This window comes from Spermophilus citellus (assembly GCF_964194105.1).
Source record: "Spermophilus citellus genome assembly, chromosome: X".
In the NCBI taxonomy this organism is placed as follows: domain Eukaryota; kingdom Metazoa; phylum Chordata; class Mammalia; order Rodentia; family Sciuridae; genus Spermophilus; species Spermophilus citellus.
Window position 1 is genome coordinate 1,926,478 of NC_138190.1, and position 288,358 is coordinate 2,214,835.

The window sequence follows — 288,358 nt, forward strand, 5'->3', positions numbered from 1 at the left end:
GAATAGAGAGCAGCAAGCAAAGTGTGACCTTCTCTAGCCCTTCAGACTGACCGTCTCTGGTACAGGACAGAGGCCTGACATCCCAATGTGAGAGCATGGTCACTGTCTCCAGAGTGCACACAGCAGATCTGATTTAAGTTTGGCCAATTGAAACTAAAATCATTATGGAACTATATTAATGTCTAAAACAAACTCTCCCTCTTCTATTTCAGAAGTGGTCACTTTGAAAAATGAGCAGAAATTCCTTAAAAGAAATTAAGTAAACAAACAGCCTGCATTAGAAAAGTATAGCAAATCATTGTTTACTCTCTCAACCATCAACTAAAATCTGATTAAAAAGAAGCTACCTAAGTTGTTGAGGATGGCTTTGAGCTTGGGATCCTCTTGTCTAACACTCCTCAGTGGCTGGGATTACATGTATGTATTACTGTGTCAGCCATAGGCTAAACTTTACAAATAACTGTCTGGAAATATTAATGTGCATGGACCTGAAACAAAGAAGAAATACATCAGGCAGAAACATACAAAACTGTCCAGAACAAGGAACACTCTGCAGTTACACTTTGAGACATCACCACAAGTCTGTAGGGTCTGACACCACACAGCAAAGTCTCAGAGAGCAGGGCTTCACTAGCCATTCACCAACAGCAAAACACACAGCCTTCTCAGGATCACAGCAACACTCCCCAGAATAGGCCACATTTTGAGACATAAGCCTCACAAGTATGCAACACCAGTGAAATCCTAAGTATGCTCAAAGAACATGGGAGCTAAGCAGAAATGAGATCAGAAGCAGCTGGAAAGCCTCCAGGAAATGGGAGGTGCAACACAGGACTCTAAACAGACTCAGGAGAAAGAGGTGATGCAAGGGAAAACTTGACCTTGTTTAGAAAAATAATGAAATGTAAAAGTCCAACATGGGAAACAGCACAGATGTTGTGTCAGTGGTATCTACAGCATCCAAAACATTATCTAAGGGATCCAAAACACATTTTAGAAAACGAGAGAAAAAAAAAAAGCAATCATTAAACCTTCCACTTAAGAAAACCAGAGAATGAAAAGCAACATAAGTATAAATTAAGCACAGGCAAATAACAGAAAGGGCATTGATGAAACCACAATCAGGAAGTCAGCAGTCTGCAAAACCAAGTTCTTCATAAGATCAGCATCACTGATAAACTGATAGGAGGATAAGGAAACATAGCACAGGGGTGAGGTTATGGCTCAGTAAAGAGCTTGCCTAGCACCAGTGAAGCACTGGGTTCAATCCTTACCACCACATCAAAGGAAGTAAATAAGACTAAGGTATAAGAAATACTATGACATTAAAGTAAAAAGACAACAGAGGACAGAGAAACTACACACTAGAATTAAAAGAGCCATTGTTACCATTCATGGGCCCTTCAAAAATATTATGAACATGTGCTCGATAAAAATTAGATAACTTAGAGGAACTGGCCCAATACTTTGAGAGAAACAATCTCTTATAACTTACACAGAAGTACAAATACACAAAACAGATGAGCCCATGCCTACTGAAGAAACTGACTCAATAACTGATTACTATCCAAAAGAAAACATAGGGACTCCCAGCGTCACCAGTTGCTGTGTGCGCATGGAGGACCGAGCTAGCTCGCAATAAACACCTCTTTGCTGCTTAAAAACAAAAACAAAAACATAGGGCTCTGATACATCATACAGGCTTCCAAAAGGCAAATAGGAATAACCACCAATTTTCTACATTTCTTTTCTACCATGAAGAACCAGAGAAAACAACTTCCAGTTTCTTCTGAGGCACATGTTACAATATTAACAAAATGAAAATGATTAAATAAGGGAGCTATGAATTACTATCATGGTCATAAAAGCTAAATACCTCCACAAACATTACTTAAATAAATACAAAAATGAATAAAAAGAATCATACAACAATTCCAAGAGAGAATTATTACACCTATGCAAGGTTGATTAAAAATTTAAAACCTAATTAACATCATCCATCACAATAGAAAGCTAAATAATAAATATCATGGTTATATCAATAGTAAAGAAAAAAGTCGAGAATAATGAAGAAATATACTGAAGGTCAGAAAATCGCAAATTTCTCGAGAGAGAGACATGAACCTTTACTCTATGTGAAATAAATCAAAGAATTATGAACACCAACAAGATGATATCAGGGTTGTAAAGCACAAGGTTAACAAATAGGAAAATTGTTATACTGACGGCAGCAGCAAGCTGGGCACAGAGGAAATGCCAGGGATCCCTGAACTAGTTGAACTATCTGCAGTGACAAGAGCCAGGAGGATCCCAGCTTTGTGGCCAGCATGGACTGTTTTACAAGACAGTCTCTAAATAAATAAATAAACAAATAAATAAATAGTACTAAAAATGTAGGTTAATGATAGAGCACCCTTGAGTCCAACACCCAGCACCAGAAAACAAAACAAAATATTAGCACAAACATATACCAGTTATATAGCACACATACACACAAAGAAAGAAAGCAACACTCATATATAAAACTGAAAAAAATATCTGTGTGACAAAAAGTGCAAGTTTATGAGGAGAGAAGAAAAGACCAGGCAAATATGTGGAGATATTTCATGTTCATATTGGAGAAGCTTCAGTGTAATCATCAATTATTATCAATTTTGTTATGGATTCAATAAAATCAAAATAAAATACCTTTTATGTTTCATTTACAGTCATAAAAGACCCATAACAAAAAACACAATAATGAAAAATAATTTCAGAGAATGGACATTATCTGAGGTTGAAACTACTAAAAGGCGACAATCATCAAGACAGTGTGGTATTTGGCACAGTAGAAATATACTCCACTGGTATTTGACAAATAAGCAAAGGAGAAATCACTGCAAAATATACTCTCTAGAAAAGTTTGGCAAAGCACCCATACATTAGCATGAAAAGAAATGGAGAATAGTTCCTTCACAAGTGTCACAAATTCAGCTCCCAGTGGAGACTCAGTTTACAAATATGACACAGGGCTGGAGCTGCAGCTTTAGCAAAGCACCTGGCTGGCACTTAGGAGGCTGTGGATTCTCTACCTAGCACCAAAATATTGCCTGTACATCCTCCAACTAAATTCAAAATTTAGAACTTCATAAAAATAACACAGAAGTACTTACAAACAAATACAGATTTGGCATGAAAGCTTCATATGCAATATGAAAAACATGATCTGTGAGTGAAACACTAGTAAACAGAACTTTATCAAATTGAAGTTTCCATTTTTCAAAAGATAAACTTAAGAGAATAAGAAGACAAGCAGAAAAACTGGAAAAATGTTTTCAGAACACATAATAACAATGGACTGGTGTTCAACATACATGAACAACAACTTAGTAAGAAAGCAAGCAACCAACTTAAAACTGGGCAGAAGACCTGAAGAGAAACTCACACAGGCAGCACAGAAAGACAGTGAAAACGTAAATCATCAAGAACTCTTTCCCTGCTCATGTGAGGGAAAGCGAACAGATACTGTGGAAGACACTCATGTGCTTACAAAATCAATAGTGTGCACTCTACAATTAACTCAGGGGCACCTTTCAAGAAGTGAATGGAAAAACTACAACGTTACTACACAAAGAATATCACACATAAAATGAGCTCTCCAGCCTGGAAAGATACAGCACCCTTCAATGCACACTGGTAAGTGAAAGAAGCCAGTCTCAAATGGCCAAATGCAGTAAGACTCCAAGTCAACACAGTTCTGAAAAAGGCAACCTTATGGAGGAACTAGCATGACAATGGGTGCCAGAGACTTAGGGCATGTGTAGAGAGGAAAGTTTGAAAAGTAAGAAGTGATAAAAAGAAGAATCACAAATTCTCAGGGCAGTGAATCTCTTCTCTATGACCTTATCATGTAGAATACATAACACACACAAAGATATCACAAAGAGGAGGAAACCTAAGGTAATGTATGATTTGGACTGATGATCATGTGTTGCTTCATTCACACTCTTCATCAAATACACTCAACTGGATCATTAACTAACAAACATCCTACACCAATGCCAGATGTTGAAAACAGTGGAGACTATAAGCTGGATAAAAGGGGTGTATGATACCATGTGTAATGGCTCACTTGAATTGTCGCCTTGATTGGATTCAGAGATGCTGATGATAATGAAACTTTTGAGTGGTTCTATGAGGGTGTAACTAGGAGTGATTGCCATGTGGGATACCACAGTGGATAATGTCCCTAGATGTGGGCAACATCAACTAAATAGGATGATGGCTGGATGGAATGAAAGTTGGAAGAACAAGGCAGCAGCAACAGAGCAAGCTGGATTCTTTTCAGATGGCTTTTCTTCTGCTGCTGTGATCACCTGAAGATATCAGACTTTCCTTCTTCACTCTTCCAAAGCAGATTCTGCCAGGATATTTCCAGGGAGTGTCCAAAAGCACTGGATCACAGACTAGGGTACCACCATCAAACCCTCTTGTTCTGAAGCTTAAGTATCTTGGACTGCACATCTTCTACTTCTATAGCTCTCAAGCCTGAAGATGGCCATTGTGGACTATCCAGCTTCTGGTCATGTAATACAATCTAATAAATATCCTTTTAAAATTATTCTTCCTCTCCATTCTGTTCATCTAAAGAACCCACTACACAATAAAAGCCTACAACTACTCTAAGAAATGAACTTAATTTAATAAAGAAGTGGATAAACCACCATACCATGGAATATTCACAAATTATACATAAAAAATAATATTATGTAATGGATACATTTTCCATAATAATGCAAGAACAAAGGAAAGTGGATCACACACACACACACACACACACACACACACACACACTATTGAGAAAAGAAAGAAAATGGATTTTCAATATTGTTTTCATCTGGAGAAATGGATAATTTATTTTTAAAAGTCATTATAATGGGATTCATCCCAGGGATGTAAGGTTGCTTCAACACACAGAAATCAAGAAACATAATTCATCCTATTAATAGAATTAAACACAAGAATCATATGATCTCAATATATGCAGGAAAAGCATTTGACACAATACAGCACAACTTCATGTTCAAAACACTACAGAGAATAGGGACAGTAGGAACACACCTCAACATTGTAAAACTATATCTGCTAAATCCAAGGCCAGAATCATTCTAAATGGGAAAAAATGAAAGCATTCTTGATGAAAACTGGAGCAAGATAAGGATGTACTTTTTTACCACTTCTATTCAACATCATCATTGAAACTCTAGTCAGAGCACTTAGAAGAAAAGAAATTAAAGGGATACAAATAGGTATACAAGAACTCAAACTATCAATATTTGCTAATGACATGATTATATATCTAGAAGATCCAAAAAATTCCACCAGAAAATATCTAGGTTTCATAAATGAATTCAGCAAAGTAGCAGGATATAAAATCAACAACCATAAATCAAATGCATTCCTATACATCAGCAATGAATCTTCTTCAACATAAATTAGAAAAACTATTCCACTCACAATAGCCTCAAAACTAAAACAAAATACCTGGGAATCAATATAACAAAACAGGTGAAAAACCTATGATTTAAAATATAGAATACTAAAGAAAAAATTTGAAGAAAACCTCAGAAGATGGAGAGATCTCCCAAGATCCTGGATAGGCAGAATGAATATTGTCAAAATGGCCATAATACCAAAAGTGTTATGTAGATTAATACAATTCCTATTGAAATTCCAATGAAATTCTTCATAGAAATAGAAAAATCAAACATGAAATTTATTTGGAAAAATAAGAGACTCAGAATAGCTAAAGCAATCCTTAACAAGAAAAGTGAAGCAATAGGCATCACAATACCATACCTTAAACTACACTACAGAGCTATAGAACAAAAAACAATGCTGCAAAATATTGGCATCGAAATAGATTTTTAGACCAAGGGTACAGAATTGAAGACACAAGAAAAATGCACTTAAATATAGTTATACTAATCTAAGGTGTCAAAAACATTCAGTGGAAAAAAGAGAGCCTATTCAACAAATGGTGCTGGCAAAACTGGAAATACATATGTAGCAAAATGAAATTAAACCTCTATCTCTCAATCTGCACAAAAATCAACTCAAAGTGGATCAAAGACATACACACTAAATCAGAGATTTTGCGCCTAACAGAAGGAAAAATAGGCCCAAATCTTCACACATCGGCCTTGGATCTGAGTTCCTTAAAAAGACTCCTAAAGCACAAGAAGTGAAATCAAGAATCAATAAATGGAATGGATTCAAATTAAAAAGCTTCTTCTCAGCAAAGGAAACAATAATGTAAGAAGAGAACCTACATGATTAGAGAAAATCTTTACCACATGCACCTCTGATAAAGAATTAATCTCTAGGATATATAAAGAACTCAAAAAACTTAACACCAAAAAACCAATAACCCAATCAATAAAGGGCAAAGAAAATGAACAGATATTTCACAGAAGAAGAAATACAACTGATCAACAAATATATGAAAAAAAGTTCAACATCCCAGGCAATTAGAGAAATGCAAATCAAAACTACTCTAAGATTTCATTTCAGTACTTTCAGAATGATAATCATCAAGAACGCAGACAACAATAAATATTGGCAAGGATGTGGGTAAAAAGGTACACTCATACATTGCTGGTGGGACTGCAAATTGGTGCAACCACTATGGAAAGCAGTATGGAGATTCCTCAGACAACTGGGAATGGAACCACCATTTGACCCAGCTATCCCTCTCCTCAGTCTATACCCAAAATCACCATATAGGTCCTTGTTATTAACTCTTGTGCTATGGGTGTCCTATTAAGGAATTTGGAGCCCGACCCCACAATATGTAGATCGGAGCCAACTTTTTCTTCTATCAGGTGCCGTGTCTCTGATTTAATATTGAGCTCCTTGATCCATTTTGAGTTAACTTTTGTGCATGGTGAGAGGAGGGGATTCAGTTTCATTTTGTTGCATATGGATTTCCAGTTTTCCCAGCACCATTTGTTGAAGATGCTATCCTTCCTCCATTGCATGCTTTTAGCCCCTTTATCAAATATAAGATAGTTGTAGCTTTGTGGATTAGTCTCTGTGTCCTCTATTCTGTACCATTGGTGCACCCGCCTGTTTTGGTACCAGTACCATGCTGCTTTTACCGATGTGATTCTGCAATCTGTATTTGTGGTAAAAATGGGAGTTCATAACCCACTTGATTCTAATGTATGAAATATGATATGTCAAGAGCTTTGTAATGTTGTGAACAACCAATTAAAAAAAATCACCATATAGATAGTGATGCAGCCATGTCAATGTTTCTAGCAGCTCCATTTACAATAGCTAGACTATGGAACAACCTAGGTTTCCCTGAATAGATGAATGGATAAAGAAAAAGATATATATATATTTTTTTTTTTTAATGGAATATTACTGAACTTTAAAAAAGTCTGAAATTATGCCTTTTGCCAGTAAATGGTTGAAGTTGGACAATATCATGTTAAGTGAAATTAGTCAATTCTATAAAACCAATGGCCAAATGTTTTCTCTAATATGTGGATGCTAATTTACAATAAAGTCAAGGGGGGGGCACTAGGGAAAAATAGTGTTACCTTAGATTAGGTAGAGGGAAGTTATTGGAGGGAAGAAGAGGGGATGTGGGGATGGGAAAGATAGTAGAATGAAATAAACATTATTATTGTATGTATATGTGTGACTACATGAACAACATGATTCTGCAAGATGTACACTCAGAAAAATGAGAAGTTATTTCCCATCCATTTATAATACACCAAATTATATAAATACATCCTACTATCATGTATAATTAAAACAAATTTTTAAAAAATTAAAAAAATATAAACTATTTTCTTCAGATATGGTGGTCAGTGCTTTTAATGCTAACAGCTAGAGAAGCTGAGGCTGGAGGATCACAACTTTCAGGATAGGCTGGGTAACACAGCCAGATGCTGTCTTATAATAAAATTTAAAAGGGCAGGAGATGAAGAACAGTAGAATAAATCAGACATTATTACCCTATGTGCATATATGACTACATGACCGGTGTGAATGTACATTATGTACAACCAGAAAATGAGAAGTTACACTCTATTTATGTATGATGTGTCAAAATGCATTTTACTGTCATGTATAAGTAATGAAAACCAAGTAAAATAAATAAATAATTGTCTGCAAAAACCAACAAAACCAACAAAAAGGGCTGGGGATGTAGGCAAAATTCAGTATCCCTAGTACAAACAACCAACTGCTTTATTTTCTTTAAAACAGTTATTTTACCCAGACACGGGATGTGCCAAGTGATTATTCTTTACCTTCAAGTATGATATTCAGAAACAGAAAACAAATGCTTTCAAAAGTGTTATTCTTGCCAGGGATACTGGAACAGGCCTATAATCTCAGGGTCTCAGGAGGCTGAGGAAGGAGGATCACAAGTTGGAGGGCAGTGTACAAAACACTTGGAATAAGATTTCAAAATTTAAACAGAGGGAAACAAAATGGGTGGCTGGGATGTCACGGAGAAAGCTTCCCTAGTTTTGATCCCCAATTCAAAAACAAAATATTCTTTCCAATATTTCTCTAAAGAAAAAATGAAAATTAATAGACTGTATCCATTTGAAACACAGGAGGAAGACCAGATATCTATGACGGGAAAAGATGGGGCATTTTAGAACGCAGGAGGCAACTGCAATTTGAAAGACCTATAGCAGCTTTTGGAGGAATTAAACTGGGGGAAGGAAAGTGGATTTGGGATCCTGCTTCCTACACGTTTGGAAGAGTGGGGGCGGGCCACCAGCAGCAGGGAGGGGAGGGGAAGCTGGGCACCTGAGCCGCCCATTCAACCATGGAAGCCAAGGGACAGGACCCAGGGCCACCTGCCAGTGGGAACTGGGCCTCATGCTCCGCAGCTGACCTCAGGGACTGGATACCCAGCCCAATCCTAGAGGCCAGAGAGCAGAAGCGCAGGGCCATGCGCCATGGAGGACTAGGCTGCACCCTCTGCACCAACCTCGCACACCCAACACCCAGTTCACCCCGCGGGACCAGTGGACAGAGGCTTAGGGTCAGCCGCCAGCGAGGTGACTTCGAGGTTCTACCATCCAGCCCAACCCCCAGGACCAGGGACAGAGACCCAGGGCAACCTCCAGAGGAGACTCCGCCAGGCTCTGCAGCTCACCCGTTTGTGGGGCCCCAAGGCAGGTGCTGACCCCGTAGCTCCAGCCCTGGACACAAACTCACCATTTTTGTCTTCCTTGGGGACCCCTGGTTCTCTCGAGGAACCTCCGGGAACCAGAGATGGAGGGGGCACAGGCTGCTCAGAATCACCTCGGCCTTTTGGTCAGAGCACGTGGGGCCCGGAAAGGGAGGAGCGCAGTTGGTCCGGAAGAAAAGCCCGCGAGATTTCCAAAGCACGCCCTTTCTGATTTTTCTCGGATCTGATTGGACACTTCCACCCAGCGTCTCTGATGGGCCACCTCTAGGCACGCCTCTGCATTGTGACTGACGGCTGAGTTTATCCAATCACTACCTAAAACTGGCCAGAGTGGCAGATCCTTGGCCCCAGCCCTTTTCAGGTGAGCCTTTTTAGCTGGGCTGAGAACTGATCCAGGTGGGAAACCTTTGCTTGGAACCTGGTACAAAGGGTAACATCTGGGATTGAGCTCTGGCTGAGGGAGACTGCTTTCCCAGCCTGGGTGATGCCCTGGGTTTTAACCTCACCACAGAAACAAACAACAATTAAAACAAACCAACAAAAAAACCAAAAACAAAAAAGTTACTTGGGGGAGGCGGAGGCAGGAGGAGCCCAAGGTTCAGGTCAAATCTACAAACAGGGAGATCCTAGCTTAAATTAAAATAAAGAGGGTTGGGGATCTAGCTCAGAGGTCGAGCCCCACAGGGATTATCCCACAGAACCTCAAAGAAAAAGATACCTTTATACATATATAGTATCAGCTGGTGCGACCCCAGGCAACTTAGCAAGACAGTCTCAAAATTCTTGAAACAATATTTAAAGATATCACATATATCACACATATATGATATCTAACAATGAAACGAGTTTGACAATTATTTCAGTAAATCTCCTCACCTTCTGGCCACTGATCCTATGAGGAGATAGCCTGAGCAATTGGTGTTGGTGATTTGGCTCAGTGTTCTCTCCCCAGCAGAATGGGGGTGGAAGGAAGGCAATGTGCCATGGAAATAAAATGGGTGCCTTGTTCTTAATGTAGGTGTTCTACATTAAGACTTTGTGAAGTCTTCCACATGTGGCACACTGTCCCAAATTCATTCTACCTAACAATGTCACTCATGGATAATAGAGGCAGGGGGCTAATTATGAAGCCATATTCCCACAAGTTTAGAAGAGTGGCCACACGCCAGTTGAGGGCTGAGAACTCCAGGTGCTTTTTTTTCCCCTCTGTGCTGGGCATTGAATCCGTAGCAGGGGCACTGTAACACTGAGCCACATCCCCAGCCCCCTTTTTTAATTGTGGTACAAAGAAGGTGGGTGGGAGCATAAATGTAATGGGTTTGAGAATAAAACTCAGGATGGTGACTTTAATTTACTATTGACAAATGAAGAAGAAGACAAATAAGAAGTTTAGACTGGGCATGGTTGCACATATCTGCAATCCCAGTGGCTCCAGAAGCTAAGGAAGGAGGATTGCCAGGTCAAAGCCAACATCAGCAATAGCGAGGCAGTCAGCAACTTAGTGAAACTATGTCTCTTTAACAAATACAAAAAAAAAAAAAAAAAAAAAAAAAAAAAAACCTGAGTATTTAACAATACTCGTGATGTGACTCAGTAGCCAAGTTGCTGTGAATTTAATTCCCAGTACCATAAATAAATAAATAAATCCTAATTAAATCGTTCGTGTCCTTTTAACTTCCTCAAAAGACATTGAATTACAGAATGCAATAAGTATTCTAGCCAGTTACTGTTTAATCTGGAATTTGACAGCTATATGACATGTAAAAAATAATATGCAAAAATTAAATGAAAAAAAGGATTTACAGCAGTCTGTGTAGGAGGGTGGATATATATATATAATTTGTTTTTGAAACCAGGGATTACCCTCAGGTCTGCCTAAACACTGAGCCAAATTTTTAGCTCTTTTTACTTTATTTCTTTTTTCTTTTTTTCTTTTTTTTTTTGAGACAGGGTCTTGCTAAATTTTTTTTTTTTTAAGAGAGAGCGAGAGAGGGGGGAGAGAGAGAGAGAGAATTTTTAATATTTATTTTTTAGTATTTGGCGGACACAACATCTTTGTTGGTATGCGGTGCTGAGGATCAAACCCGGGCCGCACGCATGCCAGGCGAGTGTGCTACCGCTTGAGCCACATCCCCAGCCCCCTCTTGCTAAATTCTTTAAGGTCTCACTAAGTTGTGAGGCTGGTTTTGAACTTGCAATCCTTCTAACTCAGCCTCCCAGGTCACTGGAATTACAGGATGCACCACAGTGCCCGGCAGTGTATTTCTTTTTTTCTTTTTTTTCTTTTTTTTTAAGAGAGAGTGTGTGTGGGGGGGAGAGAGAGAGAGAATTTTTTAATATTTATTTTTTTTTAGTTTTCGGTGGACACAACATCTTTGTTTTTGTATGTGGTGCTGAGGATCGAACCCGGGCCACACGCGTGCCAGGCGAGCGCTCTACCGCTTGAGCCACATCCCCAGCCCCAAGTGTATTTCTTTAAATGACCCAATGGGAGACAGTAAAACCCAGGTGATGATCCAGAAGAAGGTATACCCCATAGTATTCAATGAGAAATGAAGGTGGGTAAAAGGACCTTGTGCACCAGAAAATAAAATGCTGACTGTACTGTTTTCTGTGTGCCTTCTCCCACAAACATTTCATCTTGAAAGACCATCAGTAAAACATGTGTCCTTCTCTGTACATTTTTCTCTCAGTCTTTTGTTATAGTTAAAGCTCATTCCGGAGTTTCATAAACTGACTTCCAGACCACTCATGTATAATCAAATCAAGCCTTTATTGAAGCACACCAGTGGCGGCTGACCACAACATAAAGCTGTTTCCCTGATCAGCCTGGAACAATTGCAAGGGTGCTTCTTATAAACCTGAAAACTACAGAAGGGATGTTCAGGGGGCTAGCAATGCAAGCAAGCCAGGTTACAGAAGCGGGAGAGTACAGTCAAGGGGCAGGAAACCTAACCAATCAAGGTTAGCCCAATCCCTCCAGTTACTGAAACAGAGCCTGTTACCCTAGTTACAGAAACAATACCCCATTAGGTAGTTCCGTGTTCTTAAAGGTTTCCAAAGGAAAAGAACATCTTGCCCCAGTCATGACCCTTCTACTTGGCACAGTTGTTTTACAGGATGAAGTCATAAAACAAAATGGAGTCACATTTGCTCCTACTATCACACTTTTAGGAAACAGAAAGATGACAATGGTGGGAACAGAAGTTTAAAAGAATAATCCTATAAAATGAGACAACTGTGCTGACCCCCATATGCATTTTTTTGCTAAAAAGTGATTTACCTTCAACCCTGCCTGGTCTAAGTAGGCAGGTTACATCACATTCCTCGGCAAACTACTTGTGATCTGCATAGGAAATGCAGGCAGGACTCACCCTAAGAGGAATCAGAGTTACTTTGCAGGGAGAGATTTTTTGAGACTTTTCACAGGCCAGATTTTGAAAGATAAGGTTAATTCGTTGGATAAGAATCCAATGAGAGGTGGCTGGGGTTGTGACTCAGCAGTAGAGTACTCGCCTTGCATGTGCAAGGCCCTGGGTTTGACCCTCAGCACCACATATAAATAATAAATCAAATAAAGTTATTGTATACAGCTACAAAAAAATAAAGAATCCAATTAGAACTGCTCATCATGAGCCAAGGTGACATAGATTTAGTTACTATTACAGTGGGTGCTTGAAGGTTGGATGTCACCCTGTGGTCAGTCAAAAGTTAAGTGGTGGACCTGGGCAGGAGTCTCTGAAATCTTCTCTGGAACTCCAATATAACTGGAGTGCAGAAGGGATACACTCTCCCTCTCCTCTCTGAGAGGACCCAGTCTACACCTTTAGAGTGTCCCCTTCCCCTGTTTCTAGCCCTTCAGTAAGCTCCTGTCTATTATTTGGCAATACGTCTCAGGTTTTTCTGACTAGATTCCAAGAATTGAGGTTTGAAGGGGGTTTTCCCACTGCTTCAGTATCACAAAAGTTGCCAGGTCTGCAACAAGGTCATCTTTGGGTTAGAACAAGTGAGCATATTTGTCACACATGATGACACATCTCTCGGCCAATACATAAAAAAACAAAAGAAAATAATTGAAGAAATTCTGTAACCTCACTTGCAGTGGAAGCATAAATGAGAGTCAGACTCCATCCTTCCTCCTGCATTAAGAAATCCTGCAGGAGGAGTGGGAAGTGTGTGGGAAGGGCGCCCCCTGCCAGGCTCCTGCGGGATCACACGGCTGTCCTGCTCTCTGCATTCATGTTAGCTCAGACTGTGTCACCTGAGCAGGGAGCAGAGATGGGACCTCAGATTCCCCAGGCTTCAGATAACCTCGGGAAAACAGGGGAAATGAAATAACACTGCCGGACTCAGTGAGACCCAGTCTGTAAATAAAATACAAACCTTTTCACTAGTGATCAGGCATTTTGATGATAAAAATCTGTGAGATTCCACAGCATCTGAGAACAAAGGGCAAAAGGACTTCACAGCTCCATCTGCATGAATGTTACCCTCTGTCAGAGTTCCAGGAATCTTGGTGTGGTTAGATATATCGGTGAAAATAATGTGGGATGTGTGATTGTGTAAAAGAGTTTAAAGGAGAGAGGGAAAGAGAGAGAGAGAGAGAGAGAGAGAGAGAGGGGGGGGGAATAAATTAGAATCCAAAGACGGCATAACACAGCCATGGAAATATGAGGCACAAGCTTAGATGTATATTTAGAATTTGTAATAACATTTAAAATAGTAGAAAACAATTTCAGCATTAGGATAATCGTAGCTAACTCAGCTTGCTATGGAAAAATCTGAGGTAGAGTATAAGAGTCAGTTTATTTATCATTAATAAAAACAGATATTATTCCTCTTTGTTTACCTCCATCTGTATACACCACAATTTCATCTATAAGAAAAACAGTAGAAATTAAGGGAAAAGGCTATTTATTTATCTTTAAAAACAAGTTAGGCTCAGGGCTGTAATGTAGGTGCCTGCCAAGTCAAATTTTATCTCAAAAGAAATTATTTTGATAATCGGAACACATTAAAAAATATGAAGAGAAAATTTTTGACAGTTGGGCACAAGTTTTGCACCTCCGTTCAGCAGCCTGTGTGACACACAGGATATGGTTCTCTATAGTGAAAGCAACTTGGCTACTGAGTCACATCACAAGCCCTATTTTGTATTTGTTTAAGAGACATGTTTTCACTAAGTTGCTGACTGCCTCGCTATTGCTGATGTTGGCTTTGACCTGGCAATCCTCCTTCCTTAGCTTCTGGAGCCACTGGGATTGCAGATATGTGCAACCATGCCCAGTCTAAACTTCTTATTTGTCTTCTTCATTTGTCAATAGTAAATTGAAGTCACCATCCTGAGTTTTATTCTCAAACCCATTACATTTATGCTCCCACCCACCTTCTTTGTACCACAATAAAAAAAGGGGGCTGGGGATGTGGCTCAGTGTTACAGTGCCCCTGCTACGGATTCAATGCCCAGCACAGAGGGGAAAAAAAAGCACCTGGAGTTCTCAGCCCTCAACTGGCATGTGGCCACTCTTCTAAACTTGTGGGAATATGGCTTCATAATTAGCCCCCTGCCTCTATTATCCATGAGTGACATTGTTAGGTAGAATGAATTTGGGACAGTGTGCCACATGTGGAAGACTTCACAAAGTCTTAATGTAGAACACCTACATTAAGAACAAGGCACCCATTTTATTTCCATGGCACATTGCCTTCCTTCCACCCCCATTCTGCTGGGGAGAGAACACTGAGCCAAATCACCAACACCAATTGCTCAGGCTATCTCCTCATAAGATCAGTGGCCAGAAGGTGAGGAGATTTACTGAAATAATTGTCAAACTCGTTTCATTGTTAGATATCATATATGTGTGATATATGTGATATCTTTAAATATTGTTTCAAGAATTTTGAGACTGTCTTGCTAAGTTGCCTGGGGTCGCACCAGCTGATACTATATATGTATAAAGGTATCTTTTTCTTTGAGGTTCTGTGGGATAATCCCTGTGGGGCTCGACCTCTGAGCTAGATCCCCAACCCTCTTTATTTTAATTTAAGCTAGGATCTCCCTGTTTGTAGATTTGACCTGAACCTTGGGCTCCTCCTGCCTCCGCCTCCCCCAAGTAACTTTTTTGTTTTTGGTTTTTTTGTTGGTTTGTTGTAATTGTTGTTTGCTTCTGTGGTGAGGTTAAAACCCAGGGCATCACCCAGGCTGGGAAAGCAGTCTCCCTCAGCCAGAGCTCAATCCCAGATGTTACCCTTTGTACCAGGTTCCAAGCAAAGGTTTCCCACCTGGATCAGTTCTCAGCCCAGCTAAAAAGGCTCACCTGAAAAGGGCTGAGGCCAAGGATCTGCCACTCTGGCCAGTTTTAGGTAGTGATTGGATAAACTCAGCCGTCAGTCACAATGCAGAGGCGTGCCTAGAGGTGGCCCATCAGAGACGCTGGGTGGAAGTGTCCAATCAGATCCGAGAAAAATCAGAAAGGGCGGGCTTTGGAAATCTCGCGGGCTTTTCTTCCAGACCAACTGCGCTCCTCCCTTTCCGGGCCCCACGTGCTCTGACCAAAAGGCCGAGGTGATTCTGAGCAGCCTGTGCCCCCTCCATCTCTGGTTCCCGGAGGTTCCTCGAGAGAACCAGGGGTCCCCAAGGAAGACAAAAATGGTGAGTTTGTGTCCAGGGCTGGAGCTACGGGGTCAGCACCTGCCTTGGGGCCCCACAAACGGGTGAGCTGCAGAGCCTGGCGGAGTCTCCTCTGGAGGTTGCCCTGGGTCTCTGTCCCTGGTCCTGGGGGTTGGGCTGGATGGTAGAACCTCGAAGTCACCTCGCTGGCGGCTGACCCTAAGCCTCTGTCCACTGGTCCCGCGGGGTGAGCTGGATGTTGGGTGATGGAAACTGGTGCAGAGGGTGCAGCCTAGTCCTCCATGGCGGATGGCCCTGGGCTTCTGCTCTCTGGCCCCTAGAATTGGGCTGGGTATCCAGTCCCTGAGGTCAGCTGCGGAGCATGAGGCCCAGTTCCCGCTGGCAGGTGGCCCTGGGCCCAGACCCGTGGCTTCCATGGTTGAATGGGCGTCTCAGGTGCCCAGCTTCCCCTCCCCTCCCTGCTGCTGGTGGCCCGCCCCCACTCTTCCAAATGTGTAGCAAGGAGGATTGCAAATCCACTTTCCTTCCCCCAGTTTAGTTCCTCCAAAAGCTGCTATAGGTCTTTCAAATTGTAGTTGCCTCCTGCGTTCTAAAATGTCCCATCTTTTCCAGATCCCGTCATAAATATCTGATCTTCCTCCTGTGTTTCAAATGAACACAGCCTACTAATTTTCACTTTTCCTCTAGAGAAATATTGGAAAGAATATTTTGTTTTTGAATTGGGGATCAAAACTAGGGAAGCTTTGGTAAGGGTCCGGCAGAGCATCTGAGAAAGAGACCACACAAGAGACTGGCTCCATGCAATTGGCAAAAGGGGATTTATTGGGGATCCATTCCAGCGCGCTGGGGCTCCGTGCTCACTCAAGAAGGGAGAGCAGCCCAGAGCCCAGAGCAGAGGTCAAGCAGAGCTTAAGTACACTTTTTGGAGAGGGCGGGGGGCTTTGCATACATCAGAACAAATCATCTTGAGGCACGGGAAAATTGAACAACAACTCTGAGACGTGATTAGCACATTCATTGCGGGAACAGAGCAGGTGGAGGTGATTGGTCACTCCTAAGTGGGGTACACATTCAAACTGATTGGTTCAGGCCCTGTGACAAACTGCACTGGGCCCTTGGCTAAATGGCTAGTAGGGCATTGTTTTAACTATCTCAGGAATTTCAGGTTCTAGGTGTAGCAGAGGAACTTAACAATACCTAGTCTTTTACATTTTAATTCAAGCTTTGCAATTTAGAAGCTTTACAATGCCCAGTCTTTTACATTTTAATTCAGGCTTTTGCAGCTTAGAATCAGCTTAGAAATTTTACCTTTACAGTTTCTCCATGACATCCCAGCCACCCATTTTGTTTCCCTCTGTTTAAATTTTTGAGATTTTATTCCAGGTGTTTTGTACACGGTCCTTCAACTTGTGATCCTCCTTCCTCAGCCTCCTGAATCCCTGAAATTATAGGCGTGTTCCAGTATCCCTGGCAAGAATAACACTTTTGAAAGCATTTGTTTTCTGTTTCTGAATATCATACTTGAGGGTAAAGAATAATCACTTGGCACATCCCATGTCTGGGTAAAATAACTGTTTTAAAGAAAATAAAGCAGTTGGTTATTTGTACTAGGGATACTGAATCTTGCCTACATCCCTAGCCCTTTTTGTTGGTTTTGTTGGTTTTTGCAGACAATTATTTATTTATTTTACTTGGTTTTCATTACTTATACATGACAGTAAAATGCATTTTGACACATCATACATAAATAGAGTGTAACTTCTCATTTTCTGGTTGTACATAATGTACATTCATACCGGTCATGTAGTCGTATATGCACATAGGGTGATAATGTCTTATTTATTCTACTGTTCTTCATCTCCTGCCCTTTTAAATTTTATTATAAGACAGCATCTGGCTGTGTTACCCAGCCTATCCTGAAATTTGTGATCCTCCAGCCTCAGCTTCTCAAGCTGTTAGCATTAAAAGCACTGACCACCATATCTGAAGAAAATAGTTTATACTTTTTATTTTTTTTTAATTTGTTTTAATTATACATGATAGTAGGATGCACTTATATACTTTGGTGTATTATACATAGATGGGAAATAACTTCTCATTTTTCTGAGTGTACATCTTGCAGAATCATGTTGTTCATGTAGTCACACATATACATACAATAATAATGTTTATTTCATTCTACTATCTTTCCCATCCCCACATCCCCTCTTCTCCCCTCCCATCACTTCCCTCTACCTAATCTAAGGTAACACTATTTTTCCCTAGTGCCCCCCCTTGACTTTATTGTAAATTAGCATCCACATATTAGAGAAAACATTTGGCCATTGGTTTTATAGAATTGACTAATTTCACTTAACATGATATTGTCCAACTTCAACCATTTACTGGCAAAAGGCATAATTTCAGACTTTTTAAAAGTTCAGTAATATTCCATTAAATATGTATACCTCATTTTCTTTATCTTTTCATCTATTGAGGGAAACCTAGGTTGTTCCATAGTCTAGCTATTGTGAATTGAGCTGCTAGAAACATTGACATGACTGCATCACTATCTATATGGTGATTTTAAGTCCTTTGGGTATAGACTGAGGAGAGGGATAGCTGGGTCAAATGGTGATTCCATTCCCAGTTGTCTGAAGAATCTCCATACTGCTTTCCATAGTGGTTGCACCAATTTGCAGTCCCACCAGCAGTGTATGAGTGTACCTTTTTCCCCACATGCTCACCAATATTTATTGTTGCCTGCGTTCTTGATAATTGTCATTCTGACAGTACTGAGATGAAATCTTAGAGTAGTTTTGATTTGCATTTCTCTAATTGCCTGGGATGTTGAACTTTTTTTCATATATTTGTTGATCAGTTGTATTTCTTCTTCTGTGAAATATCTGTTCATTTTCTTTGCCCTTTATTGATTGGGTTATTGGTTTTTTGGTGTTAAGTTTTTTGAGTTCTTTATATATCCTAGAGATTAATTCTTTATCAGAGGTGCATGTGGTAAAGATTTTCTCTAATCATGTAGGTTCTCTTCTTACATTATTGTTTCCTTTGCTGAGAAGAAGCTTTTTAATTTAAATCCATTTCATTTATTGATTCTTGATTTCACTTCTTGTGCTTTAGGATTCTTGTTAAGGAACTCAGATCCTAGGCTAATGTGTGAAGATTTGGGCCTATTTTTCCTTCTGTTAGGCACAAAATCTCTGATTTAGTGTGTATGTCTTTGATCCACTTTGAGTTGATTTTTGTGCAGATTGAGAGATAGAGGTTTAATTTCATTTTGCTACATATGTATTTTCAGTTTTGCCAGCACCATTTGTTGAATAGGCTGTCTTTTTTTCCACTGAATGTTTTTGACACCTTAGATTAGTATGACATAACTATATTTAAGTGGGTTTGTGTCTGTGTCCTCAATTCTGTACCATTGGTCTACAAATCTATTTTGATGCCAATATTTTGCAGCGTTTTTGTTGTTGTTGTTGTTGTTGTTTTTATAGCTCTGTAGTGTATTTTATTTATTTTTTTATATTTTTTTATTGGTTGTTCAAAACATTACGAAGCTCATGATGTATCATCTTTCATACATTTGACTCAATTGGGTTATGAACTCCCATTTTTACCCCAAATACAAATTGCAGAATCACATGGGTTACACACTCACATTTTTACATAATGGCATATTAGTGACTGTTGTATTCTGCTACCTTTCCTATCCCCTACTATCCCCCCTCCCCTCCCCACCCATCATCCCTTTCTACCTTATCTGCTGTTGTTCAATTCTCTCCCTTGTTTCCCCCCCCCGCCTTTCCCCTCACATCCTCTTCCATGTAATTTTGTGTAACATTGAGGGTCTCCTACCATTTCCATATGGCTTCCCTTCTCTCTCCCTTTCTCTCCCCCCACTCGTCTTTGTTTAATGTTAATCTTTTCCTCATGCTCTTCCTCCCTGTTCTGTTCTTAGTTGCTCTCTTTATATCAAAGAAGACATTTGGTATTTGTTTTTTAAGGATTGGCTAGCTTCGCTTAGCATAATCTGCTCTAATGCCATCCATTTCCCTGCAAATTCTATGATTTTGTCAATTTTTATTGCTGTGTAGTACTCCATTGTGTATAGATGCCACATTTTTTAAATCCATTCATCTATTGAAGGGCATCTAGGTTGGTTCCACAGTCTAGCTATTGTGAATTGTGCTGCTATGATCATTCATGTGGCAGTATCCCTATAGTAGGTTCTTTTAAGATCCTCAGGGAATAGTCTGAGGAGGGCGATAGCTGGGTCAAATGGTGGATCCATTCCCAGCTTTCCCAGGTATCTCCATACTGCTTTCCAAATTTGCCTTACCAATTTGCAGTCCCACCAGCAGTGTACAAGTATACCCTTTTCCCCACATCCTCGCCAACACTTATTGTTGTTTGACTTCATAATGGCTGCCAATCTTACTGGAGTGAGATGGTATCTTAGGGTGGTTTTGATTTGCATTTCTCTGACTGCTAGAGATGGTGAGCATTTTTTCATGTACTTGTTGATTGATTGTATGTCCTCCTCTGTGAAGTGTCTGTTCAGGTCCTTGGCCCATTTGTTGATTGGGTTATTTGTTATCTTATTGTTTAATTTTTTGAGTTCTTTGTATACTCTGGATATTAGGGCTCTCTCTGAAGTGTAAGGTGTAAAAATGTGTTCCCAGGATGTAGGCTCTCTATTCACCTCTCTTATTGTTTCTCTTGCTGAGAAAAAACTTTAGTTTAGGGGCTGGTGATGTGACTCAACTGGTAGTGCGCTCGCCCTGAGTGCGTGCGGCCCGGGTTCGATCCTCAGCACCACATACCAACAAAGATGTTGTGTCCGCCGAGAACTAAAAAATATTAAAAATAAAAATTCTCTTCTCTCTCTCTCTCTCTCTCTCTCTCTCTCTCTCTCTCTCTCTCTGTCTCTCTTTAAAAAAAAAACTTTTTAGTTTAAGTAAGTCCCATTTATTTATTCTTGTTATTAACTCTTGGGCTATGGGCATCCTATTAAGGAATTTGGAGCCCGACCCCACAGTATGTAGATCCTAGCCAACTTTTTCTTCTATCAGACGCAGTGTCTCTGGTTTGATATCAAGGTCCTTGATCCATTTTGAGTTAACTTTTGTGCATGGCGAGAGAAAGGGATTCAGTTTCATTTTGTTTCATATGGATTTCCAATTTTCCCAGCACCATTTGTTGAAAATGCTATCCTTCCTCCATTGCATGCTTTTAGCCCCTTTATCAAATATAAGAAAGTTGTAACTTTGTGGATTAGTCTCTGTGTCCTCTATTCTATACCATTGGTCCACCCGCCTGTTTTGGTACCAGTACCATGCTGTTTTTGTCACTATTGCTCTGTAATATAGTTTGAAATCTGGTATCGCTATACCGCCTGATTCACACTTCCTGCTTAGCATTGCTTTTGCTATTCTGGGTCTTTTGTTTTTCCATATGAATTTCATGATTGCTTTATCTATTTCTACAAGAAATTCATTTGGGATTTTAATTGGCATCGCATTAAATCTGTAGAGAACTTTGGGTAGTATCGCCATTTTGATGATGTTAGTTTTGCCTATCCATGAACAGGGTACATTATTCCATCTTCTAAGATCTTCTATCTCTCTCTTTAGGGTTCTGTAGTTTTCATTGTGTAAATCTTTCACCTCTTTTGTTAGGTTGATTCCCAAGTATTTTATTTTCTTTGAAGATATTGTGAATGGAGTGGTTTTCCTCATTTCCATTTCAGAAGTTTTGTTGCTGATATACAGGAATGCCTTTGATTTATGCGTGTTGATTTTATATCCTGCCACTTTGCTGAATTCATTTATTAACTCTAGCAGTTTCTTTATAGACCCTTTTGGGTCTGTTAAATATATTATCATGTCATCCGCAAATAGCGATAATTTAAGTTCTTCTTTTCCTATTTTTATGTCTTTAATTTCTTTTGTCTGTCTAATTGCTCTGGCTAGTGTTTCAAGAACTAAATTGAATAGAAGTGGTGATAGAGGGCATCCCTGTCTTGTTCCAGATTTTAGAGGGAATGCCTTCAGTTTTTCTCCATTTAGGATGATGCTAGCCTGTGGTTTAGCATATATAGCTTTTACAATGTTGAGGTAAGTTCCTGTTATCCCTAGTTTTTCTAGTGTTTTGAGCATAAAGGGATGCTGTACTTTGTCAAATGCTTTTTCTGCATCTATCGAGATGATCATATTGTTCTTGTCTTTAAGTCTATTGATGTGGTGAATAATATTTATTGATTTCCGTATATTGAACCAGCCTTGCATCCCAGGGATGAATCCTACTTGATCATGGTGTACAATTTTTTTGATATGCTTTTGTATTTGATTCGCCAGGATTTTATTGAGAATTTTTGCATCCAAGTTCATTAGAGATATTGGTCTAGTTTTCTTTCTTTGTCTGGTTTCGGGATAAGGGTGATGTTGGCCTCATAGAATGAATTTGGAAGAGCTCCTTCTTTTTCTATTTCTTGAAATAGCTTGAAAAGTATTGGTATTAATTCTTCTTTGAAGGTTTTATAAAACTCTGCTGTATACCCATCCGGTCCAGGGCTTTTTTTGGTTGGTAGTCTTTTGATGGCTTCTTCAATTTCTTCCTTTGTTATTGGTCTGTTTAAATTGTGTGTGTCTTCCTGACTCAATCTGGGCAGATCGTATGACTTAAGAAATTTATCGATATCTTCACTATCTTCTATTTTATTAGAATATAGGGTTTCAAAATACTTTCTAATTATCTTCTGTATTTCTGTAGTGTCTGTTGTGATATTGCCTTTTTCATCCCGTATGTTAGTAATTTGAGTTCTCTCTCTTCTTCTCTTCGTTAGCATGGATAAGGGCCTGTTGATCTTATTTATTTTTTCAAAGAACCAACTTTTAGTTTTTTCAATTTTTTCAATTGTTTTTTTTGTTTCAATTTTGTTGATTTCTGCTCTAATTTTAATTATTTCTTGTCTTCTACTACATTTGCTGTTGTTTTGCTCTTCCTTTTCTAGGTTTTTGAGGTGTAGTGTGAGTTCATTTATTTGTTGTTTTTTTCTTTTTTCTTTTTTTTTTTTTTGAGGAAAGAACTCCAAGAAATGAATTTCCCTCTTAAAACTGCTTTCATTGTGTCCCATAGATTCCGGTACGTTGTGTCTGTATTGTCATTTGTCTCTATGAATTTTTTTATCTCCTTCTTTATGTCTTCTGTAACCCATTGATCATTCGGTAACATATTGTTCATTTTCCATGTGATGTAGGATTTTTCCTTCCTTCTTTTTTTTTTAATTTTTTTTAGAAAGTGAGAGAGGAGAGAGAGAGAGAGAGAGAGAATTTTTAATATTTATTTTTTAGTTCTCGGCAGACAGAACATCTTTGCTGGTATGTGGTGCTGAGGATCGAACCCAGGTCGCACGCATGCCAGGTGAGCGCGCTACCGCTTGAGCCACATCCCCTGCCCCTTTCCTTCCTTCTTGTATCATTAATTTCCAGTTTCATTCCATTATGATCAGATATGGTGCATGGTATTATCTCCATGCCTTTATATTTACTAAGAGTTGTCCTATGGCATAATATATGGTCTATCTTTGAGTAGGATCCATGTGTTGCTGAGAAGAACGTGTAGCCACTTGATGATGGTTGATATATTCTATATATGTCAGTTAAGTCTAGGTTATTGATTGTGCTATTGAGTTCAATAGTTTCTTTATTCAGCTTTTGTCTAGAGGATCTGTCTAATGGTGAGAGCGGTGTGTTGAAGTCACCCATAATTATTGTGTTGTAGTCTATTTGACTCTTGAACTTGAGGAGAGTTTGTTTTATGAACGTTGCAGCTCCATTGTTTGATGCATACAAATTGATAATTGTTATGTCTTATTGGTGGATGGTTCCTTTTAACAGTATATAGTGTCCTTCTTCATCCCTTTTGATTAACTGAGGTTTGAAGTTGATTTTATTCGATATGAGTATGGCCACTCCTGCTTGCTTCCGAGGGCCATGTGAGTGATATGATTTTTCCCAACCTTTTACCTTCAGTCTGTGTATGTCTTTTCCTATCACATGAGTCTCCTGAAGGCAGCATATTGTTGGATTTGTTTTTTTGATCCAGGTTACTAGCCTATGTCTCTTGATTGGTGAGTTTAGGCCATTAACATTTAAGGTTACAATTGAAATATGATTTGTACTTCCAGTCATGTTTCTTTATTTATTTATTTTAGTTTGGCTAGTTTTTACTTTTTGGTTATTTTCCTCCCCCTTTACTGAGATACCTCCTACTGTTAGTTTGGGGCACTATTTTTCAATTCCTCTTGTAGTATTTTACTCAAAATGCTTTGCAGTGCTGGTTTTCTGGCTGCAAATTCTTTTAGCTTTTGTTTATCGTAAAAGATTTTAATTTCATTGTCAAATCTGAAGCTTAATTTTGCTGGATACAGTATTCTTGGTTGGAAACCATTATTTTTCAGCGTTTGAAATACATTGTTCCAGGATCTTCTTGCTTTTAAAGTCTATGATGAAAAATCAGTCGTTAACCTAATTAGTTTACCCCTGAATGTAATCTGCCTCCTTTCTCTTCTAGCTTTTAATATTCTCTCCTTGTTCTGTATGTTGGCTGTCTTCATAATTATATGTCTTGGAGTTGGTCTATTACGGTTTTGAATGTTTGGGGTCCTGTAGGCTTCCAGGATTTGGCAATCCATTCCATCTTTCATCTCTGGGAACTTTTCTAGAATTATTTCATTTAATAGTTTGTCCATTCCTTTGGTTTGATTCTCTATGCCTTCTTCTATCCCGATGACTCTCAAATTTGGTTTTTTTATGACATTGCATATTTCTTGAATAGATTGCTCGTGGGATTTAAGCATCTTTTCTGTGTTGACTATATTCTTTTCAAGTTGATAAACTTTGTCTTCATTATCTGATGTTCTGACTTGTACTTGATGTAGTCTATTTGTAATATTCTCGTTTGAGTTCTTAATTTGGTTTATAGTTTCCTGCATTTCTAGGATTACTGTTTGATTTTTTTTAAGATCTCTATCTCCTGGTAAAGCTCGTTCTTTGCCATTTGAATTTGTTTGTTTAATTCATTTTCAAAATATACTTTTATTGCTTGGACTTGCTGTCTCATGTCTTCTCTAATATTCCTTTCCATCTGAGTTAGGTATGCCTTGAGTTCTTTCCCTATCCCTGTTTCTGATGCTTCTAGGTCCTCCTGTAGAATTAAGTTGTCCTGCATTGTTTGTACTCCTTTTTTCCCTTGTTTTTTTCATGATGTTCACGCTACTTTCCAGCTCTATTTGATTGCTGTGTTTCTGCTCTCTCCTATAAATTTGTTTTGGTTTTTTATATCTCTGTTGTCTCTCATTTGTGTTGGTAGACTATGCTTGCTAAAGTGGATTCCGCTGGGAAGGAATTCCGACGGCCGATCTCCAGTGACGTCACCTCTCTACTATGGCGGGCCCTGGTCTCCTTACTGGGGTGTCCGAATGGAGGGGTGGGACTGGACTGTCTCTGGTTGGTTTCAGCTCCCGGATGCCGGCGGCCCGGCAGTCTCCAGCCGACCAGTTGCGCTGGCAGCTGGCAGGCGATTGGTCTCCAGCTGCCCAGTTGCAGCGGCAACAGGCCAGCTGTCGCTGGTGGGCAGGTGATCTCTAGCTGCCTAGTCATGTGGTTGGTCGCCGGCGGGGGGCAGACTCCAGCCGCCCAGTTGCACGGGCGGCGGGTGGAGTTTCACTGGTGGGCGTCGTTCTCCGTCTGACCAGTCGCGAGGGCCTGGCCTCTAGTCCCCTGGTTTCTCCTGCTAGTCCTGGTTTCTCCTGCTAGACCAGATTTCCCCTGAATGATGCCTCTCGGCAGTTCAAACTGTACTCTGGGCATGCCCTTTGTTGGGCATGGAGGGTGGCTATTGAGAACCCCCCTGCCCCCCCCCACTCTATTGTTTTGATTTTTTCCACTTGACCCTCCCCCCTCGCTAGCAATACAGGTTTTGTTTTCCCTGCTGATGGGAGGGGGAGTTGAAGGTTGGGTGTCTCTAGTTTTCCCTGCATCTTTATGCAGGCTTGCTCTGATAATCCCTCCCCTGGAGAGCCTAGGAGAGATTTTATGCGAATTCCCCGCTGTGTGGGAGATGCGCTGAGTAACATGCACCTGTTTTGTTGCAATCTGGGCCGCACGCATGCCAGGTGAGCGCGCTACCACTTGAGCCACATCCCCAGCCCCTTCCATTCACTTCTTGAAAGGTGCCCCTGAGTTAATTTTAGAGTGCACACTATTGATTTTGTAAGCACATGAGTGTCTTCCACAGTATCTGTTCGCTTTCCCTCACATGAGCAGGGAAAGAGTTCTTGATGATTTACGTTTTCACTGTCTTTCTGTGCTGCCTGTGTGAGTTTCTCTTCAGGTCTTCTGCCCAGTTTTAAGTTGGTTGCTTGCTTTCTTACTAAGTTGTTGTTCATGTATGTTGAACACCAGTCCATTGTTATAATGTGTTCTGAAAACATTTTTCCAGTTTTTCTGCTTGTCTTCTTATTCTCTTAAGTTTATCTTTTGAAAAATGGAAACTTCAATTTGATAAAGTTCTGTTTACTAGTGTTTCACTCACAGATCATGTTTTTCATATTGCATATGAAGCTTTCATGCCAAATCTGTATTTGTTTGTAAGTACTTCTGTGTTATTTTTATGAAATTCTAGATTTTGAATTTAGTTGGAGGATGTACAGGCAATATTTTGGTGCTAGGTAGAGAATCCACAGCCTCCTAAGTGCCAGCCAGGTGCTTTGCTAAAGCTGCAGCTCCAGCCCTGTGTCATATTTGTAAACTGAGTCTCCACTGGGAGCTGAATTTGTGACACTTGTGAAGGAACCATTCTCCATTTCTCTCCATGCTAATGTACAGGTGCTTTGCCAACACTTTTCTAGAGAGTATATTTTTCAAACATTATGACATAATCTTATATATACTGTGCATACACTTGTGTGTAAAATCTTGTATGCGGTATAATTTTATACATAGAAATATATGGAAAAAATTTAGAGTTTTCATTTTTCTATTTTCTTTAAGTATATGTTCTGTCATTTAGTCCCCCTTTTTTCAATAAAGGACTCAGCATTGTGAGAGGATTTGGATATAATTCTTAGGGTCAGAGAATGGAGGGGTGAGAAAAATTACATCCTCAACATCATGAAGTCTGAAGTGCTTAAGCTCTGAAACCAATCCCTAGCACTTTTTATTTTTTATTTTGATAGAGGGCCGCACTGTGTTTCTGAGGCTTAGTTTAGAATTTCAATTCTTATGCTATAGGCATAGAGATTACAGACACATGCTACCATGCCCAGATCCTGTGTGTTTCCTGAAAACCTGATCCCAGGTCTTTGCCATGGTGAGGGCATCTTACCTTACTGTGGAACCATGGTACACTGCCCTGAGGTTTCCCAGGTGTGTGCCACAGGGTGGACAACTCTGCCTGACGTGTGGAGCCCTTACACACTCTTCCCCTATCCCGGGTACCCTGCAAAGAAAAAAGCGTGGCTTCCAGCAGAGAACCTGGCTTCTCATCTGCTGTAAGAGTGAGATTTCAGTGATCCACATTGACCTGCCTTATACCCCACTTCAGGGAAGACTCTTCATGTTACACTGGTTGTGTTATGCTTCCTGAAACATGCCACCATGACATGAACTGCATTCATGTCATCTATGGATGGCTGTGATTTATAAATTAAGGTTTCAGTTGTAGTCTGAGGTTACCACAAATTATATTTAACCCAAAATGAGTCCATCAAGTGGGAAAAAGGGTTGAGGATGGAATGACTTTTTATCTCTTAGTAATTTTTATTTGGATAGTGCTTTTTTGGTGGTCTACATTAAGGCCATTTTTGCTTTGACTTGGAACAGTTTGATAGCATATTGCTGGAACATGCATGAGAATTAAAAAAAAAAATGGCTCCTGAATTCACCAGTCTCTAGAGTAGAACCAAATGGCCTTTGACAAGTGTCAGAGGATGCCTGTGGCTCTACTTCAGGTGCTACCTAAAGCCTTCAACCAGATCTCCATTGTACAGTACATGCTGTGGAGAAAGCGATTTCTGCTCAGGGTAAGGTTTTCACTGGTCTGTCCTGGGTTAAACATCACCCACACTCTAGTATTCTAGTGTCATGGATCTTGTGTGGTCATTGATAAGAATTTCTTACATACTTGGGTCCACATATTAAATGTATCAAACATACTAAAGATGGGTGATTGTCACATGTATCTCTGTTACCAGCCTTTAGGGGTGCATCTCATAGTGTTCATTTAGAAACAAATGGTCAAAAGACAGTGCTGTAGCACTTCTGTTTTCAATAAATGCAGCTTAAGCTACCAAATATGCACTTAGTCTTTAAAAGATAGTTTTGAAAGCTCCCCAGCAGTACTGAAAACTTTCATTCCACCTAATAAGACGTTTTGGAAATTGCCTAATTTGATATTTCTGATTAAATAGAAATATTGTATAGTAATATGTAACCAGTTGATGCAGTCAGAATTTTTATGTGATAAATCCATTTGCCGAAGGCAAGAGTTGCATGCTTGCTACTGCCCAGTGTGAAGCATATGAGTGAATGGAACTATTCTGGGGTGGGGACATTCTCTGTAGAGTTCAGTCCTGGTGAGTACATCAGTGCAGAAATCAGACTTCTGGGAGAGCCATAGTATGTTCTGTCAGGATGTGTCTACACCTTATTGGCAATAGTGTTGGCATATAGCTGGCAGGTGGATGGCCACTTTATGATGGATTTAGGTGAGTAGCTGAGCCAGAAGAAAGAGAATTAAAAGATCTTTTGATTAAATAAGAATTAAAAGATCCTTGGCTATACTGATGACATGATTTGGATGCCAAACCCTATTACAAGTAACCTCTTGGGCCTTGAGACCCATTTCACACATGAATTTTCCCACAAAATTTCATAGTGAGATGCTTTTATGGAATGAACTGGGATGAATACAAAGAGATTTATTTAATGACATAGTGTACTTGACATTTGGAAGACCTGCAGCAGACTTAAATTTAAACACTTGTTATAATTTTATGAAAAATTGTAAAATTCTCAAAATGCTTTTCAATCACCAGGTGCAGTGGTACACAGCTGAAATCTTATTTTGTCAGGATGCTGAGAAGGAGGATTGTGATTTCAAAGCCAGCTTTCACAAATAGAGTTTCTAAACAACTCAATGATTTGCATATGGATCAGGTTTTACTAAACTGTTTGATGGGTGGTTGGAACTGTCCATTATACCATTTTCTTCTTTGGATTCTCAGGCATCGTTTAGCAGTTCAAGAATGCTGTGAAATGTACAAGTTCAGTCAAAAGCCAGTATTGGATTTAAAAAATAATAATATTGCAAAGGCCATGAGGGACAGTTCCTTCTTTGGGAACTCTCAGTAATTAATGTGAATTAATGACAATATAGTATGTTTTTACTTGCTAATAACCTAGTTATTGCAACATCCTGATACCTGAGGTTATCAATCTAATCTGTTCTTTTCATGTTGGTTTGAAATGATACTTAAAGAATAATTTACTGCTCTCAATTTATTTTTACAAATTTTAAAAGTTCATACCATAATTAAATATCTATTGCTCAATAAATACTCAAGATTCTACCTAATTAAACAAAAAAATACATTTGTCCATCCAAGTTTAAAATAACTGAAGTTCATTTAAAAGTTTTTGCTTTTATATTAGGTAAAGATATATATATATATATACACATTGCAAACATTTTTGAGTGCATAAATTTGTGCTATTAAGAGCACTCACATTGATGTACAACAATCACCACCATCGATTATCTGAATAAACTAAAACTCATGAAAATCTTTCTTCCCTTCCCATAGTCCCAGGAAACCACCTCTCCAATTCTTTTCTCTGTTGACACCTGTGGCTAATTAATGACTGGTTTCTTTCACAAACTATCTCTTCAGTGTTCATCATTATTGTAGTCTATGTCTATCTATATTTACATTTTTGTAACCCCAGATAATTTATCATTGGGTATATGTATCACATTTTGTTTGTCATTCACCTGACAAACAGAGTGATGTAGCACTCAGATAGCTGTTTTAGCATTTTGTTGTTGTTTCTTTGTGTGCACACCAGTGGTGTAAATGCTGAATCATTTATTAATTCAGTGATAATTTTTTTGAGGAATCAGTGTATTTTTCCACAGTGACATCACTGTTTGAAATTTCCGCAGAGCCTTGCAAAGCTTTAAGTTACAACTCCTTGTCCAAATGCATTTTGTGATTAATTTTTGAATCACAGTTTTTCTAGTGGATGTGAAATGACTTCTCATTGTGGTTTTGACCTTTATTTCCCTGATGATGCACAGCATGTTGTAATGTTTCTATTATCCACTTAGATATTCTACGTGGAGAAATTCAGACTTCAAGTTCTTTGCTCATTTTCTGCTTGTCTTTTTGCTTCAGCTGTAGGTCTCCTTCATATTTGCATATTATTTCTAATCACATGTATGATTGTGAAAATATTTCTCCTCCTGTACAGGTACTGCCTCTTCTCTTTCTTTGTAGTGTCCATTGATGCAAAAAAGGTTTGAATTTTTATAAAATCCAACTGATATTTTGCATGTTATTTGTATTTTGGTGTCATATTCAAGAAGTCACTGCCTAGTACGCTGCCAAATAAAGTATTAGAAATATTTCTCTTTTACTCTTTCATAGATAATGCTTTTCTTCTACCTCAGTTCTCACACCCTGACTACCATTCCTTGACTCAGAACTTGGAACCTGGCTCCTGGCCACATCATATTGCTTGGTGCTCACCCTCATCCTAGTCTCTCAAGTGCTCTATCCCTCCTGATCGCAAATGACATGTGGACTCCATCCTGCTAATTACTAATATTAGTTTTCTTTCAGATGTTTTAGGATCTTGGACCCAAGAAGTATTTCTAATGAAAATACTTTCAATAGAACATTTCTCATTTATTGGTGATGTTTTTATGCTATCCTCATATAATAGCACAGATGTTTGATTTCTGAGAAATTTTTTTATTTTACAGAATACAATCTATTATTATTTTTATACATATTTCTATGAATGTCTATAAGCATCCATTTGTTCTCTTTTATTTTTTCTCTCTTTTCTGTTTTATTTTATTTGTTTTTATGTGGTGCTGAGGTTCGAACCCAGGGCCTCACACATGCTAGGTGAGTGCTCTACCATTGAGCCCCAGCCTCAGCCCCTCTTTTATATTTTCCTTAATGTCAGTTATCTCATGCTGTTGCTTCTGGCTCATCTTCCTTTTGTTAGAGTTTATCCAGTTTGTCCTATAAAATTTTATTTCATATTTTTGCCAATCATTATGATTTATTTTCCAATAGACTTTTCTCTTCATCTCTTAAAATTAAAAACACATGGGGCTGGGATTGTGGCTCAGCAGAAGAGCATTCACGTAGCATGTGTGAGGACCTGTGTTGAATCCTCATTAGCATATAAATATGAATAAATAAAATAAAGGGAAAAATTAAACAGACATGGTTTTTTGATTTAATGACATCTGCTTCTTCCCCAAAGTTGTGAAATTTGCTGTAAAGTGACCATTCTTTCAGTCAATTCCAACCTAGCAAATACACTTGTTTTTGGCTGTGTGATAGTGAGACTATTGTGTGTGTGTGTGTGTGTGAGTGTGTGTGAGTGAGTGTCCGTTTGTGCATGCATGTGCACACAAGATTAATTGTTTGCATCTCTAGGTTTCATTATGTGAGCTTTACTCAAGTCTGTTAAACTTCAGCTCTAACATAATACATAAGCTGAAAAATCACAGAAATTTGGAGAGTACCTCTCAAAATTGCCCAGCGATCCACTTCATGAAGAACAAAATCCCCCATACTCCTCTGATCTGAATATTGTCAGGATGACAGCTCCTTCTTCCCCTTAGGCAAATGAAAGGTCTTCTGTCACATGTGTTTTTGAAGGGCCCATAAATCTGTGCGTTTGGTGCATAAGCATCCCAGAGGCACAGAGACATACCACAAATGGTGTTTGTGAAGAGCTTGGGCACAGCTGGGAAGCTGCAGTGAACATGGGGGTAAATATCATATATGGGAATGACATTCTACAACACTCTGGAGATTGGATGAAGACCAAAAGAAGAGTAGATGGAGGTGAACAGTGAAAAGCCAGAGTATGAATTTCCTGAATAAATATGTGAGGTCTTGGCAGTAAAAATTCAACATAAATTTTATTTATTTTTATTTTTTTTAAAGAGAGAGTGAGAGAGGGGGAGAGAGAGAATTTTTAATATTTATTTTTAGTTCTCAGCAGACACAACATCTTTGTTGGTATGTGGTGCTGAGGATCGAAACCGGGCCGCACGCATGCCAGGTGAGCGCACTACCGCTTGAGCCACATCCTCAGCCCTCAAAATAAATTTTAGAACAACAAAAAAATGTTTCCTAACTTAAGATGTGCTGCACCTAGAAGTGCTGAGAAAGCACCACTTGAGATGGAAAAACCATATTTCCTCACAGTGAATAATAAAAGTGAAATTCTGGTAATAAATCTTAATGAATAAATATGGAAGAAATAGACCCCACTGTGAACATTTTCAAAGCATTTTGTAATATGGACTTTTATTGGATGCCTTTACATAAATTTTTATGCCTATGTTCTGGGAAAACAATTGCATATAATAATTTGTAATTTCATTTATGGATATAAGACATTCTACTGAAGTGAGAAGAAATTTACTCTGTACATTTTGAAGTTTCTTACAAAACAATTTTGTCATAATTTATCTCAGAAAATATTAATCTCTACGGAAGAACTTGGGATTTCCTTTTCACAAATGCATGAAACTGGTTCTTCATTTCAGATGTATACATTGAATGGATAACACACAGCCTGATTCCACGAAGAAATTTTCAAAATTGACTTAATCATCATTATTTAACATACTGATTCTTGTGGGTCACTTTATGGTGAACCATATTAAAGCTCTGTAGCATCTTATGATCAGTGTCAACTGATCTCTTCTTGTTGCAATTGTTTCCATCATTAAGAGTTAGTCTTGTTGGGCACACTGTCACTCACATATACTTCCAGAGGTCCAAGAGGCTGAGGGAGGGGGATTGCACCCTTACACAGCCTTGTCACCTTAGTGGGGCCCTGAGGAACTTAACGAGACCCATTGTCAAAATAAAAACTAAATGGTCTGGAAATGATCCTCAGTTGTTGTACAATCCTGCTCAATCTCCAGTACACAATAATAAAAAATATAAAAACAGATTTAGTGTTTTCTCTTTGTTTGCATTATTCTCATCTTCCTAATGACAATAACTGACAACGTATCCATGATCATTCTCATCCTCCTGGATATCCATCTCCTCCACATACTCCTCTATTCCCTGCTTAGTTGTCTGTCCCCCATTGATCTAAGTAACATCTCCACAAGTGTCCCCAAGATGGCTTTGGCTTTCCTATTTCACTGAATGTGGAGTTCAGTGTTTCTTCTTTCTTCGTTAATAAGTTGAGAGACACTATTCCTGATATCTGTGGCTTTTTTTACTGTGTATTGAACTCAGGGGCACTCAGCCACTGAGCCACATGGCCAGCCCAATTTTATTTTATTTAGAGACAAGGTCTCACTGACTAGCTTAGCACTTTAATCTTGGCTTTGAACTGGTGATACTCCCATCTCAGCCTCTGGAGCTTTCAAGATTACAAGCCTGCATGACTGCATCCTGTGAAAATGGGTCTTTTTATAAAGGGATTTATCAACTGCTGTGCTTGTTAAATTAAAGCATCATCCCAGGGTTTCAGAAACTGACTTCCACACCATTCACAATCAAATCAAGCCTTTATTGAAACACACCAGTGGATACTGACCAGATAATAAAGCTGTTCCCTTGGTCAGCCCTGAACAAGTGCAATGACACTCCTTATAAGCCTAAAAACCACAAAAGGGACCTTTGGGGATCTAGCCAATGCAAGCAAGCCAGGTTACAGAAGCAGAGGAGTGCAGTCAGGTGGAAGGATGCTTAGCCAATCACAATTAGTCCAGTCACCTTTCCTATAGGATAGGAAAGGTAGCAGAATACAACAATTACTAATAGGGCATTATGTAAAATTGTGGATGTGTAACCGACGTGGTTCTACAATCTGCATTTGCGGTAAAATTGGGGGTTCATAACCCACTTCAATCTAATGTATGAAATATGATATGTCAAGAGCTTTGTAATGTTGTGAACAACCAATAAAAAAATCAAATAAAATCACACTAAAGAAAGAAAAAGAAAAAAAAAAAAAACAATTAGTCCAGTCACCCAGTTACAGAAACAGAGCCCTGTTACCCTGGTTACAGAAACAATGCCCCATTAGATTGTTCTGTGTTTTAAAGAGAGAATTTTTAATATTTATTTTTTAGTTTTTGGTGGACACAACATCTTTATTTTATTTTTATGTGGTGCTGAGGATTGAAACCAAAGCTGTTGCATGCCAGGTGAGCGCATTACCTTTTGAGCCATATCTCCAGCCCAAGTTCTCTGTTCTTAAAGATTTCTATAGCAAAAGGAAAAGAACATCTTGCCGTGTCATGACCCTTACAGTTGGCATGGTGTTTTACAAAATGGAGTTAAAAAACAAAATGGAGTCACTCTTGCTTTACTCTCACATGCTCACACCACATATGCACTCCATATATCTTTCTGCTGATTCAGGGCCATCAATCATTTTCTCTGCAATATTTGCACCATGCTGGCTTTGGCTTGAATAAACATCTAGGTCCAAAAGCACATGTTGTTTGTGAGCACCACCCTTTACCTTAGGTTTGAATTAACTGGAATCACTTCTTCCTGCAGTCAGTTCTTTCTTGATCCCTGCCTTATATATTCATGGCAGGAAAGAAGGCATACTCTCTATGGAGCACCCACTTCAATGTGGTGACTTTCTGCTAAGCACATTTTGCTAACTCTTACCCACAGCCAAGATCCCTCTGGTATTCAGCAGAGGGCAAAATTTGACTGTATTTCATATCATCCTCACCCCAAGACTCAACTGCATCTTCTACAGCCTGAGAAACAAGGAGGGGTTGGAACCTGAACAGACAGACTCAGTGGATCTGTTTTATGTAGTGTATATAAACTTTCTGCCTCTTTTCCCAGGACTTAGCTGCAAGTCCATTCAGCAATATGTAGTAACTGAAAATTTTATTTCGTACCAAGAGTTTAGAGACTAAAATCTATCTAGAATATAAATACACTGCTGAGGTCTTTATAAAATTGTCTTATAAACAGGTGTAATTTGAAGTAAGACTTTAATTGTGCATTGTCCACTAAATATAAATATGTTTATTTTCTGCTAATTTACTATCAATAAGGAGACTTTTTTCTTGGTCTTACTGAAACAAGATTAGAAATTGTCTACCTGGATGGGCACTTAGAATGACATTTTATTAAATTTTTCTTATATTTTTCTATTTATTATTTGTGCACATTCAAAACAAAAGAATCATTTTTTTCTGAATAATAACTCTAATCAAAAGCAGTAAATTTTGTATATTCTTCCTCTCATCTTATAAATCTAATCATTAGCAGTTATTTTTCTTTTAATTTCCGAAAATTATTATAGGATTCAGCAGAGAACTCATTTGGAATATTGAAGTCTTTGTTCTAAATATCACATGTCAAATTAATGCTACTTTATAGGGGCTGATTCCTAAGGAAATAAACATCAGTGAGGACTGGGAAGTTCAAGCAGAGATCAAGGGTGAGGACCCGTGAGCCATAAGGTGTACAAGCCAGGGTTCAGTCTAATGAGTGGAGTTAGGAATATGAAGCCCTTTCTGTCATCCTCCTCACCCACCACACAGAATCCATTGACTTCCCACATGGCCCCTATCCCTAGTGAATCCCACAATGTCTGCGAAATGAGGGTTTCCTTTTTACTTGCCACATCTCAGAGTGACTGAAATGGGTTATAGAAAGCAGTGATGCACCAAGAGTTTCAGTCATACTTAGCACATATTACAAGATGATGTTAATAATATTTAAACTTGAGAAAAAATTTCAGCCTATTTTATGAAGTTTTTTTCAGAATATTTCTAACTAAAAATAATTTGGTATAATTTTCTCATAAAAATTATATAAATCTGCAAAATTTACAATTCTCAAGAAGTAATTTCTGTTCCAATACTATTAACTCTTGCTGGAAATGAATTTTGTATCATTCAGAGTTTAAACATAAAAAAAAGAAAAAAAATAAAGAAATACACACACACACACACATTTTTTGGCAGTATTGAGTATCCAAACCACAGACTTGAACCTATAAGGCAAATTTCGCATCCTAAGTTATACTCTTATTTAAATTTAAACACAAAATATATCTACAGTATTCAAAAGATTCTCACAGTATTTCTAACTTGTAAAATTTATACAAAATAGAGAATGTGTGCATGCTTCAGCCTAGCTATGTTTTACATCTTATCTTGAATTACAAAGTACACTTAATTTTTTCTTTAGTCTTAATGATTTCTACTCTTAATGGTTCATCTGTCTCTTTACAATAGCATTTTGAAGCCAAATCTTACTTAATTTTTATCTCCAAAATCTTTCAATAAACTTTATATTTTATTTCTGTATCTCAATCTGTGAATATTCACCTCATAAGAAGAGTGCTCCCGTCCTTAGAATTCAAAATGTCTGATCTCAATACATCCCTGTTAGGCGTTCTTGCAATGATCATGTGAGCACTTCTATTTAGTTTTAAGTACCTAGGGAAGCATAATACCTACGTTCCCAAGAACATTCTGTCTTTCATATGAGATGGTAAGCCTGTTGCAGATTCCACAGGGAAGTGTTCTGAAACAAGAGAGAAAACTAGCTTCTCACGTTGGATACTTCCATGGCCACTGCCACCAGAGCTTCATATCTCTCCTGAGCAAATGTTTGACTTCTCTGTTACATCTGCTGCTGCTGCTGCCATAACTATTGTATCTGAACTCAGTCCATCCTGCAGCTCTCTTGGCAACAAGGAACCATGAATTTGTCCAAGAAGTGTATTTGCACCATGTGAGAACGACAAAATAATATCTCTCTGAACAAAGCTGTACATACAGCAAATGTGTGAGCCCTGTTGCTAAACTGAACTCTGTAATAATGCTGTCACCTGCTAAAATCCTCAGCACTCATGCATGCTCAGATATAAAATGATGACTAGCCCAACACAGCACAGCATAACCTTGAAGCTCTCACTGAGCCCTCCTGGGACTGGAACTCTATGAATGTGCAGAGGTCTGTGCACCAAGACAGCCCTGGGAAGGAGAGTACAAGGGGGTCAGAGGTAAAATACAGAATTCAGATATGAAAATGGATGGGAATGTGCTATGGGGGGAATGTCTGTTCTCTCCAAAACTCATGTATCATAATCATCACCTTGTGTTGATGGTTTTAAGAGGTAAAACTTATGGAAAGTGACTATCATGTCATGAATGTAGGGACTCTTCAATTGAATCAGGACCTTTGAAAAATGGTTCCTAGTGAGTTTGTTCACCCTCCACCAAGTGAAGACACAGAAGAAGGCACCATGTTAAACAAGAATGCAGCCCTCACCTGACACTGAATCTGAAGGAATGGGTTTACATTTTATATACGCTTTCTACCTTAAGGTATCTTGGTATCGCAGATTGAATGCACTAAGGTACAATCTCTGCTGTTCTTGTCAGTTTCTTTCCCTGAAAAGGCCCTGTAGGGTACTAAATTAATCAGAGGTGCTGAGTGCAGGCCCTGACCTCATTCCAGGCTACAAAAGGTGGAGGCAATCAGAACCCTGGTGCACTGTTTTTTCACACCCATTTCCTTGGAGAACTTTTGCATTTCTCTGAACTTAGTTTGCTTGAAAACAAATGTCAGCACTGTGCCCATAATATCAGTAATGGCACCACTGAAACAACATGCAGACTGAACTCTTCTAATAGCCACTTAAGTTAGACCTCAGATGCCAGAAGAAAAACAAACAACTCTATCAGCAATTTTCCCAGGAGGTCATAGGATCAGCCTGCTGTCTTTAAGACTCTGTGTTTTGTTCTTAACATCTTTTTTGGAACTGCCAACAATTTTCAATGATTTGGGCAGATTTATCTCCAAAATTTATGAGGCTTTGGTATGCGGTGTCTCCCACCAAGCTCTTTCATGAGAAAAGATTCTTATAAACCAATGAAAACATTTGAAGATAGAATGAAGCGCACAATTGTGAACAGTTCATTATAGCAAATGGATTAAAAACATCAATGAAGAGAGAATTATTTTCTAAAATGCTTCTATAAAATGCAAAAGTTGTCCTGCAAAATGATGAAGCTGGAGTTCCAGCACCAGTCACATTAAATATACAGTAACTCATGGTCAAGAAATATAGAAAAAAAGTTCAATATATCTAACAATTAGAGATATGCAAATTAAAACTGACCCAATTATTCCACCCCTCAATTTATAACTAAAAGGAATTAAAATCAGCAAACTACAGTAGCTTAGTCATATCAATGTTTATAGAAGCTCAATTCATGGTAGGTCTTGTTTCCTTCAGCAGATGAATGGATAAAGAAAATGTCACACACAAACACACAGACATGTTAGGTGGGGAGGAAAAAATAAAAGTCCATTGGATTAGAGAAAGGGAAATTATGGGAAGAGAGGGAGAGGGCATAGAAAAGAGAGTAGACTGAATGGGACAAAATATTTCTATGTTAATATATGACTACAGACCAGGGTAACTTCACATCATGTACAACTAAAAGCCTGGTTCCTAATAAGTTATACTCCATGCATGTATAATATGTCAAAATGTACTCTAGTGTCACATATATCACAAAAGAACACATTTAGAAAAAAGAATACACTCATGAAGCACACATAGATGCAAATACTGAAATTACTAAATTTCTCAGGGCAACATGAAAAAAAGGAAATTTTGATGATCTTGGGAGAGAAAAAGATGTCTTAGAAATTATACTGAAGGAACAATCAGAAACATTCATTTTAATTTTTTTTAATTTTAATTTTCTGGCATGAAGTATAAACCTTGTAGGCACTTAACCACTGATCCACGTGCCCAGCTCTTCTATTTGATTTAGAATAAGGTCAAATGTATGCTATGAGGTTATGTAGGCAATAGTAGCAGAAAGGGAAATAGAACAGAGAGCAAGGACAGAGGGACAGCTGGGCAGCAGCACTGAGGGGGTCACTCCAAGGAGGTGCTACCGCAGCCCTCAGGCTCTGGAACACTCTGCACAGACTGAGGAGCAGGTTCCGCCCTTGAGGGAGCCTTCTGGGGTCATCAGGGCAGCAGCAGAGACAAGAGGGCTCTGGAAGCTCAGGCCCCCTGGCAAGTGTGTAGGGAGGAATGAGGACTCAACTCTGTCTGGACCAGGGGAGAGGCCAGTGGGTGTGGCATGAGACCATGTCTTTTCTGGAGCTCCCACAGTGGGCTCAGGTTGAGCAGAGAGCTGAGAGGAGGAGCCCAGGGTGGAGAGTGGACAATGGTGAATGAGAACAGCTGGGGCTTCCATGGCTTTAGCACAATACCCCCAAACAACTAGGAACCCTTGAGGCCTGGGCCCATCAGCACAATTGAGTGCTGTTTTGGGACAAGCTGGGACCTACTGAATCATCTATCTAACCCCTGGCTCAGGGGCTGTGGCATATTTGGCTCTCAGCAGATCTGCTGAGTAACTGGACCAAGCACTATCCTCTGAAGGAAATTAGTACCATGGGTGTCAGGGGCAGCAGGCACCATGGCCCTAGTGCTGGATCTGCCCTCTGTACCAGCACCCTCCCTGCAACCAGCTCCCTAAACTCCTAAATCACTAGGAGAGGAATTTCTAGAAAAAAAAAAAAAAAACAGAATTCACAGCTCAGGTTGGACTCGGGGGCCAGCTGCCCATCGTGTGGTGGTCAGGGCACCCCAGGAGGCTGTCTCCTGAGCAGTCAGCACAATGCAATGGCTTCTCTTGGTAAAGCTGTGGGACGAACGGGAGCAGTCAGTGCCCGGGTCCAGCAGTGCTCACGGGTCCCACTGTCCCATGGTCTACAGAAGCAAGAATTGCTGCTTCCCCCCTGTCCAAGCTCTGGGGTGGGCACGTCACAGGCTTTAAATGGGTGTTATTTGAAGTTGTCCCACTCAGGCTCAGAGTCTGAGCCATGACCTAATGGAGTACAACTACATGACTACTGTTTACTTCCCAGGTTGGAAATTGCATAAGATAATGGTGAATGTGTTACCATAGAAAATGTCTCATTTTTATATCATTTTAACTTGATTTTATGGTAGATTTTTAAATATTTTATCTGATATCAGAATAATATCGATGCTGGGTGAGGAGGGTGAGGGGCTCCCTAGGGTTGAGGAACAAGGGTGTTCCTCTGAGCACTTCTCTGCCTCCTCCAGGTGAAGTACAATGTGCAGGGTGCATTTTTTGTGGGGTATTTGCTAGGTCAGTTCCTCTCCACTACGAGGGGAGAGTCACAGGTGTCAGGACTTGCCACAGTCCGGCTGCAGCAAAATAACCGGGGGGTGACGAGCAACATGTGTAGACTGATACAGCAGGAGTGGGAGCCGTTTATTGTAGGACAGGAGGGGTATATATACATTCCACACAGCCTATCTTAATTAACATAAACTAGATACAGCAGTCACCCAGTAAGGAATCTCCACACTTAATGCCTCGCTGGCGTTACTTCACAAACCACTCCCTCTGGCAAAATGCCAGGCGCCATCCAGACTTGTTTACAGACTCGAACAAGGATTATTGGTGCTCCCAGGATCCTGTGTTTCCTTTTGGGAGTCCGAAGCCTGAGCAGGTAACCTCTACACACGTACCAGAGGCTTAGAATCCTGTCCCCATTGCTTAATTAAGGAGGACACATGTCTCCCACCACAGGGGTGGCTGAGGTCATGGCACAGTGCCAGGCTTTCTGATTTCCTCTCCTGCAGGGGGAGCAGGCACCATGGCCCTAAGTGGTGGATCTGCCCTCTGTACCAGCACCTTCCCTGCAACCAGCTCCCTCAACCCCTAAATCACTAGGAGAGGGATTTCTAGCAAAAACAAAATTCACAGCTCAGGGTGGACTCGGGGGCCAGCTGCCCAGCGTGTGGTGGTCAGGGCACCCCAGGAGGCTGTCTCCTGCGCAGTCAGCATAATGCAATGGCTTCTCTTGGTAAAGCTGTGGGACAAACGGGAGGCAGTCAGTGTCCGGGTCCAGCAGTGCTCACGGGTCCCACTGTCCCATGGTCTACAGAAGCAAGAATTGGTGCTTCCCCCCTGTCCAAGCTCTGGGGTGGGCACATCACAGGTTTAAGTGGGTGTTATTTGAAGTTGTCCCCCTCAGACTCAGAGTCTGAGCCACGACCTAATGGAGCACAGCTCCACGACCATGGTTTACATCATGAGTTGGAAATTGTGACGTTTTGGCAAAAATAATGGTGAATGTGTTGTCACAGAAATTGTCTCATTTCTGTGTTCTCTTTAGCTTGATTTCATGGGAGGTTTTTTGCATATTTCATCTGACAAGGGAGCAATGTGGATGCTGGGTGAAGAGGGTGAGGGGCTCCCTAGGGTTGAGGACCCAGGATGCTCCTCTGAGCACATCCCTGCATCCTCCAGGGGAAGTTTGATCGCAGGCTGCCTTTTGTCTGGGGTGTCTCTGGGTCACTTCCTCTCCACTGTGAGGAGAGGGTCCCGGGGTCAGGACTGTTGGGGCTCGCAGGAGCCTGGGTTTCCTATAGGGAGTCAGAAGCCTGAGCAGTGACCTCCACACAGGGGCCAGGGGCTTAGGATCCTGTCCCCATTGCTCAAGTGAGGAGAAGGACACGTTTCCCGCCACAGGGGTGGCTGAGGTCATGGCACAGCGCCAGGCTCCCCGAGTTCCTCTCCTGCAGGGATGCTGCTGCTGCAGTTTTGCTTTGGTTTTTATTTCTCTCCTTTGCAAGTGGCACCTTGCATGGTCTCTGTTTCTGGAAATGTTGATCTATTTTCCCTTTTTACATGAGACTTGTGTGTATTTTATAGTAGTAAATGATAAAGTATCAAAATGACAGCGTAGATTTATGCATTCATGACATTCTAAATTCTTGATAAAGGTTGAATATGTAGGGTGAGGCTGTGGCTCCATGGTGGAGTGCTCGCCTAGCATGCAGGAGCCACTGGGTTCGATTCTCAGCACCACACAACTATGAAATAAAGACCTTGTGTCCACCTAAAAAACTAAAAAAATAAACATTTATTTTAAAGACTGAATATTTATTTACATATTTTGTCTTTTAGTTTATCAAATGCTTGCAAATCTCTAAGCTTGTTTTATATACTGAACCAGATTTCTGTATGAGTTGCCCTTTTACTTCATCCCCATGAAGTATCCCTCACACTAAGCTCCCTGTCGTACAGGAACATCATCTTCAAGTACCAGGGCAAGGTCTTCATGCTGTTCTACAACCCTGTCACCCCCTCCTAAACCCCTCATCTCCACCTTCAGAAACAGGGAGGTGAGAAGGCTGATGCTTGGAACAGAAAAGGGGACAAGGAGGGAGGGCCCAGGGAGTGACCAGCACCCAGCCTCAGGGTCAGCTCCATAAGGGCCACTGCTGTCCTCTGAGCCATGGGGCAGATGAGGTGTCCGCCTGCAGCTCTCAGCACCCTTGCAGGGCTGGCCTCTGGGCGCCTGATTAAGCCAGCGCTGTGGGGTTTATAACAGCACACGGCCTGTCCCCCACACCCGGATGTGCAGCCCTGACCCTGCAGGCTGGTACCAGGGCCACAGCAGCCCCCCCCCCGGGGCCTGCTTCTGTAGTTTGCTGAGTTCACAGTGGTGCTCTCAGCGTTTTAGCTGGAACCTCCCCGCTCTCTCAGGGCTCTTGGTGTGAACCACTGTGTCTTCCTGGATGGCGTCAAAGCTGAGTTCAGCATGGCCGGGTATTTCCCTCCTATAGGCTCGCAAAGAAGCATGTTGTCTTTTTCTGCCCTCTGTTAGGAGGCACATAAATGAATGGTGGGAGCACAAGGTTAAGAGAGTAACTATAAATATGGCCCAGTGGGCAGACCCCACATGCTTCATTTGCCAAAAAGCAATGTCTCTGCAGCCCTGCCAGGAGGAAGTGGACAGGGTCTGTCCCATTCCCCAGCAAACCACCTGTTGTCTGCATAGAAATGCAGGCCGGAATTAGTATGCGTGAGAGGATCCCAAGAGAGTATGAAGGACCTGACTTTTGTGACCCTTTTGCCAGAGCAGATTCTGAAACCTAAGGATAATTCCTCATAACCATAAAACTTGTAGCAATGGATAGTTAAGAATGCAATTAGCACTGCTCAGCATGGGGCCCTGATGGCTTGGAAATGACCAGGCCACCAGACAGGCCCAGAACATGGTCTCCAGAAACCCATTCCAAGTGGCCAGAGAGCCTTTGGAAGGTGCGTGGAAGATAAGAGATGAAAGTTGATGGAGAGGACCTCAGCCTACCACCAACAGAGCCCCGCCCCAGCGCCCTGCTGCTTGGTACCCAAAGGCATTGTGTGCCCTGAGGAGGGAAAGAAGGCAGTACAGGGGATGGGCCCCAGGGGCCATCTGCAGAGCAAGTGCACAAATCAATCAGTCACAGTTTATGGACAGAGTGAATAATCCAAGAAAGGAAAAGTGTCTCATCAAGGAGAAGGGAAGCCGCAGCCAAGGAGGTGATCAGGGAGGGACTAAATAAGGGACAGAGAGCAGCAGGCACCAGCAGAATGCAGCACAGTGGATGACTGGATTTGGCCACCCAGGATACAGGGACACAAGGGGCTCAAGCCTCTCTGCTGGCCTCAGCCTTGGCCACTGCATGAAAGCAGGAATAAGGTAGGTATAAAGGAAGAGGCAGCTCCACTTGCTGGGGGTGTGGAGGGACAGGACAGTTCTGGCGAGAATGCCCAGAGCCTCTGCATATTATTTCCTGAACTGACCAAGGAGGCTTGCAAGCAGCTAGTCAAGACCACAGAAATATGCCCCTTTCCTTCCTATTGTCGCTTAACAACCTGCTGGAGTAAATCCCCAAGGTTAAAATTTAATGCCTTATGGCAAGTAGATGTCACTCACTGTATACCTTCAGGAAATTAAAATATATGTATGTGGTCACTGATACCTGTTCAGGCTGTGGAATGGCCATCCCCAGCTATTTAAGTGCTTTGGGATCATGGCAGCTCCTTTCTCCATCAAAACTGGCACTGCTCCAGCCTAGGCAAGCAGAGCCTTCAAGGAATTTTGCTCTACGTGCCATATAAACCATGTCACTAGGATCCCTTATAATCCTCAGGTTTAATGCATCGTAGTCAGAACACCCAAGGAATCAAAGGCCATACTACAAAAACGGGGCAGGGGGAAGGAGGAGACTCTACCCATTCTCCTCTCGATGCATTGAACAAAATCTTATTTACTTCAAATTTTCTTTCAATTTCAAAGTTTTCCATGGAAACAGCCACCCACAAACATAGGTCCTCTTCACTGTGCCCTGCCATTTACCTATAATCGCCCAGCTGGATCCCATCACAAGTGCATGATGGTCCAGCGTCCCTCCTAAAACTGGGTCCAGGGTTGGTACATGTTGACAGAAGCCTCACCCCATCTGGGTGCCTGCAGTGAAACTGCCTGCCAGGTAAATTGGGCTTTGGTCCCTTGGCCACCAAATTAGCGGTGGTCAATTGGGAAGGAGCCCTATCTAAGCTCTTTTCTGATAACTCCTTCCTGATTGATCCTGAGGTGGCCGTACAAGGACCACCCGTGCAGGGGAACACCTGCACTCCCACGCCTGCTCGGCCGAGTGGTTTCTCTGTCGTTGATAATGAGACCTACAACCAGGACCGTCCTCTCTGTTTTGCTCTTGCTAATGAAAGTTTTGTAGATCAATATAACAAGTCCTATGCTGGCTGTCTCTCACAGACACTTGGTAATTAACACTACCAATATCCATAGACATCCCCCCATGGCAAGTGCCAGAAACCCTGGCTGCCAACATGCCCAACAACACTCTTTAGAAAGTTCCCGTCTGATAATGACAGCACCCAATGAAATCCATGTGTGGCAGCCACACCTTATCTCCTTGGAAAGAGAAATTTCTCTTGGGAAGATCAATACCTAAGCACCTGGGTGGGCACAGCTCCCTGGAATGTAACCTATGTGCCCAAATACCATGTGGGCTACGAAGTAACTGCTACCTGGGACAATCTGTCATCAACCACTATGCAGGAAATCAATCTCGCATCACACCAATATTGCTGGCCACTAGACCCTTCAAATAGGCATCAGCAGGCTGCATGAATGGGTCGATAAAGGGCCCTAAATCCAACATATGCCTTCATCCCTAAGTATACCCATACCCACTGTGCACAAGCTTGTGTCATGCCACCCTTGCCATGTTCGTAATCACTGCCTCTGATGGTGTAAATATCACTCATGCAGAGATCCCTTGTGCCGTCAATGCATCCTGCTGGCTCCCAACCTCTCTCCACCAGCTGTGAAAGCTAAATGTCTATTGATCCTCAGATGCTCCCCGCAGCCTGGCTTCCAGTGATCCAGTGTAAGGAGTGGAGGAGTCCATGGGACATGCAGAGGAAGCATCCTCTGAGTGAGATCCTGCACCGGACAAGGCGTGATACTGGCCTCATCATTGCTGGGATTGTTGCCCTAGTGGCCGCCATCGCCGCCACAGCCACTGCCACTGCTGCGCTCACTCAGGGGATCCACACTGTGCACACTGGAAACAATGTGTCCCCTGTGTGGCAGCAGCCTTCGCCTCTCAAAATGACTTAAATAAACTAAACCGAACCACTATTTTCCTCATTCAGCAAGAACCAGACCTCCACCAGGAGCCACGAGGTGTTCTGTTTATGTTGCTAAGGCTCACGGTCACCCTGAATTTCATAGTATTTGCGTCACCCAATACGCTGTATCTGACAATGGGACCTTGCAGTTCTCCACTGTTTCTCAGTTCATGAAGGGCGCTTGGGATGCTCACTGTGTTACGACTGCATGACGTCACTAAGGCCAGGGTCCAAATCAAGGGGACTAAGGAGTCTGTCTCAACAGCCTCCTCTTTCTTCCAGGGATTGGCTGAACATTGGAAAAACCCGAGAGCCATGTTACTAACTCTTATAACGCTATTAGCCTGGCCCTACTGATTGTGACAGTAATAATTTTTTTCTTGTGTTGTGAGATGCTTATACAAGCATCTGAAGGCCACCAAACAAAAATAAGGGATGCTAGCAAAAGTCCTTGTGGCAAGTCTGAGGGGGAGATGTGAGGACAAGTGCATGGAGAACTGCATATGTGGCATACCTGAAGGGCACCTGAGTGGCAGGCCACTCCCCTCCAGCTCGGTGTGTGAGCGGCAGGTTGGTCACCCTGTAGGACCCTCCCTGGGCATGAGGCCACCTGTTGCAGACCCTGCACTTGCTCCACGGCCTGCTACTTGATTGGTTGTGGCTCTTCAGAGTCACTCCTGAGCCAGCAGTTGCTCAACAGAACAACCTTTGAATCATCAGTAATCCAAAGGAAATATTGGCGGGCCTATTTGGTCTCCTAGAGTTCTTCAGAAATTGTATTGGTGGCTGCGTGTAATGTGCTTAGCTGCTGCCCGAGTGTATACACATGGTAACTGGGCAATAAAATCAAACCTGCTTCCTGCTTGGTGTCTGGAGGTCTTGATTCGTGACTCTCTAGCCACACTGTCCTCGACCCTGTTCCGTGGGCCTCGTTGCTGGATGAGACAGAGGCCACACAAACACAAAGGCCCGGTTTCCTTGGAAGCAATGTACAGAAGCAAACGCATGGACCCAGACATGGAGCAGTGCACCAGACACACAAGCACGTGGGGATTGAAGATTGAACACCAAGGAGGAGGCTTGTAAAACCAGCGGTCATAACACAGGAAGGCCAGCAGGGGGCACTCTGCTCACTGCGAAGTGTTGAAAACTGGCCCCCTGCATCAAGGAGAGGATTGTAAACTCAGGAACCTGGATGAAGCCTCTGCACAGGAGCACAGCCCAGAGAGCAGAGAGTGACTGCAGAGACGTGAAAGAGAGGTCTCAGGACGCGTTGGCAAGGAAACTGCCCCCATTAAGGGCCTGTAGGCTGCTAGGGATTAAATTGGCAGTAAGAGAGATTCAGGGAGAAAAGCTACTCAGTCCCTTGCATATTCAGGGGTGTCTCCCTCAAGTAGAGACCCAGAAAAGGGCCAGGTTGCTGAAGACTGCGGAGCCTCTGGAGTACAGAATGGAACCAGGGGGTGTCAGGGATGGTGGAGAGGATGACAGGAGGGAAGGGAGATGGGTGGGGGAGGAGGGAGCCTTGCTGTGCAGACAGGTCTCAGGGTCAGTGTTGGGTGGGAGAGGCATCCGGGCTGGTCAAAATAATAACCTTGCTTTAATTTGATTTTAATTGGAGCCAGTGGTCTTTCCTTGCGTCCTGGTCTAACACTCTCCCCCGTGCCACACTCACTGTTGTTTGTGTTTTTAGAAGCTGCCATTGTCCCTGGAGTGAGATGAAAGAGGAATTTTGATCTCTAAGAATCATATTAAAGTAAGCTGTGTTTCTCCAAAAAGAGAATAGTGAAGGAGGAAGGTGAGAGCTGAAGGGACACAGGTCGACCAGAAGCCTGGCAGGGCTGGGAGCTGGTGGGCTGCGCCTGTGGCTGGAGGGTGCCAGGGCAAAGCAGGCTGAGCAGACAGACATCAGTCATGGCTGGGGTCCATCCTGATGGGTGGCTTTTCCTGTCTGAGGTGTAGATCCTCAGGCAGTAGCTGCTCTCTGGATGTCACACTCTCAGGTCTCATTGTAGTGAATGGGTCTGGGGGGATCTAATAGGAGGCCGCCTTCTCTCTGCTCTGGAGAGGACAGAACAGCTTATGCCCACCCACACACGGGCCACCGTCCCTGGTGCTATTCACCCCCTGAGGACACCTGGCTGAGTTCTGCTGTTGTCCTCAGTCATCTCTCTGTGATCTTTGTCCCTCCACAGGAGCAACTCTGTGGAACAGGCACTTCCTGACCCTGCTCTTCCAGCCAGAGGGCCCCTGAGCCTGCCAAGGGGGAGGGGTCTGCAATGCTTTGGGGACAAGTGGTCCATCTTGACCTGAATTTGATGCTTGACCTCTGCAGAGACCCTTGGGAGACCTGTGTCCTCATGCCTGACTTGGAGCCCTTGTTCCACGAGGTGGTGGGCAGAGTCCAGCAGGCTCATAGTTCACACCCAGCCCATGGCTGGCTTGCCACATCTCTACATGCTCACCACTCAGAGCTAAGGGACCCTCAGTTCCAATGTGGCAGCTCCAGACACACTCAGGTCATTTCACTGGTCAGAGGGCTGGTGGTCACTGTATTAGTCTTCCTGGGCTCCTGTTACAAAACACCCAGCCCGGGGCCTTCAGACCACAGAACCTGACTTTTCATTGATGACCTCAGGCCACCACCCAAAGCCAAATCCACCTCTGCCTGATGGCCAAAGCAATCTCCAGCCCAGTGGATCTTGGGATAAGGAAAGAGATGGCAGCTGGCCATCACTAGGACCCCTGCTTCCTTCCCATCACCCATGCTATGTGGAACAGAAAGCCAACACATTGGGCCAGCTGTGTCCCCAGTCACCAGCCCACCTTGACACCTCTGAGTTCTTCAGCATCCTCTTGGCTGGGTCACCTTCTTCAGACCCAAGAACACCCTTGACTCTGTTGACTTTGTAGCCCAAGTCCCTACAGAGGCTCCAAGTTCTTAACTTACTAAGTGTCAAGCTTTCAATTCTGCAGATGTATCAACAAAATTATTACTTTAATTATTATTATGACTATTGGTACTGGAGATTCAACCTGAGGTGCTTAACCACTGAGCTACATTACTAATCCTTTTTTTATATATATTTTATTTTTTTATTTTTTTTAAAGAGAGAGTGAGAGAGGAGAAAGAGAGAGAGAGAGAATTTTTAATATTTATTTTTTTTAGTTCTCGGCGTACACAACATCTTTTGCATATCACCTACTGCAATAATAATACAATATTATTCTTTTACAATAAATACTAACTTCTACATACAATTTCCCCTATACATTCATGACAATGATTTCCCTTTCTAGAAAATCTCACAGCCCTTGTCAGCACCTAAACACAGGGTAAGGACAGGGTTTCCTTGTCTCCCTGGTGTAGCTGCACTGGTCAAAGTTCCTTTCCTGCTTTCAATCAACACGTTTTCTTTTTGATTTTAGGGCAAACAGCTGAGCAGACTTGTGGGATCAGCAGAGTCAGGTCTGTACATAAGAATTGATAATAGTAGAATGTAGACTATCTACATTGAGCATAAGGCACCCGTTTTATTTCCGCTGCACATTGCTGTTTTAGAGCGTTGCCTGCCTCCCCCCACTCCACCCCTTTCTCTGCTGAGGATGGAACCCTGAGCCACAGTCCCAACCCCAAATGTTTCCTTTTATAGCTTAGGCTGCCTCTGCCGGGGTCCTGCGCTAGCGGGGTCCAGAGAGTCCTGAAGGATGAGTGGCGTCGGCGAAAAGATTAGACAGGAGTCGTTCCGTTCCAGCAATCTCCACAGAGAGAGCTAATGCAGCTTTCTCTGGGTCCTCTTTTATTACAATTTTTCTCATCATTATAGATTCAGAATACGTCATTGATTATATAATTTAAAACTTTGCCAAGACATGACATTTCCTTAACCATGATTGGGGGTACAAAAAATGTAACATTAATTTACATTTTTCCAGGATATGTCCTTCAGTTACATAATTATTAAAAGTACAGAATCATTAATAAAATACATCACTAATTTACATTTTTCAGATTTTCCCAAGATTTACTATTTTTCCCAAGATATGTTATTTTCTTATTAACTACTGCCAAACTACGTAACCAGACTCTAAGTCTCCTAACCAATCATTAAGCTAAAGTACACTCGTACTTTATTTCTAATCTAAAATTCCCATCTAAAAAAGTCCCTTTAAATCTTACATTTAAAATATTCTAAAGTTTATGAATCATTCTTAAAATATATCAGAAACCTATACAACTAAAAACTTAAGAATTTCTAAACTTAAGAATCTAAATAAAATAATATTTTTAACATTATTCTAAAACTGTGTCTTATAAAGCTATTTTAATTAATTCCTAAATTTATTCTCATTAAACTGGTTGAGCTGCTTTCTCAAAGAGTTTCTTTTTTTCTCAGTCAAGGTACACTAGTTCTCAAAGAGTTTGTTTCTCAGTCAAGGTGCACTAGTTCTCCTATCTTTATAATCTTTTTCAATAGAAAGTAAGTTCTAAAAATCAATCCACTTTCCACCAATATTAACTATGCTCATCATATATCCCTATGTAAAGTAAGAAAGAGTTTATAAAAAGAGAAGAATATATTTTTATATGGTTTAACTTTCTTAACTGTAAAAATGAGACTACATGTGGTGAACTTTGTAAATAAGCATGATGATTAGGTTTTCTAAGAGGCCGGAAATATGGGCTTGGGTTCGAGTTGATATAATCAATGTGGTGCCTAAAATTCTCATGACCTTTCAAAGGATGATTGTTGTCCGTTATCAGATTTGTCCTCAGTGTACTGAGATAGAAGAACAGCCTTCTACTTTGTCCTTGATATGCTGAGGGGAAGAAGAACAGCCTTCAATGCATGAACTACCTGTTATGGTCTAGCCATCTGAAATTTAATTTGTTTCGCATTTAACATACTCATGCCTCCTGTCAGAAACATCAGCATGAAAATGCAAAGTCCCAATTATATAAAAAAGGGTCTCATGGTTTCGGTTTCCCACCAACCAGAACAGCTTTGCCAGAATTCATCCTCACTGTGACCCTGTCAAGACAGTGGGAGAGCTGCTTTGCCAACACTTTTTTCTCACTGTGACCTTGTCAAGACAGTGAGTGGGGGATCGCCTTCACCATGCCTCCTCAAAACATCAGAGGACAGGAGGTAATGAGAATTACTAAAATAATTTTCAAATTGTTTTCATTAGTAGATATCATATGTATGTGTGATATACGTGATAGATTTAAAGAGTGTTTCAAAAATATGGAGACCGTGTCTTTCTTTCTAATTTGCCTGAGGGATATATATATATAAAATAAACCCAGTGGGGCTTGACCTGGACCACTGAGCTACATCCCCACCCTTTCCATTTTATTTTAAGAGAGGGTCTCTCGGGGCTGGGGTTGTACCTCAGTGGTAGAATGCCTGCCTCACACACATGAGGCACTGGGTTCGATCCTAAGCACCACATAAAAAGAAAGAAATAAAGATTGTATTATCTACAACTTAAAAAACATAAAATAAAAAGAGAGGGTCCCACTGTTTGCAGACTCTGACCTGACCTTGGGCGCCTCCAGCCTCAGCCTCCCTGAGAAGCTGTGCTTTGTTTTTGTGTTGAGGTTAAACCCAGGGGCTCGCCATGCTCGGAAAGCACTCTGTGGCTGAAGCCTAGCTCAGAGCCAGGTGTCACCTCTGTACCAGAGGCTAAGCCAAGGCTTCCCACCTGGATTAGTTCCCAGCGCAGCCGGGTAGCTCCTCCTGAAAAGGGCTGGGGCCAAGTATCTGTCACTCTACCCAATTTCAGCCAGTGATTGGATGATGTCAGCTGTCAGTCACGATGCAGAGGCGGTCCTGGAGTCTATTCATCCGGAAGGGGGGGGGGACACTGTCCAATCAGTGCGCAGAGAGACAGGAAGGGCGGGCTTCCGCAATCTCGCGGGCTTTTTTTCTTCCGGGACTCTGCTCCCGATCCTTCAAGCCGCGAGTTCTCTGCTCCAGGGAGTCAGGTGACTTTGCGCAGCCTGTGTCCCCACCCTCATCTTGGGTGCTTGGAGGTTCCTCAGGAGTACACGGGGTCACCACAGAAGACAAAAATGGTGAGTTACCGACCAAGGCTGAAGGAACATGTCACCACCTGCGATGGGGATAGGCGCGCGGGTGAGCTGGGGAGCGCCGAGGTGTCCCCGCTGGCGCGTGGCCCTGTCCCTTGGTCTCGTGGGGTGAGCTGGGTTTTGGGTTTTTGAGGTGAGCTGCTGAGCGTGGCAGAGTCCCCGCTGGAGGGTGGCCCTGGACCCTGACCCCCGGTTCCCTGGGTTTGGAAGGGCGGCTCAGGTCCCTGGTGTCCCCTTTGCCCCCTACTGGTGGCCCGACCCACTCTTCCCAACGTGGAGGAAGCAGGGCCACAAATGCACCCGCTTTCTCCCAGGGGAGCTCCTCCGGAGGCTGCTGTAGGTCCCCCAAATTACAGGCGCCTCCTGCCTTCTAAAAGCCACCTTCCCTCCACCTCACAGCTCGGCCAGACGTTCGTTCTTCCCACTCGGTCCAAATGGACACCGTCCGCTAATTGTCACTTTTCATCTAGTGAAATATTGGAGAGATTAGTTCTTTTCTTTTAATTGGGGACCCAAACTTGGGGAGGTTTATCAGCCACATCCCCAGCCTCCACTTTTACTGAATTTTGAGATCTGCACCCACTGGGTGTGGAAGCTGGTCTCCAACCTGTGATCCTTCTGTTATGGCTGTTTACCGGTGACGAGTCCTTGCTTCCCCGAATGCTGAAGTATACCCCCAGAGAAGCTCGCTGAGGCAAGTGTGGAGTGGACAGTAGAAGGTTTATTAAAGGACAGCAGAAAAGACTTCTCCCCGCAGGAAGAAGGGGACCCAAGTGGTGGAATCCCTGTAAGGGGGAGGTCTGCCCTCTTTTACAGCTAAAGTCTTCTTTCCACTTTCCACACTTTGTTTCCCATTATGTTGCAGTGATAGAATGCAGGTGGGAAGGTCCAAAAGGTGGCAGATTGGTGGGCTGGAGGAGTAATCTGGGCAGGAAAGGCCTGGGGTGGCTTTTGGATTTATGATTAACAGTTCCTTGGAATAGATTCCTGCCTTGGGGACATTAACATTTCAATTGCTGCTCTGGTTTCCAGGACTCCATTCTCTATAAGGGCCTCTGTTTTATTTATCTTACACAATATTAGGTAGTTAGGCAAATTGGGTCTATCTGTAAATCTGGCTTCACTTCTGCTTCAGCCTCAAAAGTTCCTGGGATTACAGGGCTGTCTGGAGGGGGCAAAAGTGACTTATGCAGTCAAGGGGAGAAATAAAGAATGTCCACACACTTCTGCCCCTTTCAATGCTCTATTCACTCAAATTACTCAAAACATTTTAACTGTATAGGTTCTTAATCAAGAAAACAACAATCCTTAATGCTAGGCATTGCCATAGACATAATCAATTCACAGCAAACTGTGCCACAGCCTGGAAGCAGCAAACTAACCCGGGGGGTGAAGATCAACTTGTGAAGGTGGATGCAGCAGGAGTGGGAGCCATTTATTGTAGGACATGTAGGAGTATATATACATAATTAAGAACAAGCTGTGTATTCAGTTAACATAAACTAGGTATAACAGTCAACCAATAAGGAATCATCATCTTAATGATTACACACAGCTTAACTTAATTGACATAATCTAGACACAGCAGTCACTCATTAAAGAATCTCCATCATTTTAATGGCTTGCTGGCCTTACTTCTGAACCACTACTTCCTCTGGCTAAAAGCCAGGTGCCATCTTGACTTGTTTATCACCCTAACTGCAAACAATTCTAGGTTAATTAATTCACAGCAAACAATTCTAGATTCATTCTAAGCACTGGAAAACACAATTATGAGAAGTTAATGACATTCCCTCTGCATGCTAAGTTCAAAGGTCTTAGGTCTTAGGCTGTGAGTCCAGCAGATGCACAGTCACTCAGACCTCAGTGACCAGGTCTGGAACCAAGGCAAGCATTTCCTGGTGTGGAGCAGAGGACCAGTTGAGGAGGGGGTCCTAGAGAGGAGGTGCAGCTCTCACCAAGGTCCAGATGAGGCAGTAGAGTTTGAGAATAGTGAGGATCTTGCAGAGGCTCAGGAAAGATGCCAAGTGATGGGATGTCAGGTCCTCAGCAGGCTCTCCAGCTCGAGTGCATCCTTGTTTCTGTTGGCTGAATTCCTGCTCATCAGCTCTATCATTTATACTAAATTTGGGGGCTTTTGATCACACTTTCAATCCTTATCAGCTACCACCCTATTTCTCAGTGACATCATTTACCCTTGGGTCATCTCCACCCTGATCTTCTTGTCTTTCCCTCTTATCAGGCAAGGACAGCCTGCCAGAGGCTTTACTCTCTTTATCAGGGTGAGGGGAAGGAACTTGTTTGAGGCCTTACTGGAGGGATCTGTGGCTGTGCCTGGTGAAACTGCAGGTCTTTTAAAATGGAGTTGCTTAGGCTCAGGCCTAAGGTCATTCTAACAAGGCCTGTGCCACTGTCCCTGGCAAGAAGAACACTTTTGAAAGCATTTGTTTTCTATTTGTGAATATTATACTTGAGGGGAAAGAATAATCAATTAACAGTTCCCTGTGTTTGGTCAAAATAATTACTTTAAAAGGAAAAAGGCATTTGTACATAGAACCTAGGGATAATGAATCTTGGGTTATGTTCCAAGCCCCCCTGCCCCAATTTGACATAAATCATTTATTTACTTAAATTTGTTTTTATTAGTTATACATGGCATTATAATGCATTTTGACACAGTACACATAAATAGAGTGTAACTGCTCCTTTTTCTGGTTGTACTTGATGTGGATTTACAGCAGTCCTGTAGTCATATATGCATATAGGGTAATGTGTTTTATTCATTCTTCTGTTCTTCATCCCCAACTCTTTAAATTTGATTTTCAGATGAGATCTGGCTATGTTTCCCAGCCTGGCCTGTAAGTCCTGACCCTCCTGCTTCAGTTTCTCAAGCTGTTGACATTAAAGGCATTGGCAATCCCAGCTATGGAAAATAGTTCATTTTGATTTAAGTATTAATGACCATACTCAGACATGGATTCAAGTGACCCTAAATGATGTATGTGTTCCACCCTGAAAGACAAGGATTAAACCCAGTGGCACTTAATCACCGAGCCACAATCAGTCCTTTCTAGATTGTATTTTGAGACATGACCTCATCAATCTCCTTCTGGCCTCACCAAATTGCTGAGACTGACATTGAATTTAGCAATCCTCCTACCTTATCCTCTAAAGCTACTGGGATTTCAGTTGTGTGGCACTGTGCTTGGCCTACATGAAGTTTTATGAAAGAAACTATGTATCACTACATTAACCAATTGCATTGGTAAGATCACCAGATTCATGGGCTACAGAAAGAAAGGAAGGAAGGAAGAAAAAAGAAATTTCTTCTGACTGTTGTTATTACATTCTTACTTTGATAGATGGTGGGGACTAGATGTCCGGTAAGGGTAGGGATATATTCTGAGAAATTTAATAGTTTTGAGAATTGTGGTCTGATACAGAAATAAAGATAATTGGCTATTAAAGGGCTTAAGATAGCCCAAGATAATTTTTGCTCTCCATACAGAACCCTGCCTTTCCACCCTCATGGTGGTCTGGTTAGCCAAGTCAAGTACTCTGAAGGTTCTTTGATGTAGATGCAACTGTATAGAGAACGTGAGTTCACAGCTGTAAAAATCTTGTGCTTCTCCTTTTATCTTCCTTAGGTGTAGACACCGTGTCAGATTTTTTGGGCAGAGGTTCCCTTTGGACGCCTCACAGGGTCCTATGTCCTCAGCCACTGTCCTCTCCTGGAGCTGCCACAAGGTGCCCACAGCTGCCCTGGTCCCTGCAGGGTGAACAGAACTTCAGGCCCTGGGTCAGCTCCTCCTAGAGGACAGGCTGAGGTGTGGGATGTAGCCTCTCTGGGAAGCTGCTGGGGACTCTGGCCTGAGGAATCTCCTGGAACAGGCCTCATCTAGACAGCTACTTCCTTGGGACCTTGTTTTTCCCAAGCTGTTCCCATTCCTTGGAGAGAGGTGGCCAGTCAGCCTGTGGATGCTGGTACTGAGGGTCCAGGTCACCAGTGATTCCTGCCCTTATAGTCTCACAGTGTGAAGGAGCGAAACCTCTCCCAGAGCATAAGCACCACCCACCCCAGTGCAGAGCTGTGCAAACCTGAAACGCCTCCTAGACTGGAGTCATGGTCTAGGTCCCTGGGAGGGTGATCCTAGAGGCTTTCAGGAAGCAAGACCAGGAGAGGTCATGTCCTAGATGTCAGGGACCTTCCCTGCCCCTTGAGCCTGACACATGTGTGCTCCCTCAGCACCAAAGCTCTCTGTATCACTTTGAAATGATCTGCTCACATTTTGAGGCCCAGGTCTATTTTTTCAGAGCCAAATGGGATGGACTATTTATTAAATAGGCAAGAAAGAAGTGGATTTTAAAAAGTCTAGTAACATTTCCATTGTTAAAACAATTACATCCAGGTACAGTGGTGCACACCTGTGATCCTTGCTGTTCCAGAGATTGAGGCAGGAGGATTGCAAACTTGAGGACAGCCTTAGCGACTTAGCCAGGCCTTATGTCTGGGGATGTGACTTATCAGTAAAGTTCCTCTGGTTTTAATCTCTGATCCCAAACCAAAGAAAAAGAACAGAACAGAAATCAACAACAACAACAACAAAATAAACACATCTAATTTATCTTTTGCCACCCCTGAGTATGCATACAAAATTGGTGAGATTTGATCTTGTCTTTTCAATGATTTCCAATTGAAATCCATGTCCTAGATTCCAGAATGCCACTTAAGATACAGAGAAACTCTGTCTTCCATTATTGCGGCAGGCAATGAATCCATTCCTATAAAAATTGTAGTGGATAAATTTATGAATTTGATTTTATGTAAATTAGTTACAGTCGTTGACAAGCTGATGAATTTGACAGGAATGACAGTTTGTTGTTACTGTTGTTGTCTGGACTTGGCAGATTCATGTTAGCTGTGTGGTTTTTGGTATCAGGAATGGAACCCCGAGGTGCTTAGCCACTGAGCCACATCCCTGGCCCCTTTTAGATTCTTCCTTTTGAGTCAGGGTCTTCCACATCACCTTGGGCCTCTGACCCCTGAACCACTGGGGTTACAGTTGTGCACCATCACACCCATCTTCATTGGAAGTTTTAAGGACAATATAGCAATACCTAAAATACCCAACTTCGATAATTTAAAAATCACTGAATACTTTATCAGTGAAATAATAAATGATACCTGTTTTCCGAAAAGGAGATAGATATATATATATATATCAGTGAGGGTGCTTATCTCGCAAGCACTCCCACCATGTCACTTGATTGCTGTTCCCTCCTAATTACCTCCTCCTAGGGCTACCCATTTGGTAGCTGGCCTTTTAGCTTATGAAACTTGGGAGTAACATAAATGCTCTCTCTACTCTCTCTGTCCTGTACAATATTTTCACTGGTCTTAGATGCAGTGTACTATTTTCTTTTTAGATATATTTTTTAGAAGTTCACCCCCCAAAAAACAATAATCCATGCCCTGAATTTCACATAATTTACTGAAATGGTCTTTGTTTTTTCAAAGAGTGTGGATCATGGGCAAGTTCAGTCTCCTTTGTAAGAAAGTGTGTTGTCTTTTCATTGATTTTTTTTTTTCTTTTTGCGTCTCATTGTGTATCTTTTGTATTATAATCTTTTTTATCACTCATTACATATATTTTTAGGTTTTTTTTTTTTTTGTGTGTGTATGTGTGTGTGTGTACATGGACTGTTGAGGATTGAACCGAGGGCTATCAAGTTCTTACTACTGAGCTACTCTCCACCCCAAGAAAATTAGTATTGTAGACTGGGGTTTACTTATTTGCTGATGTATTGAGTGGTGGGATTGAAGCCAGGGACTTGCTCATGCTATGTTGTTTTCAAAAAAATGAATTTCAATGTGTGAGCAGCATTTTGGAGGTGGGCTAGTGTTTTACCGGGTAACAAACCTAGAGGCACTTGACCACTGAGCACGTCCTCAGCCCTTCCTATTTATTATGTACCTATTTATTTTTATTTTGTATAGTTGTTCAGGGGCAGAATACCTAATTTTTGTTAATTTATCTGTTGTGCTAAGGATCATACCCAGTGCCTCATACATGCTAGCAAGTGCTGTGCCACTCAGCTACAATCCCAGTCCCCCCATTTATTGTTGATGAAGACCAAGTTTCACAAAATTTCTGGATGTATTGCTAAATTGCTGAGAGAGCCTCCAACTTGCCAGTTCCATGCCTTGACCTCCCTAGTGGCTGAAATTACAGGTGCACACCACCCCACCAGCAGTTGGAATGCCTTTTAAAGATTTATCATCCAGGGGTTGGGATTGTGGCTCAGAGAAAAAGCGCTCACCTAGCATGTGTGAGGCCTTGAGTTCGATCCTCAGTACCACATAAATATTAAATAAAGGAATTGTGCCCACCTAGAACTAAAGAATAAATATATATTTAAAAAAAGATTTATCATCCAGTTTCTTTCCAGATGGAAATAGTATTGAAAATCATTTTCCTTGCTTTTGTCCATAGTTTTGAAATTTGTAACTACGACTTTTCTTCTTTGCTTTATTTTTTGCATTATTATTTGGGAAAGGTATTCATTATGTAATATTGTTTCTTATGTTTATATTTGTTAAAGTTTATGGCATGGTAGTTCATTCACTTCCTTATTAAATCAATTCTGTTTTTCAGAGCCATTTTAGACTTATAGTTTGTTAGTCAGTGTTTTCTAGAGGAACAGCACCAACACGAAGTGTGATTATAAAAGGGGGCTTATTAGATTGGCCTACTTGACCTGAAGCTGGATGTCCACAGTGGCCATCTGCAGGGTGGAGAGCTTGAGAAGTAGTAGCTGCAGAGTCCAAGAGGCTGAAGCCTCCGAACAAGAGGGATCAGTGGTGCTGCCCTAGTCCAGACCAAAGATTCTGGAAACTCCCTGGAGAATCACAGGCAGAGTCCACTTTGGGAGAGTGAACAAGGCAGAGTCTGATATCCTCAGGCCATTGCAGCAGCCATTGGAGAAGAAAGGCCTTTCTCTGCTGCTGCTTCCTTCTTCTTCCAACTTTTGTTCCACCCAAGACACCATCCTATTGGATGGTGCTGCCTATACCTAAGGAGGTTCTCTAGTTTGGTTCTCTGTTCCACATGCTGATCATTTGTAGACACACCCTCATGGACACACCCAGAGCCTCTTAATCACAGGTATCTCTTAATCCAATGCGGTTGACAATTCAAATGAGCCATTACATATAGTATCAAACACCCTTCTCTACACTGCTCTCAATAGTTTGCATTGATGTTGGATGCTTGTTAGTTACTGAATCAGTGTCCTACATTTGATTAAGAGAGTGGATGAAGCAACACTTTATCATCAGCTGAAATCCATCCTTTACCTTAGGGTTCCTCCTCTGTGTGGTGTGATTTTTGTGTATCACATACTCTACATAATAATATCATACAGAAGAGTACCAGTGCATCTATAATGTTGTCTCTTCTGGAATGTTCTTGACTTGGAATCTTACTGCACTTGGCCTTTCAGACTGGCTTCTCTCACTTACCAGTCTGCCTTTAAGGGTACTATATTTTCCAGGCTGTGGGGCTCACTTTCTGGGTGATGTTCTTTGGTGTGGTTAAAATGTACCTTCTCCATTCAGCATTAAAAGGTGCATCTTCCTTGCTTTTAGCTTTGGGCAGTTCAGGACATGGCTGATGTAGTCACTGCTGTGAAGTTTTTTGTGCATAATTTTCACCTCATGCATAGACACCTGGGAGTGTGGTGAATTAATTGTAGAGTGCACCATCTTTATTTTGTAAGAGCGTGACTGTCTTCCAAAGAGAGTGTTCTTCTCTCCATTCACATGAGCAAAGGAAGGGTGTTGCTGATTCATGTTTTCACTGTCTTTTGGAGCTTTTAGTGTTTGGCATTTCACCCCTCCAGTTGAGTATCTGGTGGCACCTCATTGTTCATGTTGAAGTTTCCTAATTATATGCACGTGAACATCTTCTCACACATGTGTTAACTGTGCCTATTTATTGAATGAGTGTATTTCCAAATCTTTTTCCCACTTCCAAGTTGGTTGCTAATTTTTTTTACTGAGTATTCTTCATGTATGTTCTATACCAACCCAGTGTCACTATGTGTTGTGACAACATTCTGACCAGTTCTCCAGCATGTCTTCTCATTCTCTCAAGGGCATCTTTTGAAAAACGGAAACTTCGTTTTGATCAAGTTCTATTTACAAGTTTTTCACTCACAGATCATGTGTTTGATGTTGCCTATGAAGCTGTCATGCCAGCCCAGATTTCTCTGTAAGTACTTCTTTGTTATTTTAGTGAAGTTTGGAGTTTTGCATTAGGTACTACAATGTATAGGCAATTTTTTGGTGCTGACAACTGAACCCTGGTCCTCCTATGTGCCAGGCAGGTGTTTTGCTAGAGCTGCAGCCCCTGCTGTGTGTGCTACTTTGAGCCTGAGGCTCCACTGAGAGCTCTGTGACATTTGTGAAATGAGAATGTTTTCTTTCTCTACATGTTAATTCATGTCCAGTGCTTTGGCAACATTGTCCAAGAGAGTATATATTGATTGATTTTCTTTTGCTCCTTTGTCAAAGATCAGTGGAATATTTTTATAATGTGCCAAATATCACTGTGTCTTGACGATTGTAGATTTCTAGTAGCTGTTAACCTCAGGTAGTGTTCATCCTGTGAACTGAGTGTTCATTACTGTGTTGGTTGTTCTGGATCTTTTGTTAGTGAAAACATAACTTAAAATATTTTTTATTGGGATTATACTGAATCCATAAATAAAATTGGTAAGAATTGATGGTAACTGAGGCTTCCCATCTGTGAACATAAAAGTATCTCCAAATATTTTCCATGTCTCTGCTATTTTTATTAGAAGTTAGCAGTTTTTGTCATACAGATTTTTGTTAGATTTATATATGAGTATTTCTCTTTTATTGGTTCTGTATAAGTGGAGTGTGTTTGTTTTTCTTTTCATTTTGGTGCTGGGTGTTGGACTCAGGGCTGCTCTACCATTGAGTTACATTCCCAAAACTTTTAATTTTTTGTTTAGAAACAGAGTCTTGCTAAATTGCCCAGGCTGGACTCAAACCTGGGATCATCCTGCCCCGGCCCCCTGATTTTCAAGGACCGTAGGCATGGATGGCCTCCATGCCCAGCTTCCTGCTGTCAATAGTACAATAATTGTCCTGTTTATTAACATGACAACACTGATGTCACATCATTGTTTTTCATGATTCTTCAGTGGATTCCAGTAGCATAGAGGATCATGCTGTCTCTCTATGAAGACATTGTGTTTTTTTGAGCTTGAGTGTTTTTCATTATTCTTGATTTTTTTAACTGTTGATATAATCAATATTTATTATTTAGCTTTTTGTTGTGATGGATAATGTTAATTGGTTTTTTAATTCTGAATCAGCCTTGCATATGTGTTGCGTTCCTGGGCCCTGCAGAGGCTGATGTGAGTGGATCTGTGCCACTGGGCTTGACTTCCCACAGTAGTATGCTGCTCCCTGGAAAATTTTAACTGAGTTTTAAATTTGGCATCAGTCTTACAGAGCTGTAATAATTTCCTCTTGGCTGTGTTTATAATTCTTTTTATTTATTTTTGGATTCAGTAAAGTATTGTTTGATGAGGAATTTTGCATTCATGATCATGAGAGTCTTTCATACTTTTCTATTTAATACTTTTCTTTATCTATTTAATTTTAATACTATGGAAAAATATGCCATATAAAGAATTAGAAGGTGGGTTGGGGTTGTGGCTCAGTGGTCGAGAACTTGCCTCGCATGTGAAAGGTCCTGGGTTCAATGCTCAGCACCACATAAATAAATAGGATAAAGCTATTGTGTTCAACTGGAAGTAAAAAAAAATAAATATAAAAGGAAAGAATTAGGAAGTTTTAACTCAACTTCTGTTGTCTGGAAATAATAGTAGAAAATTGGTGGCAGGTCTTAAGTGTCTCATGGCAGCCTGTTTGAAATGTGCTGCCTTTCTTTTTTCTTTTTTTTGTTTTTGATGGGGATGGGTAGTAATTATAAATTTTTGAATGGTGTTTTAGTCTTTCTCAGTTAAATGTATAATAAATTATATTTGTCTGCAGAATAGATGGATGAAATACCCTTTGTCACGAAGATTTCATTTTGCCTGGACCATCATTGTGATCTGTCTCCAAGACACCTGCTGTCACTCATACTTTGTCCATGTAACAATGGACAGCCCACTAAAAGCTTTCTCTTGGGCTTCTACTAGCCTCTATTGATACTGTCCTGCTTCAAATGTCATGTGTTTTAAGGCCTTGAGCATGGGTCTTTATGAGTGGCAGGGTTGTGTTCTGGTATGTGGTCCTTTTGGCTGTTCCACACTGTGCAGAAATCATAGCCTGCTTTGAGACCCACATGGAGTGGCCTGTTTCACAAGCAGTCAGCGTGGGATAGTTCAGGATTCTGGGCTGCAAACCTGCTACTTTAACACACCCTGGAAGTGCTTGTGCCTGAGGTTTCCTTGCACCAGCTGTGCTACAGGAATGAGGAATGTCTTTCATGACAGACCACCATTGTACATGTGGCCTATCTTTTTTTTTTTTTTTTCTCAGAGTAGAAATTAGAAGTTTATTAAAGGACAGCAGAAAAGACTTTTCCCAGAGGAAGAAGGTGACCCAAGAGGTGGAATCCCTATGTGGCCTATCTTGATAAAAGGGTGCTTGAGCAGAATGGTGGTGTGTGTCTCATGACTGTACATAATCTGAGTGAGACATCTGTTGTTCAGAAGAGTTTGAGAATAATTGGACATTCATGGTTGCCATGAGGTTTGGGAAAGGATTTTCTGCTGTTAAGAAACCTATTTTTCAACCCTATATAATTTTGTAATGCTGTTGTTTGGACAAGATAACATCTTGGGGTCATGGAGTTCTTTCTGAGACACATGCCATCTTTCCACACACCCCAATCTGCTTTGACATTAATCACCAGAAATTATTAAATTGTTATGTTTATTAATCATTGTGCTTGATTACTAATTGAGTAAATTTGTTCTGGAGTAAAGCACCTGAAAACTTCTAGTTGTCCTCAGTGTAATCACACAAGTTGAGCTCAGTCCCCAGTGAACACATTGTGACAACCTGTGTGGAAGATTGTCTAACTGTTGTCTATGAGGGAAACTCTTTAGTGACTCCATACTCTGAGGGTGTGGGTTGGGGCTGATTCTAGGCCCTTCTTTAAGAATGGAACAATTCACTTTCAGAAGGAAACAGGAGATCAGTAAATACCATGTTGTGTATATTAACTGTGTAGGCCCAGTGAGCCACTGTGGTTGGCAGGATCTCTCAAATACTGAGTTTTGTGATCCCAGCAATTTCCTACTCAGTCAGCTTTCTTTTCTAAGGGTAAGTAATAAGAAGGGTGCTAATATTAGCTCTCTACTGCACAGGATGTTGGTAAGAAGGTGATAGAGATGCAATCAACAAATAAGATAAGGGTGACCCGGGAGCCCCTCTTACTTCCTGTGAACTCACCAAAAATGGGTGTACAACACTCTACTATTTACCTTGTGTGGGGCCCAAATCTGGTGTTGGAGTGGCTGTGAAGAATTAAATGCACTGGAGATTTCAATGACCAAATCGTGGAATTAATCGAGAGGCCAGGGAATCATGTGATCATCATGCATGTTGAGTATAGATTTCTCATGCTGTCAAATCTCTCCTGGCCTCCACTACACACTTGTGGGATATTTTAGATCTCAGTGACCTTTGAGGATGTGGCTGTGAAATTCATGCAGGAGGAGTGGGATTTGCTGGATGCTTCACAGAAGAACCTTTACAGAGATGTGATGCTGGAAGTCCTCAGAAACCTGGAATCTATAGGTAATAATTTGTGTATTTATTTAATTGGATAATTTGTGTTTTTTTTTTATTCATGTAGAACATGAGAAGACAATCAGTTGGTGATTTATTATAGCATAAAATGCACCATGAATTTGGAAATGCATTTATAGCTCCTAGAAATTTACAACGTTTTGGTTTGACATTTTAGGAAACCAATGTGATGAGAAGAACATTGAAAATCAGATCAAAAATTCTGGGAGCAGTCTAAGGTAATTGTACTCACAAGAGGAATCCTTGAAAGAATCTGGGGATGTCATATAATTTTTAAAACCAATGCAAGAAATTTGGACAATTTTAAATATATTTATTCTTATAAGATTTTTTACCAGAATTATATACTTTACTGGGACTGGTGTTTTGGCTCCGTGGTAGAGAGCTTGCCTTGGATGCTTGAGGCACTGGGTTTTCTTCGCAACACCACATTTAAATCAATAAAGTCCATTGTTCACTGAAATAAATTTATATATATTTTTTATATAAATTTATATATATATATATATATATATATATATATATATATATATATATATATAAAGATATTAAGTCTATTCAAAGTTCTTGACATGCAAAAAGTATTATGAAATTGCATATGTGAGTATAACTATTTGGGAGAGAATTTTAATATTTATTTTTTAGTTTTCGGCGGACCCAACATCTTTGTTTTGTATGTGGTGCTGAGGATCAATTGGGCCGCATGCATGCCAGGCGAGTGCGCTACCGCTTGAGCCACATCCCCAGCCCAACTATTTGGAGAATGATCATAGGCAAGCTGTGTTGCAAAGCATTATTTCCTCTCAATCTCTTTATATTCTGGCAATTTGTACAAGTTTGAAAAACCTAGGCTTTACCTCATGTTGGAAGTAACGTTAACCTAGGACCTTAAATAAATACTACGTCATGAATTAATCAAGTATTAATAATCTGCTGGTCATTAGATACCAACTCTTAAGGAAAGAAAAATTTTAATAGAGTAAATTCATGTGACTGCATTACGTGTGCCAAAGACTTCATATGCCTTTCATTCCTTCATAGGCAGATCACATCTCAGTATGGAACCGAACACTACAAGCATGAAGAATGTGAGGAGAACCCATGTGAATTGAAACAATACAGGAAATCTCTGGTTTCTCTCAAAAGTGTTCACACACAAATGTTAGCACAAACTGGAGATAGAACCTATGAAAGTACAGTATGTGGGAAAATCATCAGTTGTTCCAATGACATTCAAAGGCATGAAGATTCTCATACTGGGTGGCAACCTGATGAATGTCAACAATGTGATGAAGCCTCATCTTCTCCCACAGATGTTCAAAGACACACAAGAACACATAGGGGAGGTAAAGCTTTTCAATGTGAGGTATGTGGGAAAGCCTTTCATTCCCCCACTTTATTTAGAAGACATGAAAGAACTCATTCTGGAGAGAAATCCCACGAAGGTAAAGAAGGTGGTAAAACCATGGTTTCACCCAGAAGTCTTCACAGTCACGTCATCACGCACACCGGGAAAGTACTTTTTAAATGTAACGTATGTGGGAAAGACTTTGCTTACCGAAGTTTATTTAGAATACATCAGAGAAAACATACTGGAGAGAAGCCCTATCAATGTCAACAATGTGGAAAAGCCTACACTACTTCATCTTACCTTCGGATACATGAACAAATCCATGCTGGAGAGAAGCCCAATGAATGCCAACAATGTGGAAAAGTCTTCACTTCTTCTTCTTCCCTTCACACACATGAACGGACACATACTGGAGAGAAGCCTTTTGAATGTAATCAGTGTGGCAAAGCTTTTGCTCAATCGTCTACCCTTCAGAAACATAAAAAAACTCATACGCAAAAGAAACCCTATGAATGTCAAGAATGTGGGAAAGCCTGCAGGACTTTGTCTTACCTTCAGATACATGAACAAATCCATGCTGGAGAGAAGCCCTATGAATGCCAACAATGTGGAAAAGTCTTCACTACTTCTTCTTACCTTCAGATACATGAACGAACACATACTGGAGAGAAGCCCTATGAATGTAAGCAGTGTGGCAAAGCCTTCACTCGGTCCACTCACCTTCACTTACATGAAAAAACTCATACTGGGGAGAAGCCCTATGCCTGTCAACAATGTGGGAAAGCCTTCAGTACTTCTTCCTACCTTCAGATACATGTGCGGACTCATAGTGGGGAGAAGCCCTATGAATGTAAGCAGTGTGGCAAAGCTTTTGCTCAATCATCTAACCTTCACTCACATAAAAAAACTCATATGAAAAAGAAACACTATGAATGTCAACAATGTGGGAAAGCCTGCACTAGTTTGTCTTACCTTCAGAGACATGAACAAATCCATACTGGAGAGAAGAGCAATGAATGCCAACAATGTGGAAAAGTCTTCACTACTAATTCTTCCCTTCATAGACATGTACGAACGCATACTGGAGAGAGGCCCTATCAATGTCAACAATGTGGAAAAGCCTACAGTACTTTATCTTACCTTCAGATACATGAAAAATCTCATACTGGGGAGAAGCCCTATGCCTGTCAACAATGTGGGAAAGCCTTCAGTACTTCTTCCTACCTTCAGATACATGTGCGGACTCATAGTGGGGAGAAGCCCTATGAATGTAAGCAATGTGGCAAAGCTTTTGCTCAATCATCTAACCTTCAGTCACATAAAAAAACTCATACGAAAAAGAAACCCTATGAATGTCAACAATGTGGGAAAGCCTTCAGTACTTCTTCCTACCTTAAGATACATGTGCGGAATCATAGTGGGGAGAAGCCCTATGAATGTAAGCAGTGTGGCAAAGCTTTTCCTGTATCGTCTAGCCTTCACTCACATGAGAAAACTCATACAAAAAAGAAACCCTATGAATGTCAACAGTGTGGAAAAGTCTTCACTACTTCTTCTAACCTTCACAAACATGAACGAACGCATACTGGAGAGAAGCCTTATGAATATCAAGAATGTGCGGAACCCCTTGACACATCCAGTGAACCTCACATATATGGAAGAATTCATGAAGAAGAGAAGCCTAATGAATACCAACTCTGTGAAAACGTCTTTTTCTTGCTTTTTCTTTCACAGACATTAAGGGACTCACATTCAAGAGAAACCCTATCAATGTAAGCAGTGTGCCAAAGCCTTCACTCAGTCCTCTCATCTTTGCTCACATGAACGAACTCATACTGGAGAGAAGCCCTATGAATGTCAACAATGGGGAAAAGCCTTTGTTGTATCCCATCAGCTTCACTTACATGAACAAACTCATATTGCAAAGAAATTGTACTGATGAAAACAATTGGCAAAGTCTTCTGTTATTACTGTTCTTCTCATCAACATGTTGGAAGTTTACTGGAGAAAAATTCTTTAAATGTGAATTGTGGTGGATCAATATTTCTTGTCCCCTTCAAACAAAAAGAAGGGGCTCACTGTGCTGAATATTGTACTGGAGATTGTAGTGGAGATTTGGTGTGGTGGCACTAAACCAATGAGATACATTCTCATTCTTTTTTATATTTTTAATTTTGAGACAGAGACTTGCTGAGTTCCTTAGGGTTCTTCAAAAATGCTGATGCTGGCCTCAAACTTGTGATCCTTCAGCCTAAGCCTCCCAAGTCTCTGGGGTAAAAGGCATACATCACCACATCTGGCTGAATAACTGTTTAAATGTGAAAAAAATATGGCAAATCATTCCATTTTTCCTGTTGTCTTCAAAGCCATTTCCCTCACTGGAAAACAAACACTCTGAATGGGGACGATTTGCTATACTCTATCAGCTTCATGTTCTAGACCTAATTTTCTTCTCTTTTATGAAAATTCTCATGGAGAGAAGCCATATGAATGGAAAAAATGTGGGAAATCTTTTAATTTTTGCAGTTTCTTCTGAGTACTAGAAATATTCTTTTGGAAAGATTTATGGCAAAATGAATAAATCCTATGCAAGTAAGAAATACAAAGGGTTCAGATGTTTTAGTTTTGTTCAGTTGTATTAAAAAAAAAATACTGTAGAAAATCCCGTGGATAAGCCATGTTGGGCAGTACTTAATTTTGACAGTTTTAATCAAAGACATAAAAGGATTAACATCTGGGCTGGGGATGTGGCTCAAGCAGTAGCGTGTTCGCCTGGCATGCATTCGGCCCGGGTTTGATCCTCAGAACCACATACAAAGATGTTGTGTCCGCTGAAAACTTAAAAATAAATAAATAAATAAATATTTTTTTAAAAAAAATTAAAAAAAGGTTTTACATCTGGGAAAACCCGTCTGCTACTTATCTATTTATTTATTTTTGATAAAGAAATTGCAGCAGAATGCATTACAATTCTTATTACACATATATACCACAATTATTCATCTCTGTATAAAGAAATTTGACACCCAATTCATGTCTTTATACATGTACATTCTATAATGATGTCCTTCACATTCCACCGTCCTTGCTAAACCTCTGTCCCCTCCTTTTCCCTCCCAGTCCTCTGCTTTATCTAGAATTCATCTAATCCTTCCATGCTCTCCCCTATGTACCCCTATGAGTCCGCCTCCTTATATCAGAGAAAACATTCAGCATTTGTTTTTTGGGGATTGGCTAACTTCACTTAGCATTATCTTCTCCAATGCCATCTATTTACCTGCAGATGCCATGAATTTATTTTCTTTTTTATTGCTGATTAAAGTTCCATTTTGAATATATGCCACTTTTTCTTTTAATCCATTCATGCACTGAAGGGCATCTAGGTTGACTCCACAGTTTAGCTCTTGTGAATTGTGCTGCTATAAGCATTGATGTGACTTTGTCCCTGTAGTATGGTGTTTTTAAGTTCTTTGGGTATAGTCTGAGGAGATGGATTGCTGGGTCAAATGGTGGTTTCATTCCCAGATTTTCAAGGAATCTCTACACTGCTTTCCAAATTGGCTGGACCAATTTGCAGTCCCACCAGCAAGGTAAGAGGGTACCTTTTCCCCCGCATCCTCATAAACAGTTATTGTTGTTTGTCTTCTTAATAGCTGTCTTTCTGACTGGAGTGAGGTGATAGGTTAGAGAAGCTTTGATTTTCATTTCTCTAATGGCTGGAGAGGATAAGCATTTTTTTCTTATACATATTGATCGATTGTATATTCTCTTCTGAGAAGTGTCTGTTCACGTCCTTGGCCCAATTGTTGATTGGGTTATTTATTTTTTTTTTTTTTTTTTGGTGCTTAGCTTTTTTAGTTCCTTATATACAATAGAGATTAGTGCTCTGTCTGATGTTTGAGGGGTAAAAACTCTTTCCCAGGGTGTAGGCTTTCTGTTCACCTCACAAATTGTTTCTTTTGCTGAGAAGTATCTTTTAGGTTGATTACAACCCATTTATTGATTGTTGGTTTTAATTCTTGGGGTATAGGAAGTTGGGACCTAATCCCACATGATGAATATTACTGACTAGTTTTATTCTATTAGATGCAGAGTCTCTGGTTTAATTCCTAGGTCCTTGGTACATTTTGATTTGCACTTTGTACAGATGAGACATAGGGATTTCATTTTATGTTGTTGCTTATAGATTTCCAGTTTTCCTAGCACAATTTGTTGAAGATGCTTTTTTCTCCAGTGCATGTTTTTGGCACCTTTGTCTAATATAAGATAATTGTAATTTTCTGGGTTAGTGTCTGTGTCCTCTATTCTGTTCCATTGGTCTCCCAGTCTGTTTTGGTGCCAACACCATGCTGTTTTTGTTACTATTTCTCTGTAGTATAGTTTAAGATCTGGTATAGAGATGCCACCTACTTCAGTCTAAGGATTGTTTTAGCTATTCTGCATGTCTTATTTTTCCAGATGAATTTCATGATTGCTTTTTCTATTTGTATGAGGAATGCCTTGGGGATTTTGATGGGAATTGCATGATATCTGTATAATGCTTTTGGTAGTATGGTCATTTTGATCATATTAAATCTGCCTATCCAAAAGCAACTTAGATGTTTTCATCTTCTGAGCTCTTCTTTGATTTTTTCTTTATGGTTTTGTAGTTTTCATGTATAGATCTTTTGCTTCTTTCATTAAGTTGATTCTCAAGTATTTTTTTTTTTTTTGAGGATATTATGAATTGGGTAGTCTTTCTCATTTCCTTCTCAGAGTCTTTGTCACTGTATACAGAAATGCATTTGATTTATGGGTGTTGATTTTATGTCCTGCTACTTTGCTTAATTCATTTACCAGTTCTAGAAGTTTTCTGGTGGTTTTTTGGTTCTTCTAGATATAGAATCATATCATCAGCAAATAGTGCCAATTTAATTTCTTCATTTCCTATACATATCCCTTTGATTCCTTTCATTTGTCTAATTGCTCTGGCCAGCATTTCAAGAACTATGTTGAATAGAAGTGGTGAAAGAGGGCAGCTCTGTCTTGTTCCAGTTTTTAGAGAAAATTCTGTCAATTTTTCTCCGTTTAGAATGCTGTTATCCTGAGGCTTAGCATAGATACCCTTTATGATGTTGAGATATGTTACTGTGATCCCTAGTCGTTCTAATGTCTTGAACATAAAGGGGTGCTGTATTTTGTCAAATGCTTTTTCTGCATCCATTGAGATGATCATATGATTCTTATCTTTGGGTCTATTGATGTGATAAATTACATTTATTGATTTGCATAAGTTGAACCAACCTTGCATCTCTAGGATGAATCCCACTTAATCATATTGCACAACCTTGGTAAGCTCTCTTTTCTATTTTATCACTTGATATTGGTCTGTTTCAATTGTGTATGTCTTTCTGATTGAATCTGGGCAGATTGTATGACTTAAAAAATTTGTTGATAACTTCAATGTCTTGTATTATCCTCTGTATTTCTGTCATATCTGTTGTAGTATTATTGTTTACATCACATATACGGGTAATTTGTGTTCCCTCTCTCTCTCTCATTCTCTTTTAGCATGGCTAAGGGTCTGTCAATTTTATTTATTTTTTAAAAGAACCAACATTTTTGTCCATATTGTCAACTGTTTCTTTTGTTTCCATTTTATTGATTTCAGCTCTAATTTTAATTATTTTTTTCCCTTCTACTGCTTTTGCTGCTGGTTTGTTCCTCCTTTTTTAGGGCTTTGAGAAGTAGTGTGAGGTCATTTATTTGTTAACTTTTTTTTTCTTTGAAAGTATGAACTCCATGCAATGAATTTTCCTCTTAGTACTGCTTTCATAGTGTCTCAGATTTCCATTGGTTGTTTCTATGTTCTTATTTACCCCTAAGAAATTTTCAGTCCTCTCCTTGATTCCTTCTGCAAAGCATTGTTTATTCAGTAGCCTATTGTTTAGTCTCCAGGTGTTGGAGAAATTTTTACTTTTTCTTTTTTTTTTTTGATTTCCAATTCCATTTAATTATGATCTGATGAAATGTATGGTAGTGTCTCTACTTTTTTATATTGCTCAGAGTTGCTTTGTGCCATAGTATATGGTCTATTTTAGAGAAGGATCCATGTGCCACTGAGAAGAAGGTGTTTCTGTTTGATGCAGGTTGAAATATTCTATATGTGTCAGTTAAGTCTAAATTATTGATTATGTTATTGACTTTCATAGTTTTTTCATTCAACTTTTGTTTGGAAGATCTGTGCAGTGGTGAGAGAGGTGTAGTTAAATTCACCCAAGATTACTGTGTTGTGGTCAATTTGACTCTTGAGCTTGAGAAGAGTTTGTTTGAACATAGCTGCACCATTGTTTAGGGCATATATATTTATGATTGTTACATCTTCTTTTTGTATGTTTTCCTTGAGCAGTATGTAATGTCCATCTTTACCCCTTTTCATTCCCATTGGCTTGAAGTCTCCTTTATTTGATATGAGTATGAGAAACCCTGCTTACTTGTGCAGTCCATTTGAGAGGTATGGTTTTTCCCTACGTTACACCTTCAGTCAGTGTATGTCTTTTTCTATCAGATGAGCCTCCTGGAGGCAGCATGTTGTTGAGTCATTTTTTTTTAATCCAGTCTGCTAGCTTATGTCTTGTGATTGGTGAGTTTAATCCATTAGCTTTCAGGGTAATTATTGAGACATGGTTTGTATTTCCAGCCATATTTGTTTATTTTTGTTATTTAACTTGAGTTGATTTTCTTCTTTGAGTAGTTTTTCCTTTGGGGTACGACCTTCCTCTTTTGATTTTCATTGTTATTTTTCTTTTCCTCCTCATGGAATATTTTTCCAAGGATGTTTTGTAGTGCTGGTTTTCTAGCTATAATTTTTTTTTTTTTTACTTTTGTTTATCATGGAAGGATTTTATTTCATCTTGAAATCTAAAGCTTACTTTTGCTGGATTCAAGATTCTTGATTGGCACCCATTTTTTTTCAGCTTGATAGATGTTGTTCCAGGATCTTCTAGCTTTTAGGGTCTGTGACGAAAAAATCTGCCATTATCCCAACTGATTTTCCCCTATATATAATCTGATTCCTTTCTCTCATGGCTTGTAAAATTCTCTCCATATCCTGTATGGTGAGCATTTTTATTATTATGTGCCTTGGTATGGATCTGTTTTGATTTTGTACATTTGGCATCCTGTAGCCTCTTCAATTTGGATTTCCAATAGATTCTTCACATTTTGAAAGTTTTCTGATATTATTTCATTGAATAGATCCTTGATTCCTTTGGTTTGGTCCTCTATGCTTCTCTCTATCCCAATAACTCCCAAATTTGGTCTTTTTATGGTATCCCATATTTCTTGAATGTTCTGCTCCTGGTTCCTTACCATTTTCACTCTATGGTCTATGTTCCTTTCAAGATTATACATTTTATCTTCATTGTCTGATGTCCTATCTTCCCAGTAGTCTTCTCTGTTCATGATGCTCTCATTTGAGCTTTGAGTTTAGTTTATTATTTCTTTCATTTCAAGGATATCTGTTTGTTTGTTTGTTTGTTTTTAGAACCTCTACATCCCTGTTGAGGTGATCTTTTACTGCTTGTCTTTGCTCTCTTATATCTTCTTGGAGTTCACAGGACCTTTTAACCATATATATCCTGAAATCTTTCTGTGTCCATTTTTCTGCTGTAGCTGCCAATGATTCTAATGATGTGTTGTCTTGATTTGTTTGGGCACTTTCTTCCCTTGTCTTTTCATGTTACTTGTGTGTCTTCCTTTCCAGCTCTGTGGTTCTGAGGTGCTATTGTTTTTACCCTATAGATTTGCAGTGCTGTTGTAGGTTTGCAAGATCCCTCCTTTGTGGGGAAGGATGATGTTAACAGATTCCAATATCAACAATACATCATGTATGAACAATTTGTTGTTATGAAGACATTTGCAATTTAGTTTCAATGTCCAGAAATGTTGGATTCAATTATTATTTAAAATATAGTCAATAGTTTTGTAAAACGGTTTACAGTCTCTGGTGGTGGACATGAACTGGGGATCTGGCAGGATGATATGTGGCTCAGAGGGAGTTCCCATCTGCCAGCCATGCTCACCAAATATAGGGAGAAAGGTGATCCAAGATGGAGCCAGTCTGCTTCCAGCGCTGGGGTGTCCAGTGATGTGGGGGGAGGTGGGTGATGGCCTTGTGCCATGGGTAGGTAGCAGCTGAGTGGCCTGTGTGGGAATGGGGTGCAGCCTGGAGTTCTGCAGAAGGGTTGAGAGGTGTTTCTGCTGAGCCGCTCAAGAGCTGCTTGTGGCTAGAGCTGTGGGCTTTGGGCCTGGAGTCCATAGTCTTACTCGAACGCTGAGGCTCTGAATTCTGCACTGTGCTTACAGCATGGTGATTTCTATGAAAATCCACTTATGAAAATCCACTCTAGGGTGGATTTTCACACTCTCTGAAATCCTGTATTTTGATGAGGTGAGACCTAGGCCACGATGCTGCCTGTGCTGCCCACCATCTTGAATTTGCCCCCTTGTGGTCTTGACATGATATGGTATCCTTTTAACTGTCAAGGCCTCTTTAAACAGCAGGGAAGACCTCCAACTGGAGAAAAGCCTTGTATGTAGAAATGTGGTAAGACATTCAGTTGTTTCAGATCTAGTTAGACTTGTTAAGATTTGAGGGAATAATTTGTATTATATTATTATTATTATTATTATTATTATTATTATTATTATTATTATTATTATTTCAACCCAGAGGTGCTGAACCACTGAGACACATCCCAGTCTTTTTTTAATTTTTTTTTTCCAATTATGAGACATGGTCTCACTTGGTTGCATAGGTCCTAAGTGGCTGAGGCTGGCTTTGATCTTAAGATCCTGCTACCTCAGCCTGATGTAGTCTTCACTGCCTTCAGCAACCGTGCTCTTTTGAGAAAACAACTGTGGGAGTGTGAAAAGTGTATGTGCCTTCATTCTGGCTATTCACAGGTGACAAAAATGCACCCTCGAGTGGATGTAAGGATGGCATCAAGGTGAAGATGTGAAAGCAAGGTTAAATCTCTGTTATTGTTAGATTCAACTTTTCTGTATTTTAAGTTCTTTGCATCTGTAGTCAAATCTCACATATTATGACTTAATCTTATATACTATGCATTTCTGTGTGTGCAAAAATGTTAGTTGCATTGACTTTTAGTCGCAGCATTTAAATACTTTTTTAGAGTTTTTATTTCTCTCCTTCCATTAACTACATTTTCTCTTATACTGTCCATTTTTTTTTTATTTTAGTAAAGGGTTTATCAAATTTAAAACTTGGGTCTCATAATATGAAAACTTTCTATATGGAATTTTGATATTTTCAGTGTCCTCAAATATTGTATGACTTTTACATATGTTGTGATAAAATAAAAATTGAGAGAGGTTTTAGAGAAATAATTACCAGGGTCAGAGAATGGAGAAGAGAAAAGGAACATTACCATCATTATATCTGGAGTCTTTAAGCACTGAGCACTATCCCTAGTCCTTTTTAATTTTTTTTTTGTTTGTTTGTTTCATAGAGGATCTTGCTAAGTTCTTCTTAAGGGCCTCCATTTCTTGCTGAGGCTGGGTTGAAACTTGTGATCCTCCTGCTATGGCCACTGGGATATCAGACATATGCTACCGTGCTCAGCTCCTGGGTGTTTCCTGAATCCCTGATGCAAATTGAAATATGCCTTGTTTGTGTCGAGTTTCCAGGTGTCACCAATTCAGATGCAGGAATTACTTCTTCATGTGTTTCTGTATGTTAACGTCCTTCAAGCTCTAAGGTTCTAAAATGATGCTGATCATCATAAGCACATTAACTCACACCTTCCAAATTATTATTAGTTCAGTTGAACTAAACTGGAGTTGACTTGGAAAAATGTATACTAGATAATTTATGTTGAAAACGGGTGGAAGAACTATTTCAATATTTAAGGAAACCAATTATTGATTTCTATGAAGAGCTCATGATATAATGAACTTCAGTTACTATTCCCTTTCATTCACCAGGCACCAGAAAAGTACTCTAGCAGGGTCACAGAGGCTATCAGAAACGCCCTGGTGCTCAGGTGAGGGTTTTCCAGAGCAGCAAGTCACATTAAAAAACAGCTGGGAGGGGTGTGTTGTGCCACCCACACATGCACACTCACACCCACATGCACACACATGTACAGGATCAAGTCACCCTTTTCTCTACATACCCTCCCTAGTGCAGTGCTTTCATCCTCACTGTGTCATGCAACTATTGATTTCTTTGATTTTTCTCACAAGGTTGCTGCCCACTATTCCTTCTCAAAAATCAATTGTTATTTTCTGACTTCTCAATTTAGTCTTGTGTCATTCAGAAGTTTCAGACACATTGTGTGTGTTAGTTGAGGCCTCTCCACTCCAGGCTTGTGTACAGATTAGTGAAATATCTCTTCCTTCCTCCTTTTCTCCCTTTGTTATTTCAGACATTACCCAGGACGGCTCCACCACTGAGCTTCACCCTAACCCTCTTAATTGTTAGTTTTTAAGAGAGGCTGGCCTTGAACTTGTGGTCAGTCTGCCTCAACCTCCCAGGAGCTGGGACCATAGGCATGTGCCCTTATTTGCCCTGCAGCTGATCTCTTCCTTTTCCTTGGTGCCTTCATGGCCTGGTGATGACTCTGGGACCACCACTGTGTCACACATTCTTTTCTAAGTCTCATGTGTTGTGCTGTACATAGGCAAGTTAAAGAGCATTATAAAATATCGTAGTTTGTATGTATTGTTTGGAGAGGCACCTTCTCAAAATATACTTTGCCCTGTTATTAATGGAGTTTATTTCTTTTCTTTTCCTGGTGCCAGGGACCCAATCCTGCCTTGTGCATGCTAGGCAGGCACTCTAGTACTGAGCACTCCCCTAGCTCAGGTGGTGAGTTTGCCACTCCTGTGTGTGTGGACCCACTACTGTCCACATCAGCAGATGCAGCTCTGCAGGTGTATCCTCGTGTTTACAGCTTGTCCCGTTTTTTCCTTAAACTTCTTTTACAGCACTGAATTTTAAATCCAACTCAGCTTTTCTCTGCATGATTAATCCTTGGGTGGAGTGAGCCAGAAAACTCAGGCTGGATTTCTCTCTGTGTTTACGGTACTGTCATACATAGGTGATTGCATGACCAATATGATTCTACAACATGCACACTCAGAAAAATGAGATGATATCCCATCTATGTATGATATATCAATGTGCATAAATGCATTCTATAGTCATGTATAAGTAACTGAAAGAAATAAAATAATTTTAAAACAAAACAAATCCAGGTGCAATGGCTTATGCCTTCATTCCAATGGCTCAGGAGGCTGAGGCAGGAGGACTGTGAGCTCAAAGCCAGCCTCAGACATAGTGAGACAGTAAACAACTCAGTGAGACCCAGTCTCTGATAAAGTACAAACTATAGCTGTGGAGGTGGCTCAGTGGTTGAGAGCCCCTGAGTTCAATTCACAGGACACCCCCATTCAAAGAAAAAAAAAAAAGGAAAGGAAGAAAACCTATGGAAGAGGGGTATGATACCAGTGTTGTTGGGCACAGTGTCACACAGCTATAATTCCAGTGGCCAAGCAGGCTGAGGGAGAGGGATCACAAACCTAGACAGCCTCAAATTAGTGAGGCCCTGAGGAACTTAGCCTGATGTGTGTCAAAATAAAAAATCTACAGGTCTGGGGATGTTGCTCAGTGGTTGTGCACCCGGGCTCAATCCCCAGCCCCAAATAATAAAAATGGATTTAGTCTTCCCTCTTCATTTGCATTGCTCTCACCTTCCTAATGGCTCTAATTGACAACTGTCCATGATCCTTCTCGCCCTCCTGGATGTCCTCCTCCACACAGCTCTCTATTTCCTGGTGTGTTGGCTGTCCCTCACTGATCACGTGACATCTCCTTATGTTTGCATTCATTGGAATCCCTTTTTTCTTTGGCCAAGTACTTCTTGCTCTCTGCTTTATGGCCTTGGGACAGTGAAGAAGAATGTCTTCTCCCTCTGCAGCACCACCTCACTGTGGTGACCTTCCATTCAGCACCCTTTGCTCTCGCCCACAGCCATGATCCTCTGGTGTTCAGCAGGGAACAAGGTTCTGCCTGTCTTCCACACCACCCTCAGCCAATGCTCAACTCCATCTTCTACAATCTGAGGAACAAGGAGATGTTGAGGCCCTGAGCAGATGGACCCAGAGGTCTGTTCTGTGTGATGTAGATAAAAGGTCTGCCCCTTTCCCCAGGACATAGCTGCAAGTCCATTAAGCATTGTGTAGGATCTGAAAATATTATTCTATACCAAGAGTGTGGAGACTAAAAACCATCTACAATATAAATAAACTGCTCAGGTCTGTACAAAATTGTCTTATGAATGTGTGGAATTTAAATAAGATTTTAGCATCCTGCTTCCCTGTGAACCAGAGACAGCCCCACACCAGGACCCCAACATGAGGCACCCCTTATCCGAGCAGAGATGTGCCCTGACTGGGGTTCCCTATTCACCCCATGGTGGCTCCACAGTTCAACATCAGACACATATAGGTTTGAGGCTGCCACTCCCACAAAACTGGATGTCACAGCTTCAATCAAGGGACGACAATAAGGACCTGGTAAGAAGGTCTCCAAGTCCCTGTGTCCTTGCTACACCTGTGTCTCCTCTTTAGTATTATTCTTTACATAGAATATCTTTATATTTTAGAATATTATTCTTTAAATAGGTGTCTCTTAATTGTCCTTTTAAAATTATGATTAAAATTACTTCCCAGTGTAGGCAATAGTATACAAGTCTTACAGTGTCTCACGGACTATAGGTCCAGTTACAGCATGTATATAATACAAATGAATTTCTAACAATGTTTGTAAGTCTTATTGCTCAAAACTCACATATGGCTTTAATGTGGAGAACATTTTGAATATAATGTTTTCTCAAATTCCACAAACATCCAATAAACAGAAATGATATGCAAGAATCAGCACCAATCATTGCAATTACTGATCTCTTTGAATCAGTCAAATATACTTTCCAATTAGAAGTGTCAAAATTGGAATATAAGTCGGCATTTTAAAACATGGTTTGATGAAGGTTGTATAAATTTGATTCATTATAAATTGGTTTTGGTCAAACAGCACAAACTTTAGGTATATGTTTGATATTTTAATGAACTCTGTCATGTCAGAATGTGGAGAAAAACTTTAGCTTACATCAGCATAATAAAATCAGGGAAGTAGCCTAAAAAATCCTACAATTGATTAGTCCAAATATATATAATCAGTCCAGTTATACAGAAGTCTGTTTTTCAAATGTTTTAACTTTCCATGTCATCTGTCTAGATAATTATATAAACATATCCTTCTTTAGAAAAACCCTTTCATCATGAAAATTTAGAATATAAAGACCTTTTCATTTACCCAAAGAGGATTTCTTTCTTCTTAGGACCTCCTAGTAGACATCCTTTTCTTTCTTTTAGTTAGAACTGGATAATCATACTAGCAAACATGTGTGTTTCCTCTGTGTAGAAATGTCTTCTTTTCCTTCTCTAGAAATCCTTCTTTATGTATACTTTGGAACAATTTTTATAAATCTTAGAATTTAAACAAATTATTGTACCTTAATAAGAAGTTTCTCAATGAAAATATAGTTAAAGCTGTTGGACATTTCTGTTTACAGAATCATATCTATTTATCATCTTATAAAAATTTGTAAAAAATTTGAGAATTAGACATTACTTGATGGTTATATCTCTTGAAATAGATATTTTATAATCAAACACATTTATCTTAAATATCTGTACCATAAAATGCAGGGCATAAGAGCATATATAAGAAATATAACTTATGTGTTTTCTGTTGAAGAAAAATGATTAGAAGCAAATAAAAATATATTAATTAAAAAATAAGACATATATAATTATTTCATGAATTAAGGACTATGGATGATCCAAATAACTGGAAAGATATACATTCATAATAAAAGTTGAACTTAGTATTATACAACCATGGAATTTTAAAATAAGCCTCATTGAATCATGTATTTGGATCCATTTATTTTACTTTGGACTAGTACTGCACTCATTCTATTTGGGACGTCACGTGATGTGGTTAAAAGAAATCCCTGTGTATACATTTGTTTGTTTATTTTAATTACATAGTCAGGAAGGAGAAGAAGGATTTCTTGGTCATCACAGAAGCATTGTGAGAAAAGATCTCAGATGCTGGCTTTGGTGTGTGTGGGGTGCAAAACGCATTCCCACAGTCTCCAAAATTATAAGAAGCCTATGTTTGTGACCTCTCATCAACGGAACATTACTTAGTTATATTACCCTGAAGAGCAAAAGGAAGGATTGTAAAGGAAGCTGTTGAGACACACACACACACACACACACACACACACACACACACACAAAAGTTATTTAGCTTCAGAGCGAGTCAGGCTTAGGGCAGCAACAGAGAAGCCTGTGGAGTCAGATTTTGCCTGTAAGTATTTCAGGTGCTCATTCTTAAAAATGCAGGCTCCTTGCAGCTCCAGTGGCAGACAACAATGAAGCAGGAAGGACCGGTTTGTGGCTGGGAGGTGGGACCAGAAACCCTCCCTGGGTGACAGAGGAAGGACCAGTGGGAAGCCAGGCTCCGCCCCTCAGGCTCCCCTGGTTACCATGGTGTTGGAACAGCCCAGAACTGGCTGTGGCTGCTACAGTGGCTTGGGTCCCAAGGTCAGGCGTCAGCTCTCTCCTCCTTAATGGGCTGTTTCACTGTGTCTTCCCCTCCCCTTTTGAGTTCTCCCATCTTTTGCATTTTCCGTTTCCAGAGTGTGGGCACTTTAAAACAGTGATTTAAAGGCAGAGGCCAGCATTATTGTCCGACCCTAAGGCAGTCGCCTTTGGCCCCCTGGCCAGGTAGCTTAATGGTGAAAGGCACAGCTGGGTGGGGCTAGTTAAGACCTTTTAGGGAGCAGGGGCTGGTCCTGTGTCCTGCAACTGAGTTAATTAAAGCTGTTCTGACCCCAATGGGACAGGACTGCAGGGAAGAGGCTCAGTACAAATTGTTTGAGCACATTTGAAAAAATAGCAGAAAAACACAATTTGCCTCTCTACCAGCAGAAAATCCCCTGTATCAATTCGAACCATGAAAAATGTTTCCTTTTTCCTCTTACCCTCCAAACATTGACTCCTAGAATATAGATTCCAAGAAATCTTTATATTACGAGGGGGCAAAATTGTGATGTATGCCGTCGAGGAGAGAAATAAAGAATGTCCATGGGCTTCTGCCCCTTCCAGTGCTTTATTCACTCAAGTTCCTCCATACAGTTTCACTCTATAGGTTCTTAATCAAGAAAACGACAATCCTTAATGCTGGGCACTGCAATAGACATAATCAATCCACAGCAAACAATTCTAGATTCATTCTAAGCACTGCAAAACACACTTAATCAGGACAGGCTAGTGACAGACATTCCCTCTGCATGCTATGTTCAAAGGTCTTAAGACTTAGGCTTTGAGTTCTGCAGATGCACACTCACTCAGAACTTGGTGAGCAGGTCTGTAACCAAGGCAGGCTTTTCCTAACATGGAGCAGATGATGGTTGAGGAGGGGGTCGTAGGGAGGAGTTGGGGCTCTCAGAAAGGTCCAGTGGAGGCAGTAGAGTTTGAGAGCCATTAGGATCATGCAGAGAATCAGGAATGAGGACAAGTGATGGGATGTCAGGTCCTCATCAGTCTCTCCAGCTTGAGTGCATCCTTGTTTCAGCTGGCTGAATCCCTCTTCGTCAGCTCTATCATTTATACTAAATTTGGGGGCTTTTGACCCCCCCCCTTTTCAATCCCTACCAGCCAACACTGGATTTCTCAGTGATGTCATTCACCCTGAGGTCAGAAACTTGTGGTCTGGTGGCCTCCACCCTGATGTTCTCTCTTTCCCTCTTATCAGGCAAGGACAGCCTGCCAGAGGCTTCACTCTCTTTATCAGGGTGAGGGGAAGGAACTTGTTTGAGGCCTTACTGGAGGGATCTGTGGATGTGTCTGGTGAAACTGCAGGTTAAACTGAAGTTTTTAAAGTGGAGTTGCTTAGGCTCAGGCCTAAGGCCATCCTAACACTTTACCTAATACTTTAAAATAAAAAAATACACAAAACCAAAAACTTTTCAGAAAAGCAATTTTCCCATAGGAGAGCACCGAACTTAGCAACATATCCCATGAATCACCTTCATAATTCTTTATATTTACTTATGGTTTCTAGAATTGCAAAAATATTTTTGTTTATCTTTCTACAGATGAAAACTTCCCAGATCTTATGAGTTTAACATCACAACTTCTTCTTCTGTCTAATTCACTTACTTTCTACAATTCAACCCACAACACTCTGAAATCCTAAGTGCATTTAACTTCTGGAGAGAAATTCCAAACTCACTAAATTTCTAAAATTTACACTGAAGTTCAAGTACAGGACACCACTTGTCCCGACATAGGACTACACCAGTCAGGGTCACTCCTGGTGAACTGGGATGCATGACATTGTCACACAGAGACAGAGGAATGTCTTTTTCTTTGGCTTCTGTGATGACTCCCTCATCCAGCTCCCCCAAAGGAGGCAAGGCAGGCAAGACAGAGAGAGAGCAGGCCTGGAGCCCCATTTTACTGGGGAGAAGCCACTCAAATGAGATAGGGTCAAGGTTCAGGGGGTGGAGTCTTCCTGATGACTGCTGCCAGTAGGTTGACATCCTGGAAGGCCACGCCCATCTCATGTGCTGTGTGGGGATCAAGGGCAGAGCAAGGGAAGGGGACAACAAGGGGAGATTCCATGGAACATTCTATCCCCACAGGGCAAAGAGTAGGATTCCAAAGGAACAGGTGGGTGTAACTCGACCCCACTTGGTGACGCCTACTCCTGGAGCCACACCTCATTATCTGAATGGGGGTGAGGCCCAATGTGTTGTGGGGCGCAGCAGCTGTTCCATACTCCCCTACACAGGACTTAACGTGACTCCCGACAGCAGAATTCACAGCTCAGGGTGTACTCAGGGGCCAGCTGCCCAGCGTGTGGTGGTCAGGGCACCCCAGGAGTCTACCACGCGGCCTGCGCAGTGGTTTCATTAATGAGGTTCTGGCATTCAGTTAGTTAGAAGAGATCAAAATAAAACACACAGACAGTACCTTATTTTAATGCTAGGTCCGAGACGGCTCGGTCTCCCTGTTTCCCTGCCTCCAGCCGCTCAGCAGGGCAGCGAGGATTACTCTGGGCTAGCAGGAGAGAGAGAGAGCGAACACGCCGGGGATCAGCCTTTTATTTGGGGGAAACAAGAGATTCAGGGGAGAATTCCATCCAATGAAGGTTGAGGGGGGGCTGTACTCCAAGGTCAGGGTCAGTGATTGGGTCTCCAGGGTCAGTGGTTACGCACACCCCCACACGGATGGGCTCTCTCATCAGGAAAGGGTCGGGATAACTCCGACACAGCCAGAGTGCCTCAGGCCCTTAACGGGAGTCACCCAATCACGTGTCAGAATGGCTCCCCACACAGGAGGCTGTCTCCTGCGCAGTCAGCATAATGCAATGGCTTCTCTTGGTAAAGCTGTGGGACGAACGGGAGGCAGTCAGTGTCCGGGTCCAGCAGTGCTCACGGGTCCCACTGTCCCATGGTCTACAGAAGCAAGAATTGCTGCTTCCCCCCTGTCCAAGCTCTGGGGTGGGCACGTCACAGGGTTAAGTGGGTGTTATTTGAAGTTGTCCCCCTCAGACTCAGAGTCTGAGCCATGACCTAATGGAGCACAGCTCCACGACCATGGTTCACATCATGAGTTTGAAATTGGGACGTTTTGGCAAAAATAATGGTGAATGTGTTGTCACAGAAATTGTCTCATTTCTGTGTTCTCTTTAGCTTGATTTCATGGGAGGTTTTTGCATGTTTCCTCTGACAAGGGAGCAATGTGGATGCTGGGTGAAGAGGGTGAGGGCTCCCTAGGGTTGAGGACCCAGGATGCTCCTCTGAGCACATCCCTGCATCCTCCAGGGGAAGTTTGATCGCAGGGTGCCTTTTGTCTGGGGAGTCTCTGGGTCACTTCCTCTCCACTGTGAGGAGAGGGTCCCGGGGTCAGGACTGTTGGGGCTCGCAGGAGCCTGGGTTTCCTATAGGGAGTCAGAAGCCTGAGCAGTGACCTCCACACAGGGGCCAGGGGCTTAGGATCCTGTCCCCATGGCTCAAGTGAGGAGAAGGACAATTTCCCACCACAGGGGTGGCTGAGGTCATGGCACAGCGCCAGGCTCCCCGAGTTCCTCTCCTGCAGGGATGCTGCTGCTGCAGTTTTGCTTTGGTTTTTATTTCTCTCCTTTGCAAGTGGCACCTTGCATGGTCTCTCTTTCTGGAAATGTTGATCTATTTTCCCTTTTTACATGAGACTTGTGTGTATTTTATAGTAGTAAATGATAAAGTATCATAATGACAGCGTAGATTTATGCATTCATGACATTCTAAATTCTTGATAAAGGTTGAATATGTAGGGTGGGGCTGTGGCTCCATGGTGGAGTGCTCGCCTAGCATGCAGGAGCCACTGGGTTCGATTCTCAGCACCACACAATTATGAAATAAAGACCTTGTGTCCACCTAAAAAACTAAAAAATTAAATATTTTTTTAAAGACTGAATGTTTAGTTACATGTTTTGTCTTTTAGTTTATCAAATGCTTGCAAATCTCTAAGCTTGTTTTATATACTGAACCAGATTTCTGTATGAGTTGCCCTTGTACTTCAACCCCATGATGTTCAAGGATCAGCTGCACATGGTGTTTCCTAAATCCTATCAGGTGGTTGCTTGGGGTGTTCTTTGTGCCTCTGAGGTTTTGACAGGAGCTCAGGAACTTGTGTAGCTGGAAGAAGCAATGGATGGAGCTCGGCAGGTGTGTGTCCTCCTGTTCTGCAGTAACAATGAATCGGGGGTGGATAAGGGTGAAGATGGCAGCCACATTTCCTGGGTGCAGACCAGCTCTGCCCCTCCACGTGGGACATTCACTTCACACAAGTGTCTCTGTTTCCTTTCCATAACTTGGGAATAATAATAATAATCCCAGCAGAGCCTGCACAGCACAGATAGAGGTTATGTGAGTCAGTAAACAAGTCCGCATGGTGCTGCTTTAAGCCTGGCTAGGAGCCCACACTGCAGCAGCCCTTGCCTCTTCTGCTGTTGACACTTCTCCTCAGGTGCCATAGAGATCGATGGGACCCATGGCAGCTCCCAGGGCCTCTTTATCCTCCTGGGATTCTCCAATTTCCCCAATGTGAAGAGGGTCCTCTTTGTGGTTTTCCTGGTAGCCACCTGCTGACCCTGCTGGGCCACACTTCATCATCCTGGTGTCGCAGCTGGACCCCACCTCCACACGCCTGTGTCCTTCTTACCCCCTCTGTCCCTCCTGGACCTCAGCTTCACCCCCAGCACCATCCCCAGCTGCTGCACAACCTACGTGTCCATGACAAGACCATCAGCTCTGCAGGGGCACAGTCCAGCTCTTCCTGTTCCTGGGCCTGGGTGGAGTGGAGGGACTGCTGCTGAGTGTCCCAGCCTATGACACGTTAGTGGCTATCTGCAAGCCCCTGCCCTACACCGTGATCATGATTTCCAGGCTGTGGTGCAGTCAATTCCTTGGTCATGTGTCAGTGACCCTATGGTCACACTGCTGTGCACACAAGAAGAAGCATCACTTCCTGTGTGAGATACCTATCCGGATCCGTGTGGCCTGTGTCAGCATGGGGGCTATTGAGGGCACTGTCCTTGTCCTGGATGTGGGCATCATGCTGTTTCCCGTGGTCTTCCTCCTGGTCTCCTGTGGTCACATCATCAGTGCTGTGCTCAGAATGCAGTCGTCCTCAGGAAGACTCAGTCTTCAACACCTGTGGCCCCCTCACCCGGGGCTCCCTGTCCTATGGGAACATCATCTTCAAGTACATGCAGCCAGCAGCCACTCCTCCCGGGACCAGGGCAAGGTCCTCATCCTCTTGTACAAACCCGTCACCCCCTCCTCAACCCCTCATCTCCACCCTCAGAAACAGGGAGGTGAGAAGGCTGATGCTGGGGAACAGAAAAGGGGACAAGGAGGGAGGGCCCAGGAAGTGACCAGCACCCAGCCTCAGGGTCAGCTCCATAAGGGCCACTGCTGTCCTCTGAGCCGTGGGGCAGATGAGGTGTCCGCCTGCAGCTCTCAGCACCCTTGCAGGGCTGGCCTCTGGGCGCCTGATTAAGCCAGCGCTGTGGGGTTTATAACAGCACACGGCCTGTCCCCCACACCCGGATGTGCAGCCCTGACCCTGCAGGCTGGTACCAGGGCCACAGCAGCCCCCCCCCCCCCGTCCTGCTTCTGTAGTTTGCTGAGTTCACAGTGGTGCTCTCGGCCTTTTAGCTGGAACCTCCCCGCTCTCTCAGGGCTCTTGGTGTGAACCACTGTGTCTTCCTGGATGGCGTCAAAGCTGAGTTCAGCATGGCCGGGTATTTCCCTCCTATAGGCTCGCAAAGAAGCATGTTGTCTTTTTCTGCCCTCTGTTAGGAGGCACATAAATGAATGGTGGGAGCACAAGGTTAAGAGAGTAACTATAAATATGGCCCAGTGGGCAGACCCCACATGCTTCATTTGCCAAAAAGCATTGTCTCTGCAGCCCTGCCAGGAGGAAGTGGACAGGGTCTGTCCCATTCCCCAGCAAACCACCTGTTGTCTGCATGGAAATGCAGGTCGGAATTAGTATGGGTGAGAGGAACCCAAGAGAGTATGAAGGGCCTGACTTTTGTGACTCTTTTGCCAGAGCAGATTCTGAAATATAAGGATGATTCATCCTAACCATAAAACTTGTAGCAATGGATAGTTAAGAATGCAATTAGCACTGCTCAGCATGGGGCCCTGATGGCTTGGAAATGACCAGGCCACCAGACAGGCCCGAGCCATGGTCTCCAGAAACCCACTCCAAGAGGCCAGAGAGCCTTTGGAAGGTCTGTGGAAGATAAGAGACAAAAGTTGATTGAGAGGACCTCAGCCTGCCACCAACAGAGCCCCACCACAGCGCCCTGCTGCTTGGTACCCACAGGCATTGGGTGCCCTGAAGGAGGGAAAGAAGGCAGTACAGGGGATGGGCCCCAGGGTCTATCTTCAGAGCAAGTGCTCAAATCACTCAGTCACAGTTTATGGACAGAGTGAATAATCCAAGAAAGGAAAAGTGTCTCATCAAGGAGAAGGGAAGCCGCAGCCAAGGAGGTGATCAGGGAGGGACTAAACAAGGGACAGAGAGCAGCAGGTGCCAGCATAATGCAGTCCAGTGGATGACTGGATTTGGCCACCCAGGATACAGGGACACAAGGGGCTCAAGCCTCTCTGCTGGCCTCAGCCTTGGCCACTGCATGAAAGCAGGAATAAGGTAGGTATAAAGGAAGAGGCAGCTCCACTTGCTGGGGGTGTGGAGGGACAGGACAGTTCTGGCGAGAATGCCCAGAGCCTCTGCATATTATTTCCTGAACTGACCAAGGAGGCTTGCAAGCAGCTAGTCAAGACCACAGAAATATGCCCCTTTCCTTCCTGTTGTCGCTTAACAACCTGCTGGAGTAAATCCCCAAGGTTAAAATTTAATGCCTTATGGCAAATAGATGTCACTCACTGTGTACCTTCAGGAAATTAAAATATATGTATGTGGTCACTGATACCTGTTCAGGCTGTGGAATGGCCATCCCCAGCTACTTAAGTGCTTTGGGATCATGGCAGCTCCTTTCTCCATCAAAACTGGCACTGCTCCAGCCTAGGCAAGCAGAGCCTTCAAGGAATTTTGCTCTATGTGCCATATAAACCATGTCACTAGGATCCCTTATAATCCTCAGGTTTAATGCATCGTAGTCAGAACACCCAAGGAATCAAAGGCCATACTAAAAAAATGGGTCAGGGGAGGGAGGAGACTCTACCCATTCTCCTCTCGATGCATTGAACAAAATCTTATTTACTTCAAATTTTCTTTCAATTTCAAAGTTTTCCATGGAAACAGCCACCCACAAACATAGGCCCCCTTCACTGTGCCCTGCCATTTACCTATAATCGCCCAGCTGGATCCCATCACAAGTGCATGATGGTCCAGCGTCCCTCCTAAAACTGGGTCCAGGGTTGATACATGTTGACAGAAGCCTCACCCCATCTGGGTGCCTGCAGTGAAACTGCCTGCCAGGTAAATTGGGCTTTGGTCCCTTGGCCACCAAATTAGCGGTGGTCAATTGGGAAGGAGCCCTATCTAAGCTCTTTTCTGATAACTCCTTCCTGATTGATCCTGAGGTGGCCGTACAAGGACCACCCGTGCAGGGGAACACCTGCACTCCCACGCCTGCTCTGCCGAGTGGTTTCTCCGTCGTTGATAATGAGACCTACAACCAGGACCGTCCTCTCTGTTTTGCTCTTGCTAATGAAACTTTTGTAGATCAATATAAGAAGTCCTATGCTGGCTGTCTCTCACAGACACTTGGTAGTTAACACTACCAATATCCATAGACATCCCCCCATGGCAAGTGCCAGAAACCCTGGCTGCCAACATGCCCAACAACACTCTTTAGAAAGCTCCCCTCTGATAATGACAGCACCCAATGAAATCCATGTGTGGTAGCCACACCTTATCTCCTTGGAAAGAGAAATTTCTCTTGGGAAGATCAATACCTAAGCACCTGGGTGGGCACAGCTCCCTGGAATGTAACCTATGTGCCCAAATACCATGTGGGCTACGAAGTAACTGCTACCTGGGACAATCTGTCATCAACCACTATGCAGGAAATCAATCTCGCATCACACCAATATTGCTGGCCACTAGACCCTTCAAATAGGCATCAGCAGGCTGCATGAATGGGTCGATAAAGGGCCCTAAATCCAACATATGCCTTCATCCCTAAGTATACCCATACCCACTGTGCACAAGCTTGTGTCACGCCACCCTTGCCATGTTCGTAATCACTGCCTCTGATGGTGTAAATATCACTCATGCAGAGATCCCTTGTGCCGTCAATGCATCCTGCTGGCTCCCAACCTGTCTCCACCGGCTATGAAAGCTAAATGTCTATTGATCCTCAGATGCTCCCCGCAGCCTGGCTTCCAGTGAGCCAGTCCAAGGAGTGGAGGAGTCCATGGGACATGCAGAGGAAGCATCCTCTGAGTGAGATCCTGCACCGGACAAGGCGTGATACTGGCCTCATCATTGCTGGGATTGTTGCCCTAGTGGCCGCCATCGCCGCCACAGCCACTGCCACTGCTGCGCTCACTCAGAGGATCCACACTGTGCACACTGGAAACAATGTGTCCCCTGTGTGGCAGCAGCCTTCGCCTCTCAAAATGACTTAAATAAACTGAACTGAACCACTATTTGCCTCATTCAGCAAGAACCAGACCTCCACCAGGAGCCACGAGGTGTTCTCTTTATGTTGCTAAGGCTCACGGTCACCCTGAATTTCATAGTATTTGCGTCACCCAATACGCTGTATCTGACAATGGGACCTTGCAGTTCTCCACTGTTTCTCAGTTCATGAAGGGCGCTTGGGATGCTCACTGTGTTACGACTGCATGACGTCACTAAGGCCAGGGTCCAAATCAAGGGGACTATGGTGTCTGTCTCAACACCCTCTTTCTTCCAGGGATTGGCTGAACATTGGAAAAAACTGAGAGCCAAGTTACTAACCCTTATAACGCTGTTACCCTGGCCCTACTGAGTGTGACAGTAATTATTTTTTTTTCTTGTGTTGTGAGATGCTTATGCAAGCATGTGAAGGCCACCAAACAAAAATAAGGGATGCTAGCAAAAGTCTTTGTGGCAAGTCTGAGGGGTAGATGCGGGGATAAGTGCATGGAGAACTGCTTATGTGGCATATATGAAGGGCATCTGAGAGGCAGGCCACTCCCCTCCAGCTAGAAGTGTGAGCGACAGGCTGCTCACCCTGTAGGCCCCTCCCTGGGCGTGAGGCCACCTGTTGCAGACTCTGCACTTGCTCCACGGCCTGCTACTTGATTGGTTGTGGCTCTTCAGAGTCACTCCTGTGCCAGCAGTTGCTCAACAGAACAATTTTGGAATCATCAGTTGGCCAGAGGGAATATTGGGGGGCCTATTTGGTCTCCTAGAGTTGTTCAGAAATTGTATTGGTGGCTGCGTGTAATGTGCTTAGCTGCTGCCCGAGTGTATACACATGGTAACTGCACAATAAAATCAGACCTGCTTCCTGCTTGGTGTCTGGAGGTCTTGATTCGTGACTCTCTAGCCACACTGTCCTCGACCCTGTTCCGTGGGCCTCGTTGCTGGATGAGACAGAGGCCACACAAACACAAAGGCCCGGTTTCCTTGGAAGCAATGTACAGAAGCAAACGCATGGACCCAGACATGGAGCAGTGCACCAGACACACAAGCACGTGGGGATTGAAGATTGAACACCAAGGAGGAGGCTTGTAAAACCAGCGGTCATAACGCATGAAGGCCAGCAGGGGGCACTCTGCTCACTGCGAAGTGTTGAAAACTGGCCCCCTGCATCAAGGAGAGGATTGTAAACTCAGGAACCTGGATGAAGCCTCTGCACAGGAGCACAGCCCAGAGAGCAGAGAGTGACTGCAGAGACGTGAAAGAGAGGTCTCAGGACGTGTTGGCAAGGAAACTGTCCCCATTAAGGGCCTGTAGGCTGCTGGGGATTAAATTGGCAGTAAGAGAGATTCAGGGAGAGAAGCTACTCAGTCCCTTGCATGTGCAGGGGCGTCTCCCTCAAGTAGAGACCCAGAAAAGGGCCAGGTTGCTGAAGACTGCAGAGCCTCTGGAGTACAGAATGGAACCATGGGTGTCAGGGATGGTGGAGAGGATGACAGGAGGGAAGGGAGATGGGTGGGGGAGGAGGGGGCCTTGCTGTGCAGACAGGTCTCGGGGTCAGTATTGGGAGGGGGAGGCAGCCCGGCTGGTCAAAATAATAACCTTGCTTTAATTTGATTTTAATTGGAGCCAGTGGTCTTTCCTTGCGTCCTGGTCTAACACTCTCCCCCGTGCCACACTCACTGTTGTTTGTGTTCCTAGAAGCTGCCATTGTCCCTGGAGTGAGATGAAAGAGGAATTTTAATCTCTAAGATTCTTTTTAAAATAAGCTGTGTGTCTCCAAAAAGAGAATAGTGACGGAAGAAGGTGAGAGCTGAAGGGACTAGGTCGACCAGCAGCCGGGCAGGGCTGGGAGCTGGTGGGCTGTGCCTGTGGCTGGAGGGTGCCAGGGCAGAGCAGGATGAGCAGACAGACATCAGTCATGGCTGGGGTCCATCCTGATGGATGGCTTTTCCTGTCTGAGGTGTAGATCCTCAGGCAGTAGCTGCTCTCTGGATGTCACACTCTCAGGTCTCATTGTAGTGAATCTGTCTGTGCGGGATCTAATTGGAGGCCGCCTTCTCTCTGCTCTGGAGAGGACAGAACAGCTTATTCCCACCCACACACTGGCCACCATCCCTGTTACTGTTCACCTCCTGAGGACACCTGGCTGAGTCCTGCTGTTGGCCTCAGTCATCTCTCTGTGATCCTTGTCCCTCCACAGGAGCAACTCTGTGGAACAGGCACTTCCTGACCCTGCTCTTCCAGTCAGAGGGCCCCTGAGCCTGCCAAGGGGGAGGGGTCTGCCATGTTTTGGGGACAAGTGGTCCAGCTTGACCCGCACTTGATCCTTGACCTCTGCAGAGACCCTTGGGAGACCCGTGTCCTCATGCCTGACTCAGAGCCCTGGTTCCACGAGGTGGTGGGCAGAGTCCAGCAGGCTTGCCACATCTTCACATGCTCATCACTCAGAGCTAAGGGACCCTCAGTTCCAATGTGGCAGCTCCAGACACACTCAGGTCATTGCACTTGTCAGAGGGCTGCTGGTCACTGTATTAGTCTTCCTGGGCTGCTGTAACAAAACACCCAGCCTGGGGCCTTCAGACCACACACACTGACTGTTCACTGATGACCTCAGGCCACCACCCAAGCCAACTCCACCTCTGCCTGATGGCCAAACTCTTTTCCAGCCCTGTGGATCTTGGGATAGGGAAAGAGATGGCAGCTTGCCATCGCTAGGAACCCTGGTTCTTTCTCATCACCCATGCTGTGTGGAACAGAAAGCCAGCACATTGGGCCAGCTGTGTCCCCAGTCACCAGCCCACGTTGACACATCTGAGTTCTTCAGCATCCTCTGGGCTGGGTCACCTTCTTCAGACCCAGCCACACCCTTGACTCTGTTGACTTTGTAGCCCAAGTCCCTACAGAGGCTCCAAGTTCTGAACTTACTAAGTGTCAAGCTTTTGATTCTGCAGATGTATCAACAAACTTATTACTTTAATTAATATTATTACTATTGGTACTGGAGATTCAACCTGAGGTGCTTAACCATTGAGCTACATTACTAACCCTTTATATATATATATATATATATATATATATATTTTATTTTGACACAGACTATAAGTTGCTTAGGGACTTTCTGAGTTGCTGAGGCTGGTCTCCAACTTACAATCCTCCTGCTTCAGACTCCCAAGTCACAGAATTATAGTGTGTGCCACTTCAAAATGAATATTGACACAGGCGCATTAACATAAGTTGTAAATTATAAGGTAGAGCTTATCTGTTATTACATTATAATTATACTGTTATTATTAAATAATGAGATTCTATGTTATATGGTCTATTTAACATTCTATGGGTATTCCCTATCTGGAGCAATGAGACACAGCAGAATCAGGACCTACCCAGCTGCCCCTACCCACACAACCTCCCTCAAACTCTGCTTCCCAGGGAGCCAGCTCCCACAGCCCTAGACCATTTCTAACCCATGATCGTGCTCAGTCTCTTTGATGATCTGCCTAGGAGCACCCAAATTGCTTTCTTCCTGTGTTCTTAGAGATCTCTGCTCCCAGGACGGAAGGTCTCCTCAAAAAACATAGTGTTATCTGCTGTGGTGTGGCATGCCTGTAATCGCAGTGGCTTGGGAGGCTGAGGCAGGAGGGTTGAATTTGGGGGCCAGTCTCAGCAATGTAGTGAGCGCCTGAGCAAATGGGCAAGTCTGTGTATATAAGATATAAAAAAGGGGATGTGGCTTAGTGCTTAGGCTCACTGCGTTCAATGTGCAGTACCAAAAAAACAAAAATAAAATGAAGATAAAACAATCCAAACATCCTATTGGGCTGCTAATCTAGGATAATCTTGGCTGAGGAACTGAACATCAGGGATGTTGGTTGCTATGGGAAGAATATGCTGAAATACAGTGCAGTTTTGTTGATGGGGTGGTGTTGTGTGTTTATTTATTGGAAAAATTTATTGAAAATTGACCAGTGCAATGAAATTTCATAGTGCTGCAGAACTCAGCACCAGAAATTATCATTTTCCAACTGTAAATTTAAGGTCTTAGCCCTCTCAAAAACCTTGAGATGATACTGAGTCTGTGAGGATTTTCCTGGGGCTGTTATAATTAATAACCCAAAACAAAGAGACTGAAATAAAAAACTATCACCCCCTCCCCCAGCCTTGGAGGGCAAAGGGCTGAGACCAGTGGTCACAAGGATGAGCTTCCTCCACAGGATCCAGGGAGGCTCCTGCCTGCCTCTCCCAGCTCCTGGGGCTCCAGGTGGCCCCATGATTCCAGTCTCTGCCTCTGTCTCCATGTGGCTCCATTTCTGTGTCTGTGTCCTCTCTTCTGTCTCTTGTGTGGACACTGCCATTGCATAAGGGCCCCCTGACCCAGAAAGAACCCATCTCAGGACCTTTCACTAACTACCTCTGCAGAGACCCTGTTTCCACAAAAGATCCCACTCAGGGGTTCTAAGGGCCAGATGTGGACAGGACCCACCTCTTACAATGGTGTCCAGCTCCCTCCACAGGCTCCACGGAAGCTCCTTTCTGCCTCTCCCAGCTCGTGGGGCTCCAGGTGGCCCTTGGCAGAACAATGTGGTGGCCTCTCAAAAGCTTAGGATTGAATCACATTATGACCCAGCAATGCCACTGCTGGGTTCGGACCCAAAGGATTTGAAAGCTATGGGTCCAAAAGACACTTGCATATCCTGAGTTCACAGAAACCCTGATCCCCAGTATGACTGGGGACTAGGGAAAAAAATATGTCTTAGTGGGGTGTGAGAAGACAGGGCCAAAATGGGGGCAAAAGAATTGGTCTGAGTGGGGGATTTTGAAGGCCAAAGGATCTTAGAGAGTGCGGCAAATTTTTTTATTTTGGCTAAACTGTGTACATGATGTCATACAGGCTTGTAGAACTGTACTCAGTTCTGAGCCCTTTATTCTCAGGATTAGCAAATCACTATCATTACTCAAATCCATCAGCATGCATCTGTCTATACATCTATCCATCTGTCTATCTACCAGCCATCCCTGCTTCCACCCATCTGCCCATTTGCTCTCCCATGCATCATGGATTTGTGTACTTGCCCACCCATCTACCCATTCATCCAGCCATCCTTTCAGACATACATACATCTTCCCATCAGTACATGCATCCTCCCACCAATTCACCCATCCTTCCATTCATCCAGGGGCAATTGGCCACTTCACCACATCCCTAGCCCTATTTTGTATTTTATTTAGAGTCAAGATCTCACTGAGTTGCTTAGCACCCTATTTTTCTGATGCTGGCTTGAGCAAGCAATCCTCCTGTCTCAGCCTCCTGAGAGGCTGGGATTACAGACCTGCACCACCATGCTTGTACTTCTTATTTCCTCATTGGTCTGATAACAGGTGGAGTCACCATCTGGGGTTATTTTCTCAGATCCATCATAGTTATGCTCCCACCCACCTTCATTGAACCACAATGAAAAGGGGGGGTGGGGATGTAGCTAAGGGCTAAAGTGCTCCTGTCCTCAATTCAATCTCTACATGGGGGACAATAAAACCACCTGGGATTTAATTCTCAGCTCTGGGCATCTCTGTGCCCAGGTTTCCACACTTTTTACACAAGAGCCCCCCTTGTCCATGGGCAATATTATTAGGTAGAATGAATGTGAGACACTGTGCAGGATGTGAAAGACTTCACAAAGTCCAACTTAAGAGAAGAGAATAAAATCGTATATACTTTCCATTATTGGGATTAATATGACAGGCTGTATTGGCCCCAAGTGGCAAATTTTTATGTTTTATATGCGGGCTTTCTGGCAGAGCTGAGCAGGGTTATTATTTCTTTCTGATAGTTAAACCCAGGAAGCTGAGAGCCCTGGGTCAGCTTCTGGGGGTACATTGCTGCCTAGGCAGGATGCAGATGGGCTTGTGGCTTTTCTTGAAAATGTTGGTGCATCTGAAACCTTGACATGGAAAGACTTCACAAAGGGGGACTTTATACTGAGAGAAAATAATAAGGTCAGTCTGGGCAATAGAATGACATGTTTCAAGGAGGCAAATGAGCTTGAGCTCACAGACATGTTATGAGACTACGGATGCCTAAAGTGTAACCTAATACAATTCTACATATTATGATATTATTTGCATATCAACTATTGCAGTAATAATACAATATTATTCTTTTACAGTAAATACTGACTCCTACATACAATTTCCCCTATACATTCATGACAATGATTTCCCTTTCTAGAAAATCTCAAAGCCCTTGTCAGCACCCAAACACAGGGTAAGGATAGGGTTTCCTTGTCTCCCTGGTGTAGCTGCACTGGTCAAAGCTCCTTTCCTGCTTTCAATCAACACGTTTTCTTTTTGATTTTAGGGCAAACAGCTGAGCAGACTTGTGGGATCAGCAGAGTCAGGTCTGTACATAAGAATTGATAATAGTAGCATGTAGCCTATCTACATTAAGCACAAGGCGCCATTTTATTTCTCCTGCACATTGCTGTTTGAGAGGGTTGCCTGCCTCCCCCCACCCCACCCCTTTCTCTGCTGGGGATGGAACCCTGAGCCACAGCCCCAACCCCAAATGTTTCCTTTTATACCTCAGGCTGCCTCCTCAAAGATCAGAGGCCAGGAGGTAATGAGAATTACTAAAATAATTTTCAAATTGTTTTCATTAGTAGATATCATATATATGTGGGATATACATGATAGCTTTAAAGAGTGTTTCAAAAATATGGAGACCCTGTCGTTAAAATAAACCCAGTGGGGCTTGACCTGGACCACTGAGCTACATCCCCACCCTTTTCATTGTATTTTAAGAGAGGGTCTCTCGGGGCTGTGGTTGTACCTCAGTGGTACAATGCCTGCCTCACACACATGAGGCACTGGGTTCGATCCTAAGCACCACATAAAAAGAAAGAAATAAAGATTGTATTATCTACAACTTAAAAAACATAAAATAAAAAGAGAGGTTCTCACTATTTGCAGACGCTGACCTGATCTTGGGCTCCTCCAGCCTCAGCCTCCCTGAGAAGCTGTGCTTTGTTTTTGTGTTGAGGTTAAACCCAGGGCCTCCCCATGCTCGGAAAGCACTCTGTGGCTGAAGCCTAGCTCAGCGCCAGGTGTCACCTCTGTACCAGAGGCTAAGCCAAGGCTTCCCACCTGGATTAGTTCCCAGCACAGCCGGGAAGCTCCGCCTGAAAAGGGCTGGGGCCAAGCATCTGTCACTCTACCCAATTTCAGCCCGTGATTGGATGATGCTGTCTGTCAGTACGATGCAGAGGCGGGCCTGGAGGCCATCCCTCCCGGACACTGGGGGAACTGCCCAATCAGTGCGCAGAGGGAGAGGAAGGGCGGGCCTTCCCCAATCTCGAGGGCTTTTCTTCCTCAGCGACTCTGCTTCTCATCCTTCAAGCCCAGAGTTCTCTGCTCCAGGGACTCAGGTGACACTGCGCCCATCTCGCACCCCCACCCCCATCTCGGATGCCTGGAGGTTCCTCGAGAGGACGCTGGGTCACCACAGAAGACAAAAATGGTGAGTTTGCTACCAGGGCTGAAGGCACGCGTCACCACCTGCCTTGGGACCAGGTGCCCGGGTGAACTGGGGAGTCGTGGCCCTGTCCCTTGGTCTCGTGGGGTGAGCTGGGTTTTGGGTTTTTGAGGAGAGCTGCTGAGCGTGGCAGAGTCCCCGCTGGAGCGTGGACCTGTCCCCTGGTTCCCTGGGTTTGGAAGGGCGGCTCAGGGCCCTGGTGTCCCCTTTGCTCCCTACTGGTGGCCCGACCCACTCTTCCCAACGTGGAGGAAGCAGGGCCACAAATGCACCCTCCTTCTCTCAGGGAAGCTCCTCCGGAGGCTGCTGTAGGTCCCCCAAATTGCAGGCGCCTCCTGCCTCTAAAAGCCACCTTCCCTCCACCTCACAGCTCGGCCAGACGTTCGTTCTTCCCACTGGGTCCAAATGGACACCGTCCGCTAATTGTCACTTTTCATCTAGTGAAATATTGGAGAGATTAGTTCTTTTCTTTTAATTGGGGATTCAAACTCGGGGAGCTTTATCAGCCACACCCCCAGCCTCCACTTTTACTGAATTTTGAGATCTGCACCCACTGGGTGTGGAAGCTGGTCTCCAACCTGTGATCCTTCTGTTACCGCTGTTTGCCGGTGACGAGTCCTTGCTTCCCTGAATGCTGAAGTAGAACACCAGAGAAGCTCGCTGAGGCAAGTGTGGAGTGGAAAGTAGAAGGTTTATTAAAGGACAGCAGAAAAGACTTCTCCCCGCAGGAAGAAGGGGACCCAAGAGGTGGAATCCCTCTAAGGGGGTGGTCTTCCATCTTCTATAGCTAGAGTCTTCTTTCCGCTTTCCCACACTTTGTTTCTCATTATGTTGCAGTGAGAGAATGCAGGTGGGAAGGTCCAAAAGGTGGCAGATTGGTGGGCTGGAGGAGTAATCTGGGCAGGAAGGGCCTGGGGTGGCTTTTGGATTAGCATTAACAGTTCCTTAGAATGGATTCCTGCCTTGGGGACATTTACATTTCAATTGCTGCTCTGGTTGCCAGGACTTCATTCTCTATAAGGGCCTCTGTTTTATTTATCTTCCACAATATTAGACCCAATTTACCTAACTACCTCTCTGAAAATCTGGCTTCACTTCTGCTTCAGCCTCCAAAGTTCCTGGGATTACAGGGCTGTCTGGAGGGGGCAAAACTGTGACTTATGCAGTCAAGGGGAAAAATAAAGAATGTCCACACACTTCTGCCCATTTCAATGCTTTATTCACCCAAATTACTCAATACAGTTTAATTGTATAGGTTCTTAATCAAGAAAACAACAGTCCTTAATGCTAGGCATTGCCATACATATAAGCAATTCACAGCAAACAATTCTAGGTTAATTAATTCACAGCAAACAATTCTAGATTCATTCTAAGCACTGGGAAATACACTTAATCATGAGAAACTAATGGAGACATTCCCTCTGCATGCTAAGTTCAAAGGTTTTATGTCTTAGGCTTTGAGACCAGCAGGTGCACACTCACTCAGACCTTGGTGAGCAGGTCTGTAACCAAGGCAGGCTTTTCCTGGTGTGGAACAGAGACCAGTTGAGGAGGGGGTCTAGGGAGGAGTTGCAGCTCTCACCAAGGTGCAGAGGAGGCAGTACAGTTTGAGAGTAGTGAGACTCAGGAAAGATTCCAAGTGATGGGATGTCAGATCCTCATCAGGTTCTCCAGCTTAAGTGCATCCTTGTTTCTGCTGGCTGAATTCCTGTTCATCAGCTCTATCATTTATACTAAATTTGGGGGCTTTTGACCCCCCTTGAATCCTTATCAGCTACCACCCTATTTCTCAGTGACATCATTTACCCTGGGTCAGAAACTCTAGTCTGGTGGTCTCCACCCTGAGGCTTCACTCTCTTTATCAGGGTGAGAGGGGAAGGAACTTGTTTGAGGCCTTACTGGAGGGGTCTGTGGATGTGCCTGGTGAAACTGCAGGTCTTTTAAAATGGAGTTGCTGAGGCTCAGACCTAAGGCCATTCTAACAAGGCCCGTGCCACTGTCCCTGGTAAGAAGAACATCTTTGAAAGCATTTGTTTTCTATTTATGAATATTATACTTGAGGGGAAAGAATAATCACTTAACAGTTCCCTGTTTTTGGTCAAAATAATTACTTTAAAAGGAAAACAGGCATTTGTACATAGAACCTAGGAATATTGAATCTTGGACTATGTACCCAGCCCCCCTCCCTACTTTGACATATATTATTTTTTTACTTAAATTTGTTTTTATTAGTTATATATGGCATTATAATGCATTTTGACACAGTACACATGAATAGAGTGTAACTGCTCCTTTTTCTGGTTGTACTTGATGTGCATTCATAGCATTCCTGTAGTCATATATGCACACAGCATAATAGTGTTTGATTCATTCTTCTGTTCTTCATCCCCAACTCTTTAAATTTAATTTTCAGATGGGGTCTGGCTATGTTTCCCATCCTGGCTTGTAAGTCCTGACCCTCCTGCTTCAGTTTCTCAAGCTGTTGACATTAAAGGCACTGGCAATCCCAACAATGAAAAATAGTTCATTTTGATACAAATCTTAATGACCATACTCAGGAACATGGATTCAAGTGACCCTAAATGATGTATGTGTCCCACCCTGAACGACAAGGATTGAACCCGGGGACACTTTATCACCAAGCCATGATCAGTCCTTTTTAGATTATATTTTGAGACATGATCTCATCAATTTCCTTCTGGCCTCACTAAATTGCTGAGGCTGACTTTGAATTTAGCAATCCTCCTACCTTATCCTTTCAAGCTACTGGGATTATACTTGTGTGGCACTGCGCCTGTCCTACATGAACTTTTATAAAAGAAACTGTGTATCACTACATTAACCAATTGCATTGGTAGGATCATCAGATTCATGGGCTACAGAAAAAGAAAGAAACGAAGGAGGAAAAAAGAAATTTCTTCTGTCTGTAGTTATTATATTCTTACTTTGGTAGATGTTGGGACTAGATGTCTGGTAAGGGTAGGGATATATTCTGAGAAATTTAATAGTTTTGAGAATTGTGGTCTGATACAGAAATTAAGATAATTGGCTATGAAAGGACTTAAGATAGCCCAAGATAATTTTTGCTCTCCATACAGAGCCCTGCCTTTCCACCCTCATGGTGGTCTGGTTAGCCAGGTCAAGTACTCTGAAGGTTCTTTCATGTAGATGCAACTGTATAGAGAACTTGAGTTCACAGCTGTAAAAACCTTGTGCTTCTCCTTTTATCTTCCTTAGGTGTAGACACCATGTCAGATTTCTTGGGCAGAGGTTCCCTTTGGATGCCTCACAGGGTCCCATATCCTCAGCCACTGTCTTCTCCTGGAGCTGCCACAAGGAGCCCACAGCTGCCCTGTGCCTTGCAGGATGAACAGAATTTCAGGCCCTGGGTCAGCTCCTCCTAGAGGACAGCCTGAGGTGTGGGGTGCAGCCTCTCACGGAAGCCGCTGGGGGCTCTGGGCTGAGGAATCTCCTGGAACAGGCCTCATCTAGACAGCTACTTCCTTGGGACCTTGTTTTTCCCAAGCTGTTCCCATTCCTTGGAGAGAGGTGGCCAGTCAGCCTGTGGATGCTGGTGCTGAGGGTCCAGGTCACCAGTGATTCCTGCCCTTGTAGTTTCACAGTGTGATGGAGCGAAACCTCTCCCAGAGCATAAGCAACACCCACCCCAGTGCAGAGCTGTGCAAACCTGAAAAGCCTCCTAGACTGGAGTCATGGTCCAGGTCCCTGGGAGGGTGATCCTAGAGGCTTTCAGGGAGCAAGACCAGGAGGGGTCATGTCCCAGTTGTCAGGGACCTTCCCTGCCCCTTTGAGCCTGATACATGTGTGCTCCCTCAGCACCAAAGCTCTCTGTATATCACTTTGAAATGATCTGCTCACTTTTTTGAGGCCCAGGTTTATTTTTTCAGAGCCAAATCGAAGGACTATTATTAAATAGGCAAGACAGAAGTGGATTTTAAAAAGTCTAATAACATTTCCATTGTTAAAACAACTAAAGCCAGGTGCAGTGGTGCACACCTGTGATCCTTGCTTTTCCAGAGGCTGAGGCAGGAAGATTGGAAACTTGAGGACAGCCTTAGCGACTTAGCCAGGCCTTATGTCTGGGGATGTGACTCATCAGTAAAGTTCCTCTGGGTCAAATCTCTGACCATATACCGAAAAAAAAAAAAAAAGAAAGAAAGAAAAAACAGAAAAACAACCAAAAAATAACATATAATTTACCTTTTGTTTCCCCTGAGTATGCATACAAAATTGGTGAGATTTGATCTTGTCCTTTCAATGATTTCCAATTGAAATCCATTTCCTAGATTCCAGAATGCCACTTAAGATACACAGAAACTTTGTCTACCATTATTGCTGCAGGAAATGAACCCATTTCTACAAAAATTGTGGTGGATAAACTTATGAATTTGATTTTATGTAAATTAGTTACAGTTGTTGACAAGCTGATGAATTTGACAGGAATGACAGTTTGTTGTTGCTGTTGTTGTCTGGACTTGGCAGGTTCATGTTACCTGTGTGGTTTTTGGTATCAGGAATGGAACCCAGAGGTGCTTAGCCACATCCCTGACCATTTTAGATTCTTCCTTTTGAGTCAGGGTCTTACTACATAGCCTTGGGCCTCTGACCCCTGAACCACTGGGGTTACAGATGTGCACCATCACACCCATCTTCATTGGAAGTTTTAAGGATAATTTTGGCAATACCTAAAATACCCAACTGTAGTCATTTAATCACTGAATAACTTATCAGTGAAATAATAAATGACACCTGTTTTCTGAAAAGGAGAGGTGTATATGTCTAAGTAAGGGTGCTAATCCTCTCACAAGCATTCCCACCATGTCATCTGATTCCTGTTCCCTCCTAATTACCTCCTTCTAGCGCCACCCATATGGGAGCTGCCTTTTAGTTTATGAAAATTGGGAGTAACATAAATGGTCTCTCTACTCTCTCTGTCCTGTACAGTATTTTCACTGGTCTTAGATACAGTGTACTATTTTCATTTTTGATATAGTTCTTCCTAAGTCCACCCCAAAAAACACAATAATCCATGCCCTGAATTTCACATAATTTACTGAAATGCTCTTTGTTTGTTCAGAGTGTAGATCATGGGAAAGTTCAGTCTCCTTTATAAGAAAGTGTGTTGTTTTTTCATTGATTTTGTTGCCTCTCATTGTGTATCTTTTGTATTATAATTTTTTTTATCACTCATTACATATATTTTTAGGTTTTTTTTTTTCTTTTTTAGTATCTGTGTGTACATGGACTGTTGGGGATTGAACCGAGGGCTATTAAGTTCTTACTACTGAGCTACTCTCCAGCCCAAGAAAATTTGTATTGTAGACTAAGGTTTACTTATTTGCTGATGTATTGAGTGCTGGGATTGAAGCCAGGGACTTGCTCATGCTTATGTTGTCCTCAAAAAATGAATTTCAATGTGTGAACAGCATTTTGGAGGTGGGCAGTTGTTTTACTGGGGAATAAACCTAGAGGCACTTGACCACTGAGCACATCTTCAGTCCTTTCTATTTATTTTCTACCTATTTATTTTTATTTTAATTTTGTATAGTTACAGATGGGCAGAATACCTTATTTTGTTAATTTTTCTGTGGTGCTAAGCATCATATCCAGTGCCTCATACATGGTAGAAGTGCTCTGCCACTCAGCTACAATCTCAGTCCCCCCATTTATAGTTGATGAAGGCCAAAAATCACAAAATTTCTGGATGTGTTATTGAATTGGTGAGAGAGCCTCCAACTTGCCGTTTCCGTGCCTTGACCTCCCTAGTGGCTAAAATTACAGGTGCACACCACCACACCAGCAGATGGAATGACTTTTGAAGACTTATCATCCAATTTCTTTCCAAATGGAAATAGTATTGAAAATCAGTTTCCTTGCTTTTCTCCAGAGTGTTGAAATTTGTTACTATGACTCTTCTTCTTTGTTTTATTTTTTACTTTATTATTTGTGAAAGGTATTCATTATGTAATATTGTTTCTTATGTTTATATTTGTTAAGGTTTATGGATTTCTCACTTCCTTATTCATTTGACATCCTTATTAAGTCAATTTGGTTTTTCAGAGCAATTTTAGGCTTACATAGTTTGTTAGTCAGTGTTCTCTAGAGGAACAGCATCAACACGAAGTGCGATTATAAAAGGGGACTCATTAGATTGGCCTACTTGACCCGAAGCTGGATGTCCACAGTGGCCTTCTGCAGGGTGAAGAGCTTGAGAAGTAGTAGCTGCAGAGTCCAAGAGGCTGAAGCCTCCGAACAAGAGGGATCAGTGGTGCTGCCCTAGTCCAGACCAAAGGTTCTGGAAACTCCCTGGAGAATCACAGGCAGAATCCAATTTGGGAGAGTGAAGAAGGCAGAGTCTGATATCCTCAGGCCATTGCAGCAGCCATTGGAGAAGAAAGGGGCTTTCTCTGCTGCTGCTTCCTTCTTCTTCCAACTTTTATTCCACCCAAGACACTGTCCTATTGGATGGTGCTGCCTATACCTAAGGAGGTTCTCTAGTTTGGTACACTGTTCCACATGCCAATCATTTGTAGACACACCCTCATGGACACACCCAGAGGCCTCTTAATCACAGGTATCTCTTAATCCAATGCTGTTGACAATTCAAATGAGCCATTACACATATTATCAAACACCCTTTCTCCACACTGTTCTCAACATTTTACATTGATGTAAGATGCTTGTTAGTTACTGAATCAGTGTTCTACATTTTATTAAGAGAGTGGATGAAGCAACACCTTATCATCAGGTGAAATCCATCCTTTATCTTAGGGTTCCTTCTCTGTGTGGTGTGATTATGTGTGTCCCATACTCTACATAATAATGTCATACAGAAGAGTTTCAGTGCATCAATAATGTTGTCTTTTCCAGAATGTTCTTGACTTGGAATCTTACTGCACTTGGCAATTTAGAACTGGATTCTCTCACTTACCAGTCTGTCTTTTAGGGTGCTGTATCTTTCCAGGCATCAGACCTCATTTTCTGGGTGATGTTCTTTGGTTGGTTAAACTGCAGCTTGTCCATTCAGCATTGAAAGTTGCATCTTCCTTGCATCTAGATTTGATCAGTTCTGGATATGGCTGCTCTAGTCAATGCTGAGAAGTTTTCTGTGCACATGATTTTCACCTCATTTGCAGAGACACCTGGGAGTGTGGTGAATTAATTGTAGAGTGCACCATGTTTATTTTGTAAGAGTGTGATTGTCTTCCAGAGAGAGTGTTGTTCTCTCCATTCACATGAGCAAGGGAAGGGTTCTTGCTGATTCATGTTTTCACTGTCTTTTGGAGCTTTTAGTGTGTGGCATTTCACCCCTCCAGTTGAGTATCTGGTGGCACCTCATTGTTCATTTTGAAGTTTCCTAATCATATGCACGTGAACATCTTCTCACACATGTGTTAACTGTGCCTATTTATTGAATGAGTGTCTTTCCAAATCTTTTTCCCACTTCCAAGTTGGTTGCTTATTTTTTTACTGAGTATTCTTCATGTATGTTGAATACCAATGCAGTGTCACTATGTGTTGTGACAACATTTTGACCAGTTCTCCAGCATGTCTTCTCATTCTCTCAAGGGCATCTTTTGAAAAACGGAAACTTCGTTTTGATCAAGTTCTATTTACAAGTTTTTCACTCACAGATCATGTGTTTGATGTTGCGTATGAAGCTGTCATGCCAGCCCAGATTTCTCTGTAAGTACTTCTTTGTTATTTTAGTGAAGTTTGGAGTTTTGCATTAGGTACTACAATGTATAGGCAATTTTTTGGTGCCGACAAGTGAACCCTGGGACTCCTAAGTGCCAGGCAGGTGCTTTGCTAGAGCTGCAGCCCCAGCTGTGTGCCCCACTTGGAGACTGAGGCTCCACTGAGAGCTCTGTGACATTTGTGAAATGGGAATGTTTTCTTTCTCTACATGTTAATTCATGTCCAGTGCTTTGGCAACATTGTCCAGGAAAGTATATTTTCCATTGATTTTTCTTTGCTCCTTTGTCAAATATAGTGGAATATTTTTATCCTGTGCCAAATACCACTGTGTCTTGATGATTGTAGATTTCTAGTAGCTGTTAACCTGAGGTAGTGTTCATCCTGTGAACTGAGTGTTCATTACTGTGTTGGTTGTTCTGGATCTTTTGTTAGTGAAAACATAACTTAAAATATTATTATTGGGATTATATTGAATCCATAAATAAAATTGGTAAGAATTGATGGTAACTGAGGCTTCCCATCTATGAACATCAAAGTATCTCCAAATATTTTCCATGTCTCTGATATTTTTATTAGAAGTTAGCAGTTATTGTCATACAGATTTTTGTTGGATTTATATATGAGTATTTCTCTTTTATTGGTTCTGTATAAGTGGTGTGTGTTTCTTTTTCTTTTCATTTTGGTGCTGTGTGTTGGACTCCGGGCTGCTCTACCATTGAGCTACATTCCCAAAACTTTTAATTTTTTGTTTAGAAACAGAGTCTTGCTAAATTGCCCAGGCTGGACTCAAACCTGGGATCATCCTGCCTTGGCCCCCTGATTGTCAAGGACCACAGGCATGGCCTCCATGCCCAGCTTCCTTCTGTCAATAGTACAATAATTGTCCTGTTTATTAACATGACAACACTGATGTCACATTGTTTTTCATGATTCTTCAGTGGATTCCAGTAGCATAGAGGATCATGCTGTCTCTCTGTGAAGACATTGTGTTTTTTTGAGCTTGAGTGTTTTTTCATTATTCTTGATTTTTTTAACTATTGGTATAATCAATATTTATTATTTAGCTTTTTGTTGTGATGGATAATGTTAATTGTTTTTTGAATTCTGAATCAGCCTTGCATGTGTGCTGTGTTCCTGGGCCCTGCAGAGGCTGTTTTGAGTGGATCTGGGCCACTGGGCTTGACTTCCCACAGCAGTATGCTGGTCCCTGGAAAATTTTAACTGAGTTTAAAATGTGGCATCAGTCTTACAGAGCTGTAATAATTTCCTCTTGGCTGTGGTTATATTTTTTTTATTTATATTTGGATTCAATAAAATATTGTTTGATGAGGAATTTTACATTCATGATCATGAGAGTATTTCATAGATTTCTTTCCTATTTAATAATTTTATATAATCTATTTAATTTTGATAATATGGTAAAAATATGCCATATAAAGAATTGGAAAAGGGGCTGGGGTTCTGACTCTGTTGTTAGAACTTGCCTAGCATGTGCAAGATCCTGGGTTCAGTCTTCAGCACCACATAAATAAATAGGATACAGGTATTATGTTCAACTGCAACTAAAAAAATAAATATAAAGAGAAAGAATTAGGAAGTTTTAACTCAACTTCTATTTTCTGGAAATAACAGTAGAAAATTGGTGGCAGGTTTTAAGTGTCTCATGGCAGCCTGTTTGACATGTCTTGCCTTTCTTTTTTTTTTTTTTTTTTTTTTTTTTTGAGGGGAGTGGGTTAATTATATTTTTTTAAATTTTTGAAATGTGTTTTAGACATTCACAGTTAAATGTATAATAAATGATATTTTTCTGCAGAATACTGGGATGAAGTACCCTTTGCAACTTACATTTCAGTTTCCCTAGACCATCATTGTGATCTGTCTCCAAGACACCTGCTGTCACTCATAATTTTTCCATGCCTTGAAGAAGAGCCCACTAAAGGCTTTCTCTTGGGCTTCTACTAGCCTCTGTTGATACTGTCCTGCTTCAAATGTCATGTGTCTTAAGTCCTTGAGCATGGTTCTTTGTGAGTGGCAGGGTCGTGTTCTGTTAGGTGGTCCTTTTGCTGTTCCACACTGTGCAGAAATCATAGCCTGCTTAGAGACCCACATCGAGTGGCGTGTTTCACAAGCAGTCAGCATGGGATAGTTCAGGATTCTGGGCTGCAAACCTGCTGCTTTAACACATCCTGGAAGTGCTTGTGCCTGAGGTTTCCTTGCACAAGCTGTGCTACAAGAATGAGGAATCTCTTTCAGGCCAGACCAACATTGTACATGTGGCCTATCTTGATCAAAGTGTCCTTGAGCAGAATGGTGGTGTGTGTCTCATGACTGTACATGATCTGAGTGAGACATCTGCTGTTCAGAAGAGTTTGAGAATCACTGGACATTCATGGTTGCCATGAGGTTTGGGAAAGGATTTTCTGCTGTCTGTTAAGAAACCTATTTTTCAAACCTATATAATTTTGTATGGCTGTTGTTTGGACAAGGTGACATCTTGGGGTCATCGAGTTCTTTCTCAGGCACATGCCATCTTTTCACACACCCCATTCTGCTTTGACATTAACCACCAGAAATTATTATATTCTTGCATTTATTAATTATTGTGCTTGATTACTAATTGAGTAAATTTGTTCTGGAGTAAAGCACCTGAAAACTTCTAGTTGTCCTCAGTGTAATCACCCAAGTTGAGCTCAGTCCCCAGTGAACACATTGTGAAAACCCGTGTGGAAGATCGTCTAACTATTGTCTATGAGGGAAACTCTTTAGTGACTCCATACTCTGAGGGTGTGGGTTGGGGCTGATTCTAGGCCCTTCTTTAAGAATGGAACAATTCAATATCAGAAGGAAACAGGAGATCAGTAAATACCATGTTGTCTATATTAACTGTGTAGGCCCAGTGAGTCATGGTGGTTGGCAGGATCTCTCAAATGCTGAGTTTTGTGATCCCAGCAATTTCCTTCTCAGCTTTCTTTTCTAAGGGTAAGTAATAAGGAGGGTGCTAATATTAGCTCTCTACTGCACACGATGTTGATAAGAAGGTGATAGAGATGCAAGCAACAAATAAGATAAGAGTGACCCGGGAGCCCCTCTTACTTCCTGTGAACTCAACAAAAATGGGTGTACAACACTCTACTATTTACCTTCTGTGGGGCCCAAACCTAGTGTTGGAGTGGCTGTGAAGAATTAAATGCACTGAAGATTTCAATGACCAAATCGTGGAATTAATCGAGAGGCCAGGGAATCATGTGATCATCATGCATGTTGAGTATAGATTTCTCATGCTGTCAAATCTCTCCTGTCCTCCACTACACACTTGTGGGATATTTTAGATCTCAGTGACCTTTGAGGATGTGGCTGTGAACTTCATGCAGGAGGAGTGGGATTTGCTGGATGCTTCCCAGAAGAACCTTTACAGAGATGTGATGCTGGAAGTCCTCAGAAACCTGGAATCTATAGGTAATAATTTTTGTATTTACTTACTTAGAGAATTTGTGTTTATTTATTTATTTTTTTTATTTATGTAGAACATGAAAAGACAATCAGTTGGTGAATTAATGTAGCATAAAATGCAGCATGAATTTGGAAAAGCATTTCTAGCTCCTAGAAATTTATAATGTTTTGGTTTCACATTTTAGGAAACAAATGTGATGAGAAGAACATTGAAAATCAGATCAAAAATTCTGGAAGCCATATAAGGTAATTGTACTCACAAGAGGAATCCATGAGGGAATCTGGGGATATCATATAATTTTTAAAACCAATGCAAGAAATTTGCACAACTTTAAATGTATTTATTCTTATAAGATTTTTTACCAGAAATATGTACTTCAGAAGGACTGGGGTTGTGGCTCAGTGGTAGAGAGCTTGCCTTGCAGGCTTAGGGACTGGGATATCTTCTCAGCACCACATTTAAATCAATGAAGTCTATTGTCCACTGAAATAAATTATAGATATAGATATAGATATATATATATATATATAGATATAGATATAGATATAGATATAGATATAGATAGATATATATAGATATATATAGATATATATAGATATGTAGATATTCAGTCTATTCAAAGTGCTTGACATGCAAAAAGTATTATGAAATTGCATATGTGAGTGTAACTATTTGGATAATGACCATAGGCAAGCTGTGTTGCAAAGCATTGTTTCCTCTCAATCACTTTATTTTCTGGCAATTTGAACAAGTTTGAAAATCCTAGGCTTTACCTCATGTTGGAAGTAACGTTAAACTAGGACCTTAAATAAATACAACATCATGAATTAATTAAGTATTAATAATGTGCTGGTCATGAGATACCAATTCTTAAGCAAAGAAAATTTTTAATAGAGTAAATTCATGTGAGTGCATTATGTGTGCCAAAGTCTTCATATGCCCTTCATTCCTTCATAGGCAGATCACATCTCACTGTGGACCTGAACGCTACAAGCATGAAGAATGTGAAGAGAAGCCATGTGAATTGAAACAATACAGGAAATCTCTGGTTTCTCTCAAAAGTGTTCACACACAAATGTTAACACAAACTGGAGATGGACACTATGAAAGTACAATATGTGGAAGAGTCATCAGTTGTTCCAATGACATTCAAAGGCATGAAGATTCTCATACTGGGTGGCAACCTGATGAATGTCAACAATGTGATGAAACCTCATCTTCTCCCACAGATGTTCAAAGACACACAAGAACACATAGGGGAGGTAAAGATTTTCAATGTGAAGTATGTGGGAAAGCCTTTCATTCCCCCACTTTATTTAGAAAACATGAAAGAACTCATTCTGGAGAGAAATCCCACGAAGGTAAAGAAGGTGGTAAAACCTTAGTTTCACCCACAAGTCTTCACAGTCACGTGATCACGCACACTGGGAAAGTACTTTTTAAATGTAACGTATGTGGGAAAGACTTTGCTTACCGAAGTTTATTTAGAATACATCAGAGAAAACATACTGGAGAGAAGCCCTATCAATGTCAACAATGTGGAAAAGCCTACACTACTTCATCTTACCTTCGGATACATGAACAAATCCATGCTGGAGAGAAGCCCAATGAATGCCAACAATGTGGAAAAATCTTCCCTTCTTCTTCTTCCCTTCACACACATGAACGGACGCATACTGGAGAGAAGCCTTTTGAATGTAATCAGTGTGGCAGAGCTTTTGCTCAATCGTCTACCCTTCAGAAACATAAAAAAACTCATACGCAAAAGAAACCCTATGAATGTCAACAATGTGGGAAAGCCTGCACTACTTTGTCTTACCTTCAGAGACATGAGCGTAGGCATACTGGAGAGAAGCCCTATGAATGTAAGCAGTGTGGCAAAGCCTTCACTCGGTCCAATCACCTTCACTCACATGAAAAATCTCATACTGGGGAGAAGCCCTATGAATGTCAACAATGTGGGAAAGCCTTCAGTACTTCTTCCTACCTTCAGATACATGAGCGGAATCATACTGGGGAGAAGCCCTATGAATGTAAGCAGTGTGGCAAAGCCTTCACTGACTCCTCTATACTTCACAGACATGAACGAACGCATACTAGAGAGAAACCTTATGAATGTCAACAATGTGGGACAGCCTTCACTACTTTGTCTTACCTTCAGATACATGAACAAATCCATACTGGAAAGAAGACCAATGAATGCCAACAATGTGGAAAAGTCTTCACTACTTCTTCTTCCCTTCACAGACATGAACGAACGCATACTGGAGAGAGGCCCTATAAATGTCAGCAATGTGGAAAAGCCTACACTACTTCATCTTACCTTCAGATACATGAACAAATCCATGCTGGAGAGAAGCCCAATGAATGCCAACAATGTGGAAAAGTCTTCACTACTTCTTTTTCCCTTCATCGACACGAATGGACGCATACTAGAGAGAAGCCCTATGAATCTAAGCAGTGTGGCAAAGCCTTCACTATGTCCTCTAAACTTCACAGACATGAAAGAACACATACTAGAGAGAAACCCTATGAATGTCAACAATGTGGGAAAGCCTGCACTACTTTGTCTTACCTTCAGAGACATGAACAAATTCATACTGGAGAAAAGCCCAATGAATGCCAACAATGTGGAAAAGTGTTCACTTCTTATTACAACCTTCGCAGACATGAACGAACACATATTGGAGAGAAGCCATATGAATGTAAGCAGTGTGGCAAAGCCTTCACTCGGTCCAATCACCTTCACTCACATGAAAAAACTCATACTGGGGAGAAGCCCTATGAATGTCTACAATGTGGGAAAGCCTTCACTACTTCTTCCTACCTTCAGATACATGAGCGGACTCATAGTGGGGAGAAGCCCTATGAATGTAAGCAGTGTGGCAAAAACTTCACTATGTCCTCTAAACTTCACAGACATGAAAAAACTCATACTGGGGAGAAACCCTATGAATGTCAACAATGTGGGAAAGCCTTCAGTACTTCTTCCTACCTTCAGATACATGAGCGGACTCATACTGGGGAGAAGCCCTATGAATGTAAGCAGTGTGGCAAAGCCTTCACTGACTCCTCTATACTTCACAGACATGAAAGAACACATACTAGTGACAAATCCTATGAATGTCAACAATGTGGCAAAGTTTTCTCTGACTCCTCTAAATTTCACAGACATGAAAGAACACATACTAGAGAGAAATCCTATGAATGTCAACAATGTGGGAAAGCCTGCCCTACTTTGTCTTACCTTCAGAGACATGAACAAATCCATACTGGACAGAATCCTAAAAAATGCAAACAATGTGGAAAAGTCTTCACTTATTCTTCTAACCTTCACAGACATGAACGGACGCATACTGGAGAGAAGCCCTATGAATGCAAGCAGTGTGGCAAAGCCTTCACTCGGTCCACTCACCTTCACTCACATGAAAAAACTCATACTGGGGAGAAGCCCTATAAATGTAAGCAGTGTGACAAAGCCTTCGTTCAGTCCCATCATCTTCACAGACATGAAAAAAAGCATACTTTAGAGAAGCCTTATGAATATCAACAATGTGGAAAACCCCTTGACACATCCAGTGAACCTCACATACATGGAAGTATTCATGCAGAAGAGAAGCCTAATGGATACCAACAATGTGGAAAAGTCTTTTTCTTGCTTTTTCTTTCACAGACATGAAGGGACTCACACTCAAGAGAAACCCTATCAATGTAAGGAGTGTGGCAAAGATTTCACTCAGTCCTCTCATCTTTGCTCACGTGATCAAACTTATATTGGAGAGAAGCCCTATGAACATCAAGAATGGGAAAAAAACCTTTGTTATATCCCATCAGCTTCACTTACATGAACAAACTCATATTGCAAAGAAATTGTACTGATGAAAGAATTGCCAATGTCTTCTGTTATTACTGTTCTTCTCATCAACATGTTGAAAGTTTACTGGAGAAAAATTCTTTAAATGTCAATTGTGGTGGATCAATATTTCTTGTCCCCTTCAAACACACTGCTCACTCTGTTGAATATTGTACTGGGGATTGTACTGCAGATTTGGTCTGGTGGCCCTCTACCACTGAGAAACATCCTCATTCTTTTTTATATTTTTAATTTTGAGACAGAGACTTGCTGAGTTCCTTAGGGTTGTTCTAAAATGCTGAAGCTGGCCTCAAACTTGTGATCCTTCAGGCTAAGCCTCCCAAGTCTCTGGGATTAAAGGCATACATCACCACATCTGGCTGAATAACTGTTTAAATGTGAAAAAAATATGGCAAATCATTCCATTTTCCCTGTTGTCTTCAAAGCCATTTCCCTCACTGGAAAACAAACACTCTGAATGGGGAGATTTGCTATACTCTATCAGCTTCATGTTCTAGACCTACTTTCCTTCTCTTTTATGAAAATTCTCATGGAGAGAAGGCCTATGAATGTAAACAATGTGGGAAATCTTTTAATTTTTGCAGTTCATTCTGAGTACTAGAAAGATTCTTTTGGAAAGATTCATGCCAAAATAAATAAATCCTATGCAAGTACAAAATACAAAGGGATCAGATGTTTTAGTTTTTTTCAATTGTATTAAAAAAAAATACTGTAGAAAATCCTGTGGACAAGCCATGTTGGGCAGTACTTAATTTTGACAGTTTTATTCAAAGACATAAAAGGATTTACATCTGGGTGGGGATGTGGCTCAAGCGGTAGCGTGCTCGCCTGGCATGCGTGCGGCCCGGGTTCGATCCTCAGAACCACATACAAACATGTTGTGTCCGCCGAAAACTTAAAAATAAATAAGTAAAGATTTAAAAATATTTTTTTAAAAAGGATTTACATCTGGGAAAATCCATCTGCTATTTATTTATTTATTTATTTTGGATAAAGAAATTGCAGCAGAATGCATTAAAGTTCTTATTACACATATAAACCACAATTATTCATCTCTGTTTGTATATAAAGAATTTTGACACCCAATTCATGTCTTTATACATGTACTTTGTATAATGATGTCCCTCACATTCCATCATCCTTGGTAATCATCTATCCCATCCTTTTCACTCCCGGTCCTCTGCTTTGTCTACAATTCATCGAATCCTTCCAGGCTCCCCCCTATGTACCACATATGAGTCAGCCTCCCTTATATCAGAGAAAACATTCAGCATTTGTTTTTTGGGTATTGGCTAACTTCACTTAGCATTATCTTCTCCAATGCCATCTATTTACCTGCAGATGCCATGAATTTATTTTCTTTTTTATTGCTGATTAAAGTTCCATTTTGAATATATGCCACTTTTTCTTTTAATCCATTCATGCACTGAAGGGCATCTAGGTTGACTCCACAGTTTAGCTCTTGTGAATTGTGCTGCTATAAGCATTGATGTGGCTGTATCCCTGTACTATGGTGTTTTTTAAGTTCTTTGGGGAAGTCTCAGGAGAGGGATTGCAGGGTCAAACGTGGTTTCATTCCCAGATTTCCAAGGAATCTCCACACTGCTTTCCAAATTGGCTGCACCAATTTGGAAGTCCCACCAGCAAGGTAAGAGGGTACCTTTTCCCGGTATCCTCACCAACACTTCTTGTTGTTTGTCTTCATAATAGCTGTCATTCTGACTGGAGTGAGGTGATAGGTTAGAGAAGTTTTGATTTGCATTTCTCTAATTGCTAGAGAGGATAAGCATTTTTTCATATACATGTTGACTGATTGTATATTCTCTTCTGAGAAGGGTCTGTTCACGTCCTTGGCCCATTTGTTGATTGGGTTATTTGTTTTTTTGGTGCTTAGCTTTTTGAGTTCTTTATATACAATAGAGATTAGTGCTCTGTCTGATGTGTGAGGGGTAAAAACTTGTTCCCAGGGTGTAGGCTTTCTGTTCACCTCACAAATTGTTTCTTTTTTTGAGAAGAAATTTTTAAGGTTGATTCCATCCCATTTATTGATTGTTGGTTTTAATTCTTGGGCTATACGAAGTTGGGGCCTAATCCCACATGATGAATATTACAGTCTACTTTTTCTTCTATTAGTTAGAGTCTCTGGTTTAATACCTAGATCCTTGGTCCATTTTGATTTGCAGTTTGTGCATGGTGAGACCTAGGGATTTCATTTTATGTTGTTGCTTATGGATTTCCAGTTTTCATAGCACAATTTGTTGAAGATGCTTTTTTCTCCAGTGCATGTTTTTGGCACCTTTGTCTAATATAAGATAATTGTAATTTTCTGGGTTAGTGTCTGTGTCCTCTATTCTGTTCCATTGGTCTCCCAGTCTGTTTTGGTGCCAAAACCATGCTGTTTTGTTACTATTTCTCTGTAGTATAGTTTAAGATCTGGTATAGAGATGCCATCTACTTCAGTCTAAGGATTGTATTAGCTATTCTGCATGTCTTATTTTTCCAGATGAATTTCATGATTGCTGTTTCTGTTTGTATGAGGAATGCCTTGGGGATTTTGATGGGAATTGCATGATATCTGTATAATGGTTTTGGTAGTATGGTCATTTTGATCATATTAAATCTGCCTATCCAAAAGCAAGTTAGATGGTTTCATCTTGTGAGGTCTTCTTTGATTTCTCTCTTTATGGTTCTATAGTTTTCATTGTATAGATCTTTTACTTCTTTCATTAAGTTGATTCTCATTTTTTTTTTTTTTAGGATATTGTGAATTGGGTAGTCTTTCTCATTTCCTTCTCAGAGGCTTTGTCACTGTTATTCAGAAATACGTTTGATTTCTGGGTGTTGATTTTATATCCTGCTATTTTGCTTAATTCATTTACTAGTTCAAGAAGTTTTCTGGTGGAGTTTTTTGGTTCTTCTAGATATAGAATCATATCATCAACAAATAGTGCCAATTTAAGTTCTTCTTTTCCTATAAATATCCCTTTGATTCCTTTCATTTGTCTAATTGCTCTGGCCAGCATTTCAATAACGATGTTGAATAGAAGTGGTGAAAGAGGGCAGCCCTGTCTTGTTCCAGTTTTTAGAGAAAATGCCATCCAATTTTTTTTCTGTTTAGAATGATGTTGTCCTGAGGCTTAGCATACAAAGCCTTTATGATGTTGAGATATGTTTCTGTTATCCCTAGTTATTCTAGTGTCTTGAACATAAAGGGGTGCTGTATTTTGTCAAATGCTTTTTCTGCATCTATTGAGATGATCATATGATTCTTCTCTTTGGGTCTATTGATATGATAAATCACATTTAGTGATTTGCATGAGTTGAACCAACCTTGCATCTCTAGGATGAATCCCACTTAATCATGGTGTACAATGTTGGTAAGCTGTGTTTTCTATTTCATCACTTGATATTGGTCTGTTTGAATTGTGTATGTCTTCCCGATTCAATCTGGGCAGATCGTATGACTTAAGAAATTTGTGGATAACTTCAATGTCTTCTATTATCCTCTGTATTTCTGTCATATCTGTTGTAATATTATCATTTTCATCAAGTATATGGGTAATTTGAGATCTCTCTCATTCTCTTTGTTAGCATGGGTAAGGGTCTGTCAATTTTATTTTTTTTTAAAGAACCAACTTTTTTGTCCATATTATCTACTGTTTCATTTGTTTCAATTTTTTTGATTTCAGCTCTAATTTTAATTATTTTTTGCATTCTGCTTTTGATGCTGCTTTGTTCCTCTTTTTCAGGGCGTTCAGAGGTAGTGTGAGTTCATTTATTTGTTAATTTTTTTTTCTTTGAAGGAATGAACTCCATGCAATGAATTTTCCTCTTAGTACTGCTTTCATAGTGTCTCAGATTTCCATCAGTTGTTTCTATGTTCTTATTTATGCCTAAGAAATTTTTAATCCCCTCTTTGATTCCTTCTGCAATACATTATTCATTCAGTAACCTATTGTTTAGTCTCCAGGTGATGGAGAAATTTTTACTTTTTCTTTTGTTTTTGATTCCCAATTCCATTTAATTATGATCTGATGAAATATATGGTAGTGTCTCTACTTTTTTATATTTGCTAAGAGTTGCTTTGTGCCATAGTATATAGTCTATTTTAGAGAAGGATCCATGTGCTACTGAGAAGAAAGTGTTTCTGTTTGATGCAGGTTGAAATATTCTATATGTGTCAGTTAAGTCTAAATTATTGATTATGTTATTGAGTTTTATAGTTGTTTTATTCAACTTTTGTTTGGAAGATCTGTGCAGTGGCGAGAGAGGTATGTTAAAGTCACCCAAGATTATTGTGTTGTGGTCAGTTTGACTCTTGAACTTGAGAAGAGTTTGTTTGAACATAGCTGCACCATTGTTTGGGGCATATATATTTATGATTGTTACATCTTCTTGGTGTATGGTTTCCTTGAGCAGTATGTAATGTCCATCTTTTTCCCTTTTCAGTCCCTTTGGCTTGAAGTCTCCTTTATTTGATATGAATATGGAAAACCCTGCTTACTTGTGCAGTCCATGTGAGTGGTATGGTTTTTCCAAAAGGAGAATTGTGAAAGAGGAAGGTGAGAGCTGAAGGGACTCAGGTCGACCAAAAGCTGGGCAGGGCTGGGAGCTGGTGGGCTGTTCCTGTGGCTGGAGGGCATCAGGGCAGAGGAGGCTGAGCAGACAGCCATCAGTCATGGCTGGAGTCCATCCTGATGAGTGGCTTTTCCTGTCTGAGGTGTAGATCCTCAGGCAGTAGCTGCTCCCTGGATGTCACGCCGTCAGGTCTCATTGTAGTGAATGTGTCTGTGCGGGAACTAATTGGAGGCCACCTTCTCTCTGCTATGGAGACGACAGAACAGCTTATTCCAACCCATGCACGGGCCACCACCCCTGGTCCTGTTCACCTCCTGAGGACAACTGGCTGAGTCCTGCTGTTGTCCTCAGTCATCTCTCTGTGATCCTTGTCCCTCCACAGGAGCAACTCTGTGGAACAGGCAATTCCTGACCCTGCTCTTCCAGCCAGAGGACCCCTGAGCCTGCCAAGGGGGAGGGGTCTTCCGTGCTTTGGGGACCAGGGGTCCAGCTTGACCCGCCCTTGATCCTTGACCTCTGCAGAGACCATTGGGAGACCCGTGTCCTCATTTCTGACTCCAAGCCCTGGTTCCACGAGGTGGTGGGCAGAGTCCAGCAGGCTCATAGTTCACACCCAGCCCATGGCTGGCTTGCCACATCTCCACGTGCTCACCACTCAGAGCTAAGGGACCCTCAGTTCCAATGTGGCAGCTCCAGACACACTCAGATCACTGCACTGGTCAGACGCCTGGTGCATCACTGTATTAGTCTTCCTGGGCTGCTGTAACAAAACACCCAGCCTGGGGCCTTCAGACCACAGACCCTGACTGCATATTGATGACCTCAGGCCACCACCCAAAGCCAAATCCACCTCTGCCTGATGGCCAAAGCCATCTCCAACCCAGTGGATCTTGGGATAAGGAAAGAGATGGCAGCTGGCCATCAGTAGGAGCCCTGCTTCCTTCCCATCACCCATGCTGTGTGGAACACAAAGCCAGCACATTGGGCTAGCGGTGTCCCTTGTCACCAGCCCCCCTTGTCACCTCTGAGTTCTTCAGCATCCTCTGGGCTGGGTCACCTTCTTCAGACCCAGCCACACCCTTGACTCTATTGACTTTGTTGCCCATGTCCTCACAGAGGCTCCATGTTCTTAGGTGTCAAGCTTTCAATTCTGCAGTTGTATCAACAAAATAATTCCTTTAATTACTATCATTACTATTGGTACTAGGGATCCAACCTGGGGTGCTTAACCACTGAGCTACATCCCTAAACCTTTTTTTTTTCCATGATTGAGGTTAATATGACAGGCTGTATTGGCCCCAAGTGGCAAATTTTTATATTCTATAAGCGAGTTTTCTGGCAGAGCTGAGCAGCGTTATTATTTCTTTCTGGTTTAACTATCAGTTGAAACCCAGGAAGCTGAGAGCCCTGGATCAGCTTCTGGGGGTACATTGCTTCATAGGCACCATGCAGGTGGGCTTGTGGCTTTTTCTGGAAAATGTTGGTGCATCTGAACCTTGACATGGAAAGAGTAAACAAGAGGGGGACTTTATACTGAGAGAAAATAATGAGGTCAGTCTGTGCAATAGAGTGACAAGTTCAAGGAGGCAAATGAGCTTGAGCTCACAGACATGTTATGAGACTACAGATGCCTGTAGCCTAACCTAATACAATTCTACATATTATGATATTATTTGCATATCACCTGTTGCAATAATAATACAATATTATTCTTTTACAATAAATACTAACTCCTACATACAATTTCCCCTATACATTCATTGGAATGATTTCCCTTTCTAGAAAGTCTCAAAGCCCTTGTCAACACCTAAACCCAGGGTACGATGGGTTTTTTTGTCTCCCTGGTGTAGCTGCACTGGTCAAAGTTCCTTTCCTGCTTTTCATCAACACCTTTTCTTTTTGATTTTTGGGCAATCAGCTGAGCAGACATGTGGGATCAGCAGAGTCAGGTTTCTACATAAGAATTGATAATAGTAGAATGTAGACTATCTATATTGAGCACAAGACACCCGTTTTATTTCCGCTGCACATTGCTGTTTTAGAGGGTTGCCTGCCTCCCCCTACCCCACCCCTTCTCTGCTTAGGATGGAACACTGAGCCACAGCCCCAACCCCAAATCTTTACTTTTATAGCTCAGACTCCCTCCTCAAACATCATAGGCTAGGAGGTAATGAGAACTACTAAAATAATTTTCAAATTGTTTTCATTAGTAGATATCATATATATGTGTGATATATATGATATCTTTAAAGAGTGTTTCAAAAATTGAGACAGAGACTTTCGAATTTGCCTGAGGTCCCATTATTTATATATACATATATATAGTTTTTTCATATATATATATATATATATATATATATATATATATATATATATATAAAATAAACCCAGTGGGGCTTGACCTGGATCACTGAGCTACATCCCCACCCTTTTTTTTTATTTTAAGAAAGGGTCTCTCGGGGCTGTGGTTGTACCTCAGTGGTACAATGCCTGCCTCATACACATGAGGCACTGGGTTCGTTCCTTAGCACCACATAAAAAGAAAGAAATAAAGATTGTATTATCTACAACTTAAAAAAATAGAGATGGTCTCACTATTTGCAGACGCTCACCTGACCTTGGGCTCCTCCAGCCTCAGCCTCCCTGAGAAGCTGGGCTTTGTTTTTGTGTTGAGGTTTAACCCAGAGCCTCCCCATGCTTGGAAAGCACTCTGTGGCTGAAGCCTAGCTCAGCGCCAGGTGTCACCTCTGTATCAGAGGCTAAGCCAAGGCTTCCCACCTGGATTAGTTCCCAGCACAGCGGGGAAGCTCCATCCGAAAAGGGCTGGGGAAAGAATGTGACAATATCCCAATTTCAGCCAGTGATTGGATGGTGCTGGCTGTCAGTCACGATGCAGAGGCGGGCCTGGAGCCCATCCATCCCGGATGCTGGGGGAACTGCCCAATCAGTGCGCAGAGGGAGAGGAAGTGCGGGCTTTCCCCAATCTCCCGGGCTTTTCTTCCTCAGCGACTCTGCTTCTCATCCTTCAAGCCCAGAGTTCTCTGCTCCAGCGACTCAGGTGACTCTGCGCCCATCTCGCACCCCCACCCCCATCTCGGGTGCCTGGAGGTTCCTCGAGAGGAAGCCGGGTCACCACAGAAGACAAAAATGGTGAGCTTGCGACCAGGGCTGAAGGCATGCATCACCACCTGCATTGGGACCAGGTGCCCTGCTGAACTGGGGAGTCGTGGCCCTGTCCTTTGGTCACGTGGGGTGAGCTGGGTTTTGGGTTTTTGAGGTGAGCTGCTGAGCGTGGCAGAGTCCCCGCTGGAGCGTGGACCTGTCCTCTGGTTCCCTGGGTTTGGAAGGGCGGCTCAGGTCCCCGGTGTCCCCTTTGCTCCCTACTGGTGGCCCGACCCACTCTTCCCAACGTGGAGGAAGCAGGGCCACAAATGCACCCTCCTTCTCCCAGGGGAGCTCCTCCGGAGGCTGCTGTAGGTCCCCCAAATTGCAGGCGCCTCCTGCCTCTAAAAGCCACCTTCCCTCCACCTCACAGCTCGGCCAGACGTTCGTTCTTCCCACTGGGTCCAAAAGGACACCGTCCGCTAATTGTCACTTTTCATCTAGTGAAATATTGGAGAGCTTAGTTCTTTTCTTTTAATTGGGGACCCAAACTTGGGGAGGTTTATCAGCCACATCCCCAGCCTCCACTTTTACTGAATTTTGATATCTGCACCCACTGGGTGTGGAAGCTGGTCTCCAACCTGTGATCCTTCTGTTACCGCTGTTTGCCAGTGACGAGTCCTTGCTTCCCCGAATGCTGAAGTATATCCCCAGAGAAGCTCGCTGAGGCAAGTGTGGAGTGGAAAGTGGAAGGTTTATTAACGGACAGCAGAAAAGACTTCTCCCCACAGGAAGAAGGGGACCCAAGAGGTGGAATCCCTCTAAGGGGGTGGTCTTCCATCTTCTATAGCTAGAGTCTCCTTTCTGCTTTCCCACACTTTGTTTCCCATTATGTTGCAGTGATAGAATGCAGGTGGGAAGGTCCAAAAGGTGGCAGATGGTGGGCTGGAGGAGTAATCTGGGCAGGAAGGGCCTGGGGTGGCTTTTGGATTAGCATTAACAGTTCCTTAGAATGGATTCCTGCCTTGGGGACATTAACATTTCAATTGCTCCTCTGGTTGCCAGGACTTCATTCTCTATAAGGGCCTCTGTTTTATTTATCTTCCACAATATTAGACCCAATTTACCTAACTACCTCTCTGAAAATCTGGCTTCACTTCTGCTTCAGCCTCCAAAGTTCCTGGGATTACAGGGCTGTCTGGAGGGGGCAAAACTGTGACTTATGCAGTCAAGGGGAAAAATAAAGAATATCCACACACTTCTGCCCCTTTCACTGCTGTATTCACTCAAAATACTCAATACAGTTTAATTGTATAGGTTCTTAATCAAGAAAACAACAATGCTTAATGCTAGGCATTGCCATACACATAAGCAATTCACAGCAAACAATTCTAGGTTAATTAATTCTCGGCAAACAATTCTAGATTCATTCTAAGCGCTGTGAAATACACTTAATCATGAGAAACTAATGGAGACATTCCCTCTGCATGCTAAGTTCAAAGGTTTTATGTCTTAGGCTTTGAGTCCAGCAGGTGCACACTCACTCAGACCTTGGTGAGCAGGTCTGTAACCAAGGCAGGCTTTTCCTGGTGTGGAACAGAGACCAGTTGAGGAGGGGGTCTAGGGAGGAGTTGCAGCTCTCACCAAGGTGCAGAGGAGGCAGTAGAGTTTGAGAGTAGTGAGACTCAGGAAAGATTCCAAGTGATGGGATGTCAGATCCTCATCAGGTTCTCCAGCTTAAGTGCATCCTTGTTTCTGCTGGCTGAATTCCTGTTCATCAGCTCTATCATTCATACTAAATTTGGGGTCTTTTGACCCCCCTTGAATCCTTATCAGCTACCACCCTATTTCTCAGTGACATCATTTACCCTGGGTCAGAAACTCTACTCTGGTGGTCTCCACCCTGATCTTCTTCCTTTCCCTTTTATCAGGGAAGGACAGATTGCCAGAGGCTTCACTCTCTTTATCAGGATGAGGGGAAGGAACTTGTTTGAGGCCTTACTGGAGGGGTCTGTGGATGTGCCTGGTGAAACTGCAGGTCTTTTAAAATGGAGTTGCTGAGGCTCAGAACTAAGGCCATTCTAACAAGGCCCGTGCCACTGTCCCTGGTAAGAAGAACATTTTTGAAAGCATTTGTTTTCTATTTATGAATATTATACTTGAGGGGAGAGAATAATCACTTAACTGTTCCCTGTGTTTGGTCAAAATAAGTACTTTAAAAGGAAAACAGGCATTTGTACATAGAACCTAGGAATATTGAATCTTGGGCTATGTACCCAGCCCCCCTCCCTACTATGACATATATTATTTTTTTTACTTAAATTTGTTTTTATTAGTTATATATGGCATTATAATGCATTTTGACACACTACACATAAATAGAGTGTAACTACTCCTTTTTCTGGTTGTACTTGATGTGCATTCACCCCAGTCCTGTAGTCATATATGCACACAGGATAATAGTGTTTGATTCATTCTTCTGTTCTTCATCCCCAACTCTTTAAATTTAATTTTCGATGGGGTCTGGCTATGTTTCCCATCCTGGCTTGTAAGTCCTGACCCTCCTGCTTCAGTTTCTCAAGCTGTTGACATTAAAGGCACTGGCAATCCCAACAATGAAAAATAGTTCATTTTGATACAAATCTTAATGACCATACTCAGGAACATGGATTCAAGAGACCCTAAATGATGTATGTGTCCCACCCTGAACGACAAGGATTGAACCCGGGACACTTTATCACTGAGCCAGGATCAGTCCTTTTTAGATGATATTTTGAGACATGATCTCATCAATTTCCTTCTGGCCTCACTAAATTGCTGAGGCTGACATTGAATTTAGCAATCCTCCTACCTTATCCTTTGTTAAGTCAATTTGGTTTTTCAGAGCAATTTTAGGCTTACATAGTTTGTTAGTCAGTGTTCTCTAGAGGAACAGCATCAACAGAAAGTGTGATTATAAAAGGGGACTCATTAGATTGGCCTACCTGACCCAAAGCTGGATGTCCACAGTGGCCATCTGCAGGGTGGAGAGCTTGAGAAGTAGTAGCTGCAGAGTCCAAGAGGCTGAAGCCTCCGAACAAGAGGGATCAGTGGTGCTGCCCTAGTCCAGACCAAAGATTCTGGAAACTCCCTGGAGAATCACAGGCAGAGTCCACTTTGGGAGAGTGAAGAAGGCAGACTCTGATATCTTCAGGCCATTGCAGCAGCCATTGGAGAGGAAAGGCCTTTCTCTGCTGCTGCTTCCTTCTTCTTCCAAGTTTTGTTCCACCTAAGACACCGTCCTATTGGATGGTGCTGCCTATACCTAAGGAGGTTCTCTAGTTTGGTTCTCTGTTCCACATGCCGATCATTTGTAGACACACCCTCATGGACACATCCAGAGGCCTCTTAATCACAGGTATCTCTTAATCCAATGCTGTTGACAATTCAAATGAGCCATTACACATATTATCAAACAACCTTTCTTCACACTGTTCTCAACATTTTGCATTGCTGTTGGATACTTGTTAGTTACTGAATCAGTGTCCTACATTTTATTAAGAGAGTGGAGGAAGCAACACCTTATTATCAGGTGAAATCCATCCTTTATCTTGGGGTTCCTTCTCTGTGTGGTGTGATTATATGCATCCCATACTCTATATAATAATGTCATACAGAAGAGTTTCAGTGCATCAATAATGTTGTCTTTTCCAGAATGTTCTTGACTTGGAATCTTACTTCACTTGGTCATTTAAAACTGGATTCTCTCACTTACCAGTCTGTCTTTTAGGGTGCTGTATCTTTCCAGGCTGCAGAGCTCATTTTCTGGGTGATGTTCTTTGGTTGGTTAAACTGCAACTTGTCCATTCAGCATTGAAAGTTGCATCTTCCTTGCATCTAGATTTGATCAGTTCTGGATATGGCTGCTCTAGTCAATGCTGAGAAGTTTTCTGTGCACATGATTTTCACCTCATTTGCAGAGACACCTGGGAGTGTGGTGAATTAATTGTAGAGTGCACCATGTTTGTTTTGTAAGAGTGTGACTATCTTCCAGAGAGAGTGTTCTTCTCTCCATTCACATGAGCAAGGGAAGGGTTCTTGCTGATTCATGTTTTCACTGTCTTTTGGAGCTTTTAGTGTTTGGCATTTCACCCCTCCAGTTGAGTATCTGGTGGCACTTCATTGTTCATTTTGAAGTTTCCTAATTATATGCATGTGAACATCTTCTCACACATGTGTTAACTGTGCCTATTTATTGAATGAGTGTCTTTCCAAATCTTTTTCCCACTTCCAAGTTGGTTGCTTATTTTTTTACTGAGTATTCTTCATGTATGTTGTATACCAACCCAGTGTCACTATGTGTTGTGACATTTTGTCCAGTTCTCCAGCATGTCTTCTCATTCTCTCAAGGGCATCTTTTGAAAAACGCAAACTTCGTTTTGATCAAGTTCTATTTACAAGTTTTTCACTCACAGATCATGTGTTTGATGTTGCATATGAAGCTGTCATGCCAGCCCAGATTTCTCTGTAAGTACTTCTTTGTTATTTTAGTGAAGTTTGGAGTTTTGCATTACGTACTACAATGTATAGGCAATTTTTCGGTGCCAACAAGTGGACCCTGGGCCTCCTATGTGCCAGGCAGGTGCTTTGCTAGAGCTGCAGCCCCAGCTGTGTGTACTACTTTGAGACTGAGGCTCCACTGAGAGCTCTGTGACATTTGTGAAATGAGAATGTTTTCTTTCTCTACATGTTAATTCATGTGCAGTGCTTTGGCAACATTGTCCAGGATAGTATATTTTCCATTGATTTTTCTTTGCTCCTTTGTCAAATATGGTGGAATATTTTTATCCTGTGCCAAATACCACTGTGTCTTGATGATTGTAGATTTCTAGTAGCTGTTAACCTCGGGTAGTGTTCATCCTGTGAACTGAGTGTTCATTACTGTGTTGGTTGTTCTGGATCTTTTGTTAGTGAAAACATAACTTAAAATATTATTATTGGGATTATATTGAATCCATAAATAAAATTGGTAAGAATTGATGGTAACTGAGGCTTCCCATCTGTGAACATAAAAGTATCTCCAAATATTTTCCATGTCTCTGCTATTTTTATTAGAAGTTAGCAGTTTTTGTCATACAGATTTTTGTTAGATTTATATATGAGTATTTCTCTTTTATTGGTTCTGTATAAGTGGAGTGTGTTTGTTTTTCTTTTCATTTTGGTGCTGGGTGTTGGACTCCAGGCTGCTCTACCATTGAGTTACATTCCCAAAACTTTTAATTTTTTGTTTAGAAACAGAGTCTTGCTAAATTGCCCAGGCTGGACTCAAACCTGGGATCATCCTGCCTTGGCCCCCTGATTGTCAAGGACCACAGGCATGGCCTCCATGCCCAGCTTCCTTCTGTCAATAGTACAATAATTGTCCTGTTTATTAACATGACAACACTGATGTCACATTGTTTTTCATGATTCTTCAGTGGATTCCAGTAGCATAGAGGATCATGCTGTCTCTCTGTGAAGACATTGTGTTTTTTTGAGCTTGAGTGTTTTTTCATTATTCTTGATTTTTTTAACTATTGATATAATCAATATTTATTATTTAGCTTTTTGTTGTGATGGATAATGTTAATTGGTTTTTGAATTCTGAATGAGCCTTGCATGTGTGCTGTGTTCCTGGGCCCTGCAGAGGCTGATGTGAGTGGATCTGGGCCACTGGGCTTGACTTCCCACAGCAGTATTGTGACAACCTGTGTGGAAGATCGTCTAACTGCTGTCTATGAGGGAAACTCTTTAGTGACTCCATACTCTGAGGGTGTGGGTTGGGGCTGATTCTAGCCACTTCTTCTTTTTTTTTTTTTAAGAGAGAGGAGAGAGAGAGAGAGAGAGAGACAGAGAGAGAGAGAGAGAGAATTTATTTATTTATTTATTTATTTATTTATTTATTTATTTATTTATTTTAGTTCTCGGCGGACACTATATCTTTGTTTGTATGTGGTGCTGAGGATTGAACCCGGGCCGCACACATACCAGGGGATCACGCTACTGCTTGAGCCACATCCCCAGCCCCTAGGCACTTCTTTTAGAATGGAACAATTCACTTTCAGAAGGAAACAGGAGATCAGTAAATACCATGTTGTCTATATTAACTGTGTAGTCCCAGTGAGTCATGGTGGTTGGCAGGATCTCTTAAATGCTGAGTTTTGTGATCCCAGCAATTTCCTTCTCAGCTTTCTTTTCTAAGGGTAAGTAATAAGGAGGGTGGTAATATTAGCTCTCTACTGCACAGGATGTTGGTAAGAAGGTGATAGAGATGCAATCAACAAATAAGATAAGGGTGACCCGGGAGCCCCTCTTACTTCCTGTGAACTCATTAAACGAAGGGTGTACAACACTATACTATTTACCTTGTGTGGGGCCCAAATCTAGTGTTGGAGTGGCTGTGAAGAATTAAATGCACTGAAGATTTCAATGACCAAATCGTGGAATTTATCGAGAGGCCAGGGAATCATGGGATCATCATGCATGTTGAGTATAGATTTCTCATGCTGTCAAATCTCTCCTGGCCTCCACTACACACTTGTGGGATATTTTAGATCTCAGTGACCTTCGAGGATGTGGCTGTGAACTTCATGCAGGAGGAGTGGGATTTGCTGGATGCTTCACAGAAGAACCTTTACAGAGATGTGATGCTGGAAGTCCTCAGAAACCTGGAATCTATAGGTAATAATTTTTGTATTTACTTACTTAGAGAATTTGTGTTTATTTTTTTTATTTATGTAGAACATGAAAAGACACTCAGTTGGTGAATTAATGTAGCATAAAATGTACCATGAATTTGGAAAAGCATTTCTAGCTCCTAGAAATTTATAATGTTTTGGTTTCACATTTTAGGAAACAAATGTGATGAGAAGAACATTGAAAATCAGATCAAAAATTCTGGAAGCCATCTAAGGTAATTGTACTCACAAGAGGAATCCTTGAAGGAATCTGGGGATATCATATAATTTTTAAAACCAATGCAAGAAATTTGCACAACTTTAAATGTATTTATTCTTATAAGATTTTTTACCAGAAATATATACTTCATTGGGACTGGGGTTGTGGCTCCGTGGTAGAGAGCTTGCCTTGCAGGCTTGAGGCACTAGGATATCTTCTCAGCACCACATTTAAATCAATAAAGTCTATTGTCCACTGAAATAAATTATATATATAGATATAGATATGTAGATATTCAGTCTATTCAAAGTGCTTGACATGCAAAAAGTATTATGAAATTGCCTATGTGAGTATAACTATTTGGATAATGACCATAGGCAAGCTGTGTTGCAAAGCATTGTTTCCTCTCAATCACTTTATTTTCTGGCAATTTGAACAAGTTTGAAAATCCTAGGCTTTACCTCATGTTGGAAGTAACGTTAAACTAGGACCTTAAATAAATACAACATCATGAATTAATTAAGTATTAATAATGTGCTGGTCATGAGATACCAATTCTTAAGCAAAGAAAATTTTTAATAGAGTAAATTCATGTGAGTGCATTATGTGTGCCAAAGTTTTCATATGCCCTTCATTCCTTCATAGGCAGATCACATCTCACTGTGGACCCGAACGCTACAAGCATGAAGAATGTGAAGAGAAGCCATGTGAATTGAAACAATACAGGAAATCTCTGTTTTCTCTCAAAAGTGTTCACACACAAATGTTAACACAAACTGGAGATGTACCCTATGAAAGTACAATATGTGGAAGAGTCATCAGTTGTTCCAATGACATTCAAAGGCATGAAGATTCTCATACTGGGTGGCAACCTGATGAATGTCAACAATGTGATGAAACCTCATCTTCTCACACAGATGTTCAAAGACACACAAGAACACATAGAGGAGGTAAAGCTTTTCAATGTGAGGTATGTGGGAAAGCCTTTCATTCCCCCATTTTATTTAGAAAACATGAAAGAACTCATTCTGGAGAGAAATCCCACGAAGGTAAAGAAGGTGGTAAAACCTTGGTTTCACCCACAAGTCTTCACAGTCACGTGATCACGCACACTGGGAAAGTACTTTTTAAATGTAACGTATGTGGGAAAGACTTTGCTTACCGAAGTTTATTGAGAATACATCAGAGGAAACATACTGGAGAGAAGCCCTATCAATGTCAACAATGTGGAAAAGCCTACAGTACTTCATCTTACCTTCAGATAAGTGAACAAATCCATGCTGGAGAGAAGCCCAATGAATGCCAACAATGTGGAAAAGTCTTCCCTTCTTCTTCTTCCCTTCACACACATGAACCGACGCATACTGGAGAGAAGCCTTTTGAATGTAATCAGTGTGGCAAAGCTTTTGCTCAATCGTCTACGCTTCACAAACATAAAAAAACTCATACGCAAAAGAAACCCTATGAATGTCAACAATGTGGGAAAGCCTGCACTACTTTGTATTACCTTCAGAGACATGAGCGTAGGCATACTGGAGAGAAGCCCTATGAATGTAAGCAGTGTGGCAAAGCCTTCACTCGGTCCAATCACCTTCACTCACATGAAAAATCTCATACTGGGGAGAAGCCGTATGAATGTCAACAATGTGGAAAAGCCTTCAGTACTTCTTCCTACCTTCAGATACATGAGCGGAATCATAGTGGGGAGAAGCCCTATGAATGTAAGCAGTGTGGCAAAGCCTTCACTGACTCCTCTATATTTCACAGACATGAAAAAACTCATACTGGGGAGAAACCCTATGAATGTCAACAATGTGGGAAAGCCTTCAGTACTTCTTCCTACCTTCAGATACATGAGCGGACTCATACTGGGGAGAAGCCCTATGAATGTAAGCAGTGTGGCAAAGCCTTCACTGAATCCTCTATACTTCACAGACATGAAAGAACACATACTAGAGAGAAATCCTATGAATGTCAACAATGTGGGAAAGCCTGCCCTACTTTGTCTTACCTTCAGAGACATGAACAAATCCATACTGGACAGAATCCTAAGGAATGCAAACAATGTGGAAAAGTCTTCACTTCTTCTTCTAACCTTCACAGACATGAACGGACGCATACTGGAGAGAAGCCCTATCAATGTCAACAATGTGGAAAAGCCTACACTACTTCATCTTACCTTCAGATACATGAACAAATCCATACTGGAAAGAAGACCAATGAATGCCAACAATGTGGAAAAGTCTTCACTACTTCTTCTTCCCTTCACAGACATGAACGAACGCATACTGGAGAGAAGCCCTATCAATGTCAACAATGTGGAAAAGCCTACACTACTTCATCTTACCTTCAGATACATGAACAAATCCATGCTGGAGAGAAGCGCAATGAATGCCAAAAATGTGGAAAAGTCTTCACTACGTCTTCTTACCTTCAGATACATGAACGAACACATACTGGAGAGAAGCCCTATGAATGTAAGCAGTGTGGCAAATCCTTCACTCAGTCCGCTCACCTTCACTCACATGAAAAAACTCATACTGGGGAGAAGCCCTATGAATGTAAGCAGTGTGGCAAAGCCTTCACTAACTCCTCTATACTTCACAGACATGAAAAAACTCATACTGGGGAGAAGCCGTATGAATGTCAACAATGTGGGAAAGCCTTCAGTAGTTCTTCCTACCTTCAGATACATGAGCGGACTCATAGTGGGGAGAAGCCCTATGAATGTAAGCAGTGTGGCAAAGCCTTCACTAAGTCCTCTAAACTTCACAGACATGAAAAAACTCATACTGGGGAGAAACCCTATGAATGTCAACATTGTGGGAAAGCCTTCAGTACTTCTTCCTACCTTCAGATACATGAGCGGACTCATAGTGGGGAGAAGCCCTATGAATGTAAGCAGTGTGGCAAAGCCTTCACTTACTCCTCTATACTTCACAGACATGAAAGAACACATACTAGAGAGAAACCCTATGAATGTCAACAATGTGGGAAAGCCTGCCCTACTTTGTCTTACCTTCAGAGACATGAACAAATCCATACTGGACAGAATCCTAAGGAATGCAAACAATGTGGAAAAGTCTTCACTACTTTTTCTAACCTTCACAGACATGAACGGACGCATACTGGAGAGAAGCCCTATCAATGTCAACAATGTGGCAAAGCCTTCACTCGGTCCAGTCACCTTCACTCACATGAAAAAACTCATACTGGGGAGAAGCCCTATGAAAGTAAGTAGTGTGCCAAAGCCTTCGTTCAGTCCCATCATCTTCACAGACATGAAAAAAAGCATACTTTAGAGAAGCCTTATGAATATCAACAATTTGGAAAACCCCTTGACACATCCAGTGAACCTCACATACATGGAAGTATTCATGCAGAAGAGAAGCCTAATGGATACCAACAATGTGGAAAAGTCTTTTTCTTGCTTTTTTCTTTCACAGACATGAAGGGACTCACACTCAAGAGAAACCCTATCAATGTAAGCAGTGTGGCAAAGACTTCACTCAGTCCTCTCATCTTTGCTCACATGATCGAACTCATACTGAAAAGAAGCCCTATGAACGTCAACAATGGGAAAAAACCTTTGTTATATTCCATCAGCTTCACTTACATGAATAAACTCATATTGCAAAGAAATTGTACTGATGAAAACAATTGGCAATGTCTTCTGTTATTACTGTTCTTCTCATCAACATGTTGAAAGTTTACTGGAGAAAAATTCTTTAAATGTCAATTGTGGTGGATCAATATTTCTTGTCCCCTTCAAACACACTGCTCACTCTGCTTAATATTGTACTGGGGATTGTACTGCAGATTTGGTCTGGTGGCCCTCTACCACTGAGACACATCCTCATTCTTTTTTATATTTTTAATTTTGAGACAGAGACTTGGGGATTTCCTTGCTGATTCTGGCCTCAAACTTGTGATCCTTCAGCCTAAGCCTCCCAAGTCTCTGGGATTAAAGGCATACATCACCACATCTGGCTGAATAACTGTTTAAATGTGAAAAAATATGGCAAATCATTCCATTTTCTCTGTCTTCAAAGCCATTTCCCTCACTGGAAAACATACACTCTGAATGGGGATTATTTGCTATACTCTATCACCTTCATATTCTAGACCTACTTTTCTTTTATGAAAACTCTGATGGAGAGAAGCCCTATGAATGTAAAAAATGTGGGAAATCTTTTAATTTTTGCAGTTTCTTCTGAGTACTAGAAAGATTATTTTGGAAAGATTCATGCCAAAATGAATAAACCCTATGCAAGTAAGAAATACAAAGGGTTAAGATATTTTAGTTTTGTTCAGTTGTATGAAAAAAAAAATACTGTAGAAAATCCTGTGGCCAAGCCATGTTGGGCAGTACTTAATTTTGGCAGTTTTATTCAAAGACATAAAAGGATTTACATCAGGGCTGGGGATGTGGCTCAAGCGGTAGCGTGCTCGCCTGGCATGCGTGCGGCCCGGGTTCGATCCTCAGCACCACATACAAAGATGTTGTGTCCACCGAAAACTTAAAAATAAATAAATAAATATTTTAAAACATTTTTTAAAAAAGGATTTGCATCTGGGAAAACCCGTCTGCTATTTTTCTATTTATTTATTTATTTTGGATAAAAAAATTGCAGCCCAATGCATTACAATTCTTATTACACATATACACCACAATTACTCATATCTGAATATAAAGAATTTTGACACCCAATTCATGTCTTTATACATGTGCTTTGTATAATGATGTCCTTCAAATTCCATCATCCTTGCTAATCCTCTGTCCCCTCCTTTTCCCTCCCAGTCCTCTGCTTTATCTAGAATTCATCTAATCCTTCCATGCTCTCCCCTATGTACCCCCTATGAGTCCGCCTCCTTATATCAGAGAAAACATTTGGCATTTGTTTTTTGGGGATTGGCTAACTTCTTAGCATTATCTTCTCCAATGCCATCTATTTACCTGCAGATGCCATGATTTTATTTTCTTTTTTATTGCTGATTAAAGTTCCATTTTGAATATATGCCATTTTGAATATATGCCATTCATGCACTGAAGGGCATCTAGGTTGACTCCACAGTTTAGCTCTTGTGAATTGTGCTGCTATAAACATTGATGTGGCTGTGTCCCTGTAGTATGGTGTTTTTAAGTTCTTTGGGTATAGTCTGAGGAGAGGGATTGCTGGGTCAAATGGTGGTTTCATTCCCAGATTTCCAAAGAATCTCCACACTGCTTTCCAAATTGGCTGCAGCAATTTGGAAGTCCCACCAGCAAGGAAAGAGGGTACCTTTTCCTGGTATCCTCACCAACACTTATTGTTGTCTGTCTTCATAATAGCTGTCATTCTGACTAGAATGAGGTGATAGGTTAGAGAAGTTTTGATTTGCATTTCTATAATTGCTAGAGAGGATAAGCCTTTTTTCATATACTTGTTGACTGATTGTATATTCTCTTCTGAGAAGTGTCTGTTCACGTCCTTGGCCCATTTGTTGATTGGGTTATTTGTTTTTTTGGTGCGTAGCTTTTTGAATTCTTTATATACAATAGAGATTAGTGCTCTGTCTGATGTGTGAGGGGTAAAAACTTGTTCCCAGGGTGTAGGCTTTCTGTTCACCTCACAAATTGTTTCTTTTTTTGAGAAGAAATTCTAAAGGTTGATTCCATCCCATTTATTGATTGTTGGTTTTAATACTTGGGCTATAGGAAGTTGGGGCCTAATCCCACATGATGAATATTACAGACTATTTTTCTTCTATTAGATAGAGTCTCTGGTTTAATACCTAGATCCTTGGTCCATTTTGATTTGCAGTTTGTGCATGGTGAGACCTAGGGATTTCATTTTATGTTGTTGCTTATGGATTTCCAGTTTTCGTAGCACAATTTGTTGAAGATGCTTTTTTCTCCAGTGCATGTTTTTGGCACCTTTGTCTAATATAAGATAATTGTAATTTTCTGGGTTAGTGTCTGTGTCCTCTATTCTGTGCCATTGGTCTCCCAGTCTGTTTTGGTGCCAACACCATGCTGTTTTTGTTACTATTTCTCTGTAGTATAGTGTAAGATCTGGTATAGAGATGCCACCTACTTCAGTCTAAGGATTGTTTTAGCTATTCTGCATGTCTTATTTTTCCAGATGAATTTCATGATTGCTTTTTCTATTTGTATGAGGAATGCCTTGGGGATTTTGATGGGAATTGCATGATATCTGTATAATGCTTTTGGTAGTATGATCATTTTCATCATGTTATTTCTGCCTATCCAAAAGCAAGTCAGATGTTTTCATTTTCTGAGGTCTTCTTTGATTTCTCTCTTTATGGTTCTGTAGTTTTTATTGTATAGATATTTTACTTCTTTCATTAAGTAGATTCGCAAGTTTTTTTTTTTTTTAAGGATATTGTGAATTGGGTAGTCTTCCTCATTTCCTTCTCAGAGTCTTTGTCACTGATATTCGGAAATACGTTTGATTTATGGGTGTTGATTTTATATCCTGCTACTTTCCTTAATTCATTTATTAGTTCTAGAAGTTTTCTGGTGGAGTTTTTTGGTTCTTGTACATATAGAATCATATCATCAGCAAATAGTGCCAATTTAAGTTCTTCTTTTCCTATAAATATCCCTTTGACTCCTTTCTTTTGTCTAATTGCTCTGGCCAGCATTTCAATAACGATGTTGAATAGAAGTGGTGAAAGAGGGCAGCCCTGTCTTGTTCCAGTTTTTAGAGAAAATACCATCAATTTTTCTCTGTTTAGAATGATGTTGTCCTGAGGCTTAGCATAGAAAGCCGTTACGATGTTGAGATATGTTACTGATATCCCTAGTTGTTCTAGTGTCTTGAACATAAAGGGGTGCTGTATTTTGTCAAATGCTTTTTCTGCATCTATTGAGATGATCATATGATTCTTATCTTTGGGTCTATTGATATGATAAATCACATTTAGTGATTTGAGTAAGTTGAACCAACCTTGCATCTCTAGGATGAATCCCACTTAATCATGGTGTACAATGTTGGTAAGCTGTGTTTTCTATTTCATCACTTGATATTGGTCTGTTTGAATTGTGTATGTCTTCCCGATTCAATCTGGGCAGATCGTATGACTTAAGAAATTTGTGGATAACTTCAATGTCTTCTATTATCCTCTGTATTTCTGTCATATCTGTTGTAATATTATCATTTTCATCAAGTATATGGGTAATTTGAGATCTCTCTCATTCTCTTTGTTAGCATGGGTAAGGGTCTGTCAATTTTATTTTTTTTTAAAGAACCAACTTTTTTGTCCATATTATCTACTGTTTCATTTGTTTCAATTTTTTTGATTTCAGCTCTAATTTTAATTATTTTTTGCATTCTGCTTTTGATGCTGCTTTGTTCCTCTTTTTCAGGGCTTTCAGAGGTAGTGTGAGTTCATTTATTTGTTAATTTTTTTTTTCTTTGAAGGAATGAACTCCATGCAATGAATTTTCCTCTTAGTACTGCTTTCATAGTGTCTCAGATTTCCATCAGTTGTTTGTATGTTCTTATTTATGCCTAAGAAATTTTTAATCCCCTCTTTGATTCCTTCTGCAATACATTATTCATTCAGTAACCTATTGTTTAGTCTCCAGGTGATGGAGAAATTTTTACTTTTTCTTTTGTTTTTGATTCCTAATTCCATTTAATTATGATCTGATGAAATATATGGTAGTGTCTCTACTTTTTTATATTTGCTAAGAGTTGCTTTGTGCCATAGTATATAGTCTATTTTAGAGAAGGATCCATGTGCTACTGAGAAGAAAGTGTTTCTGTTTGATGCAGGTTGAAATATTCTATATGTGTCAGTTAAGTCTAAATTATTGATTATGTTATGGAGTTTTATAGTTTTTTTATTCAACTTTTGTTTGGAAGATCTGTGCAGTGGTGAGAGAGGTATGTTAAAGTCACCCAAGATTATTGTGTTGTGGTCAGTTTGACTCTTGAACTTGAGAAGAGTTTGTTTGAACATAGCTGCACCATTGTTTGGGGCATATATATTTATGATTGTTACATCATCTTGGTGTATGGTTTCCTTGAGCAGTATGTAATGTCCATCTTTTTCCCTTTTCAGTCCCTTTGGCTTGAAGTCTCCTTTATTTGATATGAATATGGAAAACCCTGCTTACTTGTGCAGTCCATGTGAGTGGTATGGTTTTTCCAAAAGGAGAATTGTGAAAGAGGAAGGTGAGAGCTGAAGGGACTCAGGTCGACCAAAAGCCGGGCAGGGCTGGGAGCTGGTGGGCTGTTCCTGTGGCTGGAGGGCATCAGGGCAGAGGAGGCTGAGCAGACAGCCATCAGTCATGGCTGGAGTCCATCCTGATGAGTGGCTTTTCCTGTCTGAGGTGTAGATCCTCAGGCAGTAGCTGCTCCCTGGATGTCACGCCGTCAGGTCTCATTGTAGTGAATGTGTCTGTGCGGGAACTAATTGGAGGCCACCTTCTCTCTGCTATGGAGACGACAGAACAGCTTATTCCAACCCATGCAGGGGCCACCGCCCCTGGTCCTGTTCACCTCCTGAGGACAACTGGCTGAGTCCTGCTGTTGTCCTCAGTCATCTCTCTGTGATCCTTGTCCCTCCACAGGAGCAACTCTGTGGAACAGGCAATTCCTGACCCTGCTCTTCCAGCCAGAGGACCCCTGAGCCTGCCAAGGGGGAGGGGTCTTCCGTGCTTTGGGGACCAGGGGTCCAGCTTGACCCGCCCTTGATCCTTGACCTCTGCAGAGACCATTGGGAGACCCGTGTCCTCATTTCTGACTCCAAGCCCTGGTTCCACGAGGTGGTGGGCAGAGTCCAGCAGGCTCATAGTTCACACCCAGCCCATGGCTGGCTTGCCACATCTCCACGTGCTCACCACTCAGAGCTAAGGGACCCTCAGTTCCAATGTGGCAGCTCCAGACACACTCAGATCACTGCACTGGTCAGACGCCTGGTGCATCACTGTATTAGTCTTCTTGGGCTGCTGTAACAAAACACCCACCCTGGGGCCTTCAGACCACAGACCCTGACTACACATTGATGACCTCAGGCCACCACCCGAAGCCAAATCCACCTCTGCCTGATGGCCAAAGCCATCTCCAACCCAGTGGATCTTGGGATAAGGAAAGAGATGGCAGCTGGCCATCAGTAGGAGCCCTGCTTCCTTCCCATCACCCATGCTGTGTGGAACACAAAGCCAGCACATTGGGCTAGCGGTGTCCCTTGTCACCAGCCCCCCTTGTCACCTCTGAGTTCTTCAGCATCCTCTGGGCTGGGTCACCTTCTTCAGACCCAGCCACACCCTTGACTCTATTGACTTTGTTGCCCATGTCCTCACAGAGGCTCCATGTTCTTAGGTGTCAAGCTTTCAATTCTGCAGTTGTATCAACAAAATAATTCCTTTAATTACTATCATTACTATTGGTACTAGGGATCCAACCTGGGGTGCTTAACCACTGAGCTACATCCCTAAACCTTTTTTTTTTTTCCATGATTGAGGTTAATATGACAGGCTGTATTGGCCCCAAGTAGCAAATTTTTATATTTTATACGCGAGTTTTCTGGCAGAGCTGAGCAGGGTTATTATTTCTTTCTGGTTTAACTATCAGTTGAAACCCAGGAAGCTGAGAGCCCTGGGTCAGCTTCTGGGGGTACATTGCTTCATAGGCACCATGCAGGTGGGCTTGTGGCTTTTTCTGGAAAATGTTGGTGCATCTGAACCTTGACATAGAAAGAGTTCACAAAGGGGGACTTTATACTGAGAGAAAATAATGAGGTCAGTCTGTGCAATAGAGTGACATGTTTCAAGGAGGCAAATGAGCTTGAGCTCACAGATATGTTATGAGACTACAGATGCCTGCAGCCTAACCTAATACAATTCTACATATTATGATATTATTTGCATATCACCTATTGCAATAATAATACAATATTATTCTTTTACAATAAATACTAACTCCTACATACAATTTCCACTATACATTGATTAGAATGATTTTCCTTTCTAGAAAGTCTCAAAGCCCTTGTCACCATGTAAACCCAGGGTACGACAGGGTTTCCTTGTCTTCCTGGTGTAGCTGCACTGGTCAAAGTTCCTTTCCTGCTTTCAATCGACACCTTTTCTTTTTGATTTTAGGGCAAACAGCTGAGCAGACATGTTGGATCAGCAGAGTCAGGTTTGTACATAAGAATTGATAATACTAGAATGTTGACTATATTGAGCACAAGGCACCCGTTTTATTTCCGCTGCACATTGCTGTTTTAGAGGGTTGCCTGCCTCCCCCCACCACACCCCTTTCTCTGCTGAGGATGGAACACTGAGCCACAGCCCCAACCCCAAATCTTTTCTTTTATAGCTCAGACTCGCTCCTCAAACATCATAGGCTAGGAGGTAATGAGAACTACTAAAATAATTTTCAAATTGTTTTCATTAGTAGATATCATATATATGTGTGATATATATGATATCTTTAAAGAGTGTTTCAAAAATTGGGAGACAGTGTTTTTCGAATTTGCCTGAGGTTCCATTATTTATATATACATATATATAGCTTTTTCATATATATATATATATATATATATATATATATATATATATAATAAACCCAGTGGGGCTTGACCTGGATCACTGAGCTACATCCCCACCCTTTTCATTGTATTTTAAGAGAGGGTCTCTCGGGGCTGTGGTTGTACCTCAGTGGTACAATGTCTGCCTCACACACATGAGGCACTGGGTTCGTTCCTTAGCACCACATAAAAAGAAAGAAATAAAGATTGTATTATCTACAACTTAAAAAAATAAATAGAGAGGTTCTCACTATTTGCAGACGCTCACCTGACCTTGGGCTCCTCCAGCCTCAGCCTCCCTGAGAAGCTGTGCTTTGTTTTTGTGTTGAGGTTAAACCCAGGGCCTCGCCATGCTCGGAAAGCACTCTGTGGCTGAAGCCTAGCTCAGCGCCAGGTGTCACCTCTGTACCACAGGCTAAGCCAAGGCTTCCCACCTGGATTAGTTCCCAGCACAGCGGGGAAGCTCCGCCTGAAAAGGGCTGGGGAAAGAATGTGTCAATATCCCAATTTCATTCAGCCAGGGATTGGATGACGCTGGCTGTCAGTCACGATGCAGAGGCGGGCCTGGAGGCCATCCCTCCCGGACACTGGGGGAACTGCCCAATCAGTGCGCAGAGGGAGAGGAAGGGCGGGCTTCCCCAATCTCGCGGGCTTTTCTTCCTCAGCGACTCTGCTTCTCATCCTTTAAACCCAGAGTTCTCTGCTCCAGGGACTCAGGTGACACTGCGCCCATCTCGCACCCCCACCCCCATCTCGGGTGCCTGGAGGTTCCTCGAGAGGACGCCAGGTCACCACAGAAGACAAAAATGGTGAGTTTGCGACCAGGGCTGAAGGCACGCGTCACCACCTGCCTTGGGACCAGGTGAACTGGGGAGTCCTGGCCCTGTCTTTTGGTCACGTGGGGTGAGCTGGGTTTTGGGTTTTTGAGGTGAGCTGCTGAGCGTGGCAGAGTCCCCGCTGCAGCGTGGACCTGTCCTCTGGTTCCCTGGGTTTGGAAGGGCGGCTCAGGTCCCTTTGCTCCCTACTGGTGGCCCGAACACTCTTCCCAACGTGCAGGAGGCAGGGCCACAAATGCACCCTCCTTCTCTCAGGGAAGCTCCTCCAGAGGCTTTTGTAGGTCCCCCAAATTGCAGGCGCCTCCTGCCTTCTGAAAGGCACTTTCCCTCCAGCTCGGGCAGACGTTCGTTCTTCCCACTCGGTCCAAATGGACACCGTCCGCTAATTGTCACTTTTCATCTAGTGAAATATTGGAGAGATTAGTTCTTTTCTTTTAATTGGGGACCCAAACCTGGGGAGCTTTATCAGCCACACCCCCAGCCTCCACTTTTACTGAATTTTGAGATCTGCACCCACTGGGTGTGGAAGCTGGTCTCCAACCTGTGATCCTTCTGTTACCGCTGTTTGCCGGTGACGAGTCCTTGCTTCCCCGAATGCTGAAGTAGAACACCAGAGAAGCTCGCTGAGGCAAGTGTGGAGTGGAAAGTGGAAGGTTTATTAATGGGCAGCAGAAAAGACTTCTCCCCGCAGGAAGAAGGGGACCCAAGAGGTGGAATCCCTGTAAGGCGGAGGTCTTCCATCTTCTATAGCTAGAGTCTTCTTTCTGCTTTCCACACTTTGTTTCCCATTATGTTGCAGTGATAGAATGCAGGTGGGAAGGTCCAAAAGGTGGCAGATTGGTGGGCTGGAGGAGTAATCTGGGCAGGAAGGGCCTGGGGTGGCTTTTGGATGATGATTAAGAGTTCCTTACAATGGATTCCTGCCTTGGGGACATTAACATTTCAATTGCTGCTTTGGTTGCCAGGACTCCATTCTCTAAAATGGCCTCTGTTTTATTTATGTTACACAATTTTAGACTCAATTTACCTAACTACCTCTCTGTAAATCTGGCTTCACTTCTGCTTCAGCCTCCAAAGTTCCTGGGATTACAGGGCTGTCTGGAGGGGGCAAAACTGTGACTTATGCAGTCAAGGGGAGAAATAAAGAATGTCCACACACTTCTGCTTCTTTCAATGCTGTATTCGCACAAATTACTCAATACAGTTTAATTGTATAGGTTTTTAATCAAGAAAACAACAATGCTTAATGCTAGGCATTGCCATACACATAAGCAATTCACAGCAAACAATTCTAGGTTAATTAATTCACAGCAAACAATTCTAGATTCATTCTAAGCACTGGGAAATACACTTAATCATGAGAAACTAATGGAGACATTCCCTCTGCATGCTAAGTTCAAAGGTTTTATGTCTTAGGCTTTGAGTCCAGCAGGTGCACACTCACTCAGACCTTGGTGAGCAGGTCTGTAACCAAGACAGGCTTTTCCTGGTGTGGAACAGAGACCAGTTGAGGAGGGGGTCTAGGGAGGAGTTGCAGCTCTCACCAAGGTGCAGAGGAGGCAGTAGAGTTTGAGAGTAGTGAGACTCAGGAAAGATTCCAAGTGATGGGATGTCAGATCCTCATCAGGTTCTCCAGCTTAAGTGCATCCTTGTTTCTGCTGGCAGAATTCCTGTTCATCAGCTCTATCATTCATACTAAATTTGGGGTCTTTTGATCCCCCTTGAATCCTTATCAGCTACCACCCTATTTCTCAGTGACATCATTTACCCTGGGTCAGAAACTCTAGTCTGGTGGTCTCCATCCTGATCTTCTTCCTTTCCCTCTTATCAGGCAAGGACAGCCTGCCAGAGGCTTCACTCACTTTATCAGGGTGAGGGGAAAGAACTTGTTTGAGGCCTTACTGGAGGGGTCTGTGGAAGTGCCTGGTGAAACTGCAGGTCTTTTAAAATGGAGTTGCTGAGGCTCAGAACTAAGGCCATTCTAACAAGGCCCGCGCCACTGTCCCTGGTAAGAAGAACATTTTTGAAAGCATTTGTTTTCTATTTATGAATATTATACTTGAGGGGAAAGAATAATCACTTAACAGTTCCCTGTGTTTGGTCAAAATAAGTACTTTAAAAGGAAAAATGCATTTATACATAGAACCTAGGAATATTGAATCTTGGGCTATGTACCCGGCCCCCCTCCCTACTTTGACGTATGTTATTTATTTACTTAAATTTGTTTTTATTAGTTATATATGGCATTATAATGCATTTTGACACAGTACACATAAATAGAGTGTAACTGCTCCTTTTTCTGGTTGTACTTGATGTGCATTCACAGCATTCCTGTAGTCATATATGCACACAGGATAATAGTGTTTGATTAATTCTTCTGTTCTTCATCCCCAACTCTTTAAATTTAATTTTCAGATGGGGTCTGGCTATGTTTCCCATCCTGGCTTGTAAGTCCTGACCCTCCTGCTTCAGTTTCTCAAGCTGTTGACATTAAAGGCATTGGCAATCCCAGCAATGAAAAGTAGTTCATTTTGATCCAAATACTAATGACCATACTCAGGAACATGGATTCAAGAGACCCTAAATGATGTATGTGTCCCACCCTGAATGACAAGGATTGAACCTGGGGGCACTTTATCACTGAGCCATGATCAGTCCTTTTTAGATTGTATTTTGAGACATGATCTCATCAATTTTCTTCTGGCCTCACTAAATTGCTGAGGCTGACTTTGAATTTAGCAATCCTCCTACCTTATCCTTTCAAGCTACTGGGATTATACTTGTGTGGCACTGCGCCTGTCCTACATGAACTTTTATAAAAGAAACTGTGTATCAGTACATTAACCAATTGCATTGGTAGGATCATCAGATTCATGGGCTACAGAAAAAGAAAGAAACGAAGGAGGAAAAAAGAAATTTCTTCTGTCTGTAGTTATTACATTCTTACTTTGATAGATGGTGGGGACTAGATGTCTGGTAAGGGTAGGGATATATTCTGAGAAATTTAATAGTTTTGAGAATTGTGGTCTGATACAGAAATTAAGATAATTGGCTATGAAAGGACTTAAGATAGCCCAAGATAACTTTTGCTCTCCATACAGAGCCCTTCCTTTCCAACCTCATAGTGGTCTGGTTAGCCAGGTCAAGTACTCTGAAGGTTCTTTCATGTAGATGCAACTGTATAGAGAACTTGAGTTCACAGCTGTAAAAACCTTGTGCTTCTCCTTTTATCTTCCTTAGGTGTAGACACCATGTCAGATTTCTTGGGCAGAGGTTCCCTTTGGATGCCTCACAGGGTCCCATATCCTCAGCCACTGTCTTCTCCTGGAGCTGCCACAAGGAGCCCACAGCTGCCCTGTGCCTTGCAGGATGAACAGAATTTCAGGCCCTGGGTCAGCTCCTCCTAGAGGACAGCCTGAGGTGTGGGGTGCAGCCTCTCACGGAAGCCGCTGGGGGCTCTGGGCTGAGGAATCTCCTGGAACAGGCCTCATCTAGACAGCTACTTCCTTGGGACCTTGTTTTTCCCAAGCTGTTCCCATTCCTTGGAGAGAGGTGGCCAGTCAGCCTGTGGATGCTGGTGCTGAGGGTCCAGGTCACCAGTGATTCCTGCCCTTGTAGTTTCACAGTGTGATGGAGCGAAACCTCTCCCAGAGCATAAGCAACACCCACCCCAGTGCAGAGCTGTGCAAACCTGAAAAGCCTCCTAGACTGGAGTCATGGTCCAGGTCCCTGGGAGGGTGATCCTAGAGGCTTTCAGGGAGCAAGACCAGGAGGGGTCATGTCCCAGTTGTCAGGGACCTTCCCTGCCCCTTTGAGCCTGATACATGTGTGCTCCCTCAGCACCAAAGCTCTCTGTATATCACTTTGAAATGATCTGCTCACTTTTTTGAGGCCCAGGTTTATTTTTTCAGAGCCAAATCGAAGGACTATTATTAAATAGGCAAGACAGAAGTGGATTTTAAAAAGTCTAATAACATTTCCATTGTTAAAACAACTAAAGCCAGGTGCAGTGGTGCACACCTGTGATCCTTGCTTTTCCAGAGGCTGAGGCAGGAAGATTGGAAACTTGAGGACAGCCTTAGCGACTTAGCCAGGCCTTATGTCTGGGGATGTGACTCATCAGTAAAGTTCCTCTGGGTCAAATCTCTGACCATATACCGAAAAAAAAAAAAAAAAAGAAAGAAAGAAAAAACAGAAAAACAACCAAAAAATAACATATAATTTACCTTTTGTTTCCCCTGAGTATGCATACAAAATTGGTGAGATTTGATCTTGTCCTTTCAATGATTTCCAATTGAAATCCATTTCCTAGATTCCAGAATGCCACTTAAGATACACAGAAACTTTGTCTACCATTATTGCTGCAGGAAATGAACCCATTTCTACAAAAATTGTGGTGGATAAACTTATGAATTTGATTTTATGTAAATTAGTTACAGTTGTTGACAAGCTGATGAATTTGACAGGAATGACAGTTCCTTGTTGCTGTTGTTGTCTGGACTTGGCAGGTTCATGTTACATGTGTGGTTTTTGGTATCAGGAATGGAACCCAGAGGTGCTTAGCCACATCCCTGACCCATTTTAGATTCTTCCTTTTGAGTCAGGGTCTTACTACATAGCCTTGGGCCTCTGACCCCTGAACCACTGGGGTTACAGATGTGCACCATCACACCCATCTTCATTGGAAGTTTTAAGGGCAATTTTGGCAATACCTAAAATACCCAACTGTAGTCATTTAATCACTGAATAACTTATCAGTGAAATAATAAATGACACCTGTTTTCTGAAAAGGAGAGGTGTATATGTCTAAGTAAGGGTGCTAATCCTCTCACAAGCATTCCCACCATGTCACCTGATTCCTATTCCCTCCTAATTACCTCCTTCTAGGGCCACCCATATGGGAGCTGCCTTTTAGTTTATGAAAATTGGGAGTAACATAAATGGTCTCTCTACTCTCTCTGTCCTGTACAGTATTTTCACTGGTCTTAGATACAGTGTACTATTTTCATTTTTGATATAGTTCTTCCTAAGTCCACCCCAAAAAAACACAATAATCCATGCCCTGAATTTCACATAATTTACTGAAATGCTCTTTGTTTGTTCAGAGTGTAGATCATGGGAATGTTCAGTCTCCTTTGTAAGAAAGTGTGTTGTTTTTTCATTGATTTTGTTTCCTCTCATTGTGTATCTTTTGTATTATATTTTTTTATCACTCATTACACATATTTTTAGGTGTTATTTTTTTTCTTTTTTAGTATCTGTGTGTACATGGACTGTTGGGGATTGAACCGAGGGCTATTAAGTTCTTACTACTGAGCTACTCTCCACCCCAAGAAAATTAGTATTGTAGACTGGGGTTTACTTATTTGCTGATGTATTGAGTGCTGGGATTGAAGCCAGGGACTTGCTCATGCTTATGTTGTCCTGAAAAAATGAATTTCAATGTGTGAACAGCATTTTGGAGGTGGGCAGGTGTTTTACTGGGGAATAAACCTACAGGCACTTGACCACTGAGCACATCTTCAGTCCTTTCTATTTATTGTGTACCTTTTTATTTTTATTTTCTACAGTTGCAGATGGGCAGAATACCTTATTTAGTTAATTTTTCTGTGGTGCTAAGCATCATATCCAGTACCTCATACATGGTAGAAGTGCTCTGCCACTCAGCTACAATCCCAGTCCCCCCATTTATAGTTGATGAAGGCCAAAAATCACAAAATTTCTGGATGTCTTCTGGAATCGCTGAGAGCGCCTCCGACTTGCCGTTTCCCTGCCTTGACCTCCCTAGTGGCTAAAATTACAGGTGCACTCGGCCACACCAGCAGTTGGAATGACTTTGAAGACTTATCATCCAATTTCTTTCCAAATGGAAATAGTATTGAAAATCAGTTTCCTTGCTTTTCTCCAGAGTGTTGAAATTTGTTACTATGACTCTTCTTCTTTGTTTTATTTTTTTGCATTATTTGTGAAAGGTATTCATTATGTAATATTGTTTCTTATGTTTATATTTGTTAAGGTTTATGGATTTCATTCACTTCCTTATTCATTCCACATCCTTGTTAAGTCAATTTGGTTTTTCAGAGCAATTTTAGGCTTACATAGTTTGTTAGTCAGTGTTCTCTAGAGGAACAGCATCAACACAAAGTGTGATTATAAAAGGGGACTCATTAGATTGGCCTACCTGACCCAAAGCTGGATGTCCACAGTGGCCATCTGCAGGGTGGAGAGCTTGAGAAGTAGTAGCTGCAGAGTCCAAGAGGCTGAAGGGTCAGAACAAGAGGGATCAATGGTGCTGCCCTAGTCCAGACCAAAGGTTCTGGAAACTCCCTGGAGAATCACAGGCAGAGTCCACTTTGGGAGAGTGAAGAAGGCAGAGCCTGATATCCTCAGGCCATTGCAGCAGCCATTGGAGAGGAAAGGCCTTTCTCTGCTGCTGCTTCCTTCTTCTTCCAACTTTTGTTCCACCTAAGACACCGTCCTATTGGATGGTGCTGCCTATACCTAAGGAGGTTCTCTAGTTTTGTACACTGTTCCACATGCCAATCATTTGTAGACACACCCTCATGGACACATCCAGAGGCCTCTTAATCACAGGTATCTCTTAATCCAATGCTGTTGACAATTCAAATGAGCCATTACACATATTATCAAACACCCTTTCTTCACACTGTTCTCAACATTTTACATTGATGTTGGATGCTTGTTAGTTACTGAATCAGTGTCCTACATTTTATTAAGAGAGTGGATGAAGCAACACCTTATCATCAGGTGAAATCCATCCTTTATCTTGGGGTTCCTTCTCTGTGTTGTGTGATTATATGCGTCCCATACTCTATATAATAATGTCATACAGAAGAGTTTCAGTGCATCAATAATGTTGTCTTTTCCAGAATGTTCTTTACTTGGGATCTTACTTCACTTGGTCATTTAAAACTGGATTCTCTCACTTACCAGTCTGTCTTTTAGGGTGCTGTATCTTTCCAGGCTGCAGAGCTCATTTTCTGGGTGATGTTCTTTGGTTGGTTAAACTGCAACTTGTCCATTCAGCATTGAAAGTTGCATCTTCCTTGCTTCTAGATTTGATCAGTTCTGGATATGGCTGCTGTAGTCACTGCTCAGAAGTTTTCTGTGCACATGATTTTCACCTCATTTGCAGAGACACCTGGGAGTGTGGTGAATTAATTGTAGAGTGCACCATGTTTGTTTTGTAAGAGCGTGACTATCTTCCAGAGAGAGTGTTCTTCTCTCCATTCACATGAGCAAGGGAAGGGTTCTTGCTGATTCATGTTTTCACTGTCTTTTGGAGCTTTTAGTGTGTGGCATTTCACCCCTCCAGTTGAGTATCTGGTGGCACCTCATTGTTCATTTTGAAGTTTCCTAATCATATGCACGTGAACATCTTCTCACACATGTGTTAACTGTGCCTATTTATTGAATGAGTGTCTTTCCAAATCTTTTTCCCACTTCCAAGTTGGTTGCTTATTTTTTTACTGAGTATTCTTCATGTATGTTGTATACCAACCCAGTGTCACTATGTGTTGTGACATTTTGTCCAGTTCTCCAGCATGTCTTCTCATTCTCTCAAGGGCATCTTTTGAAAAACGCAAACTTCGTTTTGATCAAGTTCTATTTACAAGTTTTTCACTCACAGATCATGTGTTTGATGTTGCATATGAAGCTGTTATGCCAGCCCAGATTTCTCTGTAAGTACTTCTTTGTTATTTTAGTGAAGTTTGGAGTTTTGCATTATGTATTACAATGTATAGGCAATTTTTTGGTGCCAACAAGTGGACCCTGGGCCTCCTATGTGCCAGGCAGGTGCTTTGCTAGAGCTGCAGCCCCAGCTGTGTGTACTACTTTGAGACTGAGGCTCCACTGAGAGCTCTGTGACATTTGTGAAATGAGAATGTTTTCTTTCTCTACATGTTAATTCATGTCCAGTGCTTTGGCAACATTGTCCAGGAGAGTATATTTTCCATTGATTTTCCTTTGCTCCTTTGTCAAATATGGTGGAATATTTTTATCCTGTGCCAAATACCACTGTGTCTTGATGATTGTAGATTTCTAGTAGCTGTTAACCTCAGGTAGTGTTCATCCTGTGAACTGAGTGTACATTACTGTGTTGGTTGTTCTGGATCTTTTGTTACTGAAAACATAACTTAAAATATTATTATTGGGATTATATTGAATCCATAAATAAAATTGGTAAGAATTGATGGTAACTGAGGCTTCCCATCTGTGAACATAAAAGTATCTCCAAATATTTTCCATGTCTCTGCTATTTTTATTAGAAGTTAGCAGTTTTTGTCATACAGATTTTTGTTAGATTTATATATGAGTATTTCTCTTTTATTGGTTCTGTATAAGTGGTGTGTGTTTGTTTTTCTTTTCATTTTGGTGCTGGGTGTTGGACTCCAGGCTGCTCTACCATTGAGTTACATTCCCAAAACTTTTAATTTTTTGTTTAGAAACAGAGTCTTGCTAAATTGCCGAGGCTGGACTCAAACCTGGGATCATCCTGACTTGGCCCCCTGATTGTCAAGGACCACAGGCATGGCCTCCATGCCCAGCTTCCTTCTGTCAATAGTACAATAATTGTCCTGTTTATTAACATGACAACACTGATGTCACATTGCTTTTCATGATTCTTCAGTGGATTCCAGTAGCATAGAGGATCATGCTGTCTCTCTATGAAGACATTGTGTTTTTTTGAGCTTGAGTGTTTTTTCATTATTCTTGATTTTTTTAACTATTGATATAATCAATATTTATTATTTAGCTTTTTGTTGTGATGGATAATGTTAATTGGTTTTTGAATTCTGAATGAGCCTTGCATGTGTGCTGTGTTCCTGGGCCCTGCAGAGGCTGATGTGAGTGGATCTGGGCCACTGGGCTTGACTTCCCACAGCAGTATGCTGGTCCCTGGAAAATTTTAACTGAGTTTCAAATGTGGCATCAGTCTCACAGAGCTGTAATACTTTCCTCTTGGCTGTGGTTATATATTTTTTTATTTATATTTGGATTCAATAAAGTATTGTTTGATGAGGAATTTTACATTCATGATCATGAGAGTCTTTCATAGTTTTCTTTCCTAATTAATACTTTTATTTAATGTATTTAATTTTGATAATATGGTAAAAATATGCCATATACAAAATTAGAAGGGGGGCTGGGGTTCTGACTCAGTTGTTGAGAACTTGCCTAGCATGTGCAAGATCCTGGGTTCAGTCCTCAGCACCACATAAATAAATAGAATACAGGTATTGTGTTCAACTGCAACTAAAAAAATAAATATAAAGAGAAAGAATTAGGAAGTTTTAACTCAACTTCTATTGTCTGGAAATAACAGTAGAAAATTGGTGGCAGGTCTTAAGTGTCTGGTGGAAGCCTGTTTGACATGTCTTGCCTTTCTTTCTTTTTTTTTTTTTGAGGGGAGTGGGTTAATTATATTTTTTTACATTTTTGAAATGTGTTTTAGACATTCACAGTTAAATGTATAATAAGTGATCTTTTTCTGCAGAATACTGGAATGAAGTACCCTTTGCAACTTACATTTCAGTTTCCCTAGACCATCATTGTGATCTGTCTCCAAGACACCTGCTGTCACTCATAATTTTTCCATGCCTTGAAGAAGAGCCCACTAAAGGCTTTCTCTTGGGCTTCTACTAGCCTCTGTTGATACTGTCCTGCTTCAAATGTCATGTGTCTTAAGTCCTTGAGCATGGTTCTTTGTGAGTGGCAGGGTTGTGTTCTGGTAGGTGGTCCTTTTGGCTCTTCCACACTGTTCAGAAATCATAGCCTGCTTAGAGACCCACATGGAGTGGCCTGTTTCACAAGCAGTCAGCATGGGATAGTTCAGGATTCTGGCTGCAAACCTGCTGCTTTAACACATCCTGGAAGTGCTTGTGCCTGAGGTTTCCTTGCACCAGCTGTGCTACAAGAATGAGGAATCTCTTTCATGCCAGACCAACATTGTACATGTGGCCTATCTTGATCAAAGTGTCCTTGAGCAGAATGGTGGTGTGTGTCTCATGACTGTACATGATCTGAGTGAGACATCTGCTGTTCAGAAGAGTTTGAGAATCATTGGACATTCATGGTTGCCATGAGGTTTGGGAAAGGATTTTCTGCTGTCTGTTAAGAAACCTATTTTTCAAATCTATATAATTTGGTACGGCTGTTGTTTGGACAAGGTGACATCTTGGGGTCATCGAGTTCTTTCTGAGGCACATGCCATCTTTCAACACACCCCATTCTGCTTTGACATTAACCACCAGAAATTATTATATAGTTGCATTTATTAATCATTGTGCTTGATCACTAATTGAGTAAATTTGTTCTGGAGTAAAGCACCTGCAAACTTCTAGTTGTCCTCAGCGTAATCACCCAAGTTGAGCTCAGTCCCCAGTGAACACATTGTGACAACCTGTGTGGAAGATCGTCTAACTGCTGTCTATGAGGGAAACTCTTAATTGACTCCATACTCTGAGGGTGTGGGTTAGGGCTGATTCTAGCCACTTCCTCTTCTTCTTTTTTTTATTTTTTAAAGAGAGAGGAGAGAGAGAGAGAGAATTTATTTATTTATTTATTTATTTATTTATTTTAGTTCTCGGCGGACACTACATCTTTGTTGGTATGTGGTGCTGAGGATTGAACCCGGGCCGCACACATGCCAGGGGATCGTGCTACAGCTTGAGCCACATCCCCAGCCCCTAGGCACTTCTTTTAGAATGGAACAATTCACTTTCAGAAGGAAACAGGAGATCAGTAAATACCATGTTGTCTATATTAACTGTGTAGTCCCAGTGAGTCATGGTGGTTGGCAGGATCTCTCAAATGCTGAGTTTTGTGATCCCAGCAATTTCCTACTCAGTCACAGTTCTTTTCTAAGGGTAAGTAAGAAGGAGGGTGCTAATATTAGCTCTCTACTGCACACGATGTTGGTAAGAAGGTGATAGAGATGCAATCAACAAATAAAGATGACCCGGGAGCCCCTCTTACTTCCTGCGAACTCACTAAAGGAAGGGTGTACAACACTCTACTATTTACCTTCTGTGGGGCCCAAACCTAGTGTTGGAGTGGCTGTGAAGAATTAAATGCACTGAAGATTTCAATGACCAAATCGTGGAATTAATCGAGAGGCCAGGGAATCATGTGATCATCATGCATGTTGAGGATAGATTTCTCATGCTGTCAAATCTCTCCTGTCCTCCACTACACATTTGTGGGATATTTTAGATCTCAGTGACCTTCGAGGATGTGGCTGTGAACTTCATGCAGGAGGAGTGGGATTTGCTGGATGCTTCACAGAAGAACCTTTACAGAGATGTGATGCTGGAAGTCCTCAGAAACCTGGAATCTATAGGTAATAATTTTTGTATTTACTTACTTAGAGAATTTGTGTTTATTTTTTTTATTTATGTAGAACATGAAAAGACACTCAGTTGGTGAATTAATGTAGCATAAAATGTACCATGAATTTGGAAAAGCATTTCTAGCTCCTAGAAATTTATAATGTTTTGGTTTCACATTTTAGGAAACAAATGTGATGAGAAGAACATTGAAAATCAGATCAAAAATTCTGGAAGCCATCTAAGGTAATTGTACTCACAAGAGGAATCCTTGAAGGAATCTGGGGATATCATATAATTTTTAAAATCAATGCAAGAAATTTGCACAACTTTAAATGTATTTATTCTTATAAGATTTTTTACCAGAAATATATACTTCATTGGGACTGGGGTTGTGGCTCCGTGGTAGAGAGCTTGCCTTGCAGGCTTGAGGCACTAGGATATCTTCTCAGCAGCACCACATTTAAATCAATAAAGTCTATTGTCCACTGAAATAAATTATATATATAGATATAGATATGTAGATATTCAGTCTATTGCTTGACATGCAAAAAGTATTATGAAATTGCCTATGTGAGTATAACTATTTGGATAATGACCATAGGCAAGCTGTGTTGCAAAGCATTGTTTCCTCTCAATCACTTTATTTTCTGGCAATTTGAACAAGTTTGAAAATCCTAGGCTTTACCTCATGTTGGAAGTAACGTTAACCTAGGACCTTAAATAAATACAACATCATGAATTAATTAAGTATTAATAATGTGCTGGTCATGAGATACCGATTCTTAAGCAAAGAAAATTTTTAATAGAGTAAATTCATGTGAGTGCATTATGTGTGCCAAAGACTTCATATGCCCTTCATTTCTTCATAGGCAGATCACATCTCACTGTGGACACGAACGCTACAAGCATGAAGAATGTGAAGAGAAGCCATGTGAATTGAAACAATACAGGAAATCTCTGGTTTCTCTCAAAAGTGTTCACACACAAATGTTAACACAAACTGGAGATGGACCCTATGAAAGTACAATATGTGGAAGAGTCATCAGTTGTTCCAATGACATTCAAAGGCATGAAGATTCTCATACTGGGTGGCAACCTGATGAATGTCAACAATGTGATGAAACCTCATCTTCTCACACAGATGTTCAAAGACACACAAGAACACATAGAGGAGGTAAAGCTTTTCAATGTGAGGTATGTGGGAAAGCCTTTCATTCCCCCATTTTATTTAGAAAACATGAAAGAACTCATTCTGGAGAGAAATCCCACGAAGGTAAAGAAGGTGGTAAAACCTTGGTTTCACCCACAAGTCTTCACAGTCACGTGATCACGCACACTGGGAAAGTACTTTTTAAATGTAACGTATGTGGGAAAGACTTTGCTTACCGAAGTTTATTGAGAATACATCAGAGGAAACATACTGGAGAGAAGCCCTATCAATGTCAACAATGTGGCAAAGCCTACAGTACTTCATCTTACCTTCAGATACATGAACAAATCCATGCTGGAGAGAAGCCCAATGAATGCCAACAATGTGGAAAAGTCTTCACTACTTCTTCTTACCTTCAGATACATGAACGAACACATACTGGAGAGAAGCCCTATGAATGTAAGCAGTGTGGCAAATCCTTCACTCAGTCCTCTAACCTTCACTCACATGAAAAAACTCATACTGGGGAGAAGCCCTATGAATGTAAGCAGTGTGGCAAAGCCTTCACTAACTCCTCTATACTTCACAGACATAAAAAAACTCACACTGGGGAGAAGCCGTATGAATGTCAACAATGTGGGAAAGCCTTCAGTACTTCTTCCTACCTTCAGATACATGAGCGGACTCATAGTGGGGAGAAGCCCTATGAATGTAAGCAGTGTGGCAAAGCCTTCACTAAGTCCTCTAAACTTCACAGACATGAAAAAACTCATACTGGGGAGAAACCCTATGAATGTCAACAATGTGGGAAAGCCTTCAGTACTTCTTCCTACCTTCAGATACATGAGCGGACTCATACTGGGGAGAAGCCCTATGAATGTAAGCAGTGTGGCAAAGCCTTCACTTACTCCTCTGTACTTCACAGACATGAACGAACACATACTAGAGAGAAATACTATGAATGTCAACAATGGGAAAGCCTGCCCTACTTTGTCTTACCTTCAGAGACATGAACAAATCCATACTGGACAGAATCCTAAGGAATGCAAACAATGTGGAAAAGTCTTCACTACTTTTTCTAACCTTCACAGACATGAACGGACGCATACTGGAGAGAAGCCCTATCAATGTCAACAATGTGGCAAAGCCTTCACTCGGTCCACTCACCTTCACTCACATGAAAAACTCATACTGGGGAGAAGCCCTATGAATGTAAGTAGTGTGCTAAAGAATTCGTTCAGTCCCATCATCTTCAGAGACATGAAAAAAAGCATACTTTAGAGAAGCCTAATGAATATAAACAATTTGGAAAACCCCGTGAGACATCCAGTGAACCTCACATACATGGAAGTATTCATGCAGAAGAGAAGCCTAATGGATACCAACAATGTGGAAAAGTCTTTTTCTTGCTTTTTCTTTCACAAACATGAAGGGACTCACACTCAAGAGAAACCCTATCAATGTAAGCAGTGTGGCAAAGATTTCACTCAGTCCTCTCATCTTTGCTCACATGATCGAACTCATACTGGAGAGAAGCCCTATGAACGTCAACAATGGGAAAAAACCTTTGTTATATTCCATCAGCTTCACTTACATGAACAAACTCATATTGCAAAGAAATTGTACTGATGAAAACAATTGGCAATGTCTTCTGTTATTACTGTTCTTCTCATCAACATGTTGAAAGTTTACTGGAGAAAAATTCTTTAAATGTCAATTGTGGTGGATCAATATTTCTTGTCCCCTTCAAACACACTGCTCACTCTGTTGAATATTGTACTGGGGATTGTACTGCCGATTTGGTCTGGTGGCCCTCTACCACTGAGAAACATCCTCATTCTTTTTTATATTTTTAATTTTGAGACAGAGACTTGCTGAGTTCCTTAGTGTTGTTCTAAAATGCTGAGGCTGGCCTCAAACTTGTGATCCTTCAGGCTAAGCCTCCCAAGTCTCTGGGATTAAAGGCATACATCACCACATCTGGCTGAATAACTGTTTAAATGTGAAAAAATATGGCAAATCATTATATTTTTCCTGTTGTCTTCAAAGCCATTTCCCTCACTGGAAAACAAACACTCTGAATGGGGACGATTTGCTATACTCTATCAGCTTCATGTTCTAGATCTACTTTCCTTCTCTTTTATGAAAATTCTCATGGAGAGAAGCCCTATGAATGTAAACAATGTGGGAAATCTTTTAATTTTTGCAGTTCATTCTGAGTACTAGAAATATTCTTTTGGAAAGATTCATGCCACAATATATAAATCCTATGCAAGTACGAAATACAAAGGTTAAGATGTTTTAGTTTTGTTCAGTTGTATTAAAAAAAAAAATACTGTAGAAAATCCTGTGGACAAGCCATGTTGGGCAGTACTTAATTTTGATAGTTTTATTCAAAGACATAAAAGGATTTACATCTGGGTGGGGATGTGGCTCAAGCGGTAGCGTGCTCGCCTGGCATGCGTGCGGCCCGGGTTCGATCCTCAGAACCACATACAAACATGTTGTGTCCACCGAAAACTTAAAAATAAATAAATAAATAAAGATTTAAAAAAAATTTTTTTAAAGGATTTACATCTGGGAAAATCCATCTGCTATTTATCTATTTATTTATTTATTTTGGATAAAGAAATTGCAGCAGAATGCATTACAATTCTTATTACACATGTAAACCACAATTATTCATCTCTGTTTGTATATAAAGTATTTTGACACCCAATTCATGTCTTTATACATGTACTTTGTATAATGATGTCCCTCACATTCCATCATCCTTGGTAATCATCTGTCCCATCCTTTTCACTCCGATCCTCTGCTTTGTCTACAATTCATCGAATCCTTCCAGGCTCCGCCCTATGTACCCAATATGAGTCAGCCTTTCTTATATCAGAGAAAACATTCAGCATTTGTTTTTTGGGTATTGGCTAACTTCACTTAGCATTATCTTCTCCAATGCCATCTATTTACCTGCAGATGCCATGAATTTATTTTCTTTTTTATTGCTGATTAAAGTTCCATTTTGTATATATGCCACTTTTTCTTTTAATCCATTCATCCACTGAAGGGCATCTAGGTTGACTCCACAGTTTAGCTCTTGTGAATTGTGCTGCTATAAACATTGATGTGGCTGTGTCCCTGTAGTATGGCGTTTTAAGTTCTTTGGGTATAGTCTGAGGAGAGGGATTGCTGGGTCAAATGGTGGTTTCATTCCCAGATTTCCAAGGAATCTCCACACTGCTTTCCAAATTGGCGGCACCAATTTGGATGTCCCACCAGCAAAGTAAGAGGGTACTTTCCCCACCCCCCCACCCCCCCAAACCCCCCCCCCCCCCCCCCGGCATCCTCACCAACACTTATTGTTGTTTGTCTTCATAATAGCTGTCATTCTGACTGGAGTGAGGTGATAGGTTAGAGAAGTTTTGATTTGCATTTCTCTAATTGCTAGAGAGAATAAGCATTTTTTTCTTATACATGTTGATTGATTGTATATTCTCTTCTGAGAAGTGTCTGTTCAGGTCCTTGGCCCATTTGTTGATTGGGTTATTTGTTTTTGTGGTGCTTAGCTTTTTGAGTACTTTATATACAATAGAGATTAGTGCTCTGTCTGATGTGTGAGGGTTAAAAACTTGTTCCCAGGGTGCAGGCTTTCTGTTCACCTCACAGATTGTTTCTTTTGCTGAGAAGAAACTTTTTAGGTTGATTCCATCCCATTTATTGATTCTTGGTTTTAATTCTTGGGCTATAGGAAGTTGGGGCCTAATCCCACATGATGAATATTACAGACTAGTTTTCTTCTATTAGATGCAGAGTCTCTGGTTTAATTCCTAGGTCCTTGGTCCATTTCAATTTGCACTTTGTGCTTGGTGAGACCTAGGGATTTCATTTTATGTTGTTGCTTATGGATTTCCAGTTTTCCTAGCACAATTTGTTGAAGATGCTTTTTTCTCCAGTGCATGTTTTTGGCACCTTTGTCTAATATAAGATAATTGTAATTTTCTGGGTTAGTGTCTGTGTCCTCTATTCTGTTCCTTTGGTCTCCCAGTCTGTTTTGTTGCCGACACCATGCTGTTTTTGTTACTATTTCTCTGTAGTATAGTTTAAGATCTGGTATAGAGATGCCATCTACTTCAGTCTAAGGATTGTTTTAGCTATTCTGCATGTCTTATTTTTCCAGATGAATTTCATGATTGCTTTTTCTATTTGTATGAGGAATGCCTTGGGGATTTTGATGGGAATCGCATGATATCTGTATAATGCTTTTGGTAGTATGGTCATTTTGATCATATTAAATCTGCCTATCCAAAAGCAACTTAGATGTTTTCATCTTCTGAGGTCTTCTTTGATTTCTCTCTTTATGGTTCTGTAGTTTTCATTGTATAGATCTTTTACTTCTTTCATTAAGTTGATTTGCAAGTTTTTTTTTTTTTTTTTTTTTTTTAGGACATTGTGAATTTGGTAGTCTTTCTCATTTCCTTCTCAGAGGCTTTGTCACTGATATTCAGAAATATGTTTGATTTCTGGGTGTTGATTTTATATCCTGCTACTTTGCTTAATTCATTTACTAGTTCAAGAAGTTTTCTGGTGGAGTTTTTTGGTTCTTCTAGATATAGAATCATATCATCAATAAATAGTACCAATTTCAGTTCTTCTTTTCCTATAAATATCCCTTTGATTCCTTTCATTTGTCTAATTGCTCTGGCCATCATTTCAATAACTATGTTAAATAGAAGTGGTGAAAGAGGGCAGCCTTGTCTTGTTCCAGTTTTTAGAGAAAATGCGATCAAATTTTTTCTGTTTAGAATGATGTTGTCCTGAGGCTTAGCGTAGAAAGCCTTTAAGATGTCGAGATATGTTTCTGTTATCCCTCGTTGTTCTAGTGTCTTGAACATAAAGGGGTGCTGTATTTTGTCAAATGCTTTTTCTGCATCTATTGAGATGATCATATGATTCTTATCTTTGGGTCTATTGATATGATAAATCACATTTAGTGATTTGCATGAGTTGAACCAACCTTGCATCTCTAGGATGAATCCCACTTAATCATTGTGTAGAATGTTGGTAAGCTGTGTTTTCTATTTCATCACTTGATATTGGTCTGTTTGAATTGTGTATGTCTTCCCGATTCAATCTGGGCAGATCGTATGACTTAAGAAATTTGTGGATAACTTCAATGTCTTCTATTATCCTCTGTATTTCTGTCATATCTGTTGTAATATTATCATTTTCATCAAGTATATGGGTAATTTGAGATCTCTCTCATTCTCTTTGTTAGCATGGGTAAGGGTCTGTCAATTTTATTTTTTTTTAAAGAACCAACTTTTTTGTCCATAATATCTACTGTTTCATTTGTTTCAATTTTATTGATTTCAGCTCTAATTTTAATTATTTGTTGCATTCTGCTTTTGATGCTGGTTTGTTCCTCATTATTAGGGCTTTCAGAGGTAGTGTGAGGTCATTTATTTGTTAATTTTTTTTTCTTTGAAGGAATGAACTCCATGCAATGAATTTTCTTAGTACTGTTTTCATAGTATCTCAGATTTCCATCAGTTGTTTCTATGTTCTTATTTATGCATAAGAAATTTTTAATCCCCTCCTTGATTCCTTCTGCAATACATTATTCATTCAGTAACCTATTGTTTAGTCTCCAGGTGATGGAGAAATTTTTACTTTTTCTTTTGTTTTTGATTCCAAATTCCATTTAATTATGATCTGATGAAATATACGGTAGTGTCTCTACTTTTTTATATTTGCTAAGAGTTGCTTTGTGCCATAGTATGTAGTCTATTTTAGAGAAGGATCCATGTGCTACTGAGAAGAAAGTGTTTCTGTTTGATGCAGGTTGAAATATTCTATATGTGTCAGTTAAGTCTAAATTATTGATTATGTTATTGAGTTTTATAGTTGTTTTATTCAACTTTTGTTTGGAAGAGCTGTGCAGTGGTGAGAGAGGTATGTTAAAGTCACCCAAAATTATTGTGTTGTAGTCAGTTTGACTCTTTAACTTGAGAAGAGTTTGTTTGAACATACCTGCACCATTGTTTGGGGCATATATAGTTATGATTGTTACATCTTCTTGGTTTATGGTTCCCTTGAGCAGTATGTAATGTCCATCTTTATCCCTTTTCATTCCCTTTGGCTTGACGTCTCCTTTATTTGATATGAATATGGAAAACCCTGCTTACTTGTGCAGTCCATGTGAGTGGTATGGTTTTTCCAAAAGGAGAATTGTGAAGGAGGAAGGTGAGAGCTGAAGGGACTCAGGTCATCCAGAAGTGCAGGGCTGGGAGCTGGTGGGCTGTTCCTGTGGCTGGAGGGCATCAGGGCAGAGCAGACTGAGCAGACAGACATCAGTCATGGCTGCAGTCCATCCTGATGAGTGGCTTTTCCTCTCTGAGGTGTAGATCCTCAGGCAGTAGCTGCTCTCAGGATGTCACGCTCTCAGGTTTCATTGTAGTGAATGTGTCTGTGGAGGATCTAATTGGAGGCCGCCTTCTCTCTTCTCTGGAGAGGACAGAACAGCTTATTCCCACCCACACAAGGGCCACCGTCCCTGGTGCTGTTCACCAAATGAGAACTACTGGCTGAGTCCTGCTGTTGTCCTCAGTCATCTCTCTGTGATCCTTTTCCCTCCATAGGAGCAACACTGTGGAACAGGCAATTCCTGACCCTGCTATTCCAGCCAGAGGGCCCCTGAACCTGCCAAGGGAGAGGGGTCTGCCATGCTTTGGGGACAAGTGGTCCAGCTTGACCTGCCTTTGATCCTTGACCTCTGCAGAGACCATTGGGAGAACCGTGTCCTCATTCCTGACTCCGAGCCCTGGTTCCACGAGGTGGTGGGCAGAGTCCAGCAGGCTCATAGTTCACACCCAGCCCATGGCTGGCTTGCCACATCTCCACGTGCTCACCACTCAGAGCTTAGGGACCCTCAGTTCCAATGTGGCAGCTCCAGACACACTCAGATCACTGCACTGGTCAGACGCCTGGTGCATCACTGTATTAGTCATTCTGGGCTCCTGTTACAAAACACCCAGCCTGGGGCCTTCAGACCACAGACCCTGACTGCATATTGATGACCTCAGGCCACCACCCAAAGCCATATCCACCTCTGCCTGATGGCCAAAGCCATCTCCAGCCCAGTGGATCTTGGGATAAGGAGAGAGATGGCAGCTGGCCATCGTTAGAAGCCCTGCTTCCTTCCCATCATTCATGCTGTGTGGAACACAAAGCCAGCACATTGGGCCAGTTGTGTCCCTTGTCACCAGCCCCCCTTGTAACCTCTGAGTTCTTCAGCATCCTCTGGGCTGGATCACCTTCTTCAGATCCAGACACACCCTTGACTCTATTGACTCTGTTGCCCATGTCCTCACAGAGGCTCCATGTTCTTAGGTGTCAAGCTTTCAATTCTGCAGTTGTATCAACAAAATAATTCCTTTAATTACTATCATTACTATTGGTACTAGGGATCCAACCTGGGGTGCTTAATCACTGAGCTACATCCCTAATTCTTTTTTTTTCCATTATTGAGGTTAATATGACAGGCTGTATTGGTCCCAAGTGGCAAATTTTTATGTTTTATAAGGGAGCTTTCTGTCAGAGCTGATCAGGGTTATTTCATTCTGGTTTAACTATCAGTTGAAACCAGGGAAGCTGAGAGCCCTGGGTCAGCTTCTGGGGGTACATTGCTTCTTAGGCACCATGCAGATGGGCTTGTGGCTTTTCTGGAAAATATTGGTGCATCTGAACCTTGACATGGAAAGAGTAGACAAGAGGGGGACTTTATACAGAGAGAAAATAATGAGGTCAGTCTGTACAATAGCGTGACATGTTAAAGGAGGCAAATGAGCTTGAGCTCACAGACATGTTATGAGAGTACAGATGCCTGAATCCTAACCTAGTACAATTCTACATATTATGATATTATTTGCATATCACCTATCGCAATAATAATACAATATTATTCTTTTACAATAAATACTAACTCCTACATACACTTTCCCCTATACATTCATGACAATGATTTCCCTTTCTAGAAAGTCTCAAAGCCTTTGTCAGCACCTGAACACAAAGTAAGGACAGGGTTTCCTTGTCTCGCTAGTTTAGCTGCACTGGTCAAAGTTCCTTTCCTGCTTTCAATCAACACATTTTCTTTTTGATTTTAGGGCAAACAGCTGAGCAGACATGTGGGATCAGCAGAGTCAGGTTTGTACATAAGAACTGATAATACTAGAATGTAGACTATCTACATTGAGCACAAGGCGCCCATTTTATTTCTGCTGCACATTGCTGTTTTAGAGGGTTGCCTGCCTCCCCCCACCCCACCCCTTTCTCTGCTAGGGATGGAATACTGAGCCACAGCCCCAACCCCAAATCTTTCCTTTTATAGCTCAGACTGCCTCCTCAAATATCATAGGCCCGGAGGTAATGAGAACTACTAAAATAATTTTCAAATTGTTTTCATTAGTAGATATCATATATATGTGTGATATATATGATATCTTTAAGGAGTGTTTCAAAAATTTGGAGAGTGGGGCTGGGGATGTGGCTCAAGTCGTAGCACGCTCGCCTGGCATGCGTGCGGCCCGGGTTCGATCCTCAGCACTACATACCAGCAAAGATGTTGTTTCTGCCGAGAACTAAAAAATAAATATTAAAAATTCTCGGGGGGATTCCAACATGGCGGCGGGCACAGAGAGATCAAGTCTCTGACCTCTTCAGCTGTGCAGGCAAAGGGAGTCTAAACAACCTAAATCTGTTTGCTCAGTATCTCTAGGCAATGCTGAGATGACGTGGATCTAGGGTGAACAATCTGGGCCTCTCAGAACACACTCTGAGCCTGGATAGGCTGAATTCAAGCTCCCGTTCGCGTGCTTCCCGTAGACAAACAGCTGTGACTCAGCACTAATCCATCCGGCTGAAACAACTGGTCAGCCCTTCTCATCCTATGGAGGTATATGCCTACCGAGCCTTCATAGGTAGTGGCCACAGGTTTGAAACGGGGCTTGGGAGAGACAGTAAGGACCCACCCGTTGCATTGGTCGCCCGGCAAAGGGAAACGAACTGTTGCCATTTGCAAGAGATACCACCATGGCAGAGAACTGACGTCATCAGACTGCGGCGGAGGAGATAACTTCATTGAAACCTGCGGCTACAGGTGTGTAATTCCCTAGCCTTCCCTCTCCACACATCGGGGATACCTTAAGGGCCCCTCCCAGCTCTCCCATAGGGGCCCCTCCCAGCTCTCCCCTGAGCTCGATAGCCAGACCCAGGGAATCAGATGTGGCGTGGGACCTGCGGCGCGGAACTACCGCTCCCACCAGTGCTGACAGCTGAGGTCTCTTGCACCAGCTACCGGGGGCGTGGCTACCGGAGTGCAAGTAAAATTCGCTGAGGATTCTCAGCCCCAAGCTCTACAAACTTAGGGTCCGAGGGAATGGCAAACTGGAAGAGTGTGCCCAGTCGTTCATGAAAACAGGGCTCCTGGGAGCATCAAACCTGGCGTGTAGCCAGTATTGTGGTGAGCGGCAACCGTGAGAGGGGCCTGGCCAGAGGAAAAGTGGGAAGTGACTAGACACAAGAGGAGGCCCTAGGCACGCAGGATTGGAGACTCGCCCAGTCTGGGAGGAACTGCTGCACAGTGATTGGTTACCGCGTATTGACAGGAGAAACTTGGCCTGGTGGGCACAGCGCCACCTACTGGAAGAGAAGTTAATCAAACTCTAATACTGCATTTATTAGTTTTTTTTTTTCTTTTCTCTTTTTTTTTTTTTTTTGATTTGGGTTTTTCTTTCATTTTCATTTTTCTTTCTTTTTTTTTAATTTTTTTTACAATTTTTTTAAATTTTTTTTCTTCTAATTTTAATTTTAATTTTTTTTCTTTTTTTTTCTTTTTTTATTTCCTATTTTTTTCTTCTTTTGTCTTTTCATTTCTTTTCAATTATCTTATCCCCCTTCCTTGAATTCTACCTGCTTACTCTCATTCTCTTTAGTGACTTCTTCCCTTCCCTTCTAATACCTTTCCTCCCAAGCATCTAATAAATTTATAGGAGTAAACAGTAAGTCATCAGTCAAACAGAACAAGAAGTAACATGAGCAGCTTCAAAAAGCAAGGAAGAAAAGGAGTACAAACAATGCAGGACAGCCTAAATATTCAGTAGGACCTAGAGTCATCAGAAAAATGGTCATATAAAGAACTCAAGGAACACCTTAGACAGATGGAATGGAACCTTAAAGAGGATACAAGACAGCAAATTCAAGCAGCGAAAGAACACATTGAGAATGAATTACATAAACAGATAAAAGAAGAAGTTAAGCATCTTTATCAGGAGATAGAGATTGCAAAAAATAATCAAACAATAATTCTCGAAATGAAGGAAACGATAAACCAAATTAAAAACTCAATTGAGAGTATCACTAACAGAGTGGAGCAAGTAGAAGCCAGAACGTCAGATAATGAAGACAAAATATATCATCTTGAAAACAGTCTAGCCAACTCAGAAAGGCTGGTAAAAAATCACGAGAAAAACATCCAAGAGTTATGGGATAACATAAAAAAACCAAACTTACGAGTCATCGGGCTAGAAGAAGGTACAGAGATTCAAACCAAGGGAATGAGTAACCTGCTGAATGAAATAATTACAGAAAACTTTCCAGAAATAAAAAAGGAAACAGATATACAAATTGAAGATGCATACAGGACACCGAGCACACAAAATCACAGTAGACCAACGCGAAGACACATTGTTATGAAGATATCCAATATACAGAACAAAGAGAAAATATTAAAAGCTACAAGAGAAAGGAGACAGATTACATTCAGGGGTAAACCAATAAGGTTAACAATGGATTTTTCATCATAGACACTGAAAGCAAGAAGGTCATGGAACAATGTATTTCAAACACTGAAAGACAATGGATGCCAACCAAGAATTCTGTATCCAGCAAAATTAAGCTTCAGGTATGACAACAAAATAAAAATATTTCATGATAAACAAAAGTCAAAAGAATTTGCAGCCAGAAAATCAGCATTGCAAAGCATTTTGAGCAAAACACTACACGAGGAAGAAATCAAAAACAATAACCAAAACCATCTGTAGGAAGTGCCTCGGTAGAGACAGAGGGACGAGGGGAAAGATAATCATGGAGAAACAAACTAAATTTTTTTTAAAAAGGATAAATAATCAAACATGGATGGAAGTACAAACCATATATCAATAATAACTCTGGATGTTAATGGCTTAAACTCTCCAATAAAGCGACATAGGCTGGTATCATGGATTAAAAAAACAAATCCAACAATATGCTGCCTCCAGGAGACACATCTGATTGGAAAAGACATACACAGGCTGAAGGTGAAAGGACGGGAAAAAATATACCATGCACACGGTCCTCGTAAGCAAGCAGGGGTGGCCATCCTCATATCGAATAAAATCGACTTCAAGACTATGTTAATCAAAAGGGATAAAGAAGGACATTATATACTGTTAAAAGGAACCATTCACCAGCAAGACATAACAATTATCAATATTTATGCACCAAATAATGGTGCTGCGACATTCATAAAACAAATTCTCCTCAAGTTCAAGAATCAAATAGACCACAACACAATAATTATGGGTGACTTCAACACACCCCTTTCAACATTGGACAGATCCTCCAAACAAAAGTTGAATAAAGAAACTATAGAACTCAATATCACAATCAATAACCTAGACTTAACTGACATATATAGAATATATCAATCATCATCAAATGGATATACTTTTTTCTCAGCAGCACATGGATCCTTCTCAAATATAGACCATATATTATGCCATGGGGCAACCCTCAGTAAATATAAAGGGGTGGAGAAAATACCTTGCATTTTATCTGATCATAATGGAATGAAACTGGAAATCAATGATAAAAGAAGGAAGGAAAAATCCTACATCACATGGAAAATGAACAATATGTTACTGAATGATCAATGGGTTACAGAAGACATAAAGGAGGAAATCAAAAAATTCTTAGAGATAAATGAAAATACAGACACAACATATCGGAATCTATGGGACACAATGAAAACAGTTTTAAGAGGAAAATTAATCGCCTGGTGGTCATTCCTCAAAAAAAGAAAAAAACAACAAATAAATGAGCTCACACTTCATCTCAAAGCCCTAGAAAAGGAAGAGCAAAACAACAGCAAATGTAGCAGAAGGCAAGAAATAATTAAAACCAGAGCGGAAATCAATGAAATTGAAACAAAAGAAACTATTGAAAAAATTAACAAAACTAAAAGTTGGTTCTTCGAAAAAATAAATAAGATCGACAGACCTTTAGCCATGCTAACGAAGAGATGAAGAGAGAGAACTCAAATTACTAACATACGGGATGAAAAAGGCAATATCACAACAGATGCTACAGAAATACAGAAGACAATTAGAAATTATTTTGAAAACCTATATTCCAATAAAATAGAAGATAGTGAAGACATCGATAAATTTCTTAAGTCATATGATTTTCCCAGACTGAGTCAAGAGGATACACACAATTTGAACAGACCAATATCAATGGATGAAATTGAAGAAGCCATCAAAAGACTACCAACCAAGAAAAGCCCAGGACCGGATGGGTATACAGCGGAGTTTTACAAAACCTTTAAGGAAGAATTAATACCAATACTTTTCAAGTTATTTCAGGAAATAGAAAAAGAGGGAGCTCTTCCAAATTCATTCTATGAGGCCAACATCACCCTGATTCCGAAACCAGACAAAGACACCTCAAAGAAAGAAAACTACAGACCAATATCTCTAATGAACCTAGATGCAAAAATCCTCAATAAAATTCTGGCAAATCGAATACAAAAACACATCAAAAAAATTGTGCACCATGATCAAGTAGGATTCATCCCTGGGATGCAAGGATGGTTCAATATACGGAAATCAATAAATGTTATTCACCACATCAATAGACTTAAAGATAAGAACCATATGATCATCTCGATAGACGCAGAGAAAGCATTCGACAAAGTACAGCATCCCTTTATGTTCAAAACATTAGAAAAACTAGGGATAACAGGAACTTACCTTGACATTGTAAACGCTATCTATGCTATGCCTCAGGCTAGCATCATTCTGAATGGACAAAAGTTAAAGGCATTCCCTCTAAAATCTGGAACAAGACAGGGATGCCCTCTATCACCACTTCTATTCAATATAGTTCTCGAAACACTGGCCAGAGCAATTAGACCAAAGAAATTAAAGGCATAAAAATTGGAAAAGAAGAACTTAAATTATCACTATTTGCAGATGACATGATTCTATACCTAGAAGACCCACAAGGGTCTACAAAGAAACTACTAGAACTAATAAATGAATTCAGCAAAGTGGCAGGATATTAAAATCAACACGCATAAATCAAAGGCATTTCTGTATATCAGCGACAAAACTTCTGAAACGGAAATGAGGAAAAACACTCCATTCACAATATCCTCAAAAAAAAAAAATAAAATAAAATACTTCGGAATCAACCTAACAAAAGAGGTGAAAGATTTATACAATGAAAACTACAGAACCCTAAAGAGAGAAGTAGAAGAAGATCTTAGAACATGGAAAAATATACCTTGTTCATGGATAGGCAGAACTAACATCATCAAAATGGAAATATTACCCAAAGTTCTCTATAGGTTTAATGCAATGCCAATCAAAATCCCAACAGCATTTCTTGTAGAAATTGATGAAGCAATCATGAAATTCATATGGAAAAAATAAAAGACCCAGAATAGCAAAAGCAATTCTAAACAGGAAGTGTGAATCAGGTGGTATAGCGATACCAGATTTCAAACTATATTACAGAGCAATAGTGACAAAAACAGCATGGTACTGGTACCAAAACAGGCGGGTGGACCAATGGTTTAGAATAGAGGACACAGAGACTAATCCACAAAGTTACAACTATCTTATATTTGATAAAGGAGCTAAAAGCATGCAATGGAGGAAGGATAGCATCTTCAACAAATGGTGTTGGGAAAACTGGAAATCCATATGCAACAAAATGAAACTGAATCCCTTTTTCTTGCCATGCACAAAAGTTAACTCAAAATGGATCAAGGAGCTTGATAACAAATTGGAGACTCTGTGTCTGATAGAAGAAAAAGTTGGCTCCGATCTACATATTGTGGGGTCGGGCTCCAAATTCCTTAATAGGACACCCATAGCACAAGAGTTAACAACAAGAATCAACAAATGGGACTTAATTAAACTTAAAGGTTTTTTCTCAGCAAGAGAAACAATAAGAGAGGTAAATAGGGAGCCTACATCCTGGGAACAAATTTTTACGCTCACACTTCAGATAGAGCCCTAATATCCACAGTATACAAAGAACTCAAAAAATTAGACAATAAGATAACAAATAACCCAATCAACAAATGGGCCAAGGACCTGAACAGACACTTCTCAGAGGAGGATAAACAATCAACAAGTACATGAAAAAATGCTCACCGTCTCTAGCAGTCAGAGAAATGCAAATCAAAACCACCCTAAGATACCATTTCACTCCAGTAAGATTGGCAGCGACTATGAAGTCAAACAACAACAAGTGCTGGCGAGGATGTGGAGAAAAGGGTACATTTGTACATTGCTGGTGGGACTGCAAATTGGTGCGGCCAATTTGGAAAGCAGTTTGGAGATTCCTGGGAATGCTGGGAATGGAACCACCATTTGACCCTGCTATTGCCCTTCTCGGACTATTCCCTGAAGACCTTAAAAGAGCATGCTACAGGGATACTGCCACATCGATGTTCATAGCAGCACAATTCAGAATAGCTAGACTCTGGAACCAACCCAGATGCCCTTCAATAGATGAATGGATAAAAAAAATGTGGCATCTATACACAATGGAGTACTATGCAGCAATAAAAAATGACAAAATCATAGAATTTGCAGGGAAATGGATGGCACTAGAGCAGATTATGCTTAGTGAAGCTAGCCAATCCCTAAAAAACAAATACCAAATGTCTTCTTTGATATAATGAGAGCAACAATGAACAGAGCAGGGAGGAAGAGCAGGAAGAAAAGATTAACATTAAACAGAGAAAGAGATGGGAGGGAAAGGGAGAGAAAAGGGAAATTGCATGGAAATGAAGGGAGACCCTCATTGCTTACAAAATTACATATAAGAGGTTGTGAGGGGAATGGGAAAATAAACAAGGAGAGAAATGAATTACAGTAGATGGGGTAGAGAGAGAAGATGGGAGGGGAGGGGAGGGGGATAGTAGGGGATAGGAAAGGTAGCAGAATACAACAATTACTAATAGGGCATTATGTAAAATAGTGGATGTGTAACCGACTTGATTCTACAATCTGCATTTGCGGTAAAATTGGGGGTTCATAACCCACTTCAATCTAATGTATGAAATATGATATGTCAAGAGCTTTGTAATGTTGTGAACTACCAATTAAAAAAAAATAAACAACAACATTCTTCTAAAGGAAAAAAAATTCTCTCTCTCTCTGTCTCTCTCTCTCTCCCCTCTCTCTCACTCTCTCACTATCTTTAAAAAAAAAAAATTGGAGACAGTGTCTTTCGAATTTGCCTGAGGTCCCATTATTTATATATATTTTTCATATAATATATATACATATATATATATATATATACCATTTTTATATATAAAATAAACCCAGTGAGGCTTGACCTGCACCACTGAGCTACATCCCCACCCTTTTTATTTTATTTTAAGAAAGGGTCTCTCCGGGCTGGAGTTGTACCTCAGTGGTACAATGCCTGCCTCATACACATGAGGCACTGGGTTCGATCCTTAGCATCATATAAAAAGAAAGAAATAAAGATTGTATTATCTACAACTTAAAAAAATAAATAGAGAGGGTCCCACTGTTTGCAGACGCTGACCTGACCTTGGGCTCCTCCAGCCTCAGCCTCCCTGAGAATCTCTGCTTTGTTTATGTGTTGAGGTTAAACCCAGGGCCTCCCCATGCTCAGAAAGCACTCTGTGGCTGAAGCCTAGCTCAGCGCCAGGTGTCACCTCTGTACCAGAGGCTAAGCCAAGGCTTTCCACCTGGATTAGTTCCCAGCACAGCTGAAAAGCTCCTCCTGAAAAGGGCTGGGGCTAAGAATCTGTCACTAACCCAATTTCAGCCAGTGATTGGATGGTGATGGCTGTCAGTCACGATGCAGAGGCGGGCCTGGAGCCCATCCATCCCGGATGCTGGGGGAACTGCCCAATCAGTGCGCAGAGCGAGAGGAAGTGCGGGCTTCCGCAATCCCGCGGGCTTCCGCAATCTCGCGGGCTTTTCTTCCTTAGCGAGTCCGCTTCTCATCCTTCAAGCCCAGGGTTCTCTGCTTCAGGGACTCAGGTGACTCTGTGCTTCTTGTGTTCCCCCCCCCCCGCCCCACTCCCATCTCGGATGCCTGGAGGGTCCTCCAGAGGACGCCGGGTCACCACAGAAAACAAAAATGGTGAGTTTGCGACCAGGGCTGAAGGTACACGTCAATACGTGCCTTGGGGCCCTGTGCCCTGGTGAACTGGGGAGTCGTGGCCCTGTCCCTTGGCCTCGTGGGGTGAGCTGGGTTTGGGGTTTCTTAGGTGAGCTGCTGAGCGTGGCAGAGTCCCCGCTGGAGCGTGGACCTGTCCCCTGGTTCCCTGGGTTTGGAAGGGCGGCTCAGGTGCCTGGTGTCCCCTTTGCTCCCTACTCGTGGCCCGACCCACTCTTCCCAACGTGGAGGAAGCAGGGCCACAAATGAACCTTCCTTCTCCCAGGGGAGCTCTTCCGGAGGCTGCTGTAGGTCCCCCAAGTTGCAGGCGCCTCCTGCCGTCTAAACCCACCTTCCCTCCACCTCACAGCTCGGCCAGACGTTCGTTCTTCCCACTCGGTCCAAATGGACACCGTCCGCTAATTGTCACTTTTCATTTAGTGAAATATTGGAGAGATTAGTTCTTTTCTTTTAATTGGGACCCAAACTTGGGGAGGTTTATCAGCCACATCCCCAGCCTCCACTTTTACTGAATTTTGAGATCTGCACCCACTTGGTGTGGAAGCTGGTCTCCAACCTGTGATCCTTCTGTTACGGCTGTTTACCGGTGACGAGTCCTTGCTTCCCCGAATGCTGAAGTATATCCCCAGAGGAGCTCGCTGAGGCAAGTGTGGAGTGGAAAGTAGAAGGTTTATTAAAGGACAGCAGAAAAGACTTCTCCCCGCAGGAAGAAGGGGACCCAAGAAGTGGAATCCGTGGAATTGGGAGGTCTTCCCTCTTTTATACCTAATGTCTTCTTTCCGCTTTCCCACACTTTGTTTCTCATTATGTTGCAGTGATTGAATGCAGGTGGGAAGGTCCAAAAGGTGGCAGATTGGTGGGCTGGAGGAGTAATCTGGGCAGGAAGGGCCTGGGGTGGCTTTTGGATGATGATTAAGAGTTCCTTGGAATGGATTCCTGCCTTGGGGACATCAACATTTCAATTGCTGCTCTGGTTGCCAGGACTCCATTCTCTATAATGGCCTCTGTTTTATTTATCTTACACAATATTAGACCCAATTTACCTAACTACCTCTCTGTAAATGTGGCTTCACTTCTGCTTCAGCCTCCAAAGTTCCTGGGATTACAGGGCTGTCTGGAGGGGGCAAAACTGTGACTTATGCAGTCAAGGGGAGAAATAAAGAATGTCCACACACTTCTGCTTCTTTCAATGCTGTATTCGCACAAATTACTCAATACAGTTTAACTGTATAGGTTCTTAATCAAGAAAACAACAATCCTTAATGCTAGGCATTACCATAGGCATAATCAATTCACAGCAAACAAGTCTAGGTTAATTAATTCACAGCAAACAATTCTAGATTCATTCTAAGTACTGGAAAACACACTTAATCATGACAGACTAATGACAGACATTCCCTCTGCATGCTAATTTCAAAGGTCTTATGTCTTAGGCTTTGAGTCCAGCAGATGCACACTCACTCAGACCTTGGTGACCCAGTGTGTAACCAAGGCAGGCTTTTCCTGGTGTGGAGCAGAGGACCCATTGAGGAAGGGGTCTAGGGAGGAGTTGCAGCTCTCACCAAGGTGCAGAGGAGGCAGTAGAGTTTGAGAGTAGTGAGGATCACACAGAGACGCAGGAAAGATTCCACGTGATGGGATGTCAGGTCCTCAGTAGGTTCTCCAGCTCGAGTGCATCCTTGTTTCTGCAGGCTGAATTCCTGTTCATCAGCTCTATCATTTATACTAAATTTTGGGGCTTTTGACCACCCTTTCAATCCTTATCAGCTACCACCCTATTTCTCAGTGACATCATTTACCCTTGGGTCATCTCCACCCTGATCTTCTCCCTTTCCCTCTTATCAGGCAAGGACAGCCTGCCAGAGGCTTCACTCTCTTTATCAGGGTGAGGGGAAGGAACTTGTTTGAGGCCTTACTGGAGGGATCTGTGGATGTTCCTGGTGAAACTGCAGGTCTTTTAAAATGGAGTTGCTGAGGCTCAGACCTAAGGCCATTCTAACAAGGCCCGCGCCACTGTCCCTGGTAAGAAGAACATTTTTGAAAGCATTTGTTTTCTATTTATGAATATTATACTTGAGGGGAAAGAATAATCACTTAACAGTTCCCTGTGTTTGGTCAAAATAAGTACTTTAAAAGGAAAAATGCATTTGTACATAGAACCTAGGAATATTGAATCTTGGGCTATGTACCCGGCCCCCCTCCCTACTTTGACATATGTTATTTATTTACTTAAATTTGTTTTTATTAGTTATATGGCATTATAATGCATTTTGATACAGTACACATAAATAGAGTGTAACTGCTCCTTTTTCTGGTTGTACTTGATGTGGATTCACAGCAGTCCTCTAGTCATATATGCACATAGGATAATAGTGTTTCTTTCATTCTTTTGTTCTTCATCCCCAACTCTTTAAATTTAATTTTCAGATGGGGTCTGGCTATGTTTCCCATACTGGCCTGTAAGTCCTGACCCTCCTCCTTCAGTTTCTCAAGCTGTTGACATTAAAGGCATTGGCAATCCCAGCAATGAAAAATAGTTCATTTTGATACAAATATTAATGACTATACTCAGGAACATGGATTCAAGTGACCCTAAATGATGTATGTGTCCCACCCTGAAAGACAAGGATTGAACCCAGGGGCACTGAATCACTGAGCAAGGATCAGTCCTTTTTAGATTGTATTTTGAGACATGATCTCATCAATTTCCTTCTGGCCTCACTAAATTGCTGAGGCTGACTTTGAATTTAGCAATCCTCCTACCTTATCCTCTAAAGCTACTGGGATTACAGTTGTGTGGCACTGTGCTTGGCCTACATGAACTTTTATGAAAGAAACTGTGTATCACTACATTAACCAATTGCATTGGTAGGATCATCAGATTCATGGGCTACAGAAAGAAAGAAAGGAAGGAAGAAAAAAGAAATTTCTTCTGACTGTTGTTATTACATTCTTACTTTGATAGATGGTGGGGACTAGATGTCTGGTAAGGGTAGGGATATATTCTGAGAAATTTAATAGTTTTGAGGATTGTGGCCTGATACAGAAATTAAGATAATTGGTTATGAAAAGACTTAAGATAGCCCAAGATAATTTTTGCTCTCCATATAGAACCCTGCCTTTCCACCCTCATGGTGGTCTGGTTAGCCAGGTCAAGTACTCTGAAGGTTCTTTGATGTAGATGCAACTGTATAGAGAACTTGAGTTCACAGCTGTAAAAATCTTGTGCTTCTCCCTTTATCTACCTTAGGTGTAGACACCATGTCAGATTTCTTGGGCAGAGGTTCCCTTTGGATGCCTCACAGGGTCCTATGTCCTCAGCCACTATCATCTCCTGGAGCTGCCACAAGGTGCCCACAGCTGCCCTGGTCCCTGCAGGGTGAACCGAACTTCAGGCCCTGGGTCAGCTGCTCCTAGAGGACAGCCTGAGGTGTGAGGTGCAGCCTCTCAGGGAAGCCGCTGGGGGCTCTGGGCTGAGGAATCTCCTGGAACAGGCCTCATCTAGACAGCTACTTCCTTGGGAGTTTTCTATTCCCAAGCTCTGTTCCCATTTTTTGGAGACAGTAGGCCAGTCAGCCTGTGGATGCTGGTGCTGAGGGTCCAGGTCACCAGTGATTCCTGCCCTTGTAGTTTCACAGTGTGAAGGAGCATAACCTCTCCCAGAGCGTAAGGACCACCCACCCCAGTGCAGACATGTGCAAACCTGAAGAGCCTCCTAGACTAGAGTCATGGTCCAGGTCCCTGGGAGGGTGATCCTAGAGGCTTTCAGGAAGCAAGACCAGGAGAGGTCATATCCCAGCTGTCAGGGACCTTCCCTGCCCCTGAGCCTGACACATGTGTGCTCCCTCAGCACCAAAGCTTTCTGTGTATCACTTTGAAATGATCTGCTCACTTTTTTGAGGCCCAGGTTTATTTTTTCATAGCCAAATGAGAAGGACTATTATTAAATAGGCAAGACAGAAGTGGATTTTAAAATGTCTAGTAACATTTCCATTGTTAAAACAATTACAGCCAGGTACAGTGGTGCACACCTGTGATCCTTGCTTTTCCAGAGGCTGAGGCAGGAAGATTGCAAACTTGAGGACAGCCTTAGCGACTTAGCCAGGCCTTATGTCTGGGGATGTGACTCATCAGTAAAGTTCCTCTGGGTTAAATCTCTGATCCTAAACCAAAAAAAAAAAAAAAAAGAAAGAAAGAAAGAAAGAACAGAAAAACAAAAAATAAATAACATCTAATTTACCTTTGCTTCTCCTGAGTATGCATACAAAATTGGTGAGATTTGATCTTGTCTTTTCAATGATTTCCAATTGAAATCCATGTCCTAGATTCCAGAATGCCACTTAAGATACACAGAAACTTTGTCTACTATTATTGCTGCAGGAAATGAATCCATTTCTACAAAAATTGTGGTGGATAAACTTATGAATTTGATTTTATGTAAATTAGTTACAGTCGTTGACAAGCTGATGAATTTGACAGGAATGACAGTTTGTTGTTGCTGTTGTTGTCTGGACTTGGCAGGTTCATGTTACCTGTGTGGTTTTTGGTATCAGGAATGGAACCCAGAGGTGCTTAGCCACATCCATGACCCCTTTTAGATTCTTTATTTTGAGTCAGGGTCTTACTACATAGCCCTGGGCCTCTGACCCCTGAACCACTGGGGTTACAGATGTGCACCATCACACCCATCTTCATTGGAAGTTTTAAGGACAATTTTGGCAATACCTAAAATACCCAACTGTGATCATTTAATCACTGAATACTTTATCTGTGAAATAATAAATGACACCTCTTTTCTGAAAAGGGAGATATATATGTCTAAGTAAGTGTGCTAATCCTCTCACAAGCATTCCCACCATGTCACCTGATTCCTGTTCACTCCTAATTACCTCCTTCTAGGGTCACCCATATGGGAGCTGCCTTTTAGTTCATGAAACTTGGGAGTAACATAAATGCTCTCTCTACTCTCTCTGTCCTTTACAGTATTTTCACTGGTCTTAGATACACTGTGCTATTTTCATTTTAGATGTAGTTTTTCCTAAGTCCACCCCAAAAAACACAATAATCCATGCCCTGAATTTCACATAATTTACTGAAATGCTCTTTGTTTGTTCAGAGTGTGGATCATGGGAAAGTTCAGTCTGTTTTGTAAGAAAGTGTGTTGTTTTTCATTGATTTTGTTGCCTCTCATTGTGTATCTTTTGTATTATAATCTTTTTTATCACTCTTTACATATATTTTCAGGTTTTTTTTTTTCTTTTTTAGTATCTGTGTGTACATGGACTGTTGGAGATTGAACCGAGGGCTATTAAGTTCTTACTACTGAGCTACTCTCCACCCCAAGAAAATTAGTATTGTAGACTGTTGTTTACTTATTTGCTGATGTATTGAGTGCTGGGATTGAAGCCAGGGACTTGCTCATGCTTATGTTGTCCTGAAAAAATGAATTTCAATGTGTGAACAGCATTTTGGAGGTGGGCAGGTGTTTTACTGGGGAATAAACCTACAGGCACTTGACCACTGAGCACATCTTCAGTCCTTTCTATTTATTGTGTACCTTTTTATTTTTATTTTGTACAGTTGCAGATGGGCAGAATACCTTATTTAGTTAATTTTTCTGTGGTGCTAAGCATCATATCCAGTACCTCATACATGGTAGAAGTGCTCTGCCACTCAGCTACAATCCCAGTCCCCCCATTTATAGTTGATGAAGGCCAAGAATCACAAAATTTCTGGATGTCTTATTAAATTGCTGAGAGAGCCTCCAACTTGCCAGTTTCATGCCTTGACCTCCCTAGTGGCTGAAATTACAGGTTCACACCATCGCACCAGCAGTTTGAGTGACTTTTGAAGACTTATCATCCAATTTCTTTCCAAATGGAAATAGTATTGAAAATCAGTTTCCTTGCTTTTCTCTAAAGTGTTGAAATTAACTATGACCCTTCTTCTTTGCTTTATTTTTTACATTATTATTTGGGAAAGGTATTCATTATGTAATAAGGTTTCGTATGTTTATATTTGTTAAGGTTTATGGATTTCATTCACTTCCTTATTCATTCCACATCCTTATTAAGTCAATTTGGTTTTTTAGAGCAATTTTAGGCTTACATAGTTTGTTAGTCAGTGTTCTCTAGAGGAACAGCATCAACACGAAGTGTGATTATAAAAGGGGCCTCATTAGATTGGCCTACTTGGCCCAAAGCTGGATGTCCACAGTGGCCATCTGCAGGGTGGAGAGCTTGAGAAGTAGTAGCTGCAGAGTCCAAGAGGCTGAAGCCTCAGAACAAGAGGGATCAATGGTGCTGCCCTAGTCCAGACCAAAGGTTCTGAAAATTCCCTGGAGAATCACTGGCATTGTGCATTTTGGGAGAGTGAAGAAGGCAGAGTCTCATATCCTCATGCCATTGCACCAGCCATTGGAGAAGAAAGGGGCTTGCTCTGCTGCTGCTTCCTCCTCCTTCCAACTTTTGTTCCACCTAAGACACCGTCCTATTGGATGGTGCTGCCTATACCTAAGGAGGTTCTCTAGTTTGGTTCTCTGTTCCACATGCCAATCATTTGTAGACACACCCTCATGGACACACCCAGAGGCCTCTTAATCACAGGTATCTCTTAATCCAATGCTGTTGACAATTCAAATGAGCCATTACACATATTATCAAACACCCTTTCTCCACACTGTTCTCAACATTTTGCATTGATGTTGGATGCTTGTTAGTTACTGAATCAGTGTCCCACATTTTATTAAGAGAGTGGATGAAGCAACACCTTATCATGAGGTGAAATCCATCCTTTATCTTGGGGTTCCTTCTCTGTGTGGTGTGATTATATGCGTCCCATACTCTATATAATAATGTCATACAGAAGAGTTTCAGTGCATCAATAATGTTGTCTTTTCCAGAATGTTCTTGACTTGGAAACTTACTTCACTTGGCCATTTAAAACTGGATTCTCTCACTTACCAGTCTGTCTTTAAGGGTGCTGTGTCTTTGCAGGCTGCAGACCTCATTTTCTGGGTGATGTTCTTTGGTTGGTTAAACTGCAGCTTGTCCATTCAGCATTGAAAGGTGCATCTTCCTTGCTTCTAGCTTTGGGCAGTTCTGGACATGGCTGCTGTAGTCACTGCTGAGAAGTTTTCTGTGCACATGATTTTCACCTCATTTGCAGAGACACCTGGGAGTGTGGTGAATTAATTGTAGAGTGCACCATGTTTATTTGTAAGAGTGTGATTGTCTTCCAGAGAGAGTGTTCTTCTCTCCATTCACATGAGCAAGGGAAGGGTTCTTGCTGATTCATGTTTTCACTGTCTTTTGGAGCTTTTAGTGTTTGGCATTTCACTCCTCCAGTTAAGTATCTGGTGGCTCCTCATTGTTCATTTTGAAGTTTCCTAATCATATGCACGTGAACATCTTCTCACACATGTGTTAACTGTGCCTATTTATTGAATGAGTGTCTTTCCAAATCTTTTTCCCACTTCCAAGTTGGTTGCTTATTTTTTTACTGAGTATTCTTCATGTATGTTGAATACCAATGCAGTGTCACTATATGTTGTGACAACATTTTGTCCAGTTCTCCAGCATGTCTTCTCATCTCTCAAGTGCATCTTTTGAAAAACACAAACTTCATTTTGATCAAGTTCTATTTACAAGTTTTTCACTCACAGATCATGTGTTTGATGTTACATATGAAGCTGTCATGCCAGCCCAGATTTCTCTGTAAGTACTTTTTTGTTATGTTAGTGAAGTTTGGAGTTTTGCATTAGGTACTACAATGTATAGGCAATTTTTGGTGCCGACAAGTGAACCCTGGGCCTCCTATGTGCCAGGCAGGTGCTTTGCTAGAGCTGCAGCCCCAGCTGTGTGTCCTACCTTGAGACTGATTCTCCACTGGGAGCGCTGTGACATTTGTGAAATGAGAATGTTTTCTTTCTCTACATGTTAATTCATGTCCTGTGGTTTGGCAACATTGTCCAAGAGAGTATATTTTCCATTGATTTTCCTTTGCTCCTTTGTCTAAGATCAGTGGAATATTTTTATACTGTGCCAAATACCACTGTGTCTTGATGATTGTAGATTTCTAGTAGCTGTTAACCTCAGGTAGTGTTCATCCTGTGAATTGAGTGTTCATTACTATGTTGGTTGTTCTGGTTCTTTTGTTTCTAAAGCATTACTTAAAAGATTTTTTTTATTTGGATTACATAAAATTATATATTTTATCTTCATTGTCTGATATCCTATCTTCCCAGTAGTCTGTTCTGTTCATGATGCTTTCACTTGAGCTTTGAGTTTGGTTTATTATTTCATTCATTTCAAGGATTTCTGTTTGTTTGTTTGTTTTAGAACCTCTATCTCCCTGTTGAGGTGACCTTTTGCCTCTTGGATTTGTTTATGTAGCTCATTATTGAAGTGATCTCTTATTGCTTGTCTTTGCTCTCTTAGATCTTCTTGGAGTTCACAGGACATTTTAACCATGTATGTCCTGAAGTCTTTCTGTGACCATTTTTCTGCTGTAGCTGCCAATGATTCTAATGATGTGTTGTCTTGATTTGTTTGGGCACCTTCTTCCCTTGTCTTTTCATGTTGCTTGTGTGTCTTCCGTTCCAGCTCTGTGGTTCTGGGGTGTTATTGTTTTTACTTATAGATTTGTAGTGCTCTTGTAGGTTTGCAAGATCCCTCCTTTGTGGGGAAGGACGATGTTAACAGATCCCAATATCAACAATACATCATGTATGAACAATTTGTTGTTATTAAGACATTTACAGTTTAGTCTTAATGTACAGAAATGTTGGATTCAATTATTATTTAAAATATAATCAGTAGTTTTGTAAAAAGTTTACAATTTCTGGTGGTGGACAATGAACTTGGGATCTGGCAGGATGATATGTGGCTCAGAGGGAGTTCTCATCTGCCAGCCATACTCACCAAATATGGGGAGAAAGGTGATCCAAGATGGAGCTGGTCTGCTTCCAGAGCTGAGGTGACCAGTGACGTGGAGAGAGCTGGGCAATGGCCTTGTGCTGTGGGTAGGTAGCAGCTGAGTTACCAGTTTGGGAATGGGGTGCAGCCTGGAGTTCTGCAGAGGGTCTGAGATGTGTTTCTGATGAGCCGCTCAAGAGCTGCTTGTGGCTAGAGCTGTGGGCTTTGGGCCTGGAGTCCAGAGTCTTACTCGATTGCTGACGCTCTAAATTTTGCACTGGGCTTACAGCATGGTGATTTCTGTGAAAATCCACTCTAGAGTGGATTTTCATGCTCTCTGAGATCCTGTATTCTGATGAGGTGAGACCTGGGCCACAGAACAACACAGGATGCTGCCTGTCTCTGGCTCACCATCTTGAATGTCCCCCCTTCTGCTCTTGACATGATATGGTACCCTTTCAACTGTCAAGGCCTCTTTAAACAGCAGGGAAGAACTCAAACTGGAGAAAAGCCTTGTATGTAGAAATGTGGTAAGACATTCGGTTGTTTCAGATCCAGTTAGACATGTTCAGATTTGAGGGAATATTTTGTATTATTATTATTATTTTCAACCCAGAGGTGCTGACTCACTGAGCCACATCCCAGTCTTTTTTAAATTTTTGTTTTCCTAATTTTGAGACATGGTCTCACTTGGTTGCTTAGGTCCTAAGTGGCTGAGGCTGGCTTTGAACTTGTGATCCTGCTCCCTCAGCCTGATGTACTCTTCACTGCCTTCAGTAACCATGCTCTTTTGAGAAAACAACTGTGGGAGTGTGAAAAGTGTATGTGCCTTCATTCTGGCTATTCACAGGTGATAAAAATGCACCCTACAGTGGATATAAGGATGCCATCAGTGTGAAGATGTGAAAGCAAGGTTAAATCTGTGTTATTGCTATATTCAATTTTTCTGTATTTTAAGTTCTTTGCATCTGTAGTCCAATCTCACATATTATCACATAATCTTATATATACTGTGCATTTTTGTGTGTGCAAAAATGTTAGTTGCATTAACTTTTAGTCGCAGCATTTTAATCTTTTTTAGAGTTTTTTTCTCTCCCCTTCCATTAAGTACATTTTCTCTCATATTGTCCACTTTTTCCAGTAAAGGCTTTATCAAATAAATGGTATTTTAAAACTCTGGTCTCATAAATCGAAAACTTTTTCCATATGTAATTCTGATATTTTCTGTGTCCTCAAATATCATATGACTTTTACATATGTTGTCACAAAATAAAAATTGTGATTGGTTTTACATATATAATTACCAGGGTCGGAGAATGGAGAAGCAAAAAGGAACATTATCATCATTGTGTCTGGAGTCCTTAAGCACTGAGCCCCATCCCTAGTCCCACCGAGAGGCACCCATCATCCGTGCAGAGAGGTGCCCTGACTGGGGTTCCCTATTCACCCCGTGGTGGCTCCACAGTTCAACATCAGACACATATAGGCTTGAGGCTGCCACGCCCACAAAACTAGGATGTCACAGCTTCAATCAAGGGATGACAATAAGGACCTGGTAAGAAGGTCTCCAAGTACCTGTGGCCTTGCTACATCTGTGTCTCCTCTTTACTATTATTTTTTACACAGAATATCTTTATATCTTAGAATATTATTCTTTAATTAGATGTCTCTTAATTGTGTTTTCAAAATTATGGTTAAAATTACTTCCCAGTGTAGGGAATAGCATAGAAATCTTACAATGTTTCACTGACTATAGGTCCAGTTACAGTGTATATAATCAAGTGAGTTTCTAACAATGTTATAAGTTTTATTGCTCAAAACTAAGATATGGCTTTAAAGTGGAGAACATTTTGAATACGACGTTTTCCCAAATCCCACAAACACCCAATGAACAGAAATGATATGCAAGAATCAGCAGCAATCATTGCAATTACTGATATCTTTGAATCAATATAATTTACTCTCCAATTAGAAGTGTCAAAATTGGAATTTAAGTCAGCATTTTAAAACACTTATTGTTTGATCAAGGTTGTATAAATTTGATTCATTATAAATTGGTCCTTGATGAAACAACACAAATTGTAGGTATAAGGTTAATATTTTAATAAGCTCTGTCATGTCAGAATGTGGAGAAAAAGCTTACATCAGCTTAATAAAATCAGGGAAATAGACTAAAATATCCTAGAATTGATTGTTCAAATATGTATAGTCAGTCCAGGTATACATAAATCTGTTTCTCAATTGTTTTGACCTTTCCATGTCATCTGTCTAGATAATTATGTAAACATTTTCCTATTTAGGAAAACCCTTTCATCATGAAAATTTAGAATATAAAGACCTTTTCATTTACCTGAAGATGATTTCTTTCTTCTTAGGACCTCCTAGTAGAGATCCTTTTATCTCTGTCACTTAGGATGTTGTGACTGCTGAGAATTTAAAAATAAATATTAAAATTCTCTCTCTCTCTCTCTCTCTCTCTCTCTCTCTCTCTCTCTCTCTCTCTCTTTAAAAAAAAGAAAAAAAGAAAAGAACAAGGGAAATGCCTGATGAGGAAGCCAGACTCCACCCCCCCAGGCTTCCCTGGTTACCATGGTGATGGAACAGCCCAGAACTGGCTGTGGCTGCTGCAGCTGCCTGGGTCCCAAGGTCAGGTGTCAGCTCTCTCCTTAATGGGCTGTTTCCCTGTGTCTTCCCCTCGCCCCTCGTGTTCTCCCATCTTTTACATTTTCCCATTCCAGAGCATGGGCAGTTTAAAACAGTAATTTAAAGGCAGAGGCCAGGGGGAGGAATGAATGCTTACTGTACCTGGCACAGCTGTCAAGCCTCTCAGAGAGTCGTTCTCCACAGCTCCGAATTTGAGGATGCTTTGTGTGCCCTGCTGGTGATGGCTGCCCCGATGGCCCCTCACATAACCTCGGAGCTTTGGGCAGATGATCAAAGGCAGGTAGCAAGATGCTGATGGTCCACAGCGAGCAGGAGCACTGTATCGTCAGGACATCGTTATCATCATCCCTCACTCTTAGGCATTTTCATTCTAAAGCTCTGGAAAGTTTTTAGGCACCTTTCACTTTTTCCAGAAGACTCACCTTTCATGTAGCTTCTGGTTGATTCTTGCATCTTAGAAAGATAACCTGACAAGGACTATAAAGAGAATGTGGTAAATCAGTGAGGCATATTCCAACTTTCTAGAGTCCCAGATGAAGCTAATTTTCCCAGGAGAGATTCTCCCTGCAGAGGAGCAGAAGTGAGATCTGTCTTCCAGGGCAGACTTGAAGCCTGTTGGCACAGTGGCCATCACTGCCTGGATGGAAGGAGCATGTTGGAGAAGCCCACAGTGCTTGGAGCCTCACAGTTCTCTGTCAGTCGCTAAAGGGTAAATGGGCACTTTGAGTAAGAAACAGAATCAGCAGCTTGGCAGTTTGCAAACTGGAACAGGATGAGGAAATCTTTATTTTTCTTACTTCCTGAAGCCTGAAGCCTTGGAAAGCTAAAGACACCACATCTGAATTTGCAAACTTATCTTTTGTTTATGACTGTAGAATTTTCCTATCCAGATGAGGGTGTTAGCTGCTTGCTTGGAAAAATTTTGAGTATTCAGAGTCACTGGCTCTGTTTCAGATGGAGGGCTGCTCAAGTCTTCCTCCATTTGTGGACAGTAAGGAGCAGAAAATTGGGGAGTGGAGGTAGGGCTCAGTAGTAGAGTGCATGCTTGTCTTGTACAAGGCCTGGGCATTGATCCCCACCAAGAGAAGAGGAGGAGAAGGAGGAAGAGAAAGGGAGGGGTGGGGGAGAGAGGAAGGAGATGAAGAGAAGAAGGACAGATCCAGGCACGGTGGCATATGTCTATAATCCCAGCTACTAGAAGTCTGAGGCAGGAGGATGGTGAGTTTGAGCTAGCCTTGGCAACATAGCAAGACTCCATCTCAAAAAAGAAAACAAAAAATCAGAGACTCTGTTGGTCAGACTCTTGTTGAAAATGCAGTTTCATCATTGTCAAAAATGAACCATCTGGCTGGGTACAGTGGCACACGCGTGTAATCCCAGCAACCCGGGAGGCTGAGACTGGATGATCATAAGTTCAAAGCCAGTCTCAGCAACAGTGAGGCACTAAGCAACTCAGTGAGATCCTATCTCTAAATAAAAGACAAAATAGGGCTGGGTATGTGGCTCAGTGGTCAAGTCCCCCTGGGTTCAATCCCCAGTACCAAAAAAAAAAAAAAAAAAAAAAAAAGATCTGTCTGACAGGAACAACTTGGATGAGTCTTAGGGAAATATGCTGAGTGAAAAAAATCCAGGCTCAAACGTTTTTGTATTGTTATGATTCCATTTATATAACATTCCTGAAATTTCAAAAATTATAATGGGGGGCTGGGGATGTGGCTCAAGCCGTAGCACGCTCGCCTTGCATGCGTGCGGCCCGGGTTCGATCCTCAGCACCACATACCAACAAAGATGGTGTGTCCTCCGAGAACTAAAAAATAAATATTTAAAATTCTCTCTCTGTCTGTCTCTCTCTCTCTCTCTCTCTCTCTCTCTCTCTCTCTCTCTCTCCCCCCCCCCTCTCCTCTTTCACTCTCTTTTTAAAGAAAAAAGAATTATAATGGGCTGGGGATGTAGCTCAGTGGTAGAGCACTTGCCTACCTGGGTTCCATCCTCAGCACTGCAAAAAAAGAGAATTATAGAGATGGAAAACATAAGGTGGTAGTGAGGGGTCAGGCTGAGACTGGGTGATCACAAGTTCAAAGCCAGTCTCAGCCAACAGTGAGGCACTAAGCAACAGTGAGTGAAGGGGGCAGTGGCTGCGGAAGGGTAGCACAAGGGTACTTCCTTGCAGTGCTGGAACAGTCCTAGGTCTTGACTGGTGGTGAGCATGTGAAGCCACATATGGTTTCACTAAGCTACACACACACGCACGCACATGCACGCGCACACGCACACAGAATTAATTCTTATAACTCTGATAAAATCTGAACATACTCTGTGGATTAATTATACCAGCTTCCTGGTTTTGATATTGTGCTGTAACTATGCCAGATGGGGAGGATGGATGCAGGGCACAAGGTGCCTCCTTAACATTTCTTTGCAACTTCTGGTAAATCTATAATTATTTCACTATTATTTTTATAATTTTTTATAAAGTTGCTGCTGTTTTTAATTGCCTCTGTAAACTCACAAGTCCTGAGTGTTGAGATTCTAGTTCTGAGACATAATGGGTCATAAGAGAAGAAGAAAGGGAGAAAGGAATTTATTTCTAGTTGCAGGTTTTGATTCACATGCTTGCACACACACACATCACACATCTGGCCAGATGTCGCCATTCATCCCACTGCATCCAAGACAACCTCGTCTCCTGCAGCCCTGCAGCAGGGCCATATGAATTTCCAACAGGAGCACTGAGACAGGGACAGGCCTATCCTGGTGCCTCAAGAGCACCACTGCCTGTGTCCCTGAGCTTTTATACTGTCTGCTTCTAACGTGCCCAGAACCAGCTGCAGGAAACAAGTTCAACTTCCTGGGGAGGAGGTGTCTCAGAGCTCATGCCCTGAGCATGGGGGAAGAGGGGACTCTGCAGAGCACTGGTTGTTCATCTCATGGTCATGTGACCGGGAGCTGCAGCTCCCGGAGACTCCTGCCACATTGCTAGCCCAGAGAAGATCAGAATTCAAAATGTGGTTTCTGATGGATGTACATGGCTTTCATACCACAGTAAGATTGAGCCACTGTAAGCCAGAGGCCATGATGTTTAAAATGTGGTGATAGAGGGGCTGGAGTTGTAGCTCAGTGGTAGAGTGCTTGTCTAGCATGTGTGAGGCACTGGGTTTGATTCTCAGCATTGCATATAAATAAAATAATGGTCCATCAACAACTAAAACATAAAAAAAATTATTTAAAAATATGGTGATTGGGCTGGGATTGTGGCTCAGCAGTGGAGCCCTCGCCTAGCAAGTGTGGGACACTGGGTTCATTCCTCATCACCACATACAAAGAAATAAAATAAAGGTACTGTGTCCCACTACAACTAAAAAAAAATATTTAAAAAAATGAAAATGTGGTGATAGAAAAAATAAAACAAAATAAAGGCAGAGGCCAGCATTACTGTCTGACCCAAAGGCAGTCTGCCTTTGGCCCCCAGACCAGGTTGCTTAAGGGTCAAAAGCGCAGCTGGTCTTCTATCCTGCAGTCCAGTTAAAGCTGTTCCAACCCCAGTGGGACAAGAATGCAGGGAAGAGGCTCAGTACAAATTGTTTGAGCACATTTGAAATAACAGCAGAAAAACATAATTTGCCTCTCTACCAGTAGAAAGACCCCTGTATCAAGTTGCAGCACGAAAAATGTTTTCTTTTTCCTCTTACCCTCTAAACATTGACTCCTAGAATATAGATTCCAAAAAATATTTATGTTGCGAGGGGGCAAAATTGTGACGTTTGCAGTGGAGGGGAGAAGTATGTCCATGCGCTTCTGCCCCTTCCAATGCTTTATTCACTCAAGTTACCCCATACAGTTTCACTCTATAGGTTCTTTTTTTATTATTATTGGTTGTTCAAAGCATTACAAAGCTCTTGACATATCATATTTCATACCTTAGATTCAAGTGGGTTATGAACTCCCATTTTTTTTTTAATTTAATATTTATTTTTTAGTTCTCGGCGGACACAACATCTTTGTTTGTATGTGGTGCCGAGGATCGAACCCGGGCCGCACGCATGCCAGGCGAGCACGCTACCACTTGAGCCACATCCCCAGCCCATGAACTCCCATTTTTACCCCATATACAGATTGCAGAATCACATCAGTTACACATCCACATTTTTACATAATGCCATATTAGTAACTGTTTTCTTCTGTCTATAGGTTCTTAAGAAAACGACAATCCTTAATGCTGGGCACTGCAATAGACATAATCAATCCACAGCAAACAATTCTAGATGCATTCTAAGCACTGCAAAACACACTTAATCAGGACAGGCTAGTGACAGACATTCCCTCTGCATGCTGCATTCAAAGGTCTTAAGCCTTAGGCTTTGAGTTCTGCAGATGCACACTCACTCAGAACTTGGTGAGCAGGTCTGTAACCAAGGCAGGCTTTTCCTAACATGCAGCAGATGGTGGTTGAGGAGCGGGTCATAGGGAGGAGTTGGGACTCTCAGAAAGGTCCAGTGGAGGCAGTAGAGTTTGAGAGCCATGAGGATCATGCAGAGAATCAGGAAAGATGCCAAGTGATGGGATGTCAGGTCCTCAGCAGGCTCTCCAGCTTGAGTGCATCCTTGTTTGTGCTGGCTGAATCCCAGTTCATTTGCTCTATCATTTATACTAAATTTGGGGGCTTTTGACCCCCCTTGAATCCTTATCAGCTACCACCATATTTCTCAGTGACATCATTTACCCTGGGTCAGAAACTCTAGTCTGGTGGTCTCCAACCTGATCTTCTCCCTTTCCCTCTTCTCAGGCAAGGTCAGCCTTCCAGAGGCTTCACTCTCTTTTCAGGGTGAGGGGAAGGAACTTGTTTGAGGCCTTACTGGAGGGATCTGTGGATGTGCCTGGTGAAACTGCAGGTCTTTTAAAATGAAGGGTTTTTTTTTGTTTGTTTTTAAATGGAGTGGCTTAGGCTCAGGCCTAAGGCCATCCTAACACTTTACCTAACACTTTAAAATTATAAAAAAAAATACACAAAAACAATAAAAACTTTTCACAAAAGTGATTTTCCCATAGGAAAGGACTGAACTTAGAAACATATCCCATGAATCACCTTCGCAAATTCTTTTTTTTTATTATTGGTTGTTCAAAACATTACAAAGATTGCAGAATCACATCGGCTACACATCCACATTTTTACATAATGCCATATTAGTAACTGTTGTATTCTGCTACCTTTCCTATCCTCTACTATCCCCCCCTCCCCTCCCATCTTCTCTCTCTACCCCATTTACTGTAATCTGTAATTCATTTCTCTCCTTTTTTTTCCCATTGCCCTCACAACCTCTTATATGTAATTTTGTATAACAATGAGGGTCTCCTTCCATTTCCATGCAATTTCCCTTTTCTCTCCCTTTCCCTCCCACCTCATGTCTCTGTTTAATGTTAATCTTTTCCTCCTGCTCTTCCTCCCTGCTCTGTTCATAGTTGCTCTCATTATATCAAAGAAGACATTTGGCATTTGTTTTTTAGGGATTGGCTAGCTTCACTTAGCATAATCTGCTCTGATGCCATCCATTTCCCTGCAAATTTCATGATTTTGTCATTTTTTAGTGCTGCGTAATACTCCATTGTGTATAAATGCCACATTTTTTTTTATCCATTCATCTATTGAAGGGCATCTGGGTTAGTTCCACAGTCTAGCTATTGTGAATTTTACTGCTATGAACATCGATGTGGCAGTATCCTTGTAGTACGCTCTTTTAAGGTTTTCAGGTAATAGTCCGAGAAGGGCAATAGCTGGGTCAAATGGTGGTTTCATTCCCAGCTTTCCCAGGAATCTCCATACTACTTTCCAAATTGGCCACACCAATTTGCAGTCCCACCAGCAATGTACAAGTGTACCCTTTTCTCCACATCCTCGCCAGCACTTGTTGTTGTTTGACTTCAGAAAGGCTGCCAATCTAACTGGAGTGAGATGGTATCTTAGGGTGGTTTTGATTTGCATTTCTCTGACTGCTAGAGATCATGAGCATTTTTTCATGTACTTATTGATTGATTGTATATCCTCCTCTGAGAAGTGTCTGTTCAGGTCGTTGGCCCATTTGTTGATTGGGTTATTTGTTATCTTATTGTCTAATTTTTTGAGTTCTTTGTATACTCTGGATATTAGGGCTCTATCTGAAGTGTGAGGAGTAAAAATTTGTTCCCAGGATGTAGGCTCCCTGTTTACCTCTCTTATTGTTTCTCTTGCTGATAAAAAACTTTTTAGTTTAAGTAAGTCCCATTTGTTGATTCTTGTTATTAACTCTTGTGCTATGGGTGTCCTATTAAGGAATTTGGAGCCCGACCCCACAATATGTAGATCGGAGCCAACTTTTTCTTCTATCAGACGCAGAGTCTCTGATTTGATATCAAGATCCTTGATCCATTTTGAGTTAACTTTTGACCTTCATGATTCTTTACATTTACTTATGGTCTCTAGAATTGCAAATTTTGTTTTTAATCTTTCTACAGACAAAAAAATCTGAGACCTTATGAATCTAACATCACAACTTCTTCTTCTGTCTAATTCACTTATTTTCTACAATTCAACCCACAACACTGTGAAATCCTAAGCGTGCATAACTTCTGGAGAAAAATTCCAAGCTCACTAAATTTCCAAAATCTATGCTGCAGTTCCAGTACCAGCCACCGAGACAAATGACTAAATCAGTCAGTGTCACTCCAGGTGAACTAGGCTGCATGAAATTATCACAGAGAGACAGAGAAATACCTTTTTCCTTGGGTTCTGTGATGGCTCCCTCAACTAGCTCCCCCAAAGGAGGCAAGGCAGGCAAGAAAGAGAGAAGACCTGGAGCCCCATTTATTTGGGGAGAAGCCATTCAAATGATGCTAGGGTCAGGTTTCAGGGGGTGGAATCTAGCTTCCTGATGTCTTCTGTCAGCAGATTGACTGACAGCTAAAAGGCCACGCCCATCTCATGTGCTGTGCGGGCATCATAGGCAGAGCAAGGGAAAGGCCACCTACATCACCGGCCCAGACAGAGGGGCAATGCGGTTCAGTCCATCTACTTTGTGTGCTGGTGCTGCTTGTTCACACACTGGTCAGAGGACTGGTATGTCACTGTATTAGTCTTCTTGGGCTGCTGTAACAAAAGATCCCAGCCTGAGGGATTTACAGACCACAGACCCTGACTGCTCATTGATGACCTCAGGCCACAACCCGAAGACAACTCCTCCTCTGCCTGATAGCCAAAGGCATCCCCATCCCAGTGGATCTTGGGAAAATGAAAGAGATGGCAGCTGGCCATCACTATTAACCCTGCTTCCTTCCCACCACCCATGATGTGTGGACCAGAAAGCCAGCACATTGGGCCAGCTGTATCCCCAGTCACCAGCCCACCTTGACACCTCTGAGTTCTTTAGCATCCTTTGGGCTGGGTCACCTTCTTCAGACCCAGCCACACCCTTGACTCTGTTGACTTTGAGGCCCAAGTCCCCACAGAGGCTCCATGTTCTTAACCCATTAAGCGTTAAGCTTTCAATTCTGCAAATGTTTCAACAAAATTATTGTATTAATTATTATTATTATTACTGGTGCTAGGGATTGAACCTGGTGTGCTTAACCACTGAGCCACATCCCTAGCCCCTTTTTATATATTCTTTTGACACAGACTCTCTCTAAGTTGTTTAAGGCTTTTGTGAATTGAGGAGGCTAATCTCGAAGTTGCAATCCTCAGTCCTCAGCCTCCCAAGTCCCAGGATTTCAGGTGTGCACCTCTTCAACACGATTATCGACACAGGCACATTCACATAGGTTGGAAATCATAATGTAGAGCTTACATATTATTACGTCATGGTTATACTCATTATTATGTAATGAGATTCTATGTTATGTACTGTATTTAACTATTCCGTATATTGAGCCAGGAGACAGCAGAATCAGGACGAACCCACCTTCCCCTACCCTCACAACCTTCCTCAAATTCTGCTCCCAAGGGAACCAGCTCCCATGGCCCTAGGCCATTTGTAACCCATGGTTGTGCTCAGTGCATTTGAAAATCTGCCTAGCAGCAACCAACTCGCTTGCTTCCTGCATTCTTAGAGGTCCTTGCTCCCAGGACTCAAGGTCTCCTCAAAGAACATTGTCTCATCTGCTGTGGTGGTGCAAGCCTGTAATCCCAGCAGCTTGGCAGGCTGAGGCAGGAGGGTTGCAATTTGGAGGGCAATCTCACCAATGTAGTGAGGGCCTAAGCAACTCAGCAAGACCCTGTCTGTATATAAGATATGAAAAAGGGCTGGGGATGTGGTTAAGTGCACTGGGTTAATCTCTAGTACCAAAAAGCAAAAATAAAAATGAAGAGGAACCAATCCAAACAACATACTGGGCTGCTACTCTAGGATAATCTTGGCTGAAGATCTGGATATCAGGGATATTGATTGCTATGGATACACTGAGGTATTGTGCGGGTTTTGGTGGTGGGTGGTGCTGTGTGTTTAGTTAGTAGAATAATTCATTTTAAATCAACCTGTGCAAATAAAATTTCTTAGTGCTGCAGAACTCAGCACCAAAAATGATTATATTTGAACTCTACAAATAGGGTCTTAACCCTCTCAAGCTACTTGAGACAATACTGAGTTTTTAAGGGTTTTCCAGGGGCTGCTGTAATCAATAACCAAAAACACAGAGACTAAAATCAAAGTTATCCTGGGACCAACACCCCATCCCCCAGCCCTGGAGGGCAGAACACTGAGATCAGGGGTCACATGACTGAGCTCTCTCCACAGGCTGTAGGGGGGCTCCTGCCTGCCTCTCCCAGCTCCTGGGCTCCAGGTGGAGCTGGGCTGGTGGCCACATCACTCCAGTCTCTGCCTCTGTCTCCATGTGGCTTCTCCTCTGTGCTGTGTCCCCTCTTCTGTCTCTTTTGAGGACAGTGCCATTGCATAAGGGCCACCTGACCCAGGAGGAGCCCATCTCAGGACCCTTCACTAACTCCCACTGCAGAGACCTTGTTTCCACACAAGGTCCCATTCGCAAGTTCTGGGGTTTAGATGTGGACAGGATCTGCCTCTTACAATGGTATCCAGTTCCCTCCACAGGCTCCAGGGAGGTTCCTTTCTTCCTCTCACAGCTCCTGAGATTTCAGGATGCCCTGGGAAAAAACAATAAGGTGACCCATCAAAAGCTTAAACATTAAATCACAATATGACCCAGCAATGCCATTGTCGGGTTCAGATGCAAAGAATTTGAAAGCAATGAGTCCAAAAGACACTTGCATATCCTGTGTTCACAGAAACCCTGATTCCCAGTATGACTGGCGACCAGGGCAAAAATTTTGTCTTAGAAGGGTGGGGGGAGACAGGGCCAACATGGGGGCCAAACAGATGGTCCCAGTGGGGGTCTTGGGATGTCTGAGTATCTTAGAGAGCGTGGGGTATTTTCTTATTTGGGCTACACTGTGTAGAGGATTACATACAGGCTTGTAAAATTGTACTCTGTTCTGAGCCCTTTATTCTCAGGATTAGCAAATCACTAGAATTGTGCTGCATATCCATCAGCATGCATCTGTCTATATATCTATCCATCTGTCTATGTACCAGCCATCCCTGCTTCCACCCATCTGCCCATTTGCTCTCCCATGCATCATGGATTTCTGTATTTGCCCACCCATCTACCCATTCATCCAGCCATCCATTCAGGCATACATACATCTTCCCATCAGTCCATGTATCCTCCCACCCATTCACCCATCCTTCCATTCATCCAGAGGCACTTGGCCACTTCACCACATCCCCAACCCTGTTTTGTATTTTATTTAGAGTCAGGATCTCACTGAGTTGCTTAGCACCCTATTTTTGCTGATGCTGGTGAACAAGCAATCTTCCTGTCTCAGCCTCCTGAGAGGCTGGGATTACAGTCCTGCACCACCATGCGTGCACTTCTTATTTTCTCATTGGACTGATAACAAGTTGGAGTCACCATCTGGAGTTATTTTCTCAGACCCAATGTTGAGGGCCACAGCTGAGTCAGGATGACGCATGTCATTTTTGCCAGAAGTGGTGGTTGAGAGGTGACGCCAGCAAGTTCTCAAGAGTTCTCATTGAGTTCCAGTTGAGCTCTCGTGGGGATTCCCAGAGAGTTCCCATTGGTTGGGAAATGCAGAAGGAGGGATATTGCCTGCTGCTGGTTCCTGGAGGAGCCACGTGGCATTAAGCAGATTTCCCAGGAGCATGTGTGGAGTGTGCTAGTAGAGTTCAGAAGTAAAGTTTGTTCCTGCTTCAGTGGCTCGTGATTTGTGCCCAGCCAGACTGCGGCACCCAATACACTTATGCTCCCACCCACCTTCTTTGAACCACCATGAAAAGCGGGGGCTGGGGATGGGGCTCAGTGCTAAAGTGCCCCCGCCCTCAATTCAATCTCTACATGGGGGACAATAAACGCACCTGGAATTCAATTCTCAGCCCTGAGTAGATATGTACCCACTTCTCCACACTTGTGGGAATATGATTTTTAGACAATAGCCTGCCCTTGTCCATGGGTAATATTGTTAGGTAGAATAAATTTAGGCCAGTGTGCAGCATGTGAAAGGCATCACAAAGTCCAACTTAAGAGCAGGGAATACAATTGTATTCATTTTCCAAGAGGGGGATAGTTATGACAGGCAGTATTGGCCCCAAGTGGCAAGTTTTTATGGTTCACATGCAGGGTTTCTGGGCAGAGCTCAGCAGGGTTTTCGTTTCTTTCTGGTTTAACTATCAGTTGACACCCAGGAAGTTGGGAGCACTGACTCAGCTTCTGGGGGTATGTTGCTTCCTAGGCAGGATGCAGATGGGCTTGTGGCTTTTCTTGAAAATGTTGGTGCATCTGAAACCTTGACATGGAAAGTGTACACTGGAGGGGGACTTCCTCCTGAGAGACAAAATGAGGTTGTGTTAGACCAACAACAAAGAAAAGACCACTGATTCCAGCTGAAATCAAATTAAAACAAGCTTATACTTTCAACTGGCCTGGGCTGCCTCTACCGACAACCACAGGGACAGAAGCCAGCCCCCCAGCTATCTAGAAGCACAGGTTTATAGCCCAGACAGTTACACACAGAACAGGTTGAAAAATTACAGATAGCAAATCTCTGAGGAGCATAACACAAAGGCTACTTTATAGTTTTGCTGGCCCAACATCAGAATTTATGGAGGTCATATTTGTGAAGGTCATTAGAGCCTCAGAGAGGGTCGTTATCTGGCCAGGGAAGTCCAAGGTTTATGAGGCGTCACTACAGTTTCAGAGAGGGCTGCTATCTGGTCAGAGAGCCAGGCATGGATGAGTTCAAGGCATGGGCATTGTATTCCAATCAAGATCAGAATTTGCAGTAATTTATAGTAAAACTGAAATTATCTTTTCATGGCTTTGTGATGAAATGGCTCCCAATCTTAAGAGAGAATTAGGCTGTGTTTATCAGTCAGTCTGCAATAGAGTGACAGTGTCGAGGGGGCCAGTGAGCGTGAGCTCACAGACATGTTATGAAACCACAGATGCCTGAAGCCTAAATCCTAATACAACTTTACATATTACAATATTATTTACATATCACATATGACAATAACAATGAAAAAAATAGTATTCTTTTACAATAATACTAACTCCTACATACAATTTCCTGTATACATACATGCCTATGATTACCTTTATAAAACCTCAAAGTCCTTGTCAGCACCTGAAGACAGGGCAAGAACAGGGTTTCCTTGTCTTCCTGGTGTAGCTGCACTGGTCAAAGTTCCTTTCCTGCTTTCAATCAACACCTTTTCTCTTTGGTTTTAGGGCAAACAGCTGAGTTGACTTGTGGTCTCACCAGAGTCAGGTCTGTACATAAGACATCATAATAGTAGAATTTAGATCATCTACATTGAGCACGAGGTGCCCATTTTATTTCCGCTGCACATTGCTGTTTTAGAGGGTTGCCTGCCTCCCCCCACCCCACCCTTTTCTCTGCTGGGGATGGAACACTGAGGCACAGCAACAACCTCAAATATTTCCTTTCAGAGCTCAGGCTGCCTCTTCAAAGACCAGAGGCCAGGAGGTAATGAGAATTACTAAAATAATTTAAAAATTTGCCCTGGTCCTTGAGCAAAGTCACCTTTCACTGTAAATGACCAAGGCAAGCCCATTTCCACAATGGAGAGTCCTTCCTCTAAGCAACATGGGGTATGCTGACAAGGAAATTGCCATGTGTCATACCTACTTGGCTAATGGCTCTCAGCATCTCCCCCCTTCTGATTAATTAAACAACAAGCAATGTGGCTTAAGGACTGTGCCTGGTAGGTTGTTCAATTCAACATATGGTTCTTACCCGTCATGGGAAAAACTGACCTCTAGGCATCAGCCTCCTGTCTTAGGTTGATACCACTGCAATTGGATCATACCCATCACTGACTACCGGTCCAGCATACAGCCATACTTGTGGATAGGCCTATGCACCAGTGTGGGGGGGGTGAGGTTCTTGCCTCACCTCTGTTGGCCCCCAAATTTTAGACCATCACTAGCAGAATGGAGGAGGATACAGAAATGCCACAACACCAAGCCAGTTGACGGCTCCTTTGGAAAAATTGCATCACTGGTGACACCATCAGCAAAGATATGCCAGCACTACCACAATTCGCTGCACCAAACAATAGTTCACAATGTATACAAGTGATACATAGTCCAGGCAAGTTCTGTAAGCAGTTCAAAGCAGAGGAGTCTATCAATATGTCCATTTCCTCCCAAAGTAAATCAAATCCTTGACTGAGCATTACTTGTTGAGTTATATTCGTTGATGCAACAGTTTATACAGTTTACTGTGATAGCTATCATAGAAGCTGTAGTTTGGTTTTATCTTAGTCTTCACCGGCACTGGGATGGAGATGGGAATTCTGGCAATGATGCTAAAGAGACATTATCCTGAACAGAATTATTAAATATAATGAAAAGGAAAGGTGAAAGTAAACAAACAGATCTGTTAACCTCCTTTAAAAACAATCCTTAACAGCTGTTTACCTAATTACCTAATTTAAATTAAACCATTTAAATCATGTGAATAAAAAAAATAATTCAGATCCATTTTTTCATGAGCATTCCTCATATATGATATATGGACATACGCACACACAGACATACAACACAAAACACAAATGTGCACACAAATGTACAACACATAAGACAATAATAAAGGCCTTGTAGCTTTACCTAGGTGAAATCTCCATTGCAATGTTTTAAAACTCCACAGTCAAAAAATAAAACTGATCAGAAAAACATTAACCTAGGTCTGTATGAGCTCAAAAAATAAAATAGAACTTTATGATGTGGGAAAAGGCAATAAAATAGATATTGAAAAAAGCATCCTGGTTAATCACTGTTGCAGATGTAAGAATAGCCAAGCTGGAGCTCTGGATATCAGCTGTTATGGATTTGAGTCAAATCATCTTCTTTTTGATCTGTAGAAATTGCTTTGGTTAATCTCTCTGGAATCCAAATCGGCTGCTGTTCTCCCTTTGGAAATACACAAACAGAACCCCGACTCCAGACAATCACTGGGTCAGGACCTTTCCATTGTCCTGTTAGAATATCTTTCTAAAGTACCTTAGGCTTATGTACATTTTTTGGATACATATGTCTTTCCACAGCACTAAGCCCTGATGAATCCAAATTTTAAAAGTTTAGAGTAAAAAGGGTTATTTTAAGTTTATCTTTGGGGAAAATATACCCCTTTCCAATTCCCTCTTTTTGCTTTAATAAGTAAAGTTGATGGGCTTTTTGAAAAAAATTACTAATAATCTCTTTGTTCCTCTATTTTATCCAATATTTGACTTTAAACTTGTCTCTTCTACCTTTTTCTTTCTTTTTTTTTTTTAAAGAGGAGGGAGAGAGAGAGAATTTATTAATATTTATTATTTTTTAGTTTTCGGCAGACACAATATCTTTGTTGATATGTGGTGCTGAGGATCGAACCCGGGCCGCACGCATGCCAGGCGAGCATGCTACCGCTTGAGCCACATCCCCAGCCCCTCTTCTACCTTTTTCTATCTTGAATGTCTGTATCTAATAGTTGTCTTAGCTTTTTGCATTTTCTAATTGAAATACCTTTACTTGACATTTTCAACCATTTTCTATCTTATTTCTATCTTCTAGTCCCCCCCCCTAAGGTTTGTATATTCACCCTTAGTTGCTTTTTTTCATCCTAGTTTTTTTTTTTCTTCCTATTTTGTGGGTTTAAAATTCTTGTCTTCCTACATCTTTTCTATCTTCCTACATCTTTTTGATCTTTTTTTACTTTTCTGTACTCTGTCTTTAAAGTTTTTCACTTCAAATTTCTAATATTCTTTCTCCAAATTGCTTTTATCCTATTATCTTCCCATTTTCATGGGTTTTCTTTCCTCCGTCATGAAGGCATCTTAACCACCTTGTATTTAACCTTTAACCTTCCATATTAAAATATATTCCCACATCTTGAATCTTTTTATATCTCTTTTTTCTTTTTTCTGCCATGAAGGTATCTCAACCACCTTCAATTTAACCTTTTAAAGCCTTCCAATTATCATCTATACTGTACTTTTAAATGTACTTTTTCACCACCTACAGCTTCACTCTTTTAAACGAGGCTTAATTCTGTTTAAATCGCTTAATGTTAGCTTACATGACTGCCATTCAACTAAAGGCTTTTTTTTTTTTAACTCCATTAAGAAGCTTTGTCTCAATCTGCCATGTACAAATACCTTTTTGTTCTTTCTTCCTTTAAAGTAAGTCTAGTTTCCTCAAAATCTTTTTAAGTGGCATTTTACAACTTTTTACTTTACCACAGAGATTATCTCATCTAGAAACATTTCTTTTTTTTTAACCTTCATATTAAAATATATTTTCACATCTTGAATCTTTTTATATCTATTTTTTAACCATTAACCCATTTTATAAATTCACATTCTGAAACAACCCTTATAAAAGTTTTGAATTTAGACAAATTACTCCACTTTAATAAGATGAAATACTTTCATGTTTTTTATGGTACTATAATACTGTAATTGAAACCCAACTGAAACTTCTTATACTCTTTGAATATAAATTACATCTGATAGAATCTTAGCACTTAGTAACCTTGTTTCAGCAAAGACACAGACCAAAGCAATATTAAACTTTTTTTCCATTTACCAATTTATGAAAACACATATAATGTTTAGATATATTACCTTATGTAACTTTAACACTTTAGCTTTGTAAATTAATCAGATGTCTGTAAAAACCAAGATCTTAGACAAATGTAGTAAACAGAACTAGCCATCTCTTTCTTGTTGAAGTAAAATCCTTCTACAGGATACCATGATGGTCCCATTGATATACTTAATATCTCCTCTTTAAAAAGCCATGGGTTACATTTTTGTACTCTATCAACATATGCCCTAATTGTTCTTGGCCTTACTGGGGTGCCTCCTTACTCTAACAATTTCTCTTCCTCGGGGGTGAACAACTTCAAACCTTGAGTCAACCATTTTTCCCAGTTTGCCTGAGAAAGTTCTAGGAACAGGCAACTTTAAATAAAAACAAAATAAATCAAAACAAGAACACATTGTTTTTTGAAATGGTCACCCATTCTCTCGCCTTCCCTGAGGGGCGAGCAATTTCACTTACCCCAAAGCTTCAGAGGCTCCATGTACAGGCCACCGAATGCTGCAGTCTGGCTGTGCACAAAATCATGAGCCACTCACACCTTGTAGACTCAAAGAGCAACTCTTTATTCTCGAACTGTCACCAGGAAATCCACTGGCCTCCACTGGGCTCTGTATCCCAAAATAGTCTCTCAATCCAGGGAGAACTCAAATGGGAACTCAAGGAGAGGGTGCCCCTGAGGCAGCAGGATTCACCTATTTCCAGCAGGGTACACCTTAAACCTGGAACCGCCCTAAACCCAAGGAGCAGGATACTCCCTATTCCCAGCAGGATACACCCTAAACCTGGATCCGCCCTGATCCTTGAGCAAGGTCACCTTTCACTGTAAATGACCAAGGCAAGCCCATTTCCACAATGGAGAGTCCTTCCTCTAAGCAACATGGGGTAGGCCATGTGTCACACCTACTTGGCTAATGGCTCTCACCAAAAATTGTTTTCATTTTTAGATATTGAATATTTGGAGACAATGTCTTTCTCATTTTCCCGAGGTCTTGAGAAACTGATGTGACTCCATTTTTGAGAAATCAGCCCCTACCTCAGAGCAAAGCCTGCCCAAGGAAGGGGGAGTGGCTCTTATCCTTGGAAAAACCCACAGAGCACTCCTAGGCTCATACCCACCCTGCTGAGTTTTTGTCTGCAAATAACAGGAGAGATCTGAGCAGCCAGGTGTCCCTGACTCAGTGAGGCAAGGTGAGGAACCATAGCAACCCCCTAGCAACCACCAATCAGCATGAGACCGGGAAAATACCTGGGATGCCAGATGACCTCCCAGTATTTTATGGTGATTGATAACATGTTGGGAAACCATGTAGTTCAGTATGTACACCCCTCGTGACTTAAACCATTCTCAGCCCTTCTTCTTATTTATTTATTATTTCCTTTTCTTTTTTTTATATTTTGTATAGTTGTAGATGGACAGAATAAATTTATTTTGTTTGTTTATTTTTCTGTGGTGCTGAGGATCATATTCAGTACCTCAAACATGCTAGCAAGTGCTCTGCCACTCAGCTACAATCCCAGACCCCCTTTTAATTTTTGATGAAGACCAGTCTCACTAAATTTCTGAGTATCTTGCTAAGTTGCCGAGACTGGCCTCAAACTTACCATTTCCCTGCCTTGACCTCCCTAGTGGCTGAAATTATACGTGCACACCATCACACCAGCAGTTGGAATGATTTTTGAAGACTTATCATCCAATTTCTTTCCAAATGGAAATAGTAATGAAAATCAGTTTCCTTGCTTTTGTCCATAGTTTTGAAATTTGTAATCATTACTCTTCCTCTTTGCTTTAGTTGTGTAATATTATGAAAAAGGTATTTAGTATATAATACAGTTTCTTATGTATATATTTGTAAAACTTCATAGCTTGGTAGTTTATCCACTTCTTTATTAGATAAACTTTGTTTTTCAGAGAAATTTCAGGCTTATATCATTTATTAGCCAGTGTTCTCTAGAGGAACAGCATCAACACGAAGTGTGATTATAAAAGGGGATTTATTGGATTGGCCTACTTGACCCGAAGCTGGATGTCCACAGTGGCCTTCTGCAGCTGGAGAGCTTGAGAGTAGTAAGTAGCTGCAGAGTCCAAGAGGCTGAAGCTTCAGAACAAGAGGGATCAATGGTGCTGCTCTGGTCCAGACCAAAGGTTCTGGAAACTCCCTGGAGAATCACTGGCAGAGTCCACTTTGGGAGAGTGAAGAAGGCAGAGTCTGATATCCTCAGACCATTGCAGTTGCCATCAAGAACCCACTGAGAAGAAAGGGGCTTGCTCTGCTGCTTCTTCCTTCTTCTTCCAACTTTTGTTCCACCCAAGACGCTGACCTATTGGATGGTGCTGCCTAGCTTAAGGAGGTTCTCCAGGTTGATTCGCTGTTCCACATGTCAGTCATTTGTAGGCGCAACCTCATGGACACACCCAGAGGCCTGTTAATCACAGGTATCTCTTAGTCCAATGGGGTTGACAATTCAAATGAGCCGTTACATATAGTATCAAACACCCTTTCTCCACACTGTTTTCCACATCTTGCATTCATTTTGGATGCTTGTTAGTTACTGAACCAGTGTCCTCCATTTTATTAAGAAAGTGGATGAAGCAACTGTTATGCCAGATTCATGGAATCCCAATAGACCTCCAGGAGCTTAGTCTGATGCAATCACACAAACAAGAGTCTTTATTGCAATATCGAGCCTGGACTCACAACCGTTTCTGACTCAGCAGTCCCAGGGAGTGAGTCCCCGTCCTTTGTCCAGTGAGATTTTATAGGTTTGTGGGGGATACTCTATGCGTCACAACATCACACAATAAATCATCCCATACTGCGGGAAAGTCAAACAACAACTCTTAACATTGATTAGCACATTCAATGGTGGGAAAAATTTGGGTAGGGGTGATTGGTTAGTGCAAGAGGGGGATTCATTTTAACTGATTGGTTTAGGCCATGAGGGGTGTACATGCTAAACTACCTGGTTTCCCCACATGTTATCAACCACCACAATAAACTACTGGGGGTTATCTGGCATTCCAGGTATTTTCCCTGTCTCATGCTGATTGGAGGTTTGCTAGGGAGTGCTCTGTGGTTCAGCCCCCTTCCCTAGGACAGGCCTTGATGTAGAATCTGCTGTTATTTATTTATTTTTAAAAATGGAGTCACATCAGTTTCTCACAACACCTTATCATCAGCTGAAATCCATCCTTTATCTTAGGATTCCTCCTCTGTCTGGTGTGATTGTGTGTGTCACGTACTGTACATAATAATGTCATGCAGAAGAGTTTCACTGCTCTGGGAATCCTGTCTTCCACCTGTTCATCCCTCCTCCCCAGCCCTTCCTACCTCTCTGCTCCCTAAGTTCCTGGCACCCATCAGTTCTACTAGTGCATCTGTAATTTTTAGGCTTCTGGAATGTCCTTGACTTGGAATCTTACTGCACTTGGCCTTTCAGACTGGCTTATCTCACTTCCCAGTCTGCCTTTAAAGGTGCTGTATCTTTCCAGGCTGCAGAGCTCACTTTCTGGGTGATATTGTTTGGTTGGTTAAACTGCAGCTTGTCCATTTAGCATTGAAAGGTGCATCTTCCTTGCTTCTAGCTTTGGACAGTTATGGATATGGCTGCTGTAGTCACTGCTGAAAAGTTTTCTGTGCATAATTTTCACCTCATTTGCATAGACACCTGGGAGTGTGGTGAATTAATTGTAGTGTGCACCATGTTTATCTTGTAAGAGCATGACTGTCTTCCAGAGAGAGTGTTCTTCTCTCCATTCACATGAGCAAGGGAAGGGTTCTTGCTGATTCATGTTTTCACTGTCTTTCGGGGCTGTCATTGTTTGGCATTTGACCACTCCAGTGGGTATCTGGTGGCACCTAATTGTTTAACTGGAAGTTTCTTAATTATGTCCTGATGAACATCTTCTCACACATGTATTAACTGTCTCTGTTTCTTGGATGAGTGTCTTTCCAGATCTTTTGTTCACTTCCACATTGCTTTCTTTCTTACTGAGTGTTCTTCCTGCATGTTGAATAACAATCCAGTGTCATGATGTGTCATGAAAACATTTTGTCCAGTTCTCCAGCATGTCTTCTCATTCTCTCAAGTGTATCCTTTGAAAAACACAAACTTCATTTTGATCAAGTTCTATTTACAAGTTTTTCACTCACAGATCATGTGTTTGATGTTGAAGATGAAGCTGTCATGCCAGCCCAGAATTCTCTGTAAGTACTTCTGTGTCATTTTAGTGAAGTTCTGAAGTTTGCATTTAGTACTATGCTGTATAGGCAATTTTTTTGGTGCTGACAAGTGATCCCAGGGCCTGCTAAGTGCCAGGCAGGTGCTGTGCTAGAGCTGCAGCCCCAGCACTGTGTCCTACTTTAACATTGAGACTCCACTGGGAGCTGATTCTGTGACATTTGTGAAGTGAGAATGCTTCCTTTCTTTGTACATTAGTGTCCAAGTGTTTTGGCAGTATTTTCCTAGAGAGTATATTTTCCATTGATTTTCCTTTGCTCCTTTGACAAAGATCAATGGAATAGATTTATACTGTGCCAAATACCACTGTGTCTTGATGATTGTAGATTTTTAGTAGTTCTTAACTTCAGGTAGTCTTCATCCTTTGAACTGAGTGTTCATTACTATGTTCTGGATCTTTTATTACTGAAGAAATAACTTAAAAGAATTTTGATTAGGGTTATATTGAATCCATAACTGAAGTTGGTAAGAATTGATGATAGCACTGAGGTTTCCCATGTGTAAACATAAAATATGTCCATGTGTTTTCCTTGTCTTTGATAGTCTCATTGGAAGTTAGCAGTTTTTGTCATACAGATTTTTATCAGATTTATATATGAGTATTTCTCTTTCATTGGTGCTGTATAAGTGGTGTGTGTTTGTTTTGCTTTATGGTTTTGTTGCTGGGTGTTGGACTCAGGGCTGTTCTACCATTGAGCTACATTACCAGTCCTTTTAATGGTTTTGTTTGGAGACAGAGTCTTGCTAAATTGCCCAGGCTGGTCTCCAAGCTGGGATCATCCTGCCTCAGCCCCCTGAGTGGCAGGGATCAGAGGCATGGCCTCCATGCTCAGCTTGCTGCTGTCAACAGGATAATAATTGCCCTGTTTATTAACATGACAACACTGATGTCAGGGCATTGCTTTTTATGATTCTTTGGGGAAATCCACATAGAGTAAAAGATCATGCTGTCTCTCTATAAAGACATGGTGTTTTTCTGAGCTTGAGTGTTTTTTCATTATTCTTGATTTTTTTCTTTAACTTTTCATATAATCAATATTTATTATTTAGCTTTTTGTTGTGATGGATAATGTTAATTGGTTTTCCAATTTTAAATCAGCATTGCATAGCTGTAATAATTCCCTCTTGGCTGTGGTATATAATTTTTTTTTAATTTATTTTTGTACTCAATAAAGTAATGTTTGAGGAATCTTGCATTCATAATCATGAGAGTCATTCATGCTTTCCTTTTCTATATAATACTTTTCTTTATCTATCTAATTTTGATAATTTGGTAACATAGAGCTCAGAAAGAATTAGGAGGTTTTAACTCAACTTCTGTGTTCTGGAAAAAAAAAAGTAGAAAATTGGTGGCAGGTTTAAGTGTCTCCTGGAGGCCTGTTTGACATGTCAGAGCCTTTGTGTGTGTGTGTGTGGGGGGGCAGTAATTAGTTTTTGAGCCTGTTTTGTGTATTTCTCCTTGTGTGTAAGTTGTAGAAGATTATTGATAAACCCAGTCTGATTCCCTCTTTAAAATTTGGAGCCATCTCACCATAAAGACATGAGAAGCTAATTTCAGGTTTAGTATAAATTACTGCAAATTCTGATCTTGCTTGGAATGTTTGCCCGTGCCTTGAACTCACTCATGCATGGCTCTCTCTAGGCAGATAGCAGCCCTCTCTGAAATTTTAGTGACACCTCATAAATCTTGGCCTTCCCTGGCCAGAAAATGACCCTCTCTGAGGCTCTAATGACCTTCATAAATTCTGACGTAGAGGCCAGCAAAAATGTAAACTAGCCTTGTGTTATGCTCCTCAGAGTTTTGTTATCTGTAATTTCTCAAACTCCTCTTTGGTGACTTTCTGGGCTATAAAGCTGGGCTGCAAGAAAGCTCCAGAATTTATGAAGGTCATTAGAGCCTCAGAGAGTGTAATTATCTGGCCAGGGAAGGCCAAGATTGATGAGGCATCACTAAGTTTCAGAGAGGGCTGCCATCTGGTCAGAGAGACAGGCATGGGAGAGTTCAAGACATGGGCAGGCCTTCCAAGCAGTTTAGAGTTTGAAGTAATTTATAGCAAAGTTGAAATTAGATTTTCATGCCTTTGTGGCAAGATGACTCCCAATCTTAAAAGAGAATTAGGCTGAGTTTATCACATGCTAGGGAAGCACTCTTGCACTGAGCCATAAGCCCAGTCTCTGTCCTTTGTATTTTGGGCCTTATGTCAGTTTATCAGTGATGCTGATGTTCATGAACAGCTTGATTTTGCAGACTGCAGATTTCCTGATTGTGGTTTCATCAACACCCTCTCTGTTACCTTCTGTGCTTGATTTAGGTTTACCTTGCCCTTCTTTCTGTGGTCTCCTGAAGTGCAAGTTTCAATGGTTGCTTTAGCTCTTCTTTTCTGAAAGGTGCTTTGGATGCCTTAGATACCAATGAGGCATCCCCTGTGCTGTTCTCTACAGATTTCCTATGGTGGACTTTTGCATTTCATTTCCTTTAAAATGGTTACCTTTTCTCTCACCTCTTTTTCCTGATCTGTTGAGTCCTGTGCTTCACCTCCCTTTGCCTGGAGGCTTTTCAACTGCTTCTGATCTGATTTCAGCTTTAATCCCATGTTCTTTGAGCATACATGGGCTTTCACTGGTGTTGCACGCTCTCACGGGTGTAGTTTAGGGCTCAGAATGTGCCTTATCCTGGGGGGTGTTGCTGTGACCCTGAGAACTTGGTGTGCTTTAGCTTTGAGTGAAGGCCAGTGAAGCCCTCCTGTCTGCTTCTCTGTCCCCATGTCTGTCCTGACAGAGTTGAGCTGATGTCTCCCAGTAGAAGTGTGGATTCGTTGTCCTGGGCAGTTCTGTATGTCTCTGCCTGATGTGTTTTGACTTTGTTTCAGGTGCATGCTTATTAAAACTCTCAGACAGTTAATTGAAAGTTTAGCCTAGGGAGGACACAGGCCTGTAATTACAGTGGTCGGGAAGGCGGAGGCAGGAGGACTCGAAGTACAAAGAGAGCCTCAGTATCTGAGAGAGCCCTGAATAAATTACAGAGATCCTATCTCAAAACAAAAATGAATAAATAAAATGAAAAAGGGCTGGGAGTGTGGCTCAGTGGTTAAGCCCCTCTATGTTCAAATTCTGGTACAAAAAGAAAAGAGAAGAGAAAATTTAACCTAGGCATTTTGGAGCCTGATCTTTCTCAGGGTTGGTCAATCTCATGTATTATTTTGTGTGGAGCATTCTTTGTATATTTTGTTGTTGAAAAGTGAATGGAAATGTGTTCTCCCCTTTTCTCCTATGGTGCTGTTCCTGTTTGGAAGGCTTCATGCATTTCCTGAGTCGCATTCCTCACACTAAAACACTCAGGCTCACTCCAGGGGAACTGGGCTGTGTGAAATATTCACACAAGAGACACAGATACCTTTTTCTTTGGGTTCTGTGATGCTCCTCTGACCTTAAGAGGAGAGAGAGAGAGAGAGAGAGAGAGAGAGAGAGAGAGAGAGAGAATGAATGAGAACTTTTTGAGCCCTTTCACTGAGGAAGAACCATTCCAATGAGGCAAGGGGTCAGGTTTCGGGGGCCTGAGACTAGCTTCCTGATGTCTGTGTCAGCAGGTTGACTGACATCTAGGAAGGCCACACCCAAAGTCACAGCAAGAGATGGGGAGTTTCCATGGACCATTCTATCCCAAACAGGGCAAAGGGGTAGGATTACAGAAGAATAGGTGAGTGTAGCTCAACCTCAGGGGTGACACCTACATCTGAAGACATGCCTTTGACTTCCTGAGCTGGGACAATGTCCAAGTGACCATGAAATGTAGTGATCTGTCAGAGCCTCTTGCTTCAGGACTGGAAGGTGGGGGGTCATTAAGAGTGGCTCCCCACATATTTCCTCTTCCTTAATATTTGAAGGCAATTGGGAAATTATATCCTTCCATCACTGGATTCGAGGTCATCATGATCTACTCTTGAAACACAAAAGGCATTAGTGCTTCAGCCTTCCCACAAACCATGGAACAGAGGGCTCAGTCACAATATTTATTACAGTGGCTTTTTAGAGCATTTTAACTCAGTTCTAAGTTTTGCATCAGCATTTATCTGACTATGAAAGATCTTGGAAGTAATTTAACTCAAACATTAAGAAAATCCACATGTTGTAAGTTTGGAACAGAGCCATAAAGACTGTATCACACAAGCAAGCAATAATATTTAAAGTAGTCACTTCAAAGATCATGAGACTGGAGCTGGCCTAGGTCTGCTTTATTGGCATGCACCTGTTTCAGGCCCGAACATGAACTTCAGAAGAGTGCAGCTCTGAAATACCTGTAGGCAATAACTAGTGATGCCATAAGGTGAGTTTTATTCATACAGGCTTCAGGATATTCATCATCCTTTCTCTTAATTCTCATATTTAAGAAGTCTATTAGGTCGGTCAGTGGTGTAAATATTCTGAAGGCAGAAGATAAACATCCAAACATCCTTTTGGGTGCCATCTCACTGAGGGTTAGGGTATTACCAATCAACCTCCAGGTGCCAGGCATCCTCCTGTACTTGCTCTTGTCTATTCTAGGAGACCAGCCTAAAATGGATCCACTATTTCTAGACCTCTTGTGTCATACTGGCCAGACATTTGCATAATACTTAGGAATACTCAGGAAGAATACTTAGGAAAGGTGTAAGTTTCTATTGTAGAATGATCAGGGCAAGGATGCATTGGTGGATATTGTAAAGAATAACTGGCCTATACAGAAAAAAAATCTATTAATCTTTCTGACAATTGTTCAGTTAGGGAAATATAGTCTTAATCTCTAAGGACCAGCATGATTGGCTGCTTTAGGTTTCTTACATGCTGTCTGTTTCCAAAAGATATACCCAGTCAGCCTGTTTACCACAAGATCAACATGTGGGTATAGCTGACCATGGCAGTTAGGAGAATTAATCTAGTTATGGGTGGACTTTCTAGTCCACACTGTAAAGTATATAAAAAATGGACCACAGCTTAAGTAATGGGAGAAGGAGAGTTTCCATAATTCCAGTTTTTTTGTTTGTTTGTTTTTTTCTCTTCCCCTGTAGGGGAAGGGAACACACTGGTAGCTTGAGATGAAGGAGAAAAAACTGATTTTTCTTTCTTTCATTAGGAAAACATAGAGATGGCAGGCTGCTATGATGAAGTGCCAGATCCACCTTGTGATCTGGTGGTCACCAACTACCAAAGAAAAGAAAGAACACAGCTCCAGAGACAAAGAGCTGAGAGAAGGCACAGAAGGGGCCAGCATGGGGAGCCCTAGGTGGTACCCAAATTCGCTGCCCTCAGCTCCCTGCTGGTGGGTCCCTGGGGGTAGAGAGTGGCAGGAGGGGGTGGGGCTTGATGCAGGGGAAATGGAGATGCTGGGGAAACCACCTGAGCTGAGGGCCTGTGACCTGGGTCTGAGGAGTGGAAAACCAACAGGGGTCACCCAGAGTGTTCTGGTGGGTCACCCTGAGCCTGGTCTCATTTCTGGCGGGTGATTCACACTGCCTGGACTGGGATGTGGGCTGGTGGCCCAGTCCTGGTCCCTGGCTCCCAGGGGATGGGGGAGGGGTGGGCGTGATGGGCTCTTCCCCTTCCCCTCCCCTCCTCCCTGCCAGTGCCGCCCCCACCCAGCCCATTGGAAGGCAGCCTGCTGTCTCACCATCAGCTCAGCTGTGCCTCAGCATCATCTGGGCCTGGCGATGTGGTTGGCACATCAGCTGGGGGTGGCCCATCTGGCCCCTGAGACTGGAGGAAGGGAGCTGGCCAAGTGGGGTGGCTCCTGGGGACAGTCAGGCACTGCCTCTTCTCTTACATTCTTGGCACCATCCTTACCAAAGAAGACGCACTCGTCCACCACACCCGTCACCCCCATACATGCTTCACAGTCCCTGGCAGTGGGGTGGGGTGGGGTGGGGGGACTGTCCTCAGGCCTGGAGGGCTTGGGGTCTCAGCCCGGCTGGCGTCATCAGACCTAGGCAGCAGGAACTCCATGGTGCTGGGAAGGGCACCCTGGAGGGGCTGATGAGCTGGTGTAAGTCACAGGTGATCTTGTCCTTGATTCCAGCCCCAGGGACCTGGGCTGCCAGGGAAGGCACAACCAGCCAGGCCCCGCCTCCACTGGGTAGGCTGTGTGGCGAGCGGGGCTCCCTGCCATTGGAGACAGGAAGGCAGTGCCTACCTCACTAAGACCTGGCCCTGGCGATCCTCCTGGCAGAGGCCCTTGGTGGGAGGGCTGTCCACCGGGCCTCAAAATGGCCTACTGCTTCAGCCACACGACTGCAGTGCCCACCGCCAGATCTCCTTGACACCCCAACCCCTTAGGTGGTCCACCTTGCTCAGCAGTCACAAAGACCACAAGCCCTGGGGTGGTGGGGCGGGACAGCTCTGCAGGGCCAGGGCGGCCCTCTGTTCTACCATCTCTATGACAGAGAGCAAGTCCACATCCTTCCCTGCTGAAGTGGGGTCCACTTCAGCAGCAGGGGTCCCTCCTGGCCTCTGGGTCCTGAGGAGCTTTGGAGGGTTCCAGACAGCTTGGCCTTGGAGCTCCTGTCCCCCCTTGTCTTTATTTAATAAAACTGAGTCAAGGCTTGGCGTAAGCCATAGCACTGCCAGTTTAGGATATAGGTAATAGTAAAGTATTTAAACACTAAGAAAGAATTATCTTTTATGCATTATTGCAATTTCCCAGTATAGACTAGTTGATCCATCCTAACAACTTAAAAAGAACTCTCAATCTCTTTGAGAGAAGGTCTCCAAATATCTCTGTATTTTAGAATATTATCCTTTCAGGACTGGGGATGTGGCTCAAGCGGTCGTGCTCACCTGGCATGTGTGGGCGCTGGGTTCAATCCTCAGCACCACATAAAAATGAAGATGTTGTATCCACCGAAAACTAAAAAATAAAAATAAAAAAATTCTCTCTCAAAAAAAAAAAAAAAAAAAGAAAGAATATTATCCTTTCAATAGGTGTCTCTTAATTATCTTTTAGAAAATATGATGAAAGTTACTTCCCAGTGGAGGGAATAACATATAAATCTTACCATAGTTTTTGTGGATAACAGGTCTAGTCAGAGAACTTATATCAATGAATTTCCAATTTTGCAACTTTTATTGCTCAAAACCAATGTGTGACTTTAATTTAAGAATATCAATCTTAACAAAATGTTCTCCCGGGGCTGGGGATGTGGCTCAAGCAGTAGCGCGCTCGCCTGGCATGCGTGCGGCCCGGCTTCGATCCTCAGCACCACATACAAAGATGTTGTGTCCGCCAAAAACTAAAAAATAAATATTAAAATTCTCCCTCCCTCTCTCTCTCTCCCTCTCTCTTAAAAAAAAAAAAAAATGTTCTCCCAAATCTCACAATTATCCAACAATAGTAATATATAGGAATTAGCAGAGTATTTGAATCGGTCAATTTTAGTCCTCCAAGGAGAATTGTCAAAATTGGAATCTAAGTCAGCAGTTTAATATATTTAGTGTTTAGTCAAGGATGTGAATTTATTCACCAAAATTAATCCTTGCCTGAAACAGTAAAAAATCATTAGGCAATAAAGACCTTCTTTAACAAAAATAAACTTAACATTTTAATAGGTCTTTATCTTGTCAAAATATGGGCAAATATTTTAGCTCATATCAGCATAGTAAAATTAGGGAAATACCCTGAAATATCCTTGAATTAATCAGTTAAATTTTTATGGTCAATCCAGTACATATAAATGTGCTTCTCAATTGTTTTAACTTTCTATGTCATCTGTCTAGATAACGATGTAAAGATCTTTCTATTTAGACAACTACTTTTATCATTAAAATCTAGAATATAAAAACCTGTTTCACCCAAAGATGATTCCTTTCTTCTTCTTAGGACCTCCTATGTGTGCTTTCTCTCTGTTGAAGCATCTTTTTCTTTTAGAGTTTTTCCTAGTTATACTTTGGAACAATTTCTGAAAACCGTAGTGTCTAAGCAAATTATTGTACTTTCATAAGAAATGTCTGAATGAAAATACAGTTAAAGCCCTTGGATATTCTTATAGACAAAGTCATATGTGTTTATTCTAAAAGTTTGTGCAGTAATTTGAGATTACTTGATTATGTTTTGAAAGTAAATTTATAGTAAAATTCATTCATCTCAAATATCTGTAACTAAAAGGCAGAGCATCAGGTAAATGCATGTATAAGAAATATATAAATTATATGTTTTCTGTTGAAGAAACACAATTAGATAAATATAAATTAATTAAACAATTTGACATGTTAATTATTTTATGGATCAACAACTATAGGTTATTCAAAGAGCATAACTTGTAGTTGTATTAACTTTATGTAACCACGTGGTTCTTAAGATCCTTTGGATCCATTTCAATTTATTTTTAACTAAGAGTGCATTCTTAACTGTGATTCACACGATGTAGCTGAAATAAGATCCTTATGTATATTTTATTCTTTTTGACAATACATAAAAATGAGAATAAGGATTTCTTGATTATCACAGGAACATTGCCGGCTTTTGTTCCCGCAATAAGCAAATGCATTCCCATAACCTCCAAAATGAAAAGCAAAATATAAGAGGCATATGTTTGATATCTCTTATCAATAGAACATTATTTAGTTACAACCATAGAGAAAAGTCAGGTTGTGCAACTCAAAAATCACTTAAACTTGGGCTGCCACACAGTAACCTGTGGAATTCGACTTTTTCCTGAAAAAGATGTCTTTCCTTAGCATTTACAAGTGGGGATTCTTAAAAGTGCAGGCTCTGTAGTTTCAGGATCAAATCTGTGTGAAACAGGAAGGCAGGTTAGTGGCTGGGAGGCAGGACCAGAAGTCCTGTCTGAGTGACAGTGGAAGGACCAATAGGAAGCCTTGGAAATGCGGGGGCGGGACCAGGAAGTCCACTTGGCCAGCCAGGCTTTGGGCGGTTTCCATGGTGATGGAAACAGCAAGGGTCCTGCTGCCCATTGTTCAGGGCAGAGGCTCCCTGAGCTTCCCAGTGGGCCGCCTTGCATTTGGTTTGTTCCTATGAAGCCTCATCTGGAGACCTGCACTGCTGTTCACACTCTTGCAATTCATGGATGTTCTCCTGTATGATCCCTTCACAGTGCCCTCCTGTCTTTTGTACTTTCCCTGGGAGCACATGGGTCCTTTAAAACTGAGTTTGAACTGCAGACACCAGTGTTACTCTCAGATTTTAAGGCATTCTGCATCCAGGCCAGGTTGCTTAAGGGTTCAAAGCACTGTTGGCGGTGGCTCTAGTTACAGACACCACAGGGAGCAGTGGCTAGGCTCAGTTACAGTCTTTCTGATCCATAGGACAAGAGTGTAGCAGAGGTTCAGAACCTTCTGAGTATTCACAAAACAATAAAAATATAAAATTCACTTCTCTACAGGTAGAGAATCCTTGAATCAACTCTTAGCACAAAAATTTTCTTCCCCTTTTCTCACTGTCCCAGCACAGACTTCTAGTACATAAACCCCCCAAAATGTTTTTACCTAATGGTTCAAAACATAAAGATTCACAAAAACAATCCCAAAAAGTCCACAAAAGCACTTTTCCCATGGGAGAGGACTGAACTTAACAACATATCCCACTAATCATCTTAATAACTCTTTACATTTATTTAGAGTCTCTAGAATTATAAAAGTATATTTTCTCTAAAGACAGAATATTCTCAAATATTTTAAAGTTTAACCTCACAGATTTTTCTTGTGTCTAATTCAGTTACTTTCTACAATTCAGCCCACAATACTCTGCAATCCGAAGCATGCTTAACTTCTGGAGAGAAATTCCAAATGCACTAAATTCATAAAAATCACTCTGGAGTGGCCATATGGGCCACCAATTGTCGCATTCCTCACACTAAAACACTCAGGGTCACTCCAGGTGAACTGGCTGCATGAAATATTCACACAAGAGACACAGATATCTTTTGCTTTGGGTCCTGTGATGGCTCCTCTGACCTTAAGTGTCTGCAGAAAGAGAGAGCACAACAGAGAGAGAGAGAAAGTGCTGGACCTTTGTATTGAGGAGAAGCCATTCCAATGAGGCAAGGGGTCAGGTTTCAAGGGGCTGAGTCTAGCTCCCTGATGTCTGTGTCAGCAGGTTGACAGATATCTAAGGCCACACCCAAAGGCAGAGCAAGAGAAGGGGACACACAAAGGGTGTTTCCATGGAATATTCTATCCCAAAAAGGGCAAAGGGGTAAGATTACAGAAGAATAGGTGAGTGTAGCAAAACCCTGTGGCTGACACACTTACACCTGAAGACATGCCTTCGACTTCCTGAGCTGGGACAATGCCCAAGTCACCATAAAATGTAGTGATTGGTCAGAATCTCTTGCTTCAAGACTGGAAGGCGTGAGTCATTCAGAGTGGCTCCCCGCAAAACTGCTTTGTCTGCGGTGTGTGTGGTGAATTGGCTTGTGTTCAGTCCATTTCTAGACTCCCCTGAGTGCCAGTGTGGTGGGACAGAAGGAAGCTTCAGCCGTTTGGGAGCTGCCAGGCTATGGATTTACAAGCTGCCACCCAGCAGCTCTGCTCTCTGACCTTTCACCCTGCAGGCTGGCAGCAGACAGGTCCCTGTAAGGAGAGAACCAAGCAGCAGAAGCAGCCCACAGAGTAGCAGGGACAGAGCACCCCCTCTTTAGGTTGAGTGCCGCCAAAGGCCCTGGCCTCTAAGAGCTGAGTCCCGAGGCGGTGGATAAGCATGTGTCCCTGTAAGGGATATCAAATAGATGGCACCAACTCCCCTGCCTCAGTGTTCTCAAAAGTTTCTTATGCTTAAAAGTAAAGGCCCTGATGTGCTCAGGCTCAGGCTTTGGGAGTTGTTCCTCTGGGCTCTGCTGCCACTACTAAACTGTTGCTGCCAGATCTCGGTGTCCTTGCCCTCATTTGCTGCTTCACCAGAAGCAAGGAAAGAGCAGTGGCAACAGCAAGAGCGCAGTGCTCTGGCTCCTCCAGGGAGCTGTGCTGGGGCCTCTGCTTTAACACAGACTGGTGCTGCTTCAGACTCTGCTGCTCCTGCACTGTGCCCACCCAGCCTGGAGAGACACCAGTGCTGAGCTTGCAATGAATGCAGCTCTTGATCTTCTCTGAAAGGGTTTCTCCTGGCCTGTGTGGGCTTCCTTACTTCCTCTGTATACCTAGGTATTCTTATTTTGGGGCACAATACAGTGGAGTGAACCCAAGTGTTTTTAAACAATGAGCCAAATCCCCAGCCCCCTCTATTTAAATTTTGTTTTCAATTTTGAGACAGGGTTTTGCTCAATTGCTTAGTTGTTCCCTGAGTTGCTGAGACTGGCATTGAACTTGCAATCCTCCTGCCTGAGCCTCCTGAACCTAGGTATTTTTGAAACCTGATTTTCAAAAGAAATTCTCCCTCAGCTTTCTTCTCTAGACTTCAGGTGGTGTTTGAGTGGCAAAACAATAATTTGCTACTATTCCTATATGCAGGCTGTGGGTTTAGTTAACTCTTTTTAAGGAATTCCACCTACTTTTTCACAGAGATTTCTTCTGACTTAGAACAGTGAGAACCTTTTTAAAATTTCTTTAAGATGTTAACATAGTTAGTTCTGTGATGAATTTAATGGAAATTAAAGAAACTTGGAAAAGATCTGCTGTGTGCAGTCTGTAGCCAGTGACTAGGGTCTCATACTGGGAGGTCACACCCATGTCCTGCACCAGAGAGGGGCTTTCTGAAGGGTGAGTGAAGGTCACACCCTGCTTGCCGCTCTCCACTGTTCTCCAAGACTGCTTCATGGAGCTGTGGAGAACCTCTTGGGGCTTTCACACATGATGATGTTCTTGTTCTAATGGTTCTGCTTGTGTGTGGAACTCGGCATGTGTGCGGAACACTCCCTCTCTCTGGAGTCATCATCACCTTGGATGTAAATGATTTTCCTTCTTGCAAGGTCCATTGACTATATTTGTGGGAGTCTCTTTCTGGGCTCTGTTCTGGTCTTTGTTGTGGTAGTACTCTGAGGGTCCCAGACTCTGAGTTGCGTCATGTTGGTGTCTATTTTGTTCTTTTTTCTTTTCTGCTTATCATTTTTAGAAAATTGTTTAGCTTATTTTTCTATAAACGTAAATTTTTCCTAGACACAGTGGTGAGTGCCTATAATCCTAGCTGCTGGGGAGGCTGGGGCAGGAGGATTGTAAGTTTATAAGCTAGTCTCTGCAACTTAGGAGGCCCTGAGCAACATACAACACCCTGTCTCAAAACATCAAATGTGTCAGGAATGTGACTGTGTGGTTCTGCTCCCCTGGATTTGATCCAAACTGTGTTTTCGGTTATTTATTTGTTTTTGAATTTGTCACACATAAGTCAGTAAATAAAAATATATTTCTTTTAAATTTCTGAAATGGGTTTTAGTCTTCACACTTAAATGTACAGTAAATCACATTTGTCTGCAGAATAGAGGGAGGAAGTACTTGCCACGTAGATTCTCATTTGCCTGGACCATCATTGTGTTCTGTCCCCAAGACACCTGCTGTCACCCATAATTTTTCCATGCCTTGAAGAAGAGCCCACTAAAGGCTTTCTCTTGGGCTTCTACTAGCCTCTGTTGATACTGTCCTGCTTCAAATGTCATGTGTCTTAAGTCCTTGAGCATGGTTCTTTGTGAGTGGCAGGGTTGTGTTCTGGTAGGTGGTCCTTTTGGCTCTTCCACACTGTTCAGAAATCATAGCCTGCTTAGAGACCCACATGGAGTGGCCTGTTTCACAAGCAGTCAGCATGGGATAGTTCAGGATTCTGGCTGCAAACCTGCTGCTTTAACACATCCTGGAAGTGCTTGTGCCTGAGGTTTCCTTGCACCAGCTGTGCTACAAGAATAAGGAATCTCTTTCATGCCAGACCAACATTGTACATGTGGCCTATCTTGATCAAAGTGTCCTTGAGCAGAACGGTGGTGTGTGTCTCATGACTGTACATGATCTGAGTGAGACATCTGCTGTTCAGAAGAGTTTGAGAATCATTGGACATTCATGGTTGCCACAAGGTTTGGAAAAGGATTTTCTGCTGTCTGTTAAGGAAACTGTTTTTCAGACCTATATCATTTTGTAAGGCTGTTGTTTGGATAAGGTGACATCTTGGGGTCATCGAGTTTTTTCTAAGACATATGCCATCTTTCCATACACCCCATTCTGCTTTGACATTAACCACTAGAAATTATTATATTGTTGTGTTTATTAATCAATGTGCTTGATTACTAATGGGTAAATTTGTCCTGGAGTAAAGCTCCTGCAAAATTCTAGTTGTCCTCAGTGTAATCACCCAAGTTGAGCTCAGTCCCCAGTGAACACATTGTGACAACCTCTGTGGAAGATCGTCTAACTGCTGTCTATGAGGGAAACTCTTTTGCGACTCCATACTCTGAGGGTGTGGGTTGGAGCTGATTCTAGGCACTTCTTTAAGGATGGAGAAATTTACTTTCAGAAGGAAACAGGAGATCAGTAAATACCATGTTGTCTATATTAACTGTGGAGGCCCAGTGAGCCACTGTGGTTGGCAGGATCTGTCTCAAAGGCTAAGTTTTGTGATTCCAGCAATTTCCTACTCAATCAGCTTTATTTTCTAAGGGTAAATAATATGGAGAATGCTAATATTAGCTCTCTACTGCACAGGATATTGGTAGGATGGTGATAGAGATGCAATCAACAAATAAGTTAAGGGTGACCCGAGAGCCCCTCTTACTTCCTGTGAACTCACCAAAAGTGAGTTAACCAAAGGAAGGGTGTACAACACTCTCTGTTTACCTTGTGTGGGGCCCAATTCTAGTGTTGGAGTGGCTGTGAGGACTTAAGTACACTAAAGTTTTCATGGACAAAATCGTGGAATTCATCGGGAGGCCAGGGAATCATGTGGACATCATGCATGTTGAGTATAGATTTCTCACACTGTCAATCTCTCCTGGCCTCCACTACACATTTGTGGGATATTTTAGATTTCAGCGACCTTTGAGGATGTGGCTGTGAACTTCACCCAGGAGGAGTGGGCTTTGCTGGATGCTTCCCAGAAGAACCTTTACAGAGATGTGATGCTGGAAGTCCTCAGAAACCTGGCTTCTATAGGTAATAATGTTGTATAGTTATTTAATCACATAGAGAAGTCGTGTTTATTTTGGTCATTTATGTAGAACATGAAAAGACAATCAATTGGTGAATTATTGTAGCATAAAATACTCCATAAATTTGGAAAAGCATTTCTATCTCCTAAAAATTTATACTGTTTTGGTTTGGCATTTTAGGAAAGAGATGGGATGACAAGAACATTGAAGATCAGATCAATAATTCTGGGAGTAATATAAGGTAATTGTACTAACAAGAGGAATCCTTGAGGGAATCTGAGAATGTCATATAATTTGCAAGAAATGTGCACAACTTAAATGTATTTATTCTTACAAGATTTTTTACCAAAAACATATACTTAACTGAGACTGGGGTTGTGACTCAGTGGTAGAGAGGTTGACGAGCACACTTGTGGCACTGGGTTCTCTTCTCTGCACCACATTTAAATGAATAAAGTGTATTCACAACTGAAATAAATTTTACATACATGTGTATTTAACTGTAAAATATACTCATTCTTTTCAAGGTACTTGACATGCAAAAGTACTATGAAATTGCACATGTAAATATCACTATTTGGATAATAGTCGTAAGCAAGCTGTGTTGCAAAGCATTGTTTCCTCTCAAACTCTTTATTTTCTGGCAATTTGAACAAGTTGGAAAACCTACTCTTTACCTGATGTTGGTAGTAATGTAAGCCTAGCACCTTTAAATAAATATAAAATCATGAATGAATCAAGCATTAATCATGTGCTGATCATTCTTTAAAGAAATCTTATGGTAAACTTCAAAGGCAAAGAACAGTATGGGGAAATTTTTAATGAGATTCCAGTTCTTAAGTTGACAAAGAAAAATTTAATAGAGTGAATTCATGTTACTGCATTATGTGTGCCAAAGACTTCATATGCCCTTCATTCCTTCATAGGCAGATCACATCTCACTGTGGACCCGAACGCTACAAGCATGAAGAATGTGAAGAGAAGCCATGTGAATTGAAACAATACAGGAAATCTCTGGTTTCTCTCAAAAGTGTTCACACACAAATGTTAACACAAACTGGAGATGGACCCTATGAAAGTACAATATGTGGAAGAGTCATCAGTTGTTCCAGTGACATTCAAAGACATGAAGATTCTCATACTGGGTGGCAACCCTATGAATATCAACAATGTGGTGAAGCCTTTTCTTCTCTCCCAGCTGTTCAAAGACAGATGAGAACACACAGTGGAGGTAAACCTTTTCAATGTGAGGTATGTTGGAAAGCCTTTCATTACCCCACTTTATTTAGAAAACATGAAAGAACTCATTCTGGAGAGAAACTCCATAAATGTAAACAAGGTGGTAAAACTATGGTTTCATTCACAAGTCTTCGATGTCACGTGATCAGGCACACTGGGAAAGCACATTTCAAATGTAAGGTATGTGGAAAAGCCTTTCCTTATCCCAGTTTACTTAGAATACATCAGAGGACACATACTAGAGAAAAATCCTATGGATGTCAACAATGTGGGAAAGCCTTCAGTACTTCATCTTACCTCCAGATACACGAACAGACTCATACAGGAGAGAAGCCCTATGAATGTAAGCAGTGTGGGAAAGCCTTCATTCAGTCTGCTCACCTTCACTCTCATGAGCAAACTCATACTGGAGAGAAGCCCGATAAATGTCAACAATGTGGAAAAGCTTACACTACTTCATCTTACCTTCAGATACATGAACAAATCCACGCTGGCGAGAAGCCCAATGAATACCAACAATGTGAAAAAGTCTTCACTACTTCTTCTAACCTTCAGAGACATGAACGAACTCATACTAGGGAGAAGCCCTATGAATGTAAGCAGTATGGCAGAGTTTTTATTCAGTCAGCTAACCTTCACTCACTTGAAAACACTCATATGACAGAGAAATCCTATGAATGCCAACAATGTGGAAAAGTCTTCAGTACTTTTTCTAACCTTCAGATACATGAACGGATTCATACTGGAGAGAAGCCCTATAAATGTAAGCAGTGTGGGAAAGCCTTCACTCAGTCCAGTCACCTTCACTCACATGTGAAAACTCATACTGGAGAGAAGCCCTATGTATGTAAACTGTGTGGAAAAGCCTTTGCTCGATCTCCTCTGCTTCACATGCATAAACGAACTCATACTGGAGAGAAGCCTTTTGAATGTAAGCTTTGTGGAAAAGCCTTCACTTACTCCTCTAATCTTCACAGACATGAAAGAACACATACTAGAGAGAACCCCTGTGAATGTCAACACTGTGGGAAAGCCTTCACTACTTCAACTTACCTACAGATGCATGAACTAATCCATACTGGAGAGAAGCCCAATGAAAGTCAACATTGTGGAAAAACCTTTGATACATCCAGTGAACCTCACATGCAGGGAAGAACTCACACAGAAGAGAAGACCAATGAATGCCACCAATGTGGAAAAGTCTTCAGTACTTCTTCTTCCCTTCACAGACATGAACGGACGCATACTGGAGAGAAGCCCTATCAATGTCAACAATGTGGAAAAGCCTACACTACTTCATCTTACCTTCAGATACATGAACAAATCCATGCTGGAGAGAAGCCCAATGAATGCCAACAATGTGGAAAAGTCTTCACTACTTCTTCTTCCCTTCACAGACATGAACGGACGCATACTGGAGAGAAGCCCTATCAATGTCAACAATGTGGAAAAGCCTACACTACTTCATCTCACCTTCAGATACATGAACAAATCCATGCTGGAGAGAAGCCCAATGAATGCCAACAATGTGGAAAAGTCTTCACTACTTCTTCTTCCCTTCACAGACATGAACGGACGCATACTGGAGAGAAGCCCTATAAATGTCAACAATGTGGAAAAGCCTACACTACTTCATCTTACCTTCAGATACATGAACAAATCCATGCTGGAGAGAAGCCCAATGAATGCCAACAATGTGGAAAAGTCTTCACTACTTCTTCTTCCCTTCACAGACATGAACGGACACATACTGGAGAGAAGCCCTATGAATGTAAGCAGTGTGGCAAAGCCTTCACTCAGTCCTCTAACCTTCACTCACATGAAAAAACTCATACTGGAGAGAAGCCCTATCAATGTCAACAATGTGGGAAAGCCTTCAGTACTTCTTCCTACCTTCAGACACATGAGCGGACTCATACTGGGGAGAAGCCCTATGAATGTAAACAGTGTGGCAAAGCCTTCACTGAGTCCTCTAACCTTCACTCACATAAAAAAAACTCATATGAAAAAGATACCCTATAAATGTCAACAATGTGGGAAAGCCTGTACTACTTTGTCTTACCTTCAGATACATGAACAAATCCATACTGGCGAGAAGACCAATGAATGCCAACAATGTGAAAAAGTCCACTACTTTATCCCTTCACAGATATGAACGAACGCATACTGGAGAATAGCCCTATAATGTCAACAATGTGGAAAAGCGTACAGTACTTGATCTTACCTTCAGATACATGAACAAATCCATGCTGGAGAGAAGCCCAATGAATGCCAACAATGTGGAAAAGTCTTCACTACTTCTTCTTACCTTCACAGACATGAAGGGACACATACTGGAGAGAAGCCTTTTGAATGTAAGCAGTGTGGCAAAGCTTTTGCTCAATCATCTAACATTCACTCACATAAAAAAACTCATATGAAAAAGAAACACTATGAATGTCAACAATGCGGGAAAGCCTGCCCTACGTTGTCTCACCTTCAGAGACATGAAGAAATCCATACTGGAGAGAAGCCCTATGAATGTCAACAATGGGGAAAAGCCTTTTTTATATCCCATCAGCTTCACTTACATGAACAAACTCATATTGCAAAGAAATTGTACTGATGAAAACAATTGGCAAAGTCTTCTGTTATTACTGTTCTTCTCATCAACATGTTGGAAGTTTACTGGAGAAAAATTCTTTAAATTTGAAATGTGGTGGATCAATATTTCTTGTCCCCTTCAAACACACTGCTCACTCTGCTGAATATTGTACTGGGGATTGTACTGCAGATTTGGTCTGGTGGCCCTCTACCACTGAGACACATCCTCATTCTTTTTTATATTTTTAATTTTGAGACAGAGACTTGCTGAGTTCCTTCGGGTTGTTCTAAAATGCTGAGGCTGGCCTCAAACTTGTGATCCTTCAGCCTAAGCTTCCCAAGTCTCTGGGATTAAAGGCATACATCACCACATCTGGCTGAATAACTGTTGAAATGTGAAAAAATATGGCAAATCATTCCATTTTCCCTGTTGTCTTCAAAGCCATTTCCCTCACTGGAAAACAAACACTCTGAATGGGGACGATTTGCTACACTCTATCAGCTTCATGTTCTAGACCTATTTTTCTTTTCTTTTATGAAAATTCTCATGGAGAGAAGCCCTATGAAGGTGAAAAATGTGGGAAATCTTTTAATTTTTGCAGTTTATTCTGAGTACTAAATAGATTCTTTTGGAAAGATTCATGCAAAAATGAATAAATCCTATGCAAGTAAGAAATACAAAGGGTTCAGATGTTTTAGTTTTGTTCAGTTGTATTAAAAAAAATACTGTAGAAAATCCTGTGGATAAGCAATGTTGGGCAGTACTTAATTTTGACAGTTTTATTCAAAGACATAAAAGAATTTACATCTGGGCTGGGGATGTGGCTCAAGCGGTAGCACCCTCGCCTGGCATGCGTGCGGCCTGGGTTCGATCCTCAGCACCACATACAAAGATGTTGTGTCCGTTGAAAACTTAAAAATAAATAAATATTTTTAAAAATTCTTAAAAAGAGGATTTACATCTGGGAAAACCCGTCTGCTATTTGTCTATTCATTTATTTATTTTTGATAAAGAAATCGCAGCAGAATGCATTACAATTCTTATTACACATATATACCACAATTATTCATCTCTGTATATAAAGAATTTTGACACCCAATTCATGTCTTTATACATGTACTTTGTATAATTATGTCCTTCACATTCCTTCATCCTTGCTAATCTTTTGTCCCCTCCATTTCCTTCCCAGTCCTCCGCTTTATCTAGAATTCATCTAATCCTTCCATGCTCCCCCCATGTATCCCCTATGAGTCAGCCTCCCTTATATCAGAGAACACGTTCAACATTTCTTTTTTGGGGATTGGCTAACTTCACTTAGCATTATCTTCTCCAATGCCATCTATTTACCTGCCGATGCCATGATTTTATTTTCTTTTTTATTGCTGATTAAAGTTCCATTTTGTATATATGCCACTTTTTTTAATCCATTCATCCACTGAAGGGCATCTAGGTTGACTCCACAGTTTAGCTCTTGTGAATTGTGCTGCTATAAACATTGATGTGGCTGTGTCCCTGTACTATGGTGTTTTAAGTTCTTTGGGTATAGTCTGAGGAGAGGGATTGCTGGGTCAAATGGTGGTTTCATTCCCAGATTTCCAAGGAATCTCCACACTGCTTTCCAAATTGGCTGCACCAATTTGGATGTCCCACCAGCAAAGTAAGAGGGTACTTCCCCCCCCCCCCCGCATCCTCACCAACACTTCTTGTTGTTTGTCTTCATAATAGCTGTCATTCTGACTGGAGTGAGGTGATAGGTTAGAGAAATTTTGATTTGCATTTCTCTAATTGCTAGAGAGAATAAGCATTTTTTTTTCTTATACATGTTGATTGATTGTATATTCTCTTCTGAGAAGTGTCTGTTCAGGTCCTTGGCCCATTTGTTGATTGGGTTATTTGTTTTTTTGGTGCTTAGCTTTTTGAGTTCTTTATATAAAATAGAGATTAGTGCTCTGTCTGATGTGTGAGGGGTAAAAACTTGTTCCCAGGGTGTAGGCTTTCTGTTCACCTCACAGATTGTTTCTTTTGCTGAGAAGAAACTTTTTAGGTTGATTCCATCCCATTTATTGATTCTTGGTTTTAATTCTTGGGCTATAGGAAGTTGGGGCCTAATCCCACATGATGAATATTACAGACTAGTTTTCTTCTATTAGATGCAGAGTCTCTGGTTTAATTCCTAGGTCCTTGGTCCATTTCAATTTGCACTTTGTGCTTGGTGAGACCTAGGGATTTCATTTTATGTTGTTGCTTATGGATTTCCAGTTTTCCTAGCACAATTTGTTGAAGATGCTTTTTTCTCCAGTGCATGTTTTTGGCACCTTTGACTAATATAAGATAATTGTAATTTTCTGGGTTAGTGTCTGTGTCCTCTATTCTGTTCCATTGGTCTCCCAGTCTGTTTTGGTGCCAACACCATGCTGTTTTTGTTACTATTTCTCTGTAGTATAGTTTAAGATCTGGTATAGAGATGCCACCTACTTCAGTCTAAAAATTGTTTTAGCTATTCTGCATGTCTTATTTTTCCAGATGAATTTCATGATTGCTTTTTCTATTTTTAAGGGAATGCCTTGGGGATTTTGATGGAAATTGCATTATATTTGTATAATGCTTTTGGTAGTATGGTCATTTTGATCATATTAATTCTGCCTATCCAAAAGCAAGTTAGATGTTTTCATCTTCTGAGGTCTTCTTTGATTTCTCTCTAGTTTTCATTGTATAGATTTTTTACTTCTTTCATTAAGTTGATTCCCAAGGTTTTTTTTTTTTCTGTTTTGTTTGTTTGTTTGTTTGTTTTTGAGGATATTGTGAATTGGGTAGTCTTTCTCATTTCCTTCTCAGAGGCTTTGTCACTGATATACAGAAATGCCTTTGATTTATGGGTGTTGATTTTATATCCTGCTACTTTGGTTAATTCACTTACCAGTTCTAGAAGTTTTCTGGTGGAGGTTTTTGGTTCTTCTAGATATAGAATCATATCATCAGCAAATAGTGCCAATTTAAGTTCTTCTTTTCCTATACATAATCCCTTTGATTCCTTTCTTTTGTCTAATTGCTCTGGCCAGCATTTCAAGAACTATGTTGAATAGAAATGATGAAAGAGAGCAGCCCTGTCTTGTTCCAGTTTTTAGAGAAAATGCCATCAAATTTTCTCTGTTTAGAATGATGTTGTCCTGAGGCTTAGCATTGAAAGCCTTTACGATGTTGAGATATGTTACTGTTATCCCTAGTTGTTCTAGTGTCTTGAACATAAAGAGTGCTGTATTTTGTCAAATGCTTTTTTCTGCATCTATTGAGATGATCATATGATTCTTATCTTTGTGTCTATTGATGTGATAAGTTACATTTATTGATTTGCGTAAGTTGAACCAACCTTGCATCTTTGGGATGAATCCCACTTAATCATGGTGTATAATCTTGGTAAGCTGTGTTTTCTATTTTATCACTCGATATTGGTCTGTTTGAATTGTGTATGTCTTCCCGATTCAATCTGGGCAGATCGTATGACTTAAGAAGTTTGTGGATAACTTCAATGACTTCTATTATCCTCTGTATTTCTGTCATATCTGTTGTAATATTATCATTTTCATCAAGTATATGGGTAATTTGAGTTCTCTCTCTCATTCTCTTTGTTAGCATGGCTAAGGGTCTGTCAATTTTATTTATTTTTTTTAAAGAACCAACTTTTTTGTCCATATTATCAACTGTTTCATTTGTTTCAATTTTATTGATTTCAGCTCTAATTTTAATTAGTTTTTGCCTTCTACTGCTTTTGCTGCTGGTTTGTTCCTCTTTTTTTAAGGGCTTTGAGAGGTAGTGTGAGGTCATTTATATGTTAACTTTTTTTTCTTTGAAAGAATGAATGCCATGCAATAAATTTTCCTCTTAGTACTGCTTTCATAGTGTCTCAGATTTCCATCAGTTTTTTATATGTTCTTATTAATGCCTAAGAAATTTTTAATCCCATCTTTGATTCCTATTGTTTAGTCTCCAGGTGAGGGAGACATTTTTACTTTGTATTTTGTTTTTGATTCCCAATTCCATTTAATTATAATCTGATGAAATATATGGTAGTGTCTCTACTTTTTTTATATTTGCTAACTGTTGCTTTGTGGCATAATATATGGTCTATTTTAGAGAAGGATTCATGTGCTACTGAGAAGAAAGTGTTTCTGTTTGATGCAGGTTGAAATATTCTATATGTGTCACTTAAGACTAAATTATTGATTATGTTATTGAATTTTATAGTTTTTTAATTCAACTTTTGTTTGGAAGATCTGTGCAGTGGTGAGAGAGGTGTGTTAAAGTCACCCAAGATTATTGTGTTGTGGTCAGTTTGACTCTGGAACTTGAGAAGAGTTTTTTTGAACATAGCTGCACCATTGTTTGGGGCATATATATTTATGATTGTTATATCTTCTTGGGGTATGGTTCCCTTGAGCAGTATGTAGTGTCCATCTTTACCCTTTTAATTCCCATTGGCTTGAAATCTACTTTATTGATATGAGTATGGAAAACCCTGCTCACTTGTGCAGTCCGTGAGAGTGGTATGGTTTTTCCCAACCTTTCACCTTCAGTCGGTGTATGTCTTTTTCTATCAGATGAACTTCCTGGAGGCAGCATCTTGTGGGGTCTTTTTTTTTTTTTTAATCCAGTCTGCTAGCTTATGCCTTGTGATAGGTGTGTTTAATCCATTAGCATTCAGGGTTATTGTTGAGACATGGTTTGTATTTCCAGCCATATTTGTTTATTTTTGTTAGTTATCTTGACTTGGTTTTCTTCTTTGATTAGATTTTTCCCCCTTTGGGGTACTACCTTCCTCTTCTGATTTTCATTGTTGTTTTTCTTTTCCTCTTCATGAAATATTTTTCCAAGGATGTTTTGTAGTGCTGGTTTTCTAGCTATAAATTCTTTTAACTTTTGTTTATCATGGAAGGATTTTTTTCATCTTAAAATCAAAGCTTAATTTTACTGGATACAAGATTCTTGGTAGGCACCCATTTTCTTTCAGCTTCATAGATGTTGTTTGAGGATCTTCTAGCTTTTAGGGTCTGTGATGAAAAAATCTGCCATTATCCCAACTGATTTTCCCCTATATATATTCTGATTCCCTTCTCTCATGGTTTTTAAAATTCTCTCCATATCCTGTATGGTGAGCATTTTTATTATTATGTGCCTTGGTATGGATCTGTTTTGATTTTGTACATTCGGCATCCTGTAGCCTCTTCAATTTGGATTTCCAATTCATTCTTCGTGTTTTGAAAGTTTTCTGGTATTATTTCATTGAATAGCTTCTTGATTCCTTTGGTTTGGTCCTCTATGCTTCCCTTTATCCCAATAACTCCTAAATTTGGTCTTTTTAGGTATCCCATATTTCTTGAATGTTCTGCTCCTGGTTCCTTACCATTTTCACTCTATGATGGTCTATGTTCCTTTCAAGATTATACATTGTATCTTCATTGTCTGATATTCTATCTTCCCAGTAGTCTACTCTGTTCATGATGCTTTCATTTGAGCTTTGAGTTTGGTTTATTATTTCATTCATTTAAAAGATTTCTGTTTGTTTGTTTCTTTCTTTCTTTGTTTTAGAACCTCTATCTCCCTGTTGAGGTGACCTTTTGCTTCTTGGATTTGTTTATGTAGCTCATTATTGAAGTGATCTCTTACTGCTTGTCTTTGCTCTCTTATATCTTCTTGGAGTTCACAGGACATTTTAACCATGTATATCCTGAAATCTTTCTGGGTCCATTTTTCTGCTGTAGCTGCCAATGATTCTAATGATGTGTTGTCTTGATTTGTTTGGGCACTTTCTTCCCTTGTCTTTTCATGTTACTTTTTGTTGGGGTTTAAGTATGCAGAGTTTAGCTCCCTCAGCCTGACACTTTGCAAAAAGCTGTGGCTGTGATTTAGGTCAGCTGAGGCAAACCTCAGCTAGGAGGAGGAAAAGTTCTCTTCCCCTTATTGCAAGACACAAGCTCTGCATGGTTTGGCCTAGAGGAAGAAGCTTCCTGCATACTGGACCTGGGAACAGTACATTCGGGGATTAGATAATGTCTACAAAGAACTTTGGGAGGGTACTTATCAAATGAACAGGAACAATCTGAATTTAGCTCTGTGTACCCGCTGAGACATGATATTTGGGCAATGTAGATGAAATGTTACTGAAGAATTGCTTGCTTTGTTAGAAGAAGAATATAAAAGGAACTTACAAATAAACCTCAGCATGCAGTTGCAATTGCTGCATTGGCTCTGCATCCCCTGTGTCCCGGTGATTTTGCGACCCTTACCCAGGGACCCGAATGCACTAGACGTTCACAATTGGCGCGCTGAACAGGGACCCTGCTGGATTGTCAGGAAGGATGAGTTATTTTTCTTTATATTACAGGGTGATGGGACAATCTTCATCTTCTCCTTTTTTACGTATTCTTAGGCATTCACTTGCCATCTATGGTATTACTATTTCTCATTCTGATATAGAGATGTGTCTTTAGGTGGTCAGGGAATGGAATCCCTGGTCCTGGAGGAAGGATCTATGGATGTGGATAATTGGAAATGGGTCCATCATAATGTTGAAAAGGCCATGAGGCAAGGCGAAAAAATTCCGTTTCGGTTTTGGTCTATATGGTCTATTTTATATACAATGTTTAAAGCTATGGAGGAAGAAAGGTTGATTGGCAATTTGCAAAAGGAGCTAACTCCTTCTATCCTAGATCTCCCTCTGGATATTAGTGAAAAGGAGGAGGTAGTAAAAGATACGCAACAATTGACTCATAATTCTTCACAAAATTCTGCTGATTTAATTGGTAATGTGACAGAAAAGAAAACGAAAGTAAAAATGACGATTGATGATCGTTCTGTCTCGGAGCAATTCAAACTCATTATGGAGGAGGTTCTGGGACGTCTCAATAAATTAGAAGCTAAAGTGGACTCTAGGCCTTTCTCGGGGAACCAGGCCCTCTGCCCCTCCGGCCATTAACCCTTTTTTGGCAGCTTCTTTAAAAACTGTCCAGGAAATGGACTCAGAGCCCTCTGACGATGAGGACGAAACTCCCTTCTTTGCTTTTCCTATAATCAGTGCTGATCCAGCTAATGGAATGGCACATCCACCTCGGTATGAGGGGATTGATATTGATCATATTGGCAGATTAAAAAAGGCAGTGACAATGTACGGACCTCAATCTCATTATGTAAAAGAATTGCTTAATGCTTTTGCTACTCATTACAATAATTTTGCTCCTGAGGATTGGAAGATTGTGGGCCGTGCTCTTCTACGGGAACCTGAATATCTTCAATGGCACATGTGGTTTTTAGAAGGATGTGCCACTAAGGCTAAAGAAAACGGTAACAGTCAAAACCCTGTTATTCGTACAATCGTATACCCTATGTTATCTGGCACTGGTATGTATGATGACATTCAACATCAAATTAATATTTCTCCTGAGATTCATGAGCAATTGAAGGAAATAGCTTTAGAAGCTTGGGACAAAATTAGACCTACTGGAGAACATTATGGCTCATGGACAAAGGTTTCACAAAAACCTAATGAACCTTATGTGGAATTTTTGTCTAGATTAAAATTGACAATTGAACAAACCGTGGTAGGAGAGGCTGCCAGGCAACAATTACTACATTTACTGGCTTATGAAAATGGTAATGAAGATTGTAAACGAGCCATTTTACCGATTAAAGATGCAGGAGATATTCATACATACTTAAAGGTGTGCAAAGATATAACATCAGAATCGAGAAAGATGCAATTATTTGCTGAAACCATGACCTCTACATGGCATGCTATGCAGAATACTAATAGAAATTTGGCTAATATAAAGTGTTTTGGATGCGGTCAGACTGGACATCTGAGGAAGAACTGTAAACGAAAGAATGATAAGGAAACTAGAGGACCCGGAATATGTCCTAAATGCAAAAAGGGTAAACATTGGGCTCGAGAATGTAGAACAAAAAATGCAGCCACTTTTGCAGTTCAGGGAAACGGTCCATCGGGCCGGACCCCAGGCCCTGGACAAATAAACGGGGGCAACCCACAATCTTTTCCTTACAACCTGCAACCCAACATAGTGCCGCCGTGGACATCCCAGCCTTAAGTGATTTTGATCTCCAGGGTGGTGCTATGCCTAAAAGAATACCCACAGGAATATTTGGGCCACTACCTCCAGGGACTTTCGCTTTGCTTACAGGACGCTCCAGCCTTAATGCTAAAGGTATTACTGTCCATTTAGGCATTTAATGCAGACTTTGAAGGAGAAATTCAGATTTTAATGTCTTCTCTTGCTGATGTTTATTTTTCCAAAGGAGAAAGAATTGCCCAACTTCTCTTATTACCTTATCTCCCTATAGGGGATTCCTCTAATCAGAGGCAGGGCGGATTTGGCAGTACTGACACACAGAGTGTTTTTTGGGCCACACAAATTACTAAAATGCAACCCCTTATAAAAGTAAAGCTAGGGACTAAAATGATCAGTGCTTTAATTGATACAGGATCTGATATTACTATAATAAAAACTCAAGATTGGCCGTCTAATCTTGAGTATCAAATTATACCCTGTCAGATTAAGGGAGTTAGCTCAGCTCCCGTCCAAAGTATTGGCCAAGCTCTAAATCATATAACTGTTCAATCAGAGGATGGACAAATAGCTGTATTAAAACTCTACGTTCTAGAAGTTCCTCTTAATATAATCGGAAGGGATATTTTAGAACAATGGGGAGCTTATATTCAATTTTAACTAATTCTAGATGGAGCCACTGAAAATTATGTGGAAATCTGAGGACCCTTTATGGATTGAACAATGGCCCTTAACAAAAGAAAAGTTAGATGCTGCTCACCTGTTGGTCAAGGAACAATTACAACAAGGCCATATCGAATTCTCTACATCCCCATGGAACTCACCTATATTTGTCATAAAAAAGAAGTCTGGTAAATGGAGATTATTAACTGATTTAAGGGAAGTGAATAATTCCATGTACCCCATGGGGGCTTTACAACCTGGAATCCCCTCTCCTGCTATGTTACCAAAAGATTGGCATATTGTAGTTATTGATTTACAGGATTGTTTCTTTACCATTCCTGTTCATCCTGTTGATCGTAAGCGCTTTGCTTTTTCTTTACCACAAATTAATCATAAAGGGCCTCATCTTCAATATCAATGGAAAGTATTACCCCAAGGAATGATGAATTCCCCTACAATGTGTCAAATTTATGTTGGTGCAGTATTAAAACCTATCTGTAAAAATTGGCCTCAGTTATATATTTCTCATTATATGGATGATATTCTCTTTTCAGGACCTGATAAGCAGGAACTTGATGACCTATTACAAAAATTGTCAATTTATTTTGAACCTTATGGGTTAATAATTGCCCCTGAAAAGATACAGAAGGAGGATGTCATCAACTACTTGGGATATAGTTACTAGACAAAAGATAATTCCTCAAAAATTATCAATCAGGAGAGATAATTTAAAAACACTTAATGATTTTCAAAAATTATTAGGGGATATTAATTGGTTACTACCTTCTTTGGGGATACCTACTTATCAATTAAGTCATCTGTTTTCATTGTTACAAGGGGATCCTGCACTTAATAGCACTCGTATAATTACTAAAGAAGCCTCTGATGAATTAACCTTTGTAGAACAACGCATTAAAAATGCATTCCTTCAGAGAATAGATTTATCAGCCCCTATTTCTCTTTATATCTTAAATACATTTCAATATCCTACTGCAGTTCTGGGACAGTATGAGCTTCCTTTAGAATGGATTTATACAAAACATAGATTCTCTAAAAATATTATGCCATATGCTGACCAGATTGCATTATTAATTGAACAAGGAAGATAGAGAAGTATAACCCTGACAGGCAATGACATTTCTCACATAATTACTCCATTACCTAAAGACCAATGGACTTACTTGGTACAAATGACTGAAATGCTACAAATAACAGTGGCTGAATATACCGGAGGTATTTCCTATCATTTCCCCAAGGGCAAATTATGGGACATGTTTAAACATCAACGATTTGTAATTGATAATATTATTAGTGAATATCCTTTAGACAATGTTGTTACTGTATTTACTGATGGATCAAAAACTAAAAGTGCTTATTGGACAGAGGATCAATATTGGGTTCAAATGACAAATTATCAATCTGTCCAACAAAATGAATTATTTGCAGTCATTCAAGTTTTAAATGATTTTGATAATCAAGATATTAACATTCTTACTGACTCTGCATACACAATGGGAGTAGTTAAAAATATATTTACTGCAGTAGCCTATTCTAATAAACCTGCTCTACAAAATCTTTTTCTTACTTTACAAAAACTTTTACAAGCTCATAATGCTCGCATATTTATAGATTATATTAGATCACACTCTAAATTACCAGGATTTTTGACATATGGTAATGCTCAGGTAGACAAATTAGTGATGTTCAAAACTCCTCAAGAAGAACATAATCTGTTTCATTCTAATGCCAGACATTTACACATTAAATATAAGATTCCATATAAACAAGCAAAACAAATGATTAAAAATTGCCCAGTTTGCCGACCTTTACATCTTAGGATTGTACCTTCCGGAGTAAATCCTAGAGGCATTCAACCTAATGAATTATGACAAATAGATGTTACACATGTTCCCTTGTTTGGACGCTATTCTTGTGTTCATGTTACTATTGACACATACTCAAAATTTTTGTGGGCTACCGCTCAAATTGGAGAAACCACCCGTCATGTTATTCAACACTTAGTGGAAACATTTGCTATTATGGGAATTCCCGCTATGATTAAAACTGATAATGGTCCGGCTTATACTAGTAAAAATTTTAAAGATTTTTGCAAATTATATGATATTGTTCATCTAACCGAAATAGAATATAATTCACAAGGGCAAGCTTTAGTAGAACGTGTACATGCTACGCTTAAAACACAAATTAAAAAATTAAAAAGGAGGAAAATGACAGATTTAAATATGCACTTGTTTAGACATTTACAAAATCAACCTAAAGCATTGTTACATCAAGCCTTATTCATTTTAAATTTCCTTAATCTTCCACAAGGAGAAGTATTGACAAGAGCAGAACGACATTTTGAGCAAAAAACCTTAGAAGCAGTTCATGAACCAATCTGGATAAAAATTGCGGCAGATGCTGAATGGCAGCCAGGGATTTTACTTTATAAAGGAAAGGGCTATGCTTATGTTTCAACAGAAAATGGACACCGGCAGTGGCTCCCAGGGCGGAGGATCCAGACCCGTCACAATCAGAACGGCACCAAGGGGGGCACCCTATCCACTACCCCAGCCGAGGAATCAAGATCCTGAGCTTGATGTTCTGGTGGCAGCAATGGCACGTCTCCATCTTGGGGCCCGACGTCGTTGACGTCCTAATTTCTCTCCCTTACCTACGTGGGGTCAAATTAAAAAGCTGAGTGGGGAAGGGCAAAAGGTGCTGCAACAAAGAGGGAAGAGTTGCACCCCAGATAATTTATTTCTGGCCATGTGTGCATTATTGACAGTGTCTTCTACTTCTGAGGTACAAAATAATAATACTCACTATTGGGCCTATATTCCCAATCCACCTTTGCTGGAACCCGTTACTTGGGGTGACATGGATATTACCTTATATACTTCTGCTCTTTTATCTCCCCCTTGGAACAATTTAACATATATGAATATGAATGATGGAACACCATTTAATTTCACTTATAAGAATAATAACAGTAAACCTATATGCTTGGGCGTTCCTCCTTGCTTACAATTAGATTGGCAACATTGGATATTAGTTGGAAATTGGAGTAATGGTTCTCGAACCCGTTTACAACGGCTGTCTGCATGGTCCATTAATATGACTTGGGATAATATAACTGAACAAAAATACCCTATGTTCCCCAAGTGTCCTGATTTTACTTATCAGGACTTGAGATACTCCCCTTTCATATGGCAAAAATGTTTAGGTAAATTCGGGAAGATATGTCAGGATATTATCATGTGGGGTCCTTATGGGATGTTCTTAAAAAATTGTTCAGAATGGAATATTACTGCTTGTGATTTATCTTCTACATACAGAATCCCGCCGAAAGAGAGATGGAATGAAACCATTTGGAACGACAAATTGATGGCCTGGGGTGATGGCGGAGTTGCTGACCCACGCTTGGCTTCAGTGCAGTACCCTCATCATTTACAAACACATTGATGGAAGATTGCTGCTGCAACTAAACCTGTAATCTTGTCTAATGGCTCTTTCTCTGGGACTAGTCAATCTGCTGCTTCTTATAATTTTACTGTATTTAAATAATATAATATAACCACATGTGCACCCATGCCATATCTGTTCTTAATGGGAAATGTTACTTTTGATGAGGGAATTTTATGCTTTAATTGTAAATTGTATACCTGTATTAATACATCTGTTTCTATTCCTTCTGGTTATTCCATTGTGCTGTTACAACAGCGCTCTCACATTTGGCTTCCTGTGAACTTACAAAGACCATGGTCCCAAGATCCTGTAAATACTTTGGTTCTGGAATTTTTTAGACGATTGTTGAAACATACTAAACGGTTTGTGGGAGTTGTAGTTGCTGTAATTCTAAGTCTTATAGCAGTGGCTACAGTTCCTACAGTTTCAGGGATAGCTTTACATACATCTTTACAAACAAAACATTTTGTTGAGGAATGGCATAAAGATTCACATGAGTTATGGCTATCCCAAGCTCAAATTGATTCTAGACTTCAAACTCAAATAGATATTTTAAAGCAGACAGTTAATTGGTTAGGAAAAAAGATACTCACCTTAGAACAGGAAATTAGATTAAAATGTGACTGGAATTCAACTTCTTTTTGTATAACTAATATACAATATAATCAAAGCTTACACGAATGGAGTACCATACAAAATTATCTTGATGGTAATGAAACAGCTTGATTAATGATTGATTCTTTACAAAAGGATATATTTGAAATTTTTGGAAAAGGGTTTCAACATGATGATGCTGCACAAATAGCTGAATTGTTTTTAAAACAGTTAGAGGAATTAGATCCCAAAGGAATTGCTCAAAATCTTGCCCATACGGCTGGAGGAGTGGGAATACTGTTATGCTTAGTTATTATCCTGTTTGTAATTATATATTGCATGTGCATAAGACCATCTCAAAACTCTGTATTAACTTTGTGGAAAGCTGTTTTAGAAAAACAAAAGAAAAAAGAAGGAATTGTTGGAGTTTAAGTGTGCAGAGTTTAGCTCCCTCAGCCTGACACTTTGCAAAGAGCTGTGGCTGTGATTTAGGTCAGCTGAGGCAAACCTCAGCTAGGAGGAGGAAAAGTTCTCTTCCCCTTATTGCAAGACACAAGCTCTGCATGGTTTGGCCTAGAGGAAGAAGCTTCCTGCACTGGACCTGGGAACAGTACATTCAGGGATTAGATAATGTCTACAAAGAACTTTGGGAGGGTACTTACCAAATGAACAGGAACAATCTGAATTTAGCTCTGTGTACCCACTGAGACATGATATTTGGGCAATGTAGATGAAATGTTACTGAAGAATTGCTTGCTTTGTTAGAAGAAGAATATAAAAGGAACTTACAAATAAACCTCAGCATGCAGTTGCAATTGCTGCATTGGCTCTGCATCCCCTGTGTCCCGGTGATTTTGCGACCCTTACCCAGGGACCCAAACGCACTAGACGTTCACAACTTGTGTGTCTTCCTTTCCAGCTCTGTGGTTCTGGGGTGTTATTGTTTTTACCCTATAGATTTGTAGTGCTCTTGTAGGTTTGCAAGATCCCTCCTTTGTGGGGAAGGACGATGTTAACAGATCCCAATATCAACAATACATCATGTATGAACAATTTGTTGTTATAAAGACATTTGCAGTTTAGTCTCAATGTCCAGAAATGTTGGATTCAATTATTATTTAAAATATAATCCTAGTTTTGTAAAAAGGTTTACAGTCTCTGGTGGTGGACAATGAACTGGGGGTCTGCCATGATGATATGTGGCTCAGAGGGAGTTCCCATCTGCCAGCCATGCTCACCAAATATGGGGAGAAAGGTGATCCAAGATGGAGCCAGTCTGCTTCCAGCGCTGGGGTGACCAGTGACGTGGGGAGAGCTGGGTGATGGCCTCGTGCTGTGGGTAGGTAGCAGCTGCGTGACCTGTGTGGGAATGGGGTGCAGCCTGTAGTTCTGCAGAGGGGCTGAGATGTGTTTCTGCTGAGCCGCTCAAGAGCTGCTTGTGGCTAGAGCTGTGGGCTTTGGGCCTGGGGTCTAGAGTCTTACTCGAACTCTGAGGCTCTGAATTCTGCACTGGGCTTACAGCGTGGTGACTTCTGTGAAAATCCACTCTAGAGTGGATTTCACGCTCTCTGAGATCTGTATTCTGATGAGGTGAGACCTAGGCCATGGAACAACACAGGATGCTGCCTGTCTCTGGCCCACCATCTTGAATTTCCCCCCTTCTGCTCTTGTCATGATATGGTACCCTTTCAACTGTAAAGGCCTCTTTAAACAGCAGGGAAGAACTCAAACTGGAGAAAAGCCTTGTATGTAGAAATTTGATAAGACATTCCTTGTTTCAGATCTAGTTAGACTTGTTCAGATTTGAGGGAATATTTTGTAATTATTATTATTATTATTATTATTATTATTATTATTATTATTATTATTATTTCAACCCAGAGGTGCCTAAACACTGAGACACATCCCAGTCTTTTTTTATTATTTTTTTTCCAATGTTGAGACATGGTTTTTTAGGTCCTAAGTGGCTGAGGCTGGCTTTGAACTTGTGATCCTGCTGCCTCAGCCTGATATAGTCTTCACTGCCTTCAGCAACCACTCTCTTTTGAGAAAACAACTGTGGGAGTGTGAAAAGTGTATGTGCCTTCATTCTGGCTATTCACAGGTGATAAAAATGCACCCTCGAGTGGATGTAAGAATGGCATCAAGGTGAAGATGTGAAAGCAAGGTTAAATCTCTGTTATTGTTAGATTCAACTTTTCTGTATTTTAAGTTCTTTGCATCTGTAGTCAAATCTCACATATTATGACATAATCTTATATATACTGTGCATTTTTGTGTGTGCAAAAATGTTAGTTGCATTAACTTTTGGTCACAGCATTTTAATACTTTTTTTAGAGTTTTTATGTCTCTCCTTCCATTAAGTACATTTTCTCTTATAGTGTCCATTTTTTGCAGTAAAGGCTTTATCAAATTTAAAACTCGGGTCTCATAATATGAAAACTTTTTCTATATAGAATTTTGATATTTTCAGTGTCCTCAAATATTGTATGACTTTTATATATGTTGTGATAAAATAAAAATTGAGAGAGGTTTTAGAGAAATAATTACCAGGCTCAGAGAATGGAGAAGAGAAAAGGAACATTACCATCATTGTATCTGGAGTATTTAAGCACTGAGCCCCATCCCTAGTCCTTTTTAATTTTGTTTGTTTGTTTGTTTCATAGAGGATCTTGCTAAGTTTTTCTTAAGGGCCTCCATTTCTTGCTGAGGCTGGGTTGAAGCTTGTGATCTTCCTGCTATGGCCACTGAAATCACAGACATATGCTACCATGCTCAGCTCCTGGGTGTTTCCTGAATCCCTGATGTAAATCGAAATGTGCCTTGTTTGTGTCCAGTTTCCAGGTGTCACCAATTCAGATGCAGGAATTACTTCTTCATGTGTTTCTGTATGTTAACGTCCTTCAAGCTCTAAGGTTCTAAAATGATGCTGATCATCATAAGCACATTAACTCACACCTTCCAAATTATTATTAGTTCAGTTGAACTAAACTGGAATTGACTTGGAAAAATGTATACTAGATAATTTATGTTGAAAACAGGGGTGGAAGAACTATTTCAATATTTAAGGAAACCAATTATTGATTTCTATGAAGAGCTCATGATATAATGAACTTCAGTTACTATTCCCTTTCATGCACCAGGCACCAGAAAAGCACTTTAGCAGGGTCACAGAGGCTATCAGAAATGCCCTGGTGCTCAGGTGAGGGTTTTCCAGAGCAGCAAGTCACATTAAAAAACACCTGGGAGGGGTGAGTTGTGCCACCCACACATGCACACTCACACCCACGTGCACACACATGTACAGGATCAAGTCACCCTTTTCTCTACATACCCTCCCTAGTGCAGTGCTTTCATCCTCACTGTGTCATGCAACTATTGATTTCTTTGATTTTTCTCACAAGGTTGCTGCCCACTATTCCTTCTCAAAAATCATTTGTCATTTCCTGACTTCTCAATTTAGTCTTGTGTCATTCAGAAGTTTCAGACACATTGTGTGTGTTAGTTGAGGCCTCTCCACTCCAGCCTTGTGTACAGATTAGTGAAATATCTCTTCCTTCCTCCTTTTCTCCCTTTGTTATTTCAGACATTACCCAGGAGGCCTCCACCACTGAGCTTCACCCTAACCCTCTTAATTGTTATTTTTTAAGAGAGTGAGGCTGGCCTTGAACTTGTAGTCACCCTGCCTCAGCCTGCTACAGCTTTGACCATAGGTATATGCCCTTGTGAGCCCTACAAGAATTGCAATTACTGATATCTTTGAATCAGTCCAATTTACTCTCCAATTAGAAGTGTCAAAATTGGAATATAAGTCAGCATTTTAAAACACTTATTGTTTGATCAAGGTTGTATAAATTTGATTCATTATAAATTGTTCCTTGATCAAACAGCACAAATTGTAGGTATAAGGTTAATATTTTAATAAGCTCTGTCATGTCAGAATGTGGAGAAAAAGCTTACATCAGCATAATAAAATCAGGGAAATAGGCTAAAATATCCTAGAATTGATTGTTCACATATATATAGTCAGTCCAGGTATACATAAATCTGTTTCTCAATTGTTTTCACCTTTCCATGTCATCTGTCTAGATAATTATATTAACATTTTCATCATGAAAATTTAGAATATAAAGACCTTTTCATTTACCTGAAGATGATTTCTTTCTTCTTAGGACCTCCTAGTAGAGATCCTTTTATTTCTGTCACTTAGGGCTAGATAATCATACTAGCAAACATGTGTGTTTCCTCTCTGCAGAAACATCTTCGTTTTCTTCTATAGAAATCTTTCTTTTTGTTTTACTTTGGGACAATTTTTATAAATCTTAGAGTCTAAACAAATTACTTATTGTACCTTGATAAGAAGTGTCTCAGTGAAAATATAGTTAAAGCTGTTGGACATTTCTGTTGACAGAATCATATCTATTTATCATCTTATAAAAATTGGTACAGTAAATTGATAATTAGAGATTGCTTGATGGTTGTATATCTCTTGAAATAGATATTTTATAATAAAATATATTCATCTTAAATATCTACTATAAAATGCAGAGCATGAGATAAATGCATGTATAAGAAGTATAACTGAAGTGTTATCTGTTGAAAAACGATTAAAAGCAAATAGATACATATTAATTAAAAATCAGACATATATGTCAATTATTTTATGAATTAAGGACTCTAGATCATCCAAATAACTGGAAAAATATGCATTCGTAATAAAAATATAACTTACTGTTATATAATCACGGAATTTTAAAGTGAGCCTCATTAAATCGTGTGGCTCTTAAAAGTATTTGGGCCCATTCATTTTACTTTGGACCAGTAGTGCACTCATTCTATTTGTGATGTCATGTGATGTGGTTAAAAAAATTCCTGTGTATACATTTGTTTGTTTATTGTAATTACGTAGTCAGGGAAGAGAAGAAGGATTTCTTGGCCATCACAGAATCATTGTGAGGAAAGATCTCAGATGCTGGCTTTGATGTCTGAGGGGTGCAAAACGCATTCCCATGATCTCCAAAATTGTAAGAAGCCTATGTTTGTGACCTCTCATCAATGGAACATTACTTGGTAATATTACCATGAAGAGAAAAAGAAGCACTCTAAAAGAAGCTGTTGAGAACACACACACACACACACACACACACACACACACACACAGTTATTTAGCTTCAGAGCAAGTCAGGCTTAGGGCTGCAACGGGGAAGCCTGTGGAGTCAGATTTTGCCTAAAAATAGATCTCTTGTATTTCAGGTGCACATTTTTTTTTAAGAGAGAGGAGAGGGGGAGAGGGGGAGAGAGAGAGAGAATTCATTTGTTTATTTTTTATTTTAGTTCTCGGCGGACACAACATCTTTGCTGGTATGTGGTGCTGAGGATCAAACCCGGGCCGCCTGCATGCCAGGCGAGCGCTCTACCGGTTGAGCCACATCCCCAGCCCCAGGTGCACGTTCTTAAAAATGCAGGCTCCCTGAAGCTCCAGTGACCAACCTGGGTGAAGAAGGAAGCACAGGTTAGTGGCTGGGAGGCGGGACCAGAAGCGCTGCCTGGGTGACAGAGGAAGAACCAATTGGAAGCCCTGTAAAATGGGAAAGGCCTGATGAGGAAGCCAGGCTCCGCCCCCTAGGCTCCCCTGGTTACCATGGTGATGGAACAGCTGGGAACTGGCTGTGGCTGCTGCACCTGCCTGGGTCCCAAGGTCAGGGGTTAGCTCTCTCCTCCTTGATGGGCTGTTTCCTTTTGTCTTCCCCTTGCCCCTCGTGTTCTCCCATCTTTTACATTTTCCCTTTCCAGAGCGTGGGCACTTTAAAACAGTGATTTAAAGGCAGAGGCCAGCATTAATGTCCGACCCTAAGGCAGTCTGCCTTTGGCCCCTAGACCAGGTTGCTTAAGGGTCAAAAGCACAGCTGGGTGGGGTTAGTTAAGACATTTTAGCGAGCAGCAGCTGGTCTTCTATCCTGCAGTCCAGTTAAAGCTGTTCCAACCCCAGTGGGACAAGAATGCAGAGAAGAGGCTCAGTACAAATTGTCTGAGCACAGTTGAAATAACAGCAGAAATACATAATTTGCCTCTCTACAAGTAGAAAATGCCCTGTATTAAGTCGCACCACGAAAAAATGTTTTCTTTTTCCTCTTACTCTCCAAACATTGACTCATAGAATATAGATTCAAAATAATCTTTATGTTGTTAGGGGGGCAAAATTGTGATGTATGCAGTCGAGGGGAGAAGAACGTCCACGGGCTTCTGCCCCTTCCAAAGCTTTATTCACTCAAGTTCTTCCATACAGTTTCACTCTATAGTTTCTTAATCAAGAAAACGACAATCCTTAATGCTAGGCACTGCAATAGACATAATCAATCCACAGCGAACTGTTCTAGATGCATTCTAAGCACTGCAAAACACACTTAATCAGGACAGGCTAGTGACACACATTCCCTCTGCATGCTAAGTTCAAAGGTCTTAAGTCCTAGGCTTTGAGTCCAGCAGATGCACACTCACTCAGACCGTGGTAATCAGGTCTGGAACCAAGGTAGGCTTTCCCTAGCGTGGAGCATGGAGCGGGTGACCGGTTGAGGAGGGGCCATAGGGAGGAGTTAGGGCTCTCACCAAGGTCCAGATGAGGCGGTAGAGTTTGAGAGCCATGAGGATCATGCAGAGAATCAGGAATGAGGACAAGTGATGGGATGTCAGGTCCTCAGCAGGCTCTCCAGCTCGAGTGCATCCTTGTTTCAGCTGGCTGAATCCCTCTTCGTCAGCTCTATCATTTATACTAAATTTGGGGGCTTTTCACCCCCCCTTTCAATCCCTACCAGCCAACACTGGATTTCTCAGTGATGTCATTCACCTGAGGTCAGAAACTTGTGGTCTGGTGGCCTCCACCCTGATGTTCTCTCTTTCCCTCTTATCAGGCAAGGACAGCCTGCCAGAGGCTTCACTCTCTTTATCAGGCTGAGGGGAAGGAACTTGTTTGAGGCCTTACTGGAGGGATCTGTGGATGTGTCTGGTGAAACTGCAGGTTAAACTGAAGTTTTTAAAGTGCAGTTGCTTAGGCTCAGGCCTAAGGCCATCCTAACACTTTACCTAATACTTTAAAATAAAAAAATACACAAAAACATAAAACCTTTTCAGAAAAGCAATTTTCCCATAGGAGAGCACTGAACTTAGCAACCTATCCCATGAATCACCTTCATAATTCTTTATATTTACTTATGGTTTCTAGAATGGCAAAAATATTTTTTGTTTATCTTTCTATAGACGAAAAATTCCCAGATCTTATGAGTTTAACATCACAACTTCTTCTTCTGTCTAATTCACTTACTTTCTACAATTCAACCCACAACACTCTGAAATCCTAAGTGCACTTAACTTCTGGAGAGAAATTCCATACTCACTAAATTTCTAAAATTTACACTGAAGTTCAAGTACAGGACACCACTTGTCCAAACATAGGACTAAACCAGTCAGGGTCACTCCTGGTGAACTGGGCTGCATGACATTGTCACACAGAGACAGAGAAATGTCTTTTTCTTTGGGTTCTGTGATGACTCCCTCATCCAGCTCCCCCAAAGGAGGCAAGGCAGGCAAGACAGAGAGAGAGCAGGCCTGGAGCCCCATTTTACTGGGGAGAAGCCACTCAAATGAGGATAGGGTCAAGGTTCAGGGGGTGGAGTCTTCCTGATGACTGCTGCCAGTAGGTTGACATCCTGGAAGGCCACGCCCATCTCATGTGCTGTGTGGGGATCAAGGGCAGAGCAAGGGAAGAGGACACACAAGGGGAGATTCCATGGAACATTCTATCCCCAAAGGGCAAAGAGTAGGATTCCAAAGGAACAGGTGAGTGATACTCGACTCACTGGGTGATGCCTACTCCTGGAGCCACACCTCATTATCTGAATGGGGGTGAGGCCCAATGTGTTGTGGGGCGCAGCAGCTGTTCCATACTCCCCTCCACAGGACTTAACGTGACTCCCGACAGCAGAATTCACAGCTCAGGGTGGACTCGGGGGCCAGCTGCCCAGCGTGTGGTGGTCAGGGCACCCCAGGAGGCTGTCTCCTGCGCAGTCAGCACAATGCAATGGCTTCTCTTGGTAAAGCTGTGGGACGAACGGGAGGCAGTCAGTGTCCGGGTCCAGCAGTGCTCACGGGTCCCACTGTCCCATGGTCTACAGAAGCAAGAATTGCTGCTTCCCCCCTGTCCAAGCTCTGGGGTGGGCACGTCACAGGGTTAAGTGGGTGTTATTTGAAGTTGTCTCCCTCAGACTCAGAGTCTGAGCCATGACCTAATGGAGCACAGCTCCACGACCATGGTTTACATCATGAGTTGGAAATTGTGACGTTTTGGCAAAAATAATGGTGAATGTGTTGTCACAGAAATTGTCTCATTTCTGTGTTCTCTTTAGCTTGATTTCATGGGAGGTTTTTTGCATATTTCATCTGACAAGGGAGCAATGTGGATGCTGGGTGAAGAGGGTGAGGGGCTCCCTAGGGTTGAGGACCCAGGATGCTCCTCTGAGCACATCCCTGCATCCTCCAGGGGAAGTTTGATCGCAGGGTGCCTTTTGTCTGGGGTGTCTCTGGGTCACTTCCTCTCCACTGTGAGGAGAGGGTCCCGGGGTCAGGACTGTTGGGGCTCCCAGGAGCCTGGGTTTCCTATAGGGAGTCAGAAGCCTGAGCAGTAACCTCCACACAGGAGCCAGGGGCTTAGGATCCTGTCCCCATTGCTCAAGTGAGGAGAAGGACACGTTTCCCGCCACAGGGGTGGCTGAGGTCATGGCACAGTGCCAGGCTCCCCGAGTTCCTCTCCTGCAGGGATGCTGCTGCTGCAGTTTTGCTTTGGTTTTTATTTCTCTCCTTTGCAAGTGGCACCTTGCATGGTCTCTCTTTCTGGAAATGTTGATATATTTTTCACTTTTTACATGAGACTTGTGTGTATTTTATAGTAGTAAATGATAAAGTATCATAATGACAGCGTAGATTTATGCATTCATGACATTCTAAATTTTTTAAATTATATATATATATATATATATATATATAAAATAAACCCAGTGGGGCTTGACCTGGACCACTGAGCTACATCCCCACCCTTTTCCTTTCATTTTAAGAGAGGGTCTCACTGACCTTGGGCTCCTCCAGCCCCAGCCTCCCTGAGAAGCTGGGCTTTGTTTTTGTGTTGAGGTTAAACCCAGGGCCTCCCCATGCTCGGAAAGCACTCTATGGCTGAAGCCTAGCTCAGCGCCAGGTGTCACCTCTGTACCAGCTGCTAAGCCAAGGCTTCCCACCTGGATTAGTTCCCAGCGCAGCTGAAAAGCTCCGCCTTAAAAGGGCTGGGGCCAAGAATCTGTCACTCTACCCAATTTCAGCCAATGATTGGAGACCTTGGCTGTCAGTCACGATGCAGAGGCGGGCCTGGAGGCCATCCAACCGGAATGCGGGGAACTGCCCAATCAGTGAGCAGAGAGACAGGAAGGGCGGGCTTCCCGCAGTCTCGCGGGCTTTTTTTCTTCCGGGACTCTGCTCCTGATCCTTCAAGCCAAAAGTTCTCCGCTCCAGGGAGTCAGGTGACTTTGCACAGCCTGTGTCCCCACCCCATCTTGGGTCCACGGAGGTTCCTCAAGAGGACGCGGGGTCACCACAGAAGAAAAAAATGGTGAGTTTGCTACCAGGAATGAAGGTTCCGGTCACCATCTGCCTTGGGGCCCGGCGGGCGGGTGAGCTGGGGAGCGCGGAGGTGTCCCCACTGACGCGTGGCCCTGTCCCTTGGTCTCGCGGGGTGAGCTGGGTTTTGGGTTTTTGAGGTGAGCTGCTGAGCGTGGCAGAGTCCCCGCTGGAGGGTGGCTCTGGACCCTGACCCCCGGTTCCCTGGGTTTGGAAGGGCGGCTCAGGTCCCTGGTGTCCCCTTTGCTCCCTACTGGTGGCCCGACCCACGCTTCCCAACGTGGAGGAAGCAGGGCCACAAATGCACCCTCCTTCTCCCAGGGGAGCTCCTCCGGAGGCTGCTGTAGGTCCCCCAAATTGCAGGCGCCTCCTGCCTTCTAAGACCCACCTTCCCTCCACCTCACAGCTCGGCCTGTAAGGGTCCAGCGGAGCGTCGGAGAAAGAGACCCCAAGAGACCAGCCTCATGCAATAAGCAGGGGGAAGTTTTATTGAAGCAGCATGCTGGGGCTCCGTGCCCACTCAAGAAAGGAGAGCAGCCCAGAGCCCAGAGCAGAGGTCAAGCAGGGGAGGGCGGGGGGGGGGATGCATACAACAGAACAAATCATCTTGAGGCGGGGGAATATTGAACAACAACTTTGAGACATGATTAGTCACATTCATTGGCGGGAACAGTCTGGGTAGGGGTGATTGGTCACCCCTGAGCGGGGTACACATTTAAACTGATTGGTTTTGTGGCCTGGATGCTTATGTGCTGAGCTATTTGGAGCCCTTAGCTAATAAACAACCAGGGAATCAATGGAAATATTTACTGGGCAGTTCAGGTATTGTCCTAACAGCTACAGAGATTACAGGTTCCCGGGTTGCAGAGGAATTTTAACAATACCTGGTCTATTTTTTTTTTTTTTTTTTTAGCCCAAGCCTTGTAATTTAGAAACCTTATAATGCCCTGTCTTTTACACTTTAACTCAGACATTTGCAGCTTAGAATCAGCTTAGAAATTTTACCTTTACAGGCCAGACGTTGGTTCTTCCCACTGGGTCCAAATGGACACCGTCTGCTAATTGTCACTTTTCATCTAGTGAAATATTGGAGAGAATAGTTCTTTTCTTTTAATTGGGGATCCAAACCCGGGGAGCTTTATCAGCCACATCCCCAGCCTCCCCTTATACTGAATTTTGAGATGGGCTCCCACTTGTTTTGAAGCTGGTCTCCAACTTGTGATCCTCCTGCTTCAGCTTCCCAAGTCCCTGGGATGACAGGCCTGTGCCACTGTCCCTGGCAAGAAGAACACTTTTGAAAGCCTTTGTTTTCTATTTGTGAATATTACACTTGAGGGGAAACAGTAATCACTTAACACTTTCCTGTGTTTGGTCAAAATAATTACTTTAAAGGGAATAAGGCATTTGTTTATAGAACCTAGGGATATTCAATCCTGGGCTATGTACCCAGCCCCCCTCCCTTTTTGACATAAATTATTATTATTATTATTATTATTATTATTATTATTATTTTAGTTATACATGGCAGTTGAATGCCTTTGGACACAGCAGACATAAATAGAGTATAACTGCTCCTTTTTCGGATTGCACTTGATGTCGATTCACACCAGTCCTCTAGTCATATATGCACATAGGGTAATAGTGTCTGAATCATTCTGCTCTCCTTCATCCCCAGCCCTTTAAATTTGATTTTCAGACAGGGTCTGGCTATGTTGCCCAGCCTGGCCTGAAAGTCATGATCCTCCTGCCTCAGCTTCCCAAGCTGTTGGGATTAAAGTCTTTGACAACCCCACCTATGGAAAATAGTGCATTTTAACCCAAATATCAATGACCATACTCAGGAACATGGATTCAAGTACTGTAAATGGTGTATGTGTCCCACCCTGGAGGACAGATATTGAACCCAGGGGCACTTAATCACTGAGCCACATCCCCATCCCTTTTTATATTTTATTTTCAGACATGATCTCACAAAGTTCCTTATGGCCTCACCAAGTTGCTGAGGCTGGCTTTGAATTTAGCAGTCCTCCTACCTTAGCCTGTCAAGCTGCTAGGATTACTTTTGTGTGCCGCTGTGCCTGGCCCACATGAACTTGTATAAAAGAAAGTTGTGGAGCCAATTGCATTAGTGGAATCATTAGACTGGTGGACTACAGAAAAAATAAAATGAAATTTCTTCTGTCGTTATTACATTCTTTCTTTGGTAGATGGTGGGGACTAGATGTCTGGTAAGGGTAGTGATACATTCTGAGAAGTTTTGAGAATTGTGGTCTGATACAGAAATTAAGATGATTGGCTATTAAACGGCATCTTCCTTAGGTATAGACACCATGTCTGATTTCGTGGGCAGAGTTTCCCTTTGGACGCCTCACAGGGTCCCATGTCCTCAGCCACTGTCCTCTCCTGGAGCTGCCACAAGGTGGCCACAGCTGCCCTGGTCCCTGCAGGATGAACACAACTTCAGGCCGTAGGTCCGTTCCTCCTAGAGGACAGCCTGAGGTGTGGGGTGCAGCCTCTCAGGGAAGCTGCTGGGGACTCTGTGCTGAGGAATCTCCTGGAACGGGCCTCATCTAGACAGCTACTTCCTTGGGACTTTGTTTACCCAAAGCCTTGTTCCCATTCCTTGGAGACAGGTGGCCAGTCCACCTGTGGATGCTGGTGCTGAGGGGCCAGGTCACCAGTGACTCCTGCCCTTTCAGTCTCTCACAGTGTGAAGGAGCGAAACCTCTCCCAGAGCATAAGGACCACCCACCCCAGTGCAGAGCTGTGCAAACCTGAAAAGCCTGGTAGCCTGGAGTCATGGTCTAGGTGTCTTGGAGGGTGATCCCAGGGGCTTTCAGAGGGCAAGACCAGGAGGGAGCATGTCCTAGCTGTCAGGGACCTTCCCTGCCCCTTGAGCCTGACACATGTGTGCTCCCTCAGCACCAGAGCTTTCTGTGCATCACTTTGAAATGTTGTGTTCACTTATCTTAGGCCCAGGTTTATTTATTCAGAGCCAAATGGGATGGACTATTATTAAATAGGCAAAAAAGAAGTGGATTTTAAAGTCTAGTCACATTTCCATTGTTAAAAATTCTAATTTACAGCCAGGTACAGTGGTGTACACCTGTGATCCTTGCTGTTCCAGAGGCTGAGACTGTAGGATTGCAAACTTGAAGATAGCCTTAGCGACTTAGCCAGGCCTTATGCAACCTGGTGAGATTGTGTCTCAAATAAAATATAAAAATGGCTCAGGATGTGGTAAAGTTCCTCTGAGTTCAATCTCTGGTACCAAACAAACAAACAAACAAATAAAACCCACCTAATTTACCTTTTGCTACCCCTGAGTATGTATAGAAAATTTGAGAGTCAATCTTGTCTTTTCAATGATTTCCAGTTGAAAGCCATGTCATAGATTCCAGAATGCCACTTAACGTACAGAGAAACTCTGTCTTCCATTTTGCTGCTAAAAATGAATCCATTTTACAAAAATACTTGTGGATAAATTTATGAATGCAATTTCATAACAACTAGTTTCTCTCCTTTACACGGTCATGAATTTGACAGGGGATAACAGTTTGTGGTTGTTGTTGTCTGGACTTTTCAGGTTCATGTTAACTGTGTGCTTTTTTGGTATCAGGAATGGAATCCATAGGTGCATCACCACTGAGCCACATCCCTGGCCCCTTTTAGATTCTTCCTTTTTAGTCAGGGTCTTGCTACATTGCCTCAGGCCTCTGACCCCTGAACAGCTGGGGTTACAGATGTGCACTATCATACCCATCTTCATTGCAAATTTTAAGGACAACTTTGGCGATATCTGAAATACCCAACTGTGATCATTTAATCACTGAATAATTTATCAAATAGTAAATGAGCCTTCCCACCATGTTACCTGATTCCTGTTTCCTCCTAAGTGCCTCCTCTTAGGGCCTCCCCTTTGGGAGATGGCCTTTTAGCTTATGAAACTTGGGAGTAGCATAAATGCTCTCTCTGTCCTGTAAAATATTTTCACTGGTCTTAGCTACAGTGTACTATTATCCATGCCCTGACTTTCACATAATTTTCTGAAATGCTCTTTGTTTTTTCAAAGAGTGTGGATCATGGGAAAGTTCAGTCTCCTTTGTAAGAAAGTGTGTTGTCTTTCCATTGATTTTGTTGCCTCTCATTGTGTATCTTTTGTATTATAATCTTTTTTATCACTCATTACATATATTTTCAGTTTTTCTTTGTGATTTTTTTAATTGGGTGTGTGTGTGTGTGTGTGTGTGTGTGTGTGTGTACTGCTGAGGATTGAACTGAGGGCTACCAAGTTCTTTACTACTGAGCTACTCTCCAGCCTGAGATAATTAGTATTGTAGACTGGGGTTTACTTATTTGTTGATGTATTGAGTGGTGGGATTGAAGCCAGGGACTTGCTCATGCTTATGTTGTCCTCCAAAAATGAATTTCAATGTATGTGCAGCATTTTGGGGGTGGGCAGGTGTTTAACTGGGGAATAAACCTACAGGCACTTGACCACTGAGCACATCCTCAGCCCTTCCTATTTATTATGTACTTTTTAATTTTTATTTTGTATAGTTGTAGATGGACAGAATACCTTCATTTTGTTAATTTTTGTGTGATGCTAAGGATCATACCCAGTGCCTCATACATGCGAACAAATGCTCTGCCACTCAGTACAATCCCAGTCCCCCCATTTATAGTTGATGAAGACCAAGTCTCACAAAATTTCTGAGTGTCTTGCTAAATTGCTGAGAGAGCCTCCAACTTGCCAGTTTCATGCCTTGACCTCCCTAGTGGCTGAAATTACAGGTGCACACCACCACACCAGCAGTTGGAAGGACTTTTGAAGACTTATCATCGAATTTCTTTCCAGATGGAAATAATATTGAAAATCATCTTCCTTCCTTTTGTCCATAGATTTGAAATTTGTAATCATTACTCTTCCTCTTTGCTTTAGTTGTGCATTATTATGAAAAAGGTATTTAGTATATAATACATTTTCTTACGTATATATTTGTAAAACTTCATAGCTTGGCAGTTTATCCACTTCTTTATTAGATAAACTTTGTTTTTCAGAGAAATTTCAGGCTTATATCATTTATTAGTCAGTGTTCTCTAGAGGAACAGCATCAACACGAAGTGTGATTATAAAAGGGGACTTATTAGATTGGCCTACTTGACCTGAAGCTGGATGTTCACAGTGGCCATCTGCAGCTGGAGAGCTTGAGAGTAGTAGCTGCAGAGTCCAAGAGGCTGAAGGTTCAGAACAAGAGGGATCAGTGGTGCTGCTCTGGTCCAGACCAAAGGTTCTGGAAACTCCCTGGAGAATCACAGGCAGAGTCCACTTTGGGAGAGTGAAGAAGGCAGAGTCTGATATCCTCAGGCCATTGCAGCAGCCATTGGAGAAGAAAGGGGCTTGCTGTGCTGCTGCTTCCTTCTTCTTCCAACTTTTGTTCCACCCAAGACACTGACCTATTGGATGGTGCTGCCTAGCTTAAGGAGGTTCTCCAGGTTGATTCGCTGTTCCACATGTCAATCATTTCTAGACGCACTCTTATGGACACACCTAGAGGCCTCTTAATCACAAATATCTCTTAATCCAATGGAGTTTACAATTGAAATGAGCCATTACATATAGTATTAAACACCCTTTCTCCACACTGTTTTCAACATCTTGCATTGATTTTGGATGCTTGTTAGTTACTGAACCCGTGTCCTCCATTTTATTAAGAAAGTGGATGAAGCAACTGTTGTGCCAGATTCGTGGGATCCCAATAGACCTCCAGGAGCTTAATCTGATGCAATCACACAAGAGTCTTTATTGCAATCTCGAGCCTGGACTCACAACTGTTTCTGACTCAGCAGTCCCAGGGAGTGAGTCCCCGTCCTTTGTCCAGTGAGATTTTATAGGTTTGTGGGGGATACTCTATGCGTCACAACATCACACAATAAATCATCCCATACTGCAGGAAAGTCAAACGACAACTCTTAACATTGATTAGCACGTTCAGTGGTTGGAAAAAAGTTGGGTAGGGGTGATTGGTCAGTGCAAGTGGGGGATTCATTTTAACTGATTGGTTTAGGCCCCGAGGGGTGTCCGTGCTAAACTACCTGGTTTCCCAACATGTTATCAACCACCACAATGAACTACTGGGGGTCATCTGGCATTCCAGGTATTTTCCCTGTCTCATGCTGATTGGAGGTTTGCTAGGAAGTGCTATGTGGGTTTTTCCAAGGACAAGGGTTCCGCCTCCTTCCCTAGGACAGGCCTTGAGGTAGAAGCTGCTGTTATTTATTTCTTTTTAAAAATGGAGTCACATCAGTTTCTCACAACACCTTATCAGCTGAAATACATCCTTTATCTTAGGGTTTGTCCCCTGTGTGGTGTGATTTTGTGTGTCACATATTCTACATAATAATGTCATGCAGAATAGTTTCACTGCTCTGGGAATCCTGTGTTCCCCCTGTTCATCCCTCCTCCCCAGCCCTTCCTGCCTCTCTGCTCGCTAAGTCCCTGGCACCCATCAGTTCTGCTAGTGCATCTTCCTTGCTTCTAGCTTTGGGGAGTTCTGGATATGGCTGCTGTAGTACCTGCTGAGAAGTTTTCTGTGCACATGATTTTCACCTCATTTGCAGAGACACCTATGAGTGTCGTGAATTAATTGTAGAGTGCACCATGTTTATTTTGTAAGAGCGTGACTGTCTTCCAGAGAGAGTGTTCTTCTCTCCATTCACATGAGCAAGGGAAGGGTTGTTGCTGATTCATGTTTTCACTGTCTTCTGGGGCTGTCATTGTTTGGCATTTGACCACTCCAGTGGGTATCTGGTGGCATGGGTGAGTTCAAGGCATGGGCAGGCAGGCCTTCCAAGCAGTTTAGAGTTTGAAGTAATTTATAGCTGAAATTAGCTTTCCATGCCTTTGTGGCAAAATTACTCCCAATCTTAAAAGAGAATTAGGCTGAGTTTATCACATGCTAGGGAAGCACTCTTGCACTGAGCCACAAGACCAGTCTCTGTCCTTTGTATTTTGGGCCTTATGTCAGTTTATCAGTGATGCTGATGTTCATGAACAGCTTGATTTTGCAGACTGCAAATTTCCTGATTGTGGTTTCATCAACACCCTCTCTGTTACCTTCTGTGCTTGATTTAGGTTTACCTTGCCCTTCTTTCTGTGGTCTCCTGAAGTGCAAGTTTCAATGGTTGCTTTAGCTCTTCTTTTCTGAAAGGTGCTTTGGATGTGTTAGATACCAATGAAGCATCCCCTGTGCTGTTCTCTACAGATTTCCTATGGTGGACTTTTGCATTTCATTTCCTTTAAAATGGTCACCTTTTCTCTCACCTCTTTTTCCTGATCTGTTGAGTCCTGTGCTTCACCTCCCTTTGCCTGGAGGCTTTCCAGCTGCTTCTGATCTGATTTCTGCTTTAACTCCCATGTTCTTTGAGCATACATGGGCTTTCACTGGTGTTGCACGCTCTCACGGGTGTAGTTTAGGGCTCAGAATGTGCCTTGTCCTGGGGGGTGTTGCTGTGACCCTGAGAACTTGGTGTGCTTTAGCTTTGAGTGAAGGCCAGTGAAGCCCTCCTGTCTGCTTCTCTGTCCCCATGTCTGTCCTGACAGATTGGGCTGATGTCTCCCAGTAGAAGTGTGGATTCGTTGTCCTGGGCAGTTCTGTATGTCTCTGCCTGATGTGTTTTGACTTTGTTTCAGGTGCATGCTTATTAAAACTCTCAGACAGTTAACTGAAAGTTTAGCCTAGGGAGGACACAGGCCTGTAATTACAGTGGTCGGGAAGGCGGAGGCAGGAGGACTCTAAGTACAAAGACAGCCTCAGTGTCTTAGAGAGGCCCTGAATAAAAATAAATAAATAAATAATAGAGATCCTATCTCAAAACAAAAATGAATAAATAAAATGAAAAAGGGCTGGGAGTGTGGCTCAGTGGTTAAGCACCTCTATGTTCAAATTCTGGTACAAAAAGAAAAGAGAAGAGAAAATTTAACCTAGGCATTTGGGAGCCTGATCTTTCTCAGGGTTGGTCAGTCTCATGGATTGTTTGGTGTGGAGCATTCTTTGTATATTTTGTTGTTGAAAAGTGAATGGAAATGTGTTCTCCGCTTTTCTCCTACTGTGCTCTTCCTGTTTGGAAGGCTTCATGCATTTCCTGAGTCGCATTCCTCACACTAAAACACTCAGGCTCACTCCAGGGGAACTGGGCTGTGTGAAATATTCACACAAGAGACACAGATACCTTTTTCTTGGAGTTCTGTGATGGCTCCACTGAACTTAAGGGTCTGGAGAGAGAGTGAGTGAGAGAGAGAGAGAGAGAGAGAGAGAGAACTTGCTGAACACTTTCATTGAGGAAGAACCATTCCAATGAGGCCTGGGTCAGGTTTCGGGGGCCTGAGTCTAGCTTCCTGATGTCTGTGTCAGCAGGTTGACTGACATCTAGGAAGGCCACACCCAAAGGCAGAGCAAGAGCAGGGGACACACAAAGGGAGTTTCCATGGACCATTCTATCCCAAACAGGGCAAAGGGGGAGGATTACAGAGGAACAGGTGAGTGTAGCTCAACCTCAGGGGTGACACCTACATCTGAAAACATGCCTTTGACTTCCTGAGCTGGGACAATGCCCAAGTGACCATGAAATGTAGTGATCTGTCAGAGCCTCTTGCTTCAGAACTGAAAGGTGGGTGGTCATTAAGAGTAGCTCCCCACATATTTCCTCTTCCTTAATATTTGAAGGCAATTGGGAAATTATATCTTTCCATCACTGAATTCTCAGTCTGAGGTCATCATGATCTACTCTTGAAACACAAAAGGCATTAGTAGAAAACATACTATCTCAGGGACATAACCAACTTGGAAGATCCAGGTTATTAATATTATTATTCTGCCAAACACTCATTATTAGAGTCTGTAAACAAGTCTGGATGGCGCCTGGCAAAGTGCCAGAGGGAGTGGTTTGTGAAGTAATTCCACGGAGTCATTAAGTGTGGAGATTCCTTATTGGTTGACTGCTGTATCTAGTTTATGCTAATTAAGATAAGCTGTGTGGAATGTATAAATACCGCTCCTGCCCTACAATAAACAGCTCCTACTCCTGCTGTATCAACCTAAGTTGTTCGTCACACCCTGGATATTTTGCCCAGCCAGCTGGGCTGTGGCAGATGGTGGCCCATTTCGGGGAGCCCCGGGACACTCGGGGGTAAGTGACGAAAAAAGCTGCCCATCCATAGATAGGATGGGAGCAATCAGCTCGTCCCTAAGCAGATAGGGCGAGAGGAAAAATGGCCATTTTGAGAATATGGAGAAGATGGATACAGTATGTTTCTGTCTGTTTTGTCTTGGTGTATTGCATTGTCTTTGTGATGAAAATATGGAAGGGGTGAGAAGTAAATTACTAAGGAAAAGAGGCACCCCAGTGGAACCAAGAATAGTTAGGGCATGTGTTGATGGAAGCCCGGGAACTCTAGTCAGAAAAAAGAAAGTTCAGAGGAGGAAGGATTATCAGGAAAACAGTTGCAGCAAAAGGCTATTACTGAATACTTTTCGTTACCAGAGGGTGCGTGAATCAGTGCATAGACTACCACATGCACAAGCGGGTCATGGCGCAGCGAGGACTTTTCAAGCAGTGGCAGCCAGCTCTTCTACTGCAGCCAGCACAAATCTAAACCTGACCCAGAGGTATAGTCTCGCAGGCTCTTGCTCCCTGTGCCTGGAAGCAGTTTGAGACCAGGACTCTCCCCAGGGCCATCTGGGGCTGCTACAGCCCGCAGAAGAGGCTACTGGCATCCCTGAAGTTTGATCATTTCCAATGTCAGTAACTATAATGGTTCTCCCACACCTGGAAGCTAATGAGTAATGAGCATTATTAAGGCTTATTTCAAATGTAAAAAACCTTGAGATAATGTACTAAATTGTTCAGAAGGTTGTTTTCTTAGTAGAATGCTACAGGATGTTCTTTAGCCATCCAGAATTCCTGCCTTCCTCTCAATGCCAGTAAAGACCAAGGTGGAAGAATTTCCAGTGTTGCTGAAAACCGGACGAGACTTCAGAGCTGTTGCTGTTTCTGCTGCTACAGCTTAGGCTAGCTGCCTGCAGAACTTACCTGGACTGTGATTTAAGCTAGCTGCCTGCAAAACTTACCTGGACTGTGATTTAAGCTAGCTGCCCGCAGAACTTACCTGGACTGTGATTTACCTGGACTGTCAGTTAATCTATTGAGACACTGCTTTACCTGGACTGAAACAACAAACTGTAATTTACAAGAAATTGTAACTGGGTATCTTTACAAACGGTGTCATTGCTGGTATAATTTTTCCAAGGGCTTCTTGCATGGAGCCATCAATTGGCTTGACATTGTGGCATTTTGTATCCTCCCCTTCTGCTTGTAGCAGATTGTTTATGGTGTTTGTATAAAAACCACTATGGTCGTTATTTAAATTAAACCAAAGGGGGAAATGTTAGAGTCTGTAAACAAGTCAGGATGACTCATCAGAAGACTCTTTGTCTTTTCTTGATTTATTGGGAAGCCTTGCACTTGGCAATGGTAACATGGACATTTTCATTTGGCGTGGTGTTTCAGCCTTTCCATGGAGCAGAGGGCTCAGTCACAATATTTATTACAGTGGCTTTTTAGAGCATTATAACTCAGTTCTAATTTTTGCAACAGCATTTATCTGACTATGAAAGATCTTGGAAGTAATTTAAGTCAAACATTAAGAAAATCCACATGTTGTAAGTTTGAAACAGAGCCATAAAGACTGTATCACGGAAGCAAGGTATAATATTAAAAGTAGTCACTTCAAAGATCATGAGACCGGAGCTGGCCTAGGTCTGGTTTATTGGCATGCACCTGTTTCAGGCCCGAACATGAACTTCAGCAGAGTGTCACTCTGAAATACCAGCCGGCAATACCTAGTGATGCCATAAGGTGAGTTGTATTCATACAGGCTACAGGATATTCATCATCCTTTCTCTTAACTCTCACATTTAAGAAGTCTATTAGGTCGGTCAGTGATGTAAATATTCTGAAGGCAGAAGACAAACATCCTTTTGGGTGCCATCTCACTGAGGGTTAGGGTATTACCAATCAACCTCCAGGTGCCAGGCATCCTCCTGCAATTGTTCTTGTCCATTCTAGGAGACCAGCCTAAAATGTATCCACTATTTCTAGACCTCTTGTGTTGTACTGACCAGACATTTGCATAATACTTAGGAAAACTCAGGAAGAATACTTAGGAAAGGTGCCAGTTTCTATTGTAGAATGATCAGGGCAAGGATGCATTGGTGGATATTTTAAAGAATAACTGGCGTATACAGAAAAAAAAATCTATTAATCTTTCTGACAATTGTTCAGTTAGGTAAATATAGTCTTAATCTCTAAGGACCAGCATGATTGGCTGCTTTAGGTTTCTTACATGCTGTCTGTTTCCAAAAGATATTCCCAGTCAGCCTGTTTACCACAGGATCAACATGTGGGTATAGCTGACCATGGCAGTTAGTAGAATTAATCTAGTTATGGGTGGAATTTCCAGTCCACACTGTAAATTATATTAAAAGTGGACCTGAGAAATGGATCCATAGAAATCTATCATTTTTACTTACCTGACAAGCTCCTGAGGCTGCATAGCTACAAACTCTGCAGCTGGAAATTGACCTTCCTGTGCCAGGTTTCTCAGTCATTTTCATCACGACTGGTTTAAACTGTTCTTTGAAATCTGATTTAACTTACTGAATCATGTTCATTGCAGTGACATTCTCAATATTACAATTAAGAAAAAAAATTTAAAATATGTTGTAAGATCTACTGTGCCTCTGGGGTTTCCCCCCTTTTTTTTGCCTTATTAGAAAGCACCAATTTAAAATTGGTCAGATGCCACATACTAGAAGCTTCCAGAACCACAATTATGATTTTATGAGAAAACAAAAACATCCCCACCAAAAAACAACAAACAAAAAAACACCCCAGACCAAACTGCCAGAAAATCGAGGTCCCAAATGACCAAAAGATTCTAAAGAAACATGTGGCTTGGGGTCAAGAGACCCCAATGCCTTAACAAGTACCCACAGTTGAAGGGAAAACCATGTAGAAATTCAAACCCACAGTCCTTTGCCCTCCGTGAGCGCCCCCCACCCCCTGCTGTCTTCCAGGTTTCCTGGGCCAGGAGTGAAGGTCATAGCTTAAGTAATGGAAGAAGGAGAGTTTCCATAATTCCAGTTTTTTTTTTTCTCTTCCCCTGTAGGGGAAGGGAACACACTGGTAGCTTGAGATGAAGGAGAAAACACTGATTTTTCTTTCTTTCATGAGGAAAACATAGAGACGGCAGGCTGCTATGATGAAGTGCCAGATCCACCTTGTGATCTGGTGGACCCCAACTACCAAAGAAAAGAAAGAACACAGCTCCAGAGACGAAGAGCTGAGAGAAGGCACAGAAGGGTCCAGCATGGGGAGCCCTAGGTGGTACCCAAATTCGCTGCCCTCAGCTCCCTGCTGGTGGGTCCCTGGGGGTAGAGAGTGGCAGGAGGGGGTGGGGCTTGATGCAGGGGAAATGGAGATGCTGGGGAAGCCACCTGAGCTGAGGGCCTGCGACCTGGGTCTGAGGAGTGGAAAACCAACAGGGGTCACCCAGAGTGTTCTGGTGGGTCACCCTGAGCCTAGTCTCATTTCTGGCGGGTGATTCACACTGCCTGGACTGGCATGTGGGCTGGTGGCCCAGTCCTGGTCCCTGGCTCCCAGGGGATGGTGGAGGGGTGGGCGTGATGGGCTCTTCCCCTTCCCCTCCCCTTCTCCCTGCCAGTGCCGCCCCCACCCAGCCCATTGGAAGGCAGCCTGCTGTCTCACCATCAGCTCAGCTGTGCCTCAGCATCATCTGGTCCTGTCGAAGTGGTTGGCACATCAGCTGGGGGTGGCCCATCTGGCCCCTGAGACTGGAGGAAGGGAGCTGGCCAAGTGGGGTGGCTCCTGGGGACAGTCAGGCACTGCCTCTTCTCTTACATTCTTGGCACCATCCTTACCAAAGAAGACGCACTCGTTCACCACACCCGTCACCCCCACATCCATGCTTCACAGTCCCGGGCAGTGGAGTAGGGTGGGGTGGGGGGACTGTCCTCAGACCTGGAGGGCTTGGGGTCTCAGCCCGGCTGACATCATCTGCCCTAGGCAGCAGGAACTCCATGGTGCTGGGAAGGGCACCCTGGAGGGGCTGATGAGCTGGTGTAAGTCACATGTGATCTTGTCCTTGATTCCAGCCCCAGGGACCTGGGCTGCTAGGGAAGGCACAACCAGCCAGGCCCCGCCTCCACTAGGTAGGCTGCCTGGCAAGCGGGACTCCCTGCCATTGGAGACAGGAAGGCAGTGCCTACCTCACCAAGACCTGGCCCTGGCGATCCTCCTGGCAGAGGCCCTTGGTGGGAGGGCTGTCCACCGGGCCTCAAAATGGCCTACTGCTTCAGCCACACGACTGCAGTGCCCACCGCCAGATCTCCTTGACACCCCAACCCCTTAGGTGGTCCACCTTGCTCAGCAGTCACAAAGACCACAAGCCCTGGGGTGGTGGGGCGGGACAGCTCTGCAGGGCCAGGGCGGCCCTCTGTTCTACCATCTCTATGACAGAGAGCAAGTCCACATCCTTCCCTGCTGAAGTGGGGTCCACTTCAGCAGCAGGGGTCCCTCCTGGCCTCTGGGTCCTGAGGAGCTTTGGAGGGTTCCAGACAGCTTGGCCTTGGAGCTCCTGTCCCCCCTTGTCTTTATTTAATAAAACTGAGTCAAGGCTTGGCGTAAGCCATAGCACTGCCAGTTTAGGATATAGGTAATAGTAAAGTATTTAAACACTAAGAAAGAATTATCTTTTATGCATTATTGCAATTTCCCAGTATAGACTAGTTGATCCATCCTAACAACTTAAAAAGAACTCTCAATCTCTTTGAGAGAAGGTCTCCAAATATCTCTGTATTTTAGAATATTATCCTTTCAGGACTGGGGATGTGGCTCAAGCGGTCGTGCTCACCTGGCATGTGTGGGCGCTGGGTTCAATCCTCAGCACCACATAAAAATGAAGATGTTGTATCCACCGAAAACTAAAAAATAAAAATAAAAAAATTCTCTCTCAAAAAAAAAAAAAAAAAAGAAAGAATATTATCCTTTCAATAGGTGTCTCTTAATTATCTTTTAGAAAATATGATGAAAGTTACTTCCCAGTGGAGGGAATAACATATAAATCTTACCATAGTTTTTGTGGATAACAGGTCTAGTCAGAGAACTTATATCAATGAATTTCCAATTTTGCAACTTTTATTGCTCAAAACCAATGTGTGACTTTAATTTAAGAATATCAATCTTAACAAAATGTTCTCCCGGGGCTGGGGATGTGGCTCAAGCAGTAGCGCGCTCGCCTGGCATGCGTGCGGCCCGGCTTCGATCCTCAGCACCACATACAAAGATGTTGTGTCCGCCAAAAACTAAAAAATAAATATTAAAATTCTCCCTCCCTCTCTCTCTCTCCCTCTCTCTTAAAAAAAAAAAAATGTTCTCCCAAATCTCACAATTATCCAACAATAGTAATATATAGGAATTAGCAGAGTATTTGAATCGGTCAATTTTAGTCCTCCAAGGAGAATTGTCAAAATTGGAATCTAAGTCAGCAGTTTAATATATTTAGTGTTTAGTCAAGGATGTGAATTTATTCACCAAAATTAATCCTTGCCTGAAACAGTAAAAAATCATTAGGCAATAAAGACCTTCTTTAACAAAAATAAACTTAACATTTTAATAGGTCTTTATCTTGTCAAAATATGGGCAAATATTTTAGCTCATATCAGCATAGTAAAATTAGGGAAATACCCTGAAATATCCTTGAATTAATCAGTTAAATTTTTATGGTCAATCCAGTACATATAAATGTGCTTCTCAATTGTTTTAACTTTCTATGTCATCTGTCTAGATAACGATGTAAAGATCTTTCTATTTAGACAACTACTTTTATCATTAAAATCTAGAATATAAAAACCTGTTTCACCCAAAGATGATTCCTTTCTTCTTCTTAGGACCTCCTATGTGTGCTTTCTCTCTGTTGAAGCATCTTTTTCTTTTAGAGTTTTTCCTAGTTATACTTTGGAACAATTTCTGAAAACCGTAGTGTCTAAGCAAATTATTGTACTTTCATAAGAAATGTCTGAATGAAAATACAGTTAAAGCCCTTGGATATTCTTATAGACAAAGTCATATGTGTTTATTCTAAAAGTTTGTGCAGTAATTTGAGATTACTTGATTATGTTTTGAAAGTAAATTTATAGTAAAATTCATTCATCTCAAATATCTGTAACTAAAAGGCAGAGCATCAGGTAAATGCATGTATAAGAAATATATAAATTATGTGTTTTCTGTTGAAGAAAAACAGATAAATATAAATTAATTAAACAATTTGACATGTTAATTATTTTATGGATCAACAACTATAGGTTATTCAAAGAGCATAACTTGTAGTTGTATTAACTTTATGTAACCACGTGGTTCTTAAGATCCTTTGGATCCATTTCAATTTATTTTTAACTAAGAGTGCATTCTTAACTGTGATTCACACGATGTAGCTGAAATAAGATCCTTATGTATATTTTATTCTTTTTGACAATACATAAAAATGAGAATAAGGATTTCTTGATTATCACAGGAACATTGCCGGCTTTTGTTCCTGCAATAAGCAAATGCATTCCCATAACCTCCAAAATGAAAAGCAAAATATAAGAGGCATATGTTTGATATCTCATCAATAGAACATTATTTAGTTACAACCATAGAGAAAAGTCAGGTTGTGCAACTCAAAAATCACTTAAACTTGGGCTGCCACACAGTAACCTGTGGAATTCGACTTTTTCCTGAAAAAGATGTCTTTCCTTAGCATTTACAAGTGGGGATTCTTAAAAGTGCAGGCTCTGTAGTTTCAGGATCAAATCTGTGTGAAACAGGAAGGCAGGTTAGTGGCTGGGAGGCAGGACCAGAAGTCCTGTCTGAGTGACAGTGGAAGGACCAATAGGAAGCCTTGGAAATGCGGGGGCGGGACCAGGAAGTCCACTTGGCCAGCCAGGCTTTGGGCGGTTTCCATGGTGATGGAAACAGCAAGGGTCCTGCTGCCCATTGTTCAGGGCAGAGGCTCCCTGAGCTTCCCAGTGGGCCGCCTTGCATTTGGTTTGTTCCTATGAAGCCTCATCTGGAGACCTGCACTGCTGTTCACACTCTTGCAATTCATGGATGTTCTCCTGTATGATCCCTTCACAGTGCCCTCCTGTCTTTTGTACTTTCCCTGGGAGCACATGGGTCCTTTAAAAGTGAGTTTGAACTGCAGACACCAGTGTTACTCTCAGATTTTAAGGCATTCTGCATCCAGGCCAGGTTGCTTAAGGGTTCAAAGCACTGTTGGCGGTGGCTCTAGTTACAGACACCACAGGGAGCAGTGGCTAGGCTCAGTTACAGTCTTTCTGATCCATAGGACAAGAGTGTAGCAGAGGTTCAGAACCTTCTGAGTATTCACAAAACAATAAAAATATAAAATTCACTTTTCTACAGGTAGAGAATCTCTCAGCATAAAAATTTTCTTCCTTTTTTCTCACTGTCCCAGCACAGACTTCTAGTACATAAACCCTCCCCCAAAAAATCTTTACTTAATGTTTCAAAATATAAAGATTCACAAAAACAATCCCCAAAAGTCCACAAAAGCACTTTTCCCATGGGAGAGGACTGAACTGAACATATCCCACTAATCATCTTAATAACTCTTTACATTTATTTAGAGTCTAGAACTATAAAAATATTTTTATAAAGACAGAATATTCCCAAATATTTTAAAGTTTAACCTCACAGATTTTTCTTGTGTCTAATTCAGTTACTTTCTACAATTCAGCCCACAATACTCTGCAATCCGAAGCATGCTTAACTTCTGAAGAGAAATTCCAAATGCACTACATTTATAAAAATCACTCTGGAGTGGCCATATGGGCCACCAATTGTCGCATTCCTCACACTAAAACACTCAGGGTCACTCCAGGTGAACTGGCTGCATGAAATATTCACACAAGAGACACAGATATCTTTTTCTTTGGGTCCTGTGATGGCTCCTCTGACCTTAAGTGTCTGCAGAAAGAGAGAGCACACAGAGAGAGAGAGAAAGTGCTGGACCTTTTTATTGAGGAGAAGCCATTCCAATGAGGCAAGGGGTCAGGTTTCAAGGGGCTGAGTCTAGCTCCCTGATGTCTGTGTCAGCAGGTTGACAGATATCTAAGGCCACACCCAAAGGCAGAGCAAGAGAAGGGGACACACAAAGGGTGTTTCCATGGAATATTCTATCCCAAACAGGGCAAAGGGGAAAGATTACAGAAGAATAGGTGAGTGTAGCAAAACCCTGTGGGTGACACACTTACACCTGAAGAGATGCCTTTGACTTCCTGAGCTGGGACAATGCCCAAGTCACCATAAAATGTAGTGATTGGTCAGAATCTCTTGCTTCAGGACTGGAAGGCATGAGTCATTCAGAGTGGCTCCCTACAAAACTGCTTTGTCTGCGGTGTGTGTGGTGAATTGGCTTGTGTTCAGTCCATTTCTAGACTCCCCTGAGTGCCAGTGTGGTGGGACAGAAGGAAGTTGCAGCCGTTTGGGAGCTGCCAGGCTGCGGATTTGCAAGCTGCCACCCAGCAGCTCTGCTCTCTGACCTTTCACCCTGCAGGCTGGAAGGAGACAGGTCCCTATAAGGAGATAACCAAGCAGCAGAAGCAGCTCACAGAGTAGCAGGGACAGTGCACCCCCTCTTTAGGTTGAGTGCCGCCAGAGGCCCTGATCTCTAAGAGCTGAGTCCCTAGGCGGTGGACAAGCATGTGTCTATGTAAGGAATATCAAATAGATGGCACCAACTCCCCTGCCTCAGTGTTCTCAAAAGTTTCTTATGCTTAAAAGTAAAGGCCCTGATGTGCTCAGGTCAGGCTTTGGGAGTTGTTCCTCTGGGCTCTGCTGCCACTACTAAACTGTTGCTGCCAGATCTCGGTGTCCTTGCCCTCATTTGCTGCTTCACCAGAAGCACGGAAAGAGCAGTGGCAACAGCAAGAGCGCAGTGCTCTGGCTCCTCCAGGGAGCTGTGCTGGGGCCTCTGCTTTAACACAGACTGGTGCTGCTTCAGACTGCTGCTCCTGCACTGTGCCCACCCAGCCTGGAGAGACACCAGTGCTGAGCTTGCAATGAATGCAGCTCTTGATCTTCTCTGAAAGGGTTTCTCCTGGCCTGTGTGGGCTTCCTTACTTCCTCTGTATACCTAGGTATTCTTATTTTGGGGCACAATACAGTGGAGTGAACCCAAGTGTTTTTAAACAATGAGCCAAATCCCCTGCCCCCTCTATTTAAATTTTGTTTTCAATTTTGAGACAGGGTTTTGCTCAATTGCTTAGTTGTTCCCTGAGTTGCTGAGACTGGCATTGAACTTGCAATCCTCCTGCCTGAGCCTCCTGAACCTGGGTATTTTTGAAACCTGATTTCCAAAAGAAATTCTCCCTCAGCTTTCTTCTCTAGACTTCAGGTGGTGGTTGAGTGGCAAAACAATAATTTGTTACTATTCCTGTATGCAGGCTGTGGGTTTAGTTAACTCTTTTTAAGGAATTCCACCTACTTTTTCACAGTGATTTCTTCTGACTTAGAACAGTGAGAACCTTTTTAAAATTTCTTTAAGATGTTAACATAGTTAGTTCTGTGATAAATTTAATAGAAACTAAAGAAACTTGGAAAAGATCTGCTGTGTGCAGTCTGTAGCCAGTGACTAGGGTCTCATACTGGGAGGTCACACCCCTGTCCTGCACCAGAGAAGGGCTTTCTGAAGGGTGAGTGAAGGTCACACCCTGCTTGCTACTCTCCACTGTTCTCCAAGACTGCCTCATGGAGGTGTGGAGAACCTCTTGGGGCTTTCACGCATGATGATGTTCTTGTTCTAATGGTGCTGCTTGTGTGCGGAACACTCCCTCTCTCTGGAGTCATCATCACCTTGGATGTAAATGATTTTCCTTCTTGCAAGGTCCGTTGACTATATTTGTGGGAGTCTCTTTCTGGGCTCTGTTCTGGTCTATGTTGTGGTAGTACTCTGAAGGTCCCAGACTCTGAGTTGTGTCATGTTGGTGTCTATTTTGTTCTTCTTTCTTTTCTGCTTATCATTTTTAGAAAATTGTTTAGCTTATTTTTCTATAAAAGTAAATTTTTCCTAGACGTAGTGGTGAGTGCCTATAATCCTAGCTGCTGGGGAGGCTGGGGCAGGAGGATTGTAAGTTTATAGGCTAGTCTCTGCAACTTAGGAGGCCCTGAGCAACATACAACACCCTGTCTCAAAACATCAAATGTGTCATGAATGTGACTGTGTGGTTCTGTTCCCCTGGATTTGATCCACACTGTGTTTTTGGTTATTTATTTGTTTTTGAATTTGTCACACATAAGTAAGTAAATAAAAATATATTTCTTTTAAATTTCTGAAATGGGTTTTAGTCTTTCACAGTTAAATGTACAATAAATCACATTTTCTGCAGAATTAGGGAGGAAGTACTTGCCACGTAGATTCTCATTTGCGTGGACCATCATTGTGTTCTGTCCCCAAGACACCTGAGGTCACCCATAATTTTTCCATGCCTTGAAGAAGAGCCCACTAAAGGCTTTCTCTTGGGCTCCTACTAGCCTCTGTTGATACTGTCCTGCTTCAAGTGTCATGTGTCTTAAGTCCTATGCATGGTTCTTTGTGAGTGGCAGGGCTGTGTTCTGGTAGGTGGTCCTTTTGGCTGTTCCACACTGTGCAGAAATCATGGCCTGCTTAGAGACCCACATGGAGTGGCCTGTTTCACAAGCAGTCAGCGTGGGATAGTTCAGGATTCTGGGCTGCAAACCTGCTGCTTTAACACACCCTGGATGTGCTTGTGCCTGAGGTTTCCTTGCACCAGCTGTGCTACAGTAATGAGGAATGTCTTTCATGAGAGACCAACATTGTACATGTGGCCTATCTTTTTTTTTTAATTTTATTTATTTTTTTAGTTCTCGGCGGACACAACATCTTTGTTGGTATGTGGTGGTGAGGATCGAACCGGGGCCGCACGCATGCCAGGCGAGCGCGCTACTGCTTGAGCCACATCCCCAGCCCCATGTGGCCTATCTTGATCAAAGTGTCCTTGAGCAGAACGGTGGTGTGTGTCTCATGACTGTACATGATCTGAGTGAGACATCTGCTGTTCAGAAGAGCTTGAGAATCATTGGACATTCATGGTTGCCACAAGGTTTAGAAAAGGATTTTCTGCTGTCTGTTAAGAAAACTGTTTTTCAGACCTATATCATTTTGTAAGGCTGTTGTTTGGATAAGTTGAGATCTGGGGGTCATCGAGTTTTTTCTAAGACATATGCAATCTTTCCATACACCCCATTCTGCTTTGACATTAACCACTAGAAATTATTGTTGTGTTTATTAATCAATATGCTTGATTACTAATGCATAAATTTGTCCTGGAGTAAAGCTCCTGCAAACTTCTAGTTGTCCTCAGTGTTATCATCCAAGTTGAGCTCAGTCCCCAGTGAACACATTGTGACAACCTGTGTGGAAGATTGTCTAACTGTTGCCTATGAGGGAAACTCTTTAGTGACTCCATACTTGGAGGGTGTGGGTTGGGGCTGATTCTAGGCACTTCTTTAAGGATGGAACAATTGACTTTCAGAAGGAAACAGGAGATCAGTAAATTCCATGTTGTCTATATTAACTGTGGAGTCCCAGTGAGCCACTGTGGTTGGCAGGATCTGTCTCAAAGGCTAAGTTTTGTGATTCCAGCAATTTCCTACTCAGTCAGCTTTCTTTTCTAAGGGTAAATAATATGGAGAATGCTAATATTAGCTCTCTACTGCACAGGATGTTGGTAGGATGGTGATAGAGATGCAATCAACAAATAAGTTAAGGGTGACCCGAGAGCTCCTCTTACTTCCCGTGAACTCACCAAAAGTGAGTTCACCAAAGGAAGGGTGTACAACACTCTCTGTTTACCTTGTGTGGGGCCCAATTCTAGTGTTGGAGTGGCTGTGAGGACTTTAGTACACTAAAGATTTTATGGACAAAATCGTGGAATTCATCGGGAGGCCAGGGAATCACGTGGACATCATGCATGTTGAGTATAGATTTCTCACACTGTCAATCTCTCCTGGCCTCCACTACACATTTGTGGGATATTTTAGATCTCAGTGACCTTTGAGGATGTGGCTGTGAACTTCACCCAGGAGGAGTGGACTTTGCTGGATGCTTCCCAGAAGAAAATTTACAGAGACGTGATGCTAGAAGTCCTCAGAAACCTGTCTTCTATAGGTAATAATGTTGTGCAGTTATTTAATCCAATAGAGAAGTCATGTTTATTTTGGTCATTTATGTAGAACATGAAAAGACAATCAATTGGTGAATTATTGTAGCATAGGATGCTCCATAAATTTGGAGAAGCATTTCTATCTCCTAAAAATTTATAATGTTTTGGTTTGGCATTTTAGGAAAGAGATGGGATGACAAGAACATTGAAGATCAGATCAATAATTCTGGGAGTAATGTAAGGTAATTGTACTCACAAGAGGAATCCTTGAGGGAATCTGAGAATGTCACATAATTTGCAAGAAATGTGCACAACTTTAAATGTATTTATTCTTACAAGATTTTTTACCAAAAACATATACTTAACTGAGACTGGGGTTGTGACCCAGTGGTAGAGAGCTTGCCTAGCACACTTCTGGCACTGGGTTCTCTTCTCTGCACCACATTTAAATCAATAAAGTTTATTCACAACTGAAATAAATTTTACATACATGTATATTCAACTGTAAAATATACTCAGTCTTTTCAAAGTACTTGACATGCAAAAGTACTATGAAATTGCATATGTAAATATCACTATTTGGATAATAGTCGTAGGCAAGCTGTGTTGCAAAGCATTGTTTCCTCTCAATCTCTTTATTTTCTGGCAATTTGAACAAGTTGGAAAACCTAGTCTTTACCTGATGTTGGTAGTAATGTAAGCCTAGCACCTTTAAATAAATATAAAATCATGAATGAATCAAGCATTAATCATGTGCTGATGATTCTTTAAAGAAATCTTATGGTAACCTTCAAAGGCAAAGAACAGTATGGGGAAATTTTCAATGAGATTCCAGTTCTTAAGTTGACAAAGAAAAATTTTAATAGAGTGAATTCATATGACGGCATTATGTGTGCAAATGACTGCATATGTCTTTCATACCTTCACAGGCACTTCATATCTCACTGTGGGCATGAACACTATAAGCACGAAGAGTGTGAAGAGAAGCCATGTGAATTGAAACAATACAGGAAATCTCTGGTTTCTCTCAAAAGTGTTCACACACAAATGTTAGCACAAACTGGAGATGGACCCTATGAAAGTACAATATGTGGAAGAGTCATCAGTTGTTCCAGTGACATTCAAAGACATGAAGATTCTCGTACTGAGTGCCAACCCCATGAATATCAACAATGTGGTGAAGCCTTTTCTTCTCCCCCAGCTGTTCAAAGACATGTGAGAACACACAGTGGAGGTAAACCTTTTCAATGTGAGGTATGTGGGAAAGCCTTTCATTCCCCCACTTTATTTAGAAAACATGAAAGAACTCATTCTGGAGAGAAACTCCATAAATGTAAACAAGGTGGTAAAACTTTGGTTTCATTCACAAGTCTTCGATGTCACATGATCAGACACACTGGGAAAGCACATTTCAAATGTAAGGAATGTGGAAAAGACTTTGCTTATCCCAGTTTACTTAGAATACATCAGACAACACATACTGGAGAGAAGTCCTATGAATGTCAGCAATGTGGGAAAGCCTTCAGTACTTCATCTTACCTCCAGATACACGAGTGGACGCATACAGGAGAGAAGCCCTATGAATGTAAGCAGTGTGGGAAAGTCTTCACTCACTCTGCTAACCTTCACTCTCATGAGCAAACTCATACTGGAGAGAAGCCCTATCAATGTCAACAATGTGGAAAAGCTTACACTACTTCATCTTACCTTCAGATACATGAACAAATCCATGCTGGAGAGAAGCCCAATGAATGCCAACAATGTGGAAAAGTCTTCACTACTTCTTCTAACCTTCACAGACATGAACGAACTCATACTAGGGAGAAGCCGTATAAATGTAAGCAGTGTGGAAAAGCTTTTGCTCAGTCTTCTAACCTTCACTCATGTGAAAACACTCATATGACAGAGAAATCCTATGAATGCCAACAATGTGGAAAAGTCTTCAGTACTTCTTCTAACCTTCACAGCCATGAATGGACGCATACTGGAGAGAAGCCCTATGAATGTAAGCAGTGTGGCAAAGCCTTCACTCAGTCCACTTACCTTCACTCACATGTGAAAATTCATACTGGAGAGAAACCCTATGAATGTAAGCAGTGTGGCAAAGCCTTCATTCATTCTGGTGACCTTCGCTCCCATGAGCGAACTCATACTGGAGTGAAGCCCTATGAATGTAAGTGGTGTGGCAAAGCCTTTGCTACATCTTCTCAGCTTCACATACATAAACGAACTCATACTGGAGAGAAGCCCTATGAATGTAAACAATGTGGTAGAACCTTTGCTAGATCTGGTGACCTTCACATTCATGGAAGGATGCATACTGGAGAGAAGCCCTATGAATGTAAAAAATGTGGTAGAGCCTTTGCTAGATCTGGTGACCTTCACATTCATGGAAGGATGCATACTGGAGAGAAGCCCTATAAATGTCAACAATGTGGAAAAGACTTTGCTGCATACTCTCACCTTCACAAACATGAAAGGACGCATACTGGAGAGAGGCCCTATGAATGTAAGCAGTGTGGGAAAGCCTTCACTCAGTCCACTTACCTTCACTCACATGTGAAAATCCATACTGGAGAGAAGCCCAATGGAAGTCAACATTGTGGAAAAACCTTTGATACATCCAGTGAACCTCACATGCAGGGAAGAACTCACAAAGAAGAGAAGACCAATGAATGCCAACAATGTGGAAAAGTCTTCAGTACTTCTTCTTATCTTCAGATACACGAACGGACACATACTGGAGTGAAGCCCTATGAATGTAAGCAGTGTGGCAAAGCCTTCACTCAGTCTGCTCACCTTCGCTCCCATGAGCAAACTCATACTGGAGTGAAGCCCTATGAATGTAAGCGGTGTGGCAAAGCCTTTGCTAGATCTTCTCAGCTTCACATACATGAAAGAACTCATTCTGGAGAGAAGCCCTATGAATGTAAACAATGTGGTAGAGCCTTTGCTAGATCCAGTGACCTTCACACACATGGAAGGATGCATACTGGAGAGAAGCCCTATAAATGTCAACAATGTGGAAAAGACTTTGCTGCATACTCTCAGCTTCACAGACATGAAAGGACGCATACTGGAGAGAGGCCCTATGAATGTAAACAGTGTGGGAAAGCCTTTGCTACATCCTATCAGCTAAACAGACATGGAAGAACACATACTGGAGAAAAGCCCTATGAATGTCAAAGATGTGGTAGAGCCTTTGGTAGATCCTGTGAACTTCACGTACATGAAAGAATACATACTGGAGAAAAGCCCTATGAATGTAAACAATGTGGGAAAGCCTACACTACTTCATCTTCCCTTGTGATACATGAGCGAACTCATACTGGAGAGAAGCCCTATGAATGTCTACAATGTGGGAAAGCCTTCACTAATTTCTCTTCTCTTCTGATACATGAACGAAGTCATACTGGAGAGAGGCCCTATGAATGTAAACAGTGTGGAAAATCCTTTGTTACATCCTCTCAGCTTCACTTACATGAACAAACCCATAAGGCAGAGAAATTGTACTCTTGAACACAACTGGTAAAGTCTTCTGTTATTACTGTTCCTCTCATCAACATGTTAGAAGTTTATAGGAGAAAAATCCTTTAAATGTGGAATGTGGTGGGTCAATATTTCTTGTCCCCTTCAAACACAAAAAAGGGCTCACTCTGCTGAATATTGTACTGGGGATTGTACTGGAGATTTGGTCTGGTGGCACTCTACCACTGAGACACATCCCCATTCCTTTTTGTTTTTTGAGACAGGGACTATCTAAGTTCCTTATGGTCTTCCTAAGGTGCTGAGGCTGGCCTCAAACTTGTGATCCTTCAGCCTCAGCCTCCCAAGTGTCTGAAATTAAAGGCGTACACCACCACATCTGACTGAATAAGCGTGTAAATGTGAAAAATATGGTAAATCATTCCATTTTCCCTGTTGCCTTCAAAGCCATTTCAGTCACACTGTGAAACAAGCCCTCTAAATTCGGGGGGTGGGGGGATTTCCTACATTCCATCAGCTTCACGTCCCAGACCTATTTTTCTTCTCTTTTATGAAAATATTCATGGAGAGAAGCCCTGTGACTGAGAAATGTGGAAAATTTTCCCTGTTCCTTCTGGGGACTGGGAAGATTCTTTTGAAAAGAATAAGTCCTATGTGAGTAAGATATACAAAGGGCTCAGATGTTCCAGTTTTGTTCTGTTGTATGAAAGGACTCAGACTGCAGAAAATCCTGTGGATGAGCCATGTGGGGCAGTATTCAGGTTTCACAGTTTCCTCCAAAGACATAAAGGATTCACATCAAGGAAACCCTACCGCTCTTTAAACGATTGGTAACACTTTCAACTTTCCAGGTCTCTTGTTTTTTCATGTCTTTATACATGTAGTATTTTTTTTGTTGTTGTTGTTGATGATGATTGTTTGTTTTTGCATTATACTTCTTATTACACATATATACCACAGTTTTCATATCTTTATATATAAAGTAGGTTGATATGCAATTCGTGTCTTTATATATTTACTTTGAGTAATGATGTCCATCACATTCCCCCATCCTTGCTAATCCCCTGCCCCCTCCGTTTCCCTCCCATCCCTGTCCCCTATTTAGAATTCATCTATTTCTCTCTCCACGCCACTATGCGTCAGCCTCCTTATATCAGAGAAAACATTCAGCATTTTTTGGGGGGGGATTGGCTAACTTCACTTCGCATTATCTTCTCCAACGCCATCTATTTACCTGAAAATGCTATGATTTTATTCTCTTTTATTGCTGAGTAAAATTTCATTGTGTATATTTGCCACATTTTTTTTTTTTATTCTTTCATCCACTGAAGGGCATCTAGGCTGGCTCCACAGTTTAGCTATTGTGAATTGCACTGCTATAAACATTGATGTGGCTGTGTCATGGTAGTATGCTGTTTTTAAGCCCTTTAGGTATAGTCCGAGGAGAGGGATAGCTGGGTCAAATGGTGGTTCCATTTCTAGATTTCCAAGGAATGTCCATACTGTCTGTACCAATTTGCAGTCCCATCAGCCGTGTATGAGTGTACCATTTTCCCCACATCCTACCAACACTAATTGTTGTTTTTCTTCATAATAGCTGCCATTCTGACGGGAGTGAGATGATATCTTAGCATAGTTTTGATTTGCATTTCTCTGATTGATAGAAATGATGAGCATTTTGTCATATATTTGTTGATTGATTGTATATCTTCTTTTGAGAAGTGTCTCACAGGTCTTTTTTGTGGCCACTCATCTGACTTGAGCCCCCAGTATGGTGTCATCTCCCTCTCTCACCTAGAGATTTCCCAGATCCTGATCTCTCAGTTGTGTCATAGATTGTAATCCCCTTCCCTCTCTTATTTATCAGGTCCCAACTGTGGGGCCTCTCAGCCCCAGCTCACTCCAGGTGGGTGGCACACTGCACTCCTGTCCACCTGAGAGCTGATCTTGTATTGGCAGGCCACTGTGACCGTTATCACTGCTGGGGGGTGGCTGGAAATCAGGTACCTGCTGAGGTGGCAATTCCATCTGTGAGCCATGTCCCCCAAAAAATGGCGAGGAAGGTGATTCAAGATGGAGTCGCTCTGCTTCCAGAACCGGGGTGTCCAGTGAGGTGGGGGAGCTGGCCGATGGCCTTGTGCTGTGGACAGGTAGCAGCCGAGTGAGCTGCGTGGGAGCAGCGCAGCCTGGAGCTCTGCAGAGGGGCTGAGGTGCTTCTGCTGAGCCGCTGGAGAGCCGCATGTGGCTCGATCCCGGGCCCTGGCTTCCGAGGCCGACGACTCACTGGAGCCCAGGGGCTCTGGTTTCTGCGCGGGTGGCCACAGCGCTGGTGATTTCTGTGAAAAGCCACAGCTTAGGGGACTTCTCCCTCTCTCTGAGATGCGGGGTTCCGTCTTGGCGAGACCTTGTGGAGAAGCAGCCTGCCTACTTCCTTGGCTTCACCAGGGAGCAGCAGAAACAGCACCTCCTCTAGCCCCACCTTCCGCCTCCTACTACGACTTAACCTAAAGGCGCTTAACCACCGAGCCACATCCCAGTCGTTTTTAATTTTTTTTTTTTCAATTTTGAGACATGGTCTCCGTAGTCATGTTGCTAAGTTGCTGAGGCTGGCTTTGAACCTGTGATCCCGCTGCCTCAGCCTGATATGGTCCTGCCCTGTCCTCAGCCAGCAACCTCTTTTTTGAGAAAAGGAACATTACCATCATTATATCTGGAGTCCTTAAGCACTGAGCCCCATCCATAGTCCTTTTTAAATTTTTGTGTTTTTTTTTGTTGTTGTTGTTCTTGCTGTTGTTGTTGTTTTTTTGTTTCATAGAGGATCTTGCTAAATTCTTCTAAAGGGCCTCCATTTCTTGCTGAGGCTGGGTTGAAGCTTGTGATCCTCCTGCTATGGCCACTGGGATCTCAGAAATATGCTACCCTGCTGAGCTCCTGGGTGTTTCCTGAATCCCTGATGTAAATTAAAATGTGCCTTGTTTGTGTGGAGTTTCAGGTGTCACCAATTCAGATGCAGGAATTACTTCTTCATGTGTTTCTTCTTCAAGCTCTAAGATTCTAAGATAATGCTGATCATCATAAGAACATTAATTCACACCCTCCAAATTATTATTAGTTCAGTTGAACTAAACTGGAGTCAACTTGGAAAAAAATGTATATTAGATAATTTATGTTGAAAACAGGGGTGAAAGAACTATTTAAATATTTAACAAAACCAGTTATTCATTTTTATTAAGAGCTCATGATATAATGAACTTTAATTAATTTCCCTTCCATGCACCGGGCACCAGAAAAGCACCTTAGCAGGGTCACAGAGACTATCAAAAATGGCCTGGCTTTTACGTGAGTGTTCTTGTCGCGAGCAGCTCCCGAAGCTGGAGCGGGCCTTGGTCTCGGAGGTCAACCGCAGGCGGGTCCCCGGCCGTGTCCTACCCGGACCAGAATCCCCGGCGACGCGAACACACCACACCGACTCACGGAGATGTCTTTCCAATGCTTCGTTTATTCTCACAGCAGTCCTCACACAGCAGCAGCGGAGCAGAGACCGGACGGACCAATCAGGCGGCTGGTGTCAGTGCCTAACCTGAGAGGTGCTGCCTGTCCTCCGTGCCTTCTATTTATACTAAGTTTAAACCTTGGGGTTTTTCCTTTACATCATTTGTTTTTTCACTACCTTATCCATGCTTAACACACTTCGCACTCATCACTATCTTATCCACACTGCACACTTGTACCACATTTGCCTAGAGTTAATATTATCTATACCTAACACGCTATATACTTGTCCCAACATGTTTTTACAACAGAGAAACATGTTTGCCTAAAGCACATTTGCTATAGCTAATGTCAAAGCATTTTACTTAAAGCACATTTTACCTAAAGTACCTTAATACCTAATACTAATACTAATACCTAATACTTATTAACTAATATTCACTCCACACACTATAGTAACTTAATATCTAATGCTTATTGGCTGATATTCATTCCATATAACATCTAATACTAACATTCACTCCATACAGTCCACCCCCTTGATACTGAGGGTGTTAAAGTACCCGAGAGTATCAATTAGAAAACATACAATGTCTTGACGTATCACAGCAAAATCCAATCATGGCAAATCTCAGATAATGACAAATCTTAGTCCAAAGTTCACAGCATACAGGATATGGCACGACAGGAGAAACCGGTGAACAGTGCTGTAGTCTGGATTGTACGTCACGTGGCAATCTTCTGATTTTTACAACGGCTCCGTGTATAATGACACACTTCGCTGGAACAATTGTGGATTGGTACAGGTGTATCCGTATCCTGTCGTCCACTCTGCCAAAAAGGTTTATCTTCATCTCTCCCCAGGACATATTGCCCTAGAAAGTGCTAAAGAACATTCTTTTGTTAGAGGTTATTTTATATCTTGGTAAACGGGGAAGGCGCACATGCTCCAAGGTCACAGTCCATGCATATCTAAACATAGGTTCAACTAATTTCCTTAAAGCAATATCCTGCAAGGATCTTGGTTGGAAAGGTGGTTGGTTACATAATGGCCGTTTGCAATAGGATCTAACATACAATCCATGTGGTTTGGACTCTAAATTAAGGGCTGTGCAATAATACCAAGACCATGGGTGTGTGTTTCTAAGATGGTTGGTCCAATAATTTGAGTAATGTGAGTAATTTGATGGATTTTGATCATGGTTGGTTTTCAAAATTTCTGTGAAAAGTCCCATAAGGACTTTATTATGTTCTGGGTATTTCTCTAATTTGGATACATCAGCAGCATGTACAGACATGTAATAAGTGTGGTTCCACACATGGTTAAGGAAACAAATCAAATTAGGTAAAGCACAAGATTCATTAATAGGAACATGCATGGGACAGCTAGGTCCAGCCCAAACCTTCACCAGGTGTCGTAGCATGTAAAAATTGTCAGGTCCCAATGAGTTATATCCCACATAACTCCAAAAGTCTCGCACATGGTACTGCAGACACAGGTGACAGCAGGAGAAGTGCTTCTCCTCAGCGGAGTTCCCAAGACGTCCACGTTTTCGATTTTTACGCTGTCTCCTGGTCGTTGTATGCATGATGCCTAGTTTCTTGTCAGAAAATGCTAGAGAAAATAGAGGGATCATCAGCTGGTTCTACATAATCTATAGGTAATCTGTCTAGTTTTACGTGTATTATAGTCAGTTTCCATGCATAAGTCAACATAGGATCTATTAGTCGCCTTAAGGCTAAATCCTGTAAGCTACGTGGGGAGAACGGCGGTTGGTCGCAAGAGGCATGTCGCCTGCATAGTGTCTTGTTAGATAACATAGAGGGGCGCTTTTGAAGTAGAATCATCGTATTAATATACCAGGTCCATGCATATGTTTCTCTGGCATCGAGAGCATGAGTGAAGCTAACATTAGAGCAGATATCATGGTTCGTTCTCATAATTTCAGTGAATAAACCCAATAAAACCTTATTGTGTTCAGGGTATCGTTGTCGGAGTGACACGTCCATAGCATGTACTGGCATATAATACGTATGATTCCATACATGGTTTAAAAATGAGATTAGGCTGGGTAACACACAGGGGTTTGATAGGTCACAATGTAGTTTACAGCATGATCCTGCCCATACTTTAACTAAATGTCTTACTGTCTCAAATGCATCTTCTCCTAGTACGTTGTACCCTACTATGGACCAAAAGTCCCGTACATGATACTGTATGCACAGTCTACAACGTGCAAAATGGTTGAGTTCAGCTATTCTTTCACGCAGCTCACGGCGTCTTTGCTTACAGCGCTTCTTCATGGTTTTTGTATGCATGTTTCTTAGTTTGTTGTATCACAATCTTTTCTGTTGAGGAGCTGTGGAGTCTGCAACAGATTTTAACACCAAAGAAGAGTAACACAATTATACAAAGATAAAATAGTAATTCCTTAAACCAATGGAAAGGGTTCCATCTCATTATACAAGCAAAATCAGCATGAACAAGTTTCCTAAAGAAGCCAACAAGAGAACAATCATAGGTATACTTAAAATCTCTTGGTTGTAAATAACCAGAGTCTACCAGCATCTTAATCTTGTGGGTTTCTCCCTCAAAGGTTTGTAGCAACTGCCTAGTCTGATTATGTACATTTTCAATGATTTTACCATGATTCTCATAATAGGTCTTTAAAATATCAGTAGATTTAAGCATTTGTTCGTAAACTCTTCCTCCGGGAGGCATATTAACGAAAATATTTAATCCAAAAGTATGGTTACTAATATAGGTGATATGAGTCATTTTTCTCCTGGTATAATCGATCTGATGTTGGGTTACATTTTTGTTGCTGTATTTATGCCTCTGTACAGTCAAATTATGGTGCTCCACCATCATCACATTGCTGTGTATGTGACAACCAGCTTCCAATGTGATATTAGTGCTGTAAGTTATATTTTTCCATCTCTGCACCACATAATTCACAGGGTGGCAAGTAACAATTCTATAATTGCCTAGGTCCATTAACAAGCTCTGAGGGGTAGCCACTGTAATCTCAGAAGTCAGTGGCTCATCAGAAAGCATGTTATATGCCAAAAAGGTTTGTTTTCCTATTTGCATCACATTATCTTCAGACACATAAAAAGAAGCATCATGCCAAGTAAGCCAATAAAACCTATCATATGGGAAGACCCATTGTCCATTGTCCAATCTTTGTGGAAAAGCTTTAGTTGGATATCCGATGACAGGTTGGTTAGTAGTAATCTGCCATAAACGCAGTTCACAAGTGCCGGAGTCACAATAAGAATCTGAAGATGGGTCCAAGATGGTTAAGTAGGATGAAGTCTCCCTTCCCATGCCGGTTTGGAAAAGGAGCTTAATATCATCAATTCCAGCTCTTATCATATCTTCAACATGGTCACATTCTTGCGTTTTTTGCAGGGTTTCAATCTGTTTCGAGAGAAATCTGTCTCTGGCTTCGTGGAGGGTTTCAACAGCCTGAATATGCTCTTTCAATAGTTTTTGCTCCAATGCTAATCTATCCATAAGTAGGCTTGCCGAGTGTAGGTTCTTTGATATACCTGAAATAACTTCTTGTTGTCGGCCTTGTAATGCCTGCAACGAGGATATTTCCAAACGAAGTTCCTCAGTCATAGCCCCAGCGATTGCTGCTCCCAATGCTGCTCCCGCCAGGAATGCTCCCAAGGCGGCTAGCTGGAGAGGTCGCCGTCCCGCCGCATTCCTCTGCAAAGAGAAGAACATGTCCGGGACTACCGTCTTCCAGCTGCCAGTTCCGCACGTCGGATTGCCTTTCAGGGAGTTTCCTAGTGCCAGTGTAAGTTTCACTGGTTGAATCACAGGCTCTACCAGGAAGCGCTTTGGTTGGGAGACTAGGGGCATAAATCCTCCTGTGGTTTTAGTTACTGGGTCGTTCTTGGGTGGTGACAAAACCGCACGAGGGTAATGTGCAGTTACCCATCCGTGTGTGGAATTAAATCCTCCTCTATCTATCAGACAAGGCCTCAAGGATTCAGGTTGCATGTAACACTTATCCATGGTTAACTTTCCTGCGTAGATGACATGGTTGCCAGAATATGAATCAAACACATCCGTGGTGTTATGGACCACGTCATGGGCTACTAGATCATATACGGCCCAGTTGTCATTATTTTCAGGTTGTTTCATTAGCATATAGAAATAATAGGGCAATTTTCCAATATATATCTTTTGAGCCCAATGTTCAAAATTCATACCTGCCGTCATCCACCAATCCAATGTTTTGTTGTCTGCTTCTTTGACATGATATCGGATCTTGGCATTCCAGATGTTGTCTACCGGACATCCTTCCTCCTGATTAGTTGTGGAGTCCCACGTCACAAATTCTGCTCTCTTGTATTCACCAGATTTAGTGGCAATACTCTCGGATGAGGTTCTATGGTTTAGGATACCAATCTCTTCAATCTCCGGATACGCCCACCGAAGTCTCGTGATGTGGGGTCGTAGCATGGTGTTTTCAAATTCCTTGTCCGGATGCCTGGAGAATTCTTCATACTTAGCACTCTCCGGGACCCAGACTCTAGACAGGAACCCATCATCCACCGCATCCATGGGCACGTCATACACGGAGGTATCATTGTGCCATAGATGTCTGTGGAGTCCCTGTACCAGTTTCATATTGTTTGGGTGCCAGGCACAGTTAGAATGGTATAGGTCCATAGGGACACCCTTCGTGTCCCAGAAAGCAGCCCGAGGGCTAGACATCGGGATTGATAAATTATGTAGGTGGTACCAGATTGTGCTGTTGGATATGTTGAACACTGGGATGAGGGAGGAAAAGAAATCATCATATCCCCGACCTCCAATGTTCCAGTATGACAATTCCTGACCTCTCCAAGTCTGCGCGGATTGATTCATGGCAAATACAGGTTGTAGGAAGGTCACATTCCATTTCCTCGTATCTCCTGGTGGGACAATCAGAACTGGTTGAAAAGTTTGGTTTTCAAATGAATACCAGTTATGTGTGTTATTTGTCACTAGTCTTACGTGGGTTGCATTCATCCATACTTGGTGTGGTTCTTGAACACAATTATTTTTGTCAAAATTATAGCACCATGTCCAGTTCCATATCATGAAGTTTTTCATCTTATCTAGGGCGGCATTGGCTTCTTGGTTCAACAGTGTCTTGGCATTAAACAGCGGGTATGAAGAAGTTGGTTGCTGAAATCTTGAATTGATGTCACCGAGGTTCCATTCCTTGTTGTTTCCTTTTCCCACATGCTTGTATATATATCTTCCTGTCTTGTTGTCCTGCAGCATCCACCCCTGGTGGTGGAATTGACGGAACGCACTATTCCGTGAGACATCCTCATGGGTTTTGAAAGCACAGGGTCTATATGCAAAGTTCCCAAATCCGTTCACTGATTGGTTTTTTTGGTTTATGTAATAAAATCTATATCTGCAAGTCGTAAGTTCTTCTTTCAGCATAGTGAAACAAACTCGCCCCACAAATGCATATCCTTGTGTCATATCTTGCATATGTCCAAAAATTGCTCTGACACACAAGACTGCCAAAGGGTTCGGAGATCCATCAGCCCATCGATAGTTGGGCTGGGCCTTATTGTGTGTGAACGGCTGTGGCAGTGGGTCGGTCAACACCACCGGGCTTCTCCATGTCTCCAGACCTAAAGTAGCCATCTTCCACCAGGCATCAATTGGTGGATAGGAAATATTAGTAATCAGCCAGTCTTTATTTGGTGACTGTAGCATTTCAAACTTCCCAAAAATAGGCAAATTAGGAAAGTCCATAACACAAGTCACATAATGTGTAAATTTGAGAGTTTTGTTCTGGAGATAGTCCAACCATATTGTCATATTTCTATCCTTAGTACTCATGTGTTCTAAATAATCTTCCAATATTGTTGGGCAAGTCTCACCATAAGGGGGTCGTAAGTCTGTCGGCCAGGCCGCAATTGGTCTGGCCCCTTTTAGTGGTCCCCTTGGCTGCGCATACCAATCGTTCATTACAGGTTTGGATTCATTGTATGGAAGTAGCCATAGAGTATCTGTCGTAGGTAGTGGAGGGGTGGTACTGGTCTCCTCGTCATCTCCTTCTTCAGCATCATCGTCTTCTTCATATTCTTCATATTCGTAATCAAATCTCATATATCTTTGACTGAGGTCCCGTTGGGCCCACAACTCGAGTTGTATTGTTGGAAGGTCCAATTCCGATGCTTTGCCGCATTCGAATTGTTCATCATCCTTCAGTTCTTCTCTCATCACATACACCTGAGAGCAGTCTTTCCCTTCCAATGCTGCCGTAGCATTGTAATTTTCCACTCTCATCACTTTGGTAAGTTTCCTCCAATGGTATACAAAATAGGGTTTCTGTGCCCATAAGTCCAACACTCCTTGAATCAAATGGCATCGCAGAGGATTGGTGTCATACCTGTTAGGCATTCCTCCTTCAGTTGTTGTCCTGAACAATGGTGAATACACATCATCAGAGAATAACTCCCAGTACCCAGTACAGTTCTGAGGTGTTGACCATCTGTTGTAGTGGGTACAAAAAGCATGGGTGTGCCAATATAGATATCTGATTGCTGAAAGATTTTGTCCTAGGCGATGTGCATGTTTCCAGTATCCTGGGATCACCGTGCCCCCACCAGTGGCATTCCATTCCTGAATGGTCTGAGGGAATTTTAAGTAAGATGTTATCCATCGTCCCATAGACCAAGTAGCTCGTTCAGTAAGGTTGTATTTCTGGATCCATACTGTGGGGGGCACTGTCGTCACGCCAGTTGGAGTGGTGACGCCAGTTGAAGTTTTGTTAGCCACTAACGTGGTGACAAGAAGTGTGGTGGTCAGGGTGGTATTTGTGATCTTCATGATGTTCACAGTGACTTCGCCAATCACGTCAGTGATAATGGTTTTCCTAGCAGTTTTGTTAGACCCAAAAAGAGTTCCGAACAGTAACAGCACTTGAGAAAGTAACATGCGGCTTGCTATGGCACAGTAGCCCTACAGCCACAATTTTTATCTCTGAAAAATTTTACACAAGTTCCCAATAGGCTCCACAAACATAGGCACAAAATCAACTCAAATACTAGTAACACTCAGAACAGTTATCCCCAAAAGCACACAGTGTAGTTCAATACGTAACATCCAAAAAAGTTTTGTATGCATTGTGTCATGTTATGAGTAGAGCTATTATTAGGGCTATTAGTACAATTATTCACAATAGCTTTTCTCCAATCCACGCAGTGGAAGTAACCGCCAATTACAACACAACCATAAATTATCACAAGAATCCATAAACATTGAACAACAATCCAAGTTCTACCTTGGCACCACATCCTTAACCTTAGTTAGTCTTAATTGCCCTTTTTCTCCTGAGGTCCAAATTGTGTTCCCTGGTCCATGTGCCAGTGCATCCCCCTTTTGAACTGACCTGTCCTTACGATCCCGAATCCAAACCCTGGACTGCCGTGGAGGGTCAATTTCACTGGGGTTCTCCAAGTTCTGGGTTTCCCCTGGGAATGTTTCCTCAAAGGGTGACTTCCTGTGCAGTCTTTGCCTAGAATTAAGTTCAAAAACTGCAATTAGTATTGCTTGTGGCAGCGGGGTATCATGTAACATCAATAGTTTTGTTTTAATTAATCCATTAAATCTTTCAATATTTCCTGCTGCCGTTGGATTATAACTCAAATGAAAATCCCAATTTATGCCCAGAGTATCAGCCAATCGTTTCACTCTGGTGCTAGTAAAATGTGTACCCTGGTCGGTACTAATCACCCAAGGAACCCCATACCTGGAGCACCAGTTCCACATCGCCCCTTCGGTTGTGCGGGCATCCGCCCGCTTAGAGGGGAGAGCCATCCCTAACCCAGTACAGCAATCCACCATGGTGCACACATACCATGTGTCCCTTATTGGGCCAATATAATCCATTTGGATTCGCTGATTGAATCCCCTAGGAGTTCCCAGGGTATGTGCATAAATATGACGGAAACGGGTCCCCGCCTCTGCACATTGCCCACACTGTTGGATTGCAGTTTTGCATGCATGCCATGTCCCTTTTAGGTTTCTGGTCTGTAACCATTGGTATAGTGCGTGTGTTCCAAGGTGGCCCAGATATCTATGGAGGGATAATAATTCGGCTGCACTGAGATTAGTCTCACCTGCTCTTTTTTCCAATTGCCAGATTGGCTTCCTGGTGAATCTTAACTTTAAGTCCCCTTTTTGTTTCACTTCCCACGGGTTTTTGTTGGTCAATTTAATCGTTGCTGACGTGATTTTACTTAATTTATCAGCTTTTTCATTTCCTTTGGACATCTCGTCTGTGCGTCCTGTATGTGCATCGACATGACCAACCAAAATATGAATAGGTGCATCGGCTAGGTACTGCCAGGTGGGTTTACTCCACACATCTTTCCCATTAATTTTAAAATCTGTCATTTTCCATTTTCCTGACCAAATTGCTATACCATTACATACTGCCCATGAGTCTGACAATATATGAACATATTTTTGTTTTTCCTGCACCGATTTTTCTACTGCCAGACGGACTGCCTCAAGCTCAGCCACCTGTGCTGACTTATCTTTGCCTTCCTTAGTCAAAACTGTACCATCGCTAGGCCTTAACGCAGCCGCCTTCCAGTGGACCACCTTATCTTTAATGATTGCAGACCCATCCGTATACCACGTGTTGCTACTATCGGCGTGCGCCCCCCATTTACCAATGGGCCTCTGCGCCGCTGGCTTAGGGATCACGGGAACTGGCACCAATGGTTGTGATGCCACATCCTCTGTTAACTTCATAATTTTAGAATTACTTGTTACATGTGCCTCTCGGCACAAGTTGTCCAAATACCATTTCCACTGTAATACTTTTTTCTCAATTGGGAGTCCAGCCAATTTATCATCTCCCATCTTTACCCAGTCCAAAATTGGGACCGGTGTTCTAATTACCACTTCCTTTCCCAGCAGCGCAAAGCCCAATGATTGTAGTGCGGTGCACGCGGTCCAGATTAGTTTCTCAAATAATGAATATCTATTTTCTGCAAATGGGAACTTCTTGGTATAAAAACCCATTGGTCTCGTTTGTCCCCTTGATTTGATGTACACACCCCATACACCGTGGTCATTGATATAAACCATGTCAATCATGATAATCTCACCCTCCTGGGGAATGTACAACTGGGCATAGGAACTAATATATTCCTTGGCCAGCCTTAAACCTTCCTCCTGTTCTTTTGTCCACTGAAAGTCCGCCGCCTTCCTACACACCCTATATATTGGGGCCAGGAGCACCTGTAAGTAAGGAATGTGCATTCTCCAGTATCCTAGGATTCCCATCACGTGCTGTGCTTCTTCCTTATTCCCAGGGGTTTTTAAATTCAATATTACAGCTAGCACTTTTTCCGGAACTCTAGGTCCAGATGCTGTCCACATTACCCCTAGATATTTTACTGTTTCTTGTGGCCCTTGTACTTTATCCTCATTAATTGTCCATCCTTGATCCCTCAGGGTTTTAACCACCAATTTCGTTGCTAGTTCCATATCACCCTTTTCTTTTCCAGCAATTAAGATATCATCTACGTATGTCCATATCCTAACCCCTGTTGGTAGCTGGAGTTTATCCAAGGTTGTCTGAATTGCTTGGTGTGCAATTATAGGACTGTTCTTATATCCCTGGGGCACTCTGGTAAACTGGTATTGTGTGGCATTCCATGTGAACGCTGTCATTTCTCTGCTTTCTTCATGAAGTGGGATAGCGAAAAACATGTCAGACAAATCTATAACTGAAAACAATTTGGGTGCAAAATTTCTTACCTCATTATAAATACTTTCTACGTCCGGCAATGTACCAGGCATTGCCGGAGACATCTTATTCAAATTTCTATAATCTATTGTCAATCTCCACTTTCCATTAGGTTTCCTGACTGGCCAAACCGGGCTATTATATTTAAATGTACTTGTTTTCTCAATGATTCCCCTATTTTCTAATTCCTTAATAGTCTCCGTCACCTCTTCATGTCCGCCCTTTATTGGGTACTGTTTAGTGAATACCGGTGGAACATTAGGTAATTTGACCGGTTCCACCTTCACCTTTGATAACTGTCCAGCCAGGCAATCTTTTACCTTTTTCAAGGGTAGCCAATCACCATAAATTTTCCTTATTTCTTCTATTCCTAGTACTGAATGGGGCACACTTCCACACAGAGCACTGACTTCTATCTCCTTATCATATATACACAACTTAATTTTCAACTTATTCATTCTTAAAGTATGTCCAGTGATTCCTTTAACTTCTACATTTTTCCCTAACTTGTTTTTAATAAAATCTTCCCTTATTATGGTTATTTGGCTTCCTGTATCTATCAGGAAGGAATCACTGTACTTGTTGTCATTTATCCTAAATGTCAATTGTATGAACGGCCTGCACTCCGTCCAAAATTGTGTTGTCCAACATTGATGTTGGTTCTCCTTATATTTTGCATTGTTTGTCCTTGCCAGGGCTGCCCTGGCCGGACTTTCCTCCAATCCTGGTTCCCTTGCCCCCAATTCCTGGGGTTTTGTCTGGGACCGTTCTGCCATCTGTACTCCCTGTACTCCCTGTTTCTTTCTTGGTTTGGGCGTCCACCCCCTGGCTGTCCCCTGTTCTGAAACGCGAACCTGTTGGGGCCTCCAGGTAGTGGCCCTCCCCTTCCGGGCCGACGTTGGCCAGGCGTCGGCCCTGCCTCGTTTTTTCCTGCGAAGGACAGGGTTGCAGCAAATGACATCCTGTTCTCTATCTGCAGCTCCCGGTGCTGTTTTAAAAATTCAACCACATCCCACAGAGTGTTTGCTCCTGCTAGTGCAGTAGACAGGACAACTCTATGATTTTCCGGGGCTCCTTTTAAAATGATCCTCCTTAACATAGCTGTCAAGGGGCTGCGGAGCGGAGGTACTGCTCCGTCACTATATATATAACAGATTACTCCTAACTTCCTCACCAGTTTTATACCTTCCGATGGTCCGTTCCATCTTATCTTTCCTTCTAGGAAACCTAAATCCATGTTGGGAATTCCTTCTCTCCAAGCTCTACTGACCCATTCGAATAGGGTCCTTACCTCTAAGTTATCTACATCCGCAATTCTGGATAATGCTTCCTGTACTGATGGTTGATCAATCTGGAGGTTTAATTGTTTGACCTCATCTCCAGACAGCCTTATACTCTCTCCTCCTTTTGACCAGAGCATAAACAAAAAATCTCCGTCTGTTTGACCTTTCTGAGAGAAATCATTTCTTAGTTGTAATATTTCTGCTCTGTTTAAGCTCCTTGTTTCCATTGACTGCTCCAACCCATCCGGGCGTCCCCTTCCGGGTGTGGAGGTTTTTATTATTGAAACTGGGCAGCTTTCTGGGTTCTCCATCTCCTCCATGATGTCTTTGAGGAATGGGTTATTGCTATTCTTTTTTATGGCTTCTGCCACTAGTTTCTTTCCTCGCATTCTATCCTCATCTACATCACTTATTATTTTAAGTAATATTCCCGGGATTTCTTTCTTATCTGCTCTCTGCATAATTGGTTTTGCAGTATTAGGGTTGCTCATTGGTATTTCTACAGTGGTTCCTTTTTGGAACTCAGGCATCTTGGCCTGTACTATCCTCTCAAGTGGCCTCCATGGAGACTGGGGTTCCAGCTCGCTAGTCGACTGCCCCGTGGTTATTTTGGTGCACCGTTTAAAAAATCGCTTCATTTTTGACCTAACGTCCATTTTATAATCTTCGCGTACGCTTCTAACTTGAGCAACTTAAAATTCCAACTCAATATACTGTCTCTCTCTATGCTTAATGTTAGTTCGTGGAGGAGTTGATCGTATCTGGCTTCTGCCCAGGCTCCTATTCTTTTTTTCGTCCAGCCCATCCGCAGAGGTCCGCCGTCTTCCCTTAAAGGGATTCGAGCGGGGGCATTCCTCCTTGGTTACTATCGTCTGCCCTGGTGCCGGACGGTCACGGTCACTTCGGGCTCGGATAGGCCAAGTGCGGTTGGTGTTGCAAGGGGAGTCTTACCCTTTCTGCTGTGGCTCCTGCTGGATCCTGCCGACTACACCAACTGTCGCGAGCAGCTCCCGAAGCTGGAGCGGGCCTTGGTCTCGGAGGTCAACCGCAGGCGGGTCCCCGGCCGTGTCCTACCCGGACCAGAATCCCCGGCGACGCGAACACACCACACCGACTCACGGAGATGTCTTTCCAATGCTTCGTTTATTCTCACAGCAGTCCTCACACAGCAGCAGCGGAGCAGAGACCGGACGGACCAATCAGGCGGCTGGTGTCAGTGCCTAACCTGAGAGGTGCTGCCTGTCCTCCGTGCCTTCTATTTATACTAAGTTTAAACCTTGGGGTTTTTCCTTTACATCATTTGTTTTTTCACTACCTTATCCATGCTTAACACACTTCGCACTCATCACTATCTTATCCACACTGCACACTTGTACCACATTTGCCTAGAGTTAATATTATCTATACCTAACACGCTATATACTTGTCCCAACATGTTTTTACAACAGAGAAACATGTTTGCCTAAAGCACATTTGCTATAGCTAATGTCAAAGCATTTTACTTAAAGCACATTTTACCTAAAGTACCTTAATACCTAATACTAATACTAATACCTAATACTTATTAACTAATATTCACTCCACACACTATAGTAACTTAATATCTAATGCTTATTGGCTGATATTCATTCCATATAACATCTAATACTAACATTCACTCCATACAGTTCTCTAGAGCACCAAGTGACATTAAAAATGGGGTGAGTTTCGGCACCCACACATACACTCTCACATGCTTGTGCACACACATGTACAAGATCAAGTCACTCTTTTCTGTACATACCCTCTGGAACCACCACCCTATCACTCGTGTTTGTTCTACGTCTCATGTGTTGTGTTGTATGTAGGCACATTAAAGGGCATTATAAAAGTTGTAATTTGTATGTATTGTCTGGAGAGGCATCTTCTCAAAATATACTTTGCCCTGTTCTTAATTGAGTTCCTTTCTATTTCTTCTCTTTCCCTGGTGCCAGGGACCCAATCTTGCCTTGTGCCTGCTAGACAGGTGCTCTAGCACTGAGCCCTCCCCTAGCTCAGGTGGTGAGTTTGCTGCTGCTGCTGCTGTGTGGGTGGACCCCACTACTGTCCACATGAGTAGATGCAGCTCTGCAGGTGTTTCCTCCACATTTGCAGCTAGTCCCTTTTTTTTCTTGAAGGTTCTTGACATCAGTGAATTTTAAAAACTGACATCCACTTAGCTTCTCTCCCATAATCAAAACTTAGGGGGAATATGCCAGAAAATCTAGGCTGGACCTCTTTCTCTGTTTAGGGTACCTCAGTAGCCCTGGGAACATCATGTGATGATTCTTTTTCATACAAAGTATGTAACAAAAGGCAAGGTAAGGAGGGTCCCAGTCTGATGTCCTAATGTAGTGGCACTCCCTTCTCCACCTAAGATTCTTAAATAAGCTTCTCCAGAGACCCTCACCATAATTTTCTTTATGTAGACTCCTACAAAAATGTACACCTCCACCCCCTCCCACTGGAAATGAAATTTCAAACTGGAGGTTTAGAAAATTTTAGGGATACCCCTGTGAGGCCTGCAGCTAGTAAGTTGGCTCCCTGAATCTTCCCTGGGTGTCCAGCCTCATCTGCCCCACATCAGTAATGGGGCCTCCACTGGTAAAAGATCCCAGGTCATAGCCAGGAATTCTTGTTTGGACATGATACAGCAGGGTCTCTGGTGGGAATTCAGGAGCACTGGATTCAAGGTTTCCAGACACTTTAGAGCTGCAACCTTCTTACACAGTGGTCATGACCCACGCAAAGTTCACAGTGGGTGCAGCACCCCGGAAGTGGTCAGCACTCACAAGGGCAATAGTACTCTCCATTCTATAGCCAATAAATTCCCAGGAGTCCTGCTATCCAGTGCTTGCCCTGTCCTGCAGGGGGTCCTACATGTTGCTATAAACTTCTGGGTATTCTTGCTGTGCTCTGCTGTGGTCATTCTACCCAGGAGGCCTGGACACTGCTGGTCCTGGGGTCTATTAATGACTGGAGCAGGAGGCACTTGCATGGATGCCCATTTACTCCTGGGTCTGATGAACTTCCTGGGGCAGCACCACCCAGTCGTGCCTGGATCTGCTCTTCTCTGTCCCCTTCTTCCCTGCACTGCCTGAGCTCAGAGCCCTCTCAATTCCCCACACTCATGTTCCTCCTTCCCCAAGGCCTTGGTGGCCATCCTGGACCATGCTCCCTCTCCTGGGGCCTTGTGTGGTCATTGATAAGAGTTCCTTACATGGGGCTTGGGATGTGGCTCAAGTGGTACCGTGCTCGCCTGGCATGCATGCGGCCCGGGTTCGATCCTCAACACCACATACAAAGAGGTGTGACCGCTGAAAACTGAAAAAAAAAAAAAAAAATATATATATATATATATATATATATATATATACACAGAATAGAGTTTAAAAAAAAAAAAAGAGTTCCTTACATACCTGAGTCCAAATATTTAAGGTAGCAAACATGCTAAAGTTAGGGTGATTGCCACTGCTATCTCTGTTACCAGCCTTTTGCTGTGTCTCTCATGGTGTTTATTTGGAAAGGAAGGTCAAAAGACAGTGCTGTGTGTTGAACCACAATGCAAACAAAAGCCCACCAACTCCAATTTGAAATCAAATTAAAGCAAGCTTATATTGTATACAGATAGAATGATGGCCAGCTGCTGTCTCTCCCAAACCCAAGCTACAGATCAGTCCAGCTCTCAGGAAAGAAAAGACATTCTGACATGTAGGAAGGAGGGAGCCTGAGCTTTATCTCAGTAAGGTGGAGCTCCTACAAATCTTCGGTGAAGTGTTCTAGTTCTGAAGCTGATCTTTGTTTCTTAAATATCACTTTACAAAGCTTACATATATTGTTGCTTGAGGTTACATGAATATTAGCTAACACAATAGGATATTACATTTAAAGCATCAATTAGAGAAAGGCTGAGAGCTTTTAACCTTTTGTGAAAAAGTAACAGAACGATTTTGTGTTTCACAATTTGAACCTTTATATAACTTAGGCTTTCATTAACTTAAAAAAAAATATTTAAATTATCCCACAGTGTAAAAAATAACATAAAACTTTATATCTTATTGATAACAGGTTGAGTTATAGAGCCTAAAAAGGATATAAATAAATTTCTAATAAAGTTTATCATCCTTATGAGCCCCAAATCACCATACAACTTTAGTTTGAAAGACACCAGCTTGATATAATGTTCTTTTAAAACTTCTGCCTTTAAGACCTGTATACCTGGAAGACATGAACATATTTAATATACAGACAAGAATAATAGCATCACAATTCATTGATATTTTTATAGTAATTCTGTTTAGCTCTTACAGAAATAATATATTGCAATAATCTACAAAAAAACAGTTGTTGTTTAACCATAGTTGTATAATTCTTAATTCCTTCAAGTTTACTTGCTCAAAAAAAAAAATGAATAAAAGAAAAAACTTAATAAACACAATGTTATGAGTAAATTAATGTTTCAATTTACCCATAACATTAATTTTTTAAATTAGTGTTTTAAGAAATCCTTGTCTTTTAACATATAGATTGAACTTTGGTTTATATCAGTGTGTTAACATTTGTCCTTAAGGAAAAACCTTAAGAACATTAAAATTAAAAAAAAAATTAAAATAGAACTTTTTATTTCTCTTTCCCATCTGTTGACCCCATTTTTTTGAAATAATCCTTGTAAATTTCTGAATTTAAGCAAAATATTTTATTTTATAAGAAATGTCTCGCTATTTTCAATACACAGTTAATCACATCTGTTTACTGTTTTATAAAAACACGATGTTTAAGAATATAAAATTTTACCTCCAAACAAAAAAACAGGGCCTTACTTCAAGCCCCTGTCAACAATTTATCACTGAGAAAAATAACTCTGGGAACAGTTATCCCTAAAATATTAGACAGACAACCCCTAGCTTATTTCAATAAGAAATTTAACATGATAGACGTTTTATCAATTTAATAGTGTGGAATATTGTCCTGCATACATTGACATTATTAAAATTGGTAAGGCCACAAATTATACATAATTATTAAATCTAATTTTCTATATTAAGTAAAGTTATTAAGGATTTTCTTTCAACTGTTTCTTTTTACCAAAAGAATGTTTTAACATAGATCTTTCAAAAGGTTATCACTAGTTCAATGCCATGTAGAATTCTAATTAAATCACTGTCTGAAATAATACTGTTCACTTTTTTTTACCCATTGATATTTGAAATACTAACTCCCCCTACTTAGATTAACACTATGTTTGATAATAATAATGATAGTTTTTTTTATGGATTCATAGATGAAAGACTATTCATTTATCTATTTCATTCTTTATTAATGGTAAAAAAAAAACAAAACATCTTCTCCAGGCTTATTTAGCCTATGGACTTCCTATTTTAGGTGGATGTTTACATATTTCTCATGCCCATAGTAAAGACCACCACTCCTAAGTTATAAACTCTGTCTCCCTTCTTTCCAAATTAAGGTAATCATTAAAGTTTATCTAGAGCTAAGTTCAAAATATAAATTTTGGTTATATTTCAATTTTTGATAATTCTATTAAAGTCAAAATTATGTCATTCAATTAATGAAGGCTAATTTCTATTTAACATGGTCTCTTTCCAATTTATTAATATTAAACTTAACATGACTAGTAGATGACCTTTGTGAAGTTTTATGATCAGCTTGAGATAATGAATCCTTTCTTATTATTTAAATACTTGTACTATTGTCTATCACTTAAAACTAGTGATATTATGGCTTATGCCAGCCTTTATTCAATTTTATTAAATATAGAAAAGGGGGGAAGGACCTTGTATGCACATACTAGATCTTACAAATAATTCAAATTTTTTCTTAAATTGTGATATTAACAGTCTTATGTTATTGAACATGATTTAGTAAATTAACTGAAATTCAAAATAGTTTAAACCTGTCATTGTGATATGACTGAACAACCTCACCCAGGAAGGTAAATTTTCATCTGCAGAGTTTACAGCCATGCAGCTTCATGAGCTTATCAGGTAAGTAATGATTATGAAGAGACCCCTGTGGGCCCCCCTCTCATTTCCACTCTTAATATGCCTTGCAGTGTGCACTGTAAGTTCAACCCATGAAACCAGATTGTTCGTATGACTGTACTGGTCAGTTATATCTATATATTGATCCTATGGTAAACAGGCTGTCTGGGAGTATCTTTTGAGAAAACAAAATAGCATATGATAAACGTAAACCAGTCAATCATGCTGGCCCTTGGATAATAAGACTATATATCTGGATAATTGTCAAAATAGAAAAATTGTTAAAATAGAATTTTTCTATACAGGCCAATTATTTACATAAAATGCCCACCAATGTATTATTGTCCTAATTATTCTATAAAAGAAATTGACAACTGTCAGAAGTGGATGGATTGTGCAAATATCTTACCAGTATGACATGAGGTGTCTAGAAATAGACTGGTGGGTATATTTTAGACTGGTCTTCTAGGACTGACAGAAAAACAATTATGCTGCCATGACCCCTGGAGGATTCGTTAGTAACATCTTGACCTTCAGTGAAGGTGACATCCAAAGGGATGTTTGATGTTTAACTTCTGCTTCCAGAATTTTACATTACTGACTGAAATAAAAGACTCCTTCAATGTAAGAATTAAGAGAAAAAGATGATTAAATATCCTGTAACCTCTGAGTGGTACAACTTGCCTAATTTTATCACTAGTTATAGCAAAGGAAAAGGACATCAATCCTCATCAATCTTCCTTTGACCTAGTGCCAGCTAATCATGCTGAGGTTAACATTCAGGCTTTGAAACAGATGCATGCCAATTAACCAAGTTTTTGGTCTCATTATCCTTGAAGTGACTAGTTTAAACATTATTCCTTGCTTCTACAATTACAGCCTTTGTGACTATGTTTCAAAACTGATAACATATGGATTTTCTTAATAATTTGATTTAAATTACTTCCAGGATCCTTCATAGTCAGGCAAGTGCTAATGGAAGGATTGAAACCAAGATAAAGTGCTCTAGAAGCCACTGTAATAAATAACATCAATAAGTCTTCTGCTCTGTGATTTGAGTAAAAGCTTAAACGCTGTGCCAATTAAATATGTCTGTGTTACTTTGGCTAAACACAATGCTTCCCAATAAAATTGGGAAAAGATTAAGAATCTTCTGATGAGTGTTTGGCAGGGTAATAATAATAACCTGGATACCCCAAAGTTAATTAAATGATTTTTTAGTCTTAAATAATTGAAATATTTTATATGGTATGTTATTAAAATTATATTTTCTATTAATTTCTTTTGTGTCTCAATAGTAGGTCATAATGACATTTGACCAAGAATAGAGTGGCTGAAGGATATAATCCCCCCCTTTTTTATTAAGAAGTGGGGAGTATGTGAAGAGCTGTCCTGAATGAACCCATCTTTAAGTCCTGCAGGGGCTCTGACCAATCGCTACATTTCATAGTGACTTGGGCCTTGTTCTAGCTCAGATATCAGGGCATGGTTTTAGGAGTAGACATACCCACTGGGGTCGAATTGCACTCACCTATTTCTTTGTAATCCTGCCCCTTTGCCCTTGGGATAGAGTGTTCCATGGAAGCTCCCTTTGTGTGTCCCCTTCTCTTGCTCTGCTTTGGATTCTCACACAGTTCATGAGATGGATGTGGCCTTCCAAGTTGGAGGTCAATCTGCTGACAGCAAGACATCAGGAAGCTAGACTCAACCCCCTGAAGCCTGACCCCTTGCTTCATTTGAATGGCTTCTCCCCAATAAAAGTGGGTTCAAGGCCTGCTCTCTCTCTTTCTTGCCTGCCTTGCCTCCTTTTGGGAGCTGGGTCAGAAGAACCATCACAGAACCCAAAGAAAAATGTATGTTTCTGTCTCTGTGTGATTATTTTGCACCAGCCCAGTTCACCTGGAGTGACCTTGAGTGTTTTATTTCTTGGATGCAACAGATAAAGTAGTGTGTGTGTGTGTGTGTGTGTGTGTGTGTGTGTGTGTGTGTATTGGAAAATGACAATGATCAATAAAAGGTATCTCATTTTCATATCTAGCCTAAACTACTATCATCAAAGAAGGCCTTAAAAAATTACCTACTGGAAGGTAAGATCAAAGGGGACCTCTCTCACTTAATATGGACCAAAACAAATTCCAGGAGATGTTCAAGAGATCCAAATTCATACATAGAAATATTTCAGAATTCAGGCCAGGTCTCTAATCTTATCTACAGACATATTATGCTATTATTTAGCTAAACATTAAAATAGAGGGCCATCTTAAAAACAATTTTAAAGGAGATTTATCTTAACCATGTCCCAAGAACACAAAATAGAAATCAATCTCTCCCCAAATAGATTAATATCCAACAAATGAACAGGATGCCTATGAAGGGATTATAGTAAGTCCTTGGGAAAATCCTATGATTTTAATAGAGAGACTCAAAAGGACAGTACAACATCCTAAATTTATAGAGAGACACCCATTTTCAAAAGATGAGTTTATCATCCAGTTAGCCCTAGACATTCTAAGGGATTCACAGAGGTTAACATAGTTCTAGCCAAGGTTGGATGTTACACCACAGTCTAAATGGAGACCAAATGGGGAAAACAAAAACAGAGAGACAGAAAAGGTCTGGAATTCTAGTCTTGGCTCCAGGAGGAAGACGCTTCCTGGATAAACATGTTACTCTCCTTTTAAGTTATTAAAAAAGAAAAAAGCCTTGAAAACCCTAAAACATTAAAAACAGGGCCTTATTTTGAGCCCTTATCAACAGTTTATTGCAAAAAAAATCACTCTAAAAATAGTTAGTTTGAAAATATCAGACAGAAATAAATCAGCTCAACAGCCAATGGTTTATTTCAATAAATAATGTTAACATGGTAGACCTTTTCTCGACTTTAATGATATGAGGAAATGCCCTGAATGCATTGATATTTTTCAATTGGTAAAGCCACAGATTATGCATAGCTATTAGAGCTAATTTTGCTAAGTAAATTTATTAAGTATGCTTATACAACTGTTTCTTTATATGCAAAGATTGTTTGACATAAATACCTCAAGATCATCCCTAGATCAATGTCATATAAAATTCTAAATTAGATCACTGTCTTAAACAATACTATTCACTTCTTATTACCCATTAATGTTTGAGATACCAGCTCCTCCTACTTAGTCAACATTTGGTTTAATAAAAATAAAGAGTTTTCCATAGATTGGTAAATAATTCTATTCATTTTTAATTCCATTTTTTATTAGTGGTAAGGAACAAGATATCTTTCCTATGCTTACTAAACACATGTATTTTCTATTCTGGAAACCTCTCTCTCTCTCTCTCTCTCTCTCTCTCTCTCTATATATATATATATATATATATATATATATATATATATATATATATATATATATACGAACGCATACCGGAGAGAAGCCCTATGAATGTAAGCAGTGTGGCAAAGCCTTCACTCAGTCCTCTAACCTTCACTCACATGAAAAAACTCATACTGGGGAGAAGCCCTATCAATGTCAACAATGTGCGAAAGCCTTCAGTACTTCTTCCTACCTTCAGATACATGAGCGGACTCATACTGGGGAGAAGCCCTATGAATGTAAACAGTGTGGGAAAGCATTCACTGAGTCCTCTAACCTTCACTCACATAAAAAAAAACTCATATGAAAAAGATACCCTATAAATGTCAACAATGTGGGAAAGCCTGCACTACTTTTGTCTTACCTTCAGATACATGAACAAATCCATACTGGAGAGAATCCCAATGAATGCCAACAATGTGGAAAAGTCTTCACTACTTCTTCTTACCTTCACAGACATGAATGGACGCATACTGGAGAGAAGCCCTATGAATGTAAGCAGTGTGGCAAAGCTTTTGCTCAATCATCTAACCTTCACTCACATAAAAAAACTCATACAAAAAAGAAACCCTATGAATGTCAACAATGTGGGAAAGCCTGCCCTACGTTGTCTTACCTTCAGAGACATGAACAAATCCATACTGGAGAGAATCCTAATGAATGCCAACAATGTGGAAAAGTCTTCACTTATTCTTCTAACCTTCACAGACATGAACGGACACATACTGGAGAGAAGCCCTATGAATGTAAGCAGTGTGGCAAAGCCTTCACTCGGTCCACTCACCTTCACTCACGTGAAAAAACTCATACTGGGGAGAAGCCCTATAAATGTAAGCAGTGTGGCAAAGCCTTCGCTCAATCCCATCATCTTCACAGACATGAAAAAACGCATACTGGAGAGAAGACTTATGAATATCAACAATGTGGAGAACCCCTTGACACATCCACTGAACCTCACATACATGGAAGAATTCATGCAGAAGAGAAGCCTAATGGATACCAACAATGTGGAAAAGTCTTTTTCTTGTTTTTTCTTTCACAGACATGAAGGGACTCACACTCAAGAGAAACCCTGTCAATGTAAGCAGTGTGGCAAAGCCTTCACTCAGTCCTCTCATCTTTGCTCACATGAACGAACTCATACTGGAGAGAAGCCCTATGAATGTCAACAATGGGGAAAAGCCTTTTTATATCCCATCAGCTTCACTTACATGAACAAACTCATATTGCAAAGAAATTGTACTGATGAAAACAATTGGCAAAGTCTTCTGTTATTACTGTTTTTCTCATCAACATGTTGGAAGTTTACTGAAGAAAAATTCTTTAAATGTGAAATGTGGTGGATCAATATTTCTTGTCCCCTTCAAACACACTGCTCACTCTGCTGAATATTGTACTGGGGATTGTACTGCAGATTTGGTCTGGTGGCCCTCTACCACTGAGACACATCCTCATTCTTTTTTATATTTTTAATTTTGAGACAGAGACTTGCTGAGTTCCTTCGGGTTGTTCTAAAATGCTGAGGCTGGCCTCAAACTTGTGATCCTTCAGCCTAAGCCTCCCAAGTCTCTGGGATTAAAGGCATACATCACCACATCTGGCTGAATAACTGTTTAAATGTGAAAAAATATGGCAAATCATTCTATTTTCCCTGTTGTCTTCAAAGCCATTTCCCTCACTGGAAAACAAACACTCTGAATGGGGACGATTTGCTATACTCTATCAGCTTCATGTTCTAGACCTATTTTTCTTTTCTTTTTTGAAAATTCTCACGGAGAGAAGCCCTATGAAGGTGAAAAACGTGGGAAACCTTTTAATTTTTGCAGTTTATTCTGAGTACTAAATAGATTCTTTTGGAAAGATTCATGCCAAAATGAATAAATCCTATGCAAGTAAGAAATACAAAGGGTTCAGATGTTTTAGTTTTGTTCAGTTGTATTAAAAAAATACTGTAGAAAATCCTGTGGATAAGCAATGTTGGGCAGTACTTAATTTTGACAGTTTTATTCAAAGACATAAAAGAATTTACATCTGGGCTGGGGATGTGGCTCAAGCGGTAGCACACTCGCCTGGCATGCGAGCGGCCTGGGTTCGATCCTCAGCACCACATACAAAGATGTTGTGTCCGTTGAAAACTTAAAAATAAATAAATAAATAAATATTTTTAAAAATTCTTAAAAAGAGGATTTACATCTGGGAAAACCCGTCTGCTATTTATCTATTCATTTATTTATTTTTGATAAAGAAATTGCAGCAGAATGCATTACAATTCTTATTACACATATATACCACAATTATTCATCTCTGTATATAAAGAATTTTGACACCCAATTCATGTCTTTATACATGTACTTTGTATAATGATGTCCTTCACATTCCATCATCCTTGCTAATCTTTTGTCCCCTCCTTTTCTCTCCCAGTCCTCCGCTTTATCTAGAATTCATCTAATCCTTCCATGCTCCCCCCATGTATCCCCTATGAGTCAGCCTCCCT

At 41.6% G+C, this 288,358-nt stretch overlaps 2 protein-coding genes and 1 pseudogene across 3 annotated transcripts; all 3 read left to right on the plus strand.

The window, feature by feature from the left end:
• The first annotated feature begins 49,102 nt into the window (after positions 1 to 49,102).
• On the plus strand, positions 49,103 to 68,164 carry LOC308639062 (uncharacterized protein). The gene is made up of 4 exons (XM_081277032.1): positions 49,103 to 49,128; positions 63,478 to 63,604; positions 63,774 to 63,834; positions 64,658 to 68,164. Exons 2-4 carry the CDS (start codon positions 63,514 to 63,516, stop codon positions 66,741 to 66,743), a joined length of 2,238 nt encoding a protein of 745 aa, XP_081133158.1. The 5' UTR covers positions 49,103 to 49,128; positions 63,478 to 63,513; the 3' UTR covers positions 66,744 to 68,164.
• Positions 51,498 to 215,556, plus strand: LOC308638968 (uncharacterized protein). Its single transcript, XM_081276896.1, has 14 exons — positions 51,498 to 51,741; positions 59,913 to 60,029; positions 61,879 to 61,948; positions 106,842 to 106,968; positions 107,148 to 107,208; positions 107,921 to 109,668; positions 110,637 to 110,674; positions 118,422 to 118,565; positions 125,090 to 125,216; positions 125,388 to 125,448; positions 136,643 to 136,694; positions 210,711 to 210,837; positions 211,014 to 211,074; positions 211,760 to 215,556. Exons 2-14 carry the CDS (start codon positions 60,010 to 60,012, stop codon positions 214,092 to 214,094), a joined length of 4,971 nt encoding a protein of 1,656 aa, XP_081133022.1. The 5' UTR covers positions 51,498 to 51,741; positions 59,913 to 60,009; the 3' UTR covers positions 214,095 to 215,556.
• On the plus strand, positions 73,416 to 85,032 carry LOC308638919 (olfactory receptor 2W3-like; annotated as a pseudogene). Its single transcript has 2 exons — positions 73,416 to 73,539; positions 84,123 to 85,032. The product of its transcript is annotated as an olfactory receptor 2W3-like (transcript).
• Positions 215,557 to 288,358: the final 72,802 nt, after the last annotated feature.

Excerpts from the sequence above, each read along its gene's own strand:
- LOC308638968 (XM_081276896.1), top strand. The coding sequence starts at position 60,010 with ATGCCAGCCCAGATTTCTCT. Across the intron at positions 60,030-61,878 it reads ATGCCAGCCCAGATTTCTCT|ATTTCATTTTGCCTGGACCA; the intron begins GTAAGTACTTCT and ends TTTGTCACGAAG. Across the intron at positions 109,669-110,636 it reads TGGAGAGAAGCCATATGAAT|ACATGAAGGGACTCACACTC; the intron begins GTAAGCAGTGTG and ends TTTCTTTCACAG.
- LOC308639062 (XM_081277032.1), top strand. The coding sequence starts at position 63,514 with ATGCAGGAGGAGTGGGATTTGCTGGATGCTTCACAGAAGAACCTTTAC. Across the intron at positions 63,605-63,773 it reads CAGAAACCTGGAATCTATAG|GAAACCAATGTGATGAGAAG; the intron begins GTAATAATTTGT and ends TTGACATTTTAG. Across the intron at positions 63,835-64,657 it reads AATTCTGGGAGCAGTCTAAG|GCAGATCACATCTCAGTATG; the intron begins GTAATTGTACTC and ends ATTCCTTCATAG.